Source organism: Sciurus carolinensis, chromosome 5 (genome assembly GCF_902686445.1).
Source record: "Sciurus carolinensis chromosome 5, mSciCar1.2, whole genome shotgun sequence".
In the NCBI taxonomy this organism is placed as follows: domain Eukaryota; kingdom Metazoa; phylum Chordata; class Mammalia; order Rodentia; family Sciuridae; genus Sciurus; species Sciurus carolinensis.
This window is the reverse complement of record NC_062217.1, coordinates 83,679,079-83,967,436: the sequence shown is the minus strand read 5'-3', so window position 1 is coordinate 83,967,436 and position 288,358 is coordinate 83,679,079. Positions and strand designations below refer to the sequence as shown.

Here is a 288,358-nt window from a genome sequence, read left to right as displayed (position 1 = left end):
TTACCAAAAGTGGTTTAAAAATTTGATGCAATCCCTATCAAAATTCTAATGACAGTTTTTACAGAATCAGAAAAAACATAGTCTTAAATTCATTTGGAAGAATAAAAGACCCTAAATAGTCAAAGTAGTTCTAAGAAAAAAAAAAAAAAAGGCATCATAATACCCAACCTGAAATTATACTACAGAATTATAATAACAAAAATGGCATGCATGGACTGGCATAGAAACAGACACACAGACCATATTCAAATTATACAATATTTGCATCCATCCAAAACATTACCTGGTGAACATTTGTAGGAAATTCTCTCTCCTACTCTTGACATCTGGCAATGTCTGATCATCCTCTGAGATGATAGTTTGCCTTTTTTAGAGCTTTATGTAAAAAGAGTATAGTATATATTCAGATGTTTCTTTCTTAGTTAACATTTGCTTTTTAAGTTGATGCATGTTCCTTGAGAACTATTCCTGCTTGTTACTGTTGACCAGCCCTCCCGTATGTGTGTACATGTCAGAATTATGTTTCTTTATTTACTAGTTGAGGGACTTCTGGGTTCTTTCCAGTTTATTGAAAATTATCAATAAAATTATTATGATTCTAATAGAAGACTTTTTAATTTATATAGGGTATATATCTAATGGCACTGTTAGATCATCAGTAAGTGAATATTTAACAATGTAAGAAATGTCATTTCTACCAGTGCTCAATATCCCCTTTGCCAACATTTGCAATGGTCAGTCTCTTATATTTTAGATATTTTAATGGGTTCCTATCCATTATGGCTCTGGTTTATGTTTTTCTAATGACTGATGACATTATTGAGCATTTTTCTGAATTTTTTTCTTTGAAGTGTCAGCATAAATTCAAAATTTTGATAAACTGTTGTTAGCATATATAAATACTTTTCATTTTGTATACTGTCATTGCAGTGTGATATTGCTTAAAATGACATTTCTTTTAATAACATTTTAGTAGGTTTTATAAGGTTTTCCACGTAGACGCTTCTGTCATTGGCAAATAAAAGTGGTTTACTTAGTCCTCATACTTATATATCTTGAATTTGTTTTTTTTTCCTTATTTCACTAACTTCCTTTTGAATTAAAGTGAGTGTCAGTGTGAACCCTCTTGACCTGTTCATGAACTTGGGGTGGGAGATTGTTTTGAATTTCACCATTATATATGATGTTAACTGTTAAGTTTTTCATAGGTACTCTATTAGGGAAATAATTCCTTCTCTTCCTGGTTTTCTGATAGGCATGGACATTTGTTGATTTTTCCATATATTTTATGCATTTATTGAGATGACTACATAGTTTCTAAAAAAATTTTTGGTCCTGTTAGTTTGTTAATTTGATAAATTTCTGAATGTTAAATCCGTCTTTCCATTCCTGAAATGACTTCTACTGGCCATACTGAATTATCTTTTTAAGTCACTCCCAGACATAATTGACTATAATTTTGCTAAGGATTTATGTGCCTGTGCTTCTGCAAAATATTGATTTATAGTTTCTTGTGATTTTTTTATGTTTTTTTTTTTGTGTCAGGATAATGCTGAGTTCATAAAGAAAAATGTGATGTTTGTTCTACTTTGATGTTCTGGAATAGCTTCTTATAAAATTGACATAATTTCTTCTTAAATATTTGATGGAATTTGTCATGAATACCTCTAGGCATATGGAAAACTAGTTTTATCTGTGAAATTTTTAAAATTGTACGTTCAGCCCATTTTAAAAATAGAGTCCAATTTATGTGATTTCTTCTTTATTGGACTTTGACATTTGGCAAATTTTTAAAAAATTGTTTCATTTAAGTTGTATTTATTGGTATGAAGTTGTTCATAATATTGTCATATTGTCATTATTCTTTCATTGTCTGTAGTGATGCCTTTTTTTCATTCTTGAAATTAATAATTACTTATTCTCTGAGTATTTTCATGATCATTCTGACCATATAATCATCAATTCTTTTAAACATTTTCCAAGAACCAAATTTTGGTGTTACTGATATTTCCAGGATTTAAAACATTTTTCTTCAATTTTTATTATTTACTTTTTTCTGATTACTTTAAGTTTAATTTACTCAACTTTATCTAATTTATTAAGGTGTAATATCAGCTCACTTGAAACTTTTACCTGTTTTAATCATTTACTACTAGAAGTTCCCCAAAGCACTGTTAATTTATCAAACATATTAATATATGTGACATTTTCACTTTCATTAAACTAAAATACTTTTAGATTCACTTGTGATTTGGAGGTTATTATTTATATAGAAATGTGTTGTTTAATTTCTAAATATGGAAATGAATATGCTACTTGTCATATTTTAGTTCTTCTGGGATCTGATAGTGTACTTTGTATAATTTAAGTCCTCTAATATGCATTGAGATTAATTTTGTAGCCCTGAATATGATTAATTCTTGAATGTTCCCTGTATATTAGAAAGACTGTGTAGGTTGTAACTTCTGGGAGCAGCATTATTTAAGTATCGATTATTTTACATTGCCTGGCAATATCATTCAAGTTCTCTACATCGTTACTTATTTTCTGTGTAGTGGTTTTAAGATTAAGAAAAAGGTGTATTGAAATATCACAGTGTTCTTCTGAAATTGTGTACTACTTCTTTCATCTCTATCAGTTTTGCTTGTGTATTTCAAAGCAATATTGTTAAATCCATTGTATTTTGAACTATTATATCCTTTTAACCAATAAGACCCCTTGTAATTGAGAAATGTTTATCTTTATCCCTTGTAATTAATGTGGCTGGTTCTAAAATCTGCTTCCTCTTATACCAATATACCTACATGACCTTCTTTTGGTATATCTTTACTCAACTCATCACCTGTGTGCATTTTTATATTTTAATGGGTTTCTTACAGATGGTATGCAGTTGATTCTTTTTGTGTGTGTGCAATATGATAATTTGTTTTTTTACTTGCTGTGTTTAGGCCATTTACATTAAATGGAACGATCCATTTAATTACATTTAAAACAACAGTCTTGCTTTTTCTTTTGATTCAGGGTGCTGAGGATCAAACTCGGGACCTCACACATGCTTAGCAAGCACTCTACTACTGAGCTGCATCCCAGCTCCTATTCCTCACTGTCTTTTAGATTAAATATCATAAATTATTACTGTTTTTGGTATAATGATCTCATCACATTCAGATATATGTATATATGTATACATATATGAATATATACATGTATATATATATGAATATATGTATATATGTCCAGTAGGGGAATTGGTGAAAAAGAAGGGTACAAAATTCCCAATAAATAAAAATTGTTAATGGTTGAAGAAATGAAAATGTTTAAAAATGTTTTTTAAAATGTTTAAAATATTTTGATTTGATTATTATAAATTGAGTATATGTATTTATTTGTCATAGCATATCTCATAAAGATGTACAAATATTATGTCTCAATAAAAACTTAAAGAACTTTTGATTTATCTGTACTAATTACATGTGTTATTCTTCTTGATTTTATTTTGTAGTGATTACTCTTGGGCTTATAATATATATCTTTTAACTTATAACTGCATACATCCAAATAATATAATATTTCATGCATGGTAAAGAAATCTTATATTATGATCTCTTGTCTATTGAGGTGTTTTGTCTTACATTTTACTTCTATATATATTTACTATGAATCATGCAATATATTGCTAACAATTTTGCTTGATACTACGAATTGTCATTACAATAAAAAGTGTAACAAAGGTATAAATCCTCATATATTTTTGTTGATGACCCCATCCTTCTGGGAATTCAGTAACACATATCTCAGATGAAGTGATACTGTGGTACAGTTTTCTAATGCTCTTTATATTACATCTCAGTCATTATTCTATGAGTAATTTTTAAATATCTTTATTTCTATACTATCATGTTCACTATTATTTAATTCTTCTACCTAACTAGCAAATTGCTGATAGTTCAATCAAGTGTATTTTATTTATAATATAACATTTTCTTCTTTAAATTTTATATGCCTATTTTTGTCTTTCTTTTCTCTTTCCATCATATTCTTGCTTTCCTCTGCCTTTATCTCCTTCACCTCTATGTCCCCAATTGAGCAATGCACAGCATCATCTTAAAAGTATTATTAATATTTTCATGTGCTATTTCCCTTTCTTTGTTATTTGTAGACATACTTCTAATGATTATTATTCCTCCTGGCTATTAGTCTCATTTTCCTTGTTTTACTCAGTCTTGATAGTTTTAGGAAGGTATTATAAACATTATATTGTTTCTTGCTGGATTTTGTTGTACTCCCTTAAACAGGGTTGAATATTTTTTCCACCATGTAAATAAATTACTTAGAATCAGTTAGATTACTTTAAGACCTGCTATTTTAGTCAGCTTTTTTGCTGCTGTGACTAAAAGACTTGAGCAGAACAACTGTAGAGGAGGAAAGTTTTACTTAGGGACTCATGGTTTCAGAGGGGCTCATGGTTCATAGAAGGCCGACTCCATTCCTCAGGTCTTGAGGTGAGGCAGAACATCATGGCAGAAGAGTGTGGTTGAGGGAAGCAGCTCACAAGATGATCAGGAAGCAGAGAGACCCCACTTGCCAGATACAAATATATATTCCAAATCCATGCTCCCAATGACCCATCTCCTACAGCTACAACCCACCTGCCTTCAGATACCACTCAATTATTCCCATCAGGTGATTCATTCACAGATTGGGTTAAGCCTCTCCTAACCCAATCATTTCTTCTCTGAACTTTCTTGCATTGTCTCACAGGTGAGCTTTTGGGGGAAACCTCACATTCAAACCATAACACTTGCTTTTAGACTTTTCAGGTTTGATTTAGAGCAGACTTTAATCTATAATTAATCTAACCAAACTTCTAAAGGATCAATCTTCTGAGAAGTCTACTCAGTGTCTTGTAACATTACAATGTCTTACCACTACAGTGAACACATAAGCAACTCCCAATTTTCCATGAATACTGGAAATTTTTCTACCTGCCCCGCCCAAGTGGTTCTCTCTTGTGGCTATGAGTAGTTTCTCTCATGCATACACAAATCTGAAACTAAGAACAAGGTTAAAGTTAAAAGAGTGCATCATTATATTCCCATAGACTCACTTTTATAACTGTGTGCATTGCACAAACAAATTTAATGGAAAGCTCTCATTACAAAAGAAATCTAAAGGAAGTAAAGGAGGGAAAGGAACGGACATTAGAACAAACTAACAGGGTCCACAAGTAACAGAATCACATAAGATAAAAAATGGCACGTGTTTTACGTTCAAAATGGTTTTCCACATCCTACACGGTTTCATTTCTAATTTGGAGGTGACTATACCACCCTCTAGTGGGGTAAAGAAGCATGTCAATTAGCCAGATCCATGTGTTGTCTTTAGAGAAAAGTAACAAAATGTGTAGAATTCATCTTCCTCATTTTCCTTTAAGAGATTTTATTTCAAATTGAAGAGATTAACAGAACTTAAAAGTTTCATGGTTTTACAATTTTAAAAAAATGTTTTATTCTTATGTAACTTTTGTGGAGCAGATAGAGAGGAATTCATAATCTTATTTATAAATATTGAAGCAAAGTTTGAATGTAACTATGTGGGTCAGTTATAATCATCAAGTAACATGATTAGAAGTCACAAGACTGATGTAATTTTTTTTGTATCACAGTAACAATGGTCGAAGTTTCTGTAAGACAAGGCTACTGAGATTGCTCCTATATCTTTAACACTATCATTTTGCATAATAGCCATGTTTTCTATTAGGAAAAATTTTTCAGAATTGCTTAATGTGTTATTTTGATAGTAGTTATTAAGATCATTGGATAGAAATTTTTAAATATGTTTCTAATTTATTATATGAATATTAAATTTTAAAATAAGAACATCAAAAAACATAGATAAACTCTCTGAGTTAAAATTGCCAAGAATTTTTTGGAAAGTTTGCTTTATATAAAAAAAAATAACTCCCATCTTCTTAACTGTATCATTTTCCAGTAAGTACTAGAAACATCCTACTTTGGGGGTCTTAGGGAAATTCCTAAGTACCTCTTTGGTTTTGTGGTGTGAATTTATTTAAAAGCTCCATTAACTTTTTTTATTTTGCTAAGTAAGTCTCTAGTCCCATTTGTTCATTGTGGGTTTTTGTTTGAGTGGCTAAGATGGATGAAGACCAACACAATTACCTAACTTCTAATTTTATATCATCACCTCAAAAACATATTTTTACACCTATTACCTAAATGGTAATTAGAGGGAATGGTAGTGTGGTTTAGTGGTTAGAGACTTGGCTGGAGAATTAAAGAACCTGGACTCTTTACTCCCACTACTTGAGCTGACTCTGTGCCATTGGGTTAACCCTTGAACTCCTATAAAAGCAGAGCTTTCAAAAGGAAAACCAACACTGCCAGAGGTGATGAGGTGAGTATTTTCCAGCCACTGTGTACACTGTGTAATTGTCTTGGATAGCTGCAATTTATTTTGAGATTTTACAATCAATGGTAGATTTCGAGGGTAGCTATTAAGAGATTATGACCTGGAGTGAGCAAACTGTACGCTGTCTGGTTGTCCTTGGTTTACTGGTGTGTGCCAGTGATTCTGAAGACCCGTTCCAAATTAGAAAACAACTCAGGTTCTAAAGAAGGTTGAAAGTATCAGTTTTATCTTACTTTTGACCAAATCCATAACAATCTCTAGATGGCACTATCCTAGTGCTGTTGCTATTCACTCCAAAAGACAGAATAATGCATATTTTTATCTTTGTCCACTCTTTACCCCAAATCCATAGAAGACAAATAGAAGAAAAAAAAAGAGGAGATGATTCACCCCCACTAAAGTTAGGATAAAAGCCAAATTGGTATCTCAAACTTCAGAAAGTATTGTTAACAGTACAATTTGAACCAATTTGAGGGGAACCTGCCAACTACTTTTGAACATAGTAAGCAAAATAAGTGTAAAAGTTTTTGATAGATGCTACTTTTATTCTCTGAACAATATTGTAGATTAGGGAATTTACACTCATGGAAATTTAAGAAAAACTGAACTCCCTTAAATGGAATATAAGACAAGAGAAAGACATAAATGAGAATTGATATATCTAAAGAACAAAATTATTATAGAGGAAACAACAAAAAAAAAATCAAGACATGAAACAAAACATGAGTAGAACTGACCCTGGAAGAAATAAAATTCATAACATTAATTCTAAAACTCAACAATCAAATTTTAAAAATCTCAGTTTCAAAATGTGCAAAAGGTTTGAATAAAATTTCTCGAAGAAGATATATAAAAAGCCTTGAGCATATAAAAAGATGATCAATGTTATTAATCATCAGAAAAATGCAATCAAAACCACAGTAAAATATCACTTCACACCTCCTAGGACAATTAAAATTTAAAAAGACAGAGAAGTGTTGATGCAGATGTGGAGAAAATGGAGTCCTCCTACATTGCCTATGGGAATGCTAATTGGTAAAATTATTTTGGGAAAACAGTCTAGGAGTTTAATTATGTAGTTACCATTTGACCCAGCAATTTTGTTCCTCAGTGTATATGCAAGAGAGATACACAAAAAAGATAGAAAATATATACACAAATGTACATAGCAGTGTTATTATTCACAATAGCCAAAAGAGTGGAAATGATCCAAATGCCCCTCCAATGATGAAGTGCATAAGCAAAACATGGGTTATCCATTCAATGAATTATTATTCATCCTTTAAAAGCAATGAGATGAGAAGAGGGAAACGAATGATTAGTCAGAGCACAGAAGATATGTAGGACTGTGAAATTGTTCTGCATAATAGAACATGGTGATACATATCATTATATAGTCATTCAAATCCTTCGCATGTACACCACAAAAGATGAAGTCTATGTACACTATGAGCTGAGAGTAGTAATGAAGTGTCAGTGTAGGTTTATCAATTGAAACAAATATACCACCCAGTGCAAAATAGTGACAGCAGAGGAAGCTGTGCATGTGTGGGAAATCTTTGCAACTTCCTCTCGAAGTTGCTATAAACTTAAAACTTTTCTAAAATATGAAGCTTATAAAACATAAAGAAATAAATTTCCATTATGTGCTACAACAGAGATGAGCCTTGAAATCATGCTTAATAAAATAAGCCAGATGCAATAGGACTAATATTGCAAAATTCCAAATAAGAAAACATTCTGAGGTTCTGTGTGGACCTGTGGGGAGACACTCAAAATCCCACACACCCTCCACCTCTTTCCTCTGAGACCTCACTTCCTATTATTCTGTTCCTTGCTTGCTTGATTTCAACCAGACTGTTTGCTGTCTCTCCATCACAGTAAGTTAGTCCCTGCCTCAAGTCTCACACATCACATCTGTTTTTCTGCCTCAAATGCTCTTTCTTCTATTCTTGATTGACATGTTAGCTTCTCAGGGAAGCCTCAACTGTTTAGCATTGAGATCCTGTCCAGTCCTCCTGATTCTTTTTGTTTTATTATCAGAATTTTCATTTTGTTCATTCAAGGTTAATTTTTCTCACTAATAGTCTTGGACTCAGGGGTCAAAGTTAAACCAAATATTATGTGATTACTGATCATCAATATAGTGAGTAAAAAAGTGTTTGGCAAAATAAAGTTTGGAAATTATAAGAAAAAATGAAGTTATAGAGTTACCATTGGAGTAGTAAAAATCATCAAGAAGCCTGTGTTTCTCCATAGTAGAGTGACTAAAATATTGCCTTTTCAAGTGTATAATCCCAGATGTACCAATATTGTTTCAGATATTGATTCATTCAGAGAAAAAATCAAATGATCTGCCTGTTGTCAAGGCAATTAGGAAACTCCAGAGACAGCTACAGATTGCTTCCCCTCTTTGTCTATCATCCTCTCCTATGTGATCAGTTCCAGAACCAGACAAACTAAACAAAGACCACCAGGAAAACTCACATGTGAAGACCTGAGGAAGGAATGAGTCAGCTCTCAAGAACTTGTGAATTCCCAACCAGGAACAGTTCAAAGGCAACAGTTCAATAGCTATTCCATTTCACCATTGCAATTTATCTGATTGAAAAATTACTAAAAAACAAATTGTGAGGAGAAATTAGTTAACAAGATTTCTTTTAAATAATAAATTGGTGAAAAAAAAAAAAGAAAAAGGAATATTTTCAGTTGCTGAATTTTTATTTATGTCAATCTGGCACACCATGTTTTGTATGTTTTATATATGTTTTTGTATATGTTTGTGAGATGATAATTTTTTATTCACTTTTCTCCACACTGCCTTAACATTTTTTTGATAATTTAAAAAAATTTTAAAGGTTATACATGACAGCAGAATGCATTTTAACACATCATATGTAAATGGAGTATAACTTTTTTTTTTTTTTTTGTGGTGCTGCGGATTGAAGCCAGGGCCTTGTGCTTGCAAGGCAAGTACTCTACCAACTGAGCTATATCCCCAGCCCATAAATGGAGTATAACTTCTCATTCTTCTGGTTGTACATGATGTAGATTTACACAGGTTGTGTAACCATATATGTACACAGGGAAATAATGTCTAATTCATTATACTATCATTTCTACCCTAATATCCCCTCTCCTTCCTTCACTCCCCTCTGTCTAACCAAAGGATGTGAATTAGCATCTGCATATCAGAGAAAACATTCAGCATTTGATTCTTTGGGCTTCTTTCACTTAGCATGATATTCTCTAGTTCCATCCATTTACCTGCAAATTCCATAATTTCATTCTTCTTTAAGACTGAGGAATATTCCATTATGTATATATACCACAATTTCTTTATCCACTCATCTGTTGAAGGGCACTAGGTTGGTTCTATAGTTTAGCTATTGTGAATTGAACTGGTATACACATTGATGTGGCTGCCTCACTATGGTATGCTGATTTTAAGTCCTTTGGGTATAAACCAAGGAGTGGGATAGCTGGGTTAAACGGTGGTTCCATTACAAGTGCTCTGAGGTATCTCCATACTGCTTTCCATAATGGTTGCACCAATTTGCAGTCCCATCAGCAATGTATGAGTGTACCTTTTTTTCTGTATTCTCACCAACATTTATTGTTGCATGTATTCTTGATAATTGCCATTCTGACTGGAATGAAATGGAATCTCAGAATAGAAGAGGTTGCATACTTAACTTTTAATACCATTAAAATTTGTAAATATTTGTCTTACTTTGTGAGTTTATAAAATACATGTCAAAACACAACAATTGGCCTACAATAGTAAATTGGTGGGAGATATCTAAATGTTGTAAATGTGTAATTAGGGGCAGAATAATGATTCAGTTTGGACTATTAGGATTGTTAGGAATGAAAGCAATTTTAATTATATATTTAATAGAGCAACTTAAGTACACAAGTATAGTTTATTAACTATGCAGCAATCTAAAAGTCAAGCAAAAGGACAGAAGTTGGAAAAAATGACCTGATGTCCCATCACTTCTCAGAAACCTTGTGTGGATTCCTATTGCACCTAGGATGAAACACAAAACAGATATAATTGCTTATGAGATATTGCATGTTTTGTGCTCTGCCTAACTCTCCATTCATAAATTCTTCCTCTTGCTCTCTCATTAAATTTTCCTTCCATATCCTATAATTCATGCAGCATTCTCCTCATCTTGAGGTCTTTTGCATCCTCTCGTTAAGGCTACAACAATATGGAAAAAAAAAAACAAACAGAGCCGCAAACTCTATGGGTATAGCCAGATGATTTGAAATATAACCCTGAGCTCTGATCAAATATTAACTCAATCATTTACCTGTGTGTATTTTCCATGCCTCAGAATCCTTAGCTGTAAAACTGGATTTTAATAGTCATAAACTCATAAGGTTATTGTGAGGAATACATTATCTATCTTATATAAAGAGCCTAGAATATAGCTTAGCACAAAATATAAGTGCTTGATATATTAGTTTATATATATAATATATAGTGTATATATATATATATATATATATATATATATATATATAATAGTGTTGTTAGTATTGTATCATGGGATAGCAAGTACTTTGAGGTAATTAAGAAAATGCAGGAGGTGAGTGAAGAAAATAAATATACTGTAAGGTGTGTGATTATAGCACATAGTACTTCTGTGGGATTAAAAGAATGGAGAGGCAGGCAAAGAAAATAAATATAGAAACCAAGTAAGTAAAAGCTATACTGTATTGATGAGGGTATCTTGCAAGTTGCAGAGAATAAAGAAAAAATGTGTTTTTTTCTTGATATGAGAGTGTGGACAGGCTTGTTACAGAGAGGTCAATGTTTTAGAAAGAAAGGTCAAACTTTCAAGATTGTGAACTAAGCATGTCCTGTAGCTATCTTCTTTTTCTGCAAATACTTAGATAACACATAAAAATAATTTTGATATTTGCAATCCCACTGTAACACAAAAGGGACCTCAGAGGTTGTAAGAATTCTCCATTAATTGTAATGTAAATAAAATTGGTTTGAAAAAATGGATGCAGATGAAACTATATAGATAGTTACAATAACCAAGTATGGCAGCAAGACCAGGATATTCCACATCTAGAGGTGAGAGACACCAAATGTTAAAAAAGAATCTACAGCAGGAGAAATGGTCACGTGGTTCAAACATCTGCAGCATTCCTCCTCTCAGTGTTGGCCAGGCTGCAATGACTGAGAGGTTCACCTTTCATGGGACTCAGTGGGACAAAAAGGCATATGACTGTTCCCCAACTGGTTATATGGTTGATTACAGCTGGGAGGATCTTGGAGAACACATGCCGGTGACCAGCCACTGTAGTACCTTGGATGGTTTATCAAAAACTTCCCCCACCATTCTGATATTAAAGGTTGCATGTAAGCTATAGCATCATATTTCACCTATACCTTTCTATATGAGGGACTTGAACATCTGTGGATTTTGATATTCTTGAGGATTCCCAGAGCCAAATACTCCATGAATACAGAAGGATGATTGCAAATATTTTTTGAGATGTAATGGCAGAAACATAATTCAAGATACTATGGAGGAAGTTCACATTATTTTACCTAGTCTCAAGCAAACAGTGTAAATGTAGAGCACCTTGAATAAAGAGGAAGGCAGGTCTCATGAAGTATGGACCCTTGAGCACTGGTGTAGGTATTTATGTTCTGAAGTTTCTCGGCACCTATTTCAGAGGTCTCTGCAGTCATTTGCCAGGATGCAGTGAAGAAAGGAGGCACCCAGCATTTGCATTTCTGGAGGTTTTCATTATGAGACAATGGGACACAAATTCCTGGAGGTCCACAAAGTCACTATATCTCTCTGGTCAGAGAGGAGTCCTGGCCTAAATCTATTTATCTCTGAATGCAGACCATTCAACACTCACGTTCCTGGGTCTCTGTCATAATATAATCTGAGAGATCCCTGATCATCCTGATGTTCCATTGAACATTATAGTTGTCCATTCTCTAGATGACATTACACTAACTGGACACCAGTGTAAGAAGTTCTTCAAATGTGACTCTCTGCATTATAGCCTTTGCACCATCCTCTATAAGGGTACTGTTTTCCCAGGTATTCTGATGGCAAACTCTTTGCTTCTCTTAAGTCTTTCCTCGAATATTCCTTTCTTCAAGAGATCTCCCATGACTACCCTATTTAAAAGTCTATGCCAAGTTTCATGCATTTAAGTGCAGGTTCATGTGAGAATGGGAGATGAAGAAGAAAATATGAAAATGAGATAAGATAGCAGTTTTGTGTAGACTGATGCCAATAGTACACCACAATTTGTGCAGTATCATTTAACTAATTATTTGCATCTAAAATCCAGAGAAGAAAAATTATTTTAAAAGGACACCATATATATATTGCATAATTTTAGAGTTAACTTATTTAGGTATAGACACCTATAAATTAACAGTATTAAAATGTGCCTGCAACCTTCAAGTATATGAAAGTAATTTGGAAAGATAAGAGAAAGAAGAAATAGGAGATGGATCTTTAGGTGAATTTACAGCAAATATAGAAAAATTTTAATATCAGTCCAGTCTTTATAGTAGCTTCATATATGCCTTATATGAAACTTAGATATAGAAAATATATCTAAATAAATATATATAAATATAAATATTAAATAATTAAATATTATATATTATATATAAATATAAATATAAATAATAAATATAAATATATAAATATAAATATATATATTTTCTATATCTAAGTTTCATTGTATGTACATGTTTGTATATAAACATACATATACATTTTTTGTAGTTTCTATGCTGGGGATCATGCTGAGAGTCTTGCAGAGGCTAGGCAAATGTTCTACCACTGAGCTACACCCTCAGTCCTTCCTTGAAATGAAGGTAGAAAGTCCTACCTTTTCAAATGAAGCAAAAGGAAGTGATATAGGAATCTGTACTACTAATAGTATCTGAGATGGTGAGTTGCAGCTCATGGAAATCTCATTCTGCCTTCCTGGAAATTTGGACTATATCCTAGGGGATGAGGCAGGCAGCTGATAAGCTTCCTAGAATGTTCCCCAAGTGAGCAAGCTAACAGGCATTTTTCCTTTTAATCAGGAATGGATCTGGCTGTCATGGAAAGGACACATTTAAGAAAAAGAAGAGTAGAGCACAGAGTTGCATGAGGAGGCAGTGAACAATGAGGACCTGGAATGTGCAAAAGTAGTAGGAATGCCTAGAAAAGACAAGTTGAAAATAGGATCCTCACCTTCTATTGTATGGCCTACCAAGGCATAATTCACTGTGGGAAATAGAAGTGGAATGACTTCATATGCATCCAGACTGAATTCTGAATCTATCTCAATGGGGATTCATTTTGCTAAATGAAGTGCCTATTGTCACAGATCAAAATGTGTTAAAATAAGATTATGAGATTCGAGGGAATATTGCTTCTCACTGAAACTAAATGACAAATAAAAGGACTCCTTAGCTGGGGGAATGGTTCTAAGTGGTACTTTTTCATTGCTGCCTGAAGTCTGCAAAAATTAATGGTTATAATTTTTCCCTCAAAGTTGTGATAACACAATGTGTTCCACTTTCTTAAAGGGTACACCCTGAATTTAATGATCTAGGGAAATAAATCAATATACTTATGCAAACACTTTAATCTACAGCCATCATGCTATGGGGCTTGATTTATAAACTCCTGTATAAACTAGAATAAAAGTAGAGCAAAGTATGCTTCTTTAGGAATATCAAAAACAATCCTAATAAGTCATAGAAAAATGAAATAAAACCAGTGTTCCATAATTTCAGACATAGTTTGGGAAAATTTAACCAAATAAATATCAATGAAAATTTGAGTACTAAAATCTTTATTTCATTTTTCTTGAATTTCTAGAAAATTTAATATATAAAAAGTATGCAAACATGTGCATTTTTAAATTACTCAGAGTGGTTGATGCTATGAATGATTGGTTTACAATCTAAGTATCTATGAAGACCAAAGAGGTTGGTACAGTGTTTTAATTAACCCGTGGGTCACCAAGGCTAAACAGAAGTCCAGGGGAAACTGACAGAGACAAATTGAATCCTTTACACCTCATTATATTCTGCTAGTGAAAATCAAATGCTTGTGGCTGACATTCTCCCCAGGAACATGTTTCTATATTTCCTTCTCTAAGAAACACTGTGAATCAATATTTCATTGTGCTTTAGGGTAAAAAAAAGGGATAAACATCTTTCAAACATTAATTAACTCCTATGATTCATAACTCCCTTGTGTAGGAGAAAAGAGAAAAATCACATTTTTAAAAAAAACAGTCTTACTCTTTTTCCTATGAATCTCAAAGCATACATCATGTTTTTAGCATTTGGTAATGGATTAGAAACTCTAGGTCCTAGAACACTGACTCATCTCTACTTGCACCGGAAAACAGAAGAAGAACCAGGAGAAGGACACAAATAATTGATATGCATAAGTCAGTCCTCAGAGCAGCACTGAGCTCTCTGCTCATGTGACCATGTCCAGGCAAAGCCTTCGGGTCACTCTGCAGGTGTAAGCAGATTCTTGGAGATGATGGCCTTTTGTCTGTGTTCACATCAGCAGTGGTTCCCAGCTGTGGTTTGAAGATTCTCAACCTGCAGGGTTTCTGGAGTCTTTAGACAATGCCACCAACCTGTTGTTCCCTAGGGGAAACTGAGTTCAACCTCATGGGAAGCTGTGTTTCCAAAGTGGGGACTTGCTCCTCTACTGGATTGTTGGAGGAGTGAACATGTAGACAAAAGAATCATGGCATTACCTCAGATGCAAGGGCACCCATTGTCCCCACACCAGGATAGAGTGGAGGTATTGGCAGCCGCCCTGGTATTGTGTTTCTAACCTTCTCCCATCCGCTGTTCACAAAAGAACATCCCAATGCCTTCTTCCTCTGTTGAACTCTGTGACCCAAAAATTCTACCTTGCTCCCCAGCTGTGCTGCATGGATTAGCCACTGAAGAGCGTACCTGCTAGCCATAATTTGTTATATTTTCATCTGCTGGATGAATACAACTGGAAACTTATGTATGGAGTTTGAGATCCTGATTTTAGACAAGAGCCACTCTATATTTGTCATCCCTTGGGAGCTGATAATGGGCTTCACAGAAAGGCTGCAAGATGGTTGTCACTCTTCCCTGCCATAAGCCAGCATGTGCCATCTCTGTGACCTACATCAATTCTATAGAGCTGGTGTCCGGACTGTGCCCCTGGATTCCTGTGACCCACAACCCATCTGCAATCTGTTAATCCTTTGTGTTTGGAGAGGAGCAAAAGTAGGCATCCCAAGAACAGGCTAAGTCTCTCTGAGCAACTCCCTCTGTTATTAGAGGTCTGTTCGCATAGCAACATATTTTTCCCAGAAATCAAATTGTCTTCATTTTCAGGGAAACAGAACAAAGCAAAACAAAATAACATGAAGCTGTTTTCTAGGCTCCCAACTGAGCATGAAATGGTTGTTGAGAAGGACATTCACAGTTGTAGTAAGTATTGCAAGTGATCCAGAACTGGCAATGTTGATTGAACTAAAAATATTAGTTTTCATTGTAAAATAGTCAACATCATTTTATTTAAGACCTCACTTAAGCTGTCCTTAACCAGGGCAAAGTGCAGCTTGAGCTCACTGGGAATCTACCCTGCAGGATTGCAAACCATGGAAGGTGTGCCGATGTCCTGGGCTGGTGCTATGCACTTGAGCTTTGGAGCAGGAATGTGTACAGCCCTCATTCCCGCAGGAAGCAGGGGATCTGCAGGAACAGGAATTGAAAGGCAATTACCTGGCACCAGATTGGCACAATCTGTTCATGGGACTTGTCGGCCAGCATGGGGTCAGTGGTGAGAGAGCTGAGCTGGTAAGAAATCCTTCCTCCAGACTCAGCAGTTCCCAGAGAGACTGAGTGATTCCTGCCAGTTCTTAGGGCCAGCAGGGCAGAGGACTTTGTTCTTTTTTTTTTTTTTTTCCAATTCTATACACAGATATTGAAGACCTACGTTTCAGAAGCAGTGCACTTTAAGGACATTTATATCGGTAACTACCCTCTGTGCCTTTTCCTTGGCAGAGTTTATGAGTAATTATTGTATTTGCTAGGGTCAAGTCAGAAGGAAGAAAAATTTAAACCTACAAAAACAGGATCTAAATTAAAGAGAAAGTAGGGATCTAGCAATAGGGATAGACTCCAAACATTTGTTTCTATTTTGAAAATCCAACAAATACAGGTCGAGCATCCCTAATCTGAAAATCCCAAATCTTTTTGAACACTGACACAAAGCCACAAGTGGAAAATTCCACACCTGACCTCATGTGACAGATCAGTCAAACCACAGGTGCTTGCACGCACAAACACACACAGGCATGCACACACACACACACACACACAAGTAATTGTATAAAATTATTTTCAGGCTATGTTTATAAGGCATATGTGAAACATAAGTGAGCTTCATGTTTAAACCTGGGTACATTACTAAAGTATTTCATTTTGTAGATGCAAACATTTTAAAGTCCAAGTCACTTCTGGTTCAACCTGTATTTTAAGAGAGCATACAATCTTCTTGCTGTAGTGTTATGGTTTTATTCTGGCCAAAAACTTCAAAAGTACTTTAAAAATATGATTCTAGGAAAGATGACAAGGGATGTGTTAGGCAACCACAGAACCTTCAAACCATGATGGCTTAGCTGTCCCTGAAATAATACTGATCCTGGGTTTTGGGTTACTAGTGACTACTGCAGAAATATAACCTTTAGGTACCCCTCAGCAAAAGAGGCAGTGTGTAAGTCTTCCACAAATACACAACAGCTTTGATGTATTTCTATTCATATAGAGTAGGGAAAACAGAAGACAAGGAAGCAATGACTCAAAGACAGGTTTGAACAAATAACCTTTCATGAAACACAAGCTCTACCTATCTTATGTAAAATATAACCAAACAAGGAATAGCAGAAATGAAACACTTCATCAGCATTACATCTGTACTGTTTCAATTTTTTCCATTTTTTTTTTTTTTATAACAAGCCTAAGGAACATGTCATCAAGAGATGATTCTTTTAAGTGACGGACAGAGGTTGAATAAGAAAGATGGATGAACACTGAGTTTTAGAGAAAAATAAGATTTTTTTCCATCTCTGAGGTCAACCCAGGTTGCACTATTGTTAAATGCTTTTATGTTTCCCACTGTTGTTGTTGATGTTTTCCTTTGATTTGTTTCTTGCATTCAAACTTTTATCAGATATCTGCCTTGAATACCTAATAGTTTGGGAATAAAAAGGGAATTTATACTTTTGACATTTAAGTGAAGTGCTAGGTTCTATGCGCTGGTGAGCTCCAGTTCATAAGGAATAGCCAGCCCAGATCTTGTTATGAGCAGATACAAGTCACAAGATATCTGCAAATCTTTCAGCCAAACAGGTTTATGGTTTTAAATGCCATGATCCTTCTGAAATATTCCTAGGATGACAACTTTTATCAAACCATTGCATTAGTCATGGTTGCTTTCAGAGTGAACAAACTACTTTCCAACATGCAGTTTGGACAGAAAGCAATCTGTTTTCCCCCTTGATATGTTGTGAGATTGTTATTGGCACAAATGTACTCCAAGTTACCAAAGCAAAGGGCAGACATAGATGAGATGTTTACAAGAATTCCAAAATTTGGGGTGGAAATTCTTAGTGCAAATGCCTTTGAAGATAAGAGGAGATGGAAGCCAAAATTCTTGACAACTCAGACTCAAACTACTTTCGGAGATGCCATTGAAAGGTTGGATGACCACAGCCACGGCCACAGAGATTAAAAGCTGCCTAAAAAACAAAGTTAAACCTTCTGAGACAAAGAACTTGATTTTTCCTGCTCTCTTCACATTGATTTCAAATTGTTGGATTTCGCTACTACCTTTTGGTTTTACCGTCAATGCATAGATTTCATGTGCCAAATAAGAGTCAGCAGGAAGAATAAGAAGAAAACTTGCTAGCAGAGTATTCCTGCTCATCTTAGATTAAGGGCATCTGTAAATAGCAGGTAATAGGTACAAATTTATTTTGGCTTTGGCATTTACTAGCTGATGGCCTTCCCCTTGCAAACATTCTCTTTGCTAACAGTGAAATCAAGGAGATTAGACAGAATCAGCAATAGACAAGATTCTTTTGTTTTAAGTTGAACAATAACAATAAAAATACCATTTGGAATAAACAAATCAAGGGATGCACTTGTGAAAGCATTTTCTGCAAAGCAACCTATGAAGGCTTGGAAGAAAAACAAGTTTTGTAGGAGCAAGAGTGAAAACCTCTGAACTCTTTCTTCCAGTGACCCCAATGAACACGCCTCAAGTTCACTGCCTTTCATTTGAGCATGACTCATCTTCACCATCATTCCTTAGAGTCTTTCTTACTTAATGCCTGGGACCATTTTTCTGCTTGATTATTTGCTTTACATGTTAAAATGTATTTGGCAATATCTTACTTATTGTGTTTCCCACTTGCTAGGAGTGTCTGGTAGAATGCCTAGAGATATTAATTACAGAGAATAACACACATGAAAAATAAATGGTTTATGAATTTGACATAGAGAGAAATGAAATCAAGTATTTGATAAATTACCAGGGCAACATCCCATTCACTGTAAATGCCAACTGGACAGTGGGACAGATTGCTAGTAGGCAGTTTAGCAGCTCCTGATGACAACTCACTGCCCTAAGTAACAGAAATTCAAGACATTGCAGACTTATGATAAGACCTCATATTTATTTGACCCTCTAGAGACTATATACAAGGTTTTACTTGATAGAGCAGTTAAAATAATCCTCATTTTATAAAGAAACATTTAAAAAAAGGAAAAGTTGATTGATTCACCTATGCATTCATTTTTTCAATAATTCACATGCTGAAAATTTTAAGTCTTTTGAAAATAAGATTTGACTGTGCTTTTCTCTAGACTTGTATTTCTCTAATAACATAATATTGAATATAGCATACTAAAAATTCATACTATGATAATTTAATTATTCTATAATAAAGATTAATATTGAAACTGATATTAAATATACCATAAACAAAAGAAAAATTTTATATGTGATCCAATAAAGAAACACAACCATAAAACAACCACAAAACCAAACAATTTTCATGAAACAACATTTTAGTCTTCTTTGTTTTGTTTGTTTTCTTTCTTCTTTCTTTCTCTTCCCCTCATATCCCCCCTCCTTCTTTTAGGTACTGTTCAAGTTACTTAATCAGCATTTTTTTATTTAAAACCCAAAATGCTATTTGTTCTCATTAACTGATGATTTTCTAACCCTCCAATGTGTCCAAACATGCATATTGAAAAACACACTTTAAACTATAGGTCTTCATGTGCCTTTCATTGGAACAATCTTGTTCTACTATACAATTTTAGAGAAATAAAGCAATAAGGACATCACTGTGGATATAAGGTTGGTGTCAGACCTTTCTGGGGAAGAATATTCCTTCTTTTCACAAACAAGTCTTACTTCTGTTTTGGATTAAATCCAATCTCTCCCTCACTCTTCTGGTCTTTTCTTTTGAAACAATGATGATTTTATTTTACAATTATTTTGAACTTTTGTAAGTTCAGGAACTTGGGTCTTATATAACCAAGAAAAGCATGAAGAATGAATAAATGAAGGCAAAATAAAATAAAGGCAGAGAGAAAATTTCCTAACTCATTATGTAAGACAAGTGTCACCTTAATACCAAAACCAGACAAACATATTTGAAGAAAACTACAGCCCAATACCTCTTGTATATAGATGTAAAATTCCTCAACAAAATATTGTTAAAATAAATCCAACAATGTATCAAAATAATTATGCACAATGAGCAAGTGGCATTTATACAAGATATGCAAAATTGACTTAACATTTGAAAATCAATTAAAGAGAGCCATTATATTAACAAGCTAAAGAAGAAAATTTGCATGATTACATCAAAAAAATGTAAAAAATACATTTGACAAAATTCAGTCTGCATTCATGATAAAACCTCTCAGCAAACAAAGAATAGAGAACTTCCTTGCATTCATTAAAAAAACATCTACAAAATCCTACAATATTATACTTAATAGTGAGAAACAGAAGATTTTCTGTTAAGATCAGGAAGAAGGCAAGAATGTTCTTCCCACCTCTTTTTCCCCCAACATTCTATGAAATTCTAGCTAATGCAATAAGACAAGCAAAGAAATAAAAGGTACGCCTTTCAGGAAGGGAGGCCTAAAACTGCCTTTGTTCACAAATGTCATGATTATGTGTGTAGAAATTCTAAAAGGGTTTGGAAAACAAAAAACAGAAACAAAATCTCCCGTAACCAATAAGAAATTATAGAAAGTTTGCTGGACACAGCATTACTACAAAAAAGTCAATTAATTTTCTAATTCCAGCAAAGAGTAAGTGAAATTTAAAATTAAATACACAATACAACTTACATTAGCCCTCCCAAAATGAAACACTTAGTTATAAATCTAGCAAAATGAATGCAAGATTTATTTGAGAATAATTTAAAATTTCAATAAAAGAAATAAAAGAAAAACAAAATAAATAAAGAGATTTCCATACTCATGGAGAGCAGGAACCAATATTGTAAAGATGTGAACTCTTTTAATTCAATATATAGCTTCAAGGAAATCTAAATAAAAATCCCTGCAAGATATTTTGTGAATCTGAACAAACTGATTCTAAAGTTTATATGTGTATTGAAAAACGTTTAAAACTTCATATTATTTTATCCTACTGCCTCAGTACCCCCACAAAAAGACTGTGAGCACCCCCGCCCAGGTGAGCAAGTATAGCAGTAAGATAAGACTGAGCTCAGCCAAAATTTCCTCCCTCTTGCTTCTCTCACTGTGATCTAGTGACACTCAGAGGCACCAATGCAAGTCCTTCATGTCATTTTCTTATACAGGACTCTTCTTCCCTAAAAAAGGACACTTTCCCAAAGATCTCTCTCTCAACTGCCCATTTATGTAACAGAATGTTCTCCCTTAGCCTTCTTCTGCATGCCTCCCTCTTTAGGGCCTGTAAGTATAACAAGTCCTTCAATTTCTTATGCATCTGCAGGTTTAATTTCAATGGTTGTGGTGAAGTGATCTTTAAAGATCCCACAAGAGAAATCCACTCCCCATTTGCAACACAACATGAAGCCCCAAAAGATTCTAAATTGTCAACATAATATTAGAGGGAAGAACAAAATTGGAAAACAGACACTAACTGACTTCAAATTTACTATAAATGTAATGTAATCAAGTTGGGGTGATTTGAGCAAACTTGAGTAGGTACACCAGTCAGACAATACTGGGCTTGGCCAACTTTTTTCAGCAATAGATTCAGCAACTGATCTTAACAAAGGAACAATACAATAGAGAAAAGAGAGTCTTCTCAAAAAATGAAACTGGAAAACTGGACTTCCAGGTGCAAAAAAAAAAAATTAGTGTAGGCACTGTACTTATGATCTTTATAGAAATGAACTTAAAATGGATCAGAGAACTAATTGTGAAATGCAAAATTATAAACTCCTAGAAGGTAACATAGGAGAAAATCTAGATGATTAAATGCCAAGATTTAAAAGCAACCACAATATTTTTCAGCAGTAGATAACCAAACTATAGTATGTCCAGAAAATTGAGTATTCTTCAGCACTTAGAACAAATGAGTTATTAATCCATAAAAAGACTTGAAGGAAATATAAATGCATATTATCAAGTGAAAGAATTTTCAATTTGAAAATGCTAATACCATATGATTTCAACTATGTAACATCTTAGAAAAGGAAAATTTAAGAGATGGGAAAAAGATCCTGACTGGCAGGATTGGAGGGGAGAAAAAGGAATGAATAGCAGAAGTACAGAGGATTTTTAGGAATACAAACCTATTTTATATGATTCTGTAATAGTGGCTACATATCATTATTTATATTTTTATTTTTAATTTATTTATTTTTTAATTTTCTACAGACTTCATTTTGATTCATTGTACACAAATGGGGTACATCATTTCATTTCCATGGTTGTACATGATGTAGATTCATACCATTCATGTAATCATACATGTACATAGAGTAATGATGTCTGTCTCTTCCCACCATTTTTCATAACCCACTTCCCTCTCATTTTCCTCTACATAATCCAAAGTTCCTCCAATCTTCTCTCACTCTCCACACCCCCCAACCCCATTATATATCATTCTACACTTATCAGGGAAAACATGCAGCCTTTGTTTTTGGGGATTAGCTTATTTCACTTAGCATGATATTCTCCAATTCCAAACATTTATTTGCAAATGCCATAATATCATTCTTCTTTATGACTGAATAATATTCCATTGTGTATATATACAACAGTTTCTTTATCCATTTATCTGTTGAAGGGCATCTAGGTTGGTTCCACAATCTAGCTATTGTGAACTGAGCTTCTATAAACATTGACGTGACTGTGTTACTATAGAATGCTGATTTTTTTTATATATTTATCAACCTGTGAAGTATTTATCACCAAGAGGGAAGCATGATGTAATTTAGGGATTTGTGGTGATAATGTTGTGTCAATATAGCTTCATCAATTGTAACAAATGTAACAATCTACTAGAGAATATTGATAGTGTGGGACTGGGAATATCTAGAAATACCATTTTTGTTCAATTTTGCTGTAAATTTGAAACTGCTCTAAAAATAAAGTCTATTTATAAGGACAAAAAAGCAAATGAGATGTGATTGTAGCCATGAACCACTAAGTGTCAGGGAAACAGTCTAAGAAATACACCAGGTGATCTCATCACCATGCAAATATCTTAAGAGTGTACCTATCCAATAAAGAGCATAAACTATCACACACCTAGCGATATGGTTGAGTATCGCGCTCCCTCTGCCCGCAGAGAGAGACACGACAAACGTCTGAAGCTTTGGAAGTTTATTATGTACAGTCCCTCTCCTACACTTCCCTTACTCCTAGCTTCCGCGCACTCCCAGCTTCTCTTCTCTCAGCTTCTCCCAGCTTCCGCGCACTCTCAGCTTCCAGCTCAGCTTCAGCCTCCGTCTCCGCCGCTTCTTCCGCTTCTGCCTCTCTACTCTCCCACCCACCAGGCTTATATACACTTCAACCAATCAGGGGAGAGTACACGAGGTAAACGCAGACAGCTGCAAGCATAGGATAGGTACACGAGGGGGGCATGCTCTAGTCACATCGTTAACTAGCCAATCATTGGAATTCGCTGGTTGTTTACTGTATAGTTGGCCGCTTTTGGCTCAGCGTCAGGCGCCATCTTGACCATGCCCAAGGCTGGGGGTCTGGAAACCCCGACAGTTGAGCCCATTGCTCCTAGGCTACAAACACGTACAACATGTTATCATATTGAATGCTGTGGGCAATTGTAACCCCACAGTAAGCATTTGTGATGTAAGCATAGCTAAACATAAAAAGGTTTATTAAAATATGATATAAAAGGTTTTTAAAATGGTACACCTGTATGGGACATTTACAAGGAGTGCAGCTTGCATTTGCTCTGGGTGGGTCTTGATGAGTGAAGGATGAGTGTGAAGCCTAAGGACACCACTGTACACTAATGCCAACTTTAAAATACTGTACACATAGGCAACTCTAAAGTTATTTAAAATTTATTTGGTTTAGTAATAAACTAACCTTACCTTACTATAACTTTCTCATTAACTTTTTATTTTTTCAAACTTTTTGATTTGTTCTGTAAGAACACTTTGCTTAAGACACACATTGTCTAGCTACACACAAAAATATTTTCTCTTTAGCTCCTTATTTTATAAGTATTTCTCTAAGTTCTGCATTGTTAATTTTATTGTTTTTCACTTTTTAAACTTTTCTGTTAAAAACTATGGTATCAATGCACACATGAACGATGTCTCCTGCTGGGGCCAAGATCCTCAGTATCTCTCTGTTCCACATCCATATGTTATCCTGCCGGAAGGTCTTCAGGGGCAGCAACACTCATGGAGCTGCATCTTCTGTGCAAACCATGCCTTCTTCTGGAATCCTCCTCAAGCACCTGCCCGAGGCTGCCTGACTATGAACTTCTTTTCAAGGTGCAGAGGGAGTACACTCCAAAAATAATGATGAGAAGCATGTTGTAGTAAATACATAAAACGGTAGTTCAGTCATTTTTAAGTAGTATTACTGCTCTTGTTATCCACCTAAGTATTGTACATGATTGTGCTATATATACTCTTATGCAGCTGGCAGTGCAAGGTTATTAACAACAGCATCACCACAAGAAAGTGAGCACTATGTTGTGCCATGATGTCACCATGGCCACAGTGTTACGAGGCCACAGGAATTATCCAGCGCCTTTATAAACTTAAGGCACCACGATCATGTAGTAGTCTGTTATTGACCAAAATGTTATTTTGTGATTTATGACTGTAAAGGAAGAAACTAGCAATGTCATATTAATAATAGGAAATTTTAGTACACCATTTTCAGTTCAAACATACAGAATAGTTTTTATTCATAATAAAATAATAAAATTAACCAGTTTAATATAGCATACATAATCTCCTGGATTTAGTATATTAATAATAAACTTTTTTTTTGGTAGTACTGGGTTTTGAATCTAGGGTTGCTCTATCACCAAGCTACATTCTCTGTCCTTTTTCATTGTTTGCAATAGTGACTTACTAAGTTGCCCAGACTGGCCTCAAACTTGTAGTTCTCCTGCCTTATTCTCTCATGTAACTGAGATTACAAGCATGTATCATGGTGCCGAGTATAATGTATTCTTTCCAATCATATACAGAGCTTTCATGGAACAAAACAAATAACAAAGTATTTGTACATGCACTTCATATATTAGAGCACAAAATAAATCTCACTAGTTACTCAAAAGCAGAAATAATACACTTCAAGGTCAATGACCATAATTTCATAAATTTCAAAATTAACAGAAAGAGGTAGAAGAAATACACCTGAATATTTAATAATAATTGACTCATTAAATAACTAAAGAAAATGAAAATTGTAAATAATATAGAAATGCATAGTCACAAGACTAATATCAAAACCTATGAAATACTAGCAAAATGGGGAAAACAGTGTAAAAGTTTTAATTATGAAAATTTTTAAAAATTGAAATGAAGTGAACAATATTTCATCCAAAAGCCTGAAAAATTTAAATATGTTTAAAAAAGGTAAGAATGAAATTATTAATAAGTATGAAAAAAGAAGAAAATAAAGTTGATACTCAAAAATGAGTCCTTGGAGACATCAAAATTTAATATTCTAAATGACAAAAAATACCCTTTACAAACAAATTTATAACACAGACAAAAACATTTTTTGAAAAATATCATCATATAACAAACACTGCATTGATACATCATTATGTACATCTATAACTCAATAATGAAAACAAATAATCTAATAGAGGAAGAGTCTGTAAATTATCAATAGATAAATATACATAATTGGTAAGCATTTTAAAATTTGGATCCTTTTATATATAAAACATTAAGTGCTTTGGCAGATACTAACTTATTTAGCAAACTTCAAAATAATCCTTTGGAACAACACTATTATTTTGCCCATTTTATAGTTCTGGCAATCCCACTACTGGGTATATATCCAAAGGAAATGAAATCAGTATGTCAAAAAGACATCTACACTCCTATCTTCATTGTAGCACACAATGGAATACTATTTATCTATAAAAAAGAATGGAATCTATCATTTATGACAACATGAACCGAAACTGAAATTATCATTTTAAGTGAGCTAAACCAGGCACATAAACTCAAGTACTACATGATCTCACACACACATGGAATAAAAAAAAATTGATCTTATAGAAGTTCAGAGTAAAATGGTAGTTTCCAGTGACTGAGGAGAGGAAGGAGGAAAGAGGGATTGAATGACTGACTCTTAAGTACTAGGTTACAGTTAGATAGGAGCAAGAAGTTTTCATGTGCTATTGCACAGTGGGATGACAATAGAGAGCAATACATTTTATTCATAGTACATTGAATTCAGAATCATTTTCTTGTGGGAGCATGCCTGGATTGAACTCAGGGGCACTCAAACACTGAGCCACATTCCCAGCCTTATTTTGTATTTTTAGTTAGAGACAGGGCCTGAGTTTCTTAGCACTTTGCTTTTGCTGAGTCTGGCTTTGAACTCATGATCCTCTTGTCTCAGTCTCCTGAACCACTGGGATTACAGGTGTGCACCACCATGGCCCACACAATCTTCTTAATGTGTTTTTGAATCTATATTGCTATTACTTATTCAGGATTTTTGCATGTATATTTATCAGAGATATTGTTCTGTACTTTTATTTTCTTGATGTGTCCTTGTCTGATTTTGGTATCAGAATGAAAGTGGCTTCATAGAATAAATTTGGAAGTGTTCTACCCTTTTCTATTTCACAGAATAACTTGAGGAGCATTGGTATTAGTTTTTCTTTACTTTAAAAGTAGTTTACTTATACTTTTAAAATGATATCTATTTGAGAAACATAAAAATAGGACAGAACACTTCATAGGCATTAATTCTTCTTTAAAGATCTGGCAGAATTCAACTGAGAATTCATCTAGTTCTGGATTTTTCTTTATTTCTTAAGAACAATCCATATAATGTAGATTCTATAAAATAAGGATAGATGAAAGAGTAAACAGAACTTTTATAAGCTATCTTATTTGTTATTATTTTTTTGTAACAGGCATTGAACCCAGGGTTGTTCAACCATTGAGCAATATCCCCAGCCTGTTTTTTTTTATTATTATCATTATTTTGTATTATTTTGAGGCAAGTTCTTACTAAGATGCTGAGGGTCCCCCTAAATTGCTGAGACTGGTTTCGAACTTGCAATCCTTCTGCCTCAGCTTCCGAAACCACTGGGATTACAGGGATGTACTACCATGCCTGGCTAAGTTATCTTTTTCTTTCAGACTTAACAACAGTGATTGTGTAACTACCCTTTCATTGAAGTTTTAATTATTTACATTGTACCTTAGCTTAAATGCAAAGAAACACATATTCACTTTCTACTTTATGGAAGGCATACTATTAACATCCATGAAGAATAAAAAAAATAAAGATTCCTTCTATGAGGAAACCTAATAATTTGTTGACAAATAGATGAGCTAAAACATGTATGATAATCACTACTCTCCAAGACATAGACAGTTAAGTGCCTGAATAAAGTGAAGTATAATCTTCTTGGAATCTGCAAAACATTCAGGTTTGGTTTACCATATTTTCCACAATGACATGCTACTCTACAATTAAACTTTATTACACATGGTTTCTGAGAATTTTATAAATGTATAGGACAATAAATAAATAAGGAAATAATTGAGCAAGGACAAATAAGACTGGAGCAGATTTGCCCTGAAATGTACATTTACACCATTCTTGTTTTCAAACCGTGTTGCAAATTTGATTCTTTTAAAAGTATGTGAAGGACCTAAAATGACAGATTTGTCCAGATATGATATTGATTTTGGAGGGATTTACCTGATTTTTAAGAAATATCTGCAATATTCAATCAAGTTCACCAACTATAGTCCTAGAACAAAACTAACAGAACAAGAAAGGCTTCATTGTTCAACTATATGCTGATACTATACACTCTAAAAATCTTTTTTTTTCTGAGTGACACTTTCTTAAAAACAAAAAAATATACAAGTATTTTTATTGAATTACACCAATATAATGTTTACACACTTGAGAATGCAATTCAAGGAGAATAATAAATAGACTAAAATGATGAACAACCAGATAGTTAAAATTTTGATCTCAATCATTGAAAGATAAAGTAGAGCTGCTACCAGTGAAATTGTGATGGAGGAACATTTTATTTTTGATGTAATAATTCTCCAGTTTGAACAGGACTTTTCTTTATCCCTTGTTCTTTCAATCTTTGTCAGTGAATACCATTCCCTCTCTCAAAAACTTACTTCTAGAAAGAGATTCATTTATTTCATTATTGCAGTTAACAGATACATCACCCAAGTTTCATTCTAGCCATCGTGGGGAATGCAAATTTGAATAAGGCATAGTGTCTGTCCTTGTAGATCCTTCAATGCCACCTAGGAAAACAGCTGCATCTAGCTGGCATGCCACAGTGGGGTACACACAATGCAAATTCAATGTTACTGGAAGGATTGTTTCTGGGAAGAATGAGGAAGGCATCATAGTGGAAGGCACACTTGAAAATCTCACAGAAGATGATTTTGCTTTGATGAGCGAACACACCAGAAAAGAAAAAAAAAAAACATATTCTTAGCATAAGTATTCATTATTAAGTATTATCATCCCATGCAGAAAGAATGGCAGACTTAAATAAAAGATTTTGATAGAGGTTTTTAGAAATATAAAACTGAATATAAAAACTTAAGACAAAAATGTAGAGCATTTGAGCATTGGTTTTAGATTTATGGGACAGAGTCTGGGAGAACCACTACAGCTCTCATAAGAGAAAATTAGCACTATGAGTGCTATGCTTTTGGAAGGTTAATCACATAACTCTGTAAAATGGATTAGAGCAAGAAAGGTCATTGAGAAGGCTACTTAGACAGCTGGCAAAGGGGGTGAAAAAGTTAGACCCCAGCAACTATGGCAATGCAAAAGTAAAGAAGGCTCAGAAAGAAGCAGAAAGAAGGGTGGACAGAATTTAACACTGCTGAAGTTCTTTTCCAATTTGCTACTTCATAATGTTCCTATTCATAGCTCTGTGTCATTTTTCATCTTCCTTATTGTACATGATTTATTCAGAAATGGTTTTCAACATTTTCAGTGCTAGTCCACTGAGGTTACTCATTCTTCTCTGCCTTTACCCCTAGTTGGGCATCCTACTTCAATTAGATTTTATTTTATTTTCATCATTTTCTATCAAAGTCTCCAAGTCTTTACTTCCCAGCATTCTTCTGCTCTTTCAAAATTCGTAGCTCCCTCTTCTCATATAAATCCCCTTCCTTCCAGTTCTGTAGCATTATTCTTCCCTTCTTTGGATGTGCTTGCAATTGTGTTTGCCTGTGTCTTTTAGTGCTGACTATGTATTTATTCTTTTCCCCTTAGCCTATTAGTTTTGAAATCTTATGAAAATAGAGCCATTTTTTAGTAACTAATAAATGAACAAGCTACTATGTGCTTACCTCCTATGTGGGATCAAAACATCTTCAACTGATAAGTGGGAAATTATACTGGGAAGACATCAGATAAGCATGCAAGACACCACGTGTTATTTGTCATTTTAGTTTGAGACATGTTGTTTTTGTCAGTTCAGTCAGAACTGCACTTTGTTGGATAATACATTCCTAAAAATGTATCTCAAACCAGATGTGGGAAATTTGAACTATATACTTAAAAATCAAATGGAGGTTATTTTCCCAAAGAACTAAAACAGATTAGAAAAATCCCTACTTAGCATTCTACTTAAATATAATATTCAGAGATGGATTTAAAGATTTTCTTGTGTAGTCTTTAACTTCATTCCTTCAATTGAACACTAAAACACTACCTGAAATCTGATGAGTATCCAACTATGAATAATTTTACTTTTGGTATACCTAAAGTTGTCTTTACGTTGTTGATGTGACCTGAGTCTGTCATAAATATTTCTGGTCAATGTTTTCTTATAAAATAATATTAAAGAATAGACAACAAAACTTTTGGGCAATGGCCATTTTATTTCAGATATTGCAACTGTGCTTTAACCATATGGTTGCCTACTAAATAGCAGAATCAAACTAATTTTGAGAGAGAATCGTCTTCAAAATCTATAATAGTACAATTTATGTGTTTAAGAAAGTGTTTTAATCATATCATATCAATGTAAAATGACCAAAGTTCAGATGGTTGAAAATTCAATATGAGAAAAATAATCCTGTAATCTAAAATCAGAGAGAGAAAAAGAAAGAAAGAAAGAAAGAAAGAAAGAAAGAAAGAAAGAAAGAAAGAAAGAAAGAAAGAAAGAAAGAAAGAAAAAGAAAGAGAAATAAAGGAAGGAAAGAAGGAAGGAAGGAAGGAAGGAAGGAAGGAAGGAAGTAGAGAAGAAAGAAAAGCAAGCAAGTGAGCCCACTTTATCTTAGAAAAATATGTGATCTGGGATTCTAAGAATAATGGAACTCAAAAGGACTTTAGCAATCATCTCTCACATAAAACCCTGTTTTGAGAATGAAGAGAAAGAAGGCCCAGAGAAGTTAAATGATCGACACTTCATAATGCATAAAATGGTTATGAATTACAGTAAGTGGGAAGAAAAGAATGTTAGCTACTTCTTTACAATACTCTCATTTGACCTTTGAACATCTAAGTTTGGTATTAAAACTATGGTAAAATACACATAAGATTTATTATTTTAACCATTTTTTTTTCCAAAATTGATCTTAAGAATTCATGTTTTGGGCCAGGCATGGTGGTGCATGCCAATAATTCCAGTGGCTCAGGAGGCTGAGATAGGAGGATTGCAAATTTAAGACTAGCCTCAGCAACTTAGCAAGGTTCTAAGCAACTTAGTGAGACCCTGTCTCAAAATAAAAATATTTTTTTAAAAAATGTTGGGGCTGTAACTCAGTGGTAAAGTTCCCCTGGGTTAAGTCTTCTGTGCAAAAAAAAAAAAAATTCATATTTTGGGTCTCTATCTCAGTGCATGAGAAACTGAACCTGGAAGATGGGTACCATGTTTTACTCCATGCTCCATTGTCATGAACAGTGAGGGTTGGGGAGGACTCAATCAATATTCATCAGACAAGTAAAGATGTAACTGGGTGTTTTGCAGGAGAGTAGGAAAAGCAAACAGAAACAACTCTGAAACTGAGATTTCAAATTCTGAGACAAACTCTTACACAGTCTGTTATATAACAGAAAATATAATTGGACTTTGCAGTAAAACTTGTGTCATTAATTTGGGGCATGTACATGCCGTTGGTCAATCTCAGGACCCTTTTTTTATCCCTCTGGTACTGAAAAATGAGAACACAATTTTCCCTGTTCCTTCATTCATAGCTCAATAAACAATGTTTACTCATGACCACCATATATCTCAAGACCTTTAAGTAATGAAATACCAATGCAACTGATCTTTCAAAAACATGAAACATTTTCTTTAACCAATAATGTCCTTTTCAATCATTCAAATATGACTTTATGAGTTTAAAAGGTGTTAATTTTTTAAATGTATTATTTGTAAGTGTCTATAAATTGCAGTATTCATTTTTTTCCTGAAACCCTTTAACTAATTTTCCAGTTTGTTTTCCCACTATTTTCTAGCTCCCAATCATCAGAACATTATTAGACCTACAGCATTATTTAAGTATGAAAGACATGCCCTCAAAATGTAATTTGGTTTTATTGTGGACAGTTGTCACAAGTTGAATTGGTTTAGTAAATTTTACTTTCCTCCTTCATATAAAGCCCCAACAGAAAGTAATTTTTTGTTGTTTTTCTTGTTGGTCTTATTATCTTCTTCCTTGGAAAAATTACATTCAGAACATGGTTTAATGACGTAAAATAAAGAACAAAGGTTCAAGACTCTCTTTGCTTCATTTAAAGCTATAAAAAGACTAAGCCATGTTTGAACAGGAATACAGCTTAAGAAATGCTGTACCTCATGTAACAACTTGCAGGTTGGATCCACTTTAATTTAATCTGACCTATTTATCTGCTTTTGGGCAAAAACTAATTAAGTGCTCTGGGATTTAGGTGTATCTCGAGCTTTGGATACTTTGAAAATTCAATTTTGAACTGATAAATATCATTAAAATTAATCTATTTAGAAAGAGGAAATACAAAGTATTTGCAATTTGTGTTTTTAAAAATATTTTAAGCTTTGAACAATTGTTATATTGCATTGTTTTGGATCGCTCTTCAGAGACATCTTGTTTCTTCTTTTATGATCAAATATTTTTACAAATAGATGAAATTTCTCACAAACTTCTGAAGTTTTCTGATTCTATTTTGAAAAAGATTTTGTTTAATTCTTTTGTTTATTGTGCTCTGCCAAGTTCAATCAAGTATTGTTGTTCATTTTCTTTTTCAACATCTCTTCTGTCTTTTCCATTCTTTTCTTTCATTTTAAATATATGCACATATGTATATCTAAAAATTATACATGTATACATTTTAAATATATATAGACCTATACATAATTTTATTATATAATTATATGTATTAAATATATATATATAATACCTATATATAATTTTTCAAGTCTTGCCATCTATTGTTTTTAAGCAGACTTGATTTTTAAAATACTTTATATTTGAGGAAAAATTGAAAAAACAGTGCATAGATTCCCTAGTGTCCCTTACCCAGTTTCCCTATTATTAACATCTCGCCTCCATGTGGTATGTTTGTTATAATTAAGGAATCAAAATTGATGGAATGTAATTAACTAATGTCCATATTTTATTCAAATTTCCTGAGTGTTTTACTTTTGGGGGCGGTGGTGGTAGGGGTTTGTTGTTGTGTTTGGTACTGGGAATTAAACTCCCTAGATGTGCTTTACCACTGAACCACATCCACAGCCCTTTATATTATTATTTTTTTATTATTTTGAAACAGGATCTTGCTAAGTTGCTGAGGCTGACCTGGAACTTGTGGTCCTCCTGCCGTAGACTCCCAAGTTGCTGGAATTATAGGCATATGTCACTGTGCCTGCTCATATTTCCTTATTTTTTTTAATTGATAGCATTTCTATTCTCAAATCACATCCAGGAAACCACATTTTATCGTCATGTCTTGTTAGGCTCCTCTGGACTATGATAGTGTTTCAGAATTTCCTTATTTTTGAAGAACTTGACATTTTTGAGGAATACTTGGCAGATCTTCAGAAGAATGTCCCTCAGTTGAGGTTCACCTGATGTTTTTCACATGAATAGATGGGTGTTATGGTTTGGGGGATAGAAAATCACAGAGGTGAGGAGCCATGTTGATTACACCACATTAAGGGAACATGCCATCACCATGATCTATCACTGTTGATGTTTTTGTGGGTCACCTGGCTGAGATGGTGCTTGTCATGTTTCTCCACCGGGAAGCTACTCTTTGATCCCCTTTCTGTGAAAGTCGTTCTGCACGGCTCATACTCATGGATGGGGAATTATGGTCTTCCATGAGGGCCAAGTGCATTTACATAAAATACTTGGAATTTTTCTGCAGTGGAAATTGTTCTTTTCCCTCCAATTATATATTTATTAAAATGTCTGTTTATAGAAAGGTGGACTCTGGATATTCATTCTATGATTTGAATTAAAATCCAATACTACCTTATATATTTTCTTGCTCAAATTGTCCCAGCTTGGTCCTTTGGGAGGTTTTTCAGTTTGTTTCTGTGTTCCTTTGAGATACTACCATCAATGTAGAGGTCTTTTTGTTTTGTTTTTTAGCACTTCCTTACTTTATGGCACTGTAAGATTCTCCATATTTGTCTTGCATATCTCCTGCTGCAATTCTAGAATCAGACATTCCTCCAGGATCCCTGACTCTCCAAGACCCTTGATTCCTTTTATTGGATATGGGTATTAGAAATCAAGATGTGGGTGTCAGATGAGCTTGTTGCTACTGGAGTATTGTCATTTCTATACCTCATTGACTGACAGGAGAAGGAAATATATGTGTGAATACTAATTTGGGAATATACACATATTTACAAATATTTACATGGCTAACCTGAGCTCACTGTCATTACAATATGGATTTTTGCGACCTTCCATCCTGCTCCTCTGTCCATTCTCACTGTCAGAGTGAAAAAACTGGCTACCACTAGCCTCCATCTCTTTACTTCATCTTTCAGTTTCAGTATACATAGATAACAGTATCAAGATGGTTAAACTTCATCTTTGTGGGAAACAAGTTGATCAACCTGTGCATAGTGCTGTTTTTCAGTTCCTTTTACCTTTACTGTTATAGACACTTCTCATTTCCAGGATGACTTAGATCAGCACCTTCTGCCCTCCCTAACCTATTTTTTTTTTCATTTATATAATACAATTAGATGGTGTTGTCACAGAATGCATTCTTTCCTAGAGTTTTCTGACCATCTAAATAATTTATATTAAATTTGCATACATTAAGGTTCACATGTGCTATAAAGTTTCATGGGTATTGACAAATGCATAATACCATGTATCTGCCTTTGAAATATCATACAGAATTGTGTGACCACTGAAAAGAATCCTGGGCTTTGCCCTCCCTCTCTTTCTTGGAACTCTAGGCAATCTTACTCTTTCAACTGTCCATAATTTTATCTATACTAGAATGTAAGGTAACTGAAATGTAACGTAAGTGAAAGAAATATTCACTTTTTCCATGTGTTTTCATGGTTTAATAGCTCATTTCTTTTTATTGCTGAATACTATTCCATAAACATGACAGATAATTTATTCATTCATTATTGAAGAGCATCTTGATTGGTTCTAGTTTTTGACACTGAAGAATGGAGTTGACACAAATGTTTATGTGCAGGTTTTCATGTGCATGTAGATCCCAAATTGGTTGGACATATACTTAGGAAATACCTTGCTAGATCATTTGGTAAGGATATATTTGCTTTGTTAAAAAAAAAAAAAAAAAACAGCCTATCAAACTGTTTTCTAAAATAATTGTAGCATTTTGCATTACGCTAGTGAGGAATGAAACTTACTCTCTGCACCCTCACTATCTTTTGGTATTGTCAGTTTATTGAATTCTAGATATTCTAATAGGTGTGTAGTAGTAGCTTACTATTGCTTGAATTTGCAATTTCCTAATGATAAATGATTTTGAGTATCTTTTCATATGATTGCCTTCCATATTTGTATCTTCGTGAGTGGAACGTCCATTCAGATTTTTGCCTAATTTCTTTTTATTGGGTTGCTTTCATTGTTATTGTTGACTGTTAAGAATTCTTTGTATGTTTTAGATACAAGTCCTTTATCAGATATATGTTTTGCAAATATTTTCTCACAGTCTGTGGTTTATTCTGTTTCTTCTCTTATTGCCTTTAATGGAGTAAAACCTATTTTAGTTTTAATAGTTTGATATAGCATTCTTTCTTTCCTGATCATACTTTGGTATTGCATTTAAAATTTATCAACAAGCCCAAAGTTCCTACACTTTTTCCTATTACCTTCTAGATGTTTTGTAGTTTTGAATTTCAAATTCAGGTCTGTGTTCATTTTGAGTTAACTTGCAGGAAAAATATAAGATCTGTATCTGAATTCTTAGTTTTATTTTTCTTTTGTATATGCATATTCAATTGTTTCTGCAAATTTTAGTCTGTTTGTCTTTCTTTAGATTAAGCTTGTTGACTTCCACAAAGTAACTTGCTAGTGTTGTGTTTGAGATTATTGAATCTATGATTCAAATTGGGAAGAACTGTCATCTCAACAATACTGAATCTTCATGTCTATAAACATGGAGTTTCTCTCCATCTATTCAGATCTTCTTTCATTTCTTACATTAGAATTTTGTAGTCTTCCTTCAATAGTTGTTGAACTTATTTGGTTAGATTTATATTTCAGTTTTTTTTGACAATAATATAAATTGCATTGTGTTTTAAATTTCAAGTTCCAATTGTTCCTTGCTGATACATAGGATATCAATGGACATTTGTACATCAACTTGTGCCCTGCAAACTTGCTGTTATTGCATATTAGTTCCAGGCATGTTTGTTTGTTTGTTTGGTTTTTGTCTTGTCAATTCTCTTGAATTTTCTTTACAAATCTTCTACAATAGAGCTTTCTGTTCTATTTTTTATTTCTATTTTATGGTTACTCCTGACATAAATTATTACTCTTTCTCTAATTTCCTAAGGTGGATTCCCTAATATCTAGATCATTGATTTTAGATATTTCATCCTTTATTATCATTTCTTGTTAAAAATTGTATTGAGGTATATTTGACAAGTACTAAATGTATATAGTTAAGGTATGCAATTTAATAATCTGATATACATCTACCTTGTGAAATAATCATCCCAATAAAGTTAATTCACATAAACATCATCTCAGCATTTTTCTAAAGCATTTAAAACTAAAAAAGTCCCTTTTAGCAATGAGTTCACTACATCCCACATGTTTTGATAAGTTGTCTTTTAATTTTCACTTTATTCAATTTATTTTAGATTTCTCTTGAGACTTATTTTACTCATATGACATTTAGAAATTCGTTGTTTAATATCCACGTATTTGAGGATTTTCCAGCTCTCACTCTGTTCTTGATTTCTAGCTTAATTTTACTTAGACTAGAAACATAGTCTGTATGATTTGTACTCCCCTAAATGAGTTTAGATGTGTTGATGGCCTATAATGAAATCTATCTTGTTGCATTTTCCCCATGACCTTGAAAAGGATGTGTATTATGCTGTTGTCGGATGGAGACAACTATAAACGTCAGTTAGATCGGGTTGATTATAATGCTGCTCAGGTCAACTATAGCCTACTGATTTCCTGCTTGCTTGAATTTAGTTGATGAAGAAGTGGTGTTATCACCTCTGGTTACAATAGTGGATTGGTCTATGTATCCTTTCAGTTCTATTCATTTTCACTTTATGTATTTTGATTTTTTGTTGTTTGGTGCATGCACATTAAGGATTTTTCATTTTGGAGAATTGATCTTTTAATCATTATGCAATCTTTTTTTCATCAATTTTCTTTTTTCAGTATGCTGCTTTATTTCAAATTAATCAAGATATGCAACTTCATTTGATTAATGTTAGCATTCACAGGATTCTGCCACCACTTATAAAATCACTGTCATTAATTCAACACATGCTGTAGTCACACTGTTATTATTAGCAAATAATTATATATTACAATAATTAAAACTAGACCTTAAAAGATTCTATTTTGCTTTCATTTATTCATTCTTCAGTGTTTTTCTTAGTTTTATAGAATCAGGTTTCTTAACTGTATCATTTTCCTTCATTTCAAAGAATATATTTTAACTTTTTCTTTTGTAGGACTAGTCTTCTGGTGATGAATTCCCCCCATTTCTTTTTTTCTGAGAAAGTCTATACGTTTCCTTTATTTTTGAAGTTTAATCTCTGCGGTTATGGGAATTCACACTGGCTAAGTTTTATTCCTCCCCTTTCAACACTTTAAATATTTCACTCCACTCTTCTTGTTTGCATAGTTTCTGATGAGACATGTGCTTTAAGGGTTATCCTTTTCCCCTGCAGATAATGTTTTCCCTCTCCCTTCTTTCAAAGCTTTTCCTTTTGTCTTTGGCATTGGTATACCTAGATGTGTATTTCCTAATGTTTACCTGGCAAGGTGTCCTCTGAGCTTTGTGGACTATTGTTTGCTATGTCATTAAGTTTGGAAAATTGTCAGCCATTATTGCCTCAAATATTTCTTCTATTCCTTTCTTCTCCTTCCAATATTCCAAAAGCATCTATGTCACATCTTTCAAAAATGTCCCATAGCCGGTGGATGTTAGGTTCTGTGTTTTCATTGTTCTATTTATATTACTTTGGTATATATCTAATGACATTTCTTCAAGGTCACTGATTCTTTCCTCAGCTCTGTCCAGTCTATTGCTGAGCCCATCACATCATTCTTCATTTCTGTTGTAGTTGTTTGATTTCTAACATTTTCTTTATAGATTCCTCCTTAGAGCTTTCATCTCTCTATCTGTTTACATCAGCAGTCTGTTTTTGCCTATTGTCGACTTTTCCATTAAAACCATTAGCATATTAATTATTGCTATTCTTTAAATGCTGGTCTGAAAATTCTAAAATCTCTTCCATTTCTGAACCTGATTTTGATGCTTGCTTTGTTTCTGGGGATTTTATGTATGATGGCATATATATATATATATATATATCCATATATATATATTTCAAATATACATGTATGCATTTATATATCATATATACATATATATGAGATATATCATAGCTTTGTATATACATTATATATGATATATAGTATATATATGTTATTGAAAGCTGAACATAGTGTATTGATAAAAGTAATGGAGGTATATAAGACTTTAGGGGGATATTCAGGTTGATGTGACTAGAAGTTAAGCTGTGTTTACTACTCACTGTAGCTGTAGATGTCAGGAGCTACTATTTTCTTTGGTGTCTATGTTTTTGTCTCCATTGCTTTCTTTGGGTTTCCCTGGGGTCTTATCCTTAAATAGAGTTTGACACTTCAGCTTTACTCCATTCATATAGGGAAACCCTATTAATATGGTGTTAAAGAATATGAGATGGAAAGCATTCTATAATCTTATGACTTAATTTCAGTCTTTTTGTGCCTCTCAGCTGATTTTCACAAGCATTTCTTACCATCTTTTCCTTCCCTTTCTTAGATGAGACAGGAAGATTAGAGTGTGCAGGAGATGGATAATTGCCCTTCTTCCTATGTGAAATAAGGCTCTGGCAAACTCTCACTGGAAATAAAGCCTTTGTCATGGAGAACATACTGGGTATATTTCAGAGTAATTAGCTTTCTCTTCCTCGTGACAAAGGCACAGGTGATTTTTCTTGAATTCCATCAAGAGAACCTGCTGCCATTCCTTCAGTTAAAATCTATGCAGTATGGGGTTCTTACCAGGACTGAAGGGCTCAGGTGCTGCTCACTACAGACCACATCCAAGCTCAGTCTTCAGCAATTTTTCAAGTTACCATCTCACTATGCAGAACAGTTTAGGCCTCCAGTGGCTTCTGCTCCAGGTAAGCTGATTTTGGCTGTGTTTCTTTGAATTCACCTAACCCTTCAGATTTCAAAATTGTAGTTTGCACTGCAATCTTGATCTTCTGATGAGTCAAAAAAAGGCATTCATTTTTCTTTTCTTCAACTTTCTTCTTGTCTTAGGATGAGAGTGATAATTTCCAAGCATGTTAGATGTTGAAACCGGAAGTCTTTTGCATTTTTTTTAAATGTAGCATATTTATAAGCACTGACACTGTGGTTAACATCTGGTTGCTAGATTAAAATTTTGTGGTTAGGAAAATATTTTTTAAAGTACAAGGCTGAGAGATCAATCCATAAAACTTTGCACACATGAACAAGTGTTCCATGGATAAAAATCCCTTTAGCAATTGGGAGGGTGGTGGTCATAAATCCCTTTTCTTACAGGCAATTTTACTATTTCAACAGATGAACATGCAGTTAAAAAGAAATATATCATATGAACAAACCATTTTCCCATTCATTGAGCTAACTGAGATGTTGCATTTTCTTATAAAGACATCTATCTTTGAAGGACAAAACTGGAACTAATGTTAGGCAAATAAAGCACTTACCTGGAGCTCAAAATTTAAGGACCAACAAAAAAAATCAATACAAGTGATAATTTATAACAATATTTTTAAATATAAATTATTGGAAAAAGTTCATGATGAAAATAATATCAAAATTTATTTAAATAAAGACAGAATTGGAAACAAACCCATGCAGAGTCATATTGGAGCATGAAGCAAAAGGAGCAATCTTCATTGTTGACTTTTTTTGGTGTTTTCTTAAATTTTACACCTGGCAGGTATCTCTCTCTCATCTCAATCCTGGAAGGAAATTCCCATTCATCAGACATGGGAAAAATATTTTTACCTGTACATAATGGAGATGGGAAAACCGAGGTATGTCAGATACAGAATTGCTTTCTTCCATACATAGCTTAAAAGAATTATCATTTGGAATTCAGTATCATTAAGTGAAAAGCTATTTCCAGTTCCTTTTTTCCATCAAAATCTAAAGTTATTAGTTCACTCAGTTGGTCTTTGTCATTTCAAAATAATGCTATGATATATGTATTTATCTCTGTCTACGCATGGGTGTACACATACACACTTACAAATATAAGCAGTAAACTGGGTGCCCTGGCGCATGCTTATAATCCCAGTGGCTTGGGGGACTGAAGCATGAGAATGGCAAGTTCAAAGCCAGCCTCAACAATTTAGCCAGACCCTGAGAACTTAGTAAGACTCTGCCTCTAAATAAAATATAAAAGAATACCTGGGAATATGGCTCAGTGATTGATCACCATGGATTTTATTTATATATACATACATATATATATATATACACATACATATTACTGCACATACGTATATGCAGTACAAAGAAATTGATAGACAACATTCCTATCCAAAGGAGTATCTCTTTGACTGACTTTTCTGTGAGACTTCTGTTCTACCCATGACTTTGAACTCCCTCCATACCTACTGTTTTCTCAGGTTTTACCTGTTTCTTATGCATGCGTCTTCACATTTAAAAAACTGTAAATACTTAAGGTATACAAAAAGATGTTTAGATACATACAGTAGAATAATCACTTTGATCAAAAGCACCCCCCCTTTTGAAAGCCCCCCACCCTTTTAGAGTAAAAGCCTCTGAAATCTGCTCACGGTAGCCTTGTCTCTGGCTACTCCCTCTCTTCATAACTAACAAGGCTAAAATTTGTGTTCACATGCAATTTTATTTATATGAGAAAAACTATCCTTTAAGTACCATACATATATGTATTATATGTAAGTCTATATATTATATATACACACACTCATGTTGTATACATCATGTGAAATATTCGAATATGTATCATATATTTTAAAACGTGTTATATCAGAGAGAATCTGTCTCATCTCTGGAATATTCCCTCTTTTCTTTGATCCCATTATACATGATCAAAATCCATTTGAACATGACGGATGCTATTTAATGGGTGGTGGTGGTAAGAAGTGAACAGCTGTTTCCCAACGGAGATAGTCAGGGGCCAGCACACATCTCAATACCAGGAACCCACCCAACAGCCCTGTGAAGCACAGGTGTTGAGAAACAAGATGACTACAAAGAATAGTCTCCTCTAAGTGAGCCCAGATGAGCATCGGAATGATTTGGGATTTGATATTCTTCAGAACTTTAATCTCCATAAAGATTTCAAGAGCAATGTAGAAAAGGGTCCAGAATTAACTGAATTTTATAGGTAGATAAAGCACATTGAGTACTTCCAACCTCAGTTATTGAATCATAGATAATATACTCAACTTTAAAATATATATGAAATTTAAATTGTGATTTTTCAAAGCAGTTGTCTAAGGCTACAAGTGAAACCAAGAAAAAAAAAACAAAAGGCATGAGGCTTTCAGTACTCAAACCTACTGATTTCACTCTTCATTTCAAGCATTCTTTTATCTCTTTCTATCATGGTTTGCTAATGTCTATAAAGAGTATGCTAGTTTTCTACTTTCAGAAATGTGCATCTTAGTCCAATTTTGCCATTTCAAAAAAAGGAAAAAGTCCTGCATACATGTTAGATGATTTAGACATATGAACAATAGAATATGGAATAAAAATTTATCATCACCATGTACACAGAGCAAGGAACAAAAATATCTATCTCCAATATGAAAATTCCACATCGAATAGTTTCTTTATTCAAAAACCTCTAAGCATGCTACTTTTAGGTTTCTCTATAAAATCTCAAAAAATAACCTAAAGATAAAGTAAGACTAGGAGATGAACAAAAAGGGCCAGGGCCTGAGGCCTAGAATAAAATGAATAAATGCAAGAAGGAATTGAGTCCAGAGTGGAGGCTTTTTCACTTCATAAATTACCATCTTGATGTACATTCAATACCAGTGTGTTCAATGCACAGTAATGCAAAGAATTTTTGTGGGTGGAAAAGGCTGAAAGAAGAGATCAAGCAACAGTGTCAGTAGCTCTGGATCATTTGATAATGGTCCCAGATTTCAAGCAGATACTTAAATACATTCTTCACATAACTAAGAGTACCCGGGTGTTACATCTCACAGAAATGGTAGACTCATTTTGCTGTTTTGACTTCTAAACGGAGTCCTGAAAGACCTTTCTAAGTCATTTCGTCTTTTATATGATTGGTTGCAGATGTTGCTTCAAAAAAATCCTTCAGCATCTTTGTCTGTTCACCTATTCTCAGTGAACACTCAGCCACGACAGGGATAAATATCAAACATGCCTCTCAGCTATTATGATCCAGGTTTTAAACACACATTTTCTTGTCGCAACATATGGGTGCTCATTTTTTAAAAGAATCTTCCAAGTGCTTTTAGATTATAAAATAAAGCAATGATGAATTATCTGGGTAACTTTATAAAACATGATTTTGTTCTTTGATTAATATATTTTACAGAAGATATAAAAAAGCTACCAAATATAGACAAGTCTGAGACAGAGTTCAACTCAAATATAGTTGAACTAGGAAAGTAAAGATATCACTAGAAGAATCTCAGACTAATTTTTAAAAAAGTGAATAGTGGGTATCCTGAAAAGTTACTTTTGAACCTATTACAGCAATCCCCCTCACCCACAGGGAATATATTCCAAGACTCCTAGTGGATGCCTAAAGCCTCAGATAGTACCAAACTCCATATATACTTTTTTTTTCCTATACATATGTACCAATAATGAAGTTTAATTTTAAAAATAGCCAAAGAATAACAATAAAATAGAATTACAATAGAATGTTGTAATAAAAGTATTAAAAACTTATGAATTATATATTTCTGGAATGTTCCATTTAATGTTTTGTGACCACACTGAGTGGACTCTGGGTGACTGAAACCATGAAAGGTGGAACCACAGCTAAAAGGGAATGAATGCACCTACAAGGCATGTTTGAAAGAATAGCGTTTTGTATTCTTTAAACCGTGATAAAAATTGGCTACATTTTTTGTTATTGTGATACAATTAAAAGTTATTCAAAAAAGAAAGTCAAATTAGTGTACTACACTCTTAATTGTAAATAATATTTGCATAGCCATGGTAATATAAACTATTGATTTTAACAAAAAAAGAATGATATAAATATATTGGGGAAAGAGGAAAGGACGATCTTTGTGAATTTATAGCTAGAGGGAAATTGCATTAAAGATATTTATTCTCAATATCAGTATCAGGAAAGCAATAGATATCATCTGCAATTTAAAAATAGAAAAATTAGATGTCCAAATGTTTTATCTGAGAATGTGGAGGTAAGTGGCATTAGAAACAACTGAAAGATATGAAAAAGTAGAAGTAATATTGACAGAATGGTCAAAGGACTACTATGTTTCTTGGACAACAATGTTTTCTTAATTTTCTATATTAATAGTACTTTTTGAATATATATATATATTTTATGTATTTTGATAACATTAAACACTTAAGAATTTTGTAAGAAATTAAGACCTATTTTTACAAAGAACAATTTTTATGGTGGAAGGGAAGACTACTTTGATATTTCTTTAAAGGCTATATAGAAAAGTGAGAATTTAGTTAACTAAAAATATCATTTCTTGCCAAAATATTATGACATAAGTCTGAAATTCTGCTTTCCCAATCAATAAAACTATCTTTATTCTTATCCAATCTCATAAACAGTCATAACATAGTGACCAAAACTGAAGGCTATCTTGGTATGAATCCAGATATGTAAATTTGAAAATGTTAACTAATCTTTCATAAAAACATACATCACTGCATTGTTTGAGGGCTAAATAATCAATACAAGGTGCTTACCATGGTACCTGGCACATATTCAGTTGCAACAATGCTGATTTTTTTCCCATGTCCATGGTTGAAAACACAGCATATATATATTTTTGTGTGATTCCACTGAATTCATAAGTCACTTTCAATCTTCCAACAAGGTAGATATTATCCCATCAAACTTCCGTGTTCTACTAACTCCTAGTCATTCTTCAGAAAAGACTCTGCCCTTTCACAAATTAGATAGTCTCTTTCCATTTTATTCTCCATAGCATATTTTGTATATCCTTAATATCATTTAGTAGAGCACAAAATGAATATTTTTATGCATATTTTTCCATATCGCTTTATGTCTGATAGTAGACTTTAAACTATTAGGGAGAGGACTTATTTCTGTCTCTTTATTAGTCTGAGCAGTGTTTAACACATCATAGATGTTAGTAAAATAATTGGTTCCAATGATGTTTGCATAATGTCATTATGGCTGCCTAACTTGTCAGTGAGTTATTGAGCTCTTCTTTCTAAACTGTTACCTGTCTGTTGGAATGCTTCCAACTTTCCATTACTTCCACTTGTCCATAGAGCTGTAATAAATACTTTAAGATCAAATTTTTTCTTGTCTTGGATTACAAATATTTAATAAGTGAGATGTGACTATGTCTGTCCAGAGTCCCTGATCCTGTTTTGTGCTATGTTCCCATGGTCACCCACTCAAATGGACAATCAACACATACTAGAATATAAAAATGAATTCACAAATGAATGAAGAAAACAAGTAAGACCACTAATCAAGCAGTTAGGAGATCTTAAGTTTAATTCTACTTTACAACTTCTTGTTTTTCTTACTCATTCTCTCTACTGGTCAAGTATTTTGCATGCTCACTGCCTCACCTTTGGAGAGGGAAACAGCACAATGTGAAATACTCTTATTTTTTGCTTTGTTTTATTTATTGGAAATTCATCTGAAATGCCCACATACACCCTTCTTAAGTGTGATTTGATACCTTCTTACTAAAGGCTGATTTACTAGAAACATTTCAAAAATCTTCTTTTGAGAGTCCCTTTTTTAGAGAATCCTTTCTTGGTTATCCAATTCTGATCTACATACCTCCTCTGATCACCATTATCACCATGATTGTTGATAGCATATAAATATACTGAATGCTTGTGTGTATAACATTATGGTAAATATCCTACATGCATTTATCATATTTAATCATGTACAATCATCTATTTCCTTATTATGAAAACCAAAATACTTAACTGCATAAGGCCAAATGAACAAATTATTTGACTCTGACCCGCTTTCACTTTTATTTCCTCTGGTAGATGATATGGATAACATATCCTCCTTTACTACAAATGTGAAACCTCTAAGCAGTTTAATCTCAGCTCAAGAAGTCAGGAATTATGGGTTGTATTGTCTCCAAAGCCTAGTATTCTATCTTCTGTTCATTTCCACCACCCAGCCATAAGCTTCCTGAAATCACATACCATGCCTTATTTTTAAGTGCATACTTAACACCTGTCACAAGGCCCAGGAGGTATAAGTCATTAAGTGGTACTCATATTTACTGAACAGGTAAAATTTATTTCTACTCATTATCATGAATGGGATCCACTTAAAGTCTTAAAAACAATTCTAGCCCAAGTCAAGTTAGATTTTCTCACCTTCTTTCCTTTCTATTTCACCAAGAGAAATTCTTTATTCAGATACAGCTTTTTATTTCCTCCTAATTTTTCTATCAACTCCTCTCCCATGTGTCAAGGTTATTAAGCAAAAATATGGAGACAAAGCTCCTTGCTGAAGAGTGTTATTTGGGAATAAACAAAGAATTTGATTACAATCCTATTCACACATGCATTTACAAATGCACAGTCAAAGGCAGCCTCTGGTATATCCAAAAACAAACAAAGGTAGGGGGTTTTGTTGAGGAAAAAGTTTTCAAAAGTTTTGTAAGATAATTTGAAAGAAAGCTAATTGGCACTTTTATGCAAGAGCCAGCCAGCTCTGATTGACCAGTGGTTGTGGTTACTGCTTTAACAGTTCTTGAAATCACAGCAGGCTGTTTTATCAATTGGGTTTGCAAGATTGTGCTGGGAGTGTTTTAGTACTAGTGGCCAGTTGTCCTTGTGTTGCTATCTGTCTTGTATGATTCATGTATTAAAACTGTAGTTTGGAGAAAACGTATTATGATAGTTTCTGATATCAGGAAAAATCCTGCATGAGAGTCTTCTCTCTATGGCCTTTCGTAGCTCCATTTTGCTGGGGATTGACCCAGGTGACGCCATTTTGAAGCTGACAACTTTCACACATGCAATGGATATGAAACTCCTCCTGAAATTGAACAGGGGATGTTTAAAGAGGTAAGGAATGTAAAGGAATTGTGAACATTCACAGGGTAGCTTCCTAGTGTTCTGGGTCTTGAAGGAAAAATGCTTCATTAAAATTTTTACTACTATAACCCAAATGTCAGCTAGAATCATCCTAAACCCATAAGATTTAGCTAAGGTTGGATCTAATCCCTATCTCATTGTCTTCAGGGTTCTCTCCAGACTTCTGGAATACCTGATGCTTGGATTTTTTGACTCATATTCCTATTTCTTGATAAGAGACTGATCTAATTAGACATTATAGAAGATCTGGGTAAAAGCAGTCAGGGCTTAACCTTGCTGTAACATTCCATGACTATTATCAGTTTGTAATCATATTTGTTCCTTTTTCAAAAGTTCCTTTACCATTTCTCACAAGGCAAGTGGCAGGCTCCTATCCTCTGCTCAGCCAGGTCTCCTCCTCTCACTCCTTCCTGTCCTTTCTTTCTAGGCTCATTCCCACTTCAAACATCCTCTAGTGTACCCCGCCCCTGGTTATTGTCCTTGGGGCCTTGATGTCTCCACCTGCTCTGCTGTCTCTCTAGGCTATGACTCATCAAGGTATTTTCTAAACAGAGGAGGTTTTTTCATTCAGTCACCAAAATGCCCTTTTACTCCCCTGCCACACAACCATCTGGCCCTCAACCCAGTTGCCTCCAGGGTGTGTGTGTGTGTGTGTGTGTGTGTGTGTGTGTGTGTGTGTTGCCACCTATTTCTTCACAAGGCAGATCTGCAGACCTGCTCTGCACAGGGGTGGAAACTTATACAAACTTTTGTGTTAGGAAAATCAGAAATATTATTTATTATTTTCTCAAATCACAACTAAACCACCAGAGAAACCTTCTTTCCATTTTGTTAAAAACACTGAAATCCAGTATTAGGGTTTTGTTTTTAACATAGTACAAAAACATCATTGCTTTTTACAGAATTATACATCTAGATGCTGTCTAGCAATTAGCCTTTACATACAGGTAATCATATACATATATCAAATTTAAATATAAAAACTACATATTTCTGTAGGTGATGTAAACATTTTTATATTGCCATATTATCATTACTATATTCATAAATGAATGAAATTATATACTTATCAAAGCTAATTGATCACATACATAAAATATGTAAAGTATACTTATCAAAGGTATTTATAAATACATGCACATATTCACTATGTATTAAATTTTATGTGTGAATATATATATTGCACAATGCATATCTATTTTACTCTATTACATAGTAAGATATGTATGTAATCTGTCTCTTTTCTCTAGTTTATCCCTCCGATAGGGTACCCTAAGTTCAGAGTATTCACCTCATCTACTTACATATGCAAACATTCATGATTCAATAGATGCTATCATTACACAGTGAAAAAATTCAATGTCTGTTCAATAACTGTCAGTTGCCTAAAGTTTTTATTTTAGATTCTGGTTTCAAAGTCATGTAAGGAAATGGCAGAAAGCTCTGCCTTTTGTCAAAATCATACATTCAAATGAGAAATGAAACTCGGATGTGAAGTTATACCATGTACACATGGAACCTTTGATTTGGTTTGCACATTGTAGAAAGTTGTCTTCCCGTCCTTGAATAGTGAGAAAGCAGACTTGTCTTGTAATGTAGTTCCAGGTCCCTTTGCCCCAGAAATTGATGACAAACACACATACACATATTTAAGGTGTTTCTTGGCCGTAGCAGATTATGTACCTGAAGAAACTAACATTATAATTTTTCCATTTTTCATCCTTTTGAAAGTCTTAATATTATTGCTGTAAATGTGATTGTACAAAGCTATAAATTTCTCACTTAATCCTTTTTAAATCCCTTTGACATGTGACCAGGAGTTGGAAATACATAAATGTTAAATTTTATGTTTTTTTCCGTGTTACCATAGCCTGCTATTCTATTATAAACTGTCATCTGTTACCCAATCAAAGGAAAATGGGTAATAAAAGCTGATGGTAGTCCAAGGAACATTCCTTTTTGCATGAATTTACTAACTTTAATAGGATGTAGGTTGACTGATGAAACTTGTAAGTTTTTAAAAATGGTAGTGCACATGGTAAAGAGATGGCCCAACTGGATCTCCTTTACTTTCCCCTAATTTTAGTATAAAAACTCACTTTATTTACAATCTTTGTTTGGGTGCATTCTTACTAGAAATATTTCTCTTGTCATTCTGATTGTTTTATAATTTCAAACTTAAATTCAGTCTCCATGACTTTTTACGTGAGACGAAAATAGGGTATATTTTGGTCAAAATTGCAGATTTTTTTTTCATAACAGAGAGGATTGACTGATACACTGGTTTCTGCAAAACTATTTTACTCTAACTGCCTTTCACTGTGGTTAAATATTAACTGACCAACAAATCAGGAATAGAGGAGTTCTCAATATTTCCTTTGGGTTCTGGCAAAGTGGGAAGAATCAGGCTTTGAAGCTTGAAAGATTTCCATAACAGTGCCAGCCCCATCTTTTACGAATGTTAGATCTTTATGAAAATTTAGGGCAATTACTTCCTATTTTTCTTAACTTTCTTTCTCATCAGCAAAATGGCAATAATCATACCTACTGCTGGGATTTCTTCTGATGTTTTGAGTCTCAAAAAAATGAGGTCTTATGTATCTTTGGTAGCTGCTAGTATCAACTGGTATAGCACCTGTGCTTTCCAAACAAAATTAGAATCACTGTTTTCACATTTGTCAGGGATCCTTGAAGAAGCAGTTGATTCCATGATGTGGATGGGGAAAATACAAGATGAACCAGGAACGTCTTGTGATCCCAGAAAGTGAGGTAATGCTCAAGGGAAGATATTAAGGAGCATGTTACAAAGATAAAGAAAACAACCTGAAAGAACTCTCAATGGTCAAAGCTGGAATAATTTGAGCAATAAAATAAATACAGTTCTAGATTGCTGTCCAGAGAATAAATATCTCCAAGTAAAACATACTAATATAAATAAATGATTGGATTAATCAATACACAGAAAATAAGAGAATTCCAATTGGTAATGTAGAAAGCACTTAGGAAATACAAAGTCAATATGGAAACACAGCAACATTAACTGTTGCTGGCAAGACCCACCAAAGGGCATGAGTGACAATCTAAGGAGAAAGTAACAAAATCTCAAAGTATCTCACCCAAGATATTAATTAATTAATTAGAAATAGGAAAAAGGTCCATTCATAATGGAAAACCCCATAGACATCATCTTAACTGAGTAATCAAGCCAAGGTTCATGTCACTGCTAATAAAAGTTCTCAGCATCATCTACTCCCAATAAGATGTTCTGAGAAAGTCACATCACTTCTGTAATCTTCTTTTTAAAACAAAACAACCTCATAATTTCAATCTAATAATGAAGATATACAGGGAAAACCCAAATTGGAAGACATTCTATAAATTAATTTTTCTATGTCCCTTGAAAAACAAAGGAACACTGAGGAGATGAGGGAGGCAGGCAAGTTATTTTTGTGTGAGTTCTGCCTTGCACCCTGGAACAGAAAAAAGACAATGAGGGAGAGATGGAGGGATATCTAAAACAATTTTTGGCTTAGTTGATAATATGGAACCAATGGTAATATCTTAGTTTTTATAATTGTGTTGTGGTTATGTAATACATTGATATTATAGAAGTCTGGATGAAGAGTGTGTACCAAATTTCTGTAAATCTAACTTTATTTTAGAAAAACAGGTAAACTATCTGTCAGGTTCAAGTTATAATTTTCTTTGGCAATATATTTAGCAATGTCAATAAAGGCGACATATTTCTAATTATATTATTTCTAATTCAGCATACTATTGGGGCAAATTCTGTGACTATTATTTTATATACCTTTTTGCAAGCTAAATACTATTGCTCTTCAACAGTATTTTAATTTTTTTGGTAAGATAGTTTGAACTCAAGGTGACAGGATAATTTGGAGAAAAGCAATTCTATTTGAAATCATGAACTGCAGAGATGATATCTAGAAACTGTCTGCAAATCTCTGCAAAATGCATCAGGACAGCAAAGAAGTTCAGGATCAAACCAACCTACAAACTTTATTAATCATTCTTCTCTTCATACTCTCACCTTAGGTTTTTGGCTGTTTGAGGAATGAAGAGGAACTTAGTTTCCCTTCAGAAAAACCATAGTATAAAAATTGCAGTAGGTGAGAACATCTGTTTCCTTTATAATTTCCAAATAATCAAGAGACAGAGAACCAGGAATGGGGGCAAATGCCTGTAATCCCTGGAGCTCGAGAGCCTGAGACAGGAGGATTGCAAGTTCAAAGCCAGCCTCAGCAAAAGTGAGGTACTAAGCAACTCAGTGATACCCTATCTCTAAATAAAATACAAAATAGGTCTGGGGATGCGGCTCAGTAGTCAAGGGCCCCTGAGTTCAATTCTGGTACCCCTCCCCCCCCCAAAAAAAAAGAAAAAGAAAATTCTTGCAAGATCAAAAATGTAATATAGGAAATGAGGCATGGGCATTGATTATAGGTCAATTGATTACAACATTATGGGAAAATTTTCTTACATATATTTTTATCAAAATTAAACATTTGAAAAAACATTTTTTTCTGCTAAGTTAGTCCACGATCTTGTTTCAATTGAACTTCCAGGCTTCAATACTATAAAATTAAAAAAAACAAAAAAACAAAAAAAACAAAACCTTGACACTTTTCCAGACACATCAATATGATTTATGATTTATAGTGATGTTTTAAAAAATTAGCAATGACATTCTCTTTGATACTCTTTGTGGTTCTGAGTATTTCAAAATACATGGCATTTTCTATTGAGAGTAAAAAATGTATGCATAGTTGTGGAAATGCTCATTTTAATGTTAATGATATTTATAATTGCTGTTAATATCCACAGATCTCTCATTCTGGTTTCTCAGGAGTGGTATCATTTAATTGGACATGAGTTTTGATAAAACCTGAATACCCTATTTTCTTCTCTAGCTCCATAACCATAGGAAAATTGGTGATGAAATTGGTGTTTTGCATAGGATATCTTACAAAGAAATTTATGATAATTTAAATAATATTTTTATAAAATGTGAATTATTTGAGAATCTAGGAAATGACAAATTTAACTTTACCTCAGACTTGTCTTTCTGAATAATTAAAGGAAACTTCTTGGTAAAGCTCCCTTCCTCAACTCTTTCCAAACCAGAGACATGGTTCTGATGACCTCTCCTTCTTCAGTTCCAGTGACCTATGTTCCTGCTTAAACCTTACTTGCAATGATTTGATCACTGCAGTAAGCCAGTACAGACCCCAGCAGGTATTCATGGGCCTAGTCCCCACACATGCACATGGTCCATTGTCTGCTAATAGTCCCTGTCATAGGCAACCAGACTCATAATCATCTCCCCTTCCTCCTGGTCTGCAGTTCCAAACTATGGTGGATTGTTGCCACTAATAGTATCAAAATTTCTATGCCAGTATGTGCTAGGTACCTGGGTTCCCCCTACAAAGTCATCTGTTGAATGGGCAGGAGCACTGCCAGTCACAGGTAGGGATGGTTACTATAGTAGCAGTCCTGAATGAGCCAGAGAAGGGGAGACCAAGTGTGTCCTGGGACCATCATGGTGGAAAGCAGACAGCTGAAGAACAGTCCTAAGGAGACAAGGGAGGCACCAGGGAAGACACCTTGAGTGAACTGAGGCCCCAAATCCTCACCCCCATGCTCCAATGGGCCATTGGAATTCACTTATGAAATGTAAATTTTAAAATAAAATTATTATAATTTCAAGATGGCAAAAACAGAGTTAAAGTGTGGTGTCTTTCTGAGTGCAGGATCCTCTTTACCTGCACTGGTTACGCACTGGTTACCCATAAAGACACTCTGATTCTATCTATGGGATGGTCGTTATTTTCACATTAATGATAAAGAGGGCATTTGATTCTCCAAGGCTCACCCAACTGGTTGATGTGGAGTTGATATTCAACTCATGTCTTCCTGCTGTAAAGCCAACTTGAATACCCAACAAGATGATGATATCAGGGAAAGCATTTGAATACACCAAAACATGATTGTTTATAGATACACAAGGAAAGATATGAGTCCACAGGGTGATATCAAGTCATAGCAAGGACCTGAAGAGGAAAGAGAAAGGGAAAAGATAATACTTACATTTGGCATTCCTAAGCACAAGTGGTAGAGGGATCTGCCACAAAAAAATTGGAAAAGGGGCTGGAGGGACTAGACAGTTGTCTAAGGAGATTTAAAACCTCTGGCATGAAAAAAGTAAATAAAAAGGAGAAGAATCGAGAATATATTAAAGGTCATGGAAAGTCCGTAGAGAACCATGATCCAAGAGGGATTTTCTAAAGAAACGAAATAATCTATGACCCAAGGCACTGGATCCAGACTGTGTGAGAGGTAGTGGAACAGTCTAGAAGTCTAAATGTGACAAAAGGATTGTCAAGGACAGATAGCTTCTAGAGTCATTGCAGGAGACGAATCAGCAGGTCTAAGTAATGGATTGTATTTGAAATTGAAGCAGAGAGTAAATCCCATTCAAGGAAGGATAGCTGAAGTATCTGAAGAACTTCATATTCTTCTACAAAATGCAAGTTATTAAGCCCATGCTGAATTATATTAATTTGGATTTAACTTCCACACTATCTCTACTAATACTGACATGATCAAAGCAAGTTTTCTCATGATGTTGTTTCTTCTGCTTGCTAAATTAATCTGAATAGTTTCCGCAGCAGGACACTCAGTTTTCTAACCACAAGTCCCTCAGAGATAATGAATGAGGAAGAGAGTGAAGATGCAGACTGTGGTGTATTATTGGACACTTGCTGCAAAATTTCTTGTCTCCCAGACATGGGAGCACATTGTTATTTTTCGTGAGGTTGCCTATTTTTGGTGTGTTTGTAAGGAAAGCACATATCAGACAATTACTGACAACTCTAAGTGGCCTAATCAGAACAGCCTGAAGGTCCACAGCCCCTGTGTTTATCCCATGTCCATCCATCCAAGCATGGCAGGACAATATCTAATAGAAAAGAACCTAAATGCGGCAGAATCCAAAATCACTTCTCCATGGCATTTGTTTTCAGCTTCTTTTTTTCCAGTCAAGTTTGGTGTGCATGATGTTGCTCACAAAGCTTTCTGGATTACTAACAATCAAGTCATAGTTTTACTTGGCCAGAACAAATTAACATACTTCAACTACTCCTCCAAAGATAGCTTATTTTCAAGGAAGCTGTCTATATGCTTGTAAGTCTGGTTGACTTCACAATAGGTGCATTCTACTGAGCATACTAGATGTCCCCTGCACCTAAACTGTGTCTTTCCCAGAGTTACCCAGCATGCTTGGGTCCCTGCCTCTCCTAGGAATGGAGGAGGAGGTGCTGTTCATAGCCAGATCTCTGTGAGGAAGGACTGGAGCGCACCAGCTACAGTGACCTCATCTATCCCTCATGAGACAGTCAACTTGAGGTACTGCTCTTTACAAAGTTTAATTTATCATCTATATGCAGATGATATATAGATAGATAGGCAGGTAAGTAGGTAGAAATATAGACAGAAAAGCCAAGAAAAAAAACTAATATAAATATATATGTTGGTTTTCAAACTTCTTATTATAGGTTTCAAAAGAGTGAAATCGAGTTTGATATTGTATTTGTTTCCTGGCATTGCCAAAACATAAAGGTACCACTGAGTAGGTACCTTAAATAATAGAAATTTATTTTCTCATATTTCGGGGGCCTAAGAAGTTCAAGGTCAAAGTGCCAGAAGGAGCAAGGACCGTTTCTTCTAAGGTCTCTCTCTTTGGCTTGTAGATAGCTGCCTTCTTGCTGTGTCCTCACATGGTCTTCTTCTCTACGTGTCTATGTCCTCATTTCTTCTTTATATAAGGACACCAGTCAGACTGGATTAGGACCCACTCCAATTAACTCATTTTGCCTTGCTCTTTTTATTTTTTCTGTTGTTGTTTTTAGAGCATTGTAATTAGAAATATTATTTGAGTTCATTTTAATAAAACAATGCATATAAGGAATTTGATTTCAATTCCCATTCCCCTTCCCCTTTCCCTTCCCTCCTCTTTCCCCTGTTCTCTCTTCACTCTTCTATTGATCTTCCTTCCACTCCTTTATTTATTCTTTTTGTGTGTGTGGTGCTGGGAATTGAACCCAGGGCCTTGTACATACAAGACAAGCACTCTACCAACTGAGCTATATCCCCAGTCAGATTTATTCATTTTTGATTGGTGTTTTATTTACATAGATAGGTAGGTAGGTAGAAATATAGACAGGAAAGTCAAGAAACAAAAATAAACTAATATAAATATATATGCTGGTTTTAAAAAAATTTAATGCAGGTTTCAAAAAGTGAAAGTGTTTAATATTATTTTAAAAATAATATTATTATTTAATATTGTATTTATGTGTATATGTATATTGTATATATTTATATACACACATATATATGCAGGTAAAATTCTTTTTGGTGCATTTATATATGTAATGTAACAAGCTATTATTTATTTCAGTCCATATTCTACCCCTTTCTTTTTTTTCCTCCTTCCTTCATGTTCTTCTTTTGCTCTACTGATCTATCTTATATCTCCATGATATCCAATCTTCTTTCCTGCCACCTTCGTTTTCACATTCTGCTCTAGCTTCCACATATGAGAGAAAACATGTGGCTCTTGATTTTCTGAGCCTTGTTTATTCCACTTAACATGATTTTCTCCATTTCCATACATTTATTACCAAATACTTCTTCAAAGGTCCTATCTCCACATGTAGTCACATTCTGAGATACTGAGCTTAGGATTTCAACATATGAACTTTGAGGGTCAGAGTTCAGTCCATGAGAGTTAATATCCCATATAGTAACTTGACTTTGTGATACAATTCCTGATGTAAGTTTAGAAGTCAATTTGGGTTATGGTGTGCACAGCTCAGCAGTGAGCTTCAAAAATATGATTGGACTTTGCACAGCATCTTTCAGAGGAAAGACTCTCATCTTTTTTCTTCACTCAATGTAACAATTAAATTGATACTCACTATGTACAAAACACTGGTAATTGTGCTAATGTTATTAAAGAGTTCCAAGATGTATAAGATGAAGTCTTCCTTTCTTCCAAGCACTAATTAATAACTAATGAGATTATATGATTTTTATATCATAAATGACAGATATAAGCAGTATATAGGACACTGGCATATTGTAGGTATTCACTATATATATTGAATAAATATTACATGCATGAAATTATTTTACAGAATGTATCTTTGTTATTTGATGATGGTACAATTGAAACTGATACTATATTCTAGAAAATGACTTGGTGGTATTTTTCTAGTGACTACTTAAGACTAAACACACAATAAATACCCATTCAAAGAAGATATTCAAATGGACAACAAATTCATGAAAATATGCTCAACTTTGTAAGCCACCAGAAAAATAAAAGTCAAAATCACTTGTATGGCCATTTTGACTAGGATGATACAGCTTAAGGCTATTGTCAAAGAGACAGAAAGTAACAGATGCCAGTAAAGATGTGGAACAAAGGGAACTCTCATAACTACTGGCAAGAATATTAACTGACAAAGCACTCTGGAAAACAACATGATGGTGCCTAAAGAAAGTAAAAATAAATCTACCATAGGATCCAATTATCCCACTTCTGGGTATATAACCAAAGAAAATTATATCAACATTTCAAAGAGACACCTTATGTCCACATATATCACTGCACTATGAACAATAAATAAGATAAAGAATCAACCTATCCACTCATTAGTGGATGCATGGATGAAGAAAATGTAGTGTATATACCTAATGGAATACTATTTGGTCATCAAAAAAATAATAATATCCTATCATTGATAGCAAAATGGAGAGGATTAGAGGACATTATGTTAGTGAAATAAGACAGACACAGAAAGACAAGTACCATCTTGTTTCTTATGTGTGATTGTTTTTAAAAATTCCATTAGAATGTACAATAGTGATTAATAGAGGACAGGAGGAGTTGGGATGGGGAGTAATGGGAGATTGGATAATGGATACTTCACAGATAGATGTAATAAGTTCCAGTGTGGTAAAGCACAGTGGGGTGTCTGTAATTTAAAATAAACTATTTTATGTTTTATGACTAATTAAAAGAGAGGGGCTCAAATGCTTTCAAAATCAAGTAATGATGAGATAGAATCATTAATTACTGAGATTTGATTAGTAGAAACTCATGTATTTAAATTTCATACCATACCCCATAAATATGTGTGGTTATTAAATGATAATCAAATTATTAAAAAGTTTAAGGAGATGGAAATGTTAACTACCTTTGATCATTTACACACTGTATACATGTATTGTTACTACACTGTATCCCATACATTCGTACAATGAAAATACTGCTTAAAATGACTAAAAACAGGATCATACCTTACATTAATTGAAAGTAAAAAAATGTAATAGCTAAGAATCACCTGTGATTAGTCATTTCAGTTCCTGACTGAAGGAAAGTTTTGAGAATTCCTTGAGAAAAATCAGTTGTGGGGAATTGATAAGGAAGCTAAGAGGCAAAGTATCATAAGATAATATCACATGTTTTTAATGTCCTGGTATCCTGATTATCTGCCAATCCATTATTAGATAATATGTTCTCTTGGTCATAGTTTAAAGAACATTTTTCCCTTTGAGGCAAGCATTCTGCAACTTTCATGCAACATCTTTAAAAAATTTCTTTCTTTCTCTGTGGAAGAGGGTCTGAATCAAAAAAACAATTTTGTCCTTTTATTCCCTTCAAATGTTGTGGAAAATACTCTTTCTGGATGGGTAGCCAACGTGTCACACTTTAATCCTTCTGGAACCTCATGTGTGCCAAGAAACAGCCCTTTAATCACAGCTGCTAATGGTGACCCAGACGGGTTGACTTCGAGCTGTGTCACACGCCCTTTGCTACCATTTCTAAAAGCTTCAAGCCAACACTCAGCTTGCACGGTGTTTTCTAAGATCCTTGGTATTAATAATAAAGGAGTCATAAATAATTCCTGCACGAAGCTCTTAGTTTTCATCAGTATTTTTGACTTAATACAAAGGCATTTTCGAAGTGAGCCCTATTACTGTCAGCAGAACAATGCAAAACTGCGGTAGGTCTGTTTGAGACAAGATTTTACAGCTATGTCATAAAACATATCTGAGTAAAAACACATGGTTTCTTGATCATTAAGATTTTTCCAATTGAATGGGCCAAACTTCACAATACAGCAGAATTTCGTTTTTGCTTTGATACCTGTAATGAATGATCAAATAGTCCCAAGTGGCCAAGAATGTTAACAAAAGATTAACCAGTCCCTAAAACTATGCATGTTCACTGAAGGATATCAGTAAACCTCCTTTCCTGATTGATTCACTTTCCTGATTTGTTTTTTCTTCCAAAAGAAAACATACACAAGCATTCAGGCTGAGATATGTTCAATTGCTTAACTGCAGCTTCTATCTATATTCATAGGTAGAATTCAGTGCTAAATTCCTATCCCAAATCACTGTTTTCCTATTTTCCTTTATATACATTCTTTTTAGTTATACATGACAATAGAATTCATTTTGACATAATTATAAAAATATGGAATATGACTTGTTCTAATTCAGTCCCCAGTATTTCCCCTTTTCTCTGTCTTTCTCCCTCCCCCTGTTCCTTTCCTTCTGCTCTACTGATCTTTACACTATTTACTTGTACTTTTTATTTTTAATTAGTGTATTGTGGAAAAACATGATGGTGCTTCTTGATGATATGAAAATATTTTCTCCCAATGGTATTGAGACAATACCTTAAAAAGGAATCAGATAGAAAGGTAAATACAAGAACTTCAGGTTGGAAAAACATCAGCCAAAATTATTTCCTAAAAATTTTCATTATATTCCATCACAGGGAAAACTTCTTCTCCTGAGAACTTTGAAAAGAATCTGGCAAATACTCAATACACAATGTGACATTATTAACTATAAGTCTCCTGTTGTACATCAACTATCTAGAATAGGCTACATAAATGCTAGTGGGAACACTTTGACCCACATCGCCCCACTTCCTCCCATCACTGGTAATCAATTTTCTCCTCCCTGTTTCTATGTATTGGACTTTTTTTTTTTTTTTTTTTTTTTTTAGATTTCTCATATAAGTGAGGTCACACGCTATTTTTCTTTCTCTATCAAAATATCATGTTGTATACCTTAAATTTACTTTTTTAAAAGAATCTAGTCATATGTAACATACACCTATGTTTCAGACTTCAGACAAATGACCTGAGCTCAATTTGGGATAAAGAAAGCACCATGCACTTAGCAACACTCTTACCTCTTTAGAGTGATATTCCCACTCATTTATTGTAAAAAATAGTTATGGTGACAAACAAGCCAGCATGAACCAAGCAATACCCTGGGCTCCACATACAGGAGGTTGAATTATCGAGCTTCACACTCTGCAGCCCACTATTTCCCCATACCCAGGACTGGAGTCTCGACCACACCAGCTTGCCAGCACAGAGAGAAATGTGTTTCCATGTCATTTGAACCCTGAGCAGGTCTCGCTAACATCCATCTTTGCCCATACACAAGTTTTGGTTTCAGATTCAGGGAAGTAGTGGGAATAAACCATAGGATGGAATCATTCTGTAAGTCCTGTAAGCCAAGTGTTTTTTTAATGCTCCTTGGCTTATCCCAGGTTCTTAAGTTACATTCACTCTTGGTGTGCTTTTCTGGCCGTGGGTGGCCTTGGTAAGTCACCCTCAGCTCCAGCGCTGCTGCACACACCAGCCTCTGACAGAGCTGTCCTCCTCTTAGCTCTTGACTGTGGTTGAGGGAGGTGCAGAGCTCCTTCCTGGTCACCAGGAACAAACAGGCCCACTTGGGATTTCAGAGCATTAAACACATTCCTTCACTGGAACTCAGATTCTGTGATCTACTCACATTTCAGCAACGAGGCCAATCAAGTACTATGATAACTTCTGTACACACACACACACACACACACACACACACACACACACAGAGCAAGGAAGAGTAATTGACAAATCGCTGTTTATCTTTTAAGCAAATTAACTTCTTGAATAAGGATGTTATTCCTTTATTATAAATCATTATTTTAAAAAATGGATTTTGGATTCTAGCAATATATTTTGAATCTATATGGCCAAAAGTCATAACTAGAATGAGCATATAAATTATTAATTACCAAATAATATTTAGCTTTGTGATGAAAATAGTAAGTATTAATATATATGGATCTGGATTTTGTTTTACACACTGTTCTAAGTTCTTCATATGAACCACACAATGGCCCTTTGAGCTAAATGATGGCAGAGGCACAGAGAATAATGTGACTAGTCCATGTTCACACAGGAGGCAAGTTGTCACCCTGAGTTTGACCTGTAGTCTGATTCTACAACCCAAACTGAGACAATGCTTACAAAATCCATGGAACAGTAACTGCTCAAAGTGCATTTTCTACTATTAATGTTACTTAAAGTTCAGGAAAAAAGAATGACTGCTATTATATTTGTGAAACTATTCTGATCAGTATTTATGTGAAGAAACAGAATATTTACCCTATCTCAATAACATGAATGAATATTAGTCATGTTTTCTGATGTAATTGTTTTACCCCTCCCCCAAGTTCATTAGCTTCCCAATTTTTACTGTTTTTATGAAATTGTGAATTTCTAAGTCAAAGAGTAAAATATTTTAAATTGTAATAACGTAAAGAAAAACCAAAGTGAGTTATTTACTAAAGCTAAGTGGGCAATACAATAGTCACATAAGTAGACATACTCAGATCTTTTCACTCTTTAAAATAAATTGACAATGGAAATTTTTCAATATTAATATCAACATTGTAGTTTTACTGATTATATGTGAGTCATTGAAATATACATCATTAAATGGAATTTTCATTAATCAGCCAAGTATTTTATATGCAGTAGGAAGAATCTCTAAAATACCTAATAAAGGAAAAAAGGTTTTCACTAATTGCAACAATCACAAACTCTGGACACCACAGAGCTGGATTTGGATTTCCCATTATAGATGTATTCCTGGAAAGATTTACACAACCCCAAGTTTCCATTTTCTCACCTTTGAAAGATGACTGCATAGGTTATATGAGATGATGTATTTAAAGTAACAAGAGTGTCTGACGTATACTATGCCTTCAATAAGTGGCAGTGTTAAGTTATCTTTGCACACTTGGGAATTACAAAGTTTTCTATGGGCAAAAACACAGCAAGCACTTGCCTTAATAACCTTGGGTCCTGGCATTCACTGGGTGATGGGCAAAGCTTCTTAACCCTCTTCCATTATGTTAGAGGCAGGAGCAACTGTGCAAGAAGGGTACAGATGCCACTCAGGAGCTCGTGCAGCCATTAGGAGACTGACTTTCGTCAAGGGTGGGTGAGGATGTTGTGGAAGCTGCCAAGGTGCTAAGTAGCCCTGACTGCGCCCTCCATGGGGCACCCAGAGGTGTGAGGTCTGCAGTCCCTGCTTCAGGGTTTCTGTGCCCATCCATCCCCACCCTCTGCCAGGACATGCATACATGGAGTTTTGTTTGCATACATTCTAGCACAATCTGGGGAGACTTGAGCCATAGGTATAAAGAGAAAACAATGTTGTCCTGTCTGGGCGCACTGTGCTCCACTGCCCTCTGGACAGGTAGCTTCTGGGAAGGTTGAGAAAAGGGGGATATAGTGCAGAAAGATGAGCCAAGTCCTGCGGGGGTTAAAAAATAGATACATGGAGGAAGCAGAGCAACATAAAGTCCAAGAGGAAGTGTCATTCTAGAGAAGATATGACCTCAATCCCTCCAGCTGGGCTGCTCCACAGTCTTTGTCACAACCATCCATGTCTCTGAAATGAAGTGAATTACCCTCATATTTGTAATTCCCACTAAGAAATCTACATGATACCATGTGTCCCACTCCCATAGGAAACTTTCTTAAGTAATGAGCAACTGCCTCTTAAACTGCTAATTGTTTCACTTCTGTTTCTTCGCATAGTTTATCAGATGTGTATTGTGACCCCAATGGCAAGGAAAACAAAGATGTCACTGTAAATACAAAGATGGGTGAGAGATTGCCCCGTTCATCTGGAAGCTGGCAGTGCGGAAATCAGAGTCAAAGATGAAAATAGCATGCAAGTAGAATACGCAAGGATCATGAAGAAAGTGGGTGACAGGTGTCCCAGAGCCAGTCCAAGGTGGTCAGGGCACAATTTTTAAATTTTATTTTAAAAAAAGGAAAAATGTGATGGGAGGAGAGCAAGGAGACAACTTAGAACATTCCCCTTTAGTTTTTCATTTGGTGTGAACTATTATAATATACTTGATGGACTTACCAGAAGGAAGGAAAGTACAGAGAAGACAAACACAGCTTGTCCAAAGTGACACATGGCCATGTGCTTCACAGATACAGAAATCCCAAATCTGGTCATGGCCATAGGGCATTGCCCGCAATAAACAGATCCTTAAAAGAACTTCAAACACTTCTCTTGAGCATCATTCCTTTCCCAATTAAAAAATGGCATTTACTTGACAGATGCCACAGCCTGGTTAGGTGCCATGTGCCCTGGCACCGGGGCTGAGCGGATGCGGGGCCTCCTAAGCACTCTGCCCCACCCGGCCTTCAGCCACGCAGCACTTAGCCATACGGAGAACATGTGAGGCCATGAAAGGAAGGGGACTTTTCATCCCAAAAGCCAGAACTCTAAGTTTGCTGTCTCCTTTACTAGTCTGAAATAGCACACTAGAACATGTAGAACCAGAACCTAGCTTCTAATTTGTCTAATAGTTTCAGCCACTGTGTATTCTAATACAGACCCCAGAAAACAATGAACACACGTTTGACAAGAGGGAAGTTGCTGTAGGCCTGTTCTGCTTTGTCTGTGAGCTTCTTTTGATCTCTCCCAAGTCCACAAATCCTACCCAAACCCTCAACTGCATATATTTGTGTGTATACATAAGTCTGCATATACATACACACACACACACACACACACACATATGTATAAACCATAGCACTTAGGCCTTTTATATCTAAATGCAATAAATTCAATAATATTGTGAAATGTTCTTGCACTAGTCCCTCAGCCATGTTACTCCAAAATTTTTGAAGAGTACAGAATTAATGACTTTTGCAAATGAAGAAATAAAGACTTAGACTTATGGATGAGTCTGTACCAAAACACTCTAAAGTAGAGATAGGAATGGACTTAATGGACTTACTCTGTAGCTCATCTGCATATGTCTATGGGCTATGCTGAGTCATAAAATGCAAAGGAAAGAGCCCATCCTCTCCTGTATGTAAGTGTATTTTTTAACTTCTCTTGAATCCTAGGCCAAGTCAGTTCTGTTCAAGGTTCCCATATGATGATGATCACCTAAATTCAGAGTCAGCCCTTCCAAAGACACCACGTTATTTCCACAGAGAAATCCATCTTTCGATGTGTGACATTTTTGTTTCCATTACATAAACAACATCTCGTAGCTATGAAAATGGCTGAAGAGACATTTTAATAGTGTTGTGTGAGCTCCTGATAATGGTGCCATTAATCTTAGCGTCACTCAGACTAGAGTGGACTCTAGCAGGTCATCTACTGTGTCCTGAGTGCTTGATTTAATTATTTTTGAGCCATCCCTGATTAGATGGGAGGCAGTGCAATAGCAGATGTCACCTCAGGTGGCCCAAGGCCATAAATAACAGCCCGATCCTCCTGTCCCCCAACTCCTCGGCTCTCCATCAGCTCCCTGGTCTCTGCTGCAGAGGAGACAGGCTGAGCACTGCTGTGTGTGCAAGCACAAGGAAGGAGATGGAGTGGGTGCAAAGGATATCAAGCTTGTCACAAGCGACTAAAAAGGAAAGGCATTTGTACTCAATGTTCTCTTTCAGTCCTTGGAATTTTTCATCAATTTTTCAGTCACCCTGAATCTGTTCTGGAATTCGAGAAACTTAATAATGATGCCATGGAAAGGAATTATTACAGATGTCGACATGATCCCTTTGAAACAATCCTTTACATTTTACAAAAATACCTTCCTTTGAAGAAGAGATGCCCATAAGGGCCTATTGGCTCCTACTGACCTACATATTTTTGATTTCCTAATACTTCAAGCCCACTTTTGGCAATCCACCAGGCATTTGGGGTAGGAAAGTTTTGAGTTAGATACTTTCATACAATAAATTTTATCTGACAAGTCAAGCACTCACTTTTATTGCCATGTCTCATTTTCCCAGCCACATATACTATAGATTCAGAGGGCCCACCCTGACCCCAATCCCCAGTCCCAGTTAGTACATGGGATTTCTGTAAAACCTTATTTGAATGAGTTCAAATTAGACAGTATTTTGAATTATATTTTGCATAGGAATGTTACTTTTTTCTCAATAAATGCCTACAAACTTATATGAGACAGACATCATTAGTAAGGACAATTATAAACACAACTTTATATGGCTCAAATGTTATCTGACATGTTAGCTGGTTTTATAAGATGCTACCTAATCATTTTTTCTTCTTGTGATGCAAATATAGTTGCTAAGAACAGATGGAGAGCCCAAGGTGATTGTCCCCTTTATGCATCTGTATTTCTCAGTTTTTTGTTTTGTTTTGTTTTGTTTTTTGTAGACTTGCTTCAGAAAAAAACAGCTATTGGATTATCCTTTCTCCCAACAGAGTACAGTTCACACTACTGGCCACAGTCTTTCACCCTTCAATACTAAAGACAAGTGGAAATTTTATATGGTCTGAGATCAGACAATCAGGGATATTTCATATAGGATATTGAAAATAGCAAATTAAAACCATTGACTGTCTCTCCTAAATTAAAGCTAAAAACTCTGCCTGGAAATTCCTTTGACTCTTCAGCAACTTTTCCATGTCTCATTTCTCTCTATGAACTTCTGCTCCAGAGTGAGAAGGGAGGAGAGTTACATCATTGGTTATAACCACGGGATATAATCATCTAATGTTCATTCATCTAATAAGGGAAGACTTAGTGACCATTTGGGCTGAACTGACCACTTTATAGATGCTCCTACATTTACTATGTGGTTACATTTCAACAAATGTCTGGTAAGTTGAAAATATCAAAAGTTGAAAGTACACATAATAGACCTGACCTTCCAAACACTCTAGCTTAGCAACACAGCATGTTAGAGTGTGAGATATTCCCCCTTGGGATGGCGGGCCTTGATCAAACCTGAGGTGTCCACTACTGTCCAGCAATGACAGGAGTATCAGATTTCATATTACTAGTGGGGGAAAACTTAAAAATTCAGACTTTGAAGTAAGTCTTCTACTGAGTGCCTATTGCTTTTACACCATTGTAAAATAGAAAAACTCGTAAGTCAAACCATCATAATTCAGGACTGTTTTTATTTCATATGCAAAAGTGAATCTAGCCAAGCACACCCAAAGCCCTGTCTGACTAATTAAACTAGGAAACATTGTTCAGTTGACTGTCTTAACTTCTCTGCACATTTTTTTTTGGGGGGGGGGCTGGGGATCTTGCACACGGTAGGCATGTTTTACCACTGAACTGCATCCTCTAGTACTATGTGCCTCATTTTCCCCATTTGTCAAATAGAAAACTACCCATGCTATAAAAAGAAGATAGGAGTGTGGCTCTACTTTCCAGAGAATCTTAAATTCAGTATTCATACTTTTTATAGTTCCCTGTATAATATTTTAAGATTTTTAAAGGGTTTTCACATAGCAAAGTAGTAATCATTATCTCTACTCAATAACTAGGGAAACTGAGGCCAAAGGGAAATCATAAATTAGCCTAACATCCCCATGAGTGTCCTTCACTACATGACAGTGCTCCTAGACAACACACTATCTTGCAGAGTGCCACATAATGACAAAAACATGTTAAAATCAGCAATCATCAGACTGTAGCTCAGGGTCCTATTTTTGTCTACAGTAGACACCTATTCGTGGAGGCCCTGTATTGCCTGGCCAAATAAAATAATTTTGTAAAATATAAACCCTCTGATGTCAGAAATCCCTATTTAGCAACACATTCCTAGGTAAATATTGAGCTTTTTTCTTACAATATTTGTCAAAAGTGTATAGACGCACGAGCAGAAGCATATTTAGTCTACAGGGCTTCAGAGTGCATGATTTCATCAGTTTCATTGTTGAAAGGAAAAAGCTGGATAGGAAGAGAGATCTGGAGTCTGGGGAAAAGAGAGGCAGCAGGAAGAGAAGAAAAACAGAAGCCAGAAGCTAAGCTCTGCAACCTCTTGGTCTCCTTCATTTTTCAGCCTCTGGGGAAGGCCCTACAGACTGATTGTGGCCTGGGCTGCCTAGAACCAGAGGGAAGTGAGCTGCAGAACATATCCAGGCAGCATACCAGACATAGTCCTTAGGGCTTATCATTTGACCCAACTCACTCTGTTGAACCTAATTTACTCTTGTATTAATCAAAGCAAAAGCTGCCCCTGCTGGCTGTGTTGTTGCACCTATCTTTGGCTCTAGGTTGAGGCTGATCCTTTTAGGATAGCACCAAAGGAAGCACGAGCTTCTCTATTTTTATTTTTTAAATTTCAATGAGGTGCTAAATATGCAGTTTAATTATAAGCACTTACATTCCAGTGAAGTTAGCGTCTTTGCTTCTGAGGGACATGATAGGCCAGGCTGAAGGACCTGGAGTGACTCTCATTCCATAGGAACGTGTGCACTCAGCACAGAGGCATGTGGCGGGGGTAGGGGGTGTGCTTTTAGGTAATGTCTAGGAATAGCTGGCTTCAGTTCTAGATTTTGTGGAAAGAGTAAATCAGAGGGCTAGAAATTTCCCGAAAGGTGAGGAGTTGCGATCCAATAGACATAACATAGGGTAGTCTGTGTGAATTCTCTTCTGCTATTTTCAACTAGTTTTATGGAAAAGTTCAACTGACAGACCAGTTCTTAAAGAATTCGATAGGTTCCAAATTACATATGGAAATATGGAAATGTTTTCTCTATTTTAATGAACAAAGTATGGATTATTTTATTTTTTTTTTTACATGAAGTTTTTTTTTTTAAAAAAAATGTTTTTCATACCTCAAAACTGAACAGGTTTGTTGTAGAAAAACAAATGAACTAAAAATAGCATCAATAAATTAATACTTTCTAGACATGCATTATTTATATCCATAGCACACATTTTCATCTAAAAAAGTAGAGGGAAAAGTTTTGTTGTCTTATTCCTTATTTTAATTGATTATTGATGTGCCAGTTTACCAGAATATCAGGACTAATTTTTAAAACTATCAAATATGGAGAATTTCGGGCCATTAACTGATTGTTTAAGTAGATTAAAGCTATTGTAAGTATGGTAGCATATTCAAAACTTAATGCTACTGAAAAATAAATTCCTAAAAATAACTATAGTTGGTGTCCTCCAAAAGTTAACATGTAAGACAATGCAAGAAGGTTGAGAGGAGAAATAACTGGGTTGTAAAAGTCTTAACCCAGTCAGTGAATTTATCCCTTATCGGGGTTAACTGAATGGTAATTGAAGTGGTAGGGTATGGCTAGAGGAGGTGAGAATTGGGGCGTGGCTTGGAGGGGGCATATATTTGTATCTGGCCTGTGGAGTCTCTCTCTCTCTGCTTCTTGATCATGTAAGCTACTTCCCTTCTGCCATACTCTTCCATCATGATATCCTGCCTCAGTTTGAGCTCCAGGAATAGAGCCAGCCATTTATGGACTGAGTGAGACCTCTGAAACTGTGAACCCTTAAATAAATCTTTCCTCCTATACAATTTTTCTGGTTGTGTGCTAACCAAAACAACATCCTAAATTTCTAATGCTCTGAAAATATTAGTTGCATGCTGCAAACTTACCCTCTACAAAGTTTGTACTGGGTAATAATTAAGATATGCTATAAATGCGTGTCCATTTTTACTTGCCACCTCGATGACCTTCTGAATGATCATATTTTGGCATTGTAAATTACAAGGGAAAAACTAGTTGTTGAAATTACATAGTTTGATTCTCCAAATGCCTACTTACTTCCTTTTATGCTTTCTACAAGCTATCCAACATTTTCTAATTTATTAAAAAGGGTTCTTTGTATATTCTTTATATTCCCTTAGTCATGTATATTTTTCTTTTGAATTTTGTGATGGTGAAGTGAGAGGGAGAGAAGGACAAAATATACATAAAATAACATACATAAATATTTTCCTGAGGGATTGTATCTTTGATAAAATACTTACAAAGATTTTTTTCAGTTCCAAAAATGTAGAAATAATTTCTTATATTTTCCTGCACATGAAATACATATAAAATTTCATTCGGTAAGAGCAGCTTTAACTTTTAAATGTTTTGCATAGCTATCAATTGCCTCAAGGTAATTTACTAAATACGCTGCATTTCCCCTGCCCTTGGTTTGCTAATCTTTGTAATACATTAATACTCTACATGCATTTTTTTTAGTACATTTGCTATTCCAGTTGAACTCTGAGATCATCTAGTAATTCTGAATAACTTTGCAATTTTGTTTAATGCCCAGGTTTTTTTCTGAAGTATTTACAGTATGTTTCTTTATTTAACTTTTCTTTTATATCTCTTAAGTGTGGTTTTTATGGCATTATGCACATTTCTAATGTACCCACAAGTTTTCTGTTAAATGCATTCCTATTCTCAGAGCAAATTAAATGCTAAGAAAGTCATTATATAATACACATTTGCCATTTAATTTGCATATAGAACCATTCTGATTTGTTTTGACAGATTTTAATTGCTTTTGAATGCAAATAGATGAAAATAATGACCAATTTGCCACCACCTTTTCTTTTTAATTGTATTATAAATGATAGTAAGAATTTTTTTAAAATTCAAAACTCTAGTATTTTACCACTTAATGTAAGTTTGACATTTTAGGTATTCTTTTTCTGGTTAAGAAAGCATATCTTTTTATTACCAATTTTTGACCAGATTGTACACTCAATTTCACTAAGTGTCTTTGGTAAGTTTCTTTAGGGAATTCAGTAAATGTTTATTCTGCTTTCTATTATCTTCTGCAGATTTTTCATATTAGAGTCCCTCAGGTTCAGCTCCATACACAACTACCTCAAGACAGACTATTGCCCAGTTTTTGTTGAAATGAGGCCATGCAGTTAATTTCAGTCCAAGGGAACGTGAGCACCATTTGGCTGGCTTTTGTAAAGGTATTGCCTTGCAATAGAGTTCTATCATCTTTTCCCATCTGGGAATGTTAAGCCATAGCCAGCACTGGAGTAGCCACCTCAGATTGAGAAATGGAAGCTAGCCATTGTGTTCAGGAAAATCCCTTACAAAATTGAAAGCCCAGTTCATCTCAGGAAGCACAATAATTTACAAATGGATACCACTGTCTTCTTCTAGCCTGTTATATAAAGGGTTAAGGCATATATATATATACATATATGTGTACATATATACATGAAAACATATTTTTATTTATGTATTTATGTATATTTATGCTTATAAATATTTATATGTACTATATATACTTTAGTCATATGTATTTATACACATATATTTAAGTGGCTATATTTTAGCCTTTCTTCCTTAACATCTATACCTTAATACACACATCAATTAATTGTCATATATCTTTTGACAAGCAATGTTATTAGCTACAGAGGGGAAGGACAGTGAGGATAGTGCAAAAATAAAAAGAATACGGACCCTGAACTCAGACATCCTGGTCTCGAATCATAGTTATGCTTCTTAGTAGCTCCAACATGGAAGATATTTAATATCTTTGTGCTTTATTACCTTCATATGTGAATTTGGTAAAGTCACTGAACAGATCCCAATGAATGATGTGAGAAAAAAAGAATTCAATATAAATAACATGCTTCATGCAATATCTTGCACAGAGCCAATGTTCAACAAATACTATTAGTCTGATTGTGTGAAATTTTGTAATTGCCATTATCATCAAGTTTTAGTACCTGGGTGGTCCTGCTAACTTTATTGGATTAATTGTATTTTTCTTCCACTTGTATATCTTTGTTATGGACAGTTTAACTAACACAGCAATCATGCATATCTTGAAGTGGTTTCTTTTCTGCAAGGAAGTCGTTCTACCAAGGATGTCTGCCTCTTTTCTATGATTATTTCACCGCCTCCCACTGTTCTTATTCTGATAGGGTTTTCATAGAAATTATCTTCTTTACATCATTACAGAGCTGGGGCTTCTTAGTATTTGTCTAAAACAAAACTTTAAAGTACCCAGATGTTTGTCGAACAGGTCTATCTAAATCCCCCAATGGTTCTCTGCAACATGAAAGTGAAATTATGGGGATAGCTCAGCAGATTAGTTCTTGAAACCATCCATGGCCATTTCTTTTCTTTACCAATGGGCAATGACTGGTAAATAAGGTACATGTTCTGTCTATTCATGTGAATGGTATGATTATCACAGGATAAGTGCAGACTAGATGAGGCAGGGAAACAGACAAATAACATTGCTGTTCTTTTAAGTCATGTTAAAAAGTCTCTCCTACATTTGTCACCTCCCTCGAAGCTTCTGGGAATATCTATGTGTAATGAATATTATGAGAAATATTATTAGCTGTAGACCAGTCATCCCACTGCTAAAGAAACAACATCTGGAATTATCAGTCTACATAGAAAAACATCTATGTTAATTGTAGTGGGTTGAATTGTTTCCCTCAAAATAAAAAAAATAAATAAATAAAAAGGAAAATATGAAGTCCTAAATCCCAGTACTTGCAGATGTGACTTTATTTGGAAATAAGGACATTAAAGATATAATGAAGTTAGGATGAAGTTGTATTGGATTAGGATGGGCCCAAATCCAAAATCCAATGGCTGGAGAAAGGAGAGACAGATTTGTACACAGACACAGAAGCACACACAGCAAAGACCATGTGAAGACAGGTGGAGATCTGAGTCATGCAGCTATAACCCAAGAATGCCAAAGACTTCTGGCAACCACAGAAGATAGAAGGGGCAAGTAGCAACTCTTGCCTTTGACCCCACTGATGTCTTTATTTCAGATTCTAGCCTCCAAAAGTGTGAGAGAATAATTTTGTTTGATGTTGCTTCAAGCCGCCAACTCAGTGGTGGTACATTGTGATGGAGGTTGAAGAAAATTACTACAGAAATTGGTAGCAGGTTGTGGACTACTAGAGTAACAAATGCCTAAATCTCTGAGAGTGACTTTGGGACTGGATATTGAGCAGAGTCTGTAAGAATTTTAAGGCATTTGATAAAAAAAAAAAGAAAGAAAGAAAGCAAAGAAAAGGCCACATTGCCTAGAAGAGATTGTGGATAGAAATAGGGGCATTAAAGGTAATCCTGCTGAGAACTGAAAAAGGTGTAAGTGTAGAAAAGACTTTTTCACTTTTAGCAGCTATATCTTCATGAACATAATGTCAGCAGAAATAGAAACAGTAAAGATGCTCCTGGTAAAACCTCAGAAGGAGATGAAGAGTGAATTATTGGAAAGGAGAGGAAAGCAATCCTTGTTATAAAGTTGCAGGAAACGTGACTGAGTTGTGTTTTACTGTTATGGGGAAAAAGTGACTTTTAAGTGACAAACTTGTTATTTAGCTGAGGAGATTTCCAAGCAAACTGTATAAGGTATGGCCTGTTTTCTCCTTGCTATTTATAAAAATGTGAGAAGATAAGTTGAAGAAAGGACAATTAACAAAAAGAAGGAAACAGTACTTAATGATTTGGAAAAATTCTCATCCAGTGCATGTCACAACAAATGCTAAAGGATGTGCTGCAGAGAATACCAAGGATATGACTGGATATCTTTCTGCTGGAGATGATAAGCATGTGGTCCAAGGATCTAATCAGCCATCATGGCAGATGCCAGGAAGAGATAAGGTCATCCAGGAAGAATCTTGTGGAGAATCCATTGTAGGCTTAATGACACCATTGACATACACAGAAACACATATGTTTTGAGAATTTTATACCAAAAAACACTGCCAGTTTTGATTGAAGGCATAGAGATGGAATGAAACAAAGGAAAACTCTCAGACTTCAGGGAATCCATGGGCATAAGATGGGCTCATAGAGAAAACGTGTTATCCTTCAAGAAAATAATGATTCTGAGACCTTAGAGCAGTGACCAGGAGAAATAGGGCTGCCTCAGTGAGACCAGAGGGTTGAGAGGTGAGTCATAAAAGATTGTTCTCAGGCCTTGAAACTTGATCTCTACTGAGTTTTGAATCTGCTTTGCACTGGCAGATCCATACCCCTCCCATTTTATTTCTTCTAAAATGGGAATGTCTATACTTTGCCTGTTCCAAAATTGTATTTTGAGGGCAGATAACTTGTTTTCTGATTCATAGGTTCACAGATGGAGAAGAATTAAATGGAACCAGACTCTTATCCATACCTGATTTAAATCATTTAGGTGATAAGGTTTGTGAATTTTTTATTTGATCATATTCAGATATTTTGGACTTTGAGTCAATCATGTCATGAATCAAGCTTCTGTGGGATGTTGAAATATGGTGACCATATTTAATACATGAAAAGGTTATGTTGAGGAAAGAGTCAGAAGATGGAATACTTTGGGATAAATTGTGTTCACCCAAAAGAAAACGTTCAAGTCATATCTTGAATGTATGTATCCATGCATATAGTACAGTACCCATGAATGTAATCACAGTTGGAAATTAGACCTTGGTATAGGTAATCAAATTAAGATGAGGCCATACTGGACTAGGGTGGGTCCAAATTCAATGTCTAGTAGAAAAGAGATGGAGATTTGTACATAGGAATACAGAAATGCACACACACACACACACACACACACACACACACACAAGATTGAGGTAGAGGTTGGAAAGATGCAGCTTCAACTGAAGAATGCCCAAGATTACTGGCAGCTAGGAAAAGCAAAAAGGAATTCCTCCCTGGGATGTCAGAGAGAGCATGGCCCTGTGACACCTTGACTTTAGACATCCAGCCTCCAGAGGTGTTGAAAGAATAAATAGTCACTGTTTTAAGCCACTCATCTTGCAGTCATGTGTTACAGCAGCTCTAGGAAATTAACAGAGCTGTTAGGAAAAAACAGAAGAGTTGAACCTTTGATTTCCAATAGCACCAACCTGGGGGCTGAACCTAGAACACATGGGCCTGTGGAGGACATTTCAGATGAAAACTGTGACAACTGTAGTTCATATTGTGCTATCTAATGCTTTCCCCCATGACTGGAAAAAGGAACATTTACTCCCAATACTTTTATTTAGCATTGTATTGAAAAGTCCAGCCAGCAGATAAGGTATGAAGCAAAATCAAAATTTAAACAGAAAAAAAAACATACTTCTTAAACATGGATACGATTGTGTATACAGAAAACCTCATGAAACAGAGACAGAAAGAGAGTGACAGAAAAAACATGTCTACTGGAGCCAGTCTGTGAATTTATCTGACTCACTAAATTAAAAGGATAATACACAAAACTTAATTCCATTTTCAAACAGAAAAGGAAACTGAAGGTGAAGTTTTAAAACAAAATTACTAATCCTTTAATTTCTGCCTCCAAAACTGTGAGCTACACAAATTTCTTTATAAAGTGACAGGTCTCCGGAATTTTGGGATAGCAATGCAAAACTGACTAATATAGTGATAAATGAATAAACAAATTGTAGTATATTCTTACAGTGGAATTATATTTAGCAATAAAAGAGAATAAATTATTAATGCTACATGCAACAACATGGATATACCTCATAAAATCATACTGAATGAAAGTATAATAGACTATATAGCAATATGCTTCAATTTATATGAAACTAAAGAGCAGAGAAAAACCATCTTTCATATTAGAATTCATAATGGTGGTTACCTCAAATGGTGGATTTGCAAGTTCAAAATGTTGCTTTTTAACAAATAAAAATGTTCAATATCTTGTTTGGGTAATGCTACATAGATAAACAATTGCCAGATCTCACTGAGCATTTGAGATCTATGTATCTTATTCTACAAAAATTATACATCAGTTATGGTTTGGATAGAAGGTATCCCCAAAAATCTCATTGTGAGATATGCAAGAAGGTGCAGAGGAGAAATGATTGGGTTATGAGAGGCTTAACACACTCCGTGAATTAATCCTTTGATGGGATTACTAAGTGGTAACTGAAGGCAGGTGGGGCGTGGGTAGAGAAAGTGGGTCATTGGGGGCATGACATTGGGGTATATATTTTGCATCTGGCTAGTGGAATCTCTTTCAGCTCTCTGATCATCATATGAGCTGCTTCCCTCCACCCCACTGTTCCATCATGATGTTCAGCCTCACCTTGAGCCCCAAGTAATGGAGTTGACTGTCTCTGGACTAAGACCTCTGAAACTATGAGCCTTCAAATGAACTTTTCCTCCTCTAAAATTGTTCTGATCAGATCTTTGAGTCACCACAGCAAATCAAAACTACCCTAAGATTTCATCTCACCCCAATTAGTGTCTATTATCAAGAATACAAACAACAATAGTTGTTAGTGAGGATGTGGAGGAAAAGGTACACTCATACATTGCTGGTGGGGTTGCAAATTGGTGCAGCCACTCTGGAAAGCAGTATGGAGATTCCTCAGAAAACTTGGAATGGAACCACCATTTGACCCAGCTATCCCACTCCTAGGCTTATACCCAAAGGACTTAAAATCAGCATACAACAGTGACACAGCTACATTAATGTTTATAGCTGCTCAATTCATAATAGCTAGATTGTGAAACCAACCTAGATGCCCTTCAATTGATGAATGGATAAAGAAATTGTGGTATATATATTAGAATTCACAACAATGGTGTATATATATATATATATATATATATATATATATACACACACACACACACACACACACACAATGGGATATTACTCAGCCATAAAGAAGAATAAAATTATGGCATTTGCAGGTAAATTGATGGAGCTGGAGAATATCATGCTAAGTGAAATAAGTCAGTCCCCAAAAAAAACAAAGGCGGAATGATTTCTCTGACAAGTGGATGATGATACATAATGCGGGGGGGAGAATGGAGGAAGGATGGATTGTATAGAGGAAAATGAGGGATGGGGAAGGGGCAGGGGGAAAGAAAAGATAATAGAATGAGACAAACATCATTATCCTATAAACATGTATGATTACACAAATGGTGTGACTACTTCCTGTACAACTATAGAAATGAAAGTTGTACCCCATTTGTGAACAATTAATCTAAATTTTAAAAAAATGTGAATTGTTGGTAAAAATAAAGTCATATAAAATCTGAAAAAAAAAGAACAGGACAAAATTCTAAGTATTTGGAGACAAGTTTTCAATCATTGATGTTGAATAAAATCTGAGAACAAAAGGAGCACATGCTTATATGAAGCTTAAGTTACTTATCTAAGCCATGTTAATTCTCAGTTATTATATGAATAAGAAAAAATAGCAGTGTTTTATTTAAAGTATGATAACTTAAGACTTTCTTCAAAGTCTTCTTTCATACAAAATAATTCAGTTTAATTTCCCTAATATAACTCTTTCCAAATACTTCAGCATCAAAGCTCCTTTCAATTGTCTCTGCCACTGCTGTCCTTGAAAACCAAACTGGACCAACTTCTCTGTTTCTAAGAGTTTCATCAAGTGGCAAGTTATTCTTCCTTCTTTCCATTTCACAAAAACATAAGTCACAGAGGACAGAGTGTCCTAATTCTACTATACCATGAAGCATTACCTACACTTGGATGGAGAGGTTTTATTTTAAATCTATTCTGTACATCAGTGTGGTCCATAAGCTTGTTTACATTTTTGTTGTTGTTGTTGCATGCTTTACTTTTACTTCAGGTGAGCATTAACTAAAACTTTACTCTATATAGTTCATATCATGGACAAAAATCTGAAAATACATTTCATAAAAGAAGATATCTAAAGGTCAATGATCAAATGTGAAATGGTTCAAGAAATTCACCTGAATATACAAGTTTACATATTTGTCAGCTACTTTTAAACATGTTTAAGCTTGGTTCTTATCTAATTTTATGATAAAAACTGAGATAATACACCTATTTATCTTATGTAAAATTAAGCTGGAGTATCAAATTTGTTCTTAAAAATGTTGTTTGATATTAATGTGTTTTTCTTCTGTTAGTCAGCTTTCTGTTACTGTGTCAAATACATCAGATAACCAACTTATAAGGAGGAAAGGTTTATTTTAGCTCACAGTTTTAGAGGTTCCAGTTCATAATTGATTGACCCTTTTGCTTTTGGGCCTGTGACAGGACAGCTTGTCAAGGTAACAGTGAGTAGTAAAACAATTCATCTCAAGGCCAGGGACTTGAAAGAGAAGAAGAGAAAAGGGCTGGGTCTCAACATCCCCTTCAAGATATGCTTCCAATAACTGTAGGACCTCCTGCAATGCTCCACCTCTTATAGTTCCTACCATTTTCCTCTAGTGCCAAGCTGGGGATGAACTCTTTATCACATGGGAAACACAAATCCAAACCCATCATTTCCCTCACCCAGATTAATAATTTCAATTCAACATTGTTAATTGGATTATTTGCAGAGGTGATCCATATTGCACTGCTACTATTGTTATTGAGTACAGTTAATTACTTGGGCAAATTTCCCCTTGACACATATTTCTGAAGCCAAAAAGACTGAATGGCAATGGGTATGGATTATTTAGTGCAAAGAAGGAAGCAATTCCGATGAGCTTCATTCCACTATTAGACAAATTGTCAAACTCTTTGTTGGATGTGAGAATCTGTTGGGAATATATTGAAATTGACCCAGCCTTCACCAGTGGGTCCCTCCTTTGCGTTACAGAAGAATCTTCTCTCTGGAAATGTGGTTATTTCAATATAGGGTATCCTACAGATGAAATAAAGGAATACTGGGCCTTGGAAGGTCATTTTTGATCCCTTGGTGGGAACCTCAATGCAGGTCAGGAGTTTGGTTGCAGACATCTTACAAGCTGTAACTTTCCATTTCCAAGAGGAAATAAATGTTTGTCAGAGAATAAATTAATGTGTATGTTTGTGGTGGTGTGGAATATCCATACAGGAAGATACCCCAACATCAGTTTCGACTTCTCTTTCAAAGTATTTGTTTCAATTGTCCTAGGAGACGATTTTGAAAATAAAACTAAAAGTTGCTTGCTTTCCTAAAAGACTTTTCAGCTCTTCTCGTTCTCATTTTAACTCATTAAGCTTTATGTGCTCCTCACATTTCATGTTAATAACAGAAAAGGAGGAACAAAAGACCTGAGCTGCAGAATAAATTAGATTTTGGAAAATTAATCTCTTAAACAACCTGGTCTACTAGTAGAAACTAGGCTGCAGTCAATGATGGTGGAGGGGACATGTGTTGGGGACGTGGACATGGGACTGAGAGCAAGTCAAAGAGCTTTAAGAAGCTATGCCTACTTTCACTGGTGACTCTCACTAGTATTTTCTGGATTTTAGAAATAAGCCTTTTAATCATGTTTTTCATTTTTCAAAAATTATGAATGGATCAGGAAAATTGTATGGATTTATTCTAAAGCACATCATATGATCAAAAGCTGCCAGGATTCTGAGGCTGTTTACATGGAAAACTTCACTGAATAACTGAAATCCAAATGAAGTCGAGCAATCAACACATAAAATTCTTTCTACATTAATTTTTCTTCATTCCCAATGGTTTATTTTAACCGTGAGAAGTAAATTGCCAAATCATATTTATAGGCTTGAGGTTATTTCATTCCCATGGTAGGATGCTGGAAAACAGATAAAAATATTGGTCTACAGAGAATGGTATGCATATTTATTGACAGCTTTAGTTGACTTTTAACATAAGCATTGAAAGTAATCAAAAGGCATGCTAGTATTTATTTTCTAGCAGTATTTCTGTGCATTAATAAATGTAACTAAACAGTGTGCATATAGTTATTGGAAGATTGCTTTAGAAAATTTAGAAATATCTTATTAGCAAAGTACCATAGAAGTGTCACAGGTATTATGTTGCAAATCCAGTCAACTTATTATCAAAGGAAAATAACCCAACTTTCTCTCCCCGAGAAATTCCACAGTGGGAACAGGGATAATGTTTATAGTTCTTATATTGTAAGCTGAACAATATTTCAAAAAATGAACACTAATTCTTTTAGGTGTTTTACAGCAGATTAATGATATTCATTTTGAAGTTTACAATAAAATTTCCAGACCAGATTATAGGATTTTTGATGTGGTAGACTTGATTCACTAATTCGTTTAAATGCTAGGTGGACCCAAGTCCTTTACAAGATTAGGGAAAGTCAGTTTTCCACTTATTTCCTTAAATCAGTAGTAGTAGAACAAAACTTTGTTTTGTCATTTACCTCCAGTGGTTTAAATGATGGCAATACATTTTAGAAGCCACAGTATGGTAAACTGAAGACTACTGTCACAGAAAAGAAAACTGAATATTCAAAAAATTAAATTATAAAGCCCTAAGTTCCCCTCCCACTTCCTGCATCTCAGAGATACCTGGCAGAGATGATCTACAGATGACTGTCCCTAAGAGAGCCCCTTTCATTTCAAGTATCCCCTAAGCCAATTCACCTTGCCTCACAGAGATATAGGAGGTAGTTGTGTTGTCTCTGACACAATTTACTTCATTATGACTTAATATAGAGAATTCACCTTACTCTCCCTTTTAGATAGAGAACTCTGGGTAATAATATTGGTGAAAGTAAAATGGATAGTTTTCATAATCCCTTGTTGATAAGCCTTGTCCTGCACAGTTTCAATGAAAAGAAAGATTCTACATGATTATAGAATTCTCATGTTTAGGGACAACATGCAGATTATGTTAGACTCCTAGAAAATCAAATAATTGCCTTTTCTCTGGTTATTAAGATATTTTCCCCTTTTTCTTTTCTTTCTTTGTCATTGCTTTGTCTTGCTTTCTTTTTTTTTTTTTTTTCTTTCTTTTTGACTTAATCTTTCAGAGAGACCTCAAAGCTGTAGCTCTCTTCCTCCTAGGAACCCCCTAAACTAACAGGGAATGAGCTTTTCAATCAACACTTTCCTATAAAAGTCAATGGGGCACCCAGGTCAAGGATTGGATTCCCTAGAGCTTTACTGATAGACTTGCTAACTCTTCTCTGGGAAGTATAGCAAAAATTATTTCCCCTTGTCCTTAGTTCACAGAAATAAAATAGTGTGTTTGATTTCTCTCTTTTTTCCCATAGTATTTCTCCCAAGACCTGAACTTCATGCTTCCCAATAGGAAACGGGAGGATAGTTGGGGTCAACCTGTCACCCTGTCACTTAATCCCACTCTCAACAGCCTCTGGCAGGGACAGAGGAGACTTGGGGCTTCGCATGAGCTTCCTTTCCAGAGCTGCTTCTCCAAAACTGTCATAACAACAGTAAATCAAGTCTGACGGACTACATTTATTTATTGCAATGAGCCTATCTCATTTGGAAAGGAAAACAAGAATTTTGTGTTCACATAAAATGATTTTGCAGGAAAAGGATTAAATAGTTAAACTAGTATCACTTTGCTTTGGATTCTCCATGATCTTTCAGATTAAAAAGAAAAAAAAACATTAAAGATAGTAAAACAATATCATCAAGTGATAGTTTTAGATTTTTTAAGTAAAAATTTTAAGAAAGTTTAAAATAGTATTATTATAATAAAATTTTAAAAAATAGATCTGTGCATTGAGACTCCATTGGGTGTATCAGCATATACTTTGTACTTCACAAAACAGATATGTGAGAATTTGGATATTTAGGGCTGCCAAGATGACAAATATTTCCTTAGTGACCTTTTAAGAACAGAAAGCTAACTTTATGAAAATTATAATGGAAATTGTAAAGACCCAGATGTTGAACTCATTAAACCAAATGACAGAGAAATGTTGACATCATTCACCTTTCCTCTTTCACCTTCATCACTGTGAGAGATCTTCTGATGCATGGGTCAAGGCATGGGTTTGAATAAATATTTATCTTATTAACATACAACATAATATTCATAGCCTTAATACAGTGCAACATATTTTCACATGCAATCATAAATTAATCCATTTTTTCACATTTAACCCTAAAACTACTTAAATGGAAATGTAAACATTTTTTCAAAATTAAATTGCACTGTCATTGTTTCTCCGATGTGTGACTGACTTGAACTCTCTTTTTCTGTCTCTGTCACACACACCTTGATGTGGACAATTGGAAAAATTAAATTGGCCCCTCTACTTTCATCTTAGGTTTCTTATTGAGGGTGCCGTCTCTTGACTTCTACCTTAACTCTTACTTGGGACTCTTTGAATGTTCATTGGAACAGAGCTCACATAAAACTCAGTAAAAACTTGAAAACATATGCCACTTCTCGGCATTCCCTCCTTTCCACCCAATATTTTCATACTACTAACCAGGAATACTCTCAATGCTTAAACTGCCCAGGAATAAAGTCTTTATTTTGCCTAATTGTGTGGCCCTAGAATGTCTTAGCTTAGACCCAAGCTTCTCTACCAGATTGTGAGTGAAGATCTTCAGTCACTCACCTACATTGTTCCCCACAACATAACTTCTCAGCCTGGAATTGTATTACTCCGTATTATCTGCTTTACGCATACCCTAGCAAAATCACAAAGATTTTCCATTCAGGTACTGCTACTCTGAAAAGTGGCATTGTGCTATGAAGTCAACACAAATGGCAATGTACTCAAATTAAGTGCCATGGGAGACACAATGAGAGGAGATTTTCCTAGATATAAATCTTTACTGTGACTGAAGCACAGAGAATAGATGTGATTGACAAGTCCAATATGCTACAGATATCTGCAGCAGAAATGCTACATTGGTTCTGTTCTTGCTACATATGTATATTTTTCAGAAAGTAAATATTTGTCATTTGAGTTTTCTCAGATGTGCCTTTTCCTTAGTACCTCACTCATATGCTATAAAAACAATGTAAAAGTTATTTCTCTGACTATAAAAATGGCCATGGATTTACTGAGAGTTTGCCTAAGACATTTAAGAACTACAGTAAATCAAGGTCGAGTCACCCCCAGGTGTTCTTTGAGAAAGTATTGGGAAGCTCCTGATCTATTTCCTTCCCATAGAAGCAGCACCTTCACAGAGGAGTTTCAAGAACTTTTCTTGAAATATCCATTCCATCCTTTCTGGCCTGTTTTGGCCTTTGTCTTCTTGTGAATTCCGAATACATGGCAGTCAATTCTCTCAACTGATCACTTAACTTCTTTCACAACTTGCTTTAACCCTGGTTCAGAGCTGGTCCTGGAAAAACATGGATTCTTCCTAGTCAGTCAGGATCCACAAGGAGAAAAGAAGAATAAGAAGTAAGACATCTTGAAAGGTTATGGTTTAAATCTAAACATATCCCCCAAAGAGCTCATGTGTTAGGCAACATAGCAATGTTCAAAGGTGAACAGATTAGATCATGAGAGCTGCAATCTCATCAAGGAAATGATTCATTTCATGGATTAATAATTTGAATGGACTACTGGGTGGTAGCTGTAGGCAGGTAGAGTGGAGCTAGATGGAGTAGGTCATTAGGGGCATGGCCTCAGGGACCATACCTGTCCCTGACACCTCCTTGTCTGTTTTGCTACTTCCTGGCTGCCAAGAGCTTAGTACTTTCTCCGGACACACCCTTCCACCACAGTGATCTGCCTCACCTCAGGCTCAGATCAATAGTCAGGCAACCATAGAATGAACCAAAATAAACTTCTCACCCAAGTTGTTATAGTCAGGCATATTGGACACAGTGACAAAAACTAACTAGTACTAGCACAAGGAACACTTCTCCCTCTAGAATGGTCCTTAAGTTTCCTCAAAGCCACTCTATGTCCATCTCCTGCTCCACTATATGTCCATCCCCTATTCTAGATACTTCCTGTCTGGCCAAAGGCCCTATCCTCCCTTAATCTCTGAATCCTGGTCATATCATTCCATATGAAAATTTCCATAGGTTCTTCCTCCTTAAAAAATATTAAGAAAGAGAAGGAATTTTCTATCACTCTCCATCTAAAACCCACTAGGAACACAACGATTGTTAACAAGTTGGTTTTAAACTAGTTGCTAAGCTAAGAGGGAGAATGTGCAACCTGAGCAACTGTTAGGATTTATTTCAGGGTTTGGACCTACATTAGATGATTTGAGGGAGAATGTAAACAATTGGACACTTATTCTAGAGAGGATGCTGTCAGAAACTGGAGGTAACTCTATTACTGGCTCTCTTAATAAATCTTAATTGGAAGCAAACTACATGAATATTTAATCTATAATTGGTAAGGAAGCAGTAGGTACTAATATTGGCCAGGATGGAGGTTGTTTTGTTATTTTTGTGGCTTGGACAATGTATGTGTCTTTCTGTGTTCAGACTTGGTTACAAAGTTTTTGTCCCTGTCTTAGTCACGGAGGGCCTTGTTGATGTAAAATTGATTTGTGTCCAAGCAAAGAACCCCACTGACCACCTGTGAGTGCCCAGTCATCTCCTAGAGGTCATATGCTGCATTTTCCCTCCTTCATCAACACCTGGATTTGTCCAAAAGAAAACAAATCAGTCTGCTCAGAGTTTCACTACTGCTGACACTGGCTGAGCAGCATGTAGGTTAGGTGTGATTGTACCAGGGCTACTGTCTACTTTTCCAGGGATTTGCTGGATTGTCTAACATGACAATTTCTGCCCAGTAGCACCGAACTTTGTGCAGAATTCATCAGATGATTGCAACAACACTGCAACTAACCATCAGGTAAACAAAAATCAGGAACCCTATTAGTTCTTGAAGCAGATCTTGAGAGACCTAGATGATAAGATCTCAACATTGCACCCAGATGAATCTATTTTATTTATACACTTACTTGTAAAATTAGTTAACTAATTAATTAATTTTTGCAGTGCTGGAAATCAAACACAGGTGCTTGCCTAGGCTAGGAAAACACTCTACCACTGAGTTACATCCCAAACCTGTGGACATATTTTAGAGTACCAGGTGACTTTTTTTTTCTGAGGGCTTGTTCATCTTGCATTGCAAAATAAGTTCACGCACACCACACACTGGAGATTTCTGGGTAATTTTTCATGGAACTATGATTAACTAGAGGAGTGAGAACTTTAAATATTTTCAGGCCTTTACCAATTATCCCAATTACACTAATAAGTATATATGTTGCAGACAGGTATAAATCTCTTATCCATCCAGGAAAGAATGATCTCATGATGTACAGACTGCATTGGAGAAGTAGCATTCATAACAAGAAGAAGGGGGTGATCTCATGTTCCTTTGTGAGTACATATTTTTTAGCCCATTAAAACTGACTTAAAGTGTCTCTGAAATATTATCATTATGGTCTGGATAGCCACAAATTAGTGTTTTGATGATTGGTCAGCTCTTGCCGAAAGGATTGTAATAACCTCAGCAGAAACATTTTGGTAGTGTGGAGTTAAGATTCAATTTTTTAAGATGACCACAGTTTGGAATTAATAACTTTAATAGCAGAAGTAAGATGTACCTACTAACTGGCCATGCACAAAGGAGATCTATCCTATGAAACATTTGAAAGACTAGCTGCCAGAGAAACAGGGTGCAGGTGGGGTGCCATATGTAGCAAGCATTGCCAAGAGCAGTAGTCATGGGCTCAGGTAGGTTTATGTGGAAGAAGGAGCCCATTGGAAATCAAACTAAATAATTGTATAAAGATAAGGAATACTATATTTCTGTTCTAAAGTGGCTAAGCTATAATAATTGACAAAAATTTTAGTCGAGCAAGGGTAGAAAAGTGTGTGAATGAACCAGAAATGAGTCCTGTTCCACTCTCATGGTTGGCATGTGTCTGCTTCTGCAGATAATGCTTCCAGAGGATTCCAGGGAACTCATTTTAGTATCTTTTAAAAGAATGGATGTGTAAATATCAGGAAGAAATACATTGTACTTCTAAATGACTTTACTCTAAGGACTGACACCTTAAATTTTACTTATTATGTCAGATGTTCACAGTAACAGGTAATGACTTTTCTACTGAGGCTCAAAAGTCTTCTTCTCTGACTTCTTAAGAGAGTTGTCAGGATTGTGCAATCAGCAGGTAACATGAGCATTTGAAACATCACTACTAATGCCTCTTATAATTGACCCATCAATATTAAGACATTCATGTCCTCAGATGGACATCTTTGCAAAAGTGTAATTTGTTTTAGCCATCTTCTTAAGTAACCATAAGGTATGTTTTAGTCAGTTTTTGCATTACTGTGACCAAAATACCTGACAAAAACAACTTAGCAGAGGGAAAGTGTATTTGAGACTCATTGGTTTAGTGGTCTCGGTTCATAGATGGCTGACTCCATGGCTTTGGGATCAAGGTGGTAAGTACATTATGGGGGAAGGACCCAGTAGAAGAGAGTTGCTCAGCTCACAGTTGGGGTAAGGAAACAGAGAAAGAGGAAGGAGCCACAGGGAAGAACAACCCTTCCATGGCATACCTCCTCTAGCCACATCCCACTGCATACAGTTAACACTCAGTCCACTCCAACTGGGATGGATGGATTAGGTTACAGCTCTCTCAATTTAACTATTTTACCTCTGAATATTCCTTCATCAACATAGGAGTTTTTGGGAGACACCTCACATCCAGACCACAACAAGATCACAAGGTATTTCTAGATTTTGTTGTTGTTGTTGTGTTGGATTTTCACTCCATCACTTATTTCACAGGACCTTGTAGAAAAGTCAAACTTGGTTTCTGAAGTGTTAACGTAATTGATAGACTTAAGGTCATAGCTCTTCTATCAATGAAAACATTTACCTTTAACTTATGTTAGGGAATTTAGCCCTATGAATTGACTTAATTTATATGAGAGTTTTCATTTTAGAGCTAAATATAGATCTGTTACTATGTATCCTCTTTGTCATTTTTTGGCTTTACTTTTAACATATGACTTATAACAAACAAATCATGGTTATTCCAAACGGTTTTTAGTCAGTCATGTAGGATATGGATAGTTTCCAAATAAAAGTGAGCAGTCATGTTTCTTTTTGTTTTACAGGTAAAGGAAAGAGGGTAGATGGGTTTAATATCTAAATCCGTTCATGCTGCTATAACAAAGTACCTTAGACTACATAATTTGTCAGCAGAAATTTATTTCTCACAATTTTAGAGACTAGGATTCCAAGATCTAGCTACCAGGAAACTTATTGTCTAGCAAATATCTTTTCTTCATAAGTGATAACTTTCATGTCTTCACAAGGTCAAAAGGCAAAAGGGATTGGATTGGATTCCTTATGCCATTTTACAAGAACATTAATTCCATTATGAAGGCAAAATCCTCATGATCTGATCATTTCCCAGAGGCCCTACCTCTTAATTCTATTTCATTAAGGATTCAGTTTCAACATGAGTTTTGGAAAGACACAGACATTCAAACCATAACAGACAGTGAAGCATGAAGGAGAAAGACACAATGTTTTATAGGGTGTTATAACAGATGTGGAAAGCAGTGGGTGCATTTTGCATCTGTGTCCATAGAAGAGATTGTATGAGAACCTGGCTCGTGCATGTGTATGCACGCACGCACGCATTTGTGTTCAATGACTTAATTCTCACCCATGTATGCCCATCTATAACTGTAAAATCTACAAAAAAAAAAAAAGAGAGAGAGAACAGACTAGACCTTGTAAGGATATAAAAGATTAAAGGGACATACTCAGTAAAAAGTAGACATACTCAGTAAAAAAATGAGTAGGCTGAAATTTTAATGAGATATAGAATGGTTAGCATCCACATATCAGAAAGACATTCAGGTTTTCTGGGACTGGATTATTTCACTTAGCATGATAGTCTCCAGTTCCATCCATTCATAAGCAAATGCTATAGTTTCATTCTTCTTAATGGCTGAGTAATTTTCCACTGTGTTTATATACCGTATTTTCTTGGAGCAGAAGAACAGAAGTTCATTGTATTAGACAAAGGGGAATGAAGAGATAGGAGGAAGAGTAAAATAGGAAGGACAGTAGAATGAATCGGACTTAACTTTCCTATCCTTGTATTTGAATACATGACCAGGGTAACTCTGCATCACGTACAACCACAAGAATAGGACCCTAATTAGAATAAGTTATACCCCATGTATGTATAATATGCCAAAATACATTCTACTGTCATGTATATCTAAAAAGAGAAAATAAATTAAAAGAATGAATAAAAGACATACAATGGTTAGATTACAGTCTTAAGAGCAAAGGTCCAGAAACTGACATACAGGTAATAATAGAATTGATTTTATTATCAAAGTAATAAATCTCACAAATTGGAGTTTTGTCACAACTTTAAAAATATCTAGTTTTTTCTGATTTGCCTGATTTTTACCTGTTTTTTAAGTCTCTTGGTGAATTTCTTGTTTTCCCTATGTATACATTTGCCCCATCTTAAGAGACTTTGAAACAGACTTCTTCGAATGACAAGAACACAAAACAGCTGTGGCTCCTGAGAAGAACTGTGGTCCATTCATGGGGGTAACAGAAGAAAGTGAGCTCTGTAAAGAGTTGTGTTCACATTATTTTTCATTGCTTCTCTGGTGTTTTTTTTTTTTTTTTTCTATTTTTTCACAACCGTACCATTTCAATTTCCAGATGAGAGTTGCAACCACCATTGTTGTAGGCTTTTGTGAGACCCTAAAAACTTTGAAAAGTGTTGCCACTGGAACATGATTTGGCATTCCGAATATCCGACTTCTTTGGAGCTTTTTGAAATGAACCACTGGATCATCTAGTCTTCTAACGCTTAGCCCAGAGGACTAGCAGCACCTGTCTTTCTCTCTTCTGTCTTGTAAGAAGGTGGGAATGTTCACCACACCAACCAATTTTAACGCTGATAAGTGCCCAGTCTAACATGTATCAAGCATGCTTTGAGCTGATATTTTGTTACTGGAGATGTATTTTCTTTTTCTTTTTTTTTTTATATTTTTCTTTTTAAATCCAGAATGAATCAAAAAGAACAATCATCAAAGATGTAGGTGCCAGATGGGCCAGACAGTAGCTAGAAAAGTATGCCCTAGGAACATTAGGGATTTAAGAACCACCTTATTTAAAAAGCTACCTAACATAAATAGCTTAGTTCTCCATTGACCCAGCTTCCTCTGCCCCACCTACTACAAACATGGCACAGCTAGTGGTCTTGCATTGCAAGGCCTCAGCTGAAGGACCCCATGTTCTATAGCAGTGATCTAGATCAACTAGGATCTTCATCCCCGTTACAGTCTCATTGCAGGTCATGGTGTTTGATATAGTTTCACCCCTTGAAAATATTGCCATTTCAGCACAAACCAACAGAAAGTCTTTATAATGATTAGTAAATCATCTATCCCCAACCCTTTCACATGCTGCTGAAAATTAACAGGCTGAGGAGAGAACATTGTGAACTTTTTATTGTGTAGAATTATCGCCCATTAAATGTTCATCAGCTAATGGTCACTAAATTTACATATTAAGGGAATTATATATTGAATACTGCAAAAACACAGTAAAGACTGAAGGTTGCCCATTTCTGCTCAGGAAGTCCCTGTCCAAGAAGTTTGTTGTCTCCAGCCACCTCTCTCACCTTGACACACTTTAATTTCCACTTGAGTCTGTCCATCAGCAGCAGTAGAAAACACCTGGCTCTTCTTGGTTGGAATAGTGGTGTTCCTATTAATAAGTTTGATAAAGACACCTCCCAGAGTCTCGATGCCCAGAGACAACGGAGTGACATCCAGGAGCAGCATATCTATGATACCACCAGTCAATACGCCTCCCTGAATGGCAGCTCCACTGGCCACAGCTTCATCAGGGTTAACAGCTTCACTCAGGGCTCAGCCAAAAATATCTTGCACAGTTTGCTGAACCTTGGGCATTCTAGTCATCCCACCAACAAGAATCACTTCTCTTATGTCGCTCTTGCTGACCTCTGATCCTGCATAGCTTTTTGACATGATTAAATCAGTGACTATCCCCTCAAATTGAGCCTGGGTCAGCTTCATATTCAAATGTTTGGGTCCAGAAGCATCCATCATAAGATATAAGTCTGCACAGATGAGGAGAGTTCACATTTAGTGTTCTCAGCAGCTTCTCACACCCTCTGAAGTGCCATGTTGTCTTTGGTCAAATCAACCCCTGTCTCTCTCTTGACTCCTTCACAATGTGTCGTAACAGGGCCTGGTCAAAGTCTTCACCACCTAAGAAAGTGTCCCCACTGGTGGGTTTCACCTCAAACAGGCCTTTCTCTATTTCCAGGATAGAAATATCAAAAGTTCTACCACCTAAATCATACATAGCAATGATTTTGTCTTCAGATTTATCCTACACCATAGGCCAAAGCAGCAGCTGTGGGTTCATTAATCACTTGAAGCACATTCAGTCCAGATATCTGGCCAGCATCCTTAGTGGTCTGCCTCTGTGAGTCATTGAAATAAGCTGGGACCCTGATTACAGCATTTTTTGCTGTGTGACCCAAGTAATTTTCTGCAGTCTCTTTGATCTTCATCACCACAAATGCTCCAGTCTGACTTGGAGAGTACGGTTTTCCATAAACCTCCACCCAAGCATCACCATTGGAGGCGCAGACAATTTCGAAGGACACGTTTTTAATGTGTTTCTGTACTTCAGGGTCATCGTAGCGCTGGCCAATGACATGCTTGGTGGCATAGAATATATTGTTTGGGTTGGTGACAGCCTGTTGCTTCTCTGGCATCCCAACAAATCTTTCACCATCTGCTGTAAAGGCAACAACAGAAGGGGTGATTCTGGCACCTTCAGCATTTCAAACACCTTTGCTTGTTTACCCTCCATAACTGCCACACAGGAGTTGGTAGTACCCAAATTAATACCAACAACTGCATCCTTAATTGCTTCTGATGCATAATCCCTCCCTGAAACAAACCTAAAAGCGTCATGGCTAAGACCATTCCATCCTGGTGACGGGTGGCCGTGAGACCCGGGGAAGCTGCAGCACCCACAAGACCAGCTGCAGTGACTCTACTGGCTGCTTATCATGGCGGCTAGACCTGGGGAGTAAGGAGAAGCAAAGAAGCTCTCGGGTGGCTGGGAGCAGGGGATGTATTTTCAAACTGGAGTTTGGGTTACATTTTCATTTGTTGTAGGAGCATAGAGACTGTAGGGCTTGTAAGTAGTATGCACTAAAACACATTGCACTTCAAAAATGGTTGACAAGAAACATTCAAATTTTCCCTGCCTGTTTTTAAAACATCATTATGTGCTATTGCAATATGGCTTCACTTGTCATCCTGGCACCTGTGATGGATAAGATCATTAAAAACTTTTTTTTCAAGTTTTTATTTATCAGAGTCATGGAAAAATTACATTCCTATTAGCTTTAGCTGAAAAGGTTGGAAAAGGGTGGTGTAACTCATTCCAGGTAATATCTTTCTTTTTGTATAGCTTTTGTATTATCTAAAGAAATACTTGAGTGTGAATTATGTCAAAATCAAAGTAGTCTCTTTAAAATTTGAACTGCATTATGCACCTGAGGTGCTGACAGCAAAGCCCATGCCAAGCATTTGATCCACTAATACCCATTTTCCAAGTACTCCAGAGCCTCAGATCTGCATCTCTTCCATTTTTGCTGAGGCCAATTTTAAAATAAGGGATCGGGAAACAGTTTAGGGATCATAAATCACACTGATGGTTGGGGGGAAAAGTGTTCTTTTGCTTCTTTAGATGTGGTTCCACACATTTTTACACATCTTTCAGCTAAATCAGAAATCCAGATGCAAAATGATGGTTCTTACGTATATTATGTCTATTTGTGAATATTCCATGAAGAATAGAGAACTGAAAGTCCAAATTGCACTGAGTTTGACACAAAAAAATACAGCTCTGTACATTAGAAAACAATGGGCAAAAGTGGGTTAAAAGTGAATGTGGTTCACACTGCTACGCATACATTTTGCTGAGTAATCAATCCAGTCAAAACATGACAGTCTCCACAGTGAGGTGTATTAATGAATTATCTGTGACTTACCTATTAAATAAGCTTAGTAATAACTTAGTAATTGTAGTTAAATAGTTACAATTTTTCTTTGGAAAGTTCCTACCTTTCCGATAGGACAAGTGACCACATTTTTCATCATTTTTACTTTTTTTATTCTTTCCAGGTTCTTAAAATAATAAAAGTGTGATACTTTTCCAATCATAAAATATATATTTAAGAATCCCTATCTTGTCTATGAGATGCTCTTTAAATCTTGGAGTCTTCCCTGTTTCTGCACAAGACATCTTCTGATTGATTTTCTCTGGGCATGGGGAAGTCCTCATTTGATTGTCATGTTAATTGTCATTGTGAGCTTAAGTGGTTGTTCTTCCAATGTGATCGCAAGAGTTTTGTCTATCTGGATAACTCGTGGGACTTGGGTGTCTCAGAATGTCTATATATCATTAACACATAGTAGACACTGGATGCCTATCAGATTTTCTCACATTTTTTCTTTCGACTTCCCTTGGATCCCTTTCTACCTTCTCTTATGGGCGAAAGCAAAATATGTATCAAATCTCAACTCCTGAACCATGGCTAAGAATATTTTTACCTGACTCATTGTTTTCCTTCCACACACTCTGAGCTTGGTCATGCATTTAGTAGTCAACTTTATTTCTTACAGAATAGTGTTTCTGGTCATTACCTCCAAACTCAAGATTCCTGTCTCCACAACAACCCAGTCCAGAGAGAAAGACGATATTTTCATTAACCACATGTTGGATAATAACATAATTGAACTTATTTTAATACTTTAAATGACCTACTTTCTTAAGTTCTTTCCTTTATTTTTGAAGCATATTTTTCTTTATTTATACTCATTTTATAATTAATTATGTGCATTTTATTATTCTGCTTCATTTAAATTTTTATCTGTAATTCATTTTTTACTTTTTGATAACTGAAATAACTTCATTAATTTTTCTTTTTAATGTTTTGCATTTCAAAAATCAAATAGATTATACAGATTGAAACTTCTTAATCCTAGCTAATGAGAGCATGTATTGTAAACCTTAATCTACTCTACAACCCATCTGTCAGGAAGTTTTATTGATCTATTTCTCACATATATACAAACATGACCATTAAATTACTTCCAGTTTCTGCACAAGTCAAATATTCTCCTGAAAGTCCTCACAGGCCTTCCTTATTCTATCCTTTACCCACTTCATACTGTGATCCAGTGATCAGACCAGTCCTTTAAAAACTTTAAGCATTAATTCAAGAGCCTATTCCTCTCCTCAAAACCACTCAATGACTCCCCATTTCATTCAGAAGAAAATCCAAAAATTGTGCACTGATCCTCAAGGCCCTATATAACATATCCCTCCTTGTACTTTCCTACTCTGATCTCATTTCCTGGTATTTGCCAATCCCTCATCCCCTCTAGCCATATTGGATGCCACTAAACACTCTCTCACCCTGTCCTGGCTCACTCCCAACTTAGGATTTTTATATCACCTGCTCCCCCAGTTAGGAATAATATCCATTCTATGTCCAGATGGCTAAATTCCTTATTTCATTTAAGTTCACAAAAAATGGTAACCTCAATGTGTGCTTACCTAATCACTGTATTTAAAATTTCAACCCAACCCATACATACCTTCAGATCCTTACTGCCTATCGTGAAATATTTTCTTTCTTATAACATATCAACATTTAACATATTATGTTTCACATATCCATCGTGTCCACTGCTAACTATCTATCTACACTAAAACACAGGCGTCAGGAAGGTTGGATCTTTTGTCATTTATATACAGATGCCACTTCAAAAACACATATGTAATACAGTAAATTTTCAATAACTATTTTAAAGGTAAAACTACAACAAACAAAACCTCAATGCCATCAAATATATCTTAATACCTCTTACTTCAACTTCATGTTTCACTCTCAATTTGCCTATTAGGTCTGCATTTTCTAGCCTGCCCCAGATCTGAGCAGTACAGAAACACTGGCTCCAGCATCAGCAAAATAACGCATATTCAGAGAGTATATCTTTAGACATAGAATAACATTCTAGGCATTAGAATCCATGTGGTTTAAAACAATTTCTTGATTTCCAAAAGCATTTTTGCTTTTAAGTGAGAAGACCAGGCATGGCAGCAAAAGGTTTGTGTCCAGGGAAGAAGGAGTAGGAACAGTTGGGAAGGAAAAAGACAAAATACCCTACCTGAAATAAAGCTCATGCTTCACCACCACCACCGGTATACCATAGCCACCAGCAGCATTGTGATTACAAGTAGTATCACCATTGCTACCACTACTACCACCACCATTACCAACACTGCCACCATACAATTAAATCGTCACCACCATTATCACTGACATCACAACCACTATTACCACTACAACCATTGCCACTACCATCATCACCACCACCCTTATCACTGTCACCTTCACCTCGATCACCACCATCATTACCATCACCAACAAATGTAACATATGCACTCTTTCCAACTCAATTTCCTGAAGGAAAATAATTGAAACTACCAACATAATATGACAAAATAATAAATATTAATCCATAAACTAATTAACTTACATAATGTAATTCAGTTATGTTTGCCCTGGGTCACTGTAGACATTATATATTTCATTAAGACGGTAATTTAAAAGATTAAGCAATAGCTTGTATTGAGAGTCAGATTGTTCACTCTGAAGGCCTTAGCTTGTGATGTTGCTGAAGAGCATGGAGACAAGATATTACAAGATGGCATGTGACAATGAACTACCATAGGAACCATCAGATAAAATTTTACAACTACTAGATGATATTGGGTGTATACTATGGTGTTTAGACAGGAAATACTATGATTCTAAAATTTAAATTTAAATTCTAAAATTTAAGTCATAAAAGTCTCATAAAAATATTAACCATACTTTGAAGAAAAAATAGAATTTAGATGAGCTAAGAGGGAAAATTACTGCATAGGAAATACATACTTCAAAACCAGTTGGGTTCTAACAGTTATGGAGCCCAAAGTAAGCGTTCAGAGGGAGACCCATATCCTGGGTGCCTAAATATATGAAAATTATAAAGCAAGCTAATAAACTCATTAGGAATATATGATCTACACTTCTATCCTGATAAATAGCTTCCTAATAGCAACCTGGAGTCTGGGTTTAAATTCATGATCATCTGCCCCTTCAAAATGCAATGTGGGAATAGCTATTGCTTCTTTCTAACCTCTTTCTATACCACCCCCACCTTCCTGCAAAGGAACTCTTCCATGAACTAAACAACTAAGTTTAATCCATACTTGTTTCAACAAAGTCTATCTTTTTGCTATGCTTGGACTTGAAGGGTATACTTGCCAGCTGCACAGTTTTCCCACGATGAGGAAGAATTAGAGGCCAAATTGATACTGAGTGTACCAAGATTCCAGATTACTAGGGGTAACAGGAGAGTACAAACTATAGAGAGCATATATATTGGCCCCATGGCCACCTTGACCTGTTGGAGAGGTGCTTGGTTGGAGGAGGTACAGAACAGGAAGCTCTATAAAATCCAGGTCCCAAGGAAGGTCCTTCTTGTACAGGTCTAAAGGTGATACTAGTCCAAGTTCAATATTGGTCAGACCAATCTCAGAATAAAAGATATGATAACACATCATTCATTGAACATGTCACTTTCCATATCACCTCAAGTTCAGAATAAGAACTGATGGTCTGTCCTGTAAAAGCTCTTTTGATCTATTTTTGATATTGTATATGGGGTAATTTTTCTAGCTTTTTATCTTAAGAATTTTAAAATCTTAAAAATTTTTTTTAAAGTAATATTGTAAATAAATATTAAAGATGTGGAGATTCTCACAGGTGATAAAATAAGCATCAATTTTATTTAAACTTTGACTAGAATCTGCTAAAGACATTAATTAAAACTTATTACTTAGAAGAAAATCTAAAGTTAAATATTTTAGGCCATATGTGGATGCTTGTATTATCTTTCCTTGAAAGACGAGGAATAAAGTAAGCAAATGCCACTTTCTTATGATTATACTTACATAAAAACAATGCAATAAAGAAGAAGCAATTCTTTTTTATTATAAACAAATGGGATACATGTTGTTTCTCTGTACATGGAGTAAAGGCATACCATCTTTGTAATCATAAATTTACATAGGGTAATGTTGTTTGATTCATTCTGTTATTTTTTCCCTTCCCCCCCACCCCTCCCACCCCTCTTTTCCCTCTATGCAGTCCTTTCTTCCTCCATTCTTGCCACCCTCCCTAACCCTAACCCTAAACCTAACCCTAACCTTAACATTAACCCCTCCCACCCCCCCATTATGTGTCATCATCCGCTTATCAGCGAGATCATTCATCCTTTGGTTTTTTGAGATTGGCTTATCTCACTTAGAATGATATTCTCCAATTTCATCCATTTGCCTGCAAATGTCATAATTTTATCATTCTTTATGGCGGAGTAATATTCTATTGTGTATATATATATATATATATATATATATATATATATATATATATATATATACCACAGTTTCTTTATCCATTCATCAATTGAAGGACATTTAGGTTGGTTCCACAATCTGGCTATTGTGAATTGAGCAGCTATGAACATTGATGTGGCTGTATCTCTGTAGTATGCTGATTTTAAGTCCTTTGGGTATAGGCCAAGGAGTGAGATAGCTGGGTCAAATGGTGGTTCCATTCCAAGCTTTCTGAGGAATCTCCAGAACAAGCAATTCTTACCATTCTCACTTGATAGCTATGGCTTGTAAACTACATGATGTGAAAAATAAAATATCAGTATCACTTAAAGACCTTCATCATATATTTATACTTATGTTTAGTTTTGGAGAGGATAGTGTGTAGACCTCTGGGCTCTGAATTGTTTGGTAAAAATGATATTACTGAAAGAAGAGAAATGAATGAAGATTCATGAAGAAGAACCTTTGAAAGTTTGTTTTCCATGAAGGTATGCTCTGGTGGATAAATAATGGGTTGGAAGATTATTTTTAATATCATGCACCAAGTAGTATAAATTTGTTTGGATAAATGAGCATGTTTTATCTATTTTCCTCACATTTTGCTTTTGATATTTCAGTGTTTGGAGGCATTGCTTGACCTCGTCTTCAGATGTGAAGTACAGATGAACAGTATTTCCTTTAAGAAAGGAAAATAACTACTCACAGGCTTGGTGTGCATTTCCTATTAATTTGCACATAGAATGCTGGCTTGTCATTACATGCTGACAGATGGTTAGATGCAGGATTCCTCTTCAAACACATCCACGTGTTTTCTTGAAGATTTGTGAAGTACAGTTTAACCTATTTGGAAAATGACTGTCATTATGTCCCCTTTCATTTGATCATAAAGGAAAATACAAGTGGGCTATTCTAAAGGATTTGTTCTTTAGATAATGTGAGCTTTGGGCTGCATTTTCTTCTCAAGGGCAGGCCTTTCAGATTGAATCTCCGTGTACAATGACTAGGTAGTGTTTCCCATAGCTCAGCTGATTAGAGTTAATAAATCAGTTCAAGTGTTTGTAGACATAGTCCCTCTCTGATGATTCATTGACATTGGCATTGACTTTGCTTTATTGAGTTCTTCATTCTACTTCTGTTCTCTTATTAGTCCATTACGTACTTTGTCATTTTTCTCCCACCGGAATTCAAAACTGCAGATAGATTTTAGCATAGGTCAACTTTATCCCAACAAAAATATTGTCTCCACTGTTACAAACACCAGACTAGTCCTCTCCTTTTCATTTTAATAACTGCAGATATGGTGACCTGTTTACTTTGCTCCAATAAGAAGCTTGGGTAAATAGGGAATTTTTTCTTCTTGCTACCACAAACCCAATTTAATTTTAAAAAGAAATCAGTAAAATATAATAAACTTGGATCTATTGGTTTTTTTTTTTTTGAGGATTTAGGAAATCATTGTGATGATGACAAGAAGAAATCTGAATAAAAAAGAAAGCAGACTAATCCCTAAGTAAGTGACAGTGGGATACAAATTCATGAATTATGGCAATAAAAATGATAGGAAGATAAATTTACTAAAATCCTTATTTCAGGTGCTAAAATTTGCTAAACTGTTACTAAAAAAGAAGCATGAGGTTCTAATTAATTAAACTGTGTAAAAGGAGATTGATGACTCGATAAGATTTTGCTAACACTTTATACTTTGTAGATTTTATAAATGTAGAAAGAATTACACATGAATGATTACAGGGTCTCTATATAAAATGAATTTAAGATGTTTATAATTAATTTAAAATCCAAGTAACCCCTTTTATTAGAAAGTAACCTTAATATATTAGGAGAACTCATGCTGTTATGTTTCTTTGTGTAAGAAATTTGAAATGGTATGTCAAAGGAGTACTTAGAACTATTAGCGAACACTTGTTAAATACTTCCTATATGAAAACCATCAAGTCAGTCACTTGGAATACACACACAGAAGAGGTTTCTGAGACAGAAAAAGTCTACCAGTTCTCATCATCTTATGGTTTTCTAACCTCCCCAGTAACTCATCCCAAACTTATCTTGTTGAAAAATACATATGTTTCACCAAACCAATGCATCAACACCATTAATAATTTCTCCTGAAACCTGAAGAACTTACTTTTAAACTTGAGGTCTTTCTCAAAGTAAAATAAATTCTGCTTAGATGGAATGGACAAAATTCTTGAAAGACACAAAATACCAAAACTGGTAGAGAAATGGAAAATCCAATTATCCCTATAAACATTAAAGAGACAGAATCTGTAATTTAAATAAACAAAACAAATTAAGATAGTTTCACTAGCAAATGCTGCCAAACATGTATGGAAAAAAAAAAACCAATTAAATATAAATAACATGTTTTAGATGGTTACCATTAACCTGATATCAAATTCACACAGAATAAGGAAAGAAAGCTATGAGCTAAAAGTTTTCATTAACAAAATTACAAATATCCTGGAAAAAAAAATCTTAGAATGTTCTGTTAAAACACTAATAAAATCATATCCAGTAATATCCATACACACATGAAAAAATAATAATACATTGTGTCCCAGGGATACAAGATTTATTTAGCATTAAGTCAATAAAGGACTGCTGGCAGTCCTATAACTAACTTTATATTTAAAATGAAAGTCAATAGTTTGACCCATGATTGGGAAGAAAGTGAGGGTGTCTTCTCTTGACATAGCATTTCAACATTATGCTGAAAGTTATGTTCATAAGACAAGAGGGGAAAATCATAAATATCAGAAAAGAAGGAAGTAAAATCTTCTTCATTCTAGGATAATCTGAGTAGATAGAAAGTCCAAAGGAATTAGAGAGAGAAGGAAATAAAAAGCAGAATGAAATATAATGTGAATTTTTTAAAAAAGAATAAAATAATGCACAGTAAACAAGGGAAAGGTAATTGATATTAGTCATTTAAAATACAAATTAAAGCCACAATTATTTCTTTTTCACAAACACAAGCATGGTTAGAGAAAGACTTACAATGATGAATGTTTAGCTTGATGTGGAAAAACTAAAATTCTGATATGTGGTTGATAATTATGCAAAATAGTAAAACCTTTTTAGAAAACTCCATGATAGTCTCTTGAAAGTCAAATATACACCTACCCTATGGCCTAATAATTCCTGTTCTAGTTATTCCCCCAAGAGAAATAAATGTGAATCTTCACCAATAAAAAGACATGTATAATAATGTTTTTAAGAGCTTTATTCATAACAGCTAAAATCTGGAAATAATTTCAAATTTCAGAAGCAGAATGGATTACCTGACTATTATTTTTTATATTTTTTTGGACTATTTTTAAACTGATTTTATTTGTAGAACAATTTTAGATTTATAGAACACTGAGAAGATGTATGTACATACGGTAATGTAGCAATGAATCCCACTATTACGTATATATAATGCACCAATGAAAAGTTTAAAAATAAGACAGTGAAGAGAATTTCCACATATCCAATATCCAGTTTTACCCATTAACATCTTACATTGGTGATGGTACATTTGTTACAATTAAGGAACCAAATTGATGGCATTGTTATTAACCCAAGTTCATAGTTCATTCAAATCTTATGTTTTACCAAACTTCCTTTCTCTGATCCTACTTCCCCTCCAGGACACCACTTACATTTCACAATGTCTCACTGGGTTCTCTTGACTGTGAACATTCTCCATCTTTTCCTTGCTTTTGGTGACCCTGACAGTTTTAAGGAGTACTGTGCTGTATTCACATAGAATGTCCCTCAATTGGGGGCTTCTGATGTCTCTTTACAAATAGGCTGGGTTATAGTCTTCATTGATTGCATCATATCAATGTTACATACAGTCATGATTTATCACTATTGATAATGACCTTGGTCACCTGGATGAATTAGTATTTCCCAGGTTTTTCTACTGGAAAATCACTCATCGTTTCTCTTTTATTACTTTATTCTTCCCAAGGAAGTTACTCTGTACAAGTCTACACTCAGGGTGAGGAAGGACATAATTTCCCAGATTTTTATATAATGGAATATTCTGCAATAAAAAGGTAAAGAGGAAAAAAAGCACCTCTGATATAAGGAACAACATGGTGGAATTCTAAAAAGTCATGATGCTTGTAAAAAGTCAGGCACAAATGTGTACATAATGTTGAATTCCTTTGTATCAAGAGTAGACATAAATAATCTTTAACAATTTAAATCAATACTACAGTGGTCTCCGCGGGAGAGCGATTGACTTAAATGTGGGAAATGCTAGAATATTTTCTGAATGATGAAATATTCTGTCTTAATTTGAACCTACTTGCTTGTGAAAATTCAGTGAACTGTAAACTTAAGGTCTTGATTTCACTTATGTAAATTATTTCTTAATTTAAATAATATTATTTTCAGAAAAGATCATTTGCATTTAAAGGCAAAAAAGTCATTAATGATATTTTAAAAAGCAGTTTCTGTACAACCGTGAATGCAGATGGTTTCTTGGGTCTTGGTTAAATTTCCTTAAACACCTGCATATTGGAATGGGTGAAAGAGCAGCTCTTATTAATGAAGACTGCTAATTACACTTGAAAACAAGGGTCTAAATATCTATCTACAAAGATCAAAAATTAAACTGAATAAAATATATGGTAACAGTCTGACCTCAAAAGGGAACTCAAAAATGGAGTTTAATGAGCACCCAACTGCTGTAGCAATACAACCAGGAAAAAGAAAACGCAAGAAAGTGAGAAATGTCTTGCAACACACTTACCTATGAACTGAAACCTGGCAATTTTAGTCTACCTTACATCTTTTATTTGACCTTTGGAGTTTACTAAGTCCTTGAAATATTCTAATAAGAAATGATCCCTTAAATTATATGACTTTTCAAGGACACTCACAAGTAATATGGAACTATAATTTTTAAAGCATATATAAAAAGACCTATAAAGCAATGTACTCAGGCCTCAAGTCTCATGGGATTCTGTCTAGTGAGCTGGTGGCTGTGTCTTACTTGTCATCTACAGCTAGAGAAAATCTTGAGAAAATTAATAAGAGAACAAAGAAGATAGTTAAAAGAGTAGAATATAAACTTCTCAAAGAATAAGTTAGGAAAATTACTCAGCATGCTGAGGCAGAGAAATCATAGAAGCTGCTTTCTGTTGAATACAAAAATGAAAATCTATTCTGCATAAGAAGTTGGAGTTCTCAGAAAAACTATTTAATCTCTCTGGGATTCATTTTCTTATGAAGCTCTGGGTAGGAATATATCTCAGAGAAGTCACAAAAAGCAGTGACCTTAAAGCCAAAATGAAAAAGAAACAGAGCCTTTACTTTGTGTAGTGTCCTTGGGTGGGAGAGAGGATCAAGATTCTTACACAAATGTTTTCCCAGATAATTGTATTGTCTAGAACTAAAAAAAAATAGATCAGAACTGGGAGTTTGAATCTCACAGATCCATCAATTAAAAAAGTGGTAAGCCTAAGTATTTCATTATTATTGCAAGAGCCAACCTCTAAAGAACAAGGTTAAGAGAAATTTTAGGAATTGATACCCTCTAATTGTAAATTCAGAAAATCACATATTCACGTGGAAAACAACAAGAACATGGATTTTAATTGCATTGATTTTAATTAAGTCCCCCTTCTAGAACATCTACTTTTTAGGCACTCACTCATTCTACAAGCATTTATTGAGGACAAATATTATTTTCGGCACTTGGTTTTCAGAGATGAACAAACAAAATTCCAGCTGTCAAATAATTCATTGTTTGCATTTTTTTGGATTTTTTTGTCTTGTTTTTGGAAAAGTATTATTTTAAGACTGGGAGATGGATAAGATCTCTTCTTAGAATTCCTCCTAATCTCATAATTTTATTAAACATCTTGTTGCCAATTCAAGAGATCAGCATCATAACTCATACACATTGGTTAGAGCTTAAATAAATATATAGTTATTGTTGGGCTTTGACAAAGGATATTAGATTACATACCGACAGAGCTAAAGCCAACATAAAGGAACATTTATGTCTCTGTTTTCCCATGGCATGGGGCTTTGATTCCAAAGGCTCCTGAGTTTAAGTTATTTATTTAAACTTTTCTCCAATATGGCAACATCAATTTGTTATTGCATTTTATATCTCTTTTGTATCTCTTTTGTATCTATTTTCTTTTACTATTTAATGCATAAGGATCTCAATTTATTTCAAGATAAACCTGCTATATTTATTTAACTGCACAGCTACCCAGACAAATGAGGATTAGTTCTCTTTTACTTTAGCTCTATATCTAGAGATAAAAACGAAGATAGATATCTCCTATTGAGAAAGATTAGTGGGGTCTCATCAGTCCATGGAATCAGGAAATAATTTTTATTGTAGAAACACATAATAACTTTAACCATGAATATTCATTTCAATATGTGAAGTAGAAGTTCTATGTGGGGAATAGGGAATTGCTGAATCAATCTTTCCATGAGACTCAAGGATTAAGTTTTGTCATGATTCTTTCTAAATCTGCCTTTCTTATTTTAACTAAAATTATTTTTGCCTTAGTGGAACTGAACTGGGGAAGCTTAACACATTATCTGGCACCATCATTCAGGATTCATTGAAGTTTTTATTTTGTTTTCTTAAATTGTTTCCAAAAATAAATTTTGAGACCATTAGGTAAAATCATCAAGTTATTCAGCAAAGAAATAATTGCCAGAGTTAAAAGCTCAGATCCTTGTACCCTGGGGTGGGAGGAAAGTTCCCACACATACACATACACACACATACACACACACACACACACGCACACAAACGTTTGAAAATATTTCAATGATTGGTCATTGCTATCAAATGACAGAAAACAGCTGCATTTGGTAAAGTAACAACTGGACTACCATTGTAATCTTAGCTTTTCACTTGATACTTAGAGGAAAAGACTTCCTCTACATATGATAAAAATATGACCAGCACCATAATTAGTAAACCTATGAAGCAGTAATATTAAAAAATGCTTATTAACTCCTCCCTCTGCCCATGTATGCCATACATAGCATTTTCTCAAGGCAAATATTGACTATCTGAATCAAGCTGGTTGCATATCACATCATTCACATTCATACTTAAGAAAACAAATAAGTGATCTTTGAAATACTCATGATCTTCAAGAAATGATGATTCAGGCTAAACCAAGGCAGCCATGAGAAAAACTATCACTAGTAGAACAACACAAGTTTACATTTTTTAAAAATGTATTTATGTTCTAGAAATTGGTTGAGAGTTCAACGATGGATTCAGGGTTATGTCCACCTCTTCTCTTGCCTCAGTTTTTGTTCTCTGTATTTTAAAACACTTTCGATGATCTCTTAGGGATAAAAAAAATCACAGCACCTATCACGATGACTTGAATGAAATTTTCAGTGAGGATTCTGTGTAGCATACTATCGCCTTGGACTAAGCAAAATTGGTATGGAATGGGCAGGCGGGGAAGTTTCCAATAATGCTGCTTTGACAATCTTTGTATTGTCAAATATTCTCTTTACTGAAAGTGACAGAAAACTATCTTAAACTCATTTAGGCAAAAAAGAAAACTGGTTGGACAGGATAGCTAAGGAAAAATTGAACAAATAAGATTCAAGAAAGCAGGGGTGCATCCTGGTTGCACGAACTCTAGAACCAATGCTTACATGCTGCAAAAAGACATTCCATCTTTTGCTACATTTCTGTTTTAATTCTTTCCTTAGACAAACTGTTCTTCCCCTTGCAATGGGAATCATGGAAATGTAGGGAGACACTCTGTTACTATACCCTCCCTAACGGGATTATGCTTTTCACAGCAGTAATCACTATTGTGACTTCTAATAAATACCATAAATTAATTTTTGTATATTTCTAAACTTTGGATGAAAAGTGTATAACATATATATTTTTTGTGCCTGGTTTCCTTCAGAAAATGTGCTTTTAGATATCATATCTGCCATTGCTTTTAGTTGTAGCTTTATCATCACTGCCAAATACTATTCCATTTATATGAATAACAAATATTCATTTCTCTATTCTATTTTTGATGAAAATTTGGGATTATTTCTCATTCGGGTCCATGTAAAGTAGTGTTTTTTTTTAAATGAACTTTCCTCTATTTATTGTCATTTTACTTTTTGTACATAGGTAAACTGTTCATTGGATACACATGAAGTAGATGGAGTAGTGTAATACTATTTCATGGAGTATGTGAATATTTAATGGATATTGCCAATCACCTCTAGATTTATTTATACCAGTTTATGCTATTAATAGCAAACATTTTGAATTAATGTTGATATAGTCATACAATAGAATATGGCAATGATAATAAATATGCTATAACAAAAAGCAGTAGTATTCCTATTCCTTGCTTACTTTTGGTATTTTCAGGATTGGTTTTACTCTATTTGTTTATTTTTTAATTCTGGTATGCATGCTGCATCATGGTTTATTTTTCCCTAATGATTAATGAGATCATCTTTTTGTGTGTTTATTGACTGACAGAATTTCCTACCGACCTTTAATAATTACCTATATGTTCTGTATAAGCCTTTATTCCATTATATATCTTGCTATATGCATATTACGTGATACGCATAATACGCACTACTTTTGTATACCTTATGGTAAGAGTCAAGATCATTCTGTTCTCTAGAGACAGTCCATCTACCAAATTAAATTTATCAAAACTACCTTTCTTTCCTGTTGTACAACATAGCATAAATCAATTGAATATTTATACATATATATATGAACTATTAGTCTGTTTTATGTTCTTTTATCAGCATCACATTTTCTTAAGTGAATTTATATTGTCTTTATATCTGGTGATGTAAGTCTTCAAATTTTGTTTTTCTTCTTCAAGATTAGACTTGGCTACTCGGAGTCTTTCCATAGTACTCTATAAACTTTTGAAAGTGCTTATTTTCCACAAAAAATAGAAGAAAACGCTACTGGAATTTATATTGGGATTCTACTAGTTCTCCATGTAAATTCAAAGAGAATTGATAGACTTATAATATTGAAACTTTTAATTCACAAACATAACATTCTATTTATTCTTTATTGAATTTATTTCTAAATATCTGATTTTGTTACTATAAATTATTCTTTAAAAAATTCTTTTCTACTTGTCATCTATGGGTATATAAAAATAAAATTCACCTTTATGGTACTCTACATAGAGACCTTACTAAATTTAACTATTATTTCTAACAATTGGTAGATTTTTTAATTTCCTATGATTATAATTTTAATAAAGGATTAGACTTACTTGACAAAATAGGTTATTCAGAAGTTATATTTATTCTGTATTCATTCTGCATTACAAAAATAACAATTCTTCTTGCTTTTTTTTACCTATACCCTGATATTATTCAACTATACCAGTTTTCTTTTTAAAGAATGGTTATCTGTTATGTTTTCATCCATTTTCCTATTTTCCTTTCTTAATTATTATATAGGGTATCAGTCCTTAAACTTGAGAATTAAAGGCTATGTAAACAGCATATAAATTTTATTGTTGATTTTGTCCAGACTGGCAATCTTTATTTTTTAATTGGAAAATTTAAACCATTCACATTTAACCTGATATTGATACATTTAGGCTTATATATCAAATTTTATTTTTTGATTAATGTTTTCCAATATGTTTTCTGTTTTAGTCTTTTTTCTCATCTACTTTTAGTTTGATTAATGTCTATTAATTAATTTCTAAAATTGACAAATACAGTTTACATTTATCAAGTATAACATGATGTTTTCAAATATGTGTGTGTTGTATAACAGCTAACTTGAGCTAACTAATATATTCATTGCCTCACATACTTCTTTGCTATCTACTCTTAATGATTTCAAGGAATATAATACATTCTCATTAACTATAGCCAATAGATTCCTGAACTTATTCCTCCTATAGAAGTGGAATTTTATATATATATTTTTTAATATTTCCCTATTTACTCCTGTGCATAGCCCCTGGAAACCACCATTCTACTCTCAGATTGCATAAATTCAAACTTTTTAGTTTCCAGGTGTGAGATTATGCAATACTCGTCTTTAGTTTATGTTCCTAGTTTATCTCACTTAACATAATGTTTTCCAGGTTCATTCATGTGCTTACAATTGACAAGCTTTCCCTTTTTTTTTAAGATTGAAAGGTATTCCATTGTGTATATCTGTAATTAATTATTTTAAATTATTTAATTGTTCAGTATTGATATTGATATTGAATGTTTTGTTTCCAACATTCATTTGCATTGTTTCTGCTACTTTTTGGTGATTACTACAGAGATTAAAACATCATTTTAAATATCTTTATTAGTGCATTGCAATTATACATAATATTGGGATTGTGATATATTCATACATGTATATAATTTGCTCCATTTCATTCCCTAGTACGTCCTCTTTTCTTCTTTTGTCCCTCCCCAAATACTGTTACCTCTACCCTACTGATCTTCCTTCTTTTTATTTTTTTAATGGGTTCATTATAATTATACATAAAAGAAGGATTTATTGTGCTATATTTGCAAGTACATATATCATAATTTTATCAATTTCATTTCTCAGTATTTCCCTTTCTCCCTCCTCCCTCTTCTTGAATCTCTTTTTCAACTCTATTATTCTCCCTCCTAATTTCCTGAGAATCATTTTTTATTCCTTTTTTTTTTCCTACCCAGTTTCTGCATATGAGAGAAAACATTCGACACTTGAATTTCTGAGTCTGACTTATTTCACTTAGTATGATGTTCTCCAGTTCCATTCATTAACCAGTAAATGACTTAATTAAATTTTTCTTTATGGCTGAGTTAAACTCCATTGTGTATTACTATTGCATTTTCTTTATTCATTCTTCTGTTGATGGACACCTAGGCTGTTTCCTCAATCTGGCAATGTGAACTACATGGTTATAAATGTTGGATTCCATGTAGCATGTATCAGGATAATTCCTGATGTAGTTCTTTTGGATAAATACCAAGGAGTGAAAGAGCTGGGATGTATCATGTTTCCATTCCTAGTCTTTTGAGGAATCTCCATACTGATTGCCTGAGTGATTGCACTACTTTGTTGTCCCACTCATATTTTTGCTCACCAGTATTTATTGTTATTTATATTTTTAAGACTTTTCATGAATCTCTTGGGTAATAACTAAAAGTTTTTATTAAGTTACATATGAAATATTAAACAAATTTAAAAGTATAAGGAAAGGTTATTCAATACCCCTGATGGTGAGATTCTATCAGGTGTATTATCTTAATCCAATTCAGAACTAAGCAGGGTTGGAATGTATTTAAAACTCCATTTCTCTGTCCTTCATAATCATCCTAAAACACCGTACTGCAGAGTGCCCACTTGAAAACTTAAGGTATTTAACAAAACTTTTCTACCTTCATGGTGTTTTAAAATATTTCAGAAAACTTCATCATGCTTTTCAGTGACTTTCTGATCATCTCATCCTCTTAAGAATTTTTCAAATCCTTCTGGGAAAAAATAAAAACATTAGATACCACCATTATCTATGTCTCTTTCTTCACTAGGAACTTGGCTTCCCACATCTCACGTATACTGAAGTCACAAATTTCATTTTATTTCTCCCCAATCCTATGAAACTGTCAAATAGCCGACTGTTTACTCTGCCTCCTTCTAAAGTTCTTCAGCCTAAAACTTTGGTTTCTCATCTTGTGGACAACCTGAAAACTACCCAGAGAAGAGTGGCTATAGGAATGATTTCATATATCCCTCAGTTTTCCTTCTCCCAAGGACCTTGACCTCTCAATTCCCGGGTTTCCTTAGTAACTTTTCAATGTAGTCAGCAAATGGTTTAACCCATTTTTTTCTATTTGCTTTAATGTTAATTTATTGGTCTGCTTCAATCTTCTTCATAATAAATGGAAGCAGAAGCATCAGGAATATTGATGAATACAAATGTTGCATAGTTCCTGTTTCTATGACTTTTATTAATAGGTCATTGCTATTTTTAATTCCAGAGAATCAAAGTGTCTACACTGTTTTCATTTTGCAGGAATAAATGACAATTAACTGCCCAAAGCAGAAAAGCTCCCTCTTTTACAGATGCACTAATAAGGCTAAGCACTTAACTTTTAGAAGGACTTGTGACATATCTCAAATGTGCTCATTGTCTTATTACCAATCACTAAACTGTTATAAAATCTAAAACACCTCAGTCTCTCTGTATGTTTTTATGTGATAAATATTAAACATCTGTAAAAGTCAGATGTACAATCCTTCCATACTCCAAAAACATTTATGCTATGTTTATCCATATAAAATGTGTAATGTTCATTTAAAATGATAATGTCATACTTTTCAATTTAATTTATCTATATTTAATAATTTTTCACAGAGATGGAAAAAACTTCTTATCATGTACCAAAGCATTTTAGGTATAAAAACAGTTCTTCTATTCCATCAGTAAATAACACATACAATGTATAATAGGAAAATTTTTTCAGTATTATATTTTACCTAACAAGTGTTTTATGTGACACATATTTTGTTGGTATAGTTTTTATCATTTTGAAAATGCATGTAAGTATCATTGAATGACTTCAGTTGCTTTAAATTCTAATGTGACTTAATTGTACAGTGAGACAGGTTTGTAAAATATGGTTTTAATGTGAATTAATGGAAGTAAAGTATCATAGAAAGAGAAGTACTGATGTTTAACATTTGTATTTATACCAGAAGTTATTTATGATGATCTTTGTATTATCTAAGACGTTAGAAACTGCTTATAACATGCCCCTCACATTCATCTGAGGTCTCACCAGAACTGCCATTAAAGTCTACATTGATACCAACCATATCTTAAGGTAATGTAGGTTTTCTCTTTCCTGAACCTTAAAACTCTTTATCCAACCTCAACATCACTTCATTTTTTTGTTATAGCATCACCCTACTTCTTAATACGAAGACCTATATTGGTTTCTTGTGTCTTCCATTGCTAAGTACCATAAACTGAGTGGCTTAAAATAACAGAAACATATTCTTTCACAGTCTGAAGGTAAAAAGTCTGAAATGAGGGAGGGTGTTGGCAGGGTCATTTTCCATCTGGAGGCTCTCAGGGTCAATTTGTTCTATACCACATGAGTTATGATTGTGTCCTTCCCAAGGGGTTATTTGCTCTATGAAAGCATCACTCCTATCTCTGCCTCTGTGGTCTTTTTTTCTGTGTGTCTTTGTCTTTGGGTATGCCTTTTCTTATAAAGACATCTGTCACTGCTTAGCACCCACCTAATCAAGTATGGCTTCATTTTAATTATATCGACAAAGATTCTATTTTCATTATAAAGTCACATTTTGAGGTTCTAGTAGATATGAATTTTAGGGGAATGCTATTCAGCTCACTACAGGTTCTGTGTTTTTTGGTCTGCACATAGATGATTCCTCTTTGCAGTTCTTGAAGATAATATATCTGGTACTTAGAAGGAACAAATGAATAAGCCAATGTCCTTAATCACTAACTCTATCAAATGGGACTGATATCAGTATCAAAATATAAATAAATACATTAAATAATACCCACCTTATTTGAACCAAAGTTAAGATTCATCCTGGATTTTCAAACCTCCTCTTTGCCACATAACTCGTGGTTATCGCTCTGGGATCCTTTGTTAAATCTCATTTCTTTGAATGTCCCCAAATAAGTTTGCTTGAGCATTCCTTCCACTCCACCCACTGCGACAGAGATTTGACATTTCTGGTTGAATATGTACGGTCTCAGCAGGATTCCTGGCCCTATCCTTTAATGTCTTACAAGAAAGGATACTCCAACACCGTGAACAATTCTGTATATTAGGAATGTAACTGTGTGTCCATAGTAATCCTCTTAACTTTCTGTGCTTCTATTTCTTATTTTTAAAATGAGACTAACAGTGTTACCTACATCATAGTGTTGCCTTAAGCATTAAATAATATATTACTAATAAGATACACAAAACTGTTTCTGGGGCAGAATCAACACTGTAAGCATATTTGTTAAATGAATAATGATGAAAATTGATGAAGTTTCCCTGTAAATGCATTATTAGGCAAGTACCCAAAGTACCCAAAAGGTTTCTTAAAATTTTCTTAGAGACATAGCAACTTAGAACTGGTTTCATCAAGGTAGTTACTAAATTCAGCAACATGAAGGAAAATTTTCTGAGAAGCATTTTCCTGGCTACGCTTAAAGGTCTGCCTCTCAAACACTTCTGTTTTGGAGATACGACATTTTATAGCATGAATGGAAAAATTTGCCTGGAAGTTGCAGTGATTTTTTTTTTTAACCTAACGCTCACTATTGTACCTTATGTCTTATGGTTTACAGAATATTTGTTTTGAACAGTCAAAAAGGTTGCAAACAGTATGGCCAATGTGCATCCTGACTTGTGAATTACATATAATCTGCGAACATCCAAAGGCCTGTTGGTGCCCTTTTCTTGGCTCATAGTTCGCACATTCACTTGAAGGGCTGTCAAAGTTGGCATGACTTAAATGTCATTTTTTAAATAACTGAAGACTCAGAGTCAAGCTGAGGTTTTGTGTATGTGTGTGCTTGCATGCATGTGTGAGCGCACGCATTTGAGTATGTGTTGAAGATGAAAGAGTTTAGCAACTACTCAGTGTTATTGGATATGAAAATTAACTCAGACCACTTAACACCAACCACTTTTCTCACCCACCTAGAAGACTGTTTCCACTGAGTTCTATCAAGGTGACACTAATGAGCTGAGAATCTGCCAGGTAAGAGTGACATTGACATGAGAAGCATTCTACAGATTTTAGCCCCGCCTCTCTTATACCCATCCCCACACCTACCTTCTGTCCTTTGCCAGGGCCTAAGATCTGTTATTATTCCTCTTGGGAGGTCCGTTTACATTGAACGCACATCTGGCTTAATTAGGTTGACAGCTGCTACAGGTACTGTTGGACAAAGTCCAGCCATCACAGTGCATTCCCATTCACTTGACAGTTTAACCTTTAATAATCTGATCTTCAGGGTGCAAATGAACTTGAGAGATGTGCTTTTACAATTTGTTAATACATGTTCATTTTCTACCTTCCTACAGAATCGTAATCAACAGAGACCACAGTAAAAGGCAAAGGACATTTCCTTAATGCCAACTGGTGAACTGCAAAGACCACACTACCAAAATCTGGGAAAACGAGGCCAAAAAGCATAGTAATAAGTGGGCCAGGGTGGTTGGAGCAAAGACTGAGAAAACAATCCCACTTTCAAGGCTTATGGCTTGAGTTTGCTTATATAAAATATTTAGGCAGTAAAAAGTGATTATAGTTATGGCTGCCTTCAGGGGCAGCCAACAAAGAGGTGGTCTTCAGATTCCCCACATATGCTGATGTTTTTCATCTACACTGTTGTTCTTCCAGCAACCAAAAGCTTTGCACAGGCATATGGGACAAATCAATTTGTTGCAAAGCCACTCAGTCTGTGTTTTAAACCACCTGCATTAAATGCCTTTGCAGTTGTTTTAATTAATTCGTGCATAGTTTTATTCCACCAAGAAACAGCATTGAGAATAACAACTACTTTTAGCTGCCTCAATCCAAGCCCAAGCTCAAATTAATAAAAGCAAAGTCAATTCCAACAGGGACTTCCAAAGCAAGGTGGTTAGCTTCTCCCTACACTGTTCACTTAGAGCAGGAAAGTGTTTTGTTTAACAAATTGTTATTTGCATCCTTGAGGTTCAATTAATAGTATATTTGGTTCCCTGTGGGAATTTTATTTTCCCAGCAAACAACATCTTTGGGAGGATAGGCAACAAACGAAATCTTTTGAAACCAAACACCCTTCAGTGTATTAGGGCCATGATTTACCTTTGGCTATTATTTTTTATCATTATAGTACATTGTTTTTTTCCTCCTTTATAATTCATTTGTGCTTTGGTTGGTCCCTAAACCTAGATGACACATCAAGTTTACTATACCACACCTCCTCTGAGAATTTCCTGTTGAAATGTATTTTGTCTTACAAAATTGACTGAATCATTTATTTTTCACATATACAGGTTTGTTAGCCTTGCTTCATCTTTAGATTCTAACTGTCAAATTTTCCTGTGGGTATTATAAGTGAACTTGATGAAAATCAGAATCCGAAGCATGTAACATTCAACAACAATCCCCACATTACTAGGATTCTAGTAAAGCACAAGTAAGTGACAGAAAAATAAGTCCATCAAGAAAGAATGATGCTCCTGTAAAACACAGAAATTATACTCAGCTCCACCCAAACACAATTAATCTAATTGTTCTCAAGGATAAATTGCACTCAGGGGTTTTTTATTTAGAAGAACATGCAAACTTCTTCTTTCATAGTTCTTCCTACACATGAGGAACAAGGCTTCCTACACACTTAGAAACTTGTCATCAGCCATTTTCTTGCCTAGACCTAAAAAATCAACATTGGGATTCTTATCCTTCACTCCTAACAGGTCAGTCTGCATAGAAAAACTTCAGTATAGGGAAACTGAGTCTGTTAGGGGACAGACAGATGAGAATGGTGGGAAAATAAAGTTGAGAATAATTCTATAAAATGGGCCCACTGTGCTGACCCCCGCATGTTTCTTGACCTCCACATGCTTTCTTTGCCAAAAAAAAAAAAAAAAAAAATTTATTTGCAGCCCTGCCTGGCCTATGTGAACAGGATATGTCACATTCCTCAGCAAACTACCTGCTATCTGCAAGGAAATGCAGACAGGAAATAAAGTTGATAAGAGGAACCCAAGTTACTTTGAAATGAGAGATATCCGTGACCCTTTTCACAGACCAGATTCTGGAAGATAAGGATAACCATAAAACCTCCTAACCATAAAACCTGTAAAAATGATTAAGAATTCAATTAGACCCAGTTAGCATGAGCCAAGGTAACAGAGTTGTCATGGCAATGAGAACTTGAAAGTCTAATGTCACCTTGCTGTCAGTCAATAGTCAAGAGATGGACCTGGATGGGATTTTCTAGAAACCAAGTGCAGGAGAGGCACATTGTCTCCTCTCTGAGAGGACCCACTTTCTCTCCCTTGAGAGTGTCTCATTTCCCTTTTCCTATCTCTTCAATAAATTCATTCTTGTTACTCTGAGCAACATGTCTGAAATCTTTGTGACTTGATCCCAAGAATCAGGGCTTGAAGAGATGGTCTTTGCACTGCCTCAGTTTCCCAGAAGGCTCCAGCTCTAACAAGTCCAAATCCACCCTTCCTCAAAGCCACTTGAGTTGCAAGGTCTGATGAATTAGCATCAGACTCCTTTGTCTCAGTAAACAGTGTCATCTAAACATGAATTGCTAATGCTTACTAAGAAGCACAGAAGCACAATGTAAAGCTCTCCAGAGTGTCCCCATGTATTTGGCAGCACTTTGGAAGTTAGGATGGCTGCCCTAGTTCAAGTCCAAGTTAGTACCAGAACAAGTTTTTCTTTCAGGCGGAGTAGGAAACTGTCAAGGCAACCAGGGACTCAGTTATCTCCCTCTTTGCCCTCAAGAAACTGATGAGCATGAGCATGACAGTGACCTGGGACCATGGTTCAGTGGTGTGGGATTCTCAAAGTGCTGGAGGGTGTTGTGACTGTCAGCATCTCCAACAGCTGTCTTCCCACTTTACACTGTGGGTACCTGTGGTATAGCCTCTTTGGTCTCCTATAGCTGGCTGACCACAGGAAACCAGGCAAGGACTTCCAGCGTGCCAATAAAATTACAAAAGCAAAATATTTGGGCAACTAATTTCTGATACAAAGCAGATACAAATAATTACCTTTCTTAGAGATGCTTATGTGCAATAAGAAAAAGTTTCTTTTTAACCTACCACTCTAATAATTGCTTACAAGATATTCCAAGATGAAAAGTAATAATGTAGGAAAAGTTTTAGCACAACTTTCTTGTTGCTCCACCACCCAATTAAACAAATGAAAGCATTTTGCATATCTATTTAAAAAATAGCAATTAACTATTATGTACTCTTTGGATCTAATTCCTAAGAGCAAACAGAATGTAAAATATGTAGTCAAGTGAGCAAAAGATCAATGCATACTTTTTCACATTTCATTGGGATGGCAATCAAATCTGCCCTTCTGTTCAAACACTATTAGAATAAGAGAATTTTTTTTTTCAGTTTTTTCAAGTATACAAGTCAGGTCACATGTCTCTTTTGGTTTATAGAAATATAAATAAATAACTATATAATAAAATTTTATGATCTAATCACACACCATGCCCTGGATATTAGTCATAGGGCAGGCACAGGGCTTTCTACCCACTGTAAATCACTCGGCACAGCAGTGACTTGTTTACAATAAACTGTTTTAACAAATGCAGTGCTGCCTTTTCCTTCTGTATTAATTAATACATGTAACAGAGGATAACACCATCCCAGGGACAACAAAAACCTCTTGTTCCCTGGAATCTCCCAGTGTCCACTTAGACTCTCTTTGTAGGTGCTTTTTCCTTGCTGATTAGTGGAGATAAAGTCAGGCGATGCTGTGTGCTCCAATAAATGAACAGGGAAGGGTAATCCTGCACCTGTTCGAGGCTTAGGAGATTGGTGAGCAAACCTCTCAAACTTCCTTGGCTCCTTCCTTTTTCTCTGCCTGGAGAATGACTGACGGCGGCTCCTCAAAACAGGAAAGGCATCTATCTCTGCAAGCTTTCCTCATGTCACTTGTCACCCGAAGCCAGTCCTCTTACACTACTGAGAGCTGCATCTTAATTTTCAGTTTTTCCATTTTTTTTTTAAAGCTCTGACAGTCAGATACACCAAAAATGTACAAGTGTCCAATTTAAATCTGAAAAGTAGAACTTAAAAAAAGGCTACTTAATTTATTTTAGACGAAATGTTGAGGTATTTGAAAACCCCTATTTTTGACCAAATTTTTATTCTCATCCAGATGTTTGGTGTTTTTGTAGACATGGACCAAGCACCTGTATTAGCATTAAAAAAAATTTTTTAAGAGGAAGTGATGTAATAGCCCTGTAAATTTGGGCAAATCAAAAGATCGGCTTCTTAGGACACTCAAAACAAACTTTTGTCACCTCGCTTACAACCTCACACCCCAAATTAAAGGGGGAGATGCCTGTGAAACTGCTGTTTATATCCAGTTGCTAAATGTTTATATCTAGGATAAGGATTACCAGCTCACTAAAAAAAAAAAAAAAAAAAAATTTAGAAAATGCCCTGAGAAGTCAGGATAGAGGAAGCTGGTGAGACTTCTCAGAAGGCCCCTCCTATCTGCCGAAGTCATACCCCAGGCACACCTGATCTGCTGTCAACAACCTCAGAGGGGATGCATTCCATAGAGGAACCACCATACCAGTGTTTAGAAGACACAGGTAGAAAATCTTGACAGGAGGGAATTTACTATTTTAGGTAACAGAGCGTTGGAGGATAAAGCTTGAACCCCTGGCAACATCCAGGGGTAGCTAGGTAGAGAGCCACCTGCCAGAGACTCATGTTTTACAGCTCTACAGGTGTTTCTTGGATGGTCAAGGTTGGAAGTTCCAGTGGAGAAGAGCTAATCACATTGTGAGAGCTCTCCTCGCCATCGCAGGAGAATTCATTTCAGACCCTAAAAGCAAGCCAATTATGAGACTAAGGAAAGACATTTTCTTGAGCTCCTTTTGTTTTTGTTTTGTAGAAGGTTATGGATACAAGAAACTCTGGACAAACTTGCTGCAGGTACAGGCTTGGAGCTGCTTGGATAAATTCCTCCAATGATGTAGATAGGATTATGGTATGGATGATGACTAAAGAGTGGAAGAGAAGTCACTGACAGACATGCACAGATACAGCAGGATATTTTGTAAATAAAGAAAAATTTCTGCAGCCAGTAGATTGCCAAATCTCTTCCCAAGTCTATACCTTGTGGATGTTGCAACTGATTCTTGATGGAAATGAAGAAAAACCAAAGTATGTTTCCATGAGATCATAACATTAAAGGTGAATGTGAGCAAATCAGATTCATTTTCAGTGTTCTAATGCATATGAAATAAACACTGAGCTTTCAAGTTTTTGAATTGATGTTCTTGTCAAAATTTAAATCAATATTAGTATAGTTTTTTTTTTTTTAAGGACAAGAGTTTGTACAGCTTTTGGTTTATTTTTCATTGTATACTGAGACGTAGTCAAAATAACTGGCAGAATGTTGAAATACCCAGACAACATTATCAAGATTGTATCCAAATTTTACCACCTATGGGATTTGAGGAAAATCACTTAACCATTCTAAGATTTTGTTGTTGTTATTGTTGTTGTTGTTGTTGTTTTAGGTTTTCTAAAATGAAGTTAGAGCAATACCACGTTGAGAGCTGTTAGAAGGGACAAGTGAGAGCGTAGAGATTTTTGAGTTCTATGAATTGTCAAGTGTTGAGTTTGAGATTAATGAGATGGGTTCTCCTGCTTTGCAGAACATTTAAACTGGATGTATGGGAAATTCCTTGAGAGGTTTTGCACAGAAAGATACTACAACTTGATTTGTATTTTAAAATATCATTCTGGTTGCCATATACAGAATTTGAATTTAGGAGATCTGAGTATAAACAGGGAGATATTTAATAGACTCTTTAGGTGTTTTACCTTGAGAGATTGGGTGGTCTGATGATCATGCTGATGGACATAGTAAGAAGCTACCATTGAAGATATTAGCAGGTCAAACAGTAAGAGTTTAGGTTTTTGACCTAAGCAGTAGTGTAAAGAGTGTGAACTTGGGAAGATAAGGTAAGGAGCAAATTTGGGAGAAAAAGCAAACAAACAAAAACCAAAGAGTCATTTTGGCATATGCTTCATTTGAGTTACCTGCAGACACCTGAAAGAGGATATGAGCAAGTAAACATCTGAGCCTCCATACCAAAGGTGATTGCAGAGTTGAGACATGAGTTTATCATATAAGAGGAATTTGAAAAGATAGTTCTTATAGAGACTGTTCAGACTTAGGAAATAGAAAAGGAAAGAGGGTCAAGATGAGTGCCAGCGTCCTCTGGCATTTCAAGATCAGGATAAAGAGCGGGAAATGCGTGGCGACTGGCTGAACATGACCTTCTCTGGGTAGTCTTCCTTACCATCATTTTCCAAATTCCCAGTTAGACTGTGTTTCTTTGGAGGGCTGTGTGCATCTTGCATAGTATGTCTCATGTTATATAACTAATCTTTTACACTAGATGTCACATTCTGTGAAGGCAGGGGTGTGTCTTGTTCATTGCTCGATGTCCTGAAACTGACCCAAGCAATGGTAAACTCTGAAGCTAATATTGGTGGAATGATGGAAGAAAACTTAGACCTCAGAGCTGCACAGATGGCCTAAAATTATATCCTATTTCACAAGTACTTTGTGTTAGTAGCAGACTAAATTCCATAATAAGTGGGGATTTTAGTAAACTCTGTTCTATCAATAATACATGTCCCTCGATGGATCTGCAAAGTGACATTTTGCCCACAGAGTTATGAAAAAAATATATCGAGGAAAGAAAAACCTCTCAGTCCCCCCTCTCTCCCCTGCCCCACTTCTCTCTGTTCTCTCCTTCCAGTTTAGGAAAGTAGTTATGGTGAAAAGAAACTTTTAAAGATGAAGTCCACTAGCACTAAAATTTTACAATTTGAAAAATTCTCCCTATGTGTATATAAACACCACTGTGGTCACCATCTCTACTCTTCCACTTCCAGCCTTATTTCCCAGCCTACAGCACGACAGCACTGCCCTGTGCGAGGTCTGCACCTCAGAGGATGATATACACACCCACATTCACATGCATATTTATTATCTGTCCCAGGTCCCATTCTGGTGATTTATTTCTCAGGTCCTGCGTCTTCTTATTGGATTTATAAGAAGATGGGTGGTAATTCATTTTCTTTGTGAATTCCCTTCTCCTCATTTTGTAAATTCAATACCACATATACATTTTTATTAATTTGGCACCTGAAACTGATAGATTTACTGTGTGGTATGATAACTCTAATTAAATAAAAATAAAATGTCAGACTTACTGCTCTTTGCAGTGCCAAGTCTTCTAGTTGTTGCTGCTTTGCATTAACCTTATTTACATCCTTTGATAAGTCTCAGTTTTCTTGATCAGTAAAATGGGGATAATACCAGTTTTTGCATCTTACAAAGACATGGTGAATATTCCTCAAGTAACATCAATTTCCTCTGACTTCTGTGGTTAAACAGTCATTTTCCTTATAAGCCTAGGGTTTCCTTGAGTCATAAAAGGACCGATTCATCTATATCTGATTTTTGCTTACAACAGAGGCCTGGGCTAGGAGTTTGAGCAGTGACCCTGCAGGTCACATCCGTGATATCAACATTGGTAGATGACATCTATAGATACTAAACTCTAAAATGTAGAGGCAATTAGCTGGTTTTGAATTAGGATAACATCTGTAGTTATGCCAGGGAGGATAAAATTTCCAGGGTGATCAGTGCTTTTCCTTCAGGATGTAAGCTGAGTAACAGCTGGGTTTGAGAAGAAAGTTCTATCCTCCCCTGCTCAGATTTCATCAGTCATCAGGCACAAAACGAGTGGGTGCCCACAGCTGATATGCCTAATCCAGACCTTTAGGGCAACAAAACAAAACAAAACATTGTCTACAAATGAGCAGTTCTTCCTTTTCATTCAGGTAAACTCTGTGATTTCTAAGAAATTTTCCAGAACTTGCAATCCAGGAGCCCATTTAAGTGACAAGTGTCCATGAGGGGTTAGGAGAAAAGTCCCATGAATTCAAATGTAGGCCAGGACAAAGAATGCTAGGGGCAGCCACTGCTGGAAACTGATTTGTCTGAGGTTGAATTAGGGCAGGAGACTCGTCCTTGCTCTCAAGTTTTAAAAATGTTTGGGCATTTTTGAAACTAATTAACTTTCTTCCTTCTCTATACTTCTGCTAAGTCTGTAGTGGGAAAGAAATGTGTTTGGTGATTTAAGTTCTCATCTTAAGGAAAGTTCAAGGTAGGTGTGGAGTCAATGTTGTGAGAAGGAAATCTGAACCAAGACTTAGTGTCACAAGCCCAAGTCCCAGACATATCAAGAAAGTCAGCAATGCCAGAAATAAACAGAACCGAGCATAAATCAACAGAGAACATGGATGGAAATTTCACTGTGGGTATCACTGGGAACAGATGGGTGTATTGGAGGGGGGAAAAGGAAACATATAAAGAAAACATAAAAAGAGAAACTATTTGACTTTTTTCATAGGATAAAAGAAATTTTGAATACTTTCTACTCAGCAAGAATAGAAAATAGAAGTCAGAATCACGATGAAAATAAATAACACATTTAGGGAAGAGATTATATAAAGGTATAAAAGATTAAAAAAGAGATTCATTTCTAAAGTACATTTATATTTGTCTAGATCAAACCAGTCTTGCCTAAAATCAGTAGCAAAACTTATTATACCAAAATCAAATTGAGATTTGAGATTAGATTTGAGAAGCTATAAAATAGTTTACAGATATAGTTTCAACAAATCCAGAAAACCAGAAATAAAATGCAAGACTAAATGCAAAAATATGATTTCTCAAAAATCATGAGATTTTTCTGTCATTGATAGTTAATATTAAAATTTATTAACATGCCATATTCGATTATTGGAAATTGTATGGATAATTGAAAATGTATGTTACCTAAATTAGCATGTTTTGCAAAAGCAATAAAGTGGGCATTGCTTTTGTGTATGCATGAAGTATTTCAACAGGATACCCTGTGTGAGCACCGTGTTCCAGACAGAATCGTGGGTACTAAAGATACAAAGATAAACAACACGTGGCCCTGCCTTGGGGTAGCTTGGGCTAGTCAGCTGATACTCAAAGGACTTAAAATCAGCATACTATAGTGACACCACCACATGAATGTTTATAGCAGCTCAATTCACAATAGCTAAACTGTGGAACCAACCTACATGCTCTTCAATTGATGAATGGAAACTGTGGTATATATACACAATGGAATATTACTCAGCCTTAAAGAAGAATGAAATTATGGCATTTACAGTTATATGGATGGAGCTGGAGAATAACATGCTAAGCAAAATAAGCCAATCCCAAAGAACAAAACGCTGAATGTTTTATCTGATATGCAGATACTAATTCACAATAAGGGGGGTGCTGGTGAAGAATAGAGGAACTTTAGATTGGACAGAGGGGAGGGGGGAGGGGAGGGGATAAGGGGGTTGGAAGGATGGTGGAATGAGATGGACATTATTACCCTAAGTACATGTATGATTGCATGAATGGTGTGACTTTGCATTGTATACAGCCAGAGAAATGAAAAGTTGTGCTCCATTTGTGTACAATGAGTTAAAATGCATTCTGCTGTCATGTATAACTAATTAGAACAAATAATAAAAAGAAAAAAATACTAGGGTAATATCTGTTCATGTAAATATCTTCAGATGTTTCACAGGGAAATCTATAAAGGCTTTATTTAGTTCCAAATAAAGCTGAGCAGTCTATCCATCTGTACTTAGACATATTTTTAATCTGAGACCTCCCTCCCTGACCTTCTAAACAAGGCTAATTCCATTCTATCAATTTCTGTGGCAGTACTTCCCTGTGCTTCCTCCAGCAAAATACTGAAGGCATTCTACTGCAGGTTTGCTTACCATCTGCCTGCTGCTGTCTTTTTCATTATTGACCCCCCAAAGTATTCAAATAAGTGCCTTGTGAATGAGAGATTATATGACTGAAGAGTTGCATCATGAATGAAATGATCATTAAGCTGACTAGCCTGACACATCCACGTGATCTGAACAAAATTAATGAACCTATTCACCTAACTCATTTTAAAAATATTTTCCTTAAAATTATGCAATGCCTATTTGAATTGAAATTCATTTTAATTGGAATAGCATGTCCAATTTTCTCAATTTCTCTCAATTGCACTTTACTTAATAATTTAGGGTAATAATTTTGTGGATTAATTTAATTTATACAGCAGTATTTTTAGAGAATGAAAAGCATAACTTTACCATTAAAAATTATCTTAAAAATTGCTTACAACTGGTACAATTGGGTAAATATGGTCTGAGAACAATGCATAATTTTAAATGTGTAAGAGTGCTACCACAGCTACTGATAAAAGATAACTTTGTTCCAGGATATGTGAACAAGTTTATACATCTTAAATACTTCTTCTGGGTTTTATTATGAAAAATATTTTCTCTTTTCAACAACAGATTAGTTGTCAGAAATCTGATATGTTCAGCAACAGAAAGAATCTTGGTTTTCTGATGGAGGTGGATTTTCTGGGCAAGATTAGTCATAACTTGTTCTTATAAAAACACACAAGAAAGGGATAAGACACATTCTCCCATCATACTGCAAGGGAGTGAGTTCAGAATTTAAAGATTAATTACTTCATTGTTTTACTAATATACAATAATTAGCTGGCTTCCCAGTTTAAATTACTAATTGGAGGATTCCTACCACAAACTTCAGATACTTTTCCTCTCAAGAGTGTTCATTTCTAAACCTGTTGCTAGATACTGGCCTCATTAAGTTACCACTTCATTTGCTACAGCTGCTACTTCATAATCTCTTCCTTTATAAGAATCTCACCCAGCAGAGGCATTTTCAATATTTTACAATTTGTTACTTCTGTAAAGGCTACAGAAGGGTCTGAGAAGAGCACAACTCTTTGACTACCCTTACTTGGAAATGATGACATACATTCAACAAAATGAAGACATTCAAGTGACTGGCAGAGTGGTTATATTACAGGAGGAGGAAACCTTCTCTTACATAAAACCATCTTTCTGATTACTTCTAAAGTCACTTTAAATGCATCTGTCTGGTTTTTCCCTCTTCAACTCACATTAAACTGAGTAGCTTTACCTTACTTTTTGAGTTTATTTTTCAAAAAGCTCATTCTGCTTTCAAATAAGAGAAACATAGGCATGATAGTGATTTTGAAAATGGTCAGTAATGATATCAAAACTACTGATAAAAAAAAAAAAAAACAGAAAAATCTCTACTCCGTCAGAATCCAACAATGAATACATTGATCCACAGAGTAAAATATTTTTATCTGTTAGCAATGGACCCAAGAATTGAAGCAGAGTATTAAGTGGAGTTAGACAGGTCTTCACTACAAAATCAAGGAAAGTGCTTTGGAGATCCATTTATGAAGACTCCACACTGGTAAATAGGGAAATGTATAGGTTACTGTCTTACTGGAGAAGAGTATGGCTATTTTCCCCTCAGAGGATTTGGGGACTATATTAAACCTTAAGAAGTGGTGCAGAAAACCAAGCTTAATCCATAAAATTGTCAAAAACTCTTTCTTTAAAGAACAACCAAGATACAAGAAATAATGGATGCTGGATAAAGGACAGTATTGTTGATTGCATGTTTTTGAAAGATTAGGCCTTAAGGAAGCAAAAATAGAATACTGACTTCACAGAACAATAATAATAAAACTTAATTGGGATACGCAAACTACAATGTGTAGTTCACAATTGGACCCAATCAACTGGAAAATGGTGTCAAATGAGATGTTCCTCTTGTGAAAATAGTGCCCCTAGGTCTACTGAGATCTCTTTGATCTCTTTAGCCTTTATGTTACCTAGATATCCTTGAGGGTCCTAAAGGCAGAATAAATATTGTATTCTCTCAGTTCTTAACACCTGTGTTAGTCAGCTTTTCAACACTGTGACCAAAATACCTGATATAAAACTTAAAAGAGGAAAAGTTTACTTTGACTCACAGATCAGAGGTTTCAGTCATGGCAGTCAGCTCTACGCTTCTGAGCCTGAAATAGGCAGATCATCATGGTGGAAGGGCATAGTGAAGAGTTTCCCAGCTTATTGCAGCCAGGGAGCACAAAGAGGAAAGGGCTGAAAAAAGATGAACTTTTCCAGGGAAGAACCCCTGTTACTACGTCCTCTAACTAGGTCTTACGTCTAGTTAGTCCCTTCAGCTATCAATGAATTAATATGCTGAATTGATTGCTGATGAGATCAAATCCCTCACAATCCAACCATCACCTAAAAAACCTACCTCTATACATGTGAGACTTTGGGGGACATTGAGATCAAAACCATAACAGCACCTGTCCTACATAATTTAGTCATTGTGCCGTCTCAGCCTGGATTTCTTTTTATCCTTCCAGATGTTTTTCTCCAAAGTAGTTTCTGCAGGTATTTCAGGTTACAAAGATTATAAATGAATGGGTGGACTATCTTTCACCCTCACTGAAGTCAAATAAAAATGGATCAAAGACTTAGAAATTAGACCAAAAACTTTGCAACTGTTCAAAGAAAACACAGTGTCAACACTCCATCATATAGGTGTAGGCACTAACTTCCTCAGCAAAATCCCTAACGCTCAAGAAATAAAACAAAGAATCAGTAAATGGGATGCCATCAAATTAAAAAGCTTCTGCACAGCAAAGGAAATGATGAAGAGAGCGAAGAGAGAGCCTACAGAAGGGAAGAAAATTTTTGCCAGTTGCTCCTCTGACAGGGGATTAATATCCAGAACATATAAAGAACTTAAAAACTAAATGCCAAAAAACAATAATCCAATGAATATGTAAGCCAAAGAACCAAACAGAAGCTTCTCAAAAGAAGAAACAGAAATGGCCAAGAAGTATATAGAAAAAAAAAATGTTCAACATCAGTAGCAATTAGGGAAATGAAAATAAAAATTACACTAAGATTTCATTTCACTCCAGTCAGAATGGCAATTATCAAAAGCACAAATAATAACAAACGTTGAAGAGAAAGTGGGGAAAAAGGCACACTTGTACATTGCTAGTAGACTCCAGACTAGTAGAACCACTCTGGAAGGCAGTATGGAGACTCCTCAATAAACTAGGAATTTAACCACCATATGACCCAGCTATCCAACTCTTCGGTATTTATCCAAAAGATTTAAATTAAGCATACTCTAGGGATATAGGCACCTCAATGTTTATGGAAATACAATTAAAAATAGCCAAATTATGGAATCAACTCAGAAGCCTGTCAATAGATGAATGGATTAGGAAAATGTAGTATATATACACAATGAAGTATTACTCTGCCATACAGAATGAGATAATGGCATTTGCTGGTAAATGGATCGAAAATGGAGAAAATAATGAAAGCAAAATAAGCCAGACCCAAAAAAATCAAGGATCAAAATGTTTTCTCTCATATGTGGAAGCTGGAGGAAAATAAGAGAGAGAAAGCTATTGGATACCATGAAGATGCAGGGAAGAACAGGAATGAAAGGAAATTTAGGAGAAAAGGGAGAATAGGAGGAGGGATGAGGCAAGGGGAATGGGAATTTCTTCAATGGATGATTTAGTCAAAATTCACCCAAATACTGTATATAATTATAATGCTCTAATAAAAAATGAAAATTAATTAATTAACTAATGGGTGGGTAAAAGAGATGCTCTATCCAGTGCACAGAGCTAAGGTAGGCAGCATCATATCTCTGACTCTAGGAAGAGATCTGTATTTCTCTGAGAAAATAAAAAAAAATTAAAGTAAGGTGCATAAAATTTCACCAACAAGAAGAACAAGAACAACAAAAACTTGTCTGTCTTTGATCAGGAAATGGAAAGCATGCCACACCCAATTCAGATTCAATCTTGTGAGAGTCAACCCTTCTTTATATCAACACCCTAAGAAAGTCCACCCAATATTCTGGAATAACTGCAGATTAAATTCTTAATTCTTTAAATTCTTGTCTCCAGGTATCTTCTTTCTATTTATTTATTTATTCATTTAGTCTGTAGAAAGTCTGGGACATAAACCCACACGTGGAAGAAATCAAATATTTTTTACTTATTTTTTAATGCAACTCTTTTTTTTTTTTTTTTTTTTTTTTTCAGTGTTGGGGATCAAACCTGGAATACCCAGATTCCACCAAAGGTCAGAAAATAGATTTTAATCACTTCCAGGTAACCCCAGTCACCTGAGGATTTCCTCAGGCCGTTCCCACAGGTACGTCTTGGGAACACCAAGCACCTGGGACTTTCTAAGTGCGAGGACGTCAGCAGGCACAGAAGACAGACTTGGTTCTGAGTCATGCTTTTACATTAGGCTCTCCAAGACTGTCTGGTGTGTCCCCATCAGTATCCCCAGATTCTACCTGGGTCACCTCCCTTCAAGTTTCCCTCGGTTCTTTTCTCTCTCTTAGACACTTCTGAGAAGCCACAAAAATATTAAAGAGTTTTCACACTACTCTCTGAAGTTTGAAGAAGGTCCCTAGGGTAGCTCAGGCCTCCTCTGTGACCAGCATCAGAGGCAGAAGTTGTAAGTTGGTGCTCTGGTACTGGGTGGCAGGACCCAGCTGGTATGTTGCTATCTTCACAGGCTCCACCCAGCAAGTAAAACTCTCACCTTCTGGATCCTCCACTGACCTGGAAACAGAGTTTTCTTTAATGCCTTCATATCAGTGAGCTGTCAAACAGTCCACCTTATCCCTTTTCAGAAGTACATCAGCATGATAGAGATTACATACGGAGTCTAATGATTCCAAAGAGAAAGTTTAACTTCATTGGAACAGAGAAAACTGACTTATAAGTAAATTATTCTGATCTTTGACAATAATAAGCTTTGTACTCCAAGTAATTAAAAGGTCTAGACTTTTTAAAATTAAACTTTTTATCTTGAGATAGGTGTAGAATACATGCAGCTTTAAGAATTAATAAAGATCCCAGGTACCCTTTACCCAATTTCCTCCAATGGCTATCAAAACTATCTAGTACCATGTCACAACTAGGATACTGGGATTGATACAGGACCTTTCCAAAACCACAGGGATGTCCTTCTGTTTTTTCTTTCCCACCCCATATCCTTCTTTACCCCTGGCAATCATGAATATGCAACACATTTCTACAGTTTGTCATTTCAAGAATGTTATATAAATGGAATCTCAAGCATGTATACAATATTTAAACTTTCATGGATGACTTTTTCTCTGTTGATTTGTGCAGGTTGTGTGTATTAGTACTTTGTTCCCTTTTACCTCTAAGAAACCCTCCCTTGTATGGAGACACTTTAGTTTATTCAGCTATTCACCACTGAAGGATTTTGGGGTTATTTCCATGTCAGAGCTCTTAGAAATAAAACTGCTATAAATTCTCATGTACAGAAATTTTTGTAAACATAAATCTACACTTCTCTGGTATAAATCCTCAGAAAAGCAGCTGAATGGTTGTTGCATGTTTAGATTTGTTTAAGAAAATGCCAAACTATTATCCAGAGTGGCTGTGCCTTTTACATCCCTACGAGCAATGCCTGAGTGACCCAGTTTTTCTGCATCCTCGCCAACACTTGGTGATGTAATAATTTTATTTTAGCCACTTTAATAGGTGTGCAGTGATACCTCATTACAACCTTAAAAATTTGCATTTCCCTAATGGCTAGTGATGTTGAACATCTTTTCTTTTTTTTTTTTTACTTTTCCATCTATAAAATCCTTTTCAGTGCAATGTCTGTTTATGTATTTTAACTACTAATTGAGTTGTTTGCTTTTCTGCTGTTGCTTTGAGATTCATGTATATATTATAGTAACTAGTCCTTTGTCAAATGTGTGCTTTAGATTTTTTTCTCCCAGTCTGTAAGTTGTCATTTCATCCTTAAAGAGTTCTTTACAAAGCAAAACTTTTAATTTTAATGAAGTCTAATTTGTCAGTTTTTTTTCTTGTATGAATTATGCTTTATGTGCCAAGTCTAAGAATTATTTGCTTAAGTGTAGATCCCAAGGATTTGTTTCCCTTCTTTTCTAAATGTTTTGAATGACATTATGTTTTGAGCTAACTTTTTTGTGTAAGGTATGTGACCTACACAGTACATATTTTTATCCATAGATGTCAAGTTGTCTCAGCATCTTTTGATGAAAAGACTATCTTTTCTTCATTAAATTGCTTTTGCATCCTGTGTTGAAAATCATTTAGGCATCTTTGTGTAGGTCTATTTCTGAGTTGTCTATTCTATTCCCTTAATCTATGTGCCTAACTCTCTGCCAATACCACACAGTCTTGATTACTATAGATGCATAATAATTCTTGAACCTGAGTAGATTTATTCTTCCCACTTCATTTTGCTTTTTCAAAATTGTTTTAGCTCCTCTAGTTCCTTTGCTTTTCTACACACCAGTTAGAAAATAGCGACATTGCCAAATACTGGCAAGAATGCAGAGAAACTGGGTCACTCAGACTTTTCTGGTGGGAAAGTAAAAGGATACAGCTGCTCTAGAAAACAAGCTGACAACTTCTGAAACAACTCAATATGTAAACTTCTATACCAAAATTCCAGAGAGAGATTGTGTAGAATGACATTAAAGCCATTGTGGATATCAAACTCTCATTTGAGAAAAATAATATTTATGTTGGCTTATCTCGAGAACGGGCATTATTTACATTCCTGAAGACACTTTACGTCTGAATTTTTCATTAAGCCAGACTATGAGAGAACCTGGGATCCCTCCTCTAGTAACTCACCATGTGTTGTCACAGTGCTGGTGAGTATGTTTCCTTAACCAGGTCTTAGCATTTATTCCCAAGCTTTCATTCTTCCATTTTCTTATGTAAATCGTTTTTCCTTTGATGCTTCTGTTGCTCAAATGTATTAACATCCCCCACACGGAGTTTCTGTGATGGGCCTGTTGCCTGACTGCTTCCTTCTTTCATTAAGGTGGTCTCCTGACTCGTGGTCTTCCCCACCACTCATGCTCTTGACAAGTCCCTTGAGTCTCTGGGCTTCATATTCACTCTCGTCATTGAAACCCTGTCCACTCTTGGTCCAGTTCTAGCCAGCTGCCTGGATCACTGCAATTAACTCCATCATACCACTCTCTTGTCACGTTCTCTCTCCAACATTTTTTCTGTGCCTCCCTTTGTATCACTACACTGATTCTTTGACTATGTGAAACCCTCCCATCTGTTAATGACTCTTCACCTTTTTCTTTCTTCTGTGTGTCTTTCTGCCATGTTTACCTCTTTTCCCTATACAGCTCAAATTCCAAGTCTTATTATTTCAACCTGATTCATGCCAGTACCTTGAATTCATTATGTTATGTTCATCCCTTTCCCTTCTACGTGATAAATCCCTATTTTACATCAGTTGGGTTACCTCTTCTTTGCATGTGTTCGGTCCTGGGGCACTACTGGGGTCAAGTCGCACAAACCTGAAGGAAGATGTCCTACGGATCCATGGTCACATCCCATCATGGGCCTCTGATTCTGTTCAGAACTGCCAGTCATCACTTCCTTCTGTCCTCAAGGGGAAGTTTCCTAAGTCCAGAAGCCTCTGACCATCCCCACCTTGCTTACCATTCCATCACCTCTTCACAGAGAAAACAGAAACCTTCAAATGAAAAGCTGGGCAGTTTCATGCCGCTAGGTTAACAAACAGATCAGGGCCAGACATGGGCTTTCTTTCTTGACTTTTTTTAACTTAGAAAACATGAAATGTTTTCTTCAAGTGCAGCTCTTTCATCTCAGTCTGCACCACCCCCTGGCTGCCTCTCAGAATTCTTGTTCTGATTTCTTCCAACTCTGGATTTGCCACATCTCCTCCTCTAATGGTCATGTCCTATGAGCTTGTTAGTATGTCTTATATTCTTGTTTGTTTTATGTCAACTTGAAAAACAAAGTAAACCTTACTGGGCCCAACATTTCCCTTTCCACCATTGCCCATCTCTGCCCTTCTCGTCATAGTCAAATCAGATTAACTGGATCACATCATTCTCCTTCCACATGCTCACCTGCTGTTCATTCTTCAAATCAGATGCAATTTGGCTTCTATTTTCACTACTTCACTTCCTACCCCAAAGTTGCTGCGTATCTTTTTGTTGCTAACCTGGTAGGAATACTTCATTCATTGTATCATTTGGCCATCTCTGTACACAGGTACCAGTCCGTCCTTACAAAACATTTTCTTCTCTTAGCTCCATGGTACCACGCTCTCTTGATCATCTTCCTCTCATGATGCTGATCATTACGTTCATTACCTGACAAATTCTCTTCCTTTGCCCAGCACCACTATATTGATCCTCCTTAACTTTTCCATCTTTGGGTCTCTTCTCTTTCTCCTTTATCACAGGGAAATAATTGTACAATTCACCTGCTTTCCAAATACAAAGTGCCAACATGATTCTTCCATCTCCTGCACCTGGGGCTAGTTTTGTGCACACTTGAACTGTGCTGTCACACAGGGTCCTTGCTTCACAAGTCCTCAGGCTTGTTTTAATGCTCTGCCATTGCCAGCGTGGAATTTTAGTTTTTTGAGCAAGGGGCCTTACATTTTCATTTTTGCACTGAGTCCTGCAAATCATGTGGCCAAGTTTACCTACCCTCTATACATTCACATCTTATTGAATTCAACCTATTAAATGTCTCTGAATCACTTACTCTTCCAGCCCCTCAGATTGTCTGTCTTCATGCTTTGCCAAGACGGCTTTAGCAATGTTTTACCTGGAACTCTCTTTCTAATCTTATTCCTTTCCAATTTGATTCTAAGAAATAAAATAGAAGCAGGAATATTTGAAGCTATGTGTGAGGTTGGTACATAAAAGGCAAACCACAGAATCTTTTAACAGTTTTTTCAACTAGGCCAGATATTTGGCTCTGAGTTTTCTTATACTCAATGCAAAAAAAGAAAAGCAACTCTATTTCACACTTCATGTCTTCTCTACAGTACCGCATCATATAAACACAATAAGATGCATTCTCTTAATGATGAACACATAGGTGTTTTTCTAATATTTGCTGATGTATATAATGTAATAACAAATATCTCTGCATTTACCTCTCTGTCTCCATACAAGAGTTTCTTCAAGTGGAATTGCTGGGTAAAGGGATTTGAACAGTTTCAAAATTAATTCAGAGTAAAATTGCTTCTACAGTAGTTGGAACAATTTCTACTTCATGAGCAGTGTATAAGAAATAGTGTGGCCTGTTTCTTTGCCAAGCTTGGTATTGTCAGAACGATGGTCTGCTATTTAGCTCTTTTTTGCTTTTCTCTAATTATTAAAAATATGATCAATTTTTTCATATATGTATGGTTTCTCTTCTTTTATTCCTTTTCTAGTATTACCTATTTATATATTTGTTTCTATTGCTTTCTGTGTGTCTATTTATGAGTTCTGTATATTCTTTTTTCATACAGTTTCAGCATCCTAATCTGAAATTCCAGACTGAAATGCTACAAAATCTGAAAAGTTTTCAGCACCAACAATGAGACCACAACTGGAAAATTCCACATTTCATCTCATTATAGGTCATAATCAAAAATGCAGATACACTGACATTATATAAAATTATCTTCAAGCTTTGTCTACATGGTGTATGTTAAACACAAATGAACTTCATGTTTAGGTTTTGACCTCCTATGGTTTAGATATAGTTTGAGTGTGCCCCCAAGGGTTAATGTGTTAGAAGTTTATTACTCAGTATGATAAAATTAAGAGATGATTTAGAATCTTCAAGAGGTGGAACCTCACATGAGGTGATTAGGTCATTAGTGGCACTTCCTTTAAAAGGAATCACTGTTATTGTGAGGTCCCAGTTAGTCCCCACACAAAAGGGTTGCTTTAAAGGAACAAACTGAGTCAGGCACGGTGGCACACGCCTGTAATTCCAGTGGCTCAGGAGATTGAGGCAGCCTCAGCCACTTAGGGAGGTCCTAAGCAACTCAGTTAAGATCCTGTCTCTAAATAAAATACAAAAAAGGGCTGTGGATGTTGCTCAGTGGTTAAGGGTCCCTGGTTCAATCCCTGGTAAAAAAAAAAAAAAAAAAAAAAAAAAGACTGGTTCCTCTCCATTCTGGTTTCCTATCTCACTAAATAATCTCTCCCTGTCCAAGTACCTTCCCAGCCACTGTAATGCCATCTGCCGTGGGGCCTTCACCAAAGCTGAGCAGAAGTAGGCATCATGCTTTTGAATTTCCAAGACTGTAAGCTTAAAACTTATTTTTCTTTGCAAATTATATTTTGTTATAGCAATGTAAAATTAACCTATACAATTTTCATCCCCAAGATCTTATTGTCCTAATTTTTTTTTTAAATTCAAAATCCAAAACACTTCCAGTCCCCAAAATTTTGGATAAGGAATGTTTAACCTGCATTGTACTTCTCCATATATGCTGTTTCAGTTACATGTATGACCAATACATTCTTTTAGCTACTTGTCTTTGTACTTTGTTTATAGTGTCTTTGGTGACACACAATTTTAAAAATTTACTCATATAAAAGTTCTTTATTTTTTAAAAAAAGTCAATAATAAATATAATATTTTCTAATTCAAGATTATAGAGATGTCCTTCTACATTTTCATCTATACATTTCAAGATTTGCTTTTCATTTTTGAATGTTAACAAGACAATTATTTTTATAAGGTCCTGAAGTAATGTCTTATTTATCGAATAGCCCTCTATTCTTCTAAAGATTAATAATTCCACCTGTATAGTATATCATGCTTATATATTTATATAGCTTCTGATCCTACCCTTATAATTTTCTTTTCCTCTTGAAAATGCCATTTTAATTACTCTCTGTTTTCAGCTTTATAAAATTTATTTTAAATCTGTTTTGGTGACTTCCTTCTTCCTTTCTCTTTGCTTTCTCCTCTTTCATTTTCGTGTAGAATTCCTTTGGCTATTTCTTATTTTTCCTTATGAACAAATTCATTTAAAAGTGCTCATTAAAAATTTGACTATAATTGCATTCAAAGTACAGATTTAACTGAGTACAATTAACTTTTTTATGTTATCCTTCCCTTTGTACAAACACATAGATCTCAAGTTATTCTTATTTTCTATGTCCAATGACTTTTCATACTTTTTTTTTCTACAAAGTTCTTTTTCATAATGTGAATGATATCAGTTATTCCACTTTATTATTTGTGTTGGTCTTATAAAAGGTTTTTACTTTTTAAATATCAAAAATTATATACCTTTCTTTTCAATTCAGATAATGTAGCTTTGGTTAAAAGTTCTAGTGAAATTTTAAGTAACAGGGATTATTCCTAACTTAAATGAGAATGTATCTAAAGTCTTACCATAAAAAGGCTACACTTAATAAATATTCTATGCAAAGAATTACTAACATGAATGTCAACAACATTTTAATGTTCTTTCTGTTTTTACCATGCTAAATATATTGTTTCTTTCCTTTACCCTACAATTATGAACAATCACAATAATTTTTCTGCTGTTATACCAATATTTCATTACTCTGATAAATTATTCTTGTTCATGCTGATGTATTTTTTAAAAATTCTGCTGCATTGGCTATTCCTCCTTATTTTGGTGAGATTTAAAAAAAATATGCTCGTAAGTAAAATTGCTCTCCACTTTTATTTTCCTTACTTAAAGTTGCTACTAAGGTTACATTCACCTCATAAAATAGTTTGCATAAATTTATTTCTCTATGTGCTCTGAATAATTTGTCTCAATGCTTTGTTGGAGGTCACCTTTAAAAAAATCTCTGTGCTTGTCATTTGAAGGAGGAAACAGGGAGAGACTAGAATATAAATTTATTTCCTTCAAATGTTAGTGGCTTAAGTATTTTTTTTTTAATTCTTGAAACCCCTGTGGTAAGGCATTATTTTAGACCAATGACATTTTCATCTAAATTTTTAAAATTTTGGCACAATGTTGTATGAAACATTTTCTTGTTTTTAAATATCTCTACTCATTATAATTATTCCTACTTTGGAATTTTTAGTATTGTTTATTTGTGCATTTACTGACTGATACTGATTTTTTTCTTAATCATTTTGTTCAGATGATAATTCATTATTGATTCAGAGAAATGTTTGAATATATGTATTAACTGTATATTTTTCTAGCAAAGAATGACAGTATTCAGTATTTAAACTTCTCCCAAATGTCAAGGACCTTATAATTTTTTAATTTTCTCCTTGTCTTCTTATTTCTTCTGCTGTTTATATGAGACCTTGGTATTCTTCTTATCAATACTTAAGTATGTTAAGACTATTTTTTCAGTGATAGGGATTGAATCCTGGGCTTTTCACATGCTCGTCAAGTGTTCTACTATTGAGCTGTATCCCTAGCCCAAAATATGGTAAGATTTTTAAGATAATTTTCTGTTCACTCTTGGTTCTGGCTCTGCAGGTACATCAAGTCCTTTCTGTGTGTGTTTGTTTGCCTCTTGTTGGATCTCCCTTTCATATACTTTCCCCACCTATCTGTGGCTTGAAAATTTTATTAATCTTACATGTCTGAATATATCTTTTTTGTGTGTAACTTTTTGGACAATAATATAGCTGGATATAGAATGGAGGTTGACAATTTTTGCCCCTTGGTAATCTGAAAGTTATTATTCCACTGTCTTATGGGATATATTGTTGCTACTGAAAAATCTACTAGAATGATTGCCATTATTGTATAGGCAATTATTATTCACTGGTGGTTAAGTTTTTTCCCCACTATTCAAGGAAAGTTTTTTTTAATTGCTTTTCTTATTTGTAGATGAAAACAATACCTTTATCTTTATTGATTTTTATGTGGTGCTAAGGATCGAACCCAGTGCCTCATCAGTGCTTGGCAAGAGCTCTACCACTGAGCCTCAGGGAAACATTTTTAGAAGAAAACTTGCATGAATTCAGAATGAGCAATCAATCTAAGAAGGCCATACTTTTTGTTATACAGAAACCTCTAATAAGTCAGTCACTATCTCTTTAAATATTGCTTTCATTCTGCTTCCTGTTTATTTTTCTTCTGTCCTTAACTAGAATTATTTTATACTGGAGCTCCATAACCCACACTGCTACCAAAAGATGCAACCTTGAACCATATAATTCCACATGTTGAAATCCTGCAAGGATGAAATCCCTACGTCTAAATTCCATAAAATCCCAGTCCCAAAAGATTTAAATACCAAATTTTGAAAGCCTGAAATTCCAAATCCTGTAAACCCCAATTCCTATTATAAGAAAGGGGGAAAGTCTATTTAAGAGGGATAAAAACCCAAATTCTTGGTAAGAGATTGGGCAAATGATAGAACAAAAGTAAAAACTTCAGTTCAAAAATGTATTATTTGATTGCCTTGGCATTTCTTCAAACTTAAGCAATCAATGTATTAAAATTGAATTTAGTTAAAGAAGTCAGTGAAGTTACTAATTTGAAAGTGCGTATAGTATAGGATAAGAAGACCATTGACAATTTCGTCTAAATTGTGCAACAGTGCTTTTGTCTGATCACCAGTATTGTTTCCACCAGATTGATGGCTAAGTATATAGTGCATGTGGAATGGGTTTCCTGTACCCAAAACAACACAGAAGCAAGGTACAAAGGATAGAAATATTTAATAAGGAAAGTTCATGTCAGTTTATATCACAGAATTTTTAAAAGAGCATCACCAGGTAGAAAAATCAATGTGAATACCTTGAATAGAGCCATACCCTAAAAGAAAAAAAAAAAAAAGCAGCTACTCATTGCAATGCAAGACTTGCAGCCAGTGCCATGGATCACCTCTGCCCTATGGTCCTTAATCTGTCTCTTTAATACACTTTGACATTGCTCAATTTTAGTTTTAATTTTTTAGGTTTTTTTAATTTTTATTTCTACTATTTTATTTTTATTTATTTATTTATTTATTTATTTATTTATTTATTATTTATTTATTTTGTGGTACTGGGGATCGAACTCAGGGCCTTGTGCTTGCAAGGCAAGCACTCTATCAGCTGAGCTATCTCCCTAGCCCTGTTTCTACTATTTTAAATCATCATCATTATTTTCTTTTTCTGATTTGCTGTTTATTTCATCTTTACATCATTTCCAATATTGGAAAGAAAAGTTGTGTAAAGATGTTTGAATTCAAATGTGTGTTGTGTACTTTATATAAATTGATTTCTTGAAGGTACATTATTAAATGTTGACTTTGTGCCTAAACATTGTGTTTATCTTAAACATTGAAATATTCTCAATAAGTGAAAAGATGTCATTTTTGTACCTCTGCATTTGTGAATGATGACATTTTTTGAGATCTCAGCCTTTGGGGGTCACTGAATGTGTAGTGGGAACTCATTACAGTTTCTGATGGTGGTTTAGTTTTTTTTAATTTTTTCGTTGTTTTAGCAAGCCTTTTCTTTGCTGTGAACAAAAGACCAGACAAAAACAACATAGAGAAGGAAAAGTTTATTTTGGCTTACCATTTCAGAGGTTCAGTCCATGGTAATGGAATCTATAGCTCTAGGTCTAAGGTGAGGCAGCATATAGTGGCAGAGGGTCTAAAGGAAGAAAGCAGCTCAGGACATGGCAGTCAGGAAACAGAGAGAGCTCCTCTCACCAGGGACAAAATATATACCCCAAAACCATGCCCACAGTGACCTACCTCCTCCTTCCACATCCTATCTTCTAAAAATAATCTCCCAGTAAATTCATACCAGTGAATTAATCCACTAGATTAGGTCACACCCATCATAATCTAATCATTTCACCTCTGAACCTTCTTTCAATTGTATCACACGTTAGATTTTGTGGGGCACCTCATATCTATATCATTACCAATGAATCTTGTAAAAAGACCAAGATTGTTTTTCACAATATGTCAGATGAATGCAGTTATAAATCTCAGAGTTCAGTTACCACCCCAAATGATAATATGCCTATACATTTTACACTTTGACCTCTTTATGAATAGTTTATCTGCTCACAACTACTGTACATGTGTCAGTACACTTTAGTGTTTATGATTATAACAACATGTTTGTTATTATTACTTCTTTTATTGTATAAAGTGGACTGTGAAGTATTCTGTTGTTTTCATATGTTTCTCTAATTTTGAAACATAAGTAATATCTTTTAAAGAATTTTTTAAAATATTTCTGTGAAATTCTACTTTGATTTTTCATCTTTGGGAATTTCAGCATTTGAGGTAAGATAATTAGGATTGTGTCTGTGGGGATTATGGTCCAAACTCCCTCATAATCTTCCTTGTACTTTTCTTAATCTCTCTTTCACATTTTCAAAAACTATCTTTATCTTTTTGGGACACATTCTGAGTAAATACTGACTTCAAGGTAAAGGGAAATAACAGAGAATGATATTGGCCAAATTACACTGTTACAGTGTATCATATGACTGTGTAATAACAAACCCATCATTATGTACAACTATAATGCACTAATTGAAAAATGTGGAAAAAACATCATCTTTCAATTGTCTAATTAAATTATCTTTTGATTTTCTAAATTCACTTTTGGTTAGAACATTTAGAATTTGGATTTATAAGGTATGTCTGTATAGCAGGAGGATATCTCTTTCTCTCTGTGTGTCTCTCTGTCCCGCCTCACACACACAGTCTTTCCTTTATTTCCTGTAAATCATAGTTTATCTATCTGCCCAAGAAGCTCCATTCCTAGGCTTATTTTGTGAAAGTCCAGTTTTCCTGCACTGAATTAATCCTAAGATTAGGGCTGTGGCACAAGTATTTGGTTCCTTATCCTCTGAGATAGTGTTTTCATGCCACTTAACACAGGGATTATGGAATCATAAATTAGTATTGTCACATTCCCAATCAGCATAAACTAAGCTAAATTAATATGCCTTGGTCAGTCACTCATCATTCATTTAACCAAAGTGAAGTGCAGCCTTTTAGGGGCATGTTGAACCTGAAGGACCCTCTAGTCCCCACCTAAGAAGCACTTGCAACCATAGTTACACTGACCCTTTATGAAGAATCTTAGCACAATTTTTTTAATCCCCTTTGGTGTCAAGAATATCATATTCTATTGAGGGATTAGGAAAACAGATTCACAAGTATAGAACTAAGAAATGCAGAGGCATAATGTTAGAGACACACACTGGAGACGAGGCACCTACCCAAGTTGAGATGCCCCTGGCGGCTATTTATTGGAATGGTTCAGTGTATTAATAACTCCACTCAACATTATCTGTATTGTGTCTTATTTTTTTTTCTTAAAGTTTATGATTCTCACACTCACAAACACCTCACAATTGGAGATCAGGAATCACCTGCAATCATCTACCTCGCACCCCAAAATCATTCAATCAATATGACCCGACATTGTCTTCTTCATATGTTTAGAATTTTACTTCTTTATATCCAGTCTAATGACTTTGACCCCACATTGTGTTAACCATGGCATAGTCTTTTCACCATGAATCCTGGTTTAATATAAGAATTCAATCCTATTTTTTAAATGCTGTTAAATCTTACCGTTATTCACACAATAATGAGTAAATCTTTTTTCCAAGACAATGATTACTGTTATGCTTTTCACTTATTTAAATAACCATTATGAAATATTTAGTATGGGCCAGGCATTGTTCTATGTGCTTTAAAATATTTACTTGTTTAATTATTACAAAAACCCTAAGATATGGATACTATTATTGTGCTTATTTTACAACTGAGCAAACTAAAAGACAAAAAACTTAAGTCAACTTGTGAGGCCATATAGATAATCAAATGACACTCTGGTTCTGGAGACTGTGATTTCCATCACAACTTTTAAAACGCGATTTCCATTTCATATAACTTTACCTCTCAGGGAGGCAAAACTTTGTATATTTGTGGGTTTCTGAAGTGTTGTTAGAACACAACTAAGCATTTTCTTCTGCATATTGTCCATAGTGACTTTTTAGCTCCTAAGGAAAAACTGAATAGTCCTGATAGAAATTTGAGAGACCTTCAGTTCTAAAATATTGACTATTTTGGCCCTTTTCAGAAAGAAGTTGCTAACTCCACTGTAGAGTAATTATTATGCATTCTAGAAGATATCCTCTCACATGAGAATGTTGTTCAAGGATTCAAATGTGTGTTTGCACATACTTGTGCATGGCACTATGTGAAATTGCTGGCATGAAGGGAGACACAGACATTCTTGCACTCAGTTCCAACTTATTTAACATAAAACTGAACGTGGAATGTCAGAATTAATTGGAACCTCAGAAACTGCCTTTCTTCTGTGAATGAGTGAACCAAGGACCCAGAAGTAGAGTACATTCAACTTAGTGTAGGAGCCAATGCTAGAATTTTTGCCCTTTTTAACTCTGGCTCAGTAAAGTAAGCACAGGGAATTATAAAATAGGTCTAAAACTGACATTAAATACCTTATTTTGAGATTAAATAGAATATTCACTCAAAGGATTAACTACAGAGCTTGAAAAATAGCTGGTTCGTACAGGGCCATGTGAGAGCAGGTATGTGCATGCCTGAAGTTGGCTTGGTGCATGTATGTTGCAAAGATTAAAAGGCAATAGGATCCTACCTGCAGATCACTGAGAACTAAATTACAATTTCATTGAATTACCTCCAGGGTACTATCTAATTTTCACCTCAGGTGAGTTTTGCACTGGTGTCAAAGGGTTAAGTGAAAGAATATCCATTTTGCCCTTCTCAATTTTGTAAAGAATATATTTAATTAGATGAACACAAGAAGCATTCACCAGGAAATATGTCTTTTAGGGTCAAGTACGTTATTACAATTGAAACAAAAAGCTGATCATGTGGAACATGAGTTAGCAATACAAAACCATAATTCTTGTAGCAAATTCAGGTTCATTCTTCTCAAGGTATGAGCTTTGTGAAAGATACCATCCCTGGACTCCTAGGACAAAGAACCATACTCAAAAAAGATTTCCAATATAGTGTCCAGAGATAATTCTCATATTTCATTTTGAACTCTAGTGTCTTATCTGATTTATTATTTCACTTTCTACTTTTGATTAAAGCAGCTCACCCAGGATATATTCATTATTTTGACCATCTAATGTTCCTCAAAATTCTCTTTAATAATTCATGCATCAGGCATCCCTTAAATATCTATCACAAGCAAAATATATAATACTTTAAAGATAGGGTTAACTTTTTCTCTCCTTTTATAAACCATGACAGAATGTTGTACACATGCACAAAGAACTTACCATAACATAAAGTAAATGTTATGGTTTGCATTTTCTGCAATATTGTGCACAAATCTGCAGATTCTGAGAGGAGGTATCATGGTGGTAAACTGAAATGGCAGTCCCCAGTGGCATTTCTTTTCCCTTTGTATACACAGTAGGCAGATGTCATGATTAGACTTGACAGCTTGAGTTTTGAACTCCAAAGGGAAAACCAAAGGACAAGGAGTCAGTGAGGTGGAAAGGAGAAATGAAGCTAAGGGAATATGGGAAGAGGCAGGGCCTGTGTGGGATAAGTTGGACCAGCTCCAATAACTACTGTCAGGGCTTGGGTCCAAGTAAATCTGGCAATGTTCTTTCTCCTGTATCTGGACTCCTATAGAATTGAAAGAAGACATGAATTGTAGTGTGCACACTACCATAATGATATTAAAGGGATTTGCTTTATCTTATAATAATAAGTAATCAGGGCCACCCAATCAGGAGTGGAAGTTCTGGGTCACAGGACTTATACCAAAGAGAAATTGAAATTCAGAAGTTAGTGCCATCTTTTCATCTGTACTCTTTGTGCAGTGCATTTGGCTCCTGATGGGATACAGATACTGATAAATACGAATAATCCAAGGTATCATGCATAAATGATTCAGAGTATTTGGAGACTTTTTAGATTTTAAACATTTCTGGAGTTGAACTACAACAAACCTCAAAGCTTATATAAACTAAAACAAAATTAACTGGCAAGGTATGGTACAAAACTGTAATTTAAATTTCTTAAGAAATGGATGATTTTTAAATTGTATTGTCAGAAGACCTTTAATTCAACATAAGAATATCATAGGCCCTTGTGTATGTATTTGTCATTTTTTTTTTAAATTGTAGTTGTAGATGGACAGAATGCCTTGATTTTATTTATTATTATGTGGTGCTAAGGATTGAACCCAGTGACTTACACACGCTAGGCAAGCACTCTGCCACTGATCTACAGCTCCAGCCCATATCTGTCATTTTTAATCATTTAAAAATGTGGATTTATATATTAGGAAAAGTTAACACAATAAATTAGAGATAGATTGGACTTTATACACAAGCAATATAGTATAATTGTAAATTTTTTCACTAGAACCAGAAGTTGCATTGGACATTCAATTCAGTAAAAGAAGTCATACAATAATTTTTAGATGGGCATTTATCTATTCCTTGTGAATTTTTTTGATGTACGAGTGGTCAGCTCAATTATTGGAATTGAAATCTTCAGAAACTGAAGGAAGTGAAAAAAAAGGAGAGCTCTTTGGAAGAAATTCATCTATGCTACCAGCTTTCTTTTGTTATACTTCTCTCTTCCTAATTTATGTTTTTCTTGTACATGTGGAGAATAATCTTTTTGACGGAAATATCTATGTTCCATGAAATTGGTCAGATAAATTTAACATGAAGGCCTAATTCATTTATTCATTATTGCACATGCAACTCTGAATGTTAATACTAGATTGGTACTCAGGCTGTTATAGTTTGATCAATCACAGCATTTCCACTCACATATTCACCATCGCTTATGCACCATCACCAATCATCACAAATCTCCAACCATCAGAGACCCCAACTATCACCAGATCTGCAACTATCACAGCTTTGTCAACCATTAAAGCACAGCCACCATCACAATATTATCATACTCTCGGAATATTACTACATCATCAGAACATAATCATGCCTTCAAAATAATTTTTATATACAAATTCAATCATTTTAATACTATGATAATATTTTAAGAATAGAGTATAAGAGGAAATCTGTCTGAAACAATTCTTCATTTTGCCTGGAAGTTTAGACTGAGATGAATGGTCTACTATTTTCTAAGAAGTTGGAACACAAAAACCCTGGATGGAAACTTTAGATTCAGTTTATACTCTAATAAGTGTTAATAGGTATAGGATATAAAAAAGTGAAGTAGGAAGAGAGTATATTAGATAATTAGAAATATCACTGATGATAGACTAGACTCACAAAGAAGACAGAATTTCACCAATGACAAATGATGCACATTTCCTACTTTTATCAATCATGGTAACCTAATATGTCTCTTTACAGTACAGCTATTGCTGCTAAATCTAGTCTCTAAGGCTATATTTTGGCATGTGTTTTGTTGTGGCCTCATAAATCTACATCAACCACTTCTCACAGTGAGTTGCCTTCGTTTAATCCCAGTAGTGCCCAGTAAAGGTTTTCCCCATGTTCGTTTATTGAACCTTAACCGACCCTAATACCAAGTTGGTTGGTGATACTATAGCTACACTGGCACTGAATCATGTAGGAAATTGTAAGCCTCCATCCAGAGAGTATAAGGCTAGCTTTCAGACCCAACGAGTGAATCTTTCAGAATATGACCATCGAAAATGTTGGTCTGTCTCACAAATCAGGTGTCCATCATGACTGTGAATCTGACTAAGAAATCAACTCATCCAGTGTGAAAGCTATGATACTTAATATCTCTCATAGAAGTACATTTAAAGAAACCAAGAAACTGCCATCAAGTATAGAACTCTTTTGAAATGTATGTGTCACATAAATTTCTGGAATTTAAAAAAAATTAAAAACTTCTGTTACATGGAACATACTCATCCTACTCTTCCTTAAAATGTTGATTTCATTAGAATAAAAATATACTTGATTTGCATGAAAAAAAAAACTCATCCTAAATTGGTTTTTATTTGAACTGAATTGATTCAGCGAATCAAAGAAGTGAAAAATCTGAGAAAAATATCAGTAAGACTCCCTAATTTTTTTCCTTTGACATATTAAATCATTTATCCATTTCCTTGTGTTCGATCATTTAATGTTCTATATAACCAAGAGCATATGTGTGCTTACATGCCTCCAAAGAACGGCATACTTCTCTTCCCAGGGCTGAACTTTAGCCAGGCACTGGTCTGGTGTTGGTGCACAGCCTGAGCTATATCCTGACTTCGAATACTTTCTATTCCCAGTACCCAAATCAGTCAGTGTGAAAATACCTACTGAGAACACAGTTGCTGCGTCCATCATACACACCCCCTGTTCATACTACTGTGGTTTCAATGCTACTCTAGGTCATTTCATTTCCTTTCTGTTTGGCTGCACATACATAGTACCCCACTAGAATGCATTACCACAAGGCACCAATTGCCTCTCTCATCACTACATTCCTCCCCAGCACCAAGCGTACAATCCAATAGTTAATATGTGTTAAATAGTCAAAACTCAGTGAACGAACGAACACAAGAATGACCTGAACACATTTCCCTGTTTATTGTACAGTCAGTCCTCCCTATCTGTGGGCTCCACATCTACAGATCTAACAAATCCCAGGTTGAAAACATTCTAAAATAAGGAACTTGTATCTGTATTGAACATACACAGAATTTCCTTATCATTATTCTTTAAAGAATGCAAAAAAAAAAAAAAAAAACCCACAACTATTTACATAGTACTTACCATGTATTAAGTATTATAAATAATCTCAAGGAGATTAAAGTATATGGGAGAATGTGCTTATGTTACATGCAAATACTATGCCATTGTATGTAAGGGAATTGAGCATCTGTGGATTTTGGTATTGGTAGGAGCTCTGACGTCAATCCTCAACAGATGCCAAAGGACAACAAACCCTCAAAAACCATGATTTCCTAATGCCGAAAGGTATGCTAACATTGAGAATGAATTTCCCTAGAATGAATTTAAGGAACTGTTCAAATATTTCTTATAATATTATAATTGTTTATGCAATGTTACTTATAAATCTGAATCATCTATGGAAATGGAATCTATCTTGCTAAATAGCCCAAATTAGTTGATACTTTCTTAAGACTAGGTGCAAAATTGCAAGTAAAATTTGGAAACTATTTAATCTTTGACACTCAATTGTACTTCCTTATTAAGAAATTACATGTCCTGAATATTTCATATGCCAGTATATTTTCTTAGTTGAAAAATACTATTTATATATGAAAACAGAATATTTTTATCATTTCAAACAACTCAAATGTTATAAACAAATGTTGCAAGTATTACAGACAAATAAAACAAACCACTTTAATCAGTACTATTTCTCTAACAGCTCCTACCTGAGAAGTAAAAGGAATGATGTTAGTTTAGATGGCTAAGCAATTTCTTAGATACTTAAATAAATGCATTTGGGGTTATACATTACCTTGGTACATTTGTTTATCTTATATCTAAGACCACTCTGTTTAAATAGAAAATGGTCGCAAACTGTTTCTTTTTATCTTGTAGGGCAGAAAAATGACATGTAAGACACTACCTTGAAAATATATCAATGCTTAAATGAATAAGCACTGTTATCTTCCTCACTGTAATGGAGACTCAAATAGATATTGAGGTGCAAGGTGATATTCTCCCTGACACTGGAAATTCTTCACCAAGTGTATTTCTTAAATTTATAATTGTTTCCTGATAGAGTTCTTTTTTTTTAATTTGTTTCCAAAAAGTGTGAGCTAATCCATCTGACTAATTTGACAAAAAGCAAATTGATTATATCTTTACATCTCTGTCCCCAATCAACTCTACTTATATATATATTTTAAAAACCTACCTAAATATAGGGCAGTTTACTAAATAAAAGGCAAAGCTAAGGCTAAGTATTGAAGAATGCTTTCTCAAGTCTGAGAAACTTTCACATTCTTGAGGAGACATGACCACTAAATATAATGTGGGATCCCAATTCGATCCTAGAGAGGAAAAAGAATTATTTGCTAAAAACTAAGGGAATCTGAATAAATGGTGGACTTGTGTTCATGAACTATGTCAAATGTGCCACAGTAATATAAAATGTTAATAATAGAAGAAATTGAGTGCGAAGTGTAAGGAACTCCCTATAAGGCTTTCACAACTTTTCTCTAAATCTAAACCTTCCCTAAAAGAGAAAGTATATTTAAAATGCTTTCTTTTACTAAATTATTTTCAGTATGTATGTTGGAATTAATCTGACACTTTTTATGCAATCTTATCAATTAACAGATAGAGCTGAACTTAGGATAACATATCTATTACATTTGCTTTTATAAAACAGCATATTTTCCTAGGCTCATTTTTATGCAATTAATGAACCACCAAGGTAAAAAACGAGTTGACAGCATTAACTGAAATAGTGGAAGATGATGAGTTGTTAATGTAAAATGATTGATGACCAAATTTAGAAATTACACAAAATAGACTCTTCCTAGGGGACCAATAAATTATAAGATAGCTCATTTTAATAACATTCCATTGTATTTAACAGTTGGCAAGGTAGGGTGGGGCACCACATTAATGTAGAGGGAAAACCCTGACTCTGAAAAGTATATGGCTTGACAGAGTCATAAATGGGCCAGGGACTTTGTAGGACACTGTTTTAGTCAGTTTTTTACTTATTTATTTATTTATTTATTTTTTGCCACTGTCACTAAAAGGACTAGACCAAAGCAATTGTAAAGGAGGAAAAGTTTATTTGAGGGCTCATGGTTTCAGAGGTCTCAATCCATAGACAGCAGGTTCCATTCCTCAGGGCCTAAGTGAAGACAGGAACAGCATGACAGAAGAGTGTGGCAGAGGGAAGCAACTCACATCATGATCAGAAAACAGAGAGTCTCCACTCTCCAGATACAAAATATATACCCCTAGCCACACCCACAATAAACTGCTTCCTCCAGTCACACCCCACCTGCCTCCAGTTACCACTCAGTTAATCCCATCAGGGATTAATTCAATGATTAGGTTAAGGCAGCAGCCTGATCATTTCTTCTTCAAACCTTCTTGCATTGTCTCACAGGTGAGCTTTTGAGGGACACCTCGGATTCAAACCATAACAGACACAATGTCCTACTTACTGAACAACTGTAAAAATCAAAAATGGAAAGAGCATTTCTGAATCTTTTATGATTTATTTGAAAAATGATTCATTTCCAAAATCTTTCTCTTATGCATGAACAATTATCTACCATGACTATAGGTGATAAAGAGGAAAATGGAATTCACGATATGAAATTTTAACATTTTACTCTCATAAAATTCAGTGATGTGAAGGGTATGCATTGTTCATTTTTTTTAAGAAATTTTTTATGTAATCCAATGGGAATTATATGTGCTTGTGTGTTCGTGTATGTATAAAGTGTAAAAACAGGTCCCAAGTAATCAGATATGAGTTATCAACCAAATGAATAAATCAGAGATGCTAAGTGTTTATGTGCTTACCCTGAAGAGTAGTTTATCATTTTTGGATTGTTTGGATTTCTGGTACCTTTCATTAGGGAGTAGAATTGTGCTAAATCTTCCTTGTGCTTAGATTTGTGAAAAGTAGCTTTGAAGATTACTCAAGAAAGCAAAGTTTGTACTTAATTCAATACCTTAGCACACATTATTAATCCCCAAATGGATCTTTGTCCTTTGTGATAAATCTGCGATACCAGTAGGTTTGTGTCAGCATTCTCCAGTGTAGCTGGCTCCTGGAGAGATTTATAACAAGCAGTCTGGGTCTGTGGAAAGGGCTACTTTCAAAAATCCATCTGGGATTTCACAGATCAAGTACACAAGGCCAACTCTACCTGGCCGCCTGGTTTGGAATGGAGAAAATCCTGAGATATATTTTGATACACATAGTGATTCCTGGAGCGCAGGCTGGTCAGAAGTTTAGGGAAAAGAGGTGAAATTTTCCCTGCTGGGCTTATTTACCAAATGGAGAGGAACTAAATATTTTGAACTTGCTCCATAGAAAGACCTCCTGCTGATGTCAAGGGGAGCCTCCCTCCCAGAAGAATGGAATGTGAGCTCTGTAAAACTCCTGCTGGGGACTGAGGCACTAAGATACTGGCGCTTTGCTAACAGCTTGCAACAGGGTTCCACACAGGAAAATGAAGCCCTTTCTGGAGAAGTATCCCTTCCCCAATCCTCAATTTCTCAAAAGAGTTTTTATGATTTTTTCTTCATTTGACATATTTTTGATGAAGGATCATGTACCCACATCTATTTATAGCCCTTGTCTAGACCAGGAAAGGATCTATTTCTGTCTTCAGAAGGCGAGTTACATGGGTCACATGCACATCAATTTGTGACCCAGAATGCTCTTGGTTAAAAGACTACTGGAAAGTGCACATGTGGTTTCTGTGGCACAGAAAGGGGAGGAAAGAAACAGAACATTTCCCTGCCCTGGTAGAATAAGACTGAATGTCCTTCATTTCCACCAAACTTCTCAGACCAGGTGAAACTGCAATGTGGAGTAATCTCTGGTTACACAAGTTGGCATTCTGTAGCAGGAGTAATTACTGGGGTTCTGGGCTCCTCTCCATGGAACTCAACTTAAATGAGTTCTCAGACAAATAATTCACAGTTTACTGTTAACGGGTAAAGCAAAGGCATCCAGTGTTTCGCTTTCTTTCTTCACTCCTTTTTTCATATCCTGGGTGTATCTATGTCCTAATGGGATATGAGGGGTGAACTGCACCTCATGAGGCTAGGATGCCCAGGCTCACACTCCACTCCTAACGATTTAAAAATGTGTGGCTGCACCTTGAGAAAGAACAGACCTTGACATAATATCCCTTATCAAACGCCAGTAATTGACACAGAGACAGGCTGCGCTTTACACTGGACTGTAATGAATCTGCTCCAGTGACCTCAGAGCCTGCACTTCTGAGCAATCCACAACTCCAGTCAGGATTCTGTGTCAACTCCTCTAGGAGGAATGAATTACAAATGAGGTACTAATGAAGTATTTCATCACCTGTTTACCTTCAGTGATCAGTGGCTCTCCTTTAATTTACCAGAAACACTTTTTTTTTTTTAAGCTACTGTCATTTGGAATGGTTTCTTATTTGAAGTGGTTATAAAAGAGCACATACCTCAGGAAATTTGGCTCTTTGTACATACCTTGGTTCTGATATCATCTAGTTAGTTCTACAGGAAGAGAGAGACAAAGAAAAACATTTTTTTAAAAAAATCAGAGGAGAGGAAGGTTAAATACGATTTCTTCCATCAGTATGTTTTATTTCTTAATGACCACCAATAATATTAATCCATCAGAGATAAGTTTACATGGTTTAGAATCAGTACTGAAGCAAGAAGGATGATATCATATGTAATGAATTTCATTCAGAATCAAAGAACAGTAGGTGTAGGATCATAGGATGGCATCACACAACAGCAAAATCCACCCCTGCTCTGTCTGATTTCCATAACTTCCTACCCTGTCTTATCTTTAATTTCCTTACCTATAAAATGGAGATGCAAATGATTTTCTCCCTAGACAGTGTCAAAACAATTAGATAAAATTAGGAAACAAATATTTTTTGTCTGGTATCAAGTAAGTGGTCATAGTGCCATTCTCCTTTCCCTTCCGTTTTGACAGCTATTCACATTTAACCAATCTTTCCCAAATCAACAGATATTTGTTTTGTAGAAAACAGAAAAATATCATTTCATAACCATAATAGTTATAAAGTGGAATAGACTAGCAATTTCATCAACCATTTCATTCCCTCTCTATTTAAGGTTTTGATTTAAGGTTTTGAGTCTGCATTCATGTTCATATAAAAATATTATATTTTGAATTTTATGAAGATCTAGTTTAATAAATCCTAGCTTCTAATCCTACGGTAATTCACCTCTGACAAAATTTCAGTGGCTTACATTTAGCTAGCAGAAAGAATCTACTGACTGTAACTGCCTGTGGTTACTAACTGTACTCCTTGGGTGAGGTGGGGTTCTGGAATGCAAATGCTTTCCTCAGGAATCTCTCTGCTGCCTGCTTGTCTCTAAGGCTCTGTTTTCAGCTTTCTTGGCTTCATTATCAGGTGGACCCTCTCCAATGTGGGGCAAAGTTTCTAACTGGCAGGCCTTAGCTTACATTATCCTCAAAATTAGCAAATCTAGAGATAAGAAATCACCTTCTTTTTAAACCCAATTTTATTTCGACTCTTATTTTTAGTTAACATATAATAAATTTACACGCATATTTGTGAAAACAACATAATGTTTTGTTTTGATACATGTATACCTTGTGCACAGATTGAACCAGGGAAGTTAGCATATCCATCACCTCAAACATCATTTCTTTGTGGTGTGAACATTCAAAACCCTCTCTTCTAACTACTTGGAGATATATAGTCACTTATCATTAATTCTAGTCACCTTATTGTGTGCATCAGTAGTTACTCTTTCTTCCAAATGCAACTTTGTATCCTCACATATGGGATCTAAAAAAGTGTCATAGAAATAGTGAATGGAACAGTGATTAGCCAAGACTAGGCCATCTAGGTGAGAGAGAGAGAGGATGGGGAAAAGTTAGTCAACAAGGACTAAGGATCATCTTTTTCTAGAAAATTCTAGCAAAAGTCATAAGACAGTTGTTTTGGATCCAATTGGGTAATGTACTCGTCTTTGAACCAATCACTGTGACCAGGTTGGTATTAGACCTGGAATAAACCAAGCTGAGGTTACATGGCCACTCTTATGGCTGAAAGGGAACAAGTTCAAGTCCATCAAACACAAAATATGTTGTGGGTTTCTTTTGTTTTTGTTTGTTTGTTGTTTGTTTGTTTTAGTTTGTTCATTTTGTTATTATTGTTGTTTGACCAAAAGTTATGTTCAGTTACAAGGCCAATCATGACAAGGTAGCAAGTCCACCCTACCTCTCCTCCCATCAGCCCTAACTCCTTAAGCTCACCTGGGTCAAGCACTCTCCATTGAATACGACTTCTCAGAGGCAAGGCAGGATGCCTTCAGATTCCTTCACTCCCTATGACCAGCCTCTACCTCCCTAGCACGGTCCTGCAGCTTCCTTGTTTATGATCTGCCTGATCCTTCTCCTCCTGGGCGCTAAATGCTTATCCCTTTTCACACTGTGGCTCTTCCATTCCTCTGGTCAGTGACTGTTTTGACCTTCTGTTTGATTGCTAAACATGTTGGTCCTTATTAAACTGCTTGATTCCTACCACTCTAGTCACCTTAACTTTTACTACCCAGCCTGGTTTCTAAGAGACCCATACACTTCCCCAAAACTGCTTATCACCTTTTCTTAATAATGTCCCACATGATCCTACCCCTCTTGATACACAGTGCACAAGGACAAGTGTCTCTGTCTTTCTGCCTAAAAGAGAGTTTGTTTTCTGCCACTTTCAGTAAATAATCTAAATTAATATACTCTTCCATTTCTATCCCCATTAACTTATTCATTTTTTTTTTTCTAAAAAGTCTATTTCCTGCTGGGCATGGTGTACATACCTGTAATCACAGCTAGTCTGGAGGCTGAGGCAGGAGGATCATGAGTTCAAAGGCAGCAACTCAGTGAGACCAAGTCTCTAAATAAAATACAAAATAGGGCTGGGGGTGTGACTCAGTGGTTGAGTTCAATCCCCGGTATCCATTCCCCCCAAAAAAGTCTATTTCCTGACTATTGGAATTTTACTAATCATGAATTCAAGACCAATCTTAGCACTTGTAATCAAATGACCTCTTATAAATGACTCACCCTTGAAAACCCAAGTATGAGTAGAATGGGAAACCATCCTCAGTAGGTTATGAGACTTTAACTAGATATTACATGTCTGCCAATCGCAAATATATATCAAATGGCATTTGAATTTTTATACTACTCAAAATTTATTTTATATGCTTAATATTTCATCATTGTATGGTTTTTCTCCATCAACCATATTAGTCATTATTTAAGAGAAAAATGACAAAATTTAATGTACTAATCTCCTAGAATAGCTTTAAGAACATCGTAGGTGCTCATTAAGTATTTAATGTTTGCTTCTAAAATTAAATCTAAGACTAAGTATTTGGAAGTATTGATCTTGATTTCATTACTAGGCTAGGGATTTTTGCAGTTAAGGTTGTCTGCTCTTGAAAAACAGAATATCCTAGGTTTTAAAGGTAGTTTCAGTCCACTTGGGATACTCCTATAGCAGGTCAGCTCAGTCTGAATTTGATACTCTTTGTCAGTGATTGGCCTTATGATGTCTCCCACCTCTGGCATGGAATGGAGCAGGCATTGGGACCCACTTCATCAGTAGCAGCCCTGCAGTCTTGGCATTGCACTCTGTGGTCCTATACCTTTTACGCCCCTAGCTCTGTAAATTGACCATTGAAATTTTTGAACCCAAGGGGTTTGTGCCATCTCCAATCACTAAGCAAATTAAAATATCATTTGTTAAACTTGACTCCGAGATAAGCATAAATTGGTATATATCGAAATGGAGCAAAGCAAAAAACACTTTCATATTCATCTATGACTTCAAATTTCAATTAATGGAAGACTTGGTCAAACAAACTATTCCACTAGTGATCTTATTTGTTTACTTATAAATCCATCTTTTTATCTGTTTGTCAACATCTTACTCTTTAAATCTACTTACTGTTTCTGAGGATTGCTAATCTCCATTTGCTGTATCTAATTCTGTCTTTAAAATACCATCTATCATATGATATATGAAGTACTAAATGATCATAAGTACTATATGATGTGATCATATGTACTATATGATATCAAATGTACTATATAAAGTACATATGAAGTACTAAATGATCTCTGCTTAAAAGTGGACTATTTCCTCTGCTTATCAAGCTGAACCAGAGTTTGGGGAAGAGTGTGAAAAGGCTCCAATTAAGTCATTCCATTTTACTAGTTGCTAGCATTTCTGGTAAAAGTCTTAGGTGTGGTAGAATACCGAAACTAGGATTAAAATAAAATTTAGGGCCTGACTGTAGATTTCATTTAATTATGTTACTGGTTCCATCATGAACATGGGGAATTAGGCGTTGACTGGAGGATCTGAATCACAAAGAACAACTTCTAAATAAAAGAGCTTTTAAAAACTCTAATTTGATGTCTTGACTAAAAGATGCTAAAAATAAAATAAAATCTAGGCTCCTTCAGGGGAAATATTGAAATATCCTCCAGCCAACAAAAGTACTCTTTAAAATATCATGCCAATAACACCATTTTTGGATATATTTTTAAAAATATTTGTTTTTCAAAGGAAGCCATTAGTGCAATATTTTAAACATAATTCTTGATGTCAAATGTTCTTGCAGCTCCCTTTCTATATTCTTCTGCTTAACCGTGATTGACGGGCCTCACTCTAAGGTCACTGTCAACATAATTTTAGAATCAAAAAGGAAATAATCCATAAAGAAATAATTATAGGTTATGGCTTCAAAATGAAATGTTGACATTTAAACTTCATGTTCTTATTTACTCATTTTTGTCTCACTTTAACATGGGGTCATGCTAATACAGTCTTCACTAATTTATGTACAGTAGAAACATTAATTTGGCTTTCACTTTTTGTACATACATCTTTGTACAAATGCAGGATTATCAAATGCTAAACAGAAAAACTAAGTTTACTCCTTTCTAAGCCTATGTTCAGTATTCTCTGCTGTGGTACTAAATTATACTCTTAAACCTTTCAAGGACAGTAAAACCCATTATTGGGGCTGGGGGTGTAACCCAGGAATAGAGCAATTGCTTAGCATGCATGAAGCCCTGGATTCATTGTCTAGCACTGCAAAAGAATCCAAAATATAAAGGTTACAAACAAAACAAGAACCATTACAATAATAATGGAGAAAAACTACAATAATTATTTCTAATAGACAAATTATTTTAATTATATTTATTCACATAATGACTAACTCCTTAACAGTTACATCTAGATTTCAGCCTGAATACCTACCTTGTCAACTGTAGTATGGAAAGCAATGGAAATTAAGCAACATCACAAAACAGAATAGCATGTTGGCTCTTAGTCACCACTTAGAAGTTAAAGAGAGGAGGAGTGGTTTTTTTTCCTTCTCCTTCTTGATTTTTTTTCCCCTCCTCTCTCTTTCATAAAGAAATCTACTCCCAACACCAAGTCTGTGACTGACCAAAACCACTGTCTCCATACATTAGTCATATATTCACCCCCTAAATATTTCCACAAGATTGTTAAAAATCTTAACTTTTCTACAGAATGAATAAGGAAGTATTATAATGAAGACAAATATTATAATCCTTTATGTTGAAAATAGTTTAACATGAGTTATACTTTAAGCTTATGGATATTTGTTACTAATCATTTTCTTTCAACATAACTAATATTACCTCATTCTGAAACAATTCTTAGCACTTACCAGGATCCCGATCACCCCTCTCTTGCCTTTAGTAGGTCATTGGTTGATTCTTAAAAAATCTGTGGAGAAGTAAATTCTAAAAGCAGTGGATTTGGAGTAATTAAATGTGAGTTCTCCCAGTTTCTTCTCTGTGCCCTAAAAAATTAGATTTCTTATTCCCAACTTTGCCCCATCTAAACATGGCTAAACATTAAATGACTGACAATTTTTTCAACACCTATAATTTTTAACATCTTTTCTTCCTCATGTATAACTATATTTTTGAAGGTGTTTGTACCTAAACTTTTTTCATTTTGAAATTTTTAAATATATTAACTGATGATAGATAAATAATTGTACATATTTTGGAGATATCATGTGATATTTCAATACATGTACATATTGTGTGGTATTTAAATTAGTTTAAACATATCTGTCTCATATTTATCATTCCTTTATAGTAAAAAAATTCAAAGTCCTTTCTTCTAGCTTTTCAAATAACTCAGTACATAATTGTTATCTATAGTCATCCTGCTGTTCAATAACTTACCAGAACTCCTTAGTCCTACCTAACTGTTACTTAGTACCAATTGATCACTTTTCTCCCATCTCTATTAATAACACTTCTACTAATAATATATATCTACCTGTATATTGATTGATAATAGATATATGTTTAGCTACCTAATCAATAAGTTTCCTGTAAGGATAAAATCTTCACTATCATCATCCCTAATTGCTATAATTTTAGAAGAATATCTAGATATTTTAAATAGTCAATAGTCTTAACTGCATTAGCACTGACAGAGCTTGGAAATCCTCTTTCAGTTTTGTGTTAAGAACCAGTTCACCAGATGATCTTGCAGATTCTTTCTAGCTCCAATAATGTGACAAAGTATCATTATATCTTCCAAGTATAATCCTACCATATCAGTTCTAAATGTGAGAGATATTTAGGTTTTGCCATCAGTTGTAGTAAGGATCACATTTAAAGTTTAAAGTATTTCTTTCTTTCCATGGGTTCACTTTGGTATTGTTCTATTGAATTTCCAGAGGAGAAAGCAATCTATTCTGAGAAAGAATTTGCCTCTCTACTGGGTGCAACAAATCAAGGATCCAGCAGTTCCACCAGTGGGGTATATATGTATCAATAGCAAAAGACACTCTACCACATATATTGCCAATTTTTTTACAGTAGCTAAATATGGAATCAACCCAGATGCCCTTTGATAGATGAATGAATGAAGAAAGTATGATATGTATGTATATATATAATATATTATATATATACACACAGTGGTATATTTAATAGTCAGCCATAAAAATAATGAAATTCTATCATTTCAGCAACATGAATGGAACTGATGGTGATTATATTAAAGGAAACAAGCCAGACACAGAAAAAAAAAATACCACATGTTCTCATTCATTTATGGAAACTAATAAGTCATCCTTGGAGAAGAACAGAATAGTATAGTGGTCACCACAGACTGGGAAGGACAGAATGAAGTTCTGGCTCTTAGACACCAGAAGTACAGAATAAAGGAATCACTTCTGGTTCTACTTTAACACAGTAGGGTAACTGTTGGTTAAAAGAACCTGTGATATATTTCAAAATGACTAGAAGAATATTAAATTCCTAGCACATATAAATGACTAATGGTTGAAAAGATGAAAATTCTTAATACCCTGAATATATTACTCTTTGTATACATGTATTAAAGAACAATAATGTACCTTATAAGAATATGTGAATTAAAAAGAAAAGAATATTAAAAAGTAAAATAAATGTTACTGGGAGAGAAAAAAGCATCAATCACATTTCACACAGAGAAGCGTACAAGATTGTACGTGGTGTGTACCAACATATTCATACTAACATATTCATTATAGAGACTAAGGTATTCATTTTTTAAAAATCTCATAATACAGCACAACATATTATCAGAGGCAACTAATTAACAAGAGTTGAGGTGATCAGGAAAGTCATCAGGGACAAGAGAGATTCAAGTCACCAAGAAGGATGGCTTTAATTTGGGTGGGTTTAAGAGAAAGGGACTCGCCAGTCAGACACATGTTCTCACTCATTTGTGGAATATTCCAGAGAATGGAATCAAAGTAACTTTCAGGAACAGAAAACATGTTTTCTTGCTTGAACTAGCATTTTCAGTGGGAGTTAGAACTAAGGATTTCTACATAAGAAAGTAACAACCAATTAGTGATGTGCTTTATAACTCAGATTATATGCAAAAGCCCACTGAACAAAGGAAAACTCTTACAGAGATGATTGGTTTGAGAAAAGATGATTCTTTCCTCCCATATTTGTTAGGTGGATAACAAAGAAGGGTCTGGGGAACACATGAAGGAAAGAGTGTGAGTCCAAGCATGTTTATCACAGAGACCAGCCATAGCGCAGCTTCCTGAGAGTGGCGGAGGAGAAGCATAGAAGGAAATTCATATGAAAATTCTGGTGTATTTCCCAATGTTTCCCACGTCTAGACAGTAGCGAGCAAAGATGAATATCTTTAGTCTTACTTAATGTAGCAAAAATCTCCCCCTTTTAAAATGTCTGCCTAGACTTCCAGAGTGGGTGTGACCTAGAACCGATATCAAAGCGTGGCTCAACAATAGAAAGCTAACACAAATTTATATAACACAAATTTATTATTTTCTTTTTATAAGGAAGACTGATACTTCCTTTGGTTTAAAAGAGTGAAAACAGAAAAAGAAAAAAAAAGAATGGAAAAGAAAAAGAGAAAGTTTATTTTGTTTTGTGACCTGACCAGAATGCCTAGCATCAAATGCTTTGGCTGTTATTGTCATTGTTGTTTTAATTCAACTTCCTTTGAATTTTCCTGGATAAGTGGATAGTGTTTGTTCCTATTTCATAGCTCTCATGGGTACTTGAACTGAATGCCAGTGTAAAGAGACTTTGAGAATTTAGCTAGCCCAACTTTTGCCTGCAAAAGCTAGAATGTAGCCTACTGAGTGTTTTGTTGCTTTAATTAATTAGTGAACTTCCCCTTTTAATTAAATTAAATTTAGGTTTTAACTGATGCATAAAAATGAAGATTGTTTATTAATGGAATAACATGACACTTCAATCCATGCATACGTCATATAATCAGGTTAAACATATCTATCTCTTCAGATGTTTATTATTTTCTATGGTGAAATTTATCAACATGATTTTGTCTAGCTTTTTGAAATGTACAGTTTGTTACTGTATATGTACTCACCCTACTGTTATATGTACTCTTTATACTGTGCAATAGCATACAATGCCTCTTGCTCTTAACTGTAATTTAATATCCACTGTTCAACGCTTCTCCATTGAGTATTTGTATGAGCAAATAGCTTCATTCTAAAAAAAAAAAATGGGGAAAAAAAAAAAAGAAAAGAAACCCAGCTTTCTGTAGTTATTTTGAAAATGCAATTACATCACAACTGAGTGAGAAAGTGTAGGTATAGAAGTACAGAACTATTGCTACTTGGAAAATTGATGCCGATTTTTCATGGTGTAGAAGACATTCATGACCCTTGATGAATGCAAAACTTTTGACTAATCATAGCTAAAATAAAAAAGAAAATATTATTTCTGAAAAAGACAGGGTTGAATTAGTTTGGGGAAAAATTAAGTCCTAGGAAAGAAGCAATGTTACTTTTGCATCTTTGACAACCTCTAGTCAAGAATTCTGGTAACTATTGAATTTAAATTTTCACTGAGGGGCTTATTAATAGCTGCTTTCTTATGGGTTTTGCATATAGAAATATATGTAGATATACAAATATCTGATGATATGTACACAGAGATATTCACGTCTTATAAACATTCCCTTTATACAGAAAAATCACAACTCCCTATTGTGCTTACAAATACCCAATTTTAACACAGGCATGCTAATTAATTTCAACACTTTTCAGAGTGGCCGTCTAGTGTCTCCAATACTAAATGGACACAACAGCAAGATTCTAGATTAAAGTCAAAACTCTTTTGGATACATCTGTGTCAGAGATTATTAAATCAAATTAAAATTAATCAGTGATATCCATTTAGGTCATGTTAGCTATACTTTTTAAAAATTTAAATTTGGCATTGCCAGAGAAGAGAAAGAAATCAATAAAGCATACTAATTCTATTCTTAAAAATACTGACTCATAGTGTAGTAACACTGTGGGAATCTGTACAGTACATTAGGGCATTTGTTCTCTGTGGTCTTTGCCTAATCTAAGAGTTTGTGTGCATTTGTGACTTCTGGACTAGATTGCTATTTCTCTGCCTTGGCATTACGGACATTCTGTTGGACATTGATTTTGTTTAGCAGCATCTCTGACCTCTACCCACTAAATGCCAGTCACACCTGCCATGCCCCAAAGGTGACAGCTAAAAATTTTTCCAAAGATTGTCAAATGTTCCCCAGAAGGCAGAATTGTCCCCCAGATTGTGAAATGCTAGATTCAGGACAGGATCTGTTGCTTTATATTTCTAAATAACGACTTTTATCCCTACCCCCCCCACCTTCCCTGCCATTTATAATTCAGTAAAGATTGTAAGGTAGTCATCCAACTTGGTTTCAAAATTGCTGGACTTAGAGGACATCTCATAAAACTTCAATAGAATTAAGAACAATTAAACTTCAGTTCTAATATTTTATAGAACTGTGAAGTTTTCTGAAGTTTTTTGCTTGATATTTGCTGTTTTAATTTTATACATGACTCTCTAAACAATGAAAGTGATAAAAAAAAAACTTAGAGTTAACAGTTTGATTCTGAATCCCTATTAACAAAATTTCACTTTGAAAGACTAATTTATAGCCTATATTTTATTTTATGAACAAATGTACATACATTTCTTCAGCTGTTTTAAGAAAGAAGTAATTGTCAAAACTATGCCTCAGTCATTTCCTCCATTTTTAACAACAATTTAAAATCACTGAGAAATAATGTGGAGATATTCTGCAGTTTTTCAGCAGGGCCAGCCCCCATCTTTTGCAATTTTAAGACAAAAATTGACCACAATCAAAATCCCTGGAATATAACTTGTGTTGCACTTTGGCAATTGATGAAAAGGGTTTGTGTGTGGTCAAGACAGTGGGAATATTTGTTGAAAACAATGTTGACTTGAGTCATCGACATAGACTTCAATGAAGTTTTTAAAAGCACTTTGCTTCCTATGCTTTTCATCAATGTTTTCTTATTATTTTTAGTAGACAGGTAATGATTATACATCTTTATTGGATACAATATTTTGATACACGTCTAAACTACAATGATCAATCAAGACAATTAGCATATGTATCACTTCAAACATTTTTTCTAGACATTTTGAAACATACAATAAATTATCATTAACTATAGTCACCCTATTGTGCTGTATTCCTCTTATTTAACTCTATTTTTGTGTCCAATGACCAACTTCTATCTTCCTCTCTTCCCCCAACCTTCTCTGACCCTATTCTACTCTCTACTTTATTTAAACTTTTTTAACTTCTACCTCTGAGTGAGAACACTTGGTATTTGACCTCTCTGGCCTGGTTTATTTCTCTATTTCCTGTGTATTACATAGAGAAGGGAGGAAATGTAGATGGTGGTACCTGAGGCACACCTGTATCCTAAGCATTGCTCAGAGTCTGATTTTTCTCATGGAACTCCAGCTTCAAGGTGTGAAGAAGCTTTGGCGCTCAGAGAGAAGTCTCATGACATTCACTATTTCTTAACTGAAAACCTCCCCCAAATACTTGATATTCTAGAATCACTTTAAAAATTCAGATGAACACAAAACACCTTCTGAAAAATCGTTAATAAAACTACACACAAGAAAGCATAGCTCCAATGTTCCAAAATTATACTTAATAATATTGAGTATCTTTTATCCAAAACGCTTGAGACCAGAAGTATTTCAGATTTGGTTTTCAGATACTGGAATGTTTGCATATACAAAATGAGATATCTGGGGGTGAGACCCAATCTAAACACAAAATCCATCTAGGTTTCATGTACTCTTATACACATGGCCTGAAGGGTAATTTTATACATTATTTTTATGTGCCTGTGTTTTGACTGTGGCCCAACTCATGGTGTCAGGAGTGGAATCTCCTATTTGTGGCATCGTGTCTATGCTTAAAAAGTTTTGTATTTTGGATTTTTGGATCGGGGATGGTCCTCCTGTATATTATTCCATTTTCTCATTACCTGATATTAAGAAATCCTGAAATAGCCAGGCACAGTGGCAATGCCTATAGTCCCAGTGGCTCAGGAGGCTGAGGAAAAGGATTGAAAGTTCAAAACCAGCTTTATCAACTTAGCAAGGCCCCGTCTCAAAATAAAAATGAATAAATAAAAGGACTGGGGATATGGCTCAGCGGTTAAGTGCCCTTGGGTTCAACCCCTGGTACCCTAGACCAAACGAACAAAAACTTTAAATAGAAATGTCATTAAAATACAAATACAGTCCTTAAGTTCTTTTTTTGTTTGTTTGTTAATGATTTTTTTATTTTTTTATTGTTTATTTTTTTATTATTTTTATTTAGCTTTTAATTTTTTACAGACTGCATTTTGATTCATTGTACACAAATGGGGTACATAATTTCATTTCTATGGTTGTACACAATGTAAATTCGTACCATTCTTAAGTTCTTGATTTTAATTCCTATGATGGTAAAATGCTGTGGGAGCAGAGAAGAAAATGTTTAACACTGGAGTACCAACATTACTTGAGAAATTCTTTTTTTAAAATAATTATTTCATTTTATTTATTTATTTTTTATCTGGATCACATGTGGTAGGCAAGCATTCCGCCACTGAGCCATAGCCCCAGCCCACTTGAGAAATTCTTTAAACAATTGAATAAATAAAAATGTATTAATACATACAAATATTTTATCCCTAGCCCATTGATGATATTAGGTTCTCAGTAATTGCTGAATTACAAGTTCATAACTATGCTGTTAATGTATTTGTTCCAAAAATTCAGACATTTTTCTAGCTCTGTCAACAGTGACTTCCAAGTCTTCTTTTTATCTTGGCCGTCAGAATTCCCTTCGCTTTGGTTCTGATTTGGAGTCTGCTTCCCTGATCCTCTGATGTTCTCTATGATTACTTTTCAGGTCAGGGGAAGACATTTTCCAGAGTTCCCTGAGAAATGGTACGTGGCCAATCAATTTTTTTTAGAACTTACATCTCTGAAAATGTCTTTATTATACTCATTCTTGATTTCTGGTTGGCTAGGTATAAAAATTCTGAAGTTTTCAACATTTTAAAGTTTATTCCATTTCCTTTCTATTGCCTATACTTCTGTTGAGAAATTCAATGCCATTGTTACACCACTTCTTTTAACTGTCTTTTGTTTGTTTGTTTGTTTATGTCCCTGTGGACATTTTTAGACTTTTTATAATTCTCTCTTAGGTCATTCCCCAAAGACCTCCCCACTACTAGTCATACACAAACTAACAAAAACTTCCTGTTTCTTATTGGTAACAGGTAGATCCAACAGAATAGAAACTTCATTGAAATAGTAAACTGCAGTATTTTGTGCCATTGTGAGATTGCCACTAAAGTTGGACAAAAATCTTTTCAGTACTTTTGATGTTACTCAGTAACTAAAGAAATTTACTAGTGGACTGCTATCCCAATCTAACAATCTTCATGGCTTGTGTTCTTCCAAACCTTTCTTCAGTTTGAGAGTCACCTCTCAGCCATCTCCAGATTTTCTCCTAATTCATTCTACTTCTCCCCTTTGCTATTTATTCTTGACCTTCTCACATTGGTCCCTCATCCCTAAATGTGGATATACATCTGGATTCTATGCTGTACGCCTCCTGTTTTTTTTGTACTATTCACATTGTAAAAACTCTTGATTAATTTTAAGGATATCAGTTATTCCCATTATGATTGTTCCTTTCAAAATATATCTTTTCTTAATCTATTTTATAAGTAATCCCATATTTCCACCAATATCGTTCCTCAGTGTACAATAAGGAAAACTAAACCAAAATACTAGAGAAGAGGTTGGCAAATTTAATTTGTAAATGACCAGGCAGTAAATATTTTAGGCTTTATAGGATATGTATTGTGTTAGAAATACTCTACTATCAAAGTGTGGACATAATCAAGGACAATAAATACTTAAATGAAGAGGGCCTTATTACAACCATACTTAATTTATGAAACATGCAGTAAGCCTTATTTTACCCCTACACTGCAGTTTGGAACACTTGGGTTTTATCTTGAATTCTGCACTATTATCTCTTTGACGTTAAAGGAACCATTAAACTTCTTTGGACCTCAGTATGGCAAAGCTGCTATAGTAGGAATTAGTTTTCTTTTCCACTAGTGGAATTTTCTTCTTTTCATCTGGTACATTTTGAGCCCACTGAACCCTCATTTTTTTAGACCCAACTTAAATGACCTCTCTTCCATGCAGCCTTCCTTCATTCATGCATTCAAGATTATGTATTAAGAACCAGATACCTAATACCAATTCCTACAGAATTAGCTACAGAATTTATTCCCACAGTCTTGAGTTAATTAAAACATTCTTAGTGTTACATTATAACTGGGTTTTACCTTTCTCTCTTCATTCCTTGACTGTGATCTCAGTCTGAAGGTCTCAATACCTATTAAAGTAACTACTATTTAACTTATGGTCAAGAGTTGCCTGTTAAACGTTTGTGCAATGTAATGATCTACATATTCTATAGATCGTTTTTCAGCAGAATAATAATAAAGCTATGTATGGCTATAATTACATATGCTCAAAACCAAACTCATCCTTTTTCTTCCCAAATCTGTTTCTCCCCTCTTTAATGAATCCACAGTCTTAGTTACCCAGGTGTTATCTGAATTATCTATCTGCATGTGATTAAGAGAATAAAATTTGAGTCACTCAGCTATGAACTTGAATCCTAACTCTTCCATTTGACTGAAAAAAGAGCTCTTGGGTACATTATTAATTGATCTAGGACTCAGTTTCCTCATTTATGAAAATGGGAATTAAAATATGTGCAGCTCAAGGATTTTGTGGATCTGAAATAAATTGTGTGCTTTTAATGCATAACTGATACTCTGCAAATGGTTCCTCTTGTCTCTTATTGGATTCATTCTAACATCAATGATAGCATGATCTTAGCAAATTTTAATAAAACTCATTCTCTTTATCTTTTATCAGTTTGTGATCAAACTACCTGATGTCTTTCATTCCTAACTCATACCACACTAGAAAACTCAATGAAACCTCATCCCTTTTGAATACATAGTCTCTAATTAATATTCAAATACAATGTTAAACTAAATTTTATAGATTAGAACTGGTTGATTACTAAGCTATTTAATTGAATGGGAACTTTGAAAAAAACCTAAGTTTTATCTATATAGGGGAAGTATTTATCTGATTTATATTTTTAGATGTATTGAGGGAAAATCAGTCCATCTATTGTCTCTTATATACATGTAAACATTTTGTTCCACTTTTGACTTTCAATAATTTGTTTTAGATTCCCACCAATGAACAGGTTTTTAAAACTATTTCTTTTAAATCCAGCATTTTGCAGATAGCTGCTGATTTAGTGTCTGTTCCTTCTCAGTCTTTCTGCATAACACAAACCCTTAAGCATACTCCACAACACCTTTTATAAATTTATTAAAATTGTATTCTTTTTGAAATAAATTATAAATTCTGCATATGAAATAAAATTATTTAATTCAAGTCTTTTTCTCAATCTGGTAAAGTTCTGTCACAGACACATTTCATTATTTTCTCATTACTCTGTGTTAATGGAATATAAATTGTAATTAACAACACTAATCTGCATGAACCCTGTCCCATAGACAAACTTAGCACATATTTCTTTATTTTAAATCATAAACTTGCTGGTTTTAGAATAACACTGCTTATTTTCTTTGAAGAAAAATCAGTGAGTAAAATAAACATAAGTGAGATTCTATGAATGTCTACCCTGAGTATGTATATGCACTTGCAGCATATGATAATATGTCTTACAGATACCATATTTTTTTACAAATATTTATATGGTAATTGAGATTTCAATTTGGTCACTGTGTTCCATAATTCATCTTTTAAAAAATATATTTCTCTGGTTGAAAAATCAATATGATTAATATTTGGTTTTCCTATTATTTAAGAAGTAAGTTACTAAGACACAGTATAGGAATTTTAAATAGAAATGCAAAGGCAAATAAGTTTCATAGGAAATTTATCAAACTGAACATGGTAATAAGTGTTGTAAAAAATAAAATTTCACACATAGCAACCACCAAAACAATGAAAACTATGAATCAATCTTTGTCCACCAGCTCCACCACATGGCACTGTGAGAATTTACAGTTAATATGCAAGGAAACAAATCTTACCAAACATGTAAAAACACTTACTCTGTGGTAAATTGAATGGTTTATGACCTAATCATAAAAATGATACTTTAAAGTGATAAGAAAAACTCACCATTTTATTTCATAAAATAAGTATATATTATTTCATATAATAAGTATATATTTCCTTATCTTCTGAGTTTAAGAGGTCTTAAGAACACAGTATTTTCACTTCCCAGGAAAACCTATGTTAAGGAACTAATCTTAATTTAAAACTCAATGCTTGCAGAGTACTTTGCAATATTCTTTTGCAGTCTGCAATGTTGGATGAGTACACTATTTGTTTTATTTTATCCAATACAATTTTATAGAATAAAATTTAAATAGTATTCTTCTTACACTGTTTTATGTAAGTCTTGTATATCTATCAAACACAAGATTTCAGAAAATAAGAAGATATAAAACTTATGTCATCATTTATACACCTAAGACATTATAAGTTAAATAAATTATTTCCTCAATTTAACTTTGTCATCCTCCTGCCCCCTTTTCTTAAATTGGAGCATTCAATTTTTTTTGAGAATTTATCTTTAGTTTCATTTATTTCTTCTTTAATAAATTATATTGTGATATTTAAAGTATTCAATGTGATGTTATGGAATATATAGAACTAGTAAAAAAAAGTCACAATCGTGAAGCAAATAAATATACCCATTATCTCAAATAGTTACCCATTTCTTTTTTGATTTTCAGGCAAGATCACCTAAAATCTCAATTAACATGAATCCCATATGTGGTTCTATTTTATTACTTAGAGTCCTAATGTTGTAATTAGATCACTAAATTTGATCGCTCCATATCTATTTTAAGTCATCTTTAAAAAGTAAACTAATCATTTCCTTCATTTAACTGTCTAGTCCCCTCTCTCCCCTCTTTTGTCTATTTCCTTAAATTGGAGCCTACAAGTGTATTTCAAATAAATTCCACAAAACCATTGTTGTAAAGAGTTAATCTGCTTAAGCATAAGACTGAGGAGCTTCGGAAAGAATTTGGAGAGTCCCACAAAACCAGAGTAGAAGCGGAATACCAAGCTAGGAAGAAAGGTGGAGTGGATGGCCAGGTTTCTGTCACAGCCCAGCTGTATTTTTCAGTGTCTTCTGGGTCTGCCCTGTCTAATGCATAAGAGCTCTGGTCAAACTGAATTCAGGTGACTGCCCCTGAGCTAATCAGTGACAACCAAGGTAGAGTCAGGACCACATTTGCTCAAAGAGATGGAAGAAGACAGTGACTGGGTGACCAACTCAATGTCTATGACACCTAGGTAAAAGGTAGATCTAGGAGGCATAATCAAAAATGTTTAACCCAATGGGTTTAGGTCCTAGTTTTATTTATGGATTTTAGATGACAAATTGTGCATCTAAAAAATTGTGGGGGAACTAAAACATTTTCAATGTGAATTTGGTCTTCCTTCTTTGGATAGCTCCTAGGAGTTGCTAGCTAAATGAAACAAAAGCAAAGATCATAAAGTACATATGGTCACATCCTAATAGGTATTGAAGGAGGCAATAACTAATGTGACAACATTCTAGACTGAGACTTTCACCACAGCACCTCAGAAAGATATTACTTGTTGCCATTAATGAGTTAGTAGGTAACAGTGGCTCAGAGTGACCATGGCAGTCAAGTAGGATGTGCAGGCAGGGACCAACTTCTATGGAAAGTCATGAATTTAAAGAATATACAGCAGTTAATATATGAGCCTGTGTGCACTTCTTAAATATTTTTTATATCCTGAGGGCAATTTTTCAACAACAAAATAATTATACCTACCTTTAATTGAGCATTTATTCCATATCTGTTCTATATCTGCTTTATGTGTTTAAGGTTTACAATAATCCTGTGAATTATTATGCTATTAATCCCTTTCTCCATATTAAGAAACCAAGACACAGAGGAACACAGAGCAACCTATATAAGATCAATTATCTAAGAATGGTTTAAATCCACTCAGTCTAGCTTTGGAACCCCTGTAAGGATAAATTTCCCTCTAAGAGCATATCCAATAAATGACACAATAAGTCAACCAGATCTAACAGACACTCTACCTGACAAAAACAGCATACTAATTATTCTCAAGTGCACATGGGACATGTTCCAGCACTGGCCATATGATGCATTTTGAGTCCTAATACATTGAAAAAGATATTTTGCAAAGGACCTTCTCTGACCACAATAAGATGGAATTAGAAATAAATAACAGAATTAAAATTGAAAAAATTGTAAACTTGTTGAAATTAAACAACACAGTCTTAAACAACAAATGAATCAAATTATAAGGGGAATCAACGAATGCTTAGAGATATGTATTCTATATACCAGAACTTATGGGACACAGTTAAAGAGTGCCGAGGATGAAATTTATCACTATAAATGCTTACATTCAAAAACAAGAAAGATCTCAAATGTACAACCCAACTTTTGCAACTTAAGAAGCTAGAAAAAGAATAAACTAAACCCAAAGTTAGCAGAAGGTAAGAAATAATTAAGATTAGCACAGAGATAAATGAAATAGAGAATAGAAAATCAAAAGTTGAATCTTTGAAGAGATCAGCAAAAATTGAAAAAACTTTAGCTAGATGGACTAAGAAGAAAAGAAAGTAGACTTATTATAAAATCAGAAAGAAAAGTGAGGACATTTTATGCATGTATTATAATGTCATGCTGTACTCCATAAATATGTATAATTACTATGTATCAGTTAAAAATAAAACCGTATTCTAAAAAGTAGGTGAATAGACATGTCCCCAAAGAAGATACAAATATTACTAATACAAAACATTACTAATCACTAGGAGAAATGTAAATCAAAACTACAATGCAGTAATACCTAATGCCCATTAGGTTGGCTAATATCAAAGACAAAAATTAACAAGCAATACAAAGTATTAGCGAGGATGTAGAGAAATCATGCATTGTTGGGGATGTAAAATGGTACAGCCAAGTGTAAAATATTATGGTATTTTCTCAAATACATAAAATCATAGGAAATGCCATATGATCCATCAATTCCATTTTGGAGTATTGCATGTCCAAAAGAACTGAAAGCAGGATCTTCAACAGGTACTTGTAGATTCATGTTCCTAACAGCATTATTCACAATAGGTAAAACGTGGAAGCAACTGTTATGGTTTGGTTATGATTTGTCCCTGCAATAAGCTCATGTGATTGAAAATGCAGGAATGTTTAAAGGTGAACTGATTAGATAACAAGAGCTATAACGTAATACGTGGGATGATCCATTTGACCTGGTTCCTCCTTGGAAATTATATGTACCCCTACTCCCTCTCTTCTTCCTGACTGTCATGAGCTTTCTTCTTCACTACCTACCACCCTAATGTTCTGCCCCCACCTCAAGCCCAGAGCAATGGTGTGGACTGACCATGGACTGAATCTTTGAAACTGTGAGCCCCAAATAAACTTTTCCTTCTCTAAGTTGTTCTTGTCTCATCTTTTGGTCACAGCAATTGAAAGCTAACACAGCAACTCAAGTACTCATTGACCTATGAAAAGCTAAACATAATATGATATATACATTCAAAGGAATATTATTTGACTTTTAAAAGGAAGGTATCTTTGGCTACAAGGAAGGAAATATGCTACAGCATGAATGAACTCCAAGGATATTATGCTACATGAAGTATGCTAGTCACAAAAGACAAATCTTATATGATTCTACTTTTATGAGGTACTCAGAGTAGAAAATTAGACAGAATCATGGTTGACAAAGGCTATTAGGGAGGAAGAAATGGAGAGTTAGTGTCTAATGGGCATAGAGTTACAATTTTACAAAACTGAAATAGTTATAGATATGGATGATGGTGATGGTTGCACAACAATATGAATGTGCTTGTAATCACTGATTTATCATTTTTAAGTACTTTCGTGTCACTTAAAAGTGCTTATGATGGTAACATTTATGGTATGAGTATTTTTAAGATTTTTCCAATTAAAAAAGCTTTGGAAATTTTTTTAAAGGCACACTTTAAGTTTATTCTGAAAGATAAATTAGGCTTTCCTCAAATTTACTAAAAATATAAGCATTATAGAAGTTCTACTGCAATATAACTCAAGATGAAGACATAGATTCTAAGTACCTATTTTGCATCTTGTTCTGTATCAAATATTGGACATATGACAATCATTTTCATACTCAAGAATCCCAGTCTCATTAAGAGCTTATAGCATTAACCACACAATCTAGCCCCAAAACTACACAGAAATTGAGTCGAATTACTGTTTATACCATTAATTCCATATTAGTAATAAGAATCCTACATTGAGCACCTATGATAAGCCAATTTGATTTTCCTACATAATTTATTTAATCTTCTCAGCAATCCCAACAGAATGGTACTATCATTCTCTCTTTATAGGTAAGGAAAATGGAACTTCAAGAAATTAGTTAGCAAGTGGCAGGTCCCATAGTAGGCTATGGTGACGCTGACTTTTAACCCCATTTCTTTGATTCTGTTCTTTTTTGTTTGTTTTGTTTAGTTTCAACTTTAAGGCTTATGCTTTTTCATCACACCAAATGACACTCTAACCTTCATGTGTTTAGTCTCATCTCCCCAGCTACACATTAAACCCTGTGGTTACTGCCCTGTGTAAACCAATACATCCTTACAACCAGGCCACCAGCATTGGATTCTATAGACGCCACGACTAACTCATCCTTTTATATTTGGGTAGACAGAATTCACTTTACAACACTCAACTCACAACTCAGAGACATTACTTGCTCTATAAACAGTTACACTGGTGAAGATCTTCACAGACTTATAAAACAGTTTCTTCTGGCTTTTCCATCAGTGTTTTCTTTCTGTCTGCATTCTACACCACCAAAGGATAAGCAAGGATAAGAAGGGTAGCATTCACTATGGTTGTAGGTAGCATAATCAGTGGTCTCCTTAAATGTGTGAGAACAATCATGTGTGCTGAGTGTAAGCTTGTTACAGACTGGCAAGACTTTCAGTGCCTTTGGCTTGCCTTTTGTTTTCTTTTATACAAATTTTTCAATGTTTCTTCTTTGTAAAGAATTGTGGGTTCTTCTTGCAAGTGTTTCTGTCTTGAACCACAGTAACTGCTGATTCTAAAACACATTTGCAGGCGGTCCGAGCACTTAATTATAGTCCATTATCCACTCTTATCATCTTTCCTCCTGCCTGAATTAGCTCAATGATTTCCAAACATTGCTACTTTCATACAATTTTTCATCTGCTCTGATGTCATCATTTTATCATCAACTTTTTGATCTTTACAGTTTATCTACGTTTTATATTTTCAAAGGAGCACTTCATTGCAGAAAAGCCATAACTTCTCCAGCTAAAAACTTAACCCTTGCTTTACCTTATGGATGCATTTCACCAAGGTGTTTGCTTTCCTTTTAAAACATTAAAATATCACTCCTTGAAACTAATTTGAAAATTCCTGCTGTACCCATCCTAACTTGGATATTCTAAAACTGTGAACTTTTGCTTCTCTTTTTTGGAGAATAATGAATTCTTCAGAGCAGGATATAGATATGGAGGAGATTTCTACAAGAAATTTTCCCAGACATTATCACAGTTCCCTCTTAAGAAAGATTCATTTAAAACTATTTTTGATGACTCAACTCTGCTCTTATGTATTCCTTCTCAGATTCTCCAACCTGATAAATAAACATTTAACCCAGTGACTCTCCAGGCAGATAACCACAGCCTGCTACAGTCTTGATATGTACTAGGAATGCTGAGAATTACACTTAAATTCGGTTGAGATGATCTTTTGCCATCACGAGGGAAAATCACCCACACTCAGCATATTGCTGAGCTACGATGTACTGTAGGTTAGATACACTAACTGTGTCTCCATTTAGGACATTCTCTATTTATTATGGGCTTATCTGGATGTAACCCTTTGTAAATCAAGGAGCAGCTGTAATCATTAAAATATTTAAGACGTGTGACCTTTTCATAGAAACAGTACAGTTTTGAACAGAATTCACCTAAGTCTATAGAAATACAAAATCTACACACTCTTTTTTTGAAAATGCTGTCTGCCTCTCACACATGATCCAAGCATTGTCTCCTCCCCAGGCTTCAGGCATCTTTGCTGCTGCTACCAGCTTGTTTCATATTCTCCTAGGACAAAAGACATAGCAGAAAGTCATAGAGCTGTTTGCCAAAACCTGACCTAAGCAAGAATTTCAGTGAGCAAATAACCACCCACCTGATTTATCTTATTACTCCATTTTCACGACACAGACTTTTCTTAGAACTTAAGCAGGCTGCTTACATCACAATTTGCATGCATTTATTTAGGCAAAATCAATAAAATATTTGTTAGTCTACAGTAATATGTTTACTTCAAAGTCTTCTGAATTCTCCTAATCAGTCTAGTCAAGGCCAAGCTAGGACACATTGCAGAGTAGCTGATGCCTACAGCATCTTTTTATCTTTCTGCCACCAGCCACCTGCCCCCTTTTAATATCCAGGTTGCGTTTCCTCCCACCTGGTCCAATTTCTTTAGCAGGCATATTGAGTCTCACTTCTGTCCTGAAATGACCCAGGCAACACACCAGTACTGTTTAATCATCAAAGGCTTCATGAAGTCATTATCATCATCAGTTAAACAATGCCACAGCCCCAGTGAATAGACATAGTGCCTACGCAAATTGTCTGAGATTATATTTTCAAATTTCTGCTCTCAAAACTTTCATTTTATTCTTGTTTATTTGTTTTGTTTTGTCCATAGTAAAACCAAGTTGACACTCTTCACATTTTCTGAATTTCATCAAAATTAAATACATGTATTTATTTATAAAACTAAATATATACTGTTAGGTATAACTAAGCATACATAAATGTATACTAAGTATATATAATATAAATACATATGCCTTCTGCTAATTTAGATATAACTGGGAAATTAAATCTAATTAAATTAGATTAAATTTGGGAAAAACTAGAGATCATCATCATGTTTAAAAATGAAGCCGGGTGTGGTGGCACACATCTATAATCACAATGGCAACCAAAGACAGACTCCGTACTCTGAGCCCGCCTGCCTGCCCCCACCACTGCACAGACTTGGTTTGCCCTTGCTGGGGTTCCCCAGCCTCTTTGGAGACTGGTGTAGGCATTTTGAATTATTCCTGAGGGTGGGGCCATTATCATTGGAAGGGCACCTCCCTTCCTGAGACACCTACAGGATACTGGAGGCCCTTTGACAGGTACCTCTGTTTACTCACTGACATCCTACACCCTTCCCCATCCTCTTCATTCACAACTAGAAATACTGTAAAGAGTAATCAAACTCATCCTGTTGATTACAATAATGTTAAAGTCTTTATAGGAGCTCTCTGGTTCAGGGCTGCATTTTCTCTGTATTGGGTGCTACTGGTATTGATCTCCCATTTAGAGGAGAGGTACTGGAAAACTGCAGGGTGACAATAAGCCTGCAGCAGGGAAACTTCAACCTTAGATCTTCACTGCTAAAGGGGAACATACAGAAACAATATGAAAAAAAAAAAAAAAAAACGGGGAAGAAATTGTCCCTAACAAACCAAGAGACTATTTTGATAGAATCCAATGACAGCATGACAATAGAAATGACAGAAAAAGAGTTTAGAACCTCCATAATTAAAATGATCCCTGAAGCAAAAGATGAGATAAGAGAGCAAATTCAGACAATGCATGACCATTCCATAAACAGTTAAAAGAGAAAATGCAGGAAGCAAAAGAACACTTCAATAAAGAGATAGAGATTCTGGAAAAATAAAACCAGAAATACTTCAAATGAAAGAAACAATAAACCAAATTAAAAACTCCATAGAAAGCATCACCAACGGAATAGATCTCCTGGAAGACAGAATCTCAGACAATGAAGACAATATATTTAATCTTGAAAATAAAGTTGAACAAACTGAGAAAATATTAAGAAGTCATGAATGGAACCTCCAAGAATTATGGGATATCAAGAAAGACCAAATTTAAGAATTTATCAGGATTTAGGAAGGTGCAGAGATACAAACCAAAGGAATGAACAATCTGTTTAATGAAATAATATCAGAAAACATCCCAAACCTGAAAAATGAAATGGAAAATCAAACACAAGAGGCTTACAGAACATCAGGTGCACAAAATTACAACAGATCGACACCAAGTCACCTTATAATGAAAATACCTCACATACGAGATAAAGATAGGATTTTAAAGAAAAGCGTCAGATTACTTAAAAGGGGAAACCAAGAAAGATATCAGCAGATTTCTCAACCCAGACCCTAAAAGCAAGAAGGAACTGGAACAATATATTTCAAGCTATGAGAGAACATGGATGCCAACCAAGAATCCTACACCCAGCAAAACTAACCTTCAGATTTGATGATGAAATAAAATCTTTACAAGATAAACAAAAGCTAAAAGAATTTACAAATTGAAAGCCAGCACTTCAGAACATTCTCAGCAAAATACTTTGTGAGGAGAAAGTGAAAAACAATAATACAAGTCAGCAGATGGAGGAACTACCCTAAAGGAAAAGTCAATCAAAGGAGAAACCAAGTCAAGTTAAAAACCAAAAATAAAAATGATCAGAAATACAAATCATATCACAATAATAACCCTGAATGTCAATGGCCTTAGCTCAATAATCATAGTGACTCAGGAGGCTGAGGCAGGAAGATCGTGAGTACAAAACCAGCCTCAGCAACTTAACAAGGCCTTAAGCAACTCCATGAGACCCTGTCTCTAAATAAAATACAAAATAGGATTGGGGATGCCACTCACTGGTTGAGTGTTCCTGAGTTCAATCCCCAGCACCAAAAAAAAAAAAAAAGAGAGAGAGAGAGAGAGAGAAATGAAGGCCATCACATCACATTATGTTTTTTTTAAGTAATTTTTGAGCTGTAAATAGACACTATATCTTTTTTTATGTATTTATTTTCATGTGGTGCTGAAGATTGAACCCAGTGCCTCACACATGCAAGGCAAGTGCTCTACCACTGATCTTCAACCCCAGTCCAGGCCCTCACATTATTACTCAGAGAAAATGATTGCTTTATTTTATAATAGTAACTCCATGATTTGTCTTTGTTTATTCCTATCTACATACACATGTAAGTACTTCATGACATATTCTTTAACCATTAAATTAATCATTTTTTACAACTAATGGAATGGAGAATTATGAGGGATCAAGTAAGAGAAAATGAAGAAAACTATACTTATCAGATACCAATTGTCTACATGTGTATTACAAATATACAAATGTCTCTATATTTCCATTGTACATGTAAAACCACACACGTTGTGTGAGTGCAGTACATATTATATCATGAGCATTTTCCTAATTCATCAATAGCTCTTAATGTTGCCTAATGTATCATCTTTCAAATGTACTATCATTTATTTTCCTGTTCCTTTAAAGACACCTTATATACTTTGAAATGTTTGCAGTATTTTATCTGGTTTTGACATCTCCATTCTTGTACTTAGATCCTAAACCAGATCTCCAATCAATCTATGAAATTATTGGGCTGAAAATTAACAACATTTATACACACTGCCCATTTGTTTCTAGAAAGGTTTCATTAAATTAACCACAGTAATTCCATACTCTTCTGACCAAACATTTGTTTTATTTCAATTGTTTCTTAGTTCATAGATTAAAATATTTCATGCACGTAGTTTAAATCAGTTGCACATTATTAAATATTTTATTGACTTGTCATTTTCATGAGATTTATGAATTGACTCAGTTCATTTTTATTTGTGATTTAATTTACTTTTTGGTTGTTTATAAAAATCTATGTGTTGCAGGGCAATTAATTTTGTATCTGACATTGATAGGGCAAATTATTTTCTTAGCTTTAACAATGTGATTGGTCAGCTTAAGTGCATTAAATGTAACAATGATATTTTCTTCTGTGATATCAATTATTTTTAATGTATTGATGGCTATTGTTTAATTTTATTTGTTCTTGTTTTGGTAGGTGACATGAGATGAAAGCAAAAGTTGAGTTTCTACAAATATTGCAGATCATTAGAGGACATCCCAATACTGTTAATCCAATAATCCATTCCCCCATTGATTTGGTGTATGATTCTCTCTCTCTCTCTCTCTCTCTCTCTCTCTCTCACACACACACACACACACACACAATCATGCATGTTTACATACATAGAGCATTATTTCTTCCTTCCATTTATTGAAGTTCCCAATGTAATCACAATATTTAAATTAAATGTTCTTTTATTTCTGACATGGCTAAACCAAGAACAAAATTTATTGGTTTTATTTCAGTACTGTTTATCTGGTATTCTGAGTGAATGCTTAAGTTGCAATATTTTTTATCTATAAAGTAAAGCATTTAAACGGAAGAATTTTCCTGATTATGACTTTTCTACACATCATTTTGTAAGTGCACATTTCATTTATAATTTTTAAATAGTTTAGGAATTTACTTTTCACTTCCTTTTTCAATCCAATAGATGTTTAAGTGTGTTTAAGTGTTTTTTGTTTGTTTTGAATTTTCAAATAGTTGAGTATAAGAAGATCTTATAAATTGTATGGGATTTTTGTGATTTTTATGATCTATGGTCAGAAAATAAAATTTTATAAATTTTGAGTTCTATAATTCATTTTTAGTTTTTTGTATTCTAGCATTTGATCAGTTCTTATAAGTGTTTTAAAGTGTACTCTTTGTTGAATACAAAGTTTAATAATTTACGCCGTGCATATTATATTATTCCAATTGTTTTTAATTTTATATGGTCAGTATTTCTTTTGAATTTTGATTTTATATTTTGGCACAATATTTCTAGCACTATTTCACTATGCTTGTGTATTTATTTATTTATTTTTTTGGTGCTGGGGATCAAACCCAGGACCTCTTGCATGCTAAACAGACACTATCACTGAGCTACACTCCAGTTCCCACAATGCCATTATGATTTACATATTCAATCAACATAAAATAAAATCATCCTCACTCAGTCACTTATTTGAATACATTCAATTATTAAATCAATTTTAAACCAAATTTTCTTTACTTATATATATTTTATACTGCACAAAATAACATAAAATGTCTTTTCAGCTTTTGCCAGTGATTTTGATGGCATTCAAAATGTATTTTGAAATATACTTCCTACTGATTAAGTTCAAAATCAAAATCTGCTTAATCCTCTCTATGCAGGACAAAAAAATATAGAACACATTTTAATTTTTCCAACACCCTTGTAAATTCATAACAAACGAATAACATAAATAAATAAATTCATAATAAAAAAATCTGAGGTTTCTTTATATTTAGGCTATAATCACTGAATTAGCTCCTTTCTATATCCCCTATAGCTCTATCAGGAATGATTAATTAATTTGTTTTCCATTTTTTACATTTATTTTCCATTTTAATTTTTTACAAATATTATACTGTGTATCTTTAAAATATAAAGCCTCTTATCATAATTATATAATGAAAAAAGAATACTATAAAGCAATTAAAATATAATCACTGTTCAAATTTTACTGTCATAAAAAATTGTAAAAACAAGAAGAAACACAGAAGCAATGTCTCAAATATCTTCCTATTGTTTTCTAATATCTTTCTAATGTGATAAACATTTTATCTGTTAAGATTCAAAGTTATGTATGCTTTAATCACAATCAGAAATACTGTAAAACTTCCTTCCTTTCTTTAATTCTAAATATGGGAAAGCAAGAAGCTTGAATTCTTTGTTTTATTTCTTTTATGCAATTAAGCGGTATGTTTCCAACTTTGAGTCTGAAATTCACCTTATCTTGGGTGTGTTACTTAATCTATCTGAGCCTCAATTTTCTTGCTTCTTTCTTTTTTCAATTGATGCATAATAGTTTAATACATTTATGTGATATATGCAAATTAATACATTAATGTATATATGCAAAATGCATTGATCATATCAGGGAAATTGGCATATTCATCATCTCAAACATTTGTTATTTCTTTATGCTGGGAATATTCAGAATCTTCTCCACTATTTTGAAGTATATAGATAATTGATTTCAATAATCACCCTACCCTCTTCTCCACTATATTCATTAACTAGTCTCTGCATCCTTCCATCTCCCCCCACACTTTCAGCCTCTTGTAATTCTATTCTATTCTTAACTTCTATGATATCAAGATTTTTGGCTTCTACATATAAAATATGGTATTTGTCTTATGTTCCCTGCCTTATTGCATTTAATATGATTTCTTCCAGGCTCATCCTTATTACCAAAAATGGCAAGATTTTGTTAATTTTTTAGGCTGAAAAACATTCCAGATTTTCTTTATTTATTCATCTACTGATGGACAACTATATTCATTCCATATCTTTCTAAGATTACAATTATTAAGACATTAATTGCACAAATTAGTGAATTTCCACTGTGGCATTTCCATACATGCATGTATGGAGTTTTGACTATGTCCCTCTTCCTTCTCTTATTCCTGCTGTCCTTTCATGACTCTTTGGGTTTTTTTGTTGTTATTGTTGCTACTGCTGTTGTTTCAACATATGAGTGAAAACATGATATTTATCATTTGTGCCTGATTCATTTAGCTTAGTATGATGTCTTCCAGTTCTATCCATTTTCCTGCAATTGGCAGAATATAGTTGTTCTTTATGGATAAATAATACTCCATTCTTTATATGCCATATATTCTTTATCTGTTCATCTGTTGATGGACATGTAGGCTGATTCCATATCTCTACTATTTTGACCAGTGCTTTGGTAAACACTGTAATGCAGGCATCTCTGGATACTGAATCCATTTCCTTTTAGTATCTACCCAGGAGTGACAAAGCTGAATCATATGGTACTTACATTTTTAATTTTTTGAGAGAGCTTCATGTGTTTTCCCTAAAGACTGTACTAAATTACATTCCCACCAACAGTATATAATTTTCTCCATAACTTTGTCAGGCTTTGATCTTTTTTTTTGTTTTTTGAGAATAGCCATTCTAACTGGCACAAGATATAACCTCAGTATTGTTTTTATTTGCCTTTTCCTTATGGATATGATATTAAGCATTCTTTCATATATTTATTGGTCATTTGCACTTTCTCTTGTGAAGGGTCTATCCAGATCTTTTCCCCATGTATTGATTAGACTATTTGGCTTTTTATTGTTAATTTTTTTTTAGTTCTTTAGATATATTCCAGATATTTAGACCCTTTCAGATAAATAGTTAGGCAAGATTTTTTTTTTTTTTTGCCAGACTGTAGGTTGTCTTTTCATTCTGTTGATTTTTTTCCTTTGCTGTGCAATTTCTTTTTTCTTTTCTTTTTTTCTTTTTTTTATATATTTGACAGAATTTCTTTGCCACCTCCTGCTTTTGTTTCCTATACTGTTGGAGTCTGATCCATGAAATCATTGCCTGTGCCAATATGGTTAAGTATTTCTCCTATGCTTTCTTCTAGTAGTCTCAAAGTGTTAATTTAAACCTTATACTTAGGTATTTGATCCATTTTGAGTTGATTGTTGTATAGGGTGAAAGCTAAGCTAGATACTTTTAATATTCTGTATGTGAATATTCAGCTTACCTAGCAGCATTTGTTGAAGAGGCTGAACTTTCTCTAATATACGTTTTTGGTAACTTCATTGAGAATTGTTTTGTTGAAGATGCATGAATGCACTTCTGGGTCTTCTACTCTGCTCCATTTGCCTTTGGCCTGTTTTTATGCAAACACCACACTGTTTCTGTGGCTCTGCTGCGTGCTCTGAAATCAGTTATTGTGATACCTCCAACATGACTTGTTTTACTCAGGATGGTTTTGGCCATGTGGGATCTTTTGTATTGCCATATGAATTTCAGTATTTCCTCTAGTTCTGTGAAAAATACCACTGGCGTTTTTAGAAGAATTGCATTGAATCTTTAGATTGCTTTGAGTAGCATGGATATTTTTTCAGTGTTAATTCTGTCAGTTCAGTTCTTTTCACTTTGTAGTTGTTTCTTCAATTTCTTTCTTCAGTGTTTTGTAATTTTCATTGTAGAGGTATTTTATATCTTTCATTCGGATAATTCCTAGGTATATTTTTTCATGTCTATTGCAGAATGGAATTACTTTCCTTTCCTGATTTCTGTCTCAGTGAGTTCATAATTGGTGTATCGAAAAACCACTGGCTCTTGTATGACTTCCTATTTTGCTAATTTATTGAATCAATTTATCAGTTCTAAAAGTCTTTTGGTGGAGTCTTTAGGAAGATATCATCTGCAAATAGGAATAACTGAATTTCTCCTTTTTTATTTGTATGCCTTTTATTTCTTTCTCTTGCCTGATTGCTCTGGAATTTCTAGCAATATATTTAATAAGAAGACTGAGAATGGGCACCTTATCTTTTCCTGGTCTTAGAAGAAATGATTTCTGTTTTCCCCATTCAGGAAAACATTGGTCGTGGCTATGTCAAACGTAGCCATTATTCTATTGAGGTATGATCCTTCTTAACCTAACTTGATCAAGGAGATAATCATGAAGATATGTTGAATTTTATCAAAGTCTCTTTCTGCATCTATTGAGATAATCATCTGCTTTTTATCCTTGATTATATTTATATGCTCTATTATACGTATTAATTTGTGTATGTTGAACAATCCTTGCAACCCTGGAATAAAACTATTTGTTTAAGGTTTATTATTTTTTTATGTGCTGTTGAATTTGATTTGTGAGGATTTTGTGGAGGCCTTTCTAAATGTGTTCATCAGGCATACTGGTTTAATTTTCTTTTTCTGTTGTGTCTTTGTCAGGATTTGGCAGCATGGTAATACTGGTTTCATAGAATGAGTTTGGACAGAAATGGCATGGTATTGGCACCAAAACAGATACATAGACCAATGGTACAGAATAGAAGACACAGAGACAAACCCACATAAATATAGTCTTCTTGTACTAGACAAAAACACTAAAAATATACATTGGAAAAAAGATAACCTCTTCAACAAATGGTGCTCGGAAAACTGGAAATCCAAATGTAGCAAAATGAAATTAAACCCCTATCTCTCACCCTGAACAAAAAAAATCAGCTCGAAGTGGATCATTGATGTAGGCACTACGAGAACCTGCACCTAATAGAAGAAAAAGCAGGCCCAAATCTCCACAATTTCAGTTTAGGAACTGAGTTAACAAGACTCCTAAAGCACAAGAATTAAAATCAAAAATCAATAAACAGGATTGAATCAAACTAAAAAGCTTTTTAACAGCAAAGGAAACAATAAATAACAAGAAGAGAAAGCCTACAGAATGGGAGAAAATCTTTACACCTGCACCTCAGATAGATTGTTAATCTCCAGGATATATGAAGAACTCAAAATTCTTACCAGCAAAACACAGATAACCCAATCAATAAATGGGCTAAGGAACTGAACAGATGCTTCACAGAAGAAGAAATACAATCAATCAACAAATACATTAAAAAATGTCCAACATCTCCAGCAATTAGAGAAATGCAAATCAAAACTACACTGAGATTCCATCTCACTCCAGTCAGAATGACAATTATCAAGAATTCAAGCAATAATAAGTGTTGGTGAGAATGTGGAGGAAAAGGTACACTCATACAATGCTGGTGGGAATACAAATTGATGCAACCACAATGGAAAACAGTGTGGAGGAGAGTCCTCAGAAAACTTGTAACGAAACCACCATTTGACCCAGTCATTCCATTCCTCAGTTTATACCCAAAGGACTTAAAATCAGCATTTTAAAATGATGCAGCCACATCAATTTTATAGCCACTCAATTCACAATAGTTAAACTATGGAACCAACCTAGGCATCCTTCAACAGATGAAGGGATAAAGAAAATGTGGTATGTGTATATATATATATATAATGGAATATTACTCTTCCATAAATAAGAGTGAAATTATGACTTTTGCTGGTAAATGGATGGAACTGGAGAATATTATGCTAAGTGAAATTTTCCAATCCCAAAGAATCAGAGGTTGAATGTTTTCTCTGATATGCAGATACCAATTCACGATGGGAGTGTAGGGAGGAGAATAGAGGTACTTTTGATTAAACAGAGGGGAGTGAAAGGAGGGGAGGGCTGCAGGGTCGGAATGATAGTAGAATGAATTGGACATTATTACAATATGTGCATATATGATTACATGTCCTGTGTAACTCTATATTGTGTACAACCAGAAGAATGAGGTTATACTCCTTTTATGTATGATGTGTCAAAATGCATTCTAATGTCATAATAACTAATTAGAACAAATAAAAAATGTTGAAACACAATGAGTTTGGGAAATTTTCTTCTTTTTCTGCTTCATGGACTAATTTAAGAAGCATTGGTATTATTTCTTCTTAAAAGGCTAATAAAATTCATTGGTGAATCTATGCAGTCCTGATTTTTTCTTTGTTAGGAGATTTTTTTTTATCACTAATTTAATCTCATCAATTTAAATTCATTAAGCCATCTTGGTTCTATATTGGTAGTCCAAATGTGCCCAGAAATTTGTTCATTTCTATATTTCCAACTCTTTGTCATACACTTTTGCAAAATATTCCTTAATGATCTTTTGAATATCAGTAGTATATGTAGTAATGTTTCTTTTTCATGTATAATTTTGTTTATTTTGGACTTCTGTCTTTCTTTGGTTAACATAGTAAAGGTTTATCAATTTTAGCTCTCTTTTCAACGAACCAACTCTTAGTTTTTATTGATTCTTTATATTGTTTCATAGTCTCTATTTGTTTTCATCTGATCTTCATCATTTTTCTACCAACTGATATATGGTTTACTTTGTTCTTTTTTTGTAAGATCTTGAGATACATCATTATTTATTTGAGAGTTCTCTATTTTTTCATGTAGGTACTCTGCTATAATTTTTCCCTTTAATTAATGTTTTTTGTTGTTGTTTCCCAGAGCTTTTTGTATGTTGTGTCCATTGTCATTTAAATGAAGTAAATTTTAAATTTTCCCTCTGATTTTTTCCAGAATCCACTGTTCATCCTACAGTGCATTGTTCAATCTCCTTGTGTTTGTGTGATTTTTTAAAATTTTCTTGCTGTTGATTTCTAGTTTTATTTCATTGTGATTAGATAAAATGCAAGGAATTAATTTATTTTTTAAATTGGTAAGACTTTCTTTGTAGCCTACTATGTGGTATATTTTGGAAAAATTCACTGTGCTAAAAATAATGTGTATCTTATAGCAGTTAGATGGAAAAATCTGTAGATGTCTGTGAAGTCCATTTGATCAATAGTGTTATTTAACTCTGTTGCTTCTTTGTTGGCTTTTTTTTGTTAGGACAATTTATTCATTGGTGAGAGTGGGATACTGAAATCACGCTTTTTTGTTTTCCTAAAGTCTATTTCACTTTTTATGTCTAGTCGTGATTATTTTATGAGATTGAGTGCTCTGAGGTCCATTGCACATATTTTTATAATTGTTATAACTTCCTGATGTTTTGTTCCCTTGATTGATACATAATGACTCTCTTTGTCTCTCCTAAATGATTTTGTCTTTTAAAGATCTTTGTAATGTGCCGTTGTACATAAGTATAACTACTCCTGCCTACTTTAAAATTCCATTTTCTTGGATATTTATTTCTATTCATTCATTTTCAGTGAAGGTATCTGCCCAGGAGCTGGACCTCAGCCTCCCCCTAGCTATGCCCACCTGGGGATGGGTTAATAGCTAGAAGAGTAGGTGCTCCCTTTTCTTTAAGCAGAAGTGTTCACCAGGTTCTGACAGGATTGGATTGTGGACAAAGATGGGCTTAATTTCTCTCAGCATAGCTGGGAATGTAGCTCAGAGGCAAAGCACCTGCCCAGTGTGTGTGCAACCCTGGGCTTGATCCCTAGAACCAGAAAAATGAAAGAGAGAGATAATTTTTAAGATGAGAACAAAGTGGGAAAACAAAAAATAAAATGAAGGAATAAAAGGGGATAAAATATCAAATTAAAAAATAAAAATAGAAAATATAATTATCTTTAAGAAATAGTAATAGAGAATAAATGAGTCAAAAATTCCTTCTAGCTTAAATGCTTGAAATTCTCACTAGATTTTTGAAGGCTGGAATCTGCCAGGGATTGGGGAAAACAGATCACAACTGCAGCTTGTTAACTGTAATTCTTCTCAGTTCTTACCAGGGGAATTGGGGTAGTATGAAGGCTGTGCCCTGCGTCCCACTGAACAGGGTGAGGCGGAGCGTTGACCCCGCCAGGGGTAACACTGGCAGGAGGTTTTAGTTTGTGTACGCAGTGGCCTGGAACATGTGAAAACCATGGTGGACCCCAGAAATGTCTCCAAGAGGGAGTGAAACGATTGAACTTCCCATTTCTATGTTGGAGGGTGGATGCAGGGACTAAGTGACAGCTAGCCTCAGTCCTGATGCCTTCTGATCTGGTGCCCATGTGAAACAGCACACAACAGCTGTCACTCCAAACCACAGAGGGAAGGATCATAGACTTGCTTTGCCTTCCACACCCCTCCTTTCTACAACCCATGCTCCCCAACTGCATCAACCTTTCAGTGATTTTGTGTCAGAAACACTTCCTCAAGACACCACTGTCTGCTGTGGCCTCAACCTTACCAGCCCATGGGAGTAAAAGGGTGTCCATGGAATTCTGGATGTGACTATGCTAGGTTTTCTGATGCCCAGAAGTTTAGTCTCTGACAAGAGAGTGATAATGTGTCAATGTAGTTTCAAGGACTGTAACAAATGTGCCACTCTGCTGGATGTCGATAATGGAAGCTATGCATGTGTTGAGGAAGATGGAGCACGTGGAAAATCTATGCACCTTCCATTTTTGCTGCAAACATAAAACTGCTCTAAAAACAAGTCTATTTAAAACAAACAAACTAAGAGGATTGTACCAGAGACCTCTCTGTATGGCCCAGAGAAAGAGTACATGATATCTCTTAAAGTGGAGAATTGATATTGTGTGCATGAGAAGCAAGATGTTTACTTGTCCTCATTCATGTGCAGCCAGTGACTACCCTTCCTGCTGGCAGAGGTTGAGGGGGGACATTTTCTCTTTCTCCAGGTTGAGCCAGAATCATACAAATAGGATGGACAGACACAGTGGCAGGCAGATATTGGGCAAAAGACTGAAAATGGTGAGCTGAAGGGACAGTTTAGATACTGAATTGTCTAACCAGCTTCCCTCCAGCCCCTTTCCTAAGCTGGTGCTCACACAATAGGTAACAATGCCTATAGCATCTCTGTAGGAGATAGGAGGAGTCCATGTTGGAGGTAGAGGAACCAGAGGTGTCTCCATGATGTGGATGCATGCCAAGCCAAAGTCCAGCAGACAGTCACGTGACTCCAGCAAGGAGACACAGGCACCAGGAAGCCTGTCTTCAAGAAGTAGGCATGGATCCTCAATCGTCTGATATTTAGACTAAATTGAAAGGAATGTCATAATTCTAACAAAGAGGAAACCTGTTGACGAGTGCTTGAAAAATCTGTTTCTTTTTTTAAAAAAAAGAAAAAGAATATCAATTCTAAGAAAAGAAAAATAAAGAAAGCACAGATGGTAAACATACTGTGTATCATCTGCAAAAAATTTACATAATCACACATTGTAAACACAAAATACCAATTTGGCCAGTCATTGTGCCGAATTAAAAGAGATTCGAGGTATAAGAGCACATGTGCATTGTATGTATGTAAGTATGTTATACATGTGTTTCCACTGATAACTGAGAGGATGAAGAATATAGGGAAACTTAAAATCCATAAATTAGTAACTAAGAAATTGTAACTTAAGCCTATTATTTAAAACATGAAAAGAAAGCAGCTAAAAGTCAGAAAGTGATTGCACCTGAGGAAGTTTGGAGCCAATATTGCTGTTTTGCTTAAGATTACTTTCTATAGGTACTATTTTGATTGGGGGGAAAAATCTTGAAAAGAATTAAAGGAAACAGGAGAAAAAAAGTTAACAATAAACCGTAATGAGACTTTACCATCTGTATCTGTCCACATATAGCCACATTCTGATGTCTTCCCAGAGGACCAGACTACATGTGCAGTCTACTACATAGCCCTGCATTCCAGATACTTTGAAAGGATATGTCAATGTGATTAATATGAAATGAGTCTTCTTTTGACCAAAAGTGAAAGGGTGTAAATTGCACAACACTAACACAATATTAAAATATTATGAAGAGCAAGAAGTTCATTGTGAAGTTAGATCTTGCTTAAAATCTGACTCTGCTATACATAATTCATATGATGTGGAAAATTTTCAAATCCTATAAGATGCTAATTTTATCATTTTTAAATGGTGCTGTTAACAGGTCACTCATAGGATTGCTGTATTAAGGGAAATTACATATATCACCATGGGTGGCTTCTATATAGTATATATTAGGTGAATACTAGTTTCCCTTCTCAGAGCATTGAAAATTGACATAAAGGCTTCAGCAACGAAGTATGCATGCATTTATATTTCTTCAGGAATTAATTTACAGAAAGGAGCTAGAAAATAGACTGGGTGATATAACACAGCAACTACAGAGCGAAGTTAAGGCTCAGACCATACAAGTAAAACATGGTAATCCATAGTTGCAGAGCCAATTACTTCCATCAATTCTGCAAAAACTTTGGTTCTGGAATCAACAGAATCTGAGACTTAAAATGGAGAGTTTCACTCTGGAGCAATATCTCTCAGGGAGATTTTGCTAAAGTCAGACCTTCTCTCAGATTGCCTCAGAGAATCAAAACCAGTCTAACCAAAGATGGAAATAAAGGATAAATAGAAATTCATAATAGGAACTCAGATCTTGTAAAACCAAGACTTGTGTTGCAAAGTTGAGTTTTTCTGCCTCAAAGGTTCAACTGCATGCATTGTATCTCCGCAATGGATGGCCCCTCCAGTCTCAGACCAGTGGCAGGCTTCAAAGAGAGTCCTACACATAAAGGAAACACATAGTTCTGGTGTTGAAAGTATTTTTTTTTTTTTTAGATTCAACATTCCTAAAAGATGTCTCCTATCAATTACAACTCAAGTGTTGATTACAAGGAGGAACAATTTCCCATTCAAGGCTGCTTAAATCCGGTTTAGTTTAATATATTCATTCAATCTAGGTGAACTCTCCAAAGGTCTTTAGCGTAGCGTGCGGGCAGCCCCTCCGCCAACCCCCACCCCCAAGCTCTGAAAGGAACATATAGGATAGTGGACAATACACAATGGAACAAGCAGAGGGACAGAAACAAATGGCTGTTGTGATGGAAAAATCAAGAGATTCCTGATTCAGGCTAAGGGTCTAAAAGAAAAGGCAGCCAACAGTAGATGACAACAAGAAAGCATTGTCTCCTCAGAAAGCTACTCTGTTGATGAGGGGAAGTATCAAAAGCATTGTAGAAATTGCTCTAATTTCCCATAACACAAATGTTATAAAACCAAGAATAGCTGAATGCAATGGCAGCTGATACAGCAAACAAGTCCAGATTGATGCAGTATAGTTATGGTCAGCAGTTAATTAAATTCAACACACAGTTGTTACCATCCTTGTGCTTTGACTTTCTGACATTTACGTTCCACTCACTCTTAGGGAGTTTTAACTTGACTGGAATGTCTGAATAACAGTAAATCCAGTGGAGAGCCATGGAGAAAGGGACAGTCTGATACAGTAAAGGAGAGCATCAGAAAGGCCTCTCCTCTTTCCATGGAGATTGGAGTAGTGTTCATCCTAATCAATTCTGAGCTGCGAGGAAGACCTGGTTCCTCAGCAGAGGAATGGACGTTGTCATACCTGTATGCTTTGCCAAGTTGCTGGGGGGGTAAAGAAGGTTAATAGTGAAGGTGGGCAGAGGCAGCGCAGAACTTTCCTGTTGCATCCTTGGCTTATATAAAGTTCCTTTTTGAGACTGAATGAGGGCACAAAACTACACGTTCTGAAAATTTCACAAAAGAACATCTGTTCTATTCTAAAGTTGAAAACAATCTTTGTATGCAGACTAAATATAGAAGCACATATTCCATAGCATGATTGCATATACTTTACTCATGTCTGAGTTGCAGGAATAGGGTATTTCACAAGTCAATGGGAATATTTTCTGTATCTGACCTTCCTTTCAATTTTTACTTATTTATTTTATTAACACATATTAATTGCATATAGTAATAGGGTTTGGTGTGATATTTGCATAAAGTGTGCACTGATCAAACCCAACCACCATTTTCCCACCACTTTCTAGTCTTTAGTAGTAACTATTCTACTTATAGATTGACATTTATTGATTTCCACATATGAGAAAAAGAGAGATCATGTTTATTTCCCTAAAAATAATATCATTATCATAAACACAACTCATTTTGTTTTCAAAGTAGGTATATCTTACCCAACCCTGATCATGAGTAACATGGATATAAAGTTAGACAAAAGAATCTTCAGAATTAAGATGGATCTCTAGGAAATGTGAACAAAATGCTTTTCACCAACTCAATTTTTTTTTCCAGTTTGATCCAAGAAAAGTTGTGATTTGATTTGAGAATTTGATGACTTAGTTGTAGTATATTCTTCCATATTTATTCAAAAATGAATGATTCCAACTGGTTCAGGTTGATCCCCAGGACATTGCAATCCATGCCCTGGATAGTTGTAGGAGATCAACTTGATAAGTTGATCCTTCTGTCAAGAAGGATAGGGACTTGTCAGCAGCCATCCCATATTCTTGTATAAAGGCTTCCCAAGAGAGAGTTTGTACATTTTACAAACTCAGTCAAAACTGTAGTAACTTAAAATCTCTTGCCCTTCCTCACCAAATGTTATGGTTTGGATGTTAGGTGTCCCCCAAAAAGCTCATGTGAGAGAAAATGCAAGAAGGTTCAGAGAAAAAATGATTGGGTTATGAAAGCCTTAATCCCTGACAGGGATTAACTGAGTGATAACTGAATGCTGGTAGGGTGTGATTGAAGAAGGTGGGGCACTGAGAACGTGGTTTAGGGTATAAATTTATATCTGGGGAGTGGAGTCTCTCTCTCTTCTTCCTGATCATCACGTGGACTACTTTCCTCTGCCATACTCTTCCACTATGATGTTTTGCCTCACCTAAAGCCCTGAGGAATGTAGCTGACCTTCTGTGGACTAAGACCTCAGAAACTGGGAGCCTCAAATAAATGCTTCCTCCTCTACAGTTCTGCTGGTCGGGTCATTTAGTCACAGCAGCGAAAAGCTGACTAAAACACCAAAAAACACCAAGACCAAAACAAACAAACAAACCTTACCATGTGACAATTTGCAAATCATTCCACTTGTGAATTTACATATTTTCCCTAGTGTTAGCACCTCAAATATATTCAACAAATAATTATGGAGTACTACTATAACTGTTGTACCTCCAGGTGCCAGGAGAGGCTGCTGTGAGCAAACCCTAAAAACTTCCCCACCTAACAAAACTTCTGAAAATGGAGAGAGAAGTAGACAATATCAAATAAATAAATAAAATATAAGTGGGTATAAATTATAAATTTCAGAGTTGGGGAAGAGAGTATGTGGTAGGAGAGTTGGTGTTTCATTATGATGAGTGAAGATTTCTCTGAAAAGGTGGCAATGAATAAAGATCTGGAGGAACCTTTACTGTAGGAGTGAGTCATGTGAATACCCAGAGGAAGAAATCCTCATGTGACCCAGAGCCCAGGAGGCCTGGGTGGGAGAGCACAGTAGATAGCAGATGTGGTGATGACAGAGGAGGAGTCAGCACCAGAGCACAAGGTATCTCAACTCCTCCTCTAAGCGAGTGACAAGTCACTGGAGGGTTTAGAGCAGAGAAGTGACGTGATTGCTCCATCATCCTGGGATTACTCTGGCAACTAAGAGTATATCACACGTATATGGGACCATTGTAGAAGTTGTGAAGGTTATGAAAAATGGTCAAATTTTTTAAAAAATAAATATTTGAAGGAAAAAAACCCCCAAAGAACCTGCTGGTGGACTAGATATGCAAATAGAGACTTTGAAAAGGGAATCCATTACACAAGTCTGGAGTCAAAGAAGACCTCTCTGCTGAAGATGGTCATTTAGAATTTTCCAGATTACAGAATAGACTAAAAGTCATAAGATAACATGAAATCAGTAGGGAGTAAGTGTCGATCAAGAAGAGAGAAGCAGGAGGCTTGAGACCATAATATGCTGACGTTAAACTGGTGGGTGTAGAGGAATCACCTAAGGAGCTGAGAAGAGCCTCTGATGATGAAAAGGAATCAAGAGAGAAAGATATCTCAGACAACAACTGCATGAGATATAGATAGAAAGAAGAGTGAGGAATGATCTTTACCAAACGTTATTGAAACAGTAAATAAAGATTAAGAATTGGCCACTGGATTGAGGAATATAAGCCATGAGATTAAATGTGAAATCTTTGACTATTCCTCTTTGCTGTATATGTGAAAAAGGGAAAAGATAACTTACCAGGAGGAAAGATAATTTAAAAGTGCCTCTTACTATAGCAGACCTGGTGCCACGATCCAGCCACCTGCTGGACTCCAGGGACACATGGCTACGAAGTCTCCCTTTTGTTGACCAGTCTTTCACATCAGAAGTGACCCTAACCACTTGAAGTGTTAGCATTTGCTGAGGATTCACAGGGCACTTCATCAAGCCTTTAGTTTACTAAGCCTCTCAGCAACCTTTAAGCAGGAAAGGCTTCCGTGAAACAAGGTTGCTTCTTTATGCTGTTCATGACTGCCTCCATTGTTTTTCCAAGCACTGAGACGCTAAGCTCCAGAAAAACAACTTTAGTCTGATGTCATACTGAAGAAAGGAAATAATAGAGATGATCAATTTGTATAAACCACACCAAACCAATCTAATGAACAGATAAAGCAAATACACACAGGGTTTGGTGTGTACACTATTAAATTGTTGAGAATTCTGTCGTTAATTTTCCACGTTTTGAATATATTAATTGTGTGCTTTCAAATCTGTGACATGAAAATTAGGAAAAGAAATGGAAATGAAGAGCAAGAAATGACAGATCTGCCTTATTTATTCTGGTTTTGTGATGTGGCTTTCTAATTCTATGACATTCAGTTTTGTGCTACAACATACCAAAATTATCAAAAAAATGTCTGCTTTACCATATCATGGGAGACTGTAAGGAATGAGATTTAAAATAAATACAGATTCAGACTTTCCTATAAATATACAGAAACTACCACTTTGTAGCTATAAAAATTTAATTCCAAATAAAATCTGATAAGGTTTTTTTTTCTTCTGTGTCTCTTGATGGAAACAGTCCTACTTCCTTCTGTGCAATCTTACTTTATATTCCACCCATGAGTGTAACCTGTAAAACAAGTCCACTGTGATGCATAAAAATATCTACTTTCTCAATTGCATTGAACCACAATGACTAGTCATATGAGCTCAGGTTTGGCAGAAACAATGCAGGTGAAGATCTCTATTGTGCTTTCTTAGCACAAAGGGCAACAGGGGTTCTTATGTGGTCCCAACCTGAATAGTCTGGCTCCTCCAAAATTTAAAGAAGGAGCCTCATACCAAACATTTGACCATAGATGTTCCTGAACCTTTCAATTTTAAACAAACAATAGACTGTTGGAAACAGGATGACTACAAATAATTTAATGCTTTTTATTGTCAAGTGTATTTAACAAAAAAGCCAAAATGTTGGAGAGTAAATACATTATGAAGAATTTCTTCTGGAAAAGGAATGTGCTCTTTTTTCCTCTTTCTTTTTTTTTTTTTTTGGTACAAGGAATTGAACCCATGGGTGCTTAAACACACAGCTATATACATCACTAAGTTGCTCAGTGTCTCACTAAACTGCTGAAGCTTGCTTTGAATTTGCCATTCTTCCTCAGCCTCCCAAACTGCTAGGTTTACAGGTATGTGCACTGAGCTTGGCTTCTCATGATTCTTTTTGCTCTCTAAAAAGTTGACACACTTACCTGCTTCAGAGTTCATTTTTTTCTTGGTCTCAACCAGATTAGACACAGAATGTTAAGAATGTAAATCTAAGGGACTCCAACTCCTTCACAGATCAGAGATGATGGCTAATTGCTCTGGGACCTTTATCTGGGAAAATCTGTAAAGCTATGTGCCTTCTTAAAGAAATGACAAAGAACAAGTCTGGAGGTGGATATGGAGATACCTGTTCAGTTAAAGCTGAAATTAAAACCTATGGTAGCTGAAAATCATCTAACTTATTCATGCTAATTGCTACTTTAAGTGAAGAAAAAGTGGTTTAATTTAGAGTAGATATCTCAGAATTTTTAGCCTGGTATATCTGAATATATGTATGTATAAAAAAGAAAACACACCTCTACGCTATGTACAAACAGAGAAACAACATGTATCCCATTTGTTTACAATAATAAAAAAAAAAAAGAACTGAAAAAAAAAAAGAAAACACACACACAATTGGATTGAAAGGAATAGAGTTCACTAAAAAACCCACAAAGTCCTAATAAAGGGTCCCTAGTAGCACCACATGGAGAAAAGATTCCTTAGAAATGTGCTCATGTCCTCTATATAAGAATAAACAGAGTAATGAATAATACTAAAGTAATATTAAAAATATTAAGATAGATTTTTTTTAAAAGGTCTAAATTATAATTGTAATGTAAAGCTGCTCCCCCGCCCATCAGGTGCAGTCATTTTCCCGCCTCCCAACCACTTGTCAATCTGTGAATATCCTAGCTAGCTATTGGTTCATCAGTCAGCTTGCAAGTATTCTTCTCCAATATTGATCCCCTGTTAGCCTGGTGGAATTCAACTGTTTACTATAGCTTCCCCGCCATCTTTTTCCATTCTTCTGTCTGTCCTTCTCACTTTTCTCTATCCTCCTGGCTTTCCACTCTCTCTAGCGGGCGCCCTTTCTTTTCCTTTCTCTTTTCCTCTCATTTTCTCTCTTACCCTGCAGGGAGACACTCTGTTTGCTTAATAAACTCCCTTATGTGATTTCTCGTGTCTGGCGTGGTTTCGTGGAAATTCCCTTACAATAATAACTTGAAATTCATAACTCAAGATATGATATTTATACATGCATTCAATTAAATTATTTAAATTATTTAAAAAATAAAAACATAAACCTGAAATTTTGTTAATAATGTGTACTTGAAATTTTAGAGCGTGAAAAACTTTAAATATAACTTACTTCCAAAAATTTTTTTAAATTCTAAATTTTATCAAGTAGATACTATTTTGCTCTGAATAAATGTGTTTACCACCACGTAAAAAAAAAAAAAAAGTAAATAAATAAAAAGAAAAAAAAGAAATGTGCTCATGCCCTGAATAAATCTTTTGCTGTAAAACTAAAGGTCACACTACTTTAAATACTTTACAGAAATTATACTAATCCTCACAGACACTGTGGTTGTGAACGTCCATCTCTGTCTCCAGTTTCACCTGGTCTTCTCCCCGTGTATCTCTGTGGCTTCTTATAGGGACACTTGTCATTGGATTTAGAGCCCAGCTGGATAATCAAGAATGATCTCATTCGAGAATATGAATTGCACCTGCAAAAACTTATTTTCCTGTAATACAGATCACTTATCTTAACACCAAAGAAATGGAACACTTAGATGTAAATCTAACAAAATATGTGCATGATCTATATGAGGAAAACTACAAAACACTGATAAAAGAAATCAAAGATCTAAATAAATGGAGAGATATTTCACATTCTCATGTAGGAAGATTCTACATCACTAAGATGTCAGTTCCTCCCTATGTGCTCTGTAAATTGAACACAACCACAATCAGAATTCCAGTGAGTAATTTTGTGATTATTAAAGAATTGGCATTAAAGTTTATATGGAGAGGTAAACGATCCAAAATATTTAACATAACATTGACGAAGAACAAAGTCTGAGAACTGACCTATTTCAAGACTTATTATGAAGCTATGGTAGCTAAGATGATACATATAAGAGAAAAATGGACAAATAGACGTAGAATAGAACAGAGAGCTCAGAAATAGATTCACACAAATATATTCAACTAACCTTTGACAAACGACAAACTTTACACTTTTCACAAAATTTAATTAAAGTGATTTATAGGCCTCAGTATGAAATGTATTAACATAGAAGACAACGTAGGCAAGAATCTCAGAGGCCTTGAGTTTCAAGATGACTTTTGGATAAAATGCCAAAAGCATGATCCACAAAAGAAAATAAATAATAAATTGCACTTAATCAAATTACAAACATGTTTAGTGAATGAAAAGACAAGGCACAGATTTGTAAAAAAAAATTTATAAGAGATGTATCTGGAAAGGACATGTATCCAAACTATAGAAAGAACTCTTAAAACTGACCGACAAGAAAATAACCTAGTTTTAAAATATTAGGCAAATATCTGAACATACCTCTGCAAAGGAGATAAATGGATGACAAATACACATATGAAAAGATACTGAATATCATATGTCCTTTGGGAATTGTAAATTCTATATACAACAACTCACCTGTTAGAATAGTGAAAATCTCACACACTGACACCACCAAACGCTGACAAGCATGTGAAGCAACAGGAACTCTCCCTGCTGGTGGGAATATAAAATGGTACAGACACTTTATAAGACAATTAAACATCCTTCTTTTTCTCCTTTTTTTTTTTTTTTTGTTCTCCAAACTAAACATACTCTTACCATTAATCCAGCAATTATGTCACTTGGTTTTGACCCAAATGAGTTGAAAATACATAAACACTCAGACGCCTGCACACAAATGTTTAGAGCAACTCTATTAATGGATGCCAAAACTTGGTGTAAATCACTTTGTCTTTCAGTTGGTGAATGGATAAACTGAGATATACTCAGGAAATGAAATATTATTCAATGATTAAATGGAAAGAAATATCAAGTCACACAAAGACATAGAGGAGCATTAAGTTCATACTGCTAGGTTAAAAAACACTTTTGAAAGGGTATATACTACATGCCACACATATCAGACTTTGGAGATATTTAAAAGATCAGTGGTGACCAGGGCTTTAGGAAGAGAAAGGGAAGAATGAATAGGTATAGCATGGGGGAAAATTAGAGCAGAAAAACTATCCTGTATGTTACAGTTAGAGCACACTCATGTCACTATTATTTGTGAGACCCATGGAATGTACTACACAAAGCACGAATCTGAGTGAAAACTGTGGACTTCAGTTAATACCAATGTTCTAATATTATATCATCAATTGGATGAAATGAACCATACTAATTGGGAAACTGTGTATATGTGTCACAGTGAGAGAGAGAGAAAGGAAGAGGTATAATTTCTGTTCAATTTTACTGTAATCCTAAAACTTTTTTTAAAAATGAATTCTATTTTTAAAAAGTAAATGATTTGAATATATATTTATCAAAAGAAGATAAACAAATGACCTATAAATACATGGAAAGTGTTCAACATTATTAGATATTAAAGAAATACAAATCAAAATTATAAGCTTTAATTTCATGTCCAATAGGATGTCTATAATAAAACAGATACAGATGATCGTGAGTTATGGAGAAGTAACTGGAATCCTCCAGTGGTACCAGTGGGAATACAGGATAGGGTAACCAGTTTGGAAAACAGTTTGATCATTTCTCAAAATGCTGAGCATAGAATTACTAAATGACTCAGCTATTCCTAGCTATATATCCAAGAGAAATGAAAACATTTTCACACAAAATTTGTACATAAAACTTCATAACTGCATTATTCATAATAAAGAGTAGAAACACCAACTGTCCATCAACTCATGAATGTATAACCTAATATTTTTGATCAATTAAATGGAATACTAATTTGGTAATAAAAAGTAAAGCAATACATACAGATGCTATAACACAGTTACTCCTTGAAAACATTGGACTAAATGAAAGAAGTCAAACACAAAATACAACATACTGTGTAATTATATGTATTTTAAAAGTTCAGAATAGAATAGACACATAAAATAGACTAGTTATTGCCTAGGACTGGAATAAGGAATAAGGTAGGGAGAACTAATGAGTAAATTCATTAATGAGATTATGAAAAACTCTAAAATTAAACTATGGTAGTAGTTGTACAACTCTGTGAATATGCTAAAATCTATTGAAATACATAAAAAGAAGTTATTTGCATTTATACAGTATAGAAAATATTAGATTTCACAATCTTATTTTTGTTTTCTCATTTGAAAATGAGAAAAAATTTTCTACTATCTTTTTTTTGATAAGGACACATGGCTCCAATTGAATAAGCTAATGATTAGTGACAAAATGATATTGCAAACATAGGAACTCTTACTCCTTCTGTGAGTTTTCTTTATCTCCCTTGGTGTCTTTCCACAGTAGAAGAGCAGACTGAGGCACAGGGATGCCCATGTCCAATGTGTCTAATTTCTTTACTTACAGTGGGAGGAATCATATATGGTTCAATGAAGTTGATATGAACTTTGTATAAAATGGCGCTTATTGGATCTGAAAGACCCATGCTAATAACTCTCTGCTCTTATTTTCAAATACTGAAGAAGCTATTCATGTAGGTCAATTATTTTAGTCCTTCAAGAAACACTGGGGAACCACAGACCCACATTCTGAAAGTCATGCCCTTTCTGAAGTCATCATTTTCATTCTTTTGAATAGATGCATGGACTTTGGAGCCAGAGAGATTCAGGGCAGAATGATAAATCATTACTGGTTCTGCAATCTTGGTTATTAATTACAGTCTCTGATGTGCAATTGTCCAACGAGTAAAACAGTATGATATAGGTGCTTCCTTTTGACAAAAGCACCCAGAAGGCACACAGGGAGAGGACAATCACTTCAATAAATGATGTTGGGAGAGCTGGATAGCTACATGAAGAAGAATAACATTAGACCTTTGTTTCATACCACACTAAAACACACACCACCATACAGAGTAAAGACTTAGATGCAATACCCTAAATTATGAAACAACAAGAAGGAAATATAGAGGAAAAACTCCATGACATTTGTCTGAAAATCTTTTGAAATGCCACCCTAAAAGCATAAGGAACAAAAGCAAAAAAGGACAAATGTGATTACATGAGAGAGAAGAATGAAGGAACTTTAGATTACGTAGAAGGAAATGAGAGGGAGGAGTGGGCAGGGATATGAAAAATGGTGGAATGAGACAGACATCATCACCCTACTATGTACATGTATGATTACAGGAATGGTATGAATCTACATTGTGCACAATCTAGAAAAGAAAAGATATACCCCATTTGTGTACGATGAATCAAAATGCAGTCTATAAAAATAAAAAAAATATTTAAAACTGCACAGTGAAGAAGACAATCAACAGAGTAAAACAAAACCTACAGACTATGAGAAAATATTTTCAAAGTATACATCTGTCTGATCATAGGTTAATATGCAAAATATACAGATTCAAACGACTCAATAGCAAAGAAACAAATGACCCAATTTAAAAATAAGCAAAGTACCTGAATAGTCATTTCTCAATAGAAGATATACAAATAGCCAACAGGAATTTTTTTTGAAAAAAAAATGTTCAACATCACTAACATTCAGGGAAATTGCAAATTAAAATTTATTAGCTATCACTTCGCACCTGTTAGAAGAGCTAATATCAAAAAGACAAAAGATGACAAATTTAGCGAGGATGTGAGAAAAGGAAACCCTCACATACTTGTTGGTAGGAATGTGAATTAGTACAACTATTTTGGAAAATGAGATGGACTTTCCTTAAAAATGTTTAAATTGAACTATCATACCATACAACAGTTCCACTACTGGTTGTATAACCAAAGAAAATGCAATCAGTATTTTGATGTAATTATTTGCTCGCCCATGTCCATTGCAGCATTATTTACTGCCAAGATATGAAGAATCAACATAAGTGTTCATTAAAAGATGAATGACCTCAACATTTTCAATCTGTAATAAGCACAACTTTGACTTTTGTCATTAAATAGAGAATCATCTTGTAAGTTTTTCTCACATAGAATTTAGGTGAAAGTCAATGGAAAACTGAAATAAACAGGAGTCTATAATCTCCTATAATTTCTAATCACATAGTCTAATCATATAGTATTTGCTTCAAAATAAAAATAGATTCAATGCCTATTTGGGAAATAAATGAATAAATCCATTCTCATCATCAATACCTCTTGTGACTTGTAGGAATTTTTTAGTTCCTACTTTTTAAATTCAGGCTTAGTTCAGAACAATGTGAAAAGGAAGATAACTTGCACCAGAGGACTAAAGAAGTTAGAAAGACAATTTGTGCTTTCTGACACTTAAGTTTCAGAAAATTTGAATGTGGATTGGATATTTGAGAACATAAAAGGATTATTGCTGTCTTGGATTTTTTTTTTTTGTACTGGGGATTAAACTCAGTGACTCTTGACCACTGAACCACATCCCCAGCCCTATTTTGTATTTTATTTAGAGACAGAGTCTCATTGAGTTGCTTAGCACCTCGCTTTTGCTGAGGCTAATGTTGAACTCGTGATCTCCTGCCTCAGTCTCCCAAACCCCTGAGTTTACAGGCATGGGCCACATCGCCCTGTGATTATTGCTGATTTTTTAATGTAAGAAAATATCCGTAATTTTGGGTGGTGTATTTAGAAATAATTCAGCAAAAAGAAGAACAATTGGGAAACAAATAGATAAACAAATTGTTGTTAATTGTTATATCTGGGTGATAAAATTATATTGATCCTTTCCTTACATTTATTCATTTTTATTGTAAAAATAAAAGAAGTGGCAACAATAAAAACCAAAAAATTAAGATACTTTGAATAGTAGGACAAACAGCAGAAAAGTCTTAAAAACAGTCCACTTTATTGATACTTGTTCAATAAAATGCTGGCTCAAAGAATCATTCTGATTCTTGATTACTTGCGACTGAAAACATTAAAATCAATACATCCATATCATCACATTTTATGTTGTGTTGGATACAATATTGGATTCATATTTAAATACATTAATATCAGTGAAGTACAACATTCTTTTCATGGTTTTAAGAGCTGATTATAATATGAATTATTAAGATTGACTCTCCACCTTTTCTTTTAAAACTTTGGTGCTCTTTAAAAGGATTAATTGATTATTCTACATTTCTAGCTCATTCGAAAGGTAGTTTTTTACAAATACATGGTAAGATTTGAAAACAGGGCAAAAAAGCCAAGTCTACATTGAGTAAAATGGTCAGTTTAAGGAAATTAAATATATATGTGCATACATGTTTATTTGGTGTGAATTTCAACTATACCACTTTTAAAGTAGTGGTATAATCAAGACAGAAATATCAGCGTCTATGAATTCAAGTAACCTCATGTCCTGTTTCTCATTAGACAGTGACAATTGAAGCTATATATTAAAAAATAAATAAATAAATAGGTAGCTAAATATGACCCCTACTAAAGTTGTACTGTAGACTGGAGACAGAGTTCAGAGCATATGACTAGCTGTTCCAGGATTTGGGTTCAATCCTCAGTCCCAGAGGGGGAAAAAAAACATGTTTTAAGTTTTATTATTTATACTTTGATGCACAGCTAAAAGCGTGCTTCACTTACTGTTATCTTAAATAAACATAGATAGTGTCCATAAGTAAAACTTTGTTAACTTCAATAATAGTAAAAAATGTAACACTAGCAAGTTTGGTTGTGATTTTCTACAGATAAACATCACTAAAAATATTTAACTACACGTTGCAGAAAAAAAAAAGTCATTTACTATTCCAGAAGGTTGATTTTTCTGTCCAAGAGGTTTTATTTGAGTTTTAATTGAAGATTATGATGCAGTGCAATAAAATGACAGGTAGCCTCATTTCTTTTCATGAATTTGTTCTAATGCCACCCACTTCATGAGCTTTCTAAGTACCTTCAATTAGAATGCTATCTTAGGCATTTTAACATCAACAGTCTTTTACCCGCAAGTATAGAAGATCTATGTTTGCTTAAGGGTTTTATTTTTAGAACGAACTCAAGTAAATCAGAAATAAATGTGCTTCTCTCTGAGTTCATTTTATAAATTTAAGAAATAAACTCAAAGAAGCATACTTTTGATAAACTGGAACTCCAAGACAATCTGTCTCTGGGCCTCTCTGAATGAAGAAAACTGAAATAAAATAAAATTTAAATGAGTTAGGAAATGTGGCCTCCACAAAGTGACCATTGTAGGTATCATCCCTACATTTGCTATTCTAATACTAGCATTCTATGGGCAAAAAAATGCTAATTAAATTTAATGCCTTGAAATATTTCCTTTATTGCAAATCATAAACCCCGATGAGGAATAAGATGAAACCAGGCGGACATGACCCTACATACTTGAAATTTTTCAGTAAGGTGGGGAACAAAGGATTTGTTTCTTTAACTCAAGAATGAATAGTTTAATTTTTTTTTCTGTTTTCCCATTAGCAGCTCCCTATCTTTCTCCATTCTCTCTCACTTCTTGCTGAACTATTTGAGCTTCTTTATCACTGAACCTGTAACATATTCCTTGCTCAGCCTTCAAAGTGATATTCACATTCATAGATAAAAAGCTTCATGTACTGTCGGAGCCAGGAGTGCCACAGTAATGCCCTCAAATGATGACACGAGCACATGATAAATATCCCGACACAAAAAAGCCATTTTTTCGGAGAGGTTGCTACACCATAAGCAAACCTTTGTTACTCTATCTGTGAACTCAAGGATCCGTCCTCCCATTGAAAGACCCCTGAGTCGACAGGCTGACTACTCCAAGTCGCTGACACTGTGGGACAGAACAAAGACTGTCCAAGACTAGATCTCCTTAGCTCAGCGCAGGCCAAGTTCAGCTCAGTCATCTATCAAAGTGCTGGAATGTGCAGCAAGTAAATACCCACTTTCTGCCAAGGGAGAAGAAAAGCTAGCCATTCATTGCTCATAGGACAAAGGATCCTCTCCCACATCAAAAGGGCTCAGCAGCCTGCATCCAGGTCTACGCTGTGCAATGGGCAGATTTTCAGTAAGTGCACAAAGACAAATGATGTTTTTATCTTGCATTCTCCACCCCACCCTCAGCTCTTGAAATAAGAGTTTATGTAAAAGCCACTTAACTGGAGCACAGCCTGGTGGGTTACCTGTTTGTATGAATCAAGTGCATTAGTTGATCATGTGACTAGGGGAGGAGAGAGTTTTGTAAAATTGTTTTTGTTTTGAAGTGAAGGCATCTTCTGCAATTCCTGAGCTTCATAAAGACTTTGGTTCTCACTGGCCCCCACAAGAAGAAAGGATTAAAAGTGAACAGTGCATCAAGTTGAGAAGTTCGTCTTGAGTTTCTAGTTATTGGATTAGTTTAGCCTTATTAAATTGCAAGCTTTAAAATCCCTCACTCGTTATTACAAAAAGTATGGAGTAATACATAAAAAGCATATCTCTGATAGTCTTCATGAGCTTCGAGGTTAAGCATCAGATGAAATGAAACCATTCTCTTTTGAACTAATACTGAAAGGTCCTAGAAGTCACTTCTTGGAGATCACTGTTCCAAGTACAGGAATCTGAAATGTTAACAAAGTTGCACTAAAATAGCTGAAATGATTAATTGGTCAACCTGGTATGAGGTTAAAGCTTTTTTTGTTCGTAAAGTACATTTTGATTCCAAGAAGGAATTCTTTTTCTCATGCTATCCTGAGTGAACTATTAGTTTCAGTTTGGATGGTTTACTTTCTTCGCATTTGTAATCTCAGGCTCAGTTGAGGGCAGATGGTAGGTGTGAGGAAAATGGCAGGGTATCAGAGCATCTACTCTCCAATCTCAGTTCCACAACCCAAAACAAAATAACACATTAAGTCTTGTTATTAAAGCTCTCCAAGGTCAAAAGTTGATGGTAAATACCTTTGTGCCTGCCGCACAGCTTTCTTATTTTTCAGGACCAAATAAGATAAATGCTCCTGAAATTGGTTTGGAAAAGAAATCTGAAACATTATGATGAACTCATCTGTGGGTTAATTTTAGAGTGTATCTCACTGATATGGAATGTAACTTCAGTCTAAGACATTTTCTCCATTCTATTTCCAATTCTCATCTCTTTTCCAAAGAATTCCCTGCATAATAGAAAAGTTGCTTCCTCAAGACTTTCTGTCCTGGATACCAATTGTTTGATACAGAAGATTTCCATTTGGAAAACTTTCTAATTGAAAGCAAAAGTTTATATTTGGCAAGGTCAATACGAATTTAAGTAACTTCAAATTCAGTTTGCAAGTTCAAATAGACAAAGATTCATGAGCAATTTATCAGCTCTTGCAGAATAAGTAGTTTTTTATTAGGAATTTTCAAAATTCATTTATTGCCTCTCAGCCTTTTGTTTACTTATTTTTCCAAGTAAAACATTTCTTTTGTAAAAAAGTGTTTTATTAGTGTATCATAGTAGTTTTTTTTTTTTAAGATGATAAAAACTCCAAGTTAAGAAAACTGGATATTTCTAAACACCTACTTAAAAAGAAGCAAAATAGGCAATGTTTATTCATGTTACAATATGTGTAACTTACTTTATTGAAGGATGACAGTCTTGAGGACACAAAGCGTAATCATTTTTAATAGCTCTACTGGGATCTAATTTAGATACATAAAGTTTACTCATTTAAACACACAGTTCAATGGATTTCACGTATTTTAAAGTTGTGCACCTATCATCATAATCTAACTTCTTAACAGTTTCATTGTCCCCCAAAGAAATGTACCTGTTAGTAGTCACTCCATATTCTCCCTAAAAGTGTGCCTATTTCTAGATATTTCATATATGGGTTCATATAACAACATGTGGTCCTTTTTGGCCAACTTATTTTTCTGAAGATATTGTCTCTGAGTGTTATTCATGTTGTATCATGCATTAGCACTTCAATTCTTTTTTTTTTTTTTTTATTATATTTTTCCCCTCCCCCCCCACCCCTCCCACCCCTCCCACCCCTCCCACCCCTCTTTTCCCTCTACACAGTCCTTCTTTCCTTCATTCTTACTGCTCTCCTTAGCCTAACTCTAAACCTAACCCTAAACCTAATGCTAGCCCGTCCCACCCCCCATTATATGTCCTCATCCGCTTATCAGCGAGATCATTCGTCCTTTAGTTTTTTGAGATTGGCTTATCTCACTTAGCATGATATTCTCCAATTTCGACCATTTGCCTACAAATGCCATAATTTTATCATTCTTCATTGCGGAGTAATATTCCATTGTATAAATATGCCACAGTTTCTTTATCCATTCATCAACTGAAGGGCATCTAGGTTGGTTCCACAATCTGGCTATGGTGAATTGAGCAGCAATGAACATTGATGTGGCTGTATCTCTGTAGTATGCTGATTTTAAGTCCTTTGGGTATAGGCCAAGGAGTGGGATAGCTGGGTCAAATGGTGTTTCCATTCCAAGCTTTCTGAGTAATCTCCATACTGCTTTCCAGAGTGGCTGCACTAATTTGCAACCCCACCAGCAATGTATGAGTGTTCCTTTTTCACCACATCCTCGCCAACACCTATTGTTGCTTGTATTCTTGATAATCGCCATTCTAATTGGGGTGAGATGAAATCTTAGGGTAGTTTTGATTTGCATTTCCCTTATTACTAGGGATGTTGAACATTTTTTCATATATCTGGTGATTACTTGTACATCTTCTTCTGTGAAGTGTCTGTTCATTTCCTTAGCCCATTTGTTGATTGGATTATTTGTATTCTTCGTGTAGAGTTTTTTGAGTTCTTTATAGATTCTGGAAATTAGCGCTCTATCTGAGGTATGGTTGGCAAAGATATTCTCCCACTCTCTAGGCTCTCTCTTCACATTTCTGATAGTTTCCTTTGCTGAGAGAAAGCTTTTTAGTTTGAATCTATCCCAGTTGTTTATTCTTGCTTTTATTTCTTGTGCTATGGGAGTCCTGTTAAGGAAATCTGATCCTGAGCCAACAAGTTGAAGATTTGGACCTACTTTTTCTTCTATAAGATGCAGGGTCTCTGGTCTGATTCCGAGGTCCTTGATCCATTTTGAGTTGAGTTTTGTGTAGGGTGAGAGATAGGGGTTTAGTTTCATTCTATTGCATATAGTTTTCCAGTTTTCCCAGCACCATTTGTTGAAGAGGCTATCTTTTCTCCATTGCATATTGTTGGAACCTTTGTCTAGTATGAGAAAATTGTATTTATTTGGGTTTGTGTCCATGTCCTCTATTCTGTACCATTGATCTACCTGTCTATTTTGGTACCAATACCATGCCGTTTTTGTTACTATTGCTTTGTAGTAGAGTTGAAGATCTGGTATTGCAATACCCTCTGCTTTGCTCTTGCTACTGAGGATTGCTTTAGCTATTCTAGGTTTTTTATTCTTCCAGATGAATTTCATAATTGCTTGCTCTATTTCTGCGAGGTACATCATTGGGATTTTAATTGGAATTGCATTGAATCTGTATAGAACTTTAGGTAGTATAGCCATTTTGACAATATTAATTCTGCCTATCCAGGAACATGGGAGATCTTTCCATCTTCTAAGGTTTTCTTGAATTTCTTTCTTTAGTTTTCTGTAGTTCTCATTGTAGAGGTCTTTCACCTCTTTTGTGAGATTGATTCCCAAGTATTTTATTTTTTTCGATGCTATTGTGAATGGGGTAGTTTTCCTAATTTCTCTTTCTGAAGATTCATCACTTATGTATAAAAATGCATTGGATTTATGAGCATTGATCTTGTAACCTGCTACTTTACTGAATTCACTTATGAGTTCTAAAAGTTTTCTGGTGGAATTTCCAGGTTCCTCTAAATATATAATCATGTCATCAGCGAACAGGGATAGTTTGAGTTCTTCTTTTCCTATTCGTATCCCTTTAATTTCTTTGGTTTGTCTGATTGCTCTGGCTAGAGTCTCAAGGATGATGTTGAATAGAAGCGGTGAAAGAGGGCATCCCTGCCTTGTTCCAGTTTTTAGGGGGAACGCTTTCAGTTTTTCACCATTTAGAATGATATTAGTCATGGGCTTAGCGTAGATGGCCTTTATAATGTTTAGGAATGTTCCCATTACCCCAATTTTTTCTAGTGTTTTGAGCATGAAGGGATGCTGTATTTTATCAAATGCTTTTTCTGCATCTATTGAAATAATCATGTGATTCTTAACTTTAAGTCTGTTGATATGGTGAATGACATTTATTGATTTCCGAATGTTGAACCAACCTTGCATCCCTGGGATAAAACCCACTTGATCGTGGTGCACTATCTTTTTAATATATATTTGTATGCGATTTGCTAAAATTTTGTTGAGAATTTTTGCATCGATGTTCATTAAGGATATTGGTCTGAAATTTTCTTTCCTTGATGTGTCTCTGTCTGGTTTAGGTATCAGGGTGATATTGGCTTCATAGAACGAGTTTGGTAGGGTTCCCTCCTCTTCTATTTCATGGAATAGTTTGAGGAGTATTGGAATGAGCTCTTCTTTAAAGGTTTTGTAGAACTCGGCTGAGAACCCATCTGGTCCTGGACTTTTCTTTGTTGGTAGGCTTTTGATGACCTCTTCTATTTCATTGCTTGAAATTGGTTTATTTAAGTTGTGTATGTCCTCCTCGTTCAGTTTAGGTAGTTCATATGTCTCTAAAAATTTGTTGATGTCTTCAAGGTTTTCTGTTTTGTTGGAGTATAGATTTTCGAAATAGCTTCTAATTATGTTTTGTATTTCACTCGTGTCTGTTGTGATGTTTCCTTGTTCATTCCGAATTTTAGTAATTTGAGTTTTCTCCCTCTTTCTCTTTGTTAGTATGGCTAAGGGTTTATCAATTTTATTTATTTTTTCAAAGAACCAACTATTTATTTTATTAATTTTTCCGATTGTTTCTTTTGTTTCGATTTCGTTGATTTCGGCTCTGATTTTAACTATTTCCTGTCTTCTACTACTTTTGGTATTGGTCTGCTCTTCTTTTTCTAGTGCTTTGAGCTGTAGTGTTAACTCGTTTATTTGTTGATTTCTACTTCTTTTTTTGAATGCAACCCCATGAAATAAATCTTCCTCTAAGTACTGCTTTCATAGTGTCCCCAGAGATTTTGATATGATGTGTCTTTGTTCTCGTTTACTTCTAAGAATTTTTTTATTTCCCTCCTAATGTCTTCTGTTATCCATTCATCATATAATAGTGTATTATTTAGTCTCCAGGTATTGGAGAAGTTTCTGTTTTTTATTCTGTCATTTATTTCTAATTTCAATCCATTATGATCTGATAGAGTACAAGGTAGTATCTCTATCTTCTTGTATTTACTAACAGTAGCTTTGTGGCATAAAATATGGTCTATTTTAGAGAAGGATCCATGTGCTGCTGAGAAGAAAGTGTATTCATTCTTTGTTGGATGGTATATTCTATATATGTCCGTTAAGTCTAAATTGCTGATTGTGTTGTTGAGATCTATAGTTTCTTTATTCAATTTTTGTTTGGACGATCTATCCAGTGGTGAGAGAGGTGTGTTAAAATCGCCTAGTATTATTGTGTTGTGGTCTATTTGATTTCTGGAATCGAGAAGGATTTGTTTGACGTACGTGGATGAGTCAATGTTCGGGGCATAGATATTTATGATTGTTATGTCTTGCTGATTTATGCTTCCCTTAAGCAGCATGTAATGCCCTTCTTTATCCCTTCTGACTAGTTTTGGTTTGAAGTCCACATTATCTGAGATGAGGATAGATACTCCAGCTTTTTTGCTGTGTCCGTGTGCATGGTATGTTTTCCCCATCCTTTCACCTTTAGTCTATGGGTGTCTCTTTCTATGAGATGAGTCTCTTGCAGGCAGCATATTGTTGGATTTTTCTTTTTAATCCAATCTGCCAGTCTGTGTCTTTTGATTGATGAATTCAGGCCATTAACATTCAGGGTTATTATTGTGATATGATTTGTATTCCCAGTCAATTGACTCATATTTGTTTTGACATGATTTGGTTTCTCCTTTATTTGGCTATTCCTTTAGGCTAGCGCCTCCTGTTGCTGATTTGCATCGTTGTTTTTCATCTCTTCCTCATGGAATATTTTGCTGAGAATGTTTCTGTAATGCTGGCTTTCTTTTTGTAAATTCCTTTAGCTTTTGTTTATCATGGAAGGATCTTATTTCATCGTCAAATTTGAAGGTAAGTTTTGCTGGGTATAAGATTCTTGGTTGGCATCCATTTCTTCAGGGCTTGGTATATGTTGTTCCAGGCCCTTCTAGCTTTTAGGGTCTGGATTGAAAAATCTGCTGATATTCTTATTGGTTTCCCTCTGAATGTAATTTGATTCTTTTCTCTCGCGGCCTTTAAAATTCTGTTTTTATTTTGTATGTTAGGTATTTTCATAATAATGTGCCTTGGTGTGGGTCTGTTGTAATTTTGTATGTTTGGAGTTCTATAAGCCTCTTGTACTTGGTTTTCCATTTCGTTCTTCAGATTTGGGAAATTTTCTGTTATTATTTCATTGAATAGATTGTTCATTCCTTTGGTTTGTTTCTCTAAGCCTTCCTCAATCCCAATAATTCTCAATTTGGCCTTTTCATGATATCCCATAGTTCTTGGAGATTCTGTTCATGATTCTTACCATCTTCTCTGTTTGTTCACTTTGTTTTCAAGGTTAAATATTTGTCTTCAATGTCTGAGGTTTCTGTCTTCCAGGTGTTCTATCCTATTGGTTATGCTTTCTATGGAGTTTTTAACTGGTTTATTGGTTCCTTCATTTCAAGGATTTCAGTTTGGTTTTTTTCAGTATCTCTAACTCTTTATTGAAATGATCTCTTGCTTCCCGTATTTGGTCTTTTAACTGTTGATTGGTGCGATCATTTAATGCCTGCATTTGCTCTTTCATCTCCTCCTTCAATGCCTGCATTTGCTCTTTCATCTCCTCATTAGCTTCCCTGATCATTTAATTACGTACTTTCTGAACTCCCTTTCTGACATTTCTTCTGCTGTGCTGTCATTGGTTTTATTGATGTAGTATCTAGGTTTGTTTGGGACATTTTCTTCCCTTGTTTTCTCATAATGGTCAGTTGTCAGTGGGTCCCTGAGATATTGCAGTTTTCCACTATTGGCTTATAGTGTCCCAGTAGATTTCCAGTGTATCACCTCCCAGCCTTCAGTAGCCTGATGTCTTGGAGGAATCTGATAAAGCAGCTCATTCGAAGAATACTGCCCCTAGCCCCCTACTGGTTCCACGTTTTGGAACTGGCTCTGTGCGGAAATGCTCTCACTGTGGGCCTGCACCGTGCAGCTGGCCGTGTGGGAAGAGCCCACTGCCGGAGTGTGGAAGACTACCTTGGGAAGACTCAAGCTGCCCTGCCCGGCTCTGCTAAGCCACCTCTATCTGGGCCTGCCACCCGGGCCGAGCTTTACCCAGTGGGCAGACTCACCCGTGGCTCCACTTCAGTCCGAGTCTCTCAATGCCTCCCCTTCTTAGCTCCTGGGTTCTGGAGCGACTGGGGGTGCAGTCTCCCTCTAGGCCGCCATCTTGGATCGCCCCGTGAAGAGAGCCCGCAGCCGGAGTGGGCAGAGCCGCCTGAAGAGGTCTCCGGCTGCCCTGCCCTTATCCCTGAGGCTGATTGCAGATCGAGGTTCTCTGCTGGTTCTTTGCAGGAGTACACTGCACTGCAGCGGCTCCGGGACTCGGAGCCTGCTCTGTTCAGAAAGGCTCTCACTAGCGGGCCAGTTCCGTTCCGAGAACCTGGAGAAGCTGGCTGTGTGGGCGGGGCCCACCGCCGGAGTGCGCAGGACTGCCTGTGGATGACTCTAGCTGCCCTGCCCGGCTCCGATAAGCCACCTCTATCTGGGCCTGCCACCCAGGCCGAGCTTTACCCAGTGGGCAGACTCACCCGTAGCTCCACTTCAGTCCGAGTCTCTCAATGCCTCCCCTTCTTAACTCCTGGGTTCTGGAGCGACTGGAGGTGCAGTCTCCCTCTAGGCCGCCATCTTGGATCTGTCAGTCAATTCTTTCTTTATCAAATAATATTCTATCTTATGGACATACCACATTTCATTTATCTATTCATCAGTGGACGGAGATTTTAGTCATTTGAGATGAGCTGGGTAGATCAAAACCACAATGAGATAATTCTTCATATTCACATGATGACTATATTAAAAAAGAGAAAATAGCAAGTACTGAGATGATGTAGAAAAATTGAAATGTTTATACTTGCTGAGAGAAATGTAATAATATGCACCCACTTGTAAAACAGTTTGGCAGATCATTAAAATGCTAACTATTAAATTGTAATACGACTCCCCAACACCACCCTAGGTATTTATTTATTCAAGAGAAGTGAAAACATATGTCCAGATAAAAGCATGAACATTAGCTAAAATTTACTTTACACTATTTTTACCAACGTATTTCTAATGTAAAAGTTGATGTCACAATTCCAACTTATCAAACATCCCATATGACAATTCTGTCATATTTCAGGAAAGTATTAGAAAGGGATATTGTCATACTTCCAGCTAACTGAAGAACAGACAGCTTTCTCTCTCTCTCTTGCTCACTCTCTAATTTTTGCTTGTCTGATTTGAATATCTTCTAGGCAGTGTCATTAGAAAAGATTTGTCATTTGCTGAAAAAACCCTCCTCAGCCACTAAGTAGAATAACTCTATTGAATACGTAAAAGAAAAAAAAAAAAAAAGAAGTACTTCCTATTATTTTGGTGAAGTGTATTTAACATATTAACTGTAATCCTTATCTTTAGGAAGTCATCATCCCCTGATTCCCACTTTATTTACTCAAGTAAATCACAAAGTCAGCACGTTTTAGAGACATCTCAATTACCTTCCAGTTGTATTCCTTCTCTTTTCTTATTTTCACCTAGTTTCTCTCAGCCACGATTCTATCTTCCATTCTTATATTCCTTGAGCCAGGTCCCATGCTGTTTTAGTCAGCTTTTTTGGTGCTATGATCAAAAGATCTGACAAGAACAATTAGGTGGGGGAAAGTTTATTTGGGGGCGCGTGGTTTCAGAGGTCCTACTCCACAAATGGCTGACTCCATTCTTCATGACCTGAGGTGAGGCAGAACATCATGGTGGAAAGGTGTGGTGGATGGAGGAAAGAGACTCGGAACATCACCAGGAAGCAGACAGAGAGAGACTCCACTCACAGATACAAAATATACACCCCAAAGGCAAGCCCCCAGTGACCACCTCCACCAGCCACACCCAACCTGCCTTTAGTTACCACCCAGTTAATCCCTATCAGGGGATTAATTCACTGGTTGGGTTAAGGTTCTCATGTACTAATCATTTCACCTCTAAACCTTCTTTCATTGTCTCACACATGAGTTTTTGGGGGATACCTCACATCCAAACCATAACACATGCTCTCACTTCTACCTTAGGGCCAAGGTGTTCCAGGCTCAGGAAGAAAAGGGAGGAATGATTCCTATGCAGAAAAACACACCTGTTTTGCTGAGGTGGTCAGAGAGAAGCATAAGTAGGGAAAAGCAAATTTCATGAATCTTTTTCATCTAAGACTTAAACCATTCCTAATCAGGTCAGTGAATACCTACTGCTTTTTATTTTTAGTACTTTTTATTTTTAGCACAATTTTACAAGACTATCTTGTAGACTTGGGATATAAAATTTATATTTTAGTCAGCTTTTTCACTGCTGTGACCAAAAGACTTAATGATAACAATTTTAAAGAGCAAAACTTTATGTTGGGTCTCACAGTTTCAGAAGACTCAGTCTGTATGTGACTGACTCCATTGCTCCCTACCTGAGATGTGGCAAAACACCATGGCAGAGGAGTGTGGTGGAGGAAAGTGGCTCAGAAGATGACCACCAGGAAGCAAAGACAGCTCCACTTTCTAGGGACAAAATATATACCCCAAAAAATACCTCCAATGACCCACCTTCTCCAGTCCCACCCTACCTGCCTATAGTTACCACTCAATTAATCCCAATCAAGGAATCAATACCCTGATTAGATTAAGGTTCTCATAACCCTACCATTTCACATCTAAACTTTCTTATATTGTTTCACATATGAGTTTTTTGGGAACAGCTAATATCTAAAATATAACAACTTAATAAGAACTCCCAATTTAAAAATTTATATACAAATTTTGAATTTGTCATTCCTTCCATTGTTTATCCTATATAGTCATTCCTCAGTATACACAGGTAATTGGTCCCAGGACCTCTAATTGTGCCAAAATCTATGGATGCTCAAGTACCTTATATAAAATTGTGCAGTATTTGCATATAATCTATGGCATTCTCTCATGCACTTTAAATCATCTCTAGATGACTTACAATACTTAATACAATGTAAATGCTATGTAAAGATTATTAAAATGTATTGTTTAGGCAATAATGATAAGGAAAAAAGTCTGTCCATGTTCAATGGAGATGCTTTTAAAAATATTTTCAATCCACTCTTGGTTGAATTGTGTATGTGGAACCCACAGATGTGGATTGCTGACAATGTGTGTTTACAAAAGTGCCAGGCACACAGCAGTTTTTCAATAAAATTTTTTAATGCTTTGATTAGTTCATCATAGTTATATGTAACGCAGGAGTTATTTTGACATAATCAGACATCTGATACTCAACAAAGTTGTCAAAAATACATTTTGGAGAAAAGATAGCTTTTTTAATAAACGGAACTGGAAAATTGAATATCCATATCTTGAAGAATGAAACTCAATCCCTATCTTTCACACTGCACAGAAGTCAAATCAAAGACTTAGGAATTAGACCAGAAACTTTGCTTTGCAACACTGGAAGACAACACAGGGTCAATACACCCATTGCCTCAGGTACTGACACCCTTAACAAGACACCAAAGCTCAAGATCCAACATTAAGAAGAATCAATAGTTGGATGGCACCAAATTTAAGTTTCTATACAGCCAAAGAAACAATTAAGACTCTGAAGATAGATCTTACAGAATGGAAGAAAATCTCTGCCAGCTACTCCTCCATTATGGGATTAATATCTAGAATTTATATAAAAAACTCAAAAAATTTAACACTAAAAAACTGAATAACTGAATCAATAAACAGGTTAAAGAACTAAATAGACTCTTCTCAATAAATGTTTTAAAAACTAACAAACTCTGACAGCAAACATTAAAAAAGGCTGGAGAGGAAGCCATGTTCTTCAAAATTTGGGGTTAAAACAGGGAGTAATGTGATTGGATGTAAATTTCAGAAAACTGTGGAGGATGGGTTGGAGAAGGATAGAGGTAAGCCTGTCCATGTGGAGAAGATATGTATCTGAACCAAACCTCAGAAATGAAGACAAAGTGGGAGTATTTAAGAGACATGCAGGAGGTTGAGTCTGTGAAACTGAATTCTTGATGGAGAGACTGAGAGAAGCACTGAAGATATTGCCCAGGTGGCAGGCTCAGCTGGTAACCCCCTGTAGCCACTTTCACCTGGGGTTAGGAGTTTTCTTAGGTAAGGGTTAGGGAAGGAGAAGTCAGATTTGGCAATCATGGAGGTTTCTGTGCATGAGTGATTATTCAACGGTATGCCAACAGGCAGTGGGTTGAACAGGTCCAACTCTCAGAAGAGGGCTATGGCTCAGTTATGTATGCTGGGAAGTCATCAACACAGAGGTAGCTGATTGAGCTTTTAGTGTAGATGAGTTCCCAGGAAAAAGAATATTAAGAATGGAGCCCCAGGGATACATCAGAATGTCAGGCATGGGGGAAATATCTCACCTTAACTAGAGGGACTGGATCATTCAGAAAATTCTCATTGTTAATAAAACTTCAACCACTCCTATTACTGGTCACTTGTGTCCCCTCAAAATTTCTATGTTAGCCAGGTACAGTGGCACACACTTGTAGTCCCAACAGGTTGGGAGGCTGAGGCAGGAGGATTGCAATTTCAAAGCCAGTCTCCACAACTTAGCAAAGCCCTGAGCAACTCAGGAAAATCTTGTCTCTAAATAAAGTATATAAAAAAAAAGAGTTGGGGATGATGCAGCTCAGTGTTTGAGTATCCCTGGGTTGAATTCTTAGTACCAAAAAGTAAAAAAATAAAAAATAAATTTATATGTTTAAGTCCTTATTATGGTTTAGATGTGAGGTATCCCCGAAAAGCTCACACGTGAGACAATGCAGGAAGGTTCAGAGGAGAAATGATTGGTTGTAAAAGATCTTAACCCAATCAGTGAATTAATCCCTGATGGGATTAATTCTCTCTCTCTCTCTCTCTCTCTCTCTCTCTCTCTCTCTCTCTCTCTCTCTCCTCTCTCTCTCTCTCTCCTCTCTCTCTCTCTCTCTCTCTCTCCTTCCCTCTCCTTCCCGATGATGTGAGCTGCTTCCCTCTGCCATGTTATTCCACCATAATGTTCTGACTCACCCAGAGCCCCAAGGAATGGAGCCAGCCTTCTATGGACTAAGACCTCTGAAACCGAGAGCCCTCAAACAAACTTCCTCCTCTACAGTTGTGCTGGTTGGGTCATTTATTCAGCAGCAACGAAGCTGATTAAAACAGTCCTTAACCCTAGTAACCTTGATACCACCATTTATCAGTGACTAGTTCTGCTTCCTCAGATGTTGAAATATAACAACCAGAGAAACATGCCAAGGCAAGCATATTATGCAGATTTTATTTAAAGGTAATAATACAGACTTCTCCTGGGAGGAAGAAGGAGGCCATGGCTGATGTTCTAGAATCCTGAGAAGTGAGTGCACTTTACATCTTTTATAGATTAGGATGTCCTTTGTTCTGTTCTCTCCCCACCCCCTTATCTCTCGCCTTCCTGCCAACATGACTAGGCCCAGGAGATGCCAGTGAGATGGCAAAGGAGATGAGCAGCAGATGGCAGGGGGAAGGGCCTCGGGGAGGATTCAGGTGGTGGGTGGGGTCAGGGGCCATTCACGAGCAATTCCCTGCCTGCAGCTTCTTGGGAGGGGCATTTAAGCAGGTAACCGTGGTGATCCAAAGGGCTCTGGTCCAATCTCCCAGGTGCGGTCTCCAACTTCCAAGACTCTGATGGCCTCCATTCCTCTATTTGACCAGATTCCCTATTCTACACTAACTGCCTGTCCTCGATTCTGACTTCAACCTCAAAATGGGATTTTTTTTTTTTAGTCAAGAATGACAACATACTAATGCACTATTACTGGGGTTCGTATAAAAAGGACTCCATGCAAACAGACACACACACAGGGAGATTACCATATTATGTGAGTTTTACTGTCACAAGCCAAGGAACTGCTAGAAGCAGAAGAGAGGACTAGAACGGTTCCTTCCCTAGCACCTTCACAGGGAGCACATCCCCATTGATGCTTTGATGGACTTCTACCCTCCAGATCAGCAAGACAATCAATTTTTGTTGTTGAAGCCATTCAATTTGTGGTACTTTGTTGTGACACTCCCAGGAAACAATTCAACTCCATAATAGCATGCAAAGTAAATGAAGGCCCTTTTTGTAGAAATACCCTTTCCTAACTCCTGACATTTTTCTTTGATCTCTGCTCCCTTGGTCTCAGAGGTTCCTAATGGTAGGTCACCCTCATAAATTCTCACTCCCACCCTATTCCCAGGACCCAGAGTTATCCCAACATGATTCAACCATGTCAAGAAACCTCATCTTCCATAGTTTAGGTTTTAGTCCTGCATGAATAAACCAGGTACTATCCTAACTTATTAGACCCTCAATTTCTTCATTTTTAAATGAGGTGATTAGATTGCAAGATCATTTCTAACTCAAAGTTTCTTAAAATATAATTGAACTGAAGATAATTCCCAAAGAGATGAGAAGGAGAGTAACCATTGCCTCCCTCACTCCACCCCTTCTCCCAGATTAGCCCTCCTGGGGTCTTATCTAAGCAAAGGTAGAAAACCTCCTTGTGACACTGATAGGTGAGCCCCATAAATTGATTGCCATATTTTAACATATTTCTTATAGGCCTTTTAAACATGAAAGTCTCACAAGAGAAATGATACATACTATACTGACATTTTCCCTTTGTCTTAAAACTGTCACCTTAAAACTTTACACTGTACAATGACTTGATGACTTATAAAAATCACATTTATAAGAACACAATTCAAATTTTTATCAGTTCTCTGCCATCAAGATTAGATTATTTGGGCTGGGAGTTTAGTTCAGTAGTAGTGCACTTGCTTAGCACATGCCAGGCCCTGGGTGCCATCGCTAGCCCTGAGGGAAAAGTTCAGATTATTCATCAATTGCATTTGTATTCTTCTTTAACTATACTACTCTAACTTATCATTTCAAATTCCTTTTCTTTCAGGAAACCAACTACTACTTAAGCAAACAATTAAAACTCCTTAAGTCTACTCCTGCCTTAGAATCTGCAGGACACCCTGGTAAGCCAATAGCAGATAACTCTCAGTATGCCCTAACTACTGCTATCTAAATACTAGTAAAACTTTATCACTTGTCAGCTTGGGGGAAAAATGTGCATATTTTTGAGATAACACAGCAATCATTAAGTTGATTCAAAGAACATATCTGGGAGTAATATTTTTTTCACTTTTTTTCTTAACATCTTTATTAGAGCTATAAAATGCAAAATTCATAAAAATAGTCATATCATGCCATGAAGTCAGAGTATAGTATGTTTTATAGCTACTAGTGATTAAAGAGAGGGGAAAAGTTACATTCTTCTCAGCCTTAAATGTATTAGCATTTAAAATCTTTTATTTTAAACAAAAATAAACACTATCTTTGCTCATTCATCCAACAGCCCAATGCAAGTACATGAGATCAATTTACTTTTATGACACATAGTACTTGTACACCTTTGTGGAGTTCAGTGTGATGTTTTGACACATAATTATACCTTGCATAATGACCCACTCTGAATATTTGGATTAGCCATCATCTCAAATATTTATCATTTCTTGTGATAAGAACATTAACAATCCTTTTAGGTATTTTGAATTACATGATACAATATTGTTGACTATATTCTCCTTTAGTCACAGTACACCAAAACTTATTCCTCTTACCTGGGTTTTTTAGGTTCCACATGAGTGAAATGACTTGGTATTTGTCTTTCTGCACCTGCTTTGTTTCATTTAGCATTGATTACTAGATGCATTCGTCTTGCTGCAAATCACAGGATTTCTTTGACTGAAGAGTGTTCTGCTGTGATATAACACATATTCTTTGTCCATTCATCTGTTGAAGAGCACCTCAATTTTTTTTCCACATCTTGCTGATATGGGAATGCCAATCTATGTGACATACTGATTTTATTTCTTTTGGATATTATCTAGTACTCGCATTTCTTGATCATATTCTATTTTAATTTTTTGGAGGCATATCCATTTTCTGGAATTTCCAGAATGATTAAACTAATATACATTTCCATCAACAGTGTATTAGAGTTCACTTTTCTTTGCAACTTTGCAGGTATTTACCTTTTATTCTTTTGATAATAGTCATTCTAACTGGAATAAAATGGCATCTCATCATGGTCACAAAAACGATGTTGACTGTTTTTTCATACACTTGTTGAGTATTGTTGTTTTGGTTACTATGGCTTTGTAGTATATTTTGAAGTCAGTAAGATAATGCTACCCGTTTTGTTTTTTTGCTCAGAATTGCTTTGGCCAATCAGTGTCTTTTTGATTCCATGCAATTTCAAAAATTTTTTTTTTTTTTTTTTTGGTCTATGGCCTTGATATTTTGATAGGGATTGTACCAAATGTGTATACTCCCATAAGTAGTGTAGACATTTTAACAATATTAATTCTTCCCATTCATAAACACAGGATATCTCTCTTCTATTTGTGTCCAATTCAGTTTCTTCCATCCATGTTTTATAGTTTTCATTGTAGAGATTTCACCTCCCGGGTTGTATTTATTTGTGGGTGGTTTTCTGTTTTTGTTTTGCTGTTGTTGCTGTTGTTTTGGTTTGGTTTTGGTTTTGGGGTTTTTTTTTGTAGCTGTTATAAATGGGACTGCCTTCTTAAAGTCTTTTTTTCAGATAGTTCTCCACTGGCATGTGGAAATACTACTGGCTTTTGTTTGTTCTTTTTTGTATTCTATAATTTTACTGGATTTATTTATTAAATGTGACATTTTATGGAATTTCTAGGATTTTCTATATAAATGACCAAGTCATCTGTAACCAGGGGCAATTTTCAAATGCCTAGTACATAGGATAGAACCCTGTTTTTAACTAAGCATTTTTATATCTAAATGTATGTTTTACAATACTTTCACAGTTAGTAGGATATGGCTTTTTATTTAAAATGGTTGTTTGTAGACTCCCATTGAATAGACTAGGTTCTTCCAAATATGTAGTAATTACCCATTCTTTTAAAGGAGGAAGTAGCAGAGAGGTCGAATAAGCCAACATTAATTAAAGGGTTTTTTTTTAATCAGTGCGAAGGTAATGAGATGTTAATCCCCAAACAACTCTTTGTTGTTTTACCCATTTTCTTAATAAAGGAACTGGATGTCATATCTCAAAGTTAGGAAATGTCAGGATTATAGCCATTAGTACCCAAATTAGCCATATCATCCTATTTCTGCCAATCAGAAAAGACTATTTAATGAAAAGGACTACTTCCTTTCCAAAACTGTTTTTTCAAGTTTAGTAGATTACAGGTTAATAAATTTTACTTTATTATTTCCGAAATCCCATTTTAGTGTAGCCTTATATATATTTTTTCAGTTTAAGTTCCCAGGGAGAAAGCTATCCAAAGAAAAACTCTTGTCTCTGTCTCTCATGCACATACATGCATGCAGACATGAACACATTACACCCCATGTTTAGGGAGTAGTAGATTTTTTGTTGTCTTCCACATAAATCAATGAGATAAAGTGTATTTTTTTCCCTGAGCCACTTTTGGTACATTAGTGGGCTTATGGTGCCATCATGTGGCAACACATAGAAACTCATTTTTTGAAATCATGTTTAAATTATGAAATATTTCAAAAATATTTAAAATACAGAAAAATATAACAAATACACATGTGCCCAAAATTCTGTTTATAAAATCCTCTACTTGTTCAGTTCTTATATTTTTAAAAAATTCAGTATATTTTATTTAAAAACATGCAAAATGGTTTTTGTTTGCATATGAAAGAGCATCTAAGCTTAGATAAATATTTTTCAGCCATAAGGATGTCTCATAGGATTTCTGAGTTTTATCTGAAACTCGTGACAATTAGTCATTTTGCAGGTCTAAATTAGGTTTCCCAAACTATCTGACCTCCATGTTCCGAGCCTGCCAATCACCAGTAGAACATTCCATCATCATGAAAACCAAAAAGATGTTCAAAGACTGCCACGTAGAAATCAGCGTGCCCTCTTGAGAGTCACTGCTGTCCACTAACAAAAATTGTCCCCTAGGGGAAAATGAGAGAAGAATATTGAGCTACTGGATCTGGTACTCAGACTTGTTTGTCAGTGTAATGGGATCAAAGTCATTGTGATTCTAATCACAATTTAAAATTAAAATTTAAAAAGGGTTTAAGTGTCATTTATTTTCAGGTAACTATCATTTAATTTGCCACATGATGGTAGTAAATTGCCCAAATTGCATTCCCATGCCTTTATTAGACTTTTAAAAATGTTTTCAATTTGTTCTAATTGGTTATACATGACAGTAGAATGCATTTTGACACGTTGTACACAAATGGAGCACAATTCTCATTCCTCTGGCTGTACATGGTGCAGGGTCACACTGGTAGTGTAGTCACACATGTGTATAGAGTAATAAAGTCTGTCTCTTTCCACTGTCCTTCCCATCCCCACGTTCCCTTCTCTCCGTTCACTCCCCTGTACCCAGTCCAAAATTCCCTCATCCATCTCCTCCTTATGAATCAGCATCCACTTATCAGAGAAAATATTCAGCCTTTGTTTTCTGGGTTAAACTTATTTCACTCAACATAATATTCTCTAGTTCCATCCATTTACCTGCAAATGCCATAATTTCATTTTTCTACAGTGATACTGCAACATCAATGTTTATTAGATGTTTTCATTAAAATAAGATCCACTTGATAGTCTCACATCCACAGATAGTTGGCCTATTGAATAAATGATTTTCCTTTCCTTCTTCCTCTTTCTCCCTTATTCAGATTAACAGGATTATGGATTACACGCACATGCAGTTCATCTCAGCAGAGTGTGACCAAGCCTTGAAATCCAGGTCCTCTCTGCTCCCTGGGCTGTTCATAACTTCACATCATTTTCTAATTTATCTACCCAAAGGGTCTGCCTTTTCCTGATGGACAGGAAGGGAGGCGACCTGACTGGCTCCTTGGACTTGGCTTCTGCTTGTCTTTGATTTCCTCCTAATCGCTCTCCTCCTTGTCCTCTGTACCACACGCTTCCTTTCCTCAGTTCCCTGAGGATGCCTCCCTTTCCCCTCTTTGTGTCCTTGACCAAGGCCTTGACCATGCTGCCCCTTGACTTCCTCATACTCACTCCTTTCCATCATTCAGGACCCAGCTCACTATCCATTTCCAGAGAAGCCTTCTTGATCCGTGTAGCAAACATGCTTCTCCATCGCCCTCCCATCCCAGCCACTCTTTTTTTTAAATTCATTTTTATTGTAAACAAATGGGATACATCTTGTTTCTCTGTTTGTACATGAAGTAGAAGCATATCATTTGTGTAATGATACATTTACCTAGGGTAATAGTTTTTGATTCATTCTGTTGTTTTTTTCTACCCCCACCCCTCCTACCCCCTTATCCCTCTAGAGAGTCCCTCCTTCCTCCATTCTTGCCCCTTTCCCACCCCCTACATGTGTCATCATCCGCTTATCAGTGAGATCATTCGTCTTTTGGTTTTTTGAGATTGGCTTATCTCACTTAGCATGATATTCTCCAATTTCATCCATTTGCCTGCAAATGCCATAATTTTATTATTCTTTATGGCTGAGTAATATTCCATGGTATATATATACCACAGTTTCTTTATCCATTCATCAATTGAGGGGCATCTAGGTTGGTTCCACAGTCTGGCTATTGTGAATTGAGCATCTATGAACATTGATGTGACTGTATCTCTGTAGTATGCTGATTTTAAGTCCTTTGGGTATAGGCTGAGGAGTGGGATAGCTGGCTCAAATGGTGGGTCCATTCCAAGTTTTCTAAGGAATCTCCACACTGCTTTCCAGAGTGGCTGCACTAATTTGCAGCCCCACCAGCAATGTATGAGTGTACCTTTTTTCCCACATCCTCTCCAACACCTATTGTTGCTTGTATTCTTGATAATCGCCATTCTAATTGGGGTGAGATGGAATCTTAGGGTGGTTTTGATTTGCATTTCTCTTATTACTAGAGATGTTGAACACTTTTTCTTTTATCTGATTCCTTGTAGATCTTCTTCTGTGAAGTGTCTGTTCATTTCCTTAACCCATTTGTTGATTGGGTTATTTGTATTCTTGGTGTAAGATTTTTGAGTTCTTTATATATTCTGGGAATTAGTGCTCTATCTGAAGTATGAGTGGCAAAGATATTCTCCCACTCTGTAGGCTCTCTCTTCACATTGCTGATAGTTTCCTTTGCTGAGAGAAAGCTATTTAGTTTAAATCTGTCCCAGTTATTGATTCTTGTTTTTATTTCTTGTACTATGGGAGTCCTGTTAATGAAGTCTGATCCTAAGCTAACAAGTTGAAGATTTGGACCCACTTCTTCTTCTATAAGATACAGGGTCTCTGGTCTGATTTCAAGGTCCTTGATCCATTGTGAGTTGATTTCTGTGAGGGCGATCTGGCTGTGACATATGTCACCCCATTGATCGCCAGGGTTGATTCGACTGATCTGGCTGGCTAGCGGGTGTCCCCTTCCTCCCTCACCGCTCCATGTGAGTCCCTCCCGAAGCTGCGCGCTTGGTTGAAGAGGACGACCTTCCATGGTAGAGGAAGACCATTCTTCCGTCAAGGGTATACCAGTAGCTGCGCTCCCCTACTAGAACCTCCAAACAAGCTCTCAAGGTCCAGCCACTCTTTATCATTTACTGTCTTATTTTCTTCACAAAACTCTCCTGAAATTATATTTTTACTTGTTTATTTGGCTTTCTCCAGTAGAAGATGAGTTTCAAGCAAGCAAAACTCTGTCCGGCTCCTACATAGTGCCTGAACCATGGTGCACACTGACTCATGTTGACTGAATCATCCAGGAAGCACCTGCCTGGTCACTCCAAACCATGACCTTCTAATTACTACAACCTCACTAGTTTGCAAGGTCATGCATGCTTTTAACTTTAAATAAATCCTAAATGCTGACAGTTAAAACCACTGCTCTTCTTTAAGGTAGTCAAATTGTGGTAAGTTACATAATGTATCAATTCTAAATCTCTTCTTTTTCAGATTTTTAACATCTTGAAAATCAGGATGCCTCTCACAGTAAAAGGCATGCCACCTTTTACTTAGCAGTATTTTTTTCTTACTAGAACATAAAATAATGTATAATCTGTGGCAACTTAGATTCAATGGGGCTGCAGTACCATATTAAATAACCTCATGTACTGCTGAAATACCACAAAGTAGTATCACTTTCATTTTTGCTTAGAACTTGGCTTACAGTCCTGGTTCCAAAAATTTGTTTGTGTGCATCTCAATGGTTTTGTCTGCTTTTGTTTAGAATTTTTAATAGGTCTTTAGCGAAATTTGTTCAAAATAGCATGTTATTTGAGATACTGATATAACATATCTGTACGTAGTTATCAGGCTGTCATAGATCTATTTACTGCATCATGTGATCTGAGAACTTAAATTGTAATATATTTTTTAAAAGAAAATTTTAATTTCCTTTACTTTAGAGTATGGATGTGGAATTTCATTGAATGTTTTTAGTTATGTGTATATAAGTAGATATTGACTATTATTTGCATTTAAATAAGGGAGGGTATTATAATTTAAATGTTAACTTTAGGGTATGGATTATTACATGATTTGTTAAATTTTTGCACATTATTAGCTAAATTATTTCAAAAAGAACATTTTGGGGGCTCTTTGGGGAACTTATTGTTAAAAAGAAAGGACTCCAGATGTGATTGGGTTGAGACCATTGTTGTAGCCCCTGGATTGCTTTCCTCTGAGATGGTCTGTCCTGAATCCTGCTGGGTTTGTCTTGGGAACTCAGGCCCATTCCATCAGCATGTGCTCTGCACTGCCCTCTGTCTTCGCATATTTTATATCTCAACTTCTAAGTAGGGCATCAATCCATTCAATGATTTCTTACACAGGAAAATTCTCTTTTATTATTTTAATATATTTCCAACTAACAATAATTATATATACGATATTTATATATATGATATATAAATAATTATATGTGATATTTTTATATATTTGTGATATTTTGATATATAGAGAGGAATGATTAACTCAAGCTAACTAGTGTATACATTATTCACCTATTTGCCATGTGGTGAGAACATATGAAATCTATTCTTTTAGCTATTTGGACATATACAATACATTACAATTAACTATTGTCACCTTGTTATGCAGTAAATCACTAACCTCTTTTCCTCTTGACTAACCAAATCTTTGTACCCTGTGACCAGCTTTCCTTTCGCCATCCACCTCCCACTCCCAGTCCCTGATAACCACCGTTCTACTCTGCTTCTGATTCAACAGTTTTAGATTCCGTGTCATCATGCAGTATTTGTCTCTCTGCATCTGGTTTATTTCACTTAGCATAATGTCCTCCAGGTTTATCTATGTTGTTGCAAATGACAGGATTTCCTTCTTTTTAAAGGCTGAATAATATTCTATTGTATTTATACATCATGTTTTTTTTATTTGCTCATCCACTGATGAACGTTAGTCTGCCTCCATCCTTGGAGCACATTTTGGCTATTGCGGATAATGCAACAGTGACGACAGAAAGCAAGTATCTCCTCAGTATGCTGATTTGGCTCTGTTTCTAGAGGTGGGACTGATGGCTTATATGGTAGTTCTACTTTTAGTGTTTTGAGGAATACCTATACTGTTTTCCATAACGGTTACACTAATATATATTCCGAGCAACAGTTGTCTAGTCCTCTGTTCTCCACATTCTCACATCATTTTGACAAGTGTGCAATGATATCTCATTGTGGTTTTAATTTGTATTTCCATGATAAGTAGCCATGAAATTCTTTCCTATATAAACTTGATATTTGTATGTCTTGTTTGGAGAAATTTCTACTTAGGCCCTATGTCCATTTGTAAATTGGGTTATTTATTTTCTTGCCATTGAGATTTTTGAGTTCCTGAAATTTTTCTATAAGCTTAGATTTTTGAATGCTTAGATAGAGCTGTGTAGGGATAGGAGTGCTTTGCAATCATTTGTCTGGTTTCCTCACACTCTGCAGAGACTCGTTCCCCACGGAGCAAACACAGAGATGCCCTTTGCTTTCTGGATGATGCCTGAGTTCAGGATGATCCTAGCCCCAAATCTACCATATTGGTTTCCATTTGGTTTTACTTCTCCCACCTCCTTCCCATGTATGCCCTAACCCCTGATATGCACACACATCAGAGGGCACATGAAGCACAGGCAGAATTCTTACATTTGCTCTAAAACAGAACTGAACTCCTATGAATTTTCATGTATATACATGTATGCTGAATTCTAATCATGATTTTCACACTGAGCAAAAATACAGTTTAATTGCAGGGGGAAATGTTGAAGAAAATCCTTTTAAAATCATTACTTACTGTATATTTCACTTATAAAGGTTAACTGATTTTACTTTTTTCACAAGCAGATACAAAGATGTTACCACCAGAGAGCACTATGGTACTTTTTTAATCTTTATACCTAACTTTCATTAATCTCTAATTTTAAGTGGTATGTTAGACAATAGTGAGAACAATTTGAGCAGAATTTGAAAAATGATTTTATCTATTTCTGATCTCTGCTTACTGAAAATAACCAAGAGTATTGCAATTTAATTTTTTAAATGAAATGTGAAAAAATTTTTAAACTAAATTAATAAGGGAATCTTAAGTATTTTTAAAAACTTCTCAAATGAAAGTTCAGGAAAGTATAAGTGAGGTCTGGAAATGAAAAAAAGAAAAAGACAACTATAAAATGGAAGTCAAGAAATCAGCTAAGCGATCTTGGATAAGTTATTAAAATTCTTGACTTTTGTGAGCATTAAACTTTATAATTTGCATAATAGAAACTATACACGGGAAACATGAGAAACACACTGGTTCTTTTTTCATCTCTCATGAACTTGATTTTAAGTTGTATTGTGCTACACAGCATGTGTTCTAGTAATTGCAAACTGGATTAAGAACCAGTGTTCCTATTCATTAAAAATTATTTGCATGCATTGAATTCTATGATTCACATTGGGTATTCTTAACTACCTAGTATCCTTTCTCTTCCTCTTTCCAAAAGAATCCTCATTTATTATTCCAGCATTAACCTTTCTAAACTATAGTCTATGGATTTTTAGTGTACTTTTCCCACCATAAGCGCAGAGATTGGTTTTAGATGTTGATTTAGGATAAGATAATGCTTAGGTTTGAATGTGTCCCCCAAAAGTTTATGTGTTGAAAAATTAATCTCCAAATTCATATGCAAATGGACTTTGGAGATGGATCATTGGGAAAGTTATTAGAATTAAATGAGGTTATGAGGATTTGTTCCCTTTGGTGACATTAAGAGAGACCTGAAGTAGCATGCTGGCTTCCACCATGTTATGCTGTAACATGAAGACCCTCACCAGATGCTTGTCAATGTTCTTGGACTTCTCAACTTCCAGAACCAAGAGTTAAATAAACCTCTATTTTTTTATAAATTACCTAATCATAGGTGTTTTGTTATGGCAACAAAAATGGATTAAGACAGATAACCAGAGATCATAAGAGATGTATGCCTGGGTTCTATATCATCTATTTTCCTATCTATAACCATTCTCAACCCTGCTCCTTTAGGCTTTATGCCTTGAAAATTCTGAATTTCTTCTATGTTTTATTTTCCATGGATTCCCTGACTTTTGTGTTTAGGATAATTTTTACTAATGATAGACACCAGAATGGATTGTAGAGAAACAGAGGGAAAGGTACTTACAAGTGTCTCTTCCTGTATAACAGCATAAGAAAATTCACAGTGTTATGAAACACATAAATGTGTTTGAGAAACTTCAGTTCACTAGGGTTATACATCAGTAACCTAATAGCAGACAGGAGCTTATCTAGGTTGCCTCTTTCCTGTCACACAGGAAACTAGACTTCATCATTCTGCCAAAGGGTATTTATGATTCTAAGAAAGAGAGAAACATGATCGATGTTGTGCTTCAGAATGAACACTGGTATATAATAATGTGGAGAATAAATAAATGGGGTGAGAGGAAAACTGGAGACACAGAGATGTAAGAGGCATTATAATTAACTTTGTGAGAGATTGTAAACTAGGATCTATAAGTGGGGTAAATTAATGCTTATAGACAGGCAAGGGAGAAAGTTTTTTAAATTATTTTTTTATTTAACTTTTAATTTTTTACAGACTGCATTTTGATTCATTGTACACAAATGGGGTATATCATTTCGTTTCTATGGTTATACACAATGTAGATTCATGCCATTTGTGTAATCATACATGTACACAGGGTAATGATGTCTGTCTCATTCCACCTTTTCCATACCCCCCTACCTTTTTTAAATATGATTTTTATATAGAATAGATAAGTACAAGATAAAAAGAGAAATGAATTCTATATTTCTAGTTTTGGAATATGGAAGAATTCTTAATCTGCATGAGCTGCCATGACCAATGCCATAAACTACAGAAATTTATTAATTCATTATCTTATTTCTGAAGGTTAGAAATCAATGATCAGAGTCCCGTGTGGCCAGGATGTGATGAGGGCTCTTCCCTTTGTTTTCAGGCAGCCACCTTCTTACTGAGTGCTCACCTGACCTCCTCTTTATCTGAATTCTGAGAGAAGAGAGTAAGTTGTATAGTTTAGATCTGGAATTTCCCTCAAAGGCTAAGGCTTGGTCCTGTGGTGCTGTTGGGGGATTGTGAAAACTTTGAGAGGTGGGGCCTAGTTGTAGGAAGTAGGTCACTGAGGGTGTGTTCTTAAAGGGTATGTCTTGTCCCCGACCTCTTCTTCTCCCTCCCTCTACTTCCTGGACACCATGAGTTGAGTAGTTGTTCTTCATCACTCACAACCTGTCAAGATGTTCTGCCTTACCACAAGTCCACAGTGCTGGAGCCAAACACCCATGGCCTGAAACCTATGGAATAGTGAGCCAAAGTAAACCTCTCCCTCTTTAAGTTATTTATGCCAGGTACTTTTATCATAGCAATGGAAATCTAACACATGAGCTTTTTGGGATCTGTTCACATAAGGACACTAATCCTATCATATCAAGGTTACTCTCATGACCTTGTTTAATTATAATGAAATCCTTAAAGTCTCTACTTCCAAATACAGTCACATGGGGATTAGGGTCTCATTGTATGAATGTTGGGGACACAGTTCAACCCAGACAAGAGTGTCCTATCAGTAGAGAAGCTTAATTTTTTTTGTTTTGTTTCAATGTAGCAGTATAGAAGTATTTGTATTTTGCACATTTTTTCAATAGTATTACTATCTAACAGGTGGCTTTAATGTATATGAGTTTTGGAGCTGTAAATTTTTTCTGGCATATATAGAACCCTTTTATAAAACCACACTTGTATCAAATTGAAAAGAAGAAGTCTTTTGGAAATAAAGCTTTATGTTTGAGCTATCATTGTGATCAGTAATACTGTTCACATGTTTTTGAACCTTTGATGGACACACTCTTAAAAAATATTTTCCAAATGAATCAGTATATTTAACATGCATTGAAATCTAAGACGACGAATAATATCATTTGGAAATTTCCAGTTCATTATGCTTCTGTGAATTAGCGTCCAAAGGAATATTAGTGACCCAGGTGATCATATTCATGGTTATTTTTTTGAGTATCTGATGTATAGAGAATTTTTTCTCTATAGTGTAATACAGGGCTAGTCCAACAAAACTCCCTGACGGTCTGTTGATGTATTTGAATTCCATGTCAATGAAGTAGTTAGATAAATACACAGATATTAGACAAAATGAGAGAATCAATAGTATGAAAATTATTGAACCAGGTACTGTGGCTATAAATAAATAAAACATATACTCCACCCTAAAGAAGATTCATTTATTTATTCAATGAATATTTTTGAGCATGTGTTACTCAGCTTTTCATCACTATAGAAAAATACCTGAATTAATCAACTTTGAAAAAAAAAGCTGCTTGGTCTGTGGTCAATTCACCATATTACTCTGGGCCTGTGGTGGCACAGAACATTCTGGCAGGAACACTTACCAGAGGAAGATGCTCAACTCATGGTGGTTGGAAAGCAAAGAGAGATGGGAAGGTACTGAGATCCCAATTATTCCCTTTAAGAATATGACCCTGATGACCTAACTTCCTCCCACCAGTTTCCACCTTTTAAAGGTTCCACTACCTCCCTATTTTGCCACAGTGTGGAGAACACAGTTTTAACATGTGGATCTTTGGAAGACACTCCAGATCCAAACTATAGCACAGTCCTTGGTGTCATACATGTAAAACCAGGTTTTCAAGAGCTTTGGGGTCTTGGAGGCTCCATCAAGCTTTCAAAGGGAAGCCTGGGAGACCAGGCAATGTATGTCAGGGTTGGAGCAGCCCCGACAGAGGAGCATGTGGATCTATGAGAATGAAGTCAAATCTTTAGTGAACTTCCTAGGAAGGATGAGATGCCAGGAAGATGGATTACCTCCCCACCAAAATAGCAAGCAGTATATCAAATCTGTCTGAGAGAGACCACGTATGCCACAGACATTAAACCCATAGGGCTTCTAAGGACTTGGGAGCCCATATTCTTCCACATGCATTCTGGATATCAAACATGGAGACATGATTTAGTGTTTGTCCTGATGGGTTTTTGTCTTGCCTTGGTCTAACTGCTTCTTGCTGTTTTCTTGTTCCTCTCTTTTGGAACAGAAATGTTTAGCCTGAGTACTTATATCCTGCAATTATGTAACTTTTTTTTTTTTTTTTTTTTAATTCTTACAGAGACTCAGAGTTCTGTTTGTCTTGAGTCTCAGAGGAGACTGATCTTTTGAGCAATGATGGAATTATTAAGACTTTGGGGACTCTCAGAGATGGACAGAGTGTATTTTTTACTGTAAGGTGAGCATGAGCCTTTGGGGATCAGGAACAGAATGCTATAGTTTGGATTGTTAATGTCCCCAAAGGCCCATGTTTGGGGGCTTGGTCACTAACTCATGGTGCTATTGAGATATGGTGGAATATTTAGAAGGTTGAACCTAGTGGGATGAAGTTAGGTCACTGGGTACCCTGACCCTTCCTCTTTATCTTTTCATGTCCCAGCTGTCATGTGGTGAGCAGCTTCCTCTGCCATGGGCTCCCACCTTGATATACTGCCTTACCATAGGCCCACGGCAACAGCAAAGAGCCAAATGACCATGGATTGAAACCTCTGAAACTGAGAGCCAAAACAAACCTTTCCTCTTTTAAAGTTGATCATGTCAAGTATTTCTTACATAACTGAAAACTGACTAACACAAGCATCAATTTGTGGCCAAGTACTAACTGTAAGAAAATTAATGCATGGGAATGAAACTGTCTTTGATCTTGTACTCTTTAAGAGGCAACAGCAATAAACAATAATTATAACAATTCTAACATCATATCTTGAGAAGTGCTATCAAGAAAAATTTCATCCGAGTAGCAACATTTAGGTAAATGCCACGTTCACAGAATACTCACTGTTTAACAACTCAAGCTAATATGCACCATATAGTCCAAACTGAGGCAACAGAGATCCAATCCATAACACACTCAAATATTTGGACAACGGCTGTCAATACACTATAACACAACTAATGAACTCAGTGCTCCAAACAATCAAGGGGCTTAAAGATCCACATGTGAACTACTTAGTTCTGTAGCTACAACACAGGTGAACACTTTCTTAACTTTGACCTGGTCATACTTCATTAGAATCCACTCTCCAGCAGCCTACTACTACAAAAGTCTTTGTAGTTTCTTTGTACCTTTCATATTTTGATTTTTAACAATATCTACATAAGAATTCATATTGTTATCATTGAGAGATCAAAATGAATATATGTTTTTAACTGGGAACATTTTTATTAACAGTACTGTCATTCAAATGGTCCTGTTTGATAAGACTATGAATTCTTAATCACAGTGACACAAAATTTCACTCTTATTTCTGCTTCTTTTACCGTTTTTTGAACTAAATAAAAATATAATGAGTGGAAAAGGTTAGATTTTATATCTCACTCCTTTTACAACATCTGATTGTTTGGTAGTACTTAATTCCATCTTGACCTTATGTGTTAACCCTATGTTTCAGTTATAAAACAGCAGCAAAGAAAACTATTAGTCAGGGTTCTCTAGATAGGAAGTATGATTATAGAAAGGGGATTTATTAGATTGGCTTACACGACCAGAAGCTGGATAGTTCACAATGGCCATCTGCAGCTAGAGAGCTGAAAGAACCAGTAGCTGCACAATTCAAGATGAAGAAGCCCCAGAACAAGAAAGATCAACAGTGCTACCCTTGTCCGAGACCAATGCTTCTGGAAACTACCTGGAGAATCACTGGCAGAGTCTGCTTTGGAAGGGTGAAGAAGTGAGAGTCCAACATCCTCAGATGATCGAAGCAGCAATCAAACACCCATTTAACAAGAGTTGAGCTTGCATCTGTATCTGCTTCCTTGTTCTTCCAACTTTTATTCCATCCAAGCCACCAACTATCCTATTAGGTGGTGCTGCCCATGCTTTGGGAGGGTCACCACTTCACTATTCCACATTCCAATCATTCCTAGATATGTCCTCATTGACACCCATAAGTCTCTTAATCATCAAGCATCTCTTAATCCAATCAAGTTGACAATTCAAATTAACCATTACGAAAAACAAGGATACATGAGTAAACTAACACTTGTTTAGAACCTAGAACAAGAAAACATTTGATATTTTAAGAAGCATTTAAGCATTTTAAGAAACATTTGATATTTTCTCTTTTAGTGATTGAAATATTCCAGAGAATATACACTGTTGTTTTTATTTTAATAACAGGGAAAAAAATGGGTTTCTGAGAGAATAAGTAATCCTATCAGAATATATCAAAACCAGAATTGGGGACAGGCAATTAGTGTAGAAATAGAGGGGTTGGGTCAAATCAGGAAATGGAGGCCAAGAAAGCCATCTGCATCTGGAAGTTGGAGACTGTCCCTGGGAGAATGGAATGTCAAGGATTTCTGGAGACCACTGATTACCAAATTTACCTGTCCCTGTCAAGGACTACAGGCAAGGAACTGCTAATTAATGACCCCTGGGTCCTTACCTGCCTGAATCACTTTGGCCTTCCCCCTGCCATCTGCTGCTCACCTTTTTGCTATGTCACCAGCAACTCCTGAGCCTACTCACATAGGCAGTAAGGAGAGATAAGGGGGGAGAGAACTGGAGAACAGACTTTAACCTATAAAAAAGTAGGGCGTGCTCACTTCTTGGAACTCTAGAACATCAGCTATGGCCCCCTTCTCCCTCCCAGGAGAAGTCTGTATTATTACATTTAAATGAAACCTGCTTAATATGCTTGCCTTGGTGTGCTTCTCTGATGTTATACTTCAACACCTGAGGAAGCAGAACTAGTCACCAGTAAACAGCGGTATCAATATCAGATTCTGACATTAACACCAATTCAATTTCTGCTGTGATCTTGATTAAGCAAAAGCGCTAGCTGTTTAAATGCCTTAATCATTCTACCCCTTTCATTTACCTAGAGAATTATTTTCCTCATTTATAAAAGAAGGATTTGAACCAATGAAACCTAAGGTCTATTCATTCACTGAGTAGTAGAGTTCCTATCAGTTACCATCACTCTGGGATTTGGAGATACACTGAAAACAACATAATAAACCCTGACTTTGTGCACCTTTTATTTTAGCAACAAGAGAATTTTAACAATTAGCTCTCTGCTTGCTTGTCTCTTTCTCTACCTCTTTCTCTCTCTCTCTCTGCATATATACATATATATATATATATATATATATATACACACACACACATATAAGTTTAACAAGTTGTTATATATAAACACAATATTATATATAAGATATGTGTGAATATAATATATATTCATTCTTTAGAATACATGGGAGACTAGTTTCAGAACCATGAATACCAAAAATCACAGATGCTAAAGTTCCTTATATAAAATGATACACTATTTACATAGAACCTATACACATCCTTCTATATACTTAAAATTGTCTCCAGATTATTCATAATTCCTAATGCAATGTAAATACATCAAGTAATTAAACTGCATTGATTTTTAAATTTGTATTATTTTTGTTGCTACATATTATTATTTATTCATTTTAATATTTTTGATCTGTGGTTGGTTGAATCTGAGGAGGTTGAACACATGCATACAGACAACCAACTGTATACACACATATCCATGTACATGTACACATACATGTATCTTGTTTGAAATATTAATGCAAAGGTAAATCAATGTCATAAGTGGCAAGCCATTCTACATTAACATGTAGGAGTAAGAACTTCCTTTTCTGTAGGAATTTAGCATCAGAATCTTTTGCTCAATCTCTCCCTGCCTAAATCTCCAGACCATTCCCAGACACTTAATGTCACTAGAGTCAGTTACAGAAAGACATGTTTGATTTTTCTTTGATTTTCATGTCATTGTACCTTTAATAACACAAATGGGAAAAATGCATCTATATCTCAAGATTCCTAAGTCAACAGGAACTCATTCTTCATAAAATAAACTTCAGGTCAGATCCATTAAGCACATCAGAGGTAGGTGTTTCCTTGGTGGATACTACATAATTCCTTCACATGTCATATTCAAGGCTGAATCTTTGGAATGACATTATCCACAATGGAATCTGCTCAGAGTTCAGGATGGATATATTGCCCTTCATATGTGGTATTGCAATAACTCACTGTTTGGAGACAGAACTGTCAGGCTAGACCGAGAACTCATTGGGATTTAGGTTCATTTTTCATATCTTCCTGTCAATAAATTCTATGTGAGAAAAATTGAGGGTACTGAGAAAGAAAATTCTGATAAATTTGATAAGAGAAAATCCATTTCAGCATCCTGTTCTAGTATACCATTTCTGTAAAATTAATTAAATAAGAATGATATTCTGAAAGAGTCAAAGATATTTCCTTTAACAAAATGGGGATATACCTGACCACGTTAGGGAGATACCCTCAACCAAAAGTGGCTGCAAAGACGCTCAGAACTACTGAAAACTGAATTTGTTCTGTTGACTTCCTCATCCATCCTCACCCCCACCCAGATTGAACGTACTTTCTAGAAGAGCTGGCTTAAATTTCAAGTCCTGAGATATAACCCCAGTTCTCTTATTAGCTAAGTATATAATCTTAGACAATGTCTGAGCTTCCTTTCCTATTTTCTGCCTCATCTGGAAAATGATCATAGTACCTAAACCCATTTCTTACAGTGTTTTGAGAAGGCTTGGGGAGTTCTTAAAGTTAAAGGACACCGCTGGTGCCATATATTTTCATCACTCTATTTGCATTATCTGATTTTGCCAGATAATAAATTTCGTCTAAATATGGTGTGCCATATATGTGTGTGTGTGTGTGTGTGTGTGTACCTATATATGATATATATATGGTATAAGGTACATATGATTATATAAACACACATATGTGGCAATTTATCCATCCTGACCCCTGAGCACACGTATGTCATATAAATACTTACATATGGTATATGGCTACTGGATTCTTGTTAATTGACTCTTACCCCAAAGTTGGAAAATAAAAAAGTTCAGGTTCAGGACCAACATAGAAACTGACATAGAAAAGAAGCAAAATGCAAGCAGAGTTATAAAGAGTGGTATCCAAAGACAATTTTCACCAGACCTTGCAATGCCTGTGGCTCCCTTTGTTGCTGCTGGCTTCCTGGAGCCTGAGTGGTTGGTCCTAGGTTCATCCTGGATCAGGGCAGTGAGTGCCTTGCAGAGTTTAATCCACACTCATGGCAATCTATTATTCCTTCTGTTATGCTACTCGCAGTTGAGAGTGTTAAGCTTGTCCTTGGGAGCACAATTTAATGTCTTCTTGTCAGCATTTATTTCTTTTGACAAGGAGATAATAAGAACCTATCCCAGGTCCTTCAACAATCTGATTTCATTGCTTAATGAAATGTCACAGCAATGTTTTGAGTTTTATCCACAAACCATAACCTAGAAGAAAGGTGGAGGGAATGAATCTCCCTAGTCTGCTAGGTTTCCAAAATAGACTTATTCCCACCTATGCTCTGGAATCCAGCCTTAGGATTGTCCCTGTAGCTCAGGGCTAGAAAATGAATGATCCTATTCCATGCCCATGGCAAATTCTTTAAGTAACACAGAATCTGTCATCCTCATCCTGGATGAAGCTTCATAGTCATTTCTAGACCACGCTTGCAGGTGTTGCCAACACGATGTTAGTGCTGGAACATGAATACCATTTTCCATCTCAGTTCTAAAACTTTAGTCTCTTTTTATCAGGGCATACTGTGCGTAGGGGTGCCAGGCTAGCTCAGGCACAGGTAAGGGCCACAGAGTCAAGACTCCACACTCCAGGAGTTGGGTAGAAGCAGGCTTGTGATGAGCAGTCTGCAAACTCATTTGTTGCAGGAACAGGTGTACATTTTATAAGTTTCTTGCCCAATCACAATGTGCCACGGGGGATCAGACCACCAGGCTCCTATACAGGTTCCCTTGGTAACAGTAGGTCAATATGGGGCAGTTGTTTACATTCCTAGGTAGCGAGAGTGGAATGCTCCTCTCTGCAAGTTCACACACTTGAGACATTAACTGCTGCGAGCCAAGAACTAGGATTTCTCCCAACAACTGTGGACTTCAACATACTTGAATCAATAAGAAATTGTCAAAAGTAATGTTTTAAGCATCATAGGTACAATAGAAAAATAATACAGTCTGTATTGTTACAGACTTTATAAGCTAATGATATTTTATATTCAGAGATTATATTCAGAGAATTATTCTATATATACAGAGAATTATTCTATATATAATTTAGAATTATATACAGAATAACTTAAAACTTATATAAAGAGAAGACCTAGAAGCACTGATTCCCTAAATGCAATGAACACCTAGTGTAGTATCTTGGTTTATCTTTGCAAAGGAGTGTGGTAAGTTGAATAAATGGAAGAATATCAAGAAAAATTAGTTGCACTATGAAAAAGTTTTACACGGAAATTGAAAGGAAAATAGGTTTAAAAAATTAAACAATGTGAAGTCTCTATTTGTTAAAATCCTGATTGAGTATGCATTTTAAATAGATATGGTATGTAAGATACACTTAAAAAGTGAGATAATGACTGTATTATCAAATGTAAATCACTATAGTATAACAGAAATTATCAATTGCATGACAATTAGAGCATAATGAAATTTTGTAAGTCAAATTTAGAAGATTTGCTAAAAGTTTATTTCTTTCCAAGAACTTTTTGTAATTTTAAAGAACAATATTACCAACCTGCTCACTCCATTTGATTCATTCTCCTTATGGGTGTCATCTTTTATGTCGTCCTTGCTCATCTGTGACAATATTTTTGTCTATTCAATTCAGCATAAAGAGTCAATAAATAATAGGCATTTGTTTGAAGTTTCTATACTGAAACTTCTGAATTTTTTTTCTATGTACTCAGATAGAGAATGAGTCCATATACTATGGTAATGGAGTCAGCTCCACCTCTGCTGGAGAAATAGTAACAACTATGGAACATGGAAAATGTCAGAATGTAACCTGTGTGGATTTGGAATTCAGCCATGAGCATAAGTGCATAGTTTATAATAAATGAAATACACATTGTCTTAGATAAAGATAGATGATAAGTAGATGGGTAGATGGATGGGCATACAAATAGACAGACAGAAGGAAACTTGGGTGAATTTCTCAGCTTTGTGTGTCAGAAATTTCTAGAAGCACTGGCTCATTGAAATGTGATGAACATACCTAGTACAGGATTTTGCCTTCTACCTACTCCATGGAAAGAAACTACAGGGCCCTTAGAAAAGAGGTTGATATCAAGGGTGGGACCTAAGTAGTACAGAATGAGTCTGGAAGTTCTTGTGTTGTAAAGAAACAAAGAAATTGAAGTATGGTGTACACATTTCAAAAGGTCACAGGCCCCACCTTGAAGGGCACACAGTGGTCAAATGGAGAAGCATTTGAGAATCAAAATAGGTGATCCTCATAATAGACTATTATTCCCTGAACAGAGTAAGAGTTTACAAGCTCAGATTAATATAAATAAGTCAGGAAATGAATGAAAGAGAGAGGAAAATCTTCCTTAAAGTGGAATGCCAACAATTAAATATGAAGGGAAGGATGGAGTCAGAAAATCTGTCAATTGAGGCTGCACCTACCTGATAGATAAAGTCTGATGTGTAACAGCTTATTTATAGCCTCAAAGTATTGCTCCATATATTACATATTAAACACAGAAGGAAAAACAGTAACTTTACAATGGAGAGACCTGGCTGACCATACCTTAATTATGTTCGTTCAAACCAACACTACAAATTTCCTGATACGATACACTAATAAGAACAGAGCATCCCTACTGCAGCATCCTTGTCAAAAGAATCAAGACAGTCCTGTGTTCTTCAAAAAGTCAAGGTCAAGAAAAAAATGTTAAAGTCCTAGGAACTGTCTCAGTTAAAGGATGCTGGAAGATGTGGTGATCCATGCCTGTAATCCCAGTGGCTCAGGAGGCTGAGGCAGGAGGATTACAAATTCAAAGACAATCTCAGAAAGCTAGAAAGACCCTAAGAAACTTAGTGAGAACCTGTTTCAAAATAAATATAATAAAAGGACTGGAGATGTAGCTCAGTTATGTCCCTGGGTTCAATTCCTTGTACCAAAAAAATGGGGGGAAAAATGCTAACATGATGTGGTACCTTAATGCCCTCCTTAACCTGACCAGGATTCTAGATCAGGAACAAAAAGCTACATAGGACATTGGACAATTAATGACATTTGAATATGGACTGCCAACTTAATGTTCTGATTTGACAAGTGCAATTTGATTATGGAAGGTATGCTCCTGTTCTTAAGATATATACACTAGAGTTTAATGATAAACTGGGTGTGGTGGTACACACCTGTAATCCTAGCAACCTGGGCATCTGAGACAGCCCAGGCAACTTAGCAAATCCCTCAGGAACTCAGTGAGACCTATCTCAAAATTTAAAAAAAAATAGAAAGAGCTGTGGAGGTAACTCAGGTATAAAGTGCCCCTGGGTTCAATACCCAGTACCAAAACCAAAAAAGAAAAAAAAAATATATATATATATATTTTGTGTATATACAAATATACATATATACATACATATGTGTATATTTACCAAATGTGTATGTATGTGTGTACAATTTAATGATAAAAAAGGATACAATGTCTTCAACCTGACTCTGAAATGTTTCAGGAAAAATAAATACTTAACCCTATATTTTACTAACTCTCTATTATCTATTATCTATGTGTAGAGAAATATATGGAAAATAATGATGAATAATTAGTTTGATCAATTTCTCTCTCTCCATATATATATATATATATACATATTCACAGATGATAAATGGTAAATACTTCAAAAAATTATGTCTTCCCTATCACAATTCCCCAAATTTTCATAGAGAAGGAGATTGTGAATTACTCAAAGTAACATTGAGAGTAGGTGGAGGCATAGACACTGCACAAAATATTTTACTCTTTGAAATTTATTAATAGAGAACAAAATTTTTAAAATTCTTACATATAAAATGTGACTGACTATAAAGAGCAAAACTTTTCTGCTTAAAAAATGACAAGCAACCTATTATGCAAAGCTTTTGGCCTGGTAAAATGGATTTTAATTGACTTAATGTTATTTGTTTTCACAAAGAGCAGTCTGGCCTGTAGAACTGCTATATGGCTCCAAGAGTTATGAAAAATTCACTTCTTACTGTACTTGATACACTTACCGGAAATGGCAATTTGAAAATAAAGTCATCATTTTGTTTCAATTTTTGATTAAATAAGGCCCTTTATTTTCACCCCACGGCTATAAATGGCTTTGCAGGATGGCAAAAAAATGAATCAAGAGTTCACACTGACACAGTCTGAATGCAACCTTTTGACATATATATTTCTTCTAGCTGAGAAAATTCCTGTCAGAAGTCATTTAGTTGAGTTCTGCTCTGAGCGATAGGATGGCCTTGGGAGTATGAAGACCAGGAGATGACAGAGCATGACACATTGAATCTGGGAAGGACAGCGTTGGGTAAATACTACACTATGAGTTCAGTGGACTAGACAAAGGGGCATGGAGGGAGGGAGGGGGACAGAGAAAGGAAAGGCTGTGGAATGAATCTGAAAGAATGTTACTGTGGACTTAACCAATACCATACTGAATACCACTTTTCATGTAAGAACGAGTCCTAATTATAGTAAGATATATTCCATGCTTGTATAAATATGTTGAAATAGATTCTACTGTCATGTATAACTAAAAAGAACCAATTAAGAAAAAAAATTCATGCCTTGGGCCTGAGCCAAACGTGGAGGAAAGCCAGTCTACAGTCCAGTCAGTACTAGTTACATCCAGTAAGAGGGGACAGCAATGCTCCAGGACCATCAGAATAGCAGGCAGTAGACATGTTTTAGTTGGTTGGGTTTGTGATGTATTTTATAGGCAGGACAAGAGAAACAGAGGAGGAACAGAAGCATGCGAGCCCTATGGCAATGATATTTCCTTTATTTCTCATAACAACCTAAGGAAATACAAATTATTACATTGCTTCTCTATAAATGTGACAACAGATTTAGGGACATCAAGTGTCCTAGAACATCATGAAACTGGCATGGTCACTGTGGGATGGTGTGGCAATGGAAGACTACTTGCTATTCCAAACAAAAACCCACTCTCTGTCCCATGTCACACCGTGTCCTTACCGAGATAGGAGTCATAGTCTTAACTATCCTGTGTGGCGGGGGAGTGTTAAAAATAGAGGATTTATTGCCAAGACTCTCAGTTTTCCCCTGAGAGATCTCTTTTTCCATCTGCCATTATTCTGTGTTGGTGAGAACAGGCAGTGTCCCCCCGCCCCCCACTGCCCCTGGGATACATGGAGGAAGCTTACATGGCAGGGAGGGTAGCCAAGGTCCTGGAATGCTAGCCTGGACTCAGAGGAGGTAGAGGCCATTATCCAAGGATACTCCATCCTGAATTGTTTGCAGTTGGAATAGCATAAACCATGCAGTGTTTAGGATTGGAGGCTCAAGGTAAGAGACAGGGAAGTACCCAGTAAGATTTAGAAGCAAGGAAGACCAAGTTGTTCAACAGGAGATCGACTAATAAAATCAACCCAGAATGGATGAGAAAAACCATCTGAAAATTAAATGAACATAGTAAGCCTAATGCTGGCCACCATTTGTCAGCCACCTGTTATGCACTGGGCACAGAATTCAACACATTACTCACAATCTCAGGCAAACCTCAGAACAATCTTACAGAGTAAATTTTATTAATTACACTTCATAGTGGAAAATCAGGTTTTGAAGAATTAACTTGGCCAAATCCCACAGCTGGTAAGCAGCCAAGAGTCAAACCTAGGGTGTCAAACACCAAAGTCTTTGCTCTGGCCTCAAGACTGTGTGGGCAGTAAATGTGTGACCAAATTGTTGGAAGAATCTCAAAGCTAAATAGGGAGTCTGCCCTGGCCTAAAGTGTATACAGTGGAAGCACAGCCTGTACCAATTTACCATGGAGTAAGATTACATGTACAGAAAAAGGGCGATTACTCTACAGCATAGAAAAAAAAAATCTCAAAGTGAGGAGTTGACCATTTTCACTAAAACCTGTTCAAAGAAGATGTACATTGAGTTTGATCATAAATTTCTAACACATGAAGAAGGATCGTCTGTTATGAAGCAAGAATGCTTCATTTGATTTATTTTAGTCTGGTAAAAGAGCTCTCCAATGTATTGAATTCTCTTTCCTCTAATTTTACACTCATCAAACAATATTCTGAATTATCAAGAAATATCCCATGGTGTATGTCATTATATTTACTTATTGATTGATTGATTTTTATTATTATTTTTAAATTTTTGTGTTACTGGGGATTGAACCCAGGGCCTCATGCATGCTAAGCAAGTGCCCTACCACTGAGCTACATCTCAGACCTTTTCATTATATTTTGAGAGAAGGTCTCATTGCCCAAGTTGGCCTCAAACTTGAGAAATTCCTGCCTCATCCTCCTCAGCAGCTGGGATTACTGGTATGTGTGCCCACTCCTGGCTGACATCATACCTCATGCAAACAAATTATACAATTACTTTTCTAAAAAAAGTAAAAGTATGCACAAAATTTGATTATATTGAAACATACAAAAATTCACTTCTTCAACAAGAGGAGATGAATTTTAAGCAATGCTTATACCATTGCTTTATGAGGGACCAGCATAGATAGAAGCAGAAATTTTTTTGTTCCTTGTCCATATCATCAGCTCCATGGTGCCTTTACATGCATTGTAACTTTATGAGAATAATCTAAAGAATATAATGCTTCTATTTAACACTAGCAATAAATAGTACTTAAAATAAACTTATGTTCTATCATGTTTTAGTCAGCTAGTTTTCCACTATGACCAAAAGACCTGACAAGAAAAATTTCAGAGGAGGAAAAGTTCATTTGGTGCTCATGGTTTCAGAAGTCAAAAATGGCTTCCCATTGCTTGGGGCCCAAGGTGAGGCAGAACATTATGGCGGAAGTTTGTGACAGAGGAAAGCAGCTCAGGACGGGGCCATCAGGAAGTGGATAGGAAGCTCCACTCACCACTGACAAAATAAATACCCCAAAAGCACACTTCCAATGACCCACCTCCTCCAGTCACCCCTACCTGACTACAGTGATCACCCACTCAATCCCTACCAGGAATTAATGCACCGATTAGGTTAAGGCCCTGGTAACCCTATCATTTCACCCTAAGCGTTCTCACATTGTCTCATACTTGAGCTTGTGGGGGACTCCTCATATCTAAACCACAACAAATATTTATCAAGTGGGGGTGTCAGTATGAGAGTGGAAAAACAAATTTCCAAATCAATGTTTCTTAACGCGGTAAATGATGGAAAATATCAAGTATTTGTGTGTCAATGTCGGAGATAAGGATCTGAAAATAAAATAAGTAGCCTTGAGGAAGCACCCCATGCTGGCAGTCTCAGGCAACAAAAGAATCATGAAAAACAGTGGTGACGTGGCTGCAAAATAAACATCATAACAGTATTCCCTTTGTGCATTATTTGGGTAGATTTTTTAAAGCTCTGTAAAAGCATTAAACCTAACTAATACATTTTTCTGTGTGAAAATTTCTCTTGAATTATACCTATGTTGCATTTTTCAAGGTTTTAAGTAGGAATTCCTTTCAGAATATCATATTTCGATGCAGGGGAACTTAGGATAGATCAATGGAAAATCGTTTCCGTTACAAGAACAAATAACCTCCTTCAGCCATTCCTGTGTTTGCGCCTGGTTTATACACTTTCTTATGGTGTCTGAGCAGTTCTTAGAAACCCAGGAGGCAGAGAGCTCCAGGAAGCACCACCTGGAGAGGACTCCGGGAATTGCTGCTTGCTGTGCTCTCCCTGAGAGATGGCACTCCACCCCAAACACACCTGTCCCGCCCTCCTTCATGAAAGAGATAAGCAGTATGCCTGCTCAACTTTAAACCTCATACTATCCATTAAGACCATCTGATCACAGAGGAAAGAAAAAATCTAAGATGATCTTTATAGACCATAAGCAACAAACCAAAATCAGCTCTACATCTGGAATTCAGTATTGGCTTCAACTGGAAAGTTTTTTACTTACGTGTCCATTCCTGGAGTCTTTTTCTTCTTTCCATGATTTACCTCCCTATCTGATTCAGATTTCCAATCACTGGCAAGGAGATGCTTCTACCATGTGAGAACCGGACTTAGAGCCCTTCAAGGAACCACTGCCAGTGACTATAAAACACCAGTATCAATCAAGAAAAATTTCACAAGGAAACTAGTGACTTGGTTCCCACTTTTACCTAAATCAAACTCCCAGTTGATTTAGTTTCATAAGTAAGAGTTGTGGTGGCCTCATCCATAAATTGGAAAAGATTATTGTAAAGGGCATATTTTATTTTTTACTTTTTTTCTTTTTTATTGTTTGTTCTGTAAGTTATACATGACAGCAGAATGCATTTTGATTCATTGTACACAAATGGGGAACAACTTTTCATTTCTCCAGATGTACATGATGTACAATCACACTATTCATGTAATCTTACATGTACATAGGGTAATGATATTTGTCACATTCCATCATCTTTTCTCCCCCCCCCCACTCTCCCGTCTCATTTCTCTCTACACAATCCAACATTCCTCCATTCTTCACTTATGCACCCCCCCATTATGTATCAGCAGCCACTTATTAAAGAAAACATTTGGCCTTTGGTTTTTTGGGATTCGCTTATTTCACTTAGCATGATATTCTCCAGTTCCATCCATTTACCTGCAAATGCCATAATTGTATTCTTCTTTATGGCTGAGTAATATTCCATTGGGTATATATACCACAGTTTCTTCATCCATTCATCTATTGAAGGGCATCTAGGTTGGTTCCTCTATTTAGCTATTGTGAATTGAACTGCTATGAACATTGATGTGGCTGCATCACTGTAGTATGCTGATTTTAAGTGTTTTGGGTATAGACTGAGGAGTGGAATTGCTGGGTCAAATGGTGGGTACATTCCAAATTTTCTAAGGAATCTCCATACTGCTTTCCAGAGTGGCTGCACCAATTTACAACCCCACCAGCAATGTATGAGTGTACCTTTCCCCCCACATCCTCTCCAACACCTATTGTTGCTTGTATTCTTGATAATCGCCATTCTAATTGGGGTGAGATGGAATCTTAGGGTAGTTTTGATTTACATTTCTCTAATTATTAGAGATGTTGAACCTTTTTTCATGTATCTGTGGATCACTTGTATATCTTTGTGAAGTGTCTGCTCAGTTCCTTAGCCCATTTATTGATTGGGTTCTTTGTACTTTTGGTGTAAATTTTTTTGAGTTCTTTATAATATCTGGAGATTACTGCTCTATCTGACATGTGTGTGGTAAAGACTTTAAAAGCCTCGGTAGAATTATTGGCTCAGCTTTGAGTTGATCTTAGTCCTGGGCTTGCTCTAGGCCTGTCTCTAATTTTCTAACTGGGCCACATTCTTGTTTCTAATTACTATAAATGAGTCTGTCTTCATCCTCCCTGTTGATATGAGAGAGTGGATTTGACACAAAATGGATATATACCTATATTGTTGTTGTGTACAAATTACCACAAACAGTAGCTTAAATAACAGAGATGTGTGGTCTCACATTTTCGATGATTCAGGAGTCTTGGACCTGATTATTTGAATTTTTGGCCCAGGATCTCACCAGGCTGAAATCAAAGAGCTGGGACAATGATGTCATTTGAACCTTCAGGATCTCTAAAAGGCTTACTGGCCATTGGAGGTCATCAGTTCTTTGTGGCAAGGACTGAGGTCACTATCAGTCCTGCTGACTGTTGGCTGGTCTCCAGTCTCCTAGAGGCCATACTCAAGGTCTTGCCACATACTTTCACACCATGGTCACTTGCTTCTTGAAGGACTGCAGGTGAGTATTTGCTACTATTATCTGGTCTTTTTATGGGTTCAACTGATTAGGTCAGGCCCACCCACAGTAATCGTCCCTTTGATTTGAAATTTAAATTAAAGTTAACTGTTTAAGGCTTTGGTTATCTGCAAAATTCCTTTTACTATATAATATAATCGTAAAAATGATCTTTTATTTACTGGTCCCACTTATACTTAAAAGGAGAGGTCTATACAGGGCATGTAAACCTGGAAGGAAAAATGATGGGAGCTACCTTAGGATGATGCCTACCACAAAGAGGAAAATAGGACCCACTCATTTTTTTTAGGTTAGCATCTGAAATGTTAAACATATGGCCTTGAAATACTGTTGGAGCACAGTTGACACTTGGTAATGAATGCTAATTATAATTCCTATATATCCAAGTCTCTGACACCATTCCTTGTTTGGTATTACTGAAGATTTAAGAGCCAGGGGAACATCTTCTGCAGGACTAGACTAGTACATCAATATCAGAGTTCTCTTACATTTCCGACATTCTGATAGGAATCATTTCCAATACGTTCCCTCTCCCACTCATTAGAATTCACATGAGAATTTCTGTTATAGATTGAATTACCTTGTGGAGACTGTGTTTCATGTTTCCCAAGGCATTTTATACAAAGTTCCTTTTTTATATTAAGTAAGCTTAAAATGTCAGAAGTGTTCCCCCCTTTGGGAAGAATCCTAGCCTCATTATTTTTGTGATTATCTTTACATCCAATCTTGCAGGAAGATGATAAAATGGGAACATCCAGGTATTACTATGTTCCACCAAAATAGTCATAATAATCATTCAGCTAAAAAGAACTACCATAATCAACTATTTGTCAACTCTGGAATCTGGTTGAACACTTGCAATACCCAAGGAAGGACTCAATGAAGAAAGATAATGATAAATTTCAGTGAATATCAATATTTTGCATAGATGCTACCACTCAACACCCCCAGCTCCATATCTACCAACTTTGGGGATGAATGACAACATTCCTTTTAAGACTTGCATAACTGCATAAATCCATTGTTATAAATGTGTATTAATAGTTACATAGTGCATAAATATGTCTTTTGTGATGATAACAAAATAAAGGTGCATTTAGATGAAGTTCAGTAGAAGCAGAATTAATATATGTTACTGAAACTAAGTTGGTATTAATTCATACTAGATTGCTGTAGATTGAGATTGTTAGCTAAAATCCCCATTGTAATCGTTTATCATTTACATATAAAAATGCAGAAAACAAAAGGTGAATTAAATGAAACAACAGAAAATATCAATAAGACAAAAGAAGGTGGTGGGGGGTAACTGAGGAATGAGGACTACAGAAAAGAAATAGTAAAAAAACAGAAGTAAGCTCTTCATTATCAGTCATCACTTTAAATGTAAATGACTTAAGCTTATCAAAGAAAAGACATATTGGCTGAATAAATATAGAAACACACACACACAAAGATAACTGTACATTGTCTATAAGAGACACACTTTAGATCTAAATGCACAAATAAGTTAAAAGAGAAAGATTGGAAAAGTATATTCCATGTTAAAGTGTAATGAAAAGAAAGCTAAGGAGACCATACTCACGCTACCGAGAACACATAATAACTAAAGACATACGTGCATTAAGCATGAAATTCCCAAAATATGTGAAATAAACACAACAAAGTTAAAAGGCAAAATAGTTTACACCTACTCTAAAATAGCAGTTGGATAATGCAATACTCATTTTTAATAATGAATAAAATTTCCAAACAGAGATCAATGAGGAAATAGAGGACTTAATGAATACTATAGACCAACTAGACCCAGTAAACATATACAGAACCCTTTGTCCAACAATATCAGAGCACACATCTTTCTCAAGTTCACATGAACAAGGACATGAAACAAACCTCAAGCAATTTAATGATATGGAAAAATGCAAATTACCTTCTCATTAAAATGGAACAAAGAAATCAATAAAAGGAAATCTAGAAAATTTATATTAGTATTTTTATCTTAATGTTTAACACTGTGAATGCCTTAAATGCCCCGAACCATATATTTTTAAATGATTAGTTATATTTTGTATTAATATTACTTTGATAAAAGCAAATTTTGCACATTTTGTGTTCTATGTATCATACCAAGTAGGTCAACATAATACAGTAATTAAGAGATTGGGCTCTGGAATTAACCAGACACATGTTCAAATCCTCTTTTTATCTGCATCATTTCTTTTAACACATAAGACAACCTTGAGGGAAGATATCAATATTATATTAATAAATTAAAAAAGGGAGAATCAGGGAAGTTAAGTAATCTTTCCAAAGGCACAAAGGATTTGAACATGTGTCTGGTTAATTCCAGAGCCCAATCTCTTAATTACTGCATTATTGATTTCTTTGTTCCATTTTAATGAGAAGATAATTTGCAAAGGTAGAGGAAGAGAAGGTGATCTGAGGGGTACCAGTTCTCAACTGCTTCAGGCCAGAGGACACATGCATTACTTCTCTTTAAAAAGCATTAATCAGAACTAAGGACACAAGCCTCACCTAACAGCCCAAGGAACTAGGGAGTGTTCCCTAGCACATAGAATGCTTGGTAAGCAGTGTCTTTGCCAAACTCCTTTTCCTCATCTGACAAAATTAGGGATCAAGTTGAACTTGGTTGCATTGCCATTAGGTGTAAGAGTCCTCTAACTTTGCACTTGTATAATCTTACTCCATATGGGCGGACCGAAGGAGGCTTACCAGGAGGCCAGCAATTTGGCCAGCATATGGCTGCACTTGATGTTCTTTCCAAAGGTGGAAAAGTTTGGGCCAAAATCAATGGTAAATTAAAAGAAGAGATAATAGATGAAGTCAAAGGATTAAATATATAGATAATGCTAAAGGGAATATTTAGCACTTATTGGTACCTTTGGAAATGCTTGAAGCAAGAGAATAGTGTTCTCTTTAAGCTTAAGCTCAAGATGTTCAGAAGGGCAAAACAGTGCATTTGCCAAAGTTGCCAAAGTTGCCTCCACTTCTGGGACCTTTACTAAGTAGAAAGGTAACCTGCAGAATTCAGTGTCATCTCTCCAGGGAACACGTTAGTCCTGCACTATGATGAAGAACAGCACTATTGCTGGACTAAGGAGCTCTCTTAATGTACCTGTCTTTTGGTTCTTATAGGACAGAATACATTTATTGTAACAGAGTAAAATGAATAGGAAACTCTAAGAATTTCTCCCTTCCAAACAACCATGAAATATAGTATTTCATATCAAACAAACTGATCATTGTGTCTTTAATTTTGATGCCCAAATGCTTAGGCAGTTTCCAGAATATAATGGGAAATACAGTGGCAGCCAGATCATAGTATAACCCATCGAAGTACTTAAAGTACTTTGTGGATGGAAAGCTGTTATAGAAGATTGAGAGAAACAATGATTTCAGATGCTGGCAAAGCATCAGTCTCACAAGTTTGGGTTCACATAATTAAAATACTTTGTTGGATTAAACCAACAAAGGCTGGGCTCAATCAATTGTTAGCATGATAGAGACTGGGTTTCATTATTTTTTAACATGATAGATTGGTTCCTATGACCCAATTTTTTATTTTTATTTTTTTTTTTCTTGTTTTTTTTTTTTTTTTTTTTTTTTTTTTCTTTTTATTGTAAACAAATGGGATACATGTTGTTTCTCTATTTGTACATGGCGTAAAGGCATACCATTTGTGTAATCATAAATTTACATAGGGTAATGTTGTTTGATTCATTCTGCCATTTTTTCCCTTCCCCCCCTCCCCTCCCACCCTTCCCCTCCATCTATACAGTCCTTCCTTCCTCCATTCCTGCCCCCCTCCCTAAACCCAACTCCAACCCCAACACTAACCCTTCCCACCCCCATTATGTGTCATCATCCACTTATTAGCGATATCATTCTTCCTTTGGTTTTTTGAGATTGGCTTATCTCACTTAGCATGATATTCTCCAGTTTCTTCCATTTGCCTGCAAATGCCATAATTTTATCATTCTTTATGGCTGAGTAATATTCCATTGTATATATATACCACATTTTCTTTATCCATTCATCAATTGAAGGACATCTAGGTTGGTTCCACAATCTGGCTATTGTGAACTGAGCAGCTATGAACATTGATGTGGCTGTATCTCTGTAATATGCTGATTTTAAGTCCTTTGGGTATAGGCCAAGGAGTGGGATAGCTGGGTCAAATGGTGTTTCCATTCCAAGTTTTCTAAGGAATCTCCACACTGCTTTCCAGAGTGGCTGCACTAATTTGCAGCCCCACCAGCAATGTAAGAGTGTACCTTTCTCCCCACATCCTCGCCAACACCTGTTGTTGATTGTATTCTTGATAATTGCCATTCTAATTGGGGTGAGATGGAATCTTAGGGTGGTTTTGATTTGCATTTCTCTTATTACTAGAGATGTTGAACATTTTTCCATATGTTTGTTGATTGCTTGTACATCTTCTTCTGTGAAGTGTCTATTCATTTCCTTAGCCCATTTGTCAATTGGATTATTTACATTCTTGGTGTAGAGTTTTTTGAGTTCTTTATAGATTCTGGAGATTAGCGCTCTATCTGAAGTATGATTGGCAAAGATTTTCTCCCACTCTGTAGGCTCTTTCTTTGCATTGCTGATAGTTTCCTTTGCTGAGAGAAAGCTTTTTAGTTTGAATCTATCCCAGTTATTAATTCTTGCTTTTATTTCTTGTGCTATGGGAGTCCTGTTGAGGAAGTCTGGTCCTAAGCCGACATGTTGAAGCTCTGGACCTACTTTTTCTTCTATAAGATGCAAGGTCTCTGGTCTGATTCCGAGATCCTTAATCCATTTTGAGTTTAGTTTTGTGCATGGTGAGAGATATGGGTTTAGTTTCATTCTGTTGCATATGGATTTCCAATTCTCCCAGCACCATTTGTTGAAGAGGCTATCTTTTCTCCATTGCATATTTTTGGCCCCTTTGTCTAGTATGAGAAAATTGTATTTATTTGGGTTTGTGTCCGTGTCCTCTATTCTGTACCATTGATCCACCTTTCTATTTTGGTACCAATACCATGCCGTTTTTGTTACTATTGCTTTGTAGTAGAGTTGAAGATCTGGTATTGCGATACCCCCTGCTTCACTCTTTCTGCCAAGGATTGCTTTAGCTATTCTGGGTTTTTTATTCTTCCAGATGAATTTCATAATTGCTTGCTCTATTTCTGCAAGGTACATCATTGGGATTTTAATTGGAATTGCATTGAATCTGTATAGCACTTTTGGTAGTATGGCCATTTTGACAATATTAATTCTTCCTATCCAAGAACATGGGAGATCTTTCCATCTTCTAAGGTTTTCTTGAATTTCTTTCTTTAGTGTTCTGTAGTTCTCATTGTAGAGGTCTTTCACCTCTTTTGTGAGATTGATTCCCAAATACTTTATTTTTTCGAAGCTATTGTGAATGGGGTAGTTTTCCTAATTTCTCTTTCTGAAGATTCATCGCTTATATATAAAAATGCCTTAGATTTATGTGCATTGATCTTATATCCCGCTACTTTACTGAATTCACTTATGAGATCTAAAAGTTTTCTGGTGGAATTTCCTGGTTCCTCTAAGTATACAATCATATCATCAGCAAATAGGGATAGTTTGAGTTCTTCTTTTCCTATTCGTATCCCTTTAATTTCTTTGGTCTGTCTAATTGCTCTGGCTAGAGTTTCAAGGACGATATTGAATAGAAGTGGTGAAAGAGGGCATCCCTGCCTTGTTCCAGTTTTTAGAGGGAATGCTTTCAGTTTTTCACCATTAAGAATGATATTAGCCATGGGTTTAGCATAGATGGCCTTTACAATGTTAAGGAATGTTCCCACTATCCCTATTTTTTCTAGTGTTTTGAGCATGAAGGGGTGCTGTATTTTATCAAATGCTTTTTCTGCATCTATCGAAATAATCATGTGATTCTTGACTTTAAGTCTGTTGATATGGTGAATGACATTTATTGATTTCCTGATGTTGAACCAACCTTGCATCCCTGGGATGAAACCCACTTGATCATGGTGCACTATCTTTTTAATATGTTTTTGTATGCGATTTGCTAAAATTTTGTTGAGAATTTTTGCGTCGATGTTCATTAAGGATATTGGTCTGAAATTTTCTTTCCTCGATGTGTCTCTGTCTGGTTTAGGAATCAGGGTAATATTGGCTTCATAGAATGAGTTTGGGAGAGTTCCCTCCTCTTCTATTTTCTGGAATACTTTGAGAAGTATTGGAATGAGTTCTTCTTTAAAAGTTTTGTAGAACTCGGCTGAGAACCCATCTGGTCCTGGACTTTTCTTTGTTGGAAGGCTTTTGATGACTTCTTCTATTTCATTACTTGAAATTGGTCTATTTAAATTGTGTATGTCCTCCTCGTTCAGTTTAGGCAATTCATATGTCTCTAGAAACCTGTTGATGTCTTCGAAATTTTCTATTTTGTTGGAGTATAGATTTTCAAAATAGCTTCTAATTATGTTTTGTATTTCAGTCGTGTCTGTTGTGATATTTCCTTGTTCATTCCGAATTTTAGTGATTTGGGTTTTCTCTCGTCTTCTCTTTGTTAGTGTGGCTAAAGGTTTATCAATTTTGTTTATTTTTTCGAAGAACCAACTATTTATTTTGTCAATTTTTTGTATTGTTTCTTTCGTTTCAATTTCGTTGATTTCAGCTCTCAGTTTAACTATTTCCTGTCTTCTACTACTTTTGGTGTTGGTCTGTTCTTCTTTTTCTAGGGCTTTGAGCTGTAGTGTTAGGTCATTTATTTTTTGAGTTTTACTTCTTTTATTAAATGCGCTCCATGAAATAAATCTTCCTCTAAGTACCGCTTTCATAGTGTCCCAGAGATTTTGATATGTTGTTTCTTTGTTCTCGTTTACCTCTAAGAATTTTTTAATTTCCTTCCTAATATCTTCTGTTATCCATTCATCATATAGTAGCATATTGTTTAATCTCCAGGTGTTGGAGTAGTTTCTGTTTTTTACTCTTTCATTAATTTGTAACTTCAATCCATTATGATCTGATAGAATACAAGGTAGTGTCTCTATCTTCTTGTATTTGCTGACATTAGCTTTGTGGCATAATATATGGTCTATTTTAGAGAAGGATCCATGTGCTGCTGAGAAGAAAGTGTATTCGCTCTTGGTTGGATGGTATATTCTATAAATGTCTGTTAAGTCTAAATTATTGATTGTGTTATTGAGATCTATGGTTTCTTTGTTCAATTTTTGTTTGGAAGATCTGTCCAGTGGTGAAAGAGGCGTGTTAAAATCACCTAGTATTATTGTGTTATGGTCTATTTGGTTTCTAAAATTGAGAAGGATTTGTTTAACATATATGGATGAGCCACTGTTTGGGGCATAGATGTTTATGATTGTTATATCTTGCTGATTTATGCTTCCCTTAAGCAGTATGAAATGTCCTTCTTTATCCCTTCTAACTAACATTGACTTGAAGTCCACTTTATCTGAAATGAGGATGGATACTCCAGCTTTTTTGCTGAGCCCATGTGCATGGTATGTTTTTCCCCATCCTTTCACCTTTAGTCTATGGGTATCTCTTTCTATGAGGTGAGTCTCTTGCAGGCAACATATTGTTGGATCTTTCTTTTTAATCCAATCTGCCAGTCTATGTCTTTTGATTGATGAATTCAGGCCATTAACATTCAGGGTTATTATTGAGATATGATTTGTATTCCCAGTCATTTGGTTCATTTTTAAAATTTTTGACACATCTTGGTTCCTCCTTTATTTGACAGTTCCTTTAGGATAATTCCTCCCTTTGCTGATTTGCTTCTTTGTTTTTTATCTCTTCCTCATGGAATATTTTGCTGAGAATGTTCTGTAATGCTGGCTTTCTTTTTGTAAATTCTTTAGCTTTTGTTTATCATGGAATGATCTTATTTCATCGTCAAATTTGAAGGTAAGTTTTGCTGGGTATAAGATTCTTGGTTGGCATCCATTTTCTTTCAGAGCTTGAAAAATGTTGTTCCAGGCCCTTCTAGCTTTTAGGGTCTGGATTGAAAAATCTGCTGATATCCGTATTGGCTTCCCCCTGAATGTAATTTGGTTCTTTTCTCTCACAGCCTTTAAAATTCTGTCTTTATTTTGTATGTTAGGTATTTTCATTATAATGTGCCTTGGTGTGGGTCTGTTGTAATTTTGTGTATTTGGAGTCCTATAAGCCTCTTGGACTTGATTTTCCATTTCATTCTTCAGATTTGGGAAATTTTCTGATATTATTTCTTCAAATAGATTGTTCATTCCTTTGGTTTGTTTCTCTAAGCCTTCCTCAATCCCAATAATTCTCAAATTTGGCCTTTTCATGATATCCCATAGTTCTTGGAGATTCTGTTCATGATTTCTCACCATCTTCTCTGTTTGTTCAACTTTGTTTTCGAGGTTAAATATTTTGTCTTCAATATCTGAAGTTCTGTCTTCCAGCTGTTCTATCCTATTGGTTGTGCTTTCTATGGAGTTCTTAATTTGGTTTATTGTTTCCTTCATTTCAAGGATTTCTGTTTGGTTTTTTTTCAATATCTCTAACTCTTTATTGAAATGATCTTTTGCTTCCTGAATTTGCTCTGTTAACTGTCGATTGGTGCGATCGTTCAATGCCTGCATTTGCTCTTTCATCTCATCGTTTGCTTCCCTAATCATTTTAATTATGTACATTCTGAACTCCCTTTCTGTCATTTCTTCTGCCATGCTGTCGTTGGATTTTATTGATGTAACATCTAGATTTGTTTGGGGCATTTTCTTCCCTTGTTTTCTCATATTGTTCAGGGATCAGTGGGTCATTAAGATATTGCAGATTTCCTCTATCGACTTATAATGTCCCTGAAGATTGCTAGTATATCCCCTCTTATCCTTCAGTAGCCTGAAGTCTTGGAGGAGGTTGATAATGCAGAGCTCCACGAAGAAGCTGCCTCTCTAGGGTGGTGACCCTCAGGTGGCGTATATTCCCTGCTAGTGGGCGGAGGTGCCTCCACTTGTTGACCAATGGTCATCCAACGGGGAAGTAGGCTGCGGGCTGAGGCAAGGCCTGTTTGTGCCTATGTCTCTGACTTTACTGTCCCTGTGGGAAAACCTCCCCTGGCCGGGAAGAGTCACTCGGTGGGGACGTCTCGCTAGTCAGTTGCCCTCCTAGAGGTTCCCCTCAATCTACAACTACCCCCTGGGCTGGGCTGTCTTCTTCTGCAACGATCCCAGGGGCCCGGACCTACGTCCTGGGCCTGGGAGCCTCACCCTTCGCAGGCGAGTCTCCTTAGGCTGCCTCTCCCAGAGAATCTGCCCGCCGCCCTGGAAACTTCGCTCCGCCCCTAGGCGTGTCTCTGTGCGGCTCTTCCAGCAAGAAGCCACCTAGCTCCTGGGACCCTGCTCTGCACCAATCGCCTGGCTATGCAGCCCCTCCCCTGAGCCACCACCTGGAGCCCCATACAATAGCTCCGAGACACAGAGACCCGCCACACACCTCCTCCTCCGGACAGCCGCCCGGTTTCCGACGCAGTCACTAGGAATCCAAACAACTCACTTTGGGTCTCCTCCTCCCACCAACCACCCGTAGCCCTAGGCAGTCACTCCAAGTCCAAGTGACCCGCCCTGTTCCTCCTCCTCCTCCTTGGGGTAGCCGCCCGGGTGTTCAGGAGCGGTGGCTCCGAGACCAGGTGACTCACCACGCTCCTTCTCCAGGCAGGCCACCGGTGTTCCGGAGCGGTTGCTTTTAGTCCAATCAACTCACCACTCGCCTCCTCCTCTGGCAACCGCCTGTGGTTCTGATGCAGTCACTCACAGACTAAGCGTCCCACCGCTCTCCTCCTCCAGGCAGGCCACCAGTGTTCTGGAGCAGCTGCTCCGAGTTCAAACAGCTCGTCACGCAGCTCCTCCTTCGGCAACCGCCCGCAGCTCTGATGCAGCCACTCCCAGGTCAAACAACAAGCCACGCTCCTCCTCCTCCTCCGGGCAACCTCCCGGCACTCAGGAGCGCTAGCTCTGAGTTCAAACAGATCACCACACAACTCCTCCTCTGGCAACCGTCTGTGGTTCTGATGCAGTCATTCCCAGACCAAGCGTCCCGCCGTGCTCCTCCTCTTCCTCCGGGCAGTCCCCCGGCGCTCAGGAGCGCCCACTCTGAGTTCAAACAGCTCACCACGCAGGTCCTCCTCTGGCAACCGCCCGTGGCTCTGATGCAGTCACTCCTAGACCCAAGCGACCCGCCGGGCCTCTCCTCCTCCTCCGGGCAACCCCCCGGTGTTCGGAAGCGGTCACTCTGGGTCCAAACAGCTCACCACGCAGCTCCTCCCCAGGCAGCTGCCCGGAGCCCCAGCGGCTGCTCCGAGTCCAAGCGCTATGCTGAGCTGCCTCCTCTACGATGATCCCAGTTGTCCGTGTTTACCGCTCCAGTGGGGGGAGGGGCGTCTCACCGAGCAACTCCACTTCACAAATTCCCTGCGTTCCGGGGCTACCGCCCCATCCGGGACGCCTCCCCAACAGGAGAGACTCACCCGGCAGCTTTGAGTTGGTCCCAAGTCTCTCACTATATCCTCTTTTGAATCTTGCGTCCTGGAGCAGCGTGAAATGCAGCCGCCCTCTAGTCCGCCATCTTGGCCCCCAGTTCCCCAATTTTTTAGAACATCATTTGTACCTGGAGATGACTCTACTGTGAGACAGTGGATGCTATAGGAAGCTGTGGGACACATTTCACATTAAATAATTTAGGAGTAATCACTATGTATTTGACCTATATAAGGAACATCCAGCAATTGTGATACAATATACGTGTCTTTATCACTCAGGCAAAACACTCAAGGCCAACAGATAACACTGTTGCCAAAAGGATTAGATAACACTAGCCAAAAGACAAAAGAGAGGTCTTTGTGAAATCAGTGTGTACGTAGTAAGTTGTTTCCTTTCAATGTAAAGTGACATACAAAAGAAAAGTTGATTATGTTCCATGCTTGTGTGATTGTGTCAAATGAACCCCAATAGTATGTGTAACTATAATGCACTATAGAAACATAATAAAGAAAAATATACAATTGCTAAAACAGACTAATGGAAACAATTGCTTTTCAAGGAACATGTGGAAATACGACTGGAAAGATAATGATGCTTTATTAAATCGAGTCATACAAACCCAATCTATCATGTTGAAAAGTGAGGGAACCCATCCTTTGTTGGTCTAATCCAAAATAATCCAACAAAGCCTTTTTAATCATGTTTCTTGAATTGGAGGCCAAATTAGCTGTTGTGCAGAGTCTTTCCATCTCAACTGCAGAAGCTCCAGAAGTACAATTCTGAAAATCATGTGGTCTCCTGAACTTGCAGAAGTTTTCTTGGGGGAAAGGTAATTTACATCAACATTCCCTGAATACCTTCACCCCAAGACTAAACCGAGATGTGACAAATTTTGTAGAGACACGGTTGTGGAATCAAGAAGCCCCTTGCTGCATAAAGCCAGATGAGAACCTGCGTCTGGCAAACATACAAATGGGGGCAAAGTGATTGGCTTTGCTCCAGCTAAACTGGAATCCAGAAATAATAGAATCACAGGCACCAGCAACAATTCCAGTTCATAATTCACTCTGCATAGTGGTAAAAGTTCCAATTCTACTAACAGGGTTTTAAGAATGCTCCAATTCTCACTCAATATTTTCTAACAAGACTGAAGAATAATATACTCAATATGGGACCAGTTTTTCACGCCTGATCCTTTTGCATTTTTTGTCATGCAGTATTTCTGAGAGTCCTTTTACAAGACTATTTTGTGTTTCCTGTTGTCTTGTTTTTTCCAGTGTCGCTTCCTCTGCAGTGTTTTCAGCTTTTCCGTCATAGCTGTTTTCCTCATCTCCGTCCTTAGGTTCACCTTCACTGGCTGCACATATAGGGTCAGTATCAACATCCCCAGGGTGAGTTATTTTTTTCTGTAACTCTGTTTACTTTGATTTTTGAAATTTTACCTATTTATTTGTTTATTTATTTCCTGTCGTGTTGCTCACTGAACCCAGAGCCTCACACAAATCAGGCGCTCTCTTGCTGAGCTGCAACCTAAGTCCACCCCGTTTGCTTTGGTTTCAAGTTTTACTTCCAACATCATCAATTTTCATTTTCTTATTGTGTTTTAATTTTGTTGCCCTACTCTCTATTTCATTTACGTATCTTTACATTCTTAGAATAGACTCTTTTTGACTATGAAGAACTGTTTTTTCATTGTTCATTACACAATTTTTCATATACATAAGTAACAGTGGACACTACTTTTATCCAAAGCTTTTCTGAGCCATTAGCATGAGTTAGGTAATTTCATTAGGTGGAACTGAATAGCTTTATACTTTCTATGTTTCTGGACAGATTATCTGGGAAACTGTTTTTCCTTTAAGTGCTTTTAAATGATTCACATGTTTCCTTTTACCAATAAAGCCTGGATTTGCTAGATTCCTTTGGTTATTTTAATACTCTCACTCTTAATTCCTTTAAGGTAACTTTTGCTTGATCCTTCTTTAATGCTGCATTCTGTACTTGTATGCTTTAGGTGTGTGGTAAAAAGCATGTCTTTGAATTTTGTGTTCATTTCTTATGTTTTGTCTGTTTTCATCTTAATTGAGTCTTTTAGGGATAACACTCATTCGATATGTTTCAATCTGTTCAAATGTTTCTTTCCCTTTCTTTATGATTTCTAAATTTATTGTTCCTTTCTGGTCTATTTTATTTTCTACTCAGACTATGTTGTTTGCTATTATTTTGTTCAAAGATGATAGATAATCTGCTACAAATCTTGTAATGATTCCCACACGGTTTTCAAAGATATTTGTGAACTATTTTTCTTTGAATGTGTTAGTTTAATTATTTTCATCATTCTTGCTGGTATTAAATGTTGACAAAGTGTTAAATAAAATTTGAGCAAATATGTAAGGACAAATAATCTCAAAATAGCAGCTGTAGTCTGGTAGTCATATGAAAAAACCTGTCAGATTTAGATAAGATCGTGTAATTACTTTCCACCTGAATGCTCTCTGTGGTTAGGTGTCTCATTTTCCTGTCTTACTGAAAGAACAGGGAAAGGAAAGCAATAATAGCAGTTGATCAAAAAGATTCATGATCTTTTCAAAGACACAGACTCCCTAGGAAACAAGAAAAGAGAGCCTACAGAGGCAGTCTTTGCAAGTAATCATCTTTGAGGAATCATTGTTGATGATGATGATGATGATGATGATGATGATGTCAGCAATTCAGAGTAAATAACATAATATTTTGTCACTTATTCATGTGAATTCAACACAATTTCAGTAGTCCCTGATCTACATCACTTCATTTCATAGATTGTAAAAAACTGAACCAAACACACAACACACATGCACACACACACACAGGCAGGCAGGCACCCACTCATACGTACCCACATATACTCACGCACAGGGAGGCCAAATTCAGAAATTTGATGAAGATTTTGCTGAAAGTGGACTGAGCATATTTTCCTTTCTCTTTCTTCAATCCATAGGGTGATAAGAGTAAACCTGAGTAAAATCAATATAACTGAAGATGGTTAAGAATTATACAGGAGTCTAAAAATATGTATTTAAAGATGGTAGAAAAACATTATTTTCTTTATTGCTAGTAAGGTTTAGACATTTTAATGAAACATAGGAAGTACATTCACAGACATTACTTAGAAAGTCTTTCAAGCTAAGACTGTTTTATGTGTATCAACACTGATAATCAAAACCAAAAACCACTGCCCTATCATCCTACTGATCTCACTTTACTTCTGTCCTTCACCAGGATAATTGAGAATTTGCTCAGATGGACAAGTCCATGAGGACACTTTGCTTAGTTTGATTTATGACCCACTGAAGTAAAGATGCTCCCAGATATAGTCTGAGTGAAAACAGTGACTATATAACATGAATTCTAAAGCAAATGGCATAAATCAATGGAAAGTTCTTTGTGCCAATACTTTTGACATTTTTTTTTTTAAAAATTGCACAGGTTCCAAGTTAACAAGCCATGATGATCTATGGAAATGAACTCATCTGAACTGTGCTGCCTTTTGTCTGATATCATCATGCTTTAATTCTTGTTTTAATTAAGCCATAGATGAAGAACACACATCAACTCAAACCTTATTCCCAGATGTGAAGCTTGACACATGATCATTTTATTCCTTGAAATGTCAAATAAAATTGGTTACAAGAAAAAAGTTTGACTTTGATCACAGCTGTATGCCAGTTAGGAACATTTTTATCATAGAAAATCTGCATATGCAGCAAAGAGGCTTCTTTCTCACTGACCCAAGGGCAGTGGAGCAGCCATAAGCCATTTTGATGATTTTGATGAAACACAGATGGTGTCTGCAGGCTGCCGTTTATCTTTCTCCCATAGTGTTGCAATTAATCAACTGTATTCTCCTGTCTCCTTCTTCGAGAAAGATCATCAACTCCACGGGCTGTTGTTTCCCTTCACTGACACATATTCAGAGGGACATCTTGGGTGAATGCACCCATGATAGGGGAACATTCCAACCAGAGAATGCAATGGTTAGATCTACAAAACCTTTGCTTTGAGTTACATTTATCTTAATCTCAAACACAAAAGTATTCACTCATCAAAATTTTGAGAAATACAAAAACATATAGTGTTGGGGTCACTTATGACCCCATCGGTGAGAGGTAGACATTATTAATATTAGGTGAATATCATTAATATTTTTACATATTTCCTTTCAGTCTTCACTTTATCCATACACATGATGTAATTTTCAAAAACTTTAGTATTTTCTATTTTTGATAAATTCATAAATAATCTCCCATGCCCTTACACATTTCTAAAGCATCAGATTTAAATACTAATAGCATTCCAGGCTTTAATACAATGTACTTAGCCAATCCCAAATGAATATTTTTTTCATTTTTTAACATTTAAAATTGATATATTGATCAATACTTTGTGCATAAATATTTATCCACATTTATGATTAAGTTCTCAGGATAGATTTCTGAAATTCAAATTAATGAGTCAAATGATTAAATGCTGTTAACACTATTAATAAAAATAATGTAAAGGATTGCATTTTGTCAAAGACCTACCTCAATAGCTTTTCTAATAAATTAAATTTGTTTGGCATTTTATACCATATTAAAAGATTGACTTCTTCTTATTTATTATCCACTTCTTTTCTTGTGAACATCTTGTGTTTTAATATACTTGTATTTGTACAGCAGGGGATGCCAGAAGATACGTTATTGTATCTTTACAAGGACTGAATGAAGTCTGTGGATGGTCAGGGACACTGGGTTGACGCACCCCTTTTCTATGACTGTCTTGACCTGCAGTCTTGCCTCATTTCTCCCACTACCATATTCCTCCTAAACATCCACAGACCTGTTGCCTAAGAATGTCCAATGGTGCTGACAGGGTATTTTCCTTGGTTCAAGTAGTTCAGCTTAAAATGCTGAGTGGAAGACCTGTTCCCTTCTGCACAGCACTATTTGCAGAATTATGACTCATAAATGGAATGAAACTATCGTTTGACACAGTCATCCCACTCCTTGTATATACCCACAGGACTTAAATAAGCATACTACAGTGATGCAGCCACATCAATGTTTATGGCAGCTAGGTGCCCATCAACACATGGATAAAGAAATTGTGTTACATATACACAGTGGAATATTATTCAGCCATAAAGAAGAATGACTTGATGACACTCACCAGTAAATGGATGGATCTGGAGATTATCATTCTAAGTGAAATAAACCCAACCCCAAAACCAAATGTGAAAAGTTCTGTCTGATATGTGGATGCTAACCCACAACAAGGGGGTGAGAAATGGAGAATAGAAGTTCAGTGGATTAGACAAGGAGAGATGAAGGGAAGGGAGGGGGGTGGAAACATGAAAGACAGTGAAATGAATCAGACTAACTTTCCCGCGTAGATGTATGAATGCACCATAGTGAATCTCATCCACAGGACTGGGAGTCTGATTAGAGTAAGATATATTCCTAGTTTGCATAAACACATCAAAATAGTTTTTACTGTGATGTGTACCTAAAAGAAACAATAACAAAAGGCTAGTAGAAGAAAGAGACGGGAAAGAAAAGAACACTGAAGGATACCAACATTTCAGGGTGAAGACAAAACATCATTGACTCTGATCACAAGGGGTGGTTATCAAACAGATTTGGATTCAAATTTGAGCTGTACATTTACTAGCTGTTTGACTCTGGGCAAGCTATTTTAACTACATATCTGGGTTTTTCTGTCCACACATTGGGACTACAAAGGTTGTTTTGTCAATTAAAGAATAACATTCAATTAATGCCTAGTACATGGCCAGTGCTTCATAAATGACAGATTTTTTTTTTAGTAAAATCTTTTTTATTTTTACAGATTGCATTTTGATTCATTGTACACAAATGGGGTACAATTTTTCATTTCTATGGTTGTACACAACGTAGATTCACACCATTCATGTAATCATACATGTACATAGGGTAATACTGTCTGTCTCATTCTATTATCTTTCTGTCCCCTACCCACTCCCACCCCATTTTCCTCTACACCATCCAAAGTTTCTTCATTCTTCTCTTCCCCCCACCAACCCACCTCATTATATATTGTCATGCACTTATCAGAGAAAACAATTGGCCTTTAGTTTTTTGGGCTTGGCCTATTTCACTTAGTATGGTATTTTCCAACTTCATTCACTTACCAACAAATGCCATAATTTCATTCTTCTTTATGTCTGAGTAATATTCCATTGGGTATATATACCACAGTTTCTTTATCCATTCGTCAGTGGAAGGGCCTCTCGGTTGGTTCCACACTCTAGCTACTGTAAATTGAGCTGCTATGAACAGTTATGTGACTGCATCACTGTAGTATGCTGATTTTAAGTCCTTTGGGTATAAACCAAGGAGTGGGATAGCTGGGTCAAATGGTGTTTCCATTCCAAGTTTTCTGAGGAATCTCCATACTGCTTTCCAGAGTGGTTGCACCAATTTGCAACTCCACCAGCAATATATGAGTGTGCCTTTCTCCCCACATCCATGCCAACCCTTATTGCTTGTGTTCTTGATAGTAGCCATTCTAATTGGAGTTAGATGAAATCTTAGGGTGGTTTTAATTTGTATTTCTCTAATTATTAGGGATGATGTGCACTTTTTCATATATTTGTTGATCACCTGTGTATCTTCTGTGAAGCGTCTGCCTATTTCCTTAGCCCATTTATTGATTGGGTTCTTTGACGTTTTTGATTTACACATGTGTTAAGAAGATTTATAGCTGCTATTATCATGTAACCCCCAAACATTTCTAATATTAGGTTAAAAAAGAGTGGGCGTTTAGAGTTATATTAAATTTCTGTACTAATGGTCCTCAATGAAGCCTCCCTCCCAGTATTTATGCCATGAGCATGTCCACCCACATTGACTAGGTCTCGGCCTGTGATATTTTATATTCAAGGACCGCGTCACAGAAGTGAAAGGAGGCTTTATAACCACTCATAAGCCCTGGGAACACTTGATCTTAATATGCTTTTGTTTGCGAATTAGCTGCCACCCTGAGAGAAGCCCAATAATGTATGTGGCTTGATCATGTTGAGGAAAACCATGGTGTCTGGTCATAGCCCCAACTAACTCCCAGCCAGCCTGAGCACTGCTTGCTAGTCACGTTGAGTGGGGACATTTAGAAACTTTACTGCTTAAGAAACAGTCTTTATCACACAAGGTGGAAGAACTATGACCCAGTCATCACAGAATCATGAACAATAACAAATCATTGTTATACTGTGCTGTTAACTTTGGGATGACTTCTTGATAACAAGTAAAAAATAATCTAGACAAAAATTCACATTTGGCTGGTGTCGGTGTTCATATATCTGATGGTTTAAAATGTCGACCATCTTATTGATCTGTTTGGTCATGTTCCAGTTACTATTATTGTATAACAATCTACTAAGGTGGAATAAAGCAACAACCTGTTTCATGTACAGCTGTTTGATCTTATCTGCAGTTTCTCTCCCCACTGTTTGGGTACTGTGGTCAACTGGCCTCATCAGGATTTGAGGATTCCCCTTTAACATGTTGTCAAAAGGTCAGTAATAGCCTAACTATTAATAATTCCCTGTACTTCCCATCAGGTAGACATTGTATCATGTCACCTCACTCAAGAAGGGTGAGTACAGCTTAATAAGATGTTTTGAGATAGAAACCACTAAATAAGATGTTTTGAGATAGAAACCACATTCATATAACTTTTTTAACAGTATATTATTTATAATCATTCTACATATTATTATTGCCGTTAATCTTTTACTGTGCATAATTTATATATTGAACTTTATTATAGGTATGTATGAAGAAAAAACAGTAAATATATAGGGTTCAGGACTATCATCAGGTTCAGATACCCACAGGGGACCTTGAAACATAACCTCAGGGGGAGAAAGGAAGATTGCTTAATCACTCAATTCTCTGAGCCCAGAAATGAAACAGGGCATAACCATGTTAGGCAGTTTCTGCTGCACAGTATCTGGCTACCACATTAGGATCAGTTCAAATCTGGGCCCAACTCATACTTGGTTGGAATGCCTACACTTGAGTTCTCTGTGCTATTTGGCTTCTCATACAATAGGGATTGGACTCTTCCAGCACACCCAGAAGAAGTAACTCAAAACTCAGGTGGAGCAGAACTGCCTTGGGAACCTGGCCTTAAAGTCACAAAACATCATTTGTTCACAAGCCATGGGTCAAAGCAGCCCTAGTCACAGTTGATGAAGACGGGTCTCTTGATGGGAAGGCTGTTATCAAATTGGGGAATATGTTTTCAAATCCAAGTCTACTTGGATATTCTCTGAAGTGTGATATTTGTTCATCTTCACACACACACACACAATCATTTCATTTGACCTGTTTTCCTTTATCTTGTTGACTTATAGAAATTGTTGTGTAAATATAAATACATCTATATACACACAAGCAATACAAATATATTTGTATACATATATACCTGTTACATATATTGTGTGTGATATATAATACAAATATTTATAATATTAGGATATGTATTAGTATATAAATATTGTTCTCATATGTGTCTTCTAAAAATTTTATTTCTTTTTCTATTACATGTAGGTGTCCATTGTAATTGATTTTTGTGTATGCATTAGGAAGGGATAAAGATTCTTTTCTTTCTTTCAAAAAGGAAAAATTCCCCTATGCGACTATTGATTGATCTAGCATCATTCATTAAATAAGCACCTTCTTCATAACTTGAATAGTCATGTTTATAAATCTGTTTCTAAAAACTCTATTCTGCTTCATTAGTCCATTTTTATATTTTTCTCTAATATTGCAATGTCTTAATCACTGTACTTTTGTAGGTTTATAATAAATTTTGATATGTGGTTGTATAAGTCCTACAACTTTGATTTCTTTTTTGTTTTTTCCCAAAATTGTCATTACTGTCTTTATATTTTCCACATCTATTTAAATTTTGAAATCAGTTTGTCATTTTACACACACACACACACACACACCTGTTGAAATTTTCATTGGGATTGCAGAAAATCTATACAAAAATTTAGAAAATATTGCATGTTAAAAATGAGCTTTTCAATCTGTGTTTATGATATATTGTGTCATTTCTTTAGTTTCTTCTAACTTAATAATTTCTATTGCTTTCATCAGAAATTTTGCATTTTTATTAAATTTATCTTGAGATGTTTAATATTTTTGTTGTTAGTATCAATGATATTTTAAATTCTAATATATTTAAAATGTTATTTATATTGGTTGTTGTATTTAATCAGCAAATTTGCTAAATATAAGTATTTTTGATAGTTTGTAGATTTTTTGGCTCCCTCACATAGCCAATCATGTCTGTAGATAATAGCAGTTTATTTCTTCTTTTCTAATCTATTTAAAGTTCTGCTTTTAACTGACAAAAGATGACCTGAAACATAATGGTGACAGACCTCTGGGTATAATTCCTGATGCCAGGGGAAAACCTTTACCACTTCACTTTTCAGTGTGATACCCATTGTAATTTCTAATGATAACTTTTCCTGAAAAACTGAAAGTTTTTATTATAAATGAATGTTAATGTTTTTGTATCTACTAACATATGACTTTATTCTCCTTTGTTTTACTAATATGCTAGATAACAAAGATTGACATAAAATGTGAAATAAACTTTATATTCTCTAGGTAAATCTAATTTGGTGGTGGTATATTATTCCTTTTATACTTGATATGTCTTTTGGTTCTTAATTTGCTTAATATGTTGGTCACCATGAACATAAATATGTCATAAAATTTCCTTTCTTACAATGTTTTTAGCTGATTTTTAAAATTTGACTCTCTCTCTCTTTCTGTACCAGGGAATTGCTGAGCCTGGGTTTGAACTCCTGATCCTCCTGCCTCAGCCTCTGGATTTGTGGAATTGCAAGCATGGGCCACTATGCCTGGCTTTAACTGATTTTTAAATTATGATTATTCTCATATAAAATTAGTTGCCAAGCATTTCTTTTTCTATTTTTGCAAGATTTTTTGTGTGTTTTTTATCTATAGAAGATTCACTAGTGAAGTCAGGAGTTCCCTTTTTAGAAGGTCTTTGAAATTATAGATTTTTTTTTTAAAGAAATATTCAGATTTTGTACTTCTTATGTCATTGACATTAAGATTTGCTTTTCAAAAATTTATCCATTTCATTTAAACTTTCATGAGTAAATTTTTAACATTAAATTAAAACTGAAATTTAATATGAATGTAAGTGTTGAAATAGTTGTCTAAATATAATGCCTTATTATTTTTAAATTTAATTCCATATGGTCTGTTTTTCCTTCCTTTTTACTTTCTTTCAGAGCAATGAAAAGTATCCCCTTCAGCATTTCCTTTAGTGTCCTGCTGATACTAATTTTCTCATTTTTTATCTGCAAAATATCTTAATTTCACTTTCCATTTGAAGTATATTTTCTTCTCATGTAGAATTCTAGTCAGCATTTCTTTTCTTTTACCACATTAAAGAGGCCATTCCATTGTCTTTGGGATCTCATTATTTCTGTTGAAATGTCTGCATTCAGGTTTATTCCTTCGAAGGCAATGTTATCTTTTTCTCTGAATTTTTAGCTCTTTTGCTACAATGTATTCTCAATATAGTTTATTCTCTATCTTTATTAAAATTTGTTTCATTTTTTGAGTCTGCAACCTGCTATTGTTTCCCAACTTTAGAAATTCTCAGCTTTTATATCTTCAGATATTGATTCTGCTTATTCTGTCTCTCCCATCCTTTAAAATTCAAATTGCATTCACATTAGACCATAACAATGTGTTCCAAATACTACCAAGTCTTCTGCTGTTTCTTCCTACTTCTTTTGTTCCCATGTGTAGCACATGTTCTTAATACAGTGTCCTTATCCCTCAAAACATGTAGTGTGTTGTTGACATTTGAAAGTCAGTATCAGCAAGTTCTCTATAGTGTATTCATATATGAACATGAATCTCCACATCATGTACAATCACAAGACTGGGATCCTAATTAGAATAAGATATACTCCATGTATGTATAATATGTCAAAATATACTCTACAGTCATGTATATGTAAAAAGAACAAATAAAAAATATGATAATGTTTATTACTATATAAAAAAAGATAATTTCTCTATGATAAACCTTTTTCCTGGAATGGAGAAAGTCATACTGTTAAACATGGTGAAGTCCACAAATACTTGGAAATAAATCTCTACTGGAACACTACTTAATAAATGACTTAGGAGTATTGGTATATAAATACCATCATTCTCATTTCTCAGATGGATTGATTCTAATGCAAATATATTGTGCCTTTACTAAGTGGGATAAATCTTCAGCTATCTATTGCTGTAACTGGTTTTCTCGTAAACCCATTTTTTTTTATTGTAAACAAATGGGATACATGATGTTTCTCTGTTTGTACATGGCGTAAAGGCATACCATTTGTGTAATCATAAATTTACATAGGGTAATGTTGTTTGATTCATTCTGTTATTTTTTCCCTTCCCTCCCACCCCTCCCACCCCTCTTTTCCCTCTATACAGTCCTTCCTTCCTCCATTCTTGCCCCCTCCCTAACCCTAACTCTAACCCTAACACTAACCCCTCCCACCCCCCATTATGTGTCATCATCCACTTATTAGCGATATCATTTGTCCATTGGTTTTTTGAGATTGGCTTATCTCACTTAGCATGATATTCTCCAGTTTCATCCATTTGCCTGTAAATGCCATAATTTTATCATTCTTTATGGCTGAGTAATATTCCATTGTATATATATATACCACATTTTCTTTATCCATTCATCAATTGAAGGACATCTAGGTTGGTTCCACAATCTGGCTATTGTGAATTGAGCAGCTATGAACATTGATGTGGCTGTATCTCTGTAATATGCTGATTTTAAGTCCTTTGGGTATAGGCCAAGGAGTGGGATAGCTGGGTCAAATGGTGGTTCCATTCCAAGTTTTCTAAGGAGTCTCCACACTGTTTTCCAGAGTGGCTGCACTAATTTGCAGCCCCACCAGCAATGTATGAGTGTACCTGTCTCCCCACATCCTCGCCAACACCTGTTGTTGCTTGTATTCTTGATAATTGCCATTCTAATTGGGGTGAGATGGAATCTTAGGGTAGTTTTGATTTGCATTTCTCTTATTACTAGAGATGTTGAACATTTTTCCATATGTTTGTTGATTGCTTGTAGATCTTCTTCTGTGAAGTGTCTATTCATTTCCTTAGCCCATTTGTCCATTGGATTATTTGCATTCTTGGTGTAGAGTTTTTTGAGTTCTTTATAGATTCTTGAGATTAGTGCTCTATCTGAAGTATGATTGGCAAAGATATTCTCCCACTCTGTAGGCTCTTTCTTCACATTGCTGATAGTTTCCTTTGCTGAGAGAAAGCTTTTTAGTTTGAATCTATCCCAATTATTAATTCTTGCTTTTATTTCTTGTGCTATGGGAGTCCTGTTGAGGAAGTCTGGTCCTAAGCTGACATGTTGAAGCTCTGGACCTACTTTTTCTTCTATAAGATGCAAGGTCTCTGGTCTGATTCCGAGATCCTTAATCCATTTTGAGTTTAGTTTTGTGCATGATGAGAGATATGGGTTTAGTTTCATTCTGTTGCATATGGATTTCCAATTCTCCCAGCACCATTTGTTGAAGAGACTATCTTTTCTCCATTGCATATTTTTGGCCCCTTTGTCTAGTATGAGAAAATTGTATTTATTTGGGTTTGTGTCCGTGTCCTCTATTCTGTGCCATTGATCCACCTTTCTATTTTGGTACCAATACCATGCCGTTTTTGTCACTATTGCTTTGTAGTAGAGTTGAAGATCTGGTATTGCGATACCCCCTGCTTCACTCTTTCTGCCAAGGATTGCTTTAGCTATTCTGGGTTTTTTATTCTTCCAGATGAATTTCATAATTTCTTGCTCTATTTCTGTAAGGTACATCATTGTAAACCCAATATTGACTGACTTCCCTTCCATGAATCTCACACTAGCCATTGGTGAAGAGGTAGTCATAATCCCTGACATTCTATAGTCTCATAAGGGCCAAGATTACCCCTATGGCAAATTGTAATTGGATGTACATAAAAGGAGACAGATGCTAGCATTTCTGAAATGTGGCAATTATAATTATGTGGAGTCAGTTGGTGGTTATTAAGCGAATTTAATGCACTTAAGGAAGAAATTTACAGGACTGAGCTAGTTTAGCACCAAATCAGGGAATAGTGTGAAAATGATAGGTCCCTATGGAATTGTTTCAAAGACCTTCATTCCATTCAGCTGAAGGGAAAGATTTTTAAGGCACGTCAGCGTTCTACTAAGAAAGCAACAGAGTTATAAAGAAGGTTTAATTTGCATTCCTGAAAAATTTCTTTCACTAATATTGAGGAAAAGATTAAGAAAAACGGTTACCTGAACACGTGGGATAGAAATATATATAGTTGATGGAAGAAAGCCTGAAATACCGAAACTCCAGGCTCAGATGAGGCCAAGTCCCCTGTGTGAGAGGACAGTCGTCTCCTCTTGCCTGAAAACTGGATAAACTCCTCACCAGAGGCAAAAACCTTGTAAGATGGTTCTTGTCTTATGTTCTCATTCAACTCCTCCCACGACTGTGTTCCAAAAGTTAGGGTGAAATCTCATCAGAGCCCGATTTGATTGGGACAGTGCTGACTTGGTTACATGACTAAAGGGGTTATGCACCAAAAGAGCTGGAGGGCTGGTGTGTACTCCCAGACAAAATAAAAAAGGGTCAAGACATAAAATACAAGGAGCAAATTTACTTATTTTTATTTCTACATTTTTACAGAGTTCCCATCTTAAATCTCAACCCCATAAAAATCAAGGCCAAGAGAGAATCATGATTAATTACATAACCATAATTGTTTACTCTAAGAAATTATTTCCCAAGGAATGAAGCTCCATGAGACAAAGAAACTTCATCTGGAACCTTCAGTGTGATATGACCGTCACCTAGAATGGGGCCTGGCAAGTAGGAAACAATACGACAATATTTGACAAATTAACATCAATGATCGGGGTGCTAAGAGAAATTTGCTTTTCTTGTATGGTCTGTTAGAGGCTCTGATCAATGACACCTTAGATGAAGCTGTATTTTAAAGTTGAATTTTAAAATGCAGATATATTTTATATTTGGCTACTTCTCGTAAGAGCCTCTATGCAAGCCACAGGGCATTACAATAAACTATAGCTGTGGAAAGACCAAATGGATGCAGTCTGGGCATGCAGTTCCTTGGTGCAGCAAAGACTCAGCTCCAACTTTTCAAAGACCTCAAATAATAAATATTGCTTTCAAAAGTATCGTCAGACACCACGATCTCATTTACTTAAAAACATTTAGGCATCACACCTTCTTGTATAATTGCAGCATCTCTAAAAGAACTTTAGGATTTTAATTATTCAAAGGTTATACACAAAAGCTAGATTAGGGAGAACTTTTATTTATAGTATTCTGTGCTTTGAAATTCCAGGAAGAGAAAGAAGCCAAAAAGTAATTAAAAGAACAAAAGTGTAAGGGATTATTATTTTTATACTATCTTTAAAAACAGAGTAGAACAAAACAAGGTGGGAAATAATGCAAAAAATAATTAAAACCTTGCTAGAAGCTTTTAGGTTCATTGACTTTCAGTGAAAATTTCTAGAGAGTGACTAATTAAACCAAAGTTTTCATTGCAGATAATGCTATCTAAAATAGCTAAAAATAGTAGGGAGGGGATTAAATAACAGAAATACTATTTTTCCAGAAATTATATTTGATTGGATTTAGACCATAAAAGTCTTAATATGCTGCAACTGTCACTAAGAAGTACTCAAAATTGTCCATGTGTAATTTAATAGCTCATCCCATAAAAGAAAATGTTTTGTTAGAAATAAGGGCTCTGTAAACTAGTGACTTTTGCAGAGTAGGTTCCTTGTCAATACTTCATCTTTTATGTGGTCCAAACTTGTCAAAGTTAACTTCATGTCTATACATCCAAAGCCCAAATATCACCAACATACACAATCAATTTCAGAGAAGTATACATGATTTGATGTATACAGATATACATATTAATGAATTAGCACATTTTCTAAGATTGTATTAGAAGCAACAGTTGTGAGAATGACCCAACAAGACAGAGTTATCCTTCAGTACTCATGGGTGGTTGGTTCCAGGACCACCTAGGGATACCAAAACCTGCAACTGCTCAAGTCCCTTATAAAAAATGGCAGAGTATTTGCATATAGCCTAACCATATCATGTATGGGTCTAGATTTCTTATAATATCTAATACTGTGTAAATGACATGAAAATAGCAGTTATGCAATATTGTTTAAGGACTAATGACAAGAAAAGTGAGGGTACATGTTCAGTGCACACACCATTTTTTTTTTTTCAAATATTTTCAATCTGAGAATTCCAATAGGTATAGACTCTACAGACACAGTGCTTGACTTTACAAAGTTCAGACTTTATGGGACTTCATCAATTCTTGGTTATCATAAAGCTGTTGTCTTACAAATTTTTTATAGGTAAGTAATACCAAATTAAGAAATTTACCATGCCTTCCTCCTTTTGATGATACTGAATGGTAGTATCATCGACACAAGCAGTTTAGGCATCAACATATTTTAATTAAATTGGTGTTGCTGAAATAAGACAACATTTTTATTGGTGTTACAAAATGATAATGCTACAACTATTAATAAATAAGATTTAAATTCTGGGCTAGGTGCTTTATGTACATTATCTCATTTAAACCCCACAGCAACCTCAAACAAATGTTACTAATTTAAAACACTGTTTTATCTTGGAAAACTATTATATGTTTATTATCACGACACTGCCATTTGGCATTATTATAAGACCCACACTATGAATAAATATAATTTAATGTCAAATTAATAAAAGAACAACCTTAGTGAAAAATTTTGACAAATATTTATCACCTTAGACAAGTATATATCACCTTAATTAATGACTTTAACACTCACTAGCATGGTAGTATACTGAAGTAGCTATCAAAATTTTTTTAAAGTTATGAATTTAAAGTAACTTCTTCTATTCTTCTATTGTGGTAAGAATACTTAACATGAGATCTACTGTTTGTTATATTTTGAATGCTTGTGTTCTCCCCAAATTCATATAGTGAAATCCTAACTTTGCAAAGTGAAGTACTAAGTGGTAGGGATTTTGGGGAGGTGAATAGGTCATGAGGTCAGAGCCCTCATGAAAGGGATTACTGCCCTTTTAAAATAGGCCCAAGAGAGCTTGTCGGTCCTTCCTGTATGTGCAGATGCAGAAAGGTGCCTTCTGTGAACTAGGAAACGATTGCCCACCAAACACTGAACCTCCCGGCACCTTGATCTTGAACTTCCTAATCTTCAGAATCATAAGAAATAAATTTCTGTTGTTCTGAAGCCACCTATGAGATTTTAAGAATTTGAATGGGCTGAGATATCTTCTTAACAAAGTTTTAAGTGCAAAATCCAGTATTGTTGACTATAGGTTAATGTTGCACGGCATGCCTCTAGAGTTTATTCTTATACATTCTCTACCCATTGAACAACTTTCCATTTCTCCCTAAGCCTGGCAACCACCATTCTGTTTTCTGTTTCTGAGTTTGACTGTGTGAGAAATTTTATATAAGTGAAATTATGCAATATTTGCCATCATGTACCTGGCTAATTTCATTTGGCATAATGTCTTTCAGGTGTATTCATGTTGCAGCATGTGACAGGATTTCCCTTGTTTTTTAAGGATGAGCAATATTCCATGACTTTTTATACCACAATTTCTTTATCATTCTTCTATCAATGGGCATATAGGCTATTTTCATATCTTGGCTACTATGGATAATGCTTCAATGAACATGGACTTAAAAATAGAACTACCATGTGATGTGGCAATATCACTCTGGATATATACCCCCCAAAATGGAAATTAGGATCTTGAAAACATACTACAAATGAGGCAAAAGAGGACAGGTATCTCATAGAGTCACATAGCTAGGAAAGAGCAGAGTTAGAATTCAGTCCCAGATCTGACTCTAGCATATAAAACATTAATTAATGTGTTAGAAATAAGTAACATACATAATTTTTATCATTTTTTAAAACAATGTCTATATAATTGCTGTTTGCCTCATAACAGTATGAAATGTTATAAAATAAATTTTTATAGTCTGTTGTAGCATCAAGGGTAAAAAAGAGATACAGATTAGATAGATGATAGATATCACATACACACACACACATCTACAAACATATTAGGTAAATCTCATTATACTAGTAAAATTGTCTGCCCATCTGGAAGAAAAGGTTGACCACTTACTGCATATCAAATTCAAAATTAGATTCTAGATGATTTGAAGTATAAAATATTAAGAAATAAAAATCAAGAAAATATTTTCAAAACTAAGAAGTTAGGGAGAACTTTTATAAACCATGGGACAGAGCAAACTGAAGTACCATGTGAGCAATTTTAGTTCATTTATTAAACAATATGAATCGGATGCTTACTTGTGCCAGGCACTCTTCCAGATAGTAGGAATCTAGTGTGACTAAAATAGACAATAGCATCTATTTATGGAATTTATATTCCACTGGGACAAAGACAGATAATAAATAAAATAACCCAGAAAAATGTGAAATGGTGCTTAATAGTAAAGAGAACAAAAAGCAAGAAATAGAGCAGGGATAATCAATTTTAATCAAGATAGGCAAAATATCACTGCAATGGGACATTTTATACAGAGACCTAAACAGGGTGAAGGATTGTGTCATCCTGATATCTGGAGAAAGATCACCCTTGAGTCAGAAGAGCTGCTCAAGAAGTAGCCTTCAGGTGGAAGCATGAATCACACATTGGGGACCAGAATGAACAGCACTAACAAGGGAGATGAGCTGCCGCTGTATTTTAATGGCTTACAGCTAGATAGTAGTTTACATGGACCTATTTTATTAATCAAAGTTCTGAGGCCTTCAAACTACTTTTGGCAGGACTTCTGCCCAGTTGAAGACTTGAGGGTTTTCTACATATTCTAAGACCTTCTCAAGTAGTTAGGTACAAAGAGAAAAAAAGTTAACCATCATAGTATTACATCCCAAGGAAGCTGAACTGGAAGCTACACACACTCAACCAGGGACACTAATGCAGAATTAGTGAAGATCATTGGTCATTTTTAATGTTTAAGGGCAGTGGCTCTGTATCATCTCAGAGTCATATCTCCAAAGCTTTACCTTAGCTTTTCATAGGCTAGGTCTCTAACTCAGAGAAAAATCACAGTAAAATTCTATAATTCTATAGGGAAACCCAAAATCAAAACCACTCAATTCTATAAACTAATAGCATGGTTTAGTTTAAACAAAGGTATTTTTTTTCCTTCCCTTGCCATTGCCTCAACATGTGGACACACACACACACACACACACACACACACACACTTTCCAACTTCATAACTACTGGAGTAATGGAAAAACAGAGCAGTTCTCATATGAACAGCCATACTCAGGAGAAGAGGTCACACTGCAATGATGAGAACATTCCAGGCTGAGTGCCAGAATAGTCCAGGGTGGGCAAAGTAAGGCCAATGTCAGGCTATAGTCAGGAGGGAGATCAGTGTGTGGCATAGAGACACCTTCCTGAAGCAAGTGCATGGGAGATAAGAGTGCTGTGGATCAGGATCTCTCCAGGGTGCCCATGCTCCTGCCTGCTGGTTTTGATGAAGGATGCCATGGAATGGCCAGAAATTCTCAGAAGACTGTAATACAGACATAGAAAGATGACAAGGAGAAGGCCACCTATCCTGGAAATTGTAATGGAATATTATTACAGGCCATAGGAGAGAAGGGTTCCACTGACCATTTAGAGGAGAAAAAAAAAAAACAAAACAGGATCCAGGGTAGTTTATAATTTCCTACCTAGGTCAACCTAATGTGTGAGGTCCCTTCCACCCCATTCAGGGCTATAAAAAACTCTGGAAGGGTTATAGCTGGAAATATTTTCACCACGTCTTATGTAAGCTTCATATAGGGGTAACAGAAGGGGGCTCCCTGGGAAACATCTCCAGGATGTCCTTTATTCCAAGTCCATTTCTGTTATAGGACAAAGAAGAAAGAGATAGAGCTCCTACACCATACTTTCCTTGGTGTATTAGTCCATTTCTGTTGCTATAAGAAAATACCTGAAGCTGGCTAATATTTAAAGAAAGAGGTTCATTTAGATCAGAATTCTGGAGGATCAAGAACATGGGGGCTCTGAGGCTGTGTTTCTCTTTTTATAATAATACATTCTTGTGGGAACAAACCTGGGTCCCACAAGAACAACATTCATCACTTCCTCAGGCAGAAACCCAATGACGTAATAAGTTCCCACTAATCTCCACTTCCCACTGGTTCTACCTCCTCACCACCACACTGAAGACCACAGCAGCATGCAGCTCAAGGACCCTGGGGGACAAACACATAAAACCCACAGCATTTTGTTTCAAAAAATTACTTCAGAATGAGTAAGAAAACAAGAAAAAGAGAGCAAAAAAAAAAAAATGATATTGAGAACTAGCAAGTCGCAAGTACAGTTGACCAAATTTGAGGAAACTTACAGTTTTGCTGCCAGCCTTACATTCCAAGGACCTCCACTGACCCTTGATGGCAGAGCAATCACAATTGTGTGACTTGCAATCACAATTAATTCTGTCTCAGGTCTGTCACTTTTTTTATTATTATTTTTTATTTATCTTTTAATTTTTTACAGACTGCATTTTGATTCATTATACACAAGTGGGCTACATCATTTCATTTCTATGGTTGTACACAATGTAGATTCATATCATTCATGTAATCATACATGTACATAGGGTAATTATGTCTGTCTCTTTCCACCATTTTTCATACCCCCTTCCCTCTCATTTACTTCACTTTTCAAAGTAGAGTAAAGAGAATTTTCAACACCATTTTTTTTTTTTTGGACAGGAAAATGATCAAACTTTAGGAACTTTATGCACTTATCAATTATGTTATCTCAATAATATCAATTAAAGATATCACTATATGTCCTATCAAAACAAATCAATCTAATTTGGAAACATTTTCTTTGCAAACATTTCATTTTTTTTTTTAATGTTTTGCAAATTTACTCATCTGAGCAGCTTCCCTTAGCCCTAGGAGAAAGTCAATATGCTATTGGAGAAATCAAAACAATCTCTCCTTTTTCTTTACCTAAAACATCAAGAATCAATCCTATACATGCTACAGTAGAACACTTACAGCATTCAGAATTGTAACATTTTTTTTTCAACATGCCACACAAGCTTCTGTCTCTCTCTTTTTTGATTTGGATGGATAAATTTCAGTCCAAATCTGATGTATAAGCAGGGGCATGTGCTCCAACTCTTGGGAGTTTTGTAGTTACTGAAATAAAAAAGAGATTCTTAGCACAAAGAAACTTGGGGAAGTTTTATTTACTGCATAAACTTGAAAATATTAAGTAAGACAGGAAATGTTCAGATTCAAATGTGACTCCGAGAGTTCATTTGTACTTAAAGAAAATTGAGATTATGGAAATGATTGTCTAGTGCTCTCCGCTGCTATGACACTCAGTTTGAGAAAGGACACTGAATAACAGATTCTGATACTACATTGTCTAGGGGCTTAGTTCATCCCTTGTAGTCCAAGATTTGCCACACTGCCACAACCAAGTTCTTTACAGTGCTTTGCAGGTTCCAGTTTAGGTAAGCTCTACATGTTAGAGGCAAACAAAAATAGTGAGAGTTACTCTACTTGGAATGGAGAAAAAATAAAAAGCACAAAAGCAAAGCTGTTATGCACATTTCTTCCCAATTAGAGTCAAAGGTAGGTTTTCTACAGTATCTCCTGTTTACAAACAAGCAAAGCTGCAAACAAAGAACTGCTAAAGCTCAGCAGGATCAGGGAAGTCACAGAGGAGTTGGAGAGGAGGTAGATATGTGCAGGGGCTTCTGTCCATCTGTTTGCATTCCTTTAGCAAAGCAAGTCAGGCCTGCAAGGCTAGACTGAGAGGGAGGTCACTGCAAAGTCACATGGTAAGGACATAGGGATGGGGAAGTATGGGGGAACCCAGGTGCTTTGCATTATTTTATTTCAGTTCTGGAATATTCATCTGGTTATTTTTATAAATTTAATTTCTTTATGAGGTTTTCCATCTTGGCACATTCACCTCCTTTTTGTGGGGTGGGTACTGGGGATTGAACTCAGGGGCACTTGACCACTGAGCCACATCTCCAGCCCTAATTTTTTGTATTTTATTTAGAGACAAGTTCTTACTGAGTTGCTTAGCAGCCTCGCTTTTGCTAAGACTAACTTTGAACTCCTTCTACTTCAACCTCCTGAGCCTCTGAGATTACAGGTGTGTACCACTATGCCCAGCTACATTCACTGTTATTTTAAAGTTTGAATCTATTAACTCCATCTTCTGGATCAACTCTCTATCTCTGTTTCTATTATCTATTTTCTGCCTCTGATTTTCTTTTTTTCTTGGTCTTACATCTTTAAGCATCTTGTGTTTTGTCAATTTATTTATTTATTTGATGCTTGACATTATGTTTGAAGAAAAGTCAACACCTTAGAGAGCATTGTCTTCTTGAATGACTGTGTTAATCACCTGGCAGGCAGTTACATTAAGGGAAGATCATATAATACTTTGAGGCTTTAAGCTGGTTTCAGTCTTTCTAATCCCCTGTATAATTCTTGTTTTCCCTTACTCTTATAGTATTATCCTTCTGGAAGCACAACTTGGGGTGATCATTAAACTTTAGAGTCCTGAATTCTAATTTTTACTTTTCCAGAACTTGTGAGTTTACTAATAGTTCAACTGGATTTTCTGGCTTTCGTCACTCAGTATAATTCCTTTGAGACCCATCAAAGCGGTTTTGTGTATCATTGATTATTCCTTTTCACTCTTGAGTAGTATTCCATGTTACGAATTTATCACAGTGTTTAACCATTCATGTATTGCAGGACTGTTCAACTTTTCCCAATATTAGGTTATTATGGATAACGCTGCCATGAACACTTGTGCAAAATTTTTTGCAAGGATATAAATTTTCACTTCCCTAGGATGAATGTTCTGGAAAACAATGACTAGATTTATGCATAATTATGGTCAATTTCATAAGAAACTGCCAAACTGTTTTCCATAATGACTGTGCCATTTTAAATTTCTGTCAGCAATGTATGAATAATTTGGCATTTCTCATTCTCATCAACATTTGGTGTTATCACATTTTTTTTTTAATTCTAGTCATTATAACATATATAATGACATTTTATTGTGGTTTTACTTTTAGATTTCCTTAGCGATTGTTGAACATCATTTTGTGTGCTTCTTCAGGGAAATGCCTATTCATTCCTTTTGCCAATTGCCAATTTGATTTATTTTTATCTTTTTGTTTGATACTTCTTCATGTATTCCAAATGGAAGTCCTTTGCCAGATATGTGAATTAAAATTATTTTTTCACTCTCCGTAGCTCGATTTTTCATCAAATTCACCAGGTTTTAGTTTTATGATGACATAGAGTTTTCACTCCTAGGTAATTTAACAACAAAGTATGTGTGAAGTAGAATTTATTTATATGTTCACTAGGGAACATACACAAGAACATCTAAATCAGCACTGTTTGTAACAGCAGATATCTGGAAATAATACAAATGTCCACTGATGAAAATAAATGAATAAGTACTAGTACATTCACAGAAAGAAATATCATAAGACAGTCCATATGAATGCCCAATCATATGGTTAAATCTTAGAAATATAATATTAGACCAAGCATAGTGAAGGAGGACTGTAACCCCAGCAATTTGGGGGTCTGAGGTGAGAGGATCACATGTTTGAGGCCAGTCTTGGCAACTTAGCAACACCCTGTCTCAAAAATTAAAAATAAAAATATAAAGGGATGAAAATGTAGCTAAGTGGTGAGATGCCCTGGGATAAATCTCCAGTACTGCAAAAGAAAAAAATATATATATATATGTACATACACAGACATGTATGTGTGTGTGTGTGTGTGCACACATGCACCTATATAATAGTTAGAAAAAGTAGAAGATTGTCTAGTGCCTTATAAGTTTTGTATAAAGTTAAAAACAATTAACATATGAAACTATGTTTTGGGGAAAATATAAAAACAACAAAATTACCTAAAACAAAAAGAAGGGGATGCTAGTTTTCTGTCTCTGACAAATACCCGAGATAAAGAATTTATAAGGAGGAAAGGAATTTTTGGCTCATGATTTCGGAGATTCACAACAACTTGGCCCTGTTGCCTTGGGCCTGTTGCAGCACAGCACATCACGGTAGGAGTAGGTAGCAGAGGAGGCCTATTCACTTCACGGCAGCTGGAAAGCAAGTAGTGACAGGAAGGGGCCAGGGTCCCAATATCCCCTTCAAGGACATGCCTCCACTTACCTAACTTCCTTTCATTAGGCCCTACACACAAGGTCTAAAAATTACCAGTAGTGCCACAGTCTGACAAGCAAGTCTTTAATGCAAGGGCCTTTGAGGGACAATTAAGCATTCTGTGCCTGGTCCCCCAAAGCTCACATCCATGTCTCAGTGTAAAAAGCAGTCAGTTCATCTCCAAGAGTTCCCACAGTCTTAACTATTCCAGCATTGCCATAAAGTCCAAGTCCAAAGTCGCCTGTGAAACTCAAGGCAATCACTTAGCTATGAGCCCTTGTAAACAGTAAACAAAAAATACATACTTCCAAAATAACATAGTGCAGAGTTAAGCGTTACCATTCTAATAGGGAAGAGTGGAACATAGAAAGGAAGGCTCAGACCAAAGTAACACCAAAAAACAGCAGAAAAAAAATTAAATACTGTCTAGCATTTGGGGCATGAGCTAACATGGTATGAGCTCCAAAGGGTTTGGAGACCTCTTCCACAGATGTGCTGGTTTCAGCCGACATGACTGGTCTCTTGGGCTGACTCTTCTTGCTCCTGCAGCTCCGCTCAGCAGGAATTCCATATTCCTTGCATCCCTTCCTTCCTGGGATCTCCACTGCAGCTTCTGCAATACTCCTTAGCTTCACACATCACCATGTCAGAAACTGCTAGCAGGTCTCTGACCCTGCCATCCATGGCCTGACATCCAAGCTTCCCTTGAAATCTTGGTGAAAGCCTCCATGACCCCATAACTCTTGCATTCTGCATTCCTGCAAAACCAGCATCATAAAATGACGCCAAGGTCGGCCACTGGCATGAACTGTACTGGAACCCACAGCTGTAGTGTCCTCTGAGCATCTCTGTGGTTGAACACGGGGAAATGTATCCTGGGAGAACAAGGCCCCTGGTTGCACTGTGTGAACAGGATGCCCTGAGTTGTTCTCTCAAAGGAAAATCTTTAAAAGGAGCTTACACTTTCATACCTTTCAGCTTGTGATAGACAAGGCTTTGCCAATTCCTGAGATGGCCTCAAGGCATCTTTCCTATTGTCCCATTAAAAAAGACTTGGTTTCTTTTTAATGACAATAATCTCTTCAGAAAGTGCAACCCTACTGACTGGAAATTTTAATACACTTACATGTGCTTATTTTCTGACCAAACTGAAATTTTTCCAAATTTATCTGCTTAGTCAATTCTTACTGTAAATCTGGCTAAAAGCAGGTAGCAGTGTCCAGGCCACCAATGGAATATTGTGCTGCGTTGAAAGTTCCTTTTTCAAATAAAGTAGTCCATCACCTTTAAACTTGGCCTCATTCAAAGTCTGAGAGCGGGGACAAAAGGTAAACTTGTTTTGTGCCAAAATTTAACATGAGAAGCTTCTAGTCAAATTCTCAAGAGTACTTCTTTCCATGTGAAACTTCATGAATATAACCTTTACTGTCTGAATTTCTTCAAGAATTCTGTTCTTCTTTGCTCTCACCATAATCTCCACTAAACTTTACCTACAACATACCAGGTGTTCTCCAGTTTGCATCTCAGAACTTTTCCAAATTCCTCCCACAAACTAATTCTGAAAGCTTCTAAATTAGAGTCACAGGAATGACTCCACTCCTTGGTACCAATTTTTTGTTAGCTTTCTGTTACTGTGACAAATACCTGAGATAATGACTTATAAGGACGAAAGGCTTATTTTTGTTCATGTTTTCAGAGGTTCCTCTCCATGATCACTTGACCCTGTAGCTTTGGGTCTGGGGTCATAGGACATCATGGCCGAAGCACATGGTGAGAAGGCCTGTTCAACTCATGATGAGGGGGAAGCAAAATGAGAAAGGAAGGGCCCGGGATTTCAATACCCTCTTCAAGGGGTCACCCCGAATTACCTAACTTCCTTCCATTAGACTCTACTTTCCAAAGTTTCTACCTACCTCCAAATAATGCCACAGACTGGGAACCAGGCCTTCAGCACATTGGCCTTTGGTGAGCACTTAAGATCCAAACCACATCACAGAGGATAATTGACATAGGAGTTAGGATGGTGATTACTTTTAGTAGGAAGAGAAAGTTTTAGATTGTAGGGGGCCTTAAAGTTAAATGTAAAACACTGTCAGGTTGTGTGTTAGTCCATATTTTAGAGTTAGACTTTTTAGCAATGCTGGGACAGTTAAGATTTGGGGACCCTTGGAGGTGGACTGAATACTTTTTACACTGTGAAATTGAGATGAACATTCTGGGAGCCAGGGGAAGAATGCTATGATTGAGATCTTAAATGTCCCTCCAAGACCCAGGCTTAGTTGCACTTTTGGAGTAGGGTGGACTCCAGGTGGTGAAGCCTGGTGGAAGGAAGTTAGGTCACTGGGGACATGACATGGCTATGGGTTTCTGGTGGGGTACCAAGTGTCAAAGGCAAGAAGCAAACTGCTCACATCAGGATCCAGGATGCAGAGCTAGACTGAGGCTTGGGTTTCACGATCCCCTTTGAGGGCATACCCCATAACATAAGGGACTCCTACTAGGCCCATCTCTCAGATTCCACTCCTTCCCAATAATGCCACCATGGAACCAGACCTTAATAACTGCACCTTAGGGAAACACAAATTCAAACCATAACACCGTAGATTTCACAGAAACGTCTTACTTTAATGAATATGCAGCCCATCAATCAAACAAATACATAATCAAATAAACTAGCATATAAAGTTAAATGTGTCATATACAAGAGACCCAGTTGAAAAAAATTTTAAAGGAAGGGGAAAAAGCAAATGTATTTGATATATGCATTACTTCACTTGTATTAAGAAAGCAGATAGTCAATGGCATAGAATATCCAATGGCTTAGAAATTGAACTAGAAATTTATCTGAAGAAAAAATCTGAACAATAATCATGTGTTCAAGATTAATTTTGCATGAATATTCATAGAATCCTTATTTATAATTTCATGTCTATGAAAAAGAAATATAGGTATAAAATATGCAGTCATTAAAATTATAACAAGTGACTACACATAAACAAGTAAATACTACATTATTTAAAATTATATCAAAGGATGCTGAATATAATTTTTATATTCATTCTTTTATTTTCTATATTCTAAACATATAAATACCCTAATAGAAATTAAAACCAATAGTTAATTACAAAGTAAGAGTCAAAATTTTTTATATGCCAGAAATGTAGCTAAACAATGCAGTGCTTGCCTAGTACATGGACTTGGGTTTGATCCCCAGCAGGGCAATACATTTAACAGGTGAATTGAACTCTCACCAACCTACCTAGCATATAATCATGGATTGGGTATGTTTAGGTTTGTTTGTTATTTTTTTTTAACTTTCAAACCACATCATTTGGGAACATTTAGTCATAGTTTCTCTGTGTCTATGAAATTCTGCTTACCTTATTTTGGGGGGTCTAGTATTTTCAATTCCCTAGCAGAGATGCATGTCTGAATCCCACACCCTTTTATCTAGCTAATTACTGTTCCTGCTTCAGGTATCAGCTCAGAAATCATCACATCTCTAAAAACACTTCCTGGTTTAGAAACCATTTGCACATTCTTGATTTCCATACTCAGTTCACCCTTTTTCACAGTATTGTATTTTACTGTTTAGTCCAACATTTCTTTAAATGAACCATTAACTTCTCAAAGGAGATAATGAGCTCTGACAATCTTCATGATTCCACACTCAACTTGATGACTAGATGGTGGAAATTGAAAAGTATAGAAGATAAATTATACTGAAAAATGCACATAGTACAATAGTACATTATTACATACCAAAATCGTATCAAAGGACTATGGGCCAATGTTCCATATAAATATTATTCCATTTTATTTAAGGGACTTGAGCATCAGTGAATTTTGGTATCTGCAGGGGGTCCTGAATGCCTGGAGATTACTGTACACCTAGAGGAAGGAAATAAGTTATGAAGGAGGGAATAAAGAGATCTTGACCATCACCTTGCTTTATCTGATCTTTCATCAGATTAAAATAATGGAAAATAGGAGGTGCACAGGATCACTCAAACACTAATGGTTTCATTTAATCATAAGGTCTGAGCTTTTAGAAAGAATTTATTTTACTTTTTAAAACCTGGTTCTGTGAATAGGTCCTATGACCAATAGGACATCTCAGAGAAGTAGCAGTGAGCTATGGTAAGACAAATGCTTGCAAGGATTAATTTCAGAAGTCTACTGAATTTTCACACTTCCTTTTAAAAAAATACTGTTCCAGTTCTTTCCCCATAGGTTTTTTGTTTCCTTCTTTGTTTTTTGGTACCAGGGATTAAACCCAGGGGTGCTTTAACCACTGAGCTACATTCCCAGCCCTTTGTATATTGAGACAGGGTCTCGCTAAATTACCTAGGGCCTTGCTATGTTGCTGAGGCTGGCTTTGAATTTATGATTCTCCTGCCTCAGCCTCCCAAGCCACTGGGTTTACAGTCACCTGTCACTGCACCTGACCCCTAGTAGGTGTTAAAATGAAATTGACTTATACTTCAGGAAAGACAAATATACATATATATGTAAAATTATATACTATATAAAATTACATATATTAATATATACTATGTATATAATTTTGATTAGGTAGAATATATAATATAAAATAAAGCTGCTCCTCCACCCTTTATGCTGCAGTCATTTCTCTACTTCCCAACTTACAACCTAGCTTTTCAGTCTGTGAACATCCTAGCTAGCTATTGGTTCATCAGTCAGCTTGCAAGTATCCTTCTCAGGTATTGGTCCCTTGTTAGCCCACAGAATTCCACTGCTTAAGAATGGCTCCCCTGCCATTTTCTCTCTCTCTTCCTCGCTTTCATGCTCTCTCCTCCTGGCTTTCACTCTCTCTTGTGCACACGCACTCTCTCTCTTTTCCTCTCATTTTCTCTTTTATCCTGCAGGGAGACACTCTGCAAGTTTGCTTAATAAACTCTCTTATGTAAGTTCCTGCATCCAGAGTGGTTTCTGGGTTCTTACAGAATATATTTTAGTTTACTTTTTCAGGATAAACTTTAGATGTAGAGTCACACAAATTACCTGGAAAAATCTCTGAAACTCTTATTTTCCTAGAGCTTTAAAACTCTTGGTCAGTTTTTACCACAGTGCCATGTTTTAAGATTGATTGGATTTGCTCTGTTACTCTATACATCAAAGATCTGTTAGACTTAGAACTAATACTTTTATTAAGTCTTAATGACAGCTTATTTATTAGATCTTTAAACATCTGGAACACCTGTATATAAACACAGTCAAGTAAACTAGGTAAGTTTTTTTTTTTTTTCATAGTCTATAACATTAGCATACATTGATAATACCAGGGTCATCAAAGTTATATTTTTCCTAGATTCCTATAAAAGTAAATAACTCTATACCTGGAAAAGAAGTCCCTATCTTTCTATAATACAAATCAGAACAAGTCCTAAAATTCTGATCTGAATAGGAAAATAGAAAATTTATGGTTCAAGGTACTTGAAATTGTTAAAAGTAAAATTGCCCAGAGAATCAGTTCCCAATTACTATTTTAAATGTTTTTGATTGAAAGTGAAGATTCAGAAAGCATATGATTTTTTAGTGAAAATTTAGTCTTAGGGAAAGTTCTGTTGCCTTCAGTAAATTTTTATTATGACAGAGGAATTAGCTCCCTTGGATATTTCTATGTCCTGGATATTTTTGTCCTCTGAAAGTTCCTATAATGAAGCCCTAATGGTCAATGTGACAGCATTTGTGGATTGAGTCCTCCAAAGGTAATTAGGTTTAGATGAGGTCATGAGGATGGGTCCCTTATTGATGAGGTTAGTTCTTTTGTAAGCTTCACCAGACTTCTCTGTTTCCACTATATGATGCCACAGTTACAATAGCCTGAACTAAATCAGATACCTTGAAAGCTGCCATCCCTTGATGAGAAATATTGTACTGCTCCTTAAACTGATTTTATTTTACTTTCGATCAATATTTGATCATTATATTTCCTTTTCACAATTCATCTGGATCTGTTATCTCTTCTACCCAGACTTCAACTGCTCACAATACCAGATTCTTTTCTAATATTTCTATTTGGCATCATTCACTTCTTTTCTCTCTCTATCCTTCCCTCCCTCCCTTCTTTCCTTCTTGAAAATAAAATGCAAATTTTAAGAAATCAGGAGATTGAGAGTAGAAAAGTTTTCTCACATTGTTTAAATGTTTATCAAATTAACAACAAACAATAGTCTCATATTGTATATAAAGTTTATGACCCTCTGCCTCAGAAGGGCTCCTAAACATCTGAACTTCACTCACCACCCCAGATCTCATCCTCAGCAACTAGAAAAATATGAAAACAGAGGAGATGATCCTATTCTTATAAGAAAGGCTCCTCTGGCTCTGCCAAGTGGAGAAGGAGGTGTTCTGGCCTGTTTAGTTACACTTCTTGGGACAAAAATTGTAAACACATGATAAAATTGAATTATATGCTCTAAGATAAAATTTAATAACAACCTTTGCCTGATAGTAAAATCCCATGTGTTTCAGACAGTTATTTTGCTGCTAAATGACCCGACCATCACAACTGTAAAGGAAGAAAGGTTTATTTAAGGGCTCACCGTTTCAGAGGTCTTAGTCCATAGAAAGCTGGCTCCATTTCTTGGGGCCCAAGATTAGGTTGAATATCATGGCAGGAGAGAGTGGTGAAGGGAAGCAGCTTACATCTTGGTGATCAGAAAGCAGAAGAGAGAGAGTCTCCACTCTCCAGATACAAAATATATACCCATAATCATGCCCCAATTCCCACCTCCTCCAGTCACATCCTACCACTTCAGTTCATCCCATCAGGGATTAATTCACTGTTGAGTTAAGACTCTTACAACCCAATCCATTTCTCCCCTGAACCTTCCTGCATTGTCTCACAAGTGAGCTTCTGAGGAACACCTCTCATCCAAATCATAAACATCATCACAGTTTCCTTTTTCTTCATTCAGGAAAGTTACATTTTTCTTTTCCCTATTCATAAAAGCATACACATTTTTAAAAGGGTGGGGCCTCTAGTAGGAGATGGATATTTGTTAATCGTTGTCTTCCTGGGTAGATGTTCAGGTTTTCTAACTTGGAAAGTGTTTCATAACTTTGACTTATCTTATTAGGAATAATGCTAACAATCCATTTGAATATCTTGGTACTCTAAGAGGGATTAAACAAAATATATGGGAGACCATTCGGACCAAGCTAAATGCCACATAATTAAAACTGAAACTTTAAGGGATCAGGAAAATCCAAGTACAGAATGGTTTCTCCTGAAAAGCTGACGTTTCCAGTCTACAAAATAAAAACAACAATAGCAACAACAACAATAATAATAGCAACAACACCTGCAGTAACCTGGCATTAACCAATCAGTTCTTTCTCAATTGTTCCCTTACAAAGGTAAAAGAATTCTTTTACCTCTGAAATTTTTTGAAAGAAGGTTATAATATTTCTTGTGAAATCAGAGTTGGAAATTTATTTTGAAATGAATAATAGTTTTCCAACCATCCTTGTTCTGCTTTTGCTCAATGGGAGGTCCCATTCCAATTTTAAAATGAATGCTGCCCCAATTCATGAATGAGGAGCAAAAACTAACTTTATCTGTAACATACTTTGTTGTAATATTGTCTTTTGACAATGACAAATTATGCCAAAATATTGACATGTGTGTCTCATTTGAAAATTATTTGAGATCCCATCCAAACAACCAAGTGGGGCATTGGGGGCATGGTTTTGGAGTATATATTTTGTATTTGGTGAGTGAAATCTCTCTCTCTGCTCTCTGATTGCTTATGTGAGCTGCTTTGCTCAGCCACATTCTTCTGCCAGGATGTTCTACCTCACCTTGAGCCCTGAGGAATCGAGCAAGCTTTTTATGGACTGAGACCTCTGAACATCAGCCCTCCAGTGAATTTTTCCTCCTTTGGATCCTTTTAGTCACTGCAGTGAAAAAGCTGACAAAAGCCACATCTTTTCTGCAATGTCCTCACCTGTATTCATTTTTTTTTCCTATTCTTCATGATTGAAGTAAGATGAAATTACAAAGTAGTTTTGATTTGCATTTCCTTGAGTGCTAAGGATGTTGAAAATTTTAAAATACATTTGCTGATTATTTGTTTCCTTTAAGAAATGTCTTTTTAGTTCTTTTGCCCATTTACTGATTGGATTAACATTTTATGTTAAGTTTTTTAGATACTTTGTATATTAATTCCCTGTCAGAGGAGTAGCTGGCACAGATTTCCCCCAATCTATAGACTGTCTCTTCATGCTCTTAATTGTTTAGTTTGCTGAGCGGAAGTTCATCTTTTTAATTTGAAGATGTTTCGCTTTTTGATTCTTGTTTTATTTCTCCAGTTTTAGGGGTCTTTTAAAGGAATTCTGTGCCTGCACCAATGTGCTGGAATTTTGAGCCTATGTTTTCTTTTAGCAGTTGCAAAGTTTCTGGCCTAATTCCTAGGTCTTTTATTCACTTTGAGTTGACTTTTGTGCAGTGTGAAAGATAGGCATCAAGTTTCATTTCTCAAAATAAGGATATGCTGCTTTCCCAGCACTGTTTGCTAAATAAAGTATTTTTTCTCCAACATATATTTTTGGCACCTTTGTCTAGTATCAGACAACTGTATATCTGGAGTTTATCATTGTATCTTTTATTCTATTCCATTTATCTTCATGTCTCTTTTGATGCCAATACCATACTGTTTTTACTGATATAGCTTTTTAGTTTAATTTAAGATCAGGTATTGTGATGCCTCCAGCATTGCTCTTTTTGCTCATTATGCTTTGGCTATTGTGAGTCTTTTATTTTTCTAAATGAATTTTAGGACTATTTTCTCTAGTTCTGGGAAGAAGATCATTGGTATTTTGATGGGAATTATATTAAATCTGTATAACCCTTTGTTAGTGTGGACATTTTGACAATTTTACTTCTTCCTATCCAAGAACAGGGAATGTCTTTCCATCTTTCAAGGTCTCAAATTTCTTTCTTCTGTGTTCTATTGTTTCTATTGTAAGAGTCTTTCAGCTCGTTGGTTAGATTAATTCCCAAGTATTTTGTTTTATTTTGGACGTTATGGTGAATGGGATAGTTTTCCGTACTTCTTTCTCAGCAAATTAATTATGGGACTATAGAAAAGTGATTGATTTATGTATGTTGATCTTGTCTCCAGCTACTTTGCTGAATTTGTTTATCAACTCTAGAAGTCTTTTGGTGGAATGTTTTGTGTCTTCTATATGTAGAATCATGTCATCAGCGAACAGAAAATTTGACTCTTTCCTATTTCTATCACTTTAATTTTCCATTCTTACTTGATTGCTTTGTGTAGAGTTTCAAGAACTATGTTGAATAGGAGTGTTGCAGTGGATATCTTTATATTTTTCCTGATTTTAGAGAAAAGGCTTTCAATTTTTCTCTACTCAGTAAGACGCTGGTCTAGAATTTGTTATATAAAGCCTTTATGGTGGTAAGTTCATTTTCTTTCTAGTTTCTCTAGAACATTTTAAATGAATGGTTGCAGGATTTGATCAAAAAATTTTCTTGTATCTATTGAGATAATAATGTGATTGTTGTCCTTAATTCTATATATGTGGTGTTCATTGATCGATTTACATATGTCAAGTAGAACTTGGATGCCTGGGATGAAGCCCACTCGATCATAGCATACTATCTTTTTATGTTTTTCAATGCAGTCTGTCACTATTTTATTAAAGATTTTTTTATCCATGTCTTCTCTGATCTTAATTATTTATGACTTCTACTGATTTTGGAACTAGTTTCTTCCTCCATAACTAGGGACTTGAAGTATAAGATTAGAATATTTAACTAGAATTTTTCTATTTTTTTAATGTAGGCACCAAATGTTATAAACTTTCCTCTTACAACTGCCTTCATACTGTCCCACAGATTTAGATATATTGTATCTCCGTTCTCATTTGTTTCTAATAATATTTTATTTCTTTCTTATGTCTTCTATGATCCATTCCTCATTAAAAACAGTATTATTTAATCTCCAGGTGTTACAATGGTTTCTGTTTTCTATCTTGTTATTGATTTCTAATTTCATTCCATTGTGACCTGATAAGAAGCAAGAAATTATGTTGTTTTTTTTTTTTTGTCCTTGTCAAGACTTTCTTTGTCTCTATTTTAGAGAAGATTTCGTATGCCACTGAGAAGAAAATGAATTTTATTGTTGGTGGATGAAGTATTCTATTATTAGGACCATTTGATTAATAGTGTTTTTTTTAGTTCCAAAGTGTCTTTACTTAGTTTATGTCTAGATTGTTAGGGCTGTCTGAGGCAGCTGGATGGGGGTGGGGCATGGGGCAGCTGGCACCTACCAAAGAACAACCAATCAGATGCCGACAGATAAACCCTAGTGGCGTCTCACAACTGCCCGTCAATCAACCGAGTCCCCAGCCAACCCCAGGGGGACACAAAACTCTCAAGCCTTTCCCCACCTATCCCGGACTACCTATCCCTCCTCTCCTGCATCCAGCAGGGAGCACAAGATGATGCCGAAGAGGTCCACCTAACATAACTCTCCCCACAGGTGCAAAAAGAGTCTTTTACCTGAACTCTAGGAAAGTAAATTGGTGCTTTACTAAAATAATTAACGGCCTTGTCATTTTTCCAGGACTCTTGCTTTTTTCCTTAAGTGATATACTTTTTGAGCTCATAACATTAATGTTTTTTGATCAGTCCTATTTTTATTCAACTCGAGTTTTTTGAACGTCTGTTACATTGCAATGGATATTTACCTATAAAAAGCTACAAGGCCTTTGCTTTTGTGTTATGTGTATATCATGTTGTCTGTCTATTGTATGTCCAAAAATCATGTACATGATATCATAATTGACACAAATAACAAGTGCTCAAGAAATTAAAATTTAAAAATGGATCCAGATACCTTTAATTCACATGATTTAAAAAGGTTCAATTTAAATTAGGTAAACAAATGGAAGTAAGATATCTTTAAAATCACTTACCTCACAAGTCTCCAGGTGGTCAAATTAATAAAATGTTAATTGATATTAATCAATTGTTTCTAGATCTTTTCTTCAACAGAAAAGAGATGGCAGTTATAGCTCAATATACTTATCTGATATCTTGGTTTTTACAGTAAAATAGGTAAATTGAAGTTGATATGTGTGGGATTACTCAAGTGTGTTTCTTGGAGACATCTGATTAATTTGCAGGGTTGTATAAAATATGTTCATATCTTCTAGGTACACAAGTCTTTAAAGCAGAAAATTCATCAAGTTTCTGTTCTCCAAACTAAACTTGTCTGTAATGGTAATTTTAAACTTATAAGAATAGCAAATTTTATTGGAAATGTATTTATATCATTTAATATTCTATAATAGGACCTGTTATCAATAAAGTATATGGTGTCTTTTTATGCTGAGGTTAAAATTTAAAATGTATTTTTAAAGAAAGATGAGAACCTGATCGATTTAAAAGTTAATATTGTAAAACATAAAAAAATTTTGTCACTTTTCCACACAAAAAATGTTAAAAACTCTCTTGGTCTTTCTTTAATTTATATTTTAGATAAGATGTTATATTATGTTAACTATTATTTATATAGACTCTGAAAGCAAAATATGCAAACTTTATAAAATAAAATTTAAGAAAGAGTGTGAAGGGTGGTAGCAGAGGATGGGACAGCAGTGACTGAGATTGGGGGTCTCTGATGACCTCATGACTGTGGCATGCCCAGTGCCTGGGAGCGTTCCTGTGCAGGAGCACAAGATGCCTTGCTGCTGTGGTGTGTCCTGCCTGGGGAGGCTCTGTGCAGGAGTCCTATCAGTTCTGACTTTGATCTCAGGCACACAGCTCCTAGGCAGGAAGGAATTCTTTTGGTAGATGACCACAATTTTTCATCAGCTCCCTTCTCTGGTTCCTGCCTGTCTTACAGTAACTTTGGACAGTGGACTTTCTTGAGAGCTACACAGAGCTCCTAACATTGTACTTTGTAGCTGTGAAAAAGTTACATAGATGGCCTAGTCTCTGTAACTTTCCTGAATACAAAGAATAATGTTTACATTGTCTTTAACGTGATAATAAGACATATATAAATAAAGATTGCTGGTATAACTCTTTAGAACTGCATCTCCATCAGAGAACAGAGCTCCATCTGATCCCAGCTTAACCGTCAAAATCTGTGTTTATAAATCTTTATTTTCCAATCCTCCTTTGCTCCTCCCTGGACCTGAGCATTTGTTCACACTGGTCATGGAAAAAGAGGCAAAAATCAGCCTCAGAATTAGAACGCTTTACCTAAGATTTGTAAAGAGTCCTGCCTTACCTGAGATATGGCTCTGCCTCCCACCATGCTGCATGTTGGAATGGTTTCAAAATGAGCCAGACTTCAGCTCATTTAAAGTTATAGTCAAAAAATTGTTTTTTGTTGTAGAATTACTGTGATCTCAAATGGGACATTCAAAAAAAAACTCAGCCAAAATTCAGGATAGTTATTATACAAACTAAATATTTTACTGTTGTTGATTACACTTTGTATTTTCCTTGTAAACTCTATAACTGTTGCCCAATTAATGTTTTGCAGAAGTACTACTTCAAGAACAAACAACCTAAATTAATTTGAGATAAGAAACCATCACTTATAGGACAGATTATATAAACCCCAAATTAAATAAAAGTGGGTAAATAACTGTAAAGTCATAAACATTAAAGTTAAAGCCCAGTACTCTTACTTTACAACTGGTGAGAGTGGCTTGCTGGATGTTTAAGATAAAATTTAGAGATTAAGATTAAAATATAGGGACCAAGAAAACCAGTATTTGGCTCTTGCCTTCAGAGTCAGCCTGAATCCAGAGAACAAGAGATCTTCTCTAAGGAGCTTTGCAACTCTGGGCCACATGACCTCCCAATCAGGGAGATTAATGAGCCCACCGGAGGATGAAAAGCCAATCAGTGCAACTGCTGCAGAGGAGGGTTATTGGAAAAGGGAGACCTCCCTGATGTTTCTAAGGGAAGCCACCTTATCAAGGAGACCCTGCCTAGCAAGAGGCACTAAAGGAGCTAAGAAGCAGCTTTCAAGTTCCCCATGAGTGACCCCTATGGGAACTCAGCTGACTCTTAACAGACAGGAACAGGTCAACTTGGTCTTAAACACCTAGCAAAACAGTTAAAACCAAAACATAGCAATTCTTGGGCATTTAAAAAGAAACAATATTTAAATGTAACTTAAACGTACACTTGTGTTACCCCCTAGAATAAGTAAAGCTTGGAAGTTACAAAAGAGAGATTCTTAGGCAGGAGTGCCTGATAACTATCAAGAGAAACTGCCAAATTCAGACATTTTTAGTCAGTTTAAGGCCTACAGATCGTCCTTAGCTACACAGGTAGGCTTAATCTATGTTTGCTAGTATGATTATCTAGCCCTAAGTCACAGAAATAAAGAGGTCTCTACTAAACACAGGTTAGAGCAATAAAAGGATATTTTACAGAACTCAGATGACATTGAGTGACTTAACTATATTTTCTGGTGACATCAGTGACATTAAAAATTAAATGTTGTGTTTCCATTCCTGATAACTCTGACAGTGTTAAAGTTCCCAAATAAAGACCTTGTCCTCCCCAGCCTTCATTAGGCCTTAAAATGGGAATGACTTCTCAGTTCTTCCATCTCCTGATGACAGATTGACTTCTGTCATCTTCATGATATTCACTGACATGTCCAAATACTGCCACATTTCTTCTGAATTAATCTCATTTCAGTACTCATGTCTTTTTGTCTCTCTCATAAGAAGCACCCATCCCCAGATGACTTTACTGGTAGGGGCTATTCCTACCAGTGGTGGTTGGACTCTCCCTAGCCTCCTCCCTTGTGAACTCCAGGTTGGGGGCAGGAGGACTTGGTTATTCAGTCACCACCACCCAAAAGCTAGAATAGCAACTCTAAGAGGCGGTAGAGGCATCTGCTCTTTCCCTGGCATCCCTACAAAGACAAATAACACCTATTGCCCAAGTTTCCTTGCAGAACCACTGAACACAGTGGACAAAGGGGAATATGTTTCTTCCTAAAAGAAGACTGCTGCTACTACAACAATGAGACTAGGATGATTGAAAAAAAAAAAGTTTCAAAACTCTCAGCCATCTGAGTGAAAAGTTGAAGCAACAACAATCAAATGACCCTTGGTCACGATGACTAAACTCCACTCTTGTCACCTGGATGACCCCTACCTTTACTCCCATATTAGTGATAGTATTCCTACTAATGATTGCTCCCTGTCTTCTCCAGTTCATCTGGATCCTTGTGAACGAGGTTGCCAAAGTAGTATACAAGCAAATGCTCTTGCACACTTATAGCTGCCTCCCTATTGAACCCATATCTGAGCTTTCTCCCCACTATGCCCCCTAATAAGCAGGAAGTAGTAGGTAGATAAACTCTGGCACCCTATATCATCAAAAAGCCAGAATGTTAGGGTGGTCTGAGGCAACTGGATGGGGGCAGGGAATCAGCCCGCACATACCAAAGAACAACCAATCAGAGACGCTGACAGATAAACCCTAGTGGTGTCTTGCAACTTCCTGTCAATCAACAGAGTTCCCAATCAACCCCAGGGGGACACTAAACCCTCATGTTTTCCCCCCACCTATCTTGGACTACAAAATGCTGACCCATAGGGGCCTCGATGCAACTTCCCCAGCCCTTCACTCTGGTGGACTAGTGAATCTCACCTTGGAGCCGATCCCAATAAAGCTTTGTTCAGCTGCTTTTGGTCTCACTCCTCTTTGGCTACCCACATCCCATCTTACACAGATGACCCATGTAAAGATGAGAGAGGTGTGTTGAAATCACACAGTGTTATTATATTGGGGTCTATTTGAGTCTTAATATTGAATAGGGCTTGTTTCATGTACATGAATGCACTAATATTTGGAGCATAAATATTTATGATCATTATATCTTGCTGTTGGATGATTTCCTTAACCAATACAAAGGGACTATATTTATCTATTCTGATTAATTTGGGTTCAAAGCCTACTTTGTCAAATGTTAGAATAGCTACTCCTGATTCCTTCTGGTCTCCATTTACATTGTATCTTTTTCTATCCTTTTAAATTCAATCTGTGGATGTCTTTTCCTGTAATGTGTCTGTTAGAGTAAGATGAAATCACAATATAGTTTTGATTTGCATTTTCTTGATTGATAAGAATGGGTCTTGATTGCTAAGTTTGGGTCTTGATTTAATCAATTCTGCCAATCTATGTCTTTTAATTGGAGAGTTTAGATCACTTATATTCAGTGTTATAGAGAAATGATTTTCATCAAAATAAATCATTTTGATTTATTTTTGAAACTTAATTCAGACTTGCTTCTTCTTTAATTGACTATTCTTCTAATGTGATCATCTGTACACTGTCACTGATACTTGTTTTCCATGTATTCTGTGTGAATTACTTCACTGACTATGTTTTATGGTTAGGAACTTTTTTAGTTTCTCCTTATCATGAAAGGTTTACATTTCATCTTCAATTCTATATTTCTATAATTTATATTTTGCTGGATATAATAATCGTGGTTGGCACTAGTTACTTTTCAGGGCTTAGTATATATTATTATAACCCTTCTGGCCATTAGGGTCTTTGCTGAGAAATCAATAGAAATTCAGATTTGCTTACTTTTAAATGTGACCTGATGTTTTTCTCTTGTGGCTTTGAAAATTCTGACCTTATTTTATGTATTTTAATTTTTAATTTTTAAGGTCTTGGATTACAACTTTTTGATATTATCCATTTGAGATTCTAAATGCTACTTGTATTTAAATTTCCATCTCATTTCTAAGAGTTGGAATTTTGGGGATATTATTTTACTTAGAAGGTCGTATATTCCTTTAGTTTGTTTTTCAGTTCTTTCTTCTATACCAATGATGCTTACATTTGGTTTTTCAATATTATCCCAGATTTCTTGAATATTCTGGTCCTGATCTGTTAACATCTTTTCTTTATTATTGACTCTATTTTCCAGAGCATATGCTTTGTATTTGAGTTATGATCTGTCACATTTGTGTTCTAATTTATTTATGATGCTTTCAATTGAATTTATAATTTGATTTATTAAGTTTTTCATTTCCAAGATTTCTGTTTGGTTCTTTTTCAGAATCTTTAACTCTTTATTTAAATGATCTTCACTTCATGTATTTTCTCTCTTAGATCATTTCTTACATCTTCTTTTAGATCATTGAACATTTTAACCATAAACTTTCTGGACTTTTTTCCTCATGATTCCTCTACTATGGTGTCATAATATCAATTATTAAAGTGTTATGGACTGTTTTGGGTGGTTTTTTCCTCTTGTTTTTTTCATATTGCTTATATGTCTAAACATCTGCTGGGATAATTATCTCTTCTGCTTTTATGCAAGTCACTATTTAGTAAGCTTCTTTCCCTTAAGTGCCCAAAGATGGAAAAATATTCAAGCATTTAAACTCTCATTCAATGTGTATCTCTGTTATGTCCAATAGCAGCAAAACTTTGAGAAAAGATGCTAAACCCTATTAACTTCAATCATGTCAGAGCAAAGCCATGTACTAATAAAACTTAGAAAAAAGATCTTATCGAAAATGTTCCTCATAGTTCCTTTTATCCAGGTATAAAATTGCAGTAATGTTCTTGAATGGGTTAAAATTAGTTATTATATTAGAAATATTACTATTACTTTACATATGGGTTTCTGGAGAGAAAAAAAATGTGCAGTGGGCAAAAAAAGAGTAAAGAAAAAATAGAAAAGAATAATAAAAATCTAAGATGAAGAAAACTTAAAAATGGGGAGATTTGAGGAAAGAGTAGGTAATGCAAAAGGGAAAAAGAGACTAAAAGAAGCAAACAAAATGTGACCTAGAAAATGAAAGAATGGTCCCAGTTGATGCTTTACAACCTCAGAAGAAATATACTTAAATAGGTTGAGGGCTGCAGTATCAAATAATAGGGAAATATCTATCAATTCAATACATAAAGTATTAGCTATAAGATCAAAATTGACCTTAGAGGTTTTTATGATAATCCATGTCAAGATGAGGTAATTTCTTATTGAGTTTTCTTAATTTGAATTTCATCAGAGTTTGGAAACATTAGAAGATGCCCACCACTCCTTGGCTTTATCTTTCAGTTTCCCTGAGTGGTCAAGTAGTGATTTCACCAGTTCACCTCTGATATATTCTAGGAGGCCCCCTCCAATCTTTGATGTGTTCAAGTCCTTGAATAGCTTTCTGTTGGCTCAGAGGAAATGATCCCTAATTGTTTGTGACTTAGGAGCCAAGTTATGGTTAGATAGTGTGGTTTTGTGTGCCTCCTGAAGAAATGAATCCACTGTTGTGAAATCCAGTGTGAGTTCCCTGCGTATATTTCAGAGAGTATAGGAATGGAAGTCTAAGATAGAGGTATTGTAATCTGAAGTGGCATTGGGAGTCCACAGGGGGATATAGGCTTCTTTTTCTTTTGTAAGACACAAGTCATAGTTCAGTGAACTTGTATCTGGGCACATGGTGATGGCTAGTATCTATGGGATGCTGGTCTGTGAACTCTTTTGGGGTGTTTATTGCCATTGAGATTCACGTGAGGTTCTCTGCTGGTTTCTTGGGGTTATTCTTGGGGTTTTTTTTTTTTTTTTTTTTTGTGGATCCATGCATCTAAATGATAATTGAGCTAACTGACAACTCAAATATGGGCCCTCCTGGAGGTACTAGGGCACAGGAGTTACTCCCCTGGTTGTTCTAAATTTTTTGTCAACTAGTGCTTGTTAGTCTGCCCAGAGGCCCAAGTTTGTGTGTTTGGAGAGTGTTGCACCAGCTTGCTGTTTCTGATGG

General features: G+C 35.5%; 1 pseudogene; it reads right to left on the bottom strand.

The window, feature by feature from the left end:
- Nucleotides 1-86,647: 86,647 nt before the first annotated feature.
- On the bottom strand, nt 86,648-213,193 carry LOC124985628 (stress-70 protein, mitochondrial-like; annotated as a pseudogene).
- Between the last annotated feature and the right edge of the window lie 75,165 nt (nt 213,194-288,358).